The sequence below is a fragment of the Globicephala melas genome, chromosome 8 (genome assembly GCF_963455315.2).
Source record: "Globicephala melas chromosome 8, mGloMel1.2, whole genome shotgun sequence".
Lineage (NCBI taxonomy): Eukaryota > Metazoa > Chordata > Mammalia > Artiodactyla > Delphinidae > Globicephala > Globicephala melas.
Window position 1 is genome coordinate 59,655,283 of NC_083321.1, and position 288,358 is coordinate 59,943,640.

Here is a 288,358-nt window from a genome sequence, read left to right on the forward strand (position 1 = left end):
AAAAGACAGGAAGAGTCCTACAGGAGTAACACACCCGGTTTAAAACGACATCTTCATACCTGCCAACGAAAGCAGGGAGATGTTGAAAGGGAATATTGATGATAGACCGATTGGCGGCTGGCTATTGGTTCCGGAGTAACTGGGATTCTTGAATAAACCTAGAGCGTTATGCTAAAAATACTGCGGAGACGGGATCTTCAGTAGCATGGATCACGGACTTATTTAAAAAATACATTTAGTGTTTAATTTGTGGAACTCCATATATACGACCATTTTAGGAACTAATTTTCTGTTGAACTAGGTAGCTGAAACCGAAGTCATTGGTCTTTAAGTTGTTTTGCCCAGTATTTCAAATGGACTGTGTTTTTTTCCCGATTGTGTTACTAAAACAATGCTGTGTGTTTGTTCTTTTTCAGAGTCTGTCTACACTATGAAAAGATGGGAAATTTCTTTCTTCCTGAGGGTGTCCGAAGGGCTAAAAATGCCGATATATTTGTGCTGTTTTTCTCCTTTCCTTTTGTGTATTATCCTGAAAAACAAAATTAACTGACACTTTGGGTCATTAGGGGTATGCACTTCACTTGTTAGGAGTTAAAATTATAGCTGATAAATGGATTATCGTATCAAGGAAAGACTAGGCAGAGTGATTATAAACGACAAAAGCATGGTCCAAAAACATGTCTCAAATGTATGCAGATGATAACTACAAAAACAGTTTTATGAAGAATGATCTTATATATGTCATGTTTCTGGGAACAAGGCAGATGAGTGGCTTTGTTTCATTTTTAAACAAAGGTAGTATGTATTGGCCTCACTTATCCATGGATACAACAATGGGAAGAGCTTATGAAATTATTTGTTATTCAGAAATACCTTCTTTGCAAATAACGTTGGTAAGTATAGGAAAAGGTACAGAATGTTTACTGTTTTCTTTCTGATCATCAGTATAACTATAGACGTGTTTTAAGCATAATAGAGATGAAATAGACTGAACAGGTTTACATTTAGGCTTAGTTTCAAACTCTTACAAATTATTCTTAGGGCTTGGTGATTCAGGGGTGGTATTGTGTCTTATATGAACTTATGTTGTTCATTTTATAATACTTCTTTATGTAAGCAATAACCTCAATTTGAGTTACTATGGAAGACAAATGGCGGGGGGTTGGGGGGAGGGACCCAGCAGATTTCACAGAAATACTGTATGTGAGAAGTGAGACCTGTATAATGTAGTGATTTCTATAATTTGTCATGTGATTGGATAGTTAGAAATTTTCCAGCCTTATATCCAATGGACATCTAACCATAAAGAAATGAAACAAGGCTAGTTCCTATCTCAAAAAACAACTCCATGACCCTTAACTTTTAGAAAAAAAAATTATGTACTCTGTGTAGAAATTTCATTTAAAAAATTAGTATTAGAGGAATTGATGATGCCAGCTTCTGAAAGAATAACCTCAGTGTCCCAGAGGAAAAACTGGGTTAGAAAGCTGAAAAGTGGAATTAGGAATGCCTTACGTAAATAAAGAAATCTACCTTCTTTTTCTGTCAAAAGGGAATTAGGACATTGATTTGTATTATAATTATAGGTAGTTCATTAAAGAGTATTGAGTTAGTTGCTATTATATCAAGGGTTTTTTCAACAGGGTCAGGTGTCTGGAACACCTGTAGAACTCTAGAAATGTCTAGTTTTTGCCCACCATTCATCCAGCTGAATTATTGTCCAGGGTTGTAACCAGCTGTTGTGTATTTTTAAAACACTAGAGGTGAGTGCACAGGGGTGGGGTAGAGCAGCCTTCCACATCCCATATTTGTGGTTTTTTGTGGTGTGTCACACAAGTAATAACAAAGTTTTGGCAAGGATTTTAGGTTTATTACTAAATATATTCATAAATTTGAACATGTGTAGATGACCTAGGGATCAATTTATGCATGGTGTGGAGGAGGGGACATCAATTTTAGCTTTAAGAATACCACAATATCCTGACTTCCTGGATATTTCTTTTTTTTTTTTTTTTTTTTTGCGGTACTCGGGCCTCTCACTGCTGTGCCCTCTCCCGTTGCGGAGCACAGGCTCCGGACGCGCAGGCCCAGCGGCCATGGCTCACGGGCCCAGACGCTCTGCAGCATGTGGGATCCTCCCAGACCGGGGCACGAACCTGCGTCCCCTGCATCGGCAGGCGGACTCTCAACCACTGCGCCACCAGGGAAGCCCTGGATATTTCTTAGAGTGAGGGTTTAGTCTAATACGAAGAAAGTCTGATCATAAGAGACAACCAGTAAGAGCTCAAAGCTATGACAGAATTATGGTAAAGTTACTCAGATATTTAAAAGAAACTGAAGTATCTAGACAGAGGCAAAAAGATATTAGAATTTTCTGAAAATAATTTTTCTTTAACTCCTTGCCCTAAATCCTAATTTTTTTTAATTATTGATGTTATTGTAGTATTCTTGGTATTTGGGTACATGATATATAAGAGTATCTTTTCTTTTAGCTCAAAATTCTTTGACTCATTACTACATTTGTGATCTTTTCATTCAAAGTCATGTAACATTCTTTCATTCATATCTGCTAAAGGATAAAGACAAGACAAAGAGAACAAGCATATGAAAATTTTAAAGCAGCCCCAAGAGTCAAACTCAATAAGTCTTCCTTCAGAGGAGGGAGGTCCTCTTGGAGATGGTATATGAAGACTGACTTTAGTGTGTTGGACAGTAATATTAGTGGCCTTTCTGGACTCCTGTTGCTTCAGTTTTAAATCTATCTTGAATAGCTTGCTAATTTTTTACAGAAATTCGTAACATTCTAAGCCTCAGTGGTAATAGCAGCCTCATGGGGGTGATGGTTAGGATTAAACAAAGTTATGTAAAGCATTTAGCAGAGGACTTTGGAACATGTAAGTTTCGTGTGGATTTTTTAAATTTTTAAAAAGTAGTCTCAAAGTACTTAGGACCCAAGGACAGGGATTACCTCAGCTGAACTCTTAGCAATTTATTGATAAGTCAAACTTGTATGACCAAATTGTTAGGAAAATACAGTTCCAGTTTTTCCTTTGATAAAGTGATGATAGAGGGCAACAGTTTTTTTCAGCCCATACCACGTAAGGAATGTAAAATTCTTGTTATTGAGATCGTGTTAGTGCCTGGGGTGGCTGAAGTCAAAAAAATTACAATAAAATTTTGTTTGTGTTCTTGTATAGTTTGAAAAATCCCGACAGTTGATTATGAAAATTAGGCCCTGTCTTTACTGAGGATCAGTGTAGTTAATTAATTCTGTAAAAGATGATGTCCTAAATTATGAAAAATGTTAGAATTGTTTCATGCCTTCAAAGTTCTAAAATGCTTTTATATTTTAAGCTATGAAATTTGAGAGAACAGCCGTCAGTTATGTTGTCCACCTGTCTGTGTCTCTTCCAAAATAGAATCAATTTTCTTAGCATTCTCAGAAATGAAATGCCGGCAACTCAAAGGTGATGTAAACCCAGCAGTTACAGTAAGAATTATTTTAAGCTGATCACAGAATTGAGACAAGCGAACTTAAGGGGGCAAATGAAAAACATTTTACTAAAAATTATCTTTATATTATAATTATTATAATTATAGCTTTATATTGAGTTAAACGTTTTTAACAGCGTGTATTTTTAAAGTAGACACAGATGAGCCTGTCATACAGGATTCAGCAGTTGTAGTTTCTCCAGGGAAGATCTTTAACTCATTCAGCAAACTTTAATGTTTCATATTTTAAGCATTTTACTTTAACAACATTCAGAAAACTAAAACGTATGTTTTCTAGTCCTGTTTAGTTGACCCATTGTTGTGTTTGTAACAAGTTGGCATAATTTTACCTGCTGGGTTTAATATGCCACAAAAGGTATATGTAGTAAATATAAATATCGCAATGTCAGGATGCAAAATCAAGATGCTCATAGCTAATGATTAACCAGAAAAGTGAGCCCTCTATCCTATGATTTTTTATTTCTCAGTTTTTAATAGGTTTGGATAATTAAAGTGGCACTAGAAAAACATTTCTTTGCAAGAATATGAACTTAATCCAATATAAATATGTTCATGAATATAGCCACTTAAGGGAAGTGCAGAGATATACAATTGTAAGCAATTAATGTACAGTAAGTTGGTACATATTCATAATTCTTAATTTGATATGGACTATTTGATGGTGATGTATGTTATTGAACTTGCTGTAAAGATTAGTCCTCAGTGAGTTCTGTCTTAAAACATTTTAGGAAATGTTCGTCAGAGTCACCCTCTTTACACCTAAGTCATGATTTGATGAATTTGGCACATAGGTGCTTGTAAATGGAACAGCTTGGAGACTTTTGAGCTACTCCACCACCATAAGATAAAGTTCAGTAACCATAACCCTTAGCATAACCTAAATGATAATATTTTTTCACCTTTGAGCCAAAATAAAACTCAGCTTTCCTCCTTCCTTACCCTGCACCACCAGACTTTTAGTCATTAATGTAGTATTAAGTGGGATCTTTCATAGTTTCTTGGCAGTTGTCCCCATTGAACTGGACAGCATTTATGCTGTTGGCTCGGTCTTAGCATATGTAGAGCCATTTTCTTGTGAATGTTTCATAATATCTTATATACAAGACAGAAAAATTATAGAAAAACTTATTTTTTAAACATACTGAAATAAAGCAGTTGCCTAAGTGGTGATGTACAAAAGTGTACAATTGCAAATAACGTTAACATAGTAGAGTACTTCATTACAATTGCTAAGCTGCAACTAAACGTCTTACATAAGTGTGATATAAGTGACCTTTACCAGTCCTATACTATTTCAGTGAAATACTTTCCTAATAATAGGATGGTACAGCATTTACTCTGTCCCAAAAATTGAGAATGCAGTGAAAATTAAGTGCTTTTTTGTTTGTTTTTTGTATTTCAAATCGGCAGATGTTTATTGAGCATCTACTATGTACAAGAAAGATACTTTTCTAATACTGCAATGGATTAAAACAAACAAATCTGAAATAACAGTTCCTTCCACCAAAAACTCCATCAAAAAACATAAGATACCTCTGAAGTAATCAACACAGTTCTATATGTGTTTGTAATACCCTTTGGGGAATTAAGCAACATTTACTAAACACCTAAGCATATCAGAGTGATGTGTTAGCAAGCATTCTAAACAGAACGATCTGAAATATTAAAGTAACAACGCAGAACTGACAAATATTAGTCTATTAACAAAAATTTGATGAATGAATAAAGAAATCCATACGAACTACTAAAAGGAAGGCTTCAAAGGTGCTTCAGAGGAGATGGATTTTCTTCTTGGCTGAGTAAAACATGATAGAAATGCTGGTCCTTTTCTGGGGTTCGGCTTACTAAAAAGCCTATACTTGGAGTTTATGACGTTTTTCTTTGAGCTTGGGATATTAAAGTTGCAAAGGTTGGAGAGTTCTGACGTAAAGCCGGAGGACAGCTAGGTGGATTGGTTGAAATCTGGTCCCTGAGATGAAGGGACAGAAATGTGCTGTTCTGGGCCCAGCATGGGTAACACATCTGTAGGAAGAAAATTGGCCTGGAAGGCAAGAAACCTTGGTTGAAAAGTTGATTTTGATACTAACCTGCAGTCTCAGTTTTTTAAAGGTCATTTGAAATCTAAGTACATGAAGTACTGTTTTTGATGATGAACTTTACATTTATGTATTTAACATTTGGCAAGCTCAATGGAAGAATCTCCATTTCAACTCTGCTTTGTTTACTCTTTGTATCTTTAATATTGGGTATTATGCCTCTTGAGTTTCAGTCCCATGACTGTTCTGTTTTCAGTATTCATGTTTTTGTCTTTCTAAAATTGTTTGCTTCTTTGTTTCTTACTAGTCCTGAGATAATTTATGAGCAATTATTGTAGCATTTCATCTGGCAGTGTATTTGCCTAAGATGGGTTGCTGGATTTTCTTGTTTTCCGGATAAACTCTGCACTCTCGTCTTTCTCATTCTTGGAATCCGTTTTGCATTCGTTGCAGTTCTGGGTTCTTGTATGGAAATTCTAATATTTATGGAGTACTGAGAAGAAGCCAGATTTCAGGAGTTTAAGGAGTGAGTGAAAGGAATGGGGAAAGAAGTAGGCACTGCATGTAGATAATTTTTAAGAAGTTTGGCTCCAGGGCTTCCCTGGTGGCGCAGTAGTTGAGAGTCCGCCTGCCGATGCAGGGGACACGGGTTTGTGACCAGGTCCGGGAGGATCGCACGTGCCGCGGAGCGGCTGGGCCCGTGAGCCATGGCCGCTGAGCCTGCGCGTCCGGAGCCTGTGCTCTGCAACAGGAGAGGCCACAACGGTGAGAGGCCTGCGTATCGGGGGGGAAAAAAAAAAAAAAAGTTTGGCTCCAAAAGAGGTAAGAAATAAGAGTTTACAGAGGGCATGTGGGATTGAAAGAGGGTTTATATTTAAATCTTCCTACTAAGGGGTCAAAATCACATTCTACTTCACGCGGTCTGATCATTTCCCAAAGGAATCAGGACTTAAAATTCTACCTTGCCCTGAAATCGGGCCAGGAGGAGAGGAGGAAGAGCTCTGAAGTATTTTTGTGATTTTTTTTTTTTGTACATAATACTCAGCTTTTCATTTGATTTGATTATTTTTCCTTCCCAATTTTCAGGTCTTTTCATTTAACCTAACTTGTACTCCAAGAATAGTGGTTTTTATCACAGTTCCAAAAAAAACATAGCAATGACCATGAGCCTCAGCTTCTTTTGAAAAATGCCTTGTTCTAAAAGGTGGTGTCTGCCCTTTATACCTATATCATTAATTCTTCCTAGCCAGACTGACTGGGATGATCTTCACAACCACTTTTAGAAAAAATGGTGCTCAGTTGAACCAGGAGGTTAGACTTGAACAAGACATGTCTGTTTCTTGTCCAGCTAAGATTTTATCAATGTACATTTACCTAAAGGAGGAGAAATCTGAGATAGTCAAATTCTTTAGGTTACTTAAATGAGGAGGGTATAATTGTCACAAGGAGAGAAAAGCAACTAACACCTTAGGGCAACCAGGCCCTCCACAAAAGTGGAAAATACAATTCTGACTGATATGAACTAAATTTTCCATAACCTGTACTCACTCTCATCCCATTACCCAGTAACGTAAATGAGCTGCTGTTTCTCTCTGGGAGTTTAACTGGCAGAATAAATGGAAAGATGTCAGCAAAAGAAGGAAGCAGGTAAGACAGATAAGATTTTATATAATCAAAAAATATATCAAAGGTGTTGGTTATTACTAGATCTTGGCACAGTAACCCAGGTTTCATTGCTTTCCATGAGATGTACCAGAAGAAATAACCTGAGGTATTTCCATGAAAAGAGAAACTTAGGGCTACCCGTGAATTGCTCTGCTATAAGTTACATTTTGGATTGCAGTGCATAGTGCAAACCTCCATACATCCAGCAAGATGCCCCATTTTAGGCTAAAACTTGACTGTCCAGACTAATAACCTATTTCTAACAAATTTAAGACTATCTCATAGTCTCCCACCTCTTCAACCATCTGGAGAGAGGAAAAGATAAAACAGTGTTACTTGAGTAATTGTCATGGGCCCAAAGTTGTACCCAGATTCAGAAAGTTATTGGACACCCCTGTTTACTGCTGAGTTGTTTATTTAAGGTGTTACTTATTTAATTGTTAATTATTAATACCTGCTCAGTGGTCTGATGAAGATAAACTTCAAATAGGCTGTTAATTTACATACCTGAACCCATTCTGCCTTTCAGTAATCTGAGTAGAAACTTAAAAGTTATGTGTAACACATCGTAGCTTGAGAGAACCCTAAATTTCTAGAATATATCTTGATACTGTGTAAAGTTCACTTAAAATGCACTTAACAGTTCAAATAACTGGAAAGTAATTCCTCTGATAACACTGGCAAGGACATGCTATTAAAATATTTTTGTGCTAGTTGAAGTCAAAATAGACCTACAGCCTATCTGTCACATTGTATGTGTTTATATTATGCATTCTGATGGTTAAATCCACTTAAGATCATCACCATAGGATCATGAGAAGTTAATTTAGTAGTTGAGAGTATGAGCGTTAGCAATGGAAAGACCTGGATTTGAATCTCAGTACTTATGTGATTTGGGGTATATTCATCAGTCTGAGACTTTAAATCCTATAAAAATAGTATTTGTCAGCTTCATTGAGTTTTCCGAAGAATTAAGAAAATAATATGAAATTTAATAAGCTCTCAAAAGACAGTATAGTGTAGTGGCTTAGAGCATAGTCTCAGAGCCAGTCAGCCTGGGTTGAAGTCACACTTCTGCCCATTGTGTTGACTTTGAGCAAGTTATTTAACTCTGCCTCAGCTTCCATCTGTGCAGTGGGAATAGTACCTCCCTCATTGGCTTGCTGTGAGAATTGAATGCATATATAAAACAGTGTCGCCTGTGAGATCACTTTTGAGGCAAAAACTAGTTTTTTACAAATCTCACCATGTATTAGGATTCACTGAAAGTACATACACCCTTCAAAGTTAAATCATTTTTAATCATGGAGAGTATGATTCTCTCTGCTTTAGATGTTATAAGTTAATGCCCCATCAGTTTTAACAGTTTACCAAATACCTAGCTTAGTAAATGATACTTTATACGCTATATATTTTATGCATAACATATATGATATTCGTACCATAATTTATAATTAGCAGGGATTCTATCACAGTTTAAAGATTGAGAAGATAAGGAAAGTATTGTCTAAAATAAAACCATTTTCAGGGTTTGGTCTGCAGATACCTGAAGTGAGTTCAATCTTTATGGTTCACTTTAAGAATGTTGGGTCTGTAAGACATTCCAAAGGCATAGCTTGAAAGAACTGCCTTTGAGTCAGGCCTGGGTTCTGGATTTCTGGTCTAATAAGCTAGGAAGTAAGGTATCAGCTTAGGCAAATTAACTTTTTTTTTTTTTTTTCTTGCGGTACGCAGGCCTCTCACTGTTGCAGCCTCTCCCGTTGCGGAGCACAGGCTCCGGACGCGCAGGCTCTGGACACGCAGGCTCAGCGGCCATGGCTCACGGGACCAGCCGCTCCGTGGCATGTGGGATCTTCGCGGACCGGGGCAAGAACCCATGTCCCCTGCATCGGCAGGCAGACTCCCAACCACTGCGCCACCAGGGAAGCCCGCAAATTAACTTTTGAATCTGTTTCCTTATCTTTAAAAATACAGTAACATTTAACATAGAACACCAGATACATAGGGTTTTTTTGTTTTTTTTGGCCACGTACCACATGGCATGTAGGATCTTAGTTCCCTGACCAGGGATCAAACCCACACCCCCTGCAGTGGAAGCACAGAGTCTTAATCACTACATCACTAGGAAGTCCCTGGGGACCTGTATTTTTAAGGCACTCACCATGTGATTTCCTCTTCACCTAGTTTTACTTGAAAGCACCGTGGTAAATTAACTTGCCAAAGTCAGGCCTCAATACATAGGCCGCCTCTCATTTTTGTGTTCCTAACTACTTTCCATTGTGCTCACTATTTCTTATTGCTGCAATTCCAAGAAACAGTTGCCAAAACTTTTTAAATGTTTCTTTGTAGGTATGTTCAATGAAGAATGTAATCCACCCACATCAAGTATTGCTTAATTCAGGTGTATAAAGTTTATTTTAGGGAAATGAACAAATTATATGATCCATGTCTTCATCTAAAGCATTTGATTAAAAAAATTTGAATAAGAAGCAGCCCTACGGTATCCTATTATAGACATCCAGAGTGTCAGTATTTGGGGATAGGGGGTACTGGTTCAACCAGTTCTAAATCCATTTATTTCGTTCTGTACATACGTATTGATTAGTTACCAAGTGAGAGGCTGTGGAGGTACAAAGATTACTATGACCCTTTAGACCATTAAACTCAACCTTTTACTGTCATGTACCCCTTGGTCAATCTAGTGAAGTCTATGGATCACTTTTCAGAAAAGTTTTTAAAAAGCATAAAATACAGGGCTTCCCTGGTGGCGCAGTGGTTGAGAGTCCGCCTGCCGTTGCAGGGGACACGGGTTCGTGCCCCGGTGCGGGAAGATCCCACATGCCGCAGAGCAGCTAGGCCCATGAGCCATGGCTGCTGAGCCTGCGCGTCCGGAGCCTGTGCACCGCAACGGGAGAGGCCACAACAGTGAGAGGCCCGCGTACCGCAAAAAAAAAAAAAAAAAGCATAAAATACAGTATATTGGATAATAAAGGGAGACAATGATATTGAAATAATTATCAAAAAATTTTAATTTTGGACGTAGAAATATATATGCTTTATAATTCATTAACAAGCAAGTTGTCTGCAGCAATCGTAATAGGAAAATATCAGAGTTCAGCTGTGACACGTTTACGCCTAACACTACTGTGATCTGTTGCCTGTATTCAAATTTTATTAGAAGTTATTAAAATAGAGATGTAATTTTTCCCCATCCAATTTCATGGACCCCTGAATTCTGACTATGAACCCCTGATTAAGAACCCTGGCTAAATTTTTTAATAATAGGAACTTTCTCTTTTTCACTGTTGTACCCAAGACCCAATTAAGATCTTTAGAGACCCAAGCACTGAAAAACTTGTGACGCTCTACCTCATATATTCAAAATCAAAATAGTTGCACCATAAAGTGGACTTAAGGAAGTTCTCAAATTTCTCATGTTGAGGACATAGATACTTTTAGAAGGTACTAAATTATCTCCATTTGTTTCGTGGGGGCAGGCAGGGAAAGAGGCTGCTTTGCTGTTTTCTGAAAGTATCCAAGCTTGTCTATATCTGCTATACTTGGTACGTGGTTAAGAGCTCGATAACAGAATAAATGAATGAACCTTTACCATAAGGGGTTCACGATTTTAGAGAATATTAAATTCATCAAGGTATAACATGGAAAAATGGAATACCATGCTAGGGAGTACATGCTCTGCTCCATAAATGGACAGATTAGAGGTGTTTGTAACTAGTATCTCTTATAGATAGAATGAAAGAATAGGGCTGGTATCTTCAAGTGGTCGCACTGGAGTGTAAGCTCCCTGAGGGAAGGATTTTTGTCTTTTTTCACTGTATCTGATATATTCCAAAAACCTAGGAAAGTTCCTGGCACTCTTAACTAGTTTATCCTTACCTAATCAGCCTCAGATCTGTGGTACCTCTATTTCTCTAGACACTGCTCAAACATTTCGACATTAACCTACCTGCAACTATGGAAATTTTAAAAAATACCTCTTCTTCCTTAGACATTCAATAAGTGAATCGAGGGTTATTGTTTTTCTCAGTAGCAAGCTAGTAAGTACTGCCATAAATATATGTTTAGCTACCACTTTCATTCAACAGTACTTCAGGGTAGAAATCACCTGCATTTTAAAATTAAGGGACAAATCAGCTGAGGGTCACCTGTTAACAAGTAGAGAGGAATTGAAAATAGAACCCAGGTTTGTTTGACATTTTTTAAGTCTACACAAGAACTGCTGCTAGTATCTTTTTCTTTTAGGTGAAACAAGGAAAAAGGAAATGTCCCAGACCTAAGTAGCTTCCATTTGGCCAAGACTACAAATGTAGTGTTTTCCCTTCATTTCCCAAAGAGGTGCAACAACCGTGTGACACCAAGGCCTTTTGATGACAAAACAGAAGTTCCATAACTATTTAAATCACATTTTTTAAAGTCTCATTTGAAAATACACATTTTTTAAACTTTAAATATAGATAAGCTGTAGATTATGCTTCAGTAATCTCTGCTTTATTTTCACAATGTATTAGTACTTGATATTCCTTTCATATTTTCTATTCTGCCCTCCAAGAAAAACATTTCAAGGTTTCTGGGGTTTGTGTTGGTAATTTACAGCTAAAAGGATTTTTTAATGCCCATTCTCCTACCTATACCCACCAATATCAATGGGTACATTTTCATATAGCTTGTTTAGAAGGCAGTAAAGCAGCTTAGACAAAACATCATTGTTTAGACTAAGGAAATGTTTATGAAAGTGGAGTGATTTTCAAGCCCTTTTGATCCACATGGGGAGCACTAGACCAATATCTAAATTAATGCATGATACAGATACATATTTCAGTTCTGACTCAGCATTCATGTTGGTCAATCCATAACTTGGAGAAGTTCAATAGAACTTCATTTTACATATGAAGAAATTGGGTACCTGGGAAGTAAAACCTGGCTTGGCCTGTGGTTACGTGAAACCATTTATAGGCTTTATCCATGCTGCTTAGTGTGAGCATTCATTCACTTCACTGCAGAAATACTGTTTGATCACAGCGTGCTGCCCCAGTCCCTGCTGGAGACATTCCATAATATGTGGTATATGGACCTATTGCCATTGTAAACTATAAGGAGTTCTGAATTCTGAATCACACCTGGTCCCAAGGGTTTACAATAAGGGATTGTTGACCTGTAGTTATTTTCTTTCCAGAATAGTCATCTAGGTGATTTGGTACTTAGAAGCATAAATACAGTGACAATATTCTACTTTCTAACCTCTCCCCTTTCAGCGCAAAGCTGCAACATGACTGGGTCATAAGCCAGTAAACTGCCTTTGGCCGCCAGATGTTATTGTTAACAGTAGGTAATACGCTCTTTTCTTCTGCCAGGCACATACGCAGTTAGGCATGCAGCAATTGTTTAATGGATAAATAAGTTGTTAAATTATAACACTTTGATGGATTGCTCAATCCTTTAAGTAATAGTTGACTTACATCACCTCTTATAACCTGATTCTTTTGTGACAGATGTTAGCTAGTGAAGTGGACTGTTACAGACAATGAAGGAAATAGAACATTGTTTATGAAACCCTAGGTGGCCTGGACAGGAGACTAAATTGGAATCCTTAATTCCCAGTGCAGAGAGGGCCTTGATATTTAAGAATAAAAATATTAATAGCTGAGCTTTATGTCATGTGTTTAATGTCATGACCATAAAGCCATTACTGTAACACTAAGTTTATCTTCTAAAGGAAGCCTGTGAAATGTTTCCAGAATGACTTGGTTTTTAGTGATATTAATTATTGTTTTCCTTCGGGACCTGATTCTTTGTAGATTCCAAGATGATGCAGTTTCGTCAAAGGCTGTTCCATCCTCAGTTTCTTTAAAAATAAAAAATACTCTGCAATTAGGTAAAACATTTTTAGATGGACTACCGCCATCTGGTCTCTTTTCCTGTCACCCAGGTTTTTCATCAACCACAACTCTATGAAAGGACATTGAAGGGTCTCCTGTTACACGCAATATACTAATGCTCATTATAGAACATTAAAATAAGATGACAGCTTCCATTATCAGCCTACACAATAATCTTTCCCTACCTTCTGTCCTCTTATTTCCCACTTAGTTTGTGTACTACTAACTATATTGAGGTAACATGACCACTAAGTTTGAAGATTCTTTGAGACCAAGAGCTATACCGTATTTGTTTTCACATTTCCTTCTGTGCTTAAAACAGGACTTCTCTTTCTTCAGTAAATATTCATTGAGTATCCACTAGGTGTCAGATATTATACTAGGTAGATTCTGGGGACACCAAGGTAACTAAACAGGGAACATGCTATTCAGAGTCTAACAGTCTTGTGGAGGAGAAGTGGAAAAATAGATCTGTAAGTCAAAAAAGCTGCAGTGTAATATTATAGTGGAATAGATGATTTCCTGGTTTAAGAGTTCTAAAAAAATCATTTCCAAAAACATCTCCCCAGTAAGTCTGACTCAGTGACTAAATTTCCACCACTAGAATGTCATTATAAGACATTACACTGTGGTTGCTTCTGGGCAGGAAAACTAAAGGATATTAATGGACTGTGAAATCGCTTTTTTATTCCCCTTTTTAAAGTTTTTAGATTTACATAGTACAATTCACTCTTTTTGATGTATAATTCTACAGGTTTTGGCAAATGCACAGTCATGTAATTACCACAATCAAGATATAGAACAGTTAGATCACCCCCCAAAATTCTCTCTTTTTATAATTTGTGATAAAAATTAATTTTATTTTTCAAAAATTAATGCTGGAATGTTCTATGTATATCTACTCTTAATTCAAAAAAGTATGTCTTTTGGGACAGCACCTTTTATCTTAAGCCTCTTTAGAAATACAGATATCCAGGGAGGGGCTGAATCATTATACCATTGTTAGTTGTTTAGAAAGAGGGTTAGGTTAGAAAGAGGGTAGGGGTCAGTGGGCAGAATTGGAGATTAGGGCCTGACAGTGGAACAGTGTACATGGAAGGGTAGATATGGGTAGTGTGTTTTGTGTTTAGTATAAGGGCCCTGGGTTCTCAGAGATAAGAAACACCAAATAAAGAGATGAGCCCTGAAGAGGAGGTCTTCACGTGAAGATGAATTTTTATTTGGAGCTACAGAACTGGGATTCTAGTACTGATTCTGCCAGTAACCTGTTCTCAAAAAGTCACATCCCCTTTCTGGGCCTCAGTTTCATCATCTATAAAAAAGTTTGCATTAAGTATATTCTAAAGCCCATTTCAGTTTTCTTCAACTAGAAACAAACCTTTGTGTGTGTGTGTGTTTCTGAATTTCTGTCCTCCAGTTTCAGCTAAAGAGACCCATCTGTAGATAACAATAACCAAACTCTAGCAAGCATTATGATCCCCAAAATTTCATGTAGTTTGATGTCAGAAGCTGCAGAGCACAGTTAAGGCTGATCTGAATTGGGCTTCAGTGACACAGCTCTCTAACCCTCAGTCTTCTGATTTATAGAATGACTGTATATACTCTATGGTTCCCTGTAGTTCTCACATTTTATGACTATGAAACCTATTAAAACTACCAGTGTTGGGCTTCCCTGGTGGTGCAGTGGTTGAGAGTCCGCCTGCCGATGCAGGGGACACCGGTTCATGCCCCGGTCCGGGAAGATCCCACATGCCGCGGAGCGGCTGGGCCCATGAGCCATGGCCGCTGAGCCTGCGCATCCGGAGCCTGTGCTCCGCAACGGGACAGGCCACAACAGTGAGAGGCCCGCGTACCGCAAAAAAAAAAAAAAAAAAGAATTCATTTAATCTTCCTGATTTACTAGTGTGGTAGAGACTAGTTGTTCATCAAAACATGGGCAAGTAAAAGGACTACATTTCCTGGCCTCCTTTGCAACCACATTACTGTGTTCTGGCCAATGAAATACGGGCAGAAGTGATCAACACCACCTCCAAACCTGAGCCATGAAGCTTTCCCATGCAATTCTCCATGCTCTCTTCATCTATCAGAGGATCCATTAGAATCGTTATGCAAGGGGCTCTCTCTTTCTCCCCCTACCACCTGCAACCTCCATTGGATTGTGATTTGAGTCAGAAATAAACTCGTTGTGTTAAGTCACTGAGATGTGACTGTTACAGCAGTTAGTGTACCCTGACTAAAACAAGGTTTGACAAGAACCCAGAGAAGGAAGAGAGAAATTGTTCACAGTGTCTGGCTCATTATGTACAGTAAAAAGGGTGATTAACCTCATTAACTTAAAAGATGACGATTACTTTTATGGGAGCTATTATGAGCAAATAGCTGTTAAAGTACTTCAGGTAAGTGTGAAAAATGTAAGGATTTACACTCTGGTTTCCAAAGATTTTCATAGACACCCTGGGGACACCTCAAGGAATGAAGATACCATCCCTACGGTGTCTCGTACGCTGTGCTGCTAAATCAAGTGAACACATTTCACTAAGTTTTATAAAGATATAATAACAAGTATGAATACATTTTTCATGCTGCATTGGGAATCCTTCCTCCATTTTCTTTTTGCTGCACGCGGGCCTCTCACTTCCGTGGCCTCCCCCGCTGCGGAGCACAGGCTCTGGACGCGCAGGCTCAGCGGCCACGGCTCACGGGTCCCCCGCTCCGCGGCATGTGGGATCCTCCCGGACCCGGGCATGAACCCGCGTCCCCCACATCGGCAGGCGGACTCCCAACCACTGCGCCACCAGGGAAGCCCCTTCCTCCATCTTGATGTTTTTCTCTTGTTTATTCAAATCCAAGAGCTGAAATGTGGGTTTTCAATTTCTCCCTCGAGTTAGCCTATATATAATCAATAGCTTCCTTCACTCTAACACATTTTCTGAACATTGCAGTATTTAGCTGGAGCCATATTTTTATCTTGAGGAATTAAATTTCTATAATTTGGTTTACCCTTGGCTTTTGAATGATCTAATGTCATATACATATATACATATATATATAATTTTTATTTATTTATTTATTTATTTTGCTGTACGCGGGCCTCTCACTGTTGTGGCCTCTCCCGTTGCGGAGCACAGGCTCCGGACGCGCAGGCTCAGCGGCCGTGGCTCACGGGCCCAGCCGCTCTGCGGCATGTGGGATCTTCCTGGGCCGGGGCACGAACCCGTGTCCCCTGCATCGGCAGGCAGACTCTCAACCACTGTGCCAGCAGGGAAGCCCCTAATGTCATATATTTTTTAATTTATTTATTTATTTATTTTTGGCTGAGTTGAGTCTTTGTTGCTGCGCGGGGGCTTTCTCTACTTGCAGAGAGCGGGGGCTACTCTTCGTTGTGGTGTGTGGGCTTCTCATTGTGGTGGCTTCTCTTGTGGCGGAGCATGGGCTCTAGGCATGGGGGCTTCAGTAGTTGTGGCTCGCGGGCTCTAGAGCGCAGGCCCAGTAGTTGTGGCACACGGGCTTAGTTGCTCCGCGGCATGTGGGATCTTCCCAGACCAGGCTCGAACCCCTGTCCCCTGCATTGGCAGGTGGATTCTTAACCACTGCGCCACCAGGGAAGCTCTCGTGCCATATTTTTGATCTAGCAACTTTTTGCTGTGTTTTCTCTTTTTTATGCTTATTTGCAAAGTTGATTCCTATGGAATTGCACGGGTAGCTACTTAGGCTTTTAGCTTCACATTTTCTCCTCAACTGCAGAGGAATTATTTCTTCTTGGCTTTGGTGAATCAGAATATTAGCACAGCCTCCCAAGACTATTTGCTGCTATTACCCTTCTCATGCTCCTTCTCTGAATCTTATGTTTTCAAAACATTTAGGAGCTGGGCAATTGGTTTTGAAGCCTTGATAAGTGTTCACGGAAGCTATGTGGCTTAGAGGAGACAAACAGGCTTTGTATTCAGACAGACCTGATTTCCAGTACTGGCATAGCCACGAACTATCTATATATGACACTGGTCAATTATTCACTTCTTAGGAGTCACAACTAAAATTAAGATGGTAAAACCCACTTTGCAAAGATAAATGGGATATATAGGACGATTTCTTTTTTTTCTTTCTTTCTTTTTTTTTTCTTTGGCTATGCGGTGTTGCATGCTGAATCTTAGTTTCCCCATCAGGTATTGAACCCACGCCCCCTGTGGTGGAAGGGCAGATTCTTAACCACTGGACCACCAGGGAAGTCCCTGATTTCATTTTTTTTAATATGGATACAATAATCTTAAAATACTAGCAAACCAAACCCAGAATGTACATTATAACCATGTATTTATATCAGGAATATGTTTGGCTTAATATTTTTAAAAATCAAAATATAATTTATACCTTAACTGATTGATGGGATAAACACATTTCGTCATTTCAATAGAAGCAGAAATCTTTTAATAAAATTCAACATCCATTCATAAAACCGAAAACCTTACCAAACTGGGACTAGAATTTATCTTTTTCTGGTTTTTGGCTGCATCAGGTCTTCGTTGTGGTGTGCAGGCTTCTCTCCAGTTGTGGCGTGCAGATTCTCTCTAATTGTGGCACGCAGGCTTCAGAGCGCGTGGGCTCTGTAGTTTGCAGCATGTGGGCTCTCTTGTTGAGGCGTGTGAGCTCAGTAGTTGTGGCTCACAAGCTTAGTTGCCCCTCGTCATTGGGATCTTAGTTCCCTGACCAGGGATTGAATCCACACACCCTGCATTGGAAGGCGGATTCTTAACCACTGGACCAGCAGGGAAGTCCCTAGAAGAGAAGCTCTTAAGCTGATAAAGAATATCTATTTTTTAAAAACTTATGCTTTAGGAGGCAAAAGCTGTATTAAATTGATAAAGGATAACTTTTAAAGTATATAATAATGTTTAAAAGATGAAAAATTTTCCTTTGAGATCAAGAATAAAAGACTTATTTTATTCCCCATTGTCCTGGAGGTCCTAGCCAGCACAGTAAAGCAAGAAAGAAATATAAATAAAGGTGTTAAGGATTGGAAAGGAAGAAAGGAAAAACAACTACATTTAAATTATTAGACTTAATAAGAGCTTAGAAAGTTTACTGCATACAAGACTAATTATAAAAATCAATTGCATTTTTATATACCAGCCACAAATAGTTGTGTTTTTTTGTTTGTTTGTTTTTTGTTTTTTTGCGGTATGCGGGTCTCTCACTGTTGTGACCTCTCCCGTTGCGGAGCACAGGCTCTGGACACGCAGGCTCAGCGGCCATGGCTCACGAGCCTAGCCGCTCCGCGGCATGTGGGATCTTCCCGAATCGGGGCACGAACCCGTGTCCCCTGCATCGGCGGGCGGACTCTCAACCACTGCGCCACCAGGGAAGCCCCACAAATAGTTTTTAAAAGTATCTGAAATGGACAACTTATAATAGCATTAAACATAACAAGTACCTAGGAATAATCTAACAAAAGATGTGTCTATCTCTAAAGAGAAGACCAAAACTTTATTCAGAGACATTAAAGAAGACATAATAGAGAAATATTCCATGTTCAGACTAACTATCTTTCACCCCACTTCTTAATGCTCTGAATATAATACCCTTTCTGAAGCCCAAGTCCTGGTGCTTCAGAAACCTTCTTGTCTCTCCAGCTCTTTGTTGCTGTAAACAAATGTCTGGATAAGAAGGAAGAACTAAAACTGTGCACAGAAATAGCTCCTAATAGTCTCAGCACTGTTGTGTCCAATCCTGGACACAAACTTAACTGTCACCAGCTCTGATGACAAGGGACACTCTACTGGGACTACATGGTACACTCTGACCTTTGAGAGTTCTGGGGAAGCCCAGCACATCTCCAAACAAAAGAAAAGTCAGCATTTATAGATGGGTTCACTCTATCCAAATCACATTCCTTCTTTTGATCCTTAGTACAAGCCTATGGGGAACAGTTTTGTATTACCCCCATTTCATATGTGAGAAAGCTGAGGTTCCTCAAGGTTAATGACAATCAAAAATAGTCAACTATAAAGCTGGGACTCAAATCCAGGGCTTTTGACATCAAATTTGATGCATTGAAACACAGCATTTTTTTTTTTTTTTTTTTTTTTTTTTTTGTGGTACGCAGGCCTCTCACTGTTGTGGCCTCTCCCGTTGCGGAGCACAGGCTCCGGACGCGCAGGCTCAGCGGCCATGGCTCACGGGCCCAGCCTCTCCGCGGCATGTGGGATCTTCCCGGATCGGGGCACGAACCCGTGTCCCCTGCATCGGCAGGCAGACTCTCAACCACTGCGCCACCAGGGAAGCCCCCAAACACAGCATAGTTTTGAGAGCAACCCTGTCCTACCACTTTTTCAGGGCAAATACAATGTCTTACAGATTCTTGAGTCTTTTGACTGGGCAAATCTTTTCCTGATGCCTCTCTTCTCAAACAATTGAGTTTCTAAAGGCATTATATTTTTACATCTTAGAAGGAAAGCAAAGGAGAGAAAGGAGAGAGAAAAGTAGGGACTTTAAAATACTTGCTTCACAAATTGGCCGTTGATTTTTTTTTTTAATTGAAGTATAGTTGATTCACAATGTTGTGTTAGTTCCCCGACCAGGGCTCGAACCCGTGAGATATATATATTCTTTTCCCTTATAGGTTATTATAAAATATTGAATATAGTTCCTTGTGCTGTACAATAGGTCCTTGTTGGTTATATATTTTATTTATAGTAATGCGTATCTGTTATTCCCAACCTCCTAATTTATCCCTCCCTCTCCGGCAGTTAAATTTTATAGTCAAGCCAAAACTTTCTTTCCCTTACCTGTGACATAAGATAATAGACTTACGTCTCTTTCTCAGACTTTTTAGGATTAAATAAAGTAAAAAATGGAAAGGGCTTAGCACAGTGCCTAGCACATAATATGTGCTTAGTAAATGTTGTTGGCATTTATTGTTATTGGCAGCTACTATACCACCAGAAGATAATGCCACAGGCTTTACAACCAGAGTATTGCCCAGATCAAGGCAGAGGAAGCACAACCCCAGAGTAACTGCCTTTTTTTTGCCAGGTCTTTTGTGCTATTCTTAAAGAGACATCCTTTCCCTAGAGAGCTGCAGAGGGGAGGAAGACCCCTGGAAACTAAGTGTTTTTGGTTCTCAACATGTGATTCACAGGGAAGCTATATTGTTTAAGACATCTCCTTTGTTCATTTGTTCATTCTTTTATTTTTTACTCAATGGACCTTTATTGAAGAGCCAGCTATGTACCAGGCGCTATGCTAGTCACTGAGAATGGAGAGAAATACATCATAAAATAGTGTTGTAGAGGGAACTCTGGGGCGATCATCTCAGGTGCAAAGCTCTGGGGGTCCAGGACTGTTCCTTTGGAGGAAGAGGGGGCAGACTACCAGTTATGGCGGGAAATGTATGAGCTTGACATCAGAGGGATCAAGGTTTGAATCAAGGTGCTGTTTACTTTCTGTGTGAACTAGAACAAATTCTTCATATCTCTAACCCCCCATTTCTTCATCTGTTAAATGGGAACTAAATACTTACCATGAAAAGGTATTATAGAGATTCAGTGGTGTCATGTAAATGGTATGCTTGGCCTTTAGTGGCTCCCACTCCTCATGAAATTGATCCGCCCTCCGCCCCACCAACCTCTCCCCTCCAAATTGCATTTTTCTTTGTTGTGGTTTCTTTTTCCATTTAAACCTGACTTTAATTTGCTGTAAAACTGCTCTCCAACAAATAATAATAATAAAATAAGTGGAGAAGTGAGTGGGACACACAGTGTACTTTGCCCCCAACCAGGAAGCCACCCTCCCACTTCTCTTCCCACACAACCATCATGTTTCAAGAACAAACTACTGGGTCTCAAAGGCCAGTCATCCTTAATTGCCCATAACCAAGCATTTCAGACCATCTCTGATTAGTACATCAAAAGGAGCCCATTGTGTGTAGGTGGACTATTTCCACACTTGCTCTTTATCCCTCAGTAACTGGTCAGACTATTCAGAAGGGAAAAGGATCTTGAAAGGTTGTTGACTCTAGAAGAATGCTGAGTATGTCGTCCTGGGCTCTTGATGCATCAGGACAAATATCCTTTGTTCTCTCCTGGATAGTGATGCCATAGCTTCTTGGTTTCTATTTGAACCCTGCTCTAAACACTGAAAAGTTGTGTTTTTCATTTATTTACTTCACCATTTATTCATTCATTCACTCACTAGACATTTATTGACCACCAACTATGTTCCAGGCCTGTGCTAGATCTTGGGGATATATCAATGAAAAAGACAGACTAGACCAGGGTAGACAGACCAAAAAACCAAAAATCATGTCATCAAATAAATTAACAAGAAAATTGTGATAGATAATTACTGCGAAAGAACTAAACAGGTAATGTATAAAAGAGTAAGTAAGTAGAGAGGGGAAACAGAGTGGTCAGAATGGGCCTATTTAAATTGAGCCCTGGGACTTCCCTGGTGGTCCAGTGGTTAAGAATCAGCCTTCCAATTCAGGGGACGCGGGTTCGATCCCTAGTTGGGCAACTAAGATCTCACATGTCACGGGGCAACTAAGCCCATGTGCTCTAGAGCTCGCACACCATGACTAGAGAGAAGCCCGCAAGCCGCAACAAAGGGCCCGCGCACCAAGACAGAAGATCCTGCGTGCTGCAATTAAGACCCGATGCAGCCAAATAAATAAATATTTTAAAATAAAAATGAATAAATTGAGCCCTGAGGTGCCAATATGAGAAAAGCCAGGAAGAAGCTTTCTCAGCAGAGGGAACAGTAAGTGGAAAGGTCTCTGAGAGGGGGGAGAGCTTGGTATGTTTAGAGAAATTAAAGGAGTATGAAATGAAGACTAAATAGGGTTTTATAAGCTAGGACTATGGATTTTACTTTAAGTGTAATTTACTAACTATTCAACAAACACTGAGTGCCTAACCTGTGCCAGGCATTGTTCTAGGCTCTGGACATGCAACATGTAACTCTTGAAAGTTACATTCTAGTGCGGGAGACAAGGAGTAAACAAAATAAATAAGTAAAATAGATAGCATTTTTAGATAGTGCTAAGGAGAATATTTTAATAAACTAAGAAAAGGAGTTACGTGTAGGGTCGTAATTTTAGATAAGGGTGGCCAGATAAGGCCACACTGAAAAAATTACATTTATGTAAAGATTTGAAGTGTCCATGTGCTGTCCAGGAGCAGAGCCCAATATTTAGAGGTCAAGGAAGATGAAGAGCACCAGGAAAGGGGAATGACAAAAGTATCTGGAATAGTAAGAGAAAAATCAGGCAATTGTCCTGGAAGCTAGAAAATGTTTCAGGGAGGAGAGAGATCAACAGTGTAAAATGCTGCAGATAGTAAATAAAGATAAAAACTGAGACACAATCATTGGATTTAGCAATGTGGAGGTGGAGGTCATTGGTGATGTTGAAAGATCAGTTTCACTGCTATAGTGGAAGCAAAACCCCAGTAGGAGTATGTTCAGAGAGCATTGGAGTAAGGGAACTGGAGACCTTGAAAATAGAGACACTTTCAAGGAGTTTTGCCATAAGGAAAGGGATGAAATTAGGTAGTAGCCACAGGAGAAGTTAGGTCAAAATAGAGTTTTTCCTCCAACTTTTAAAAATGTTCATTTACATTTTTGTAAATGTAAAAAGTTGAAAGAATAGCACCGTACCCATATATTCTTCACCTAGTTGTAGCAATTGTTGACATTTTGCCATATTTGCTTTCTCTCTAGAGAGAAGTGTTTCTTTAAAGATTTTTTCAAATTGTGAAATATAATGCACATACAGAAAAGTCCACAAAACAAAATGTATAACTCAATGAATGACCACAAAGCTAACACCCATGTAACCAACATCAGTATCAAGAACTAGTACACTGCCTGCATCCCTACAGCCCCCTTGTGCCCACTCCCTCCCATTAAAAGGTAACCACCATCCTGAATTTTCATAGTAATAACTTCTTGCTCTTCCTTCTAGTTTTACTGCATAATAGTGAATTTCTAAACACTATAGTTTCATTTTTTCTTGTTTTTGAGCTTTAAGAATGGAATAATACATACAGCGATATTCTGTATATCTAACTTCTTTAGCCCATATGTTGTGGGTTTATTTCTCCATTGTATAGTATTCTGTTATAAAAATATGCCACCATTTATTCTTCATTGTACTGTTTATGGTCATGTTGATTGTCTCCAGTTTTTCACTCATACGAATAATGCTGAATGCTGCTGTGAATGTGCCTGTATATGTATCTTGGTGCACATGTAAATGCATTTCTATTGGGTATATTCCTAGGAGTAGAATTGCTGGGTCATAGGTATGTATAAATGCAACTTCCACAGCGAATACCAAAGAGTTTCCCCATTGGTTGTGCCAATTTACATTCTCATCAGCAATGTTTGAAAAGATGTTGCTCCACATCCTTTTCCTTCTTTTTCTTTTAAATGCTTGCTATCTTAGTGAATATGTTGTGGTGTATCATTGTGTAATTAACATTCCCCTGAGTACTGATGTTCTTTGACCATTTGGATATCATCTTTTGTGACACGCCTTTGAAGATTTTTGCCCATCTATACATTTGAGTTGTTTAACTTCTATTGATTTGTAGGTGTTTTTTCTATATACTAGATATAAGTCCTTGTAGATTATATGTGTTGCACATCTTCTCTCAGCCTGTGCTTTGCCTTTTCATTTTCTTAATGCTGTCTCTATATGAATAGAAGTTCTTCATTTAATGTAGTTAACTGATCAGTCTTTCTGTATTGTGCTTTTTTGGGTTCTGTTTAGGAACTTTTCCTCTATCTCAAGGTAGATATTCCCTGATGTAATCTCCTAGAAGTTGTATTGTTCCACTTTCCACATTTAGGGCTATAATCTACCTGGTGTTGAATTTTGTATATTGTCTTTCCTTTTTTTAGTATATGGATATCTAATGACCCAGTACCATTTATTGAAAGACCATCCTTTCCTCACTGTTCCACCTCTATGATAAATCAGATGTTAATGCGGCAGTTCATTCCTAAGCTTTGTGTTTTACCCCATTGGTCTATTTTCTTGCCTTGCCGTTACCATACTGACTTAATTACTATAGCTTTAAAATAAGTCTTGATATCTGATGAAGCAGTTAGGCCAACCTTGTTCTTTTTCAAAAGTGTCTTAGCTGCTATTGGACCTTCCATGTCCCTACAAATTTTAGAATCACCTTATGGAGTTTCATAAACAAAACAAAAGTCTTCTTGGGATCTGGATTGGAATTGCAATGCATCTATAGATAATAGAATTGATGTCTATAAAATAATCGAGTCTTCCAACCCATGAATATAGTATATCCTTCCTTTCTTTTTTTTAGTTCTTCTTTAATTTTTCTCAATAAAGTTCATAGTTTTCTGTGCAAAGATCTTGCACATTTTTTTGGTGTGAATTTATTTCTAAGTATTATTTGAAACTTTAAAGATTTTAATTCCTGTTTGTTGCTGGTGCATAGAAATACAATTGATTTGTATTTTGGCCTTTATACTGCAACCTTCTTAAACTTGCTTTTTAATTCTAGTAATTTATCTGTAGGTTCCTTTGGATTTTCTATGTATGTAACCATGTCATGTGTGAATAATGACAGTTTGTTTATTCCTTTTCTTCACTCTGAAATTACAAAATACCTCCTTATGTCTGTTAGTAATTTTAAAATGATAATGAAATCTTTGATTTATCTGGAATTTATTTTTGGTATACGGTATGAGGTATGGCTACAAGCTAATTTTTTTTCCCCAGATGAATATCCTGATTTTTTATTTAACAGTTATTGAATAAACCATCTTTCCCCAATAATTTGAAATGAGACCTTTATAATATATTAAATTCCTATGTGTATTTGACTGTATTTTTTATGGTTTTTCCTCTGTTCACTGATCTCTTTCTGTCTTAGTTATTGTAACTTTAAAATGTTTTAATATATGGTGCACTTTTTTATAGAGTATTTATTGCTATTCTTTTAAATTTTATTTATATGAATTTGAGAATCAGCTTATCTACTTCCAAAAGAAAATTCTGTTAGGATTTTTATTAGGAGAGCTTGAAATTATACATTCTGTTTCTGATGTTGAGTCTTCCTACCCATGAAGAGGAGCTGCCTTTCTAATTGTTCTGTGTTCCTCAGTATTATAGACCTTGTGCATTTCTCATAATTTATTCCTAGACATTTGTCTTTTTTGTTGATATTGTTAATGAAGATATTTACTGCATTATATTTTCAAACTGGTCATTGTTTGCTTGAAGTTTGCATAGTAGTTTTTCTGTGAGTTAATTTTGTAATCCAACCACTGAACTAAATTCTCTTCTTGTCTGTAATAGTTATTCAGTTGATTCTCTTGTTTTTCCCCAGGTAAGCAATTATATCATCTCTAAACAATATTTCTCTTCTTTTTTTTCCATTAAGGGGTTATAAGCAGGAGGGCTATCTAATCTGATTACAATATTAAAGAATACATTGTCTGCAAAAGCAGAACCAAGGAAACTTTTTTGGAGTCCAGTACAGTAATTCAGGTACGAAAAGATTGTGGTTTGGGCTAAGAGACTGACAGCAGAGATGGACGGAAGTCAATAGACTGGAAATATATTTCGAAGGTAAAATATGTGACAGGGAACAGGCTGATCATATTATGTTAAAGATTTGCAAACATCTTGGAAATCTTCAGAATATAAGAATCATAGTTAGTTAGAAAGGACCATAAATATAATCAAGTGTGTACTCTAATCCTATCTTTTCTTGGATTCACTCCAACTTCCCAGCCACCTCCAGTGATAGCTCCCTACCTCCCATGTAGTCTATTCCATTTACTCAATTTACTCCGCAAACCCTTCTCTTCGTCAGGTACTGGGTGGGGCCCTAAGAAACATGGGTAATCAAGATTCACTCCCCTCTCTGGGGGAACTCAGAGAAAAGGACAACTCTCTTAGAAAGTTTCTTTCCTGGCAGATTCTACCTTCTAGTTTCCTGTCTAAATTCTCTTATAGAACAAGGCTGATCTCTCTTCCTATGCTGCTCACACCCCAGATGTTTGTAAAGCTAATCATAGCCTTTTGGGGTTTCTTATCCCCTTTTTCTTTTTTTCTTTTTTAACCTGATCTCACTCCAAGTTCCCTCTTTATCCTGGTCCAAATTTAAGAAACTTGAAACTTGTACTTTTGTGTTATTTTTCTGAAGAGTTATTATGTCATATCTTTACCTTTACTCCATAATTCAATACCTGGGGAATTAGTGTTCATTATATATAGTTAGATATTCTTGTTCATATTTTTTTGTTTTGACTTAGTGTTTCCTTTTTTTAAACTGTCTTCATTAAGGAGTTAGTATGTGAAGTGTATAATTAGCTTTGGAAACAATAGACTAAAGAGCCATGTAATCAATTACCTTGCCAGGCTCAGCAAACACTAGCTGGTTACAACGATAAAAGCATTTATCCAATGAAAAGACAGAATAAAATAATAATGCATATGGAAGGAAGCTCGCAAGTTGATTTGTGCTAAGTGAAATATAAATATATGATTTCTCCAAGATAAGCAACGGTATAGAATCTGCTTTTATGGATACTATATAACATCCAGTCCAAATAATAAGAATTTTTTTTCCCCAGTAGCCCATTACTCTTCCAAAGTAGTTACATTAATTATGTGTTCACAATCCCCATCCAATTTAACAGTCAATATATTTAATGAACATGTTATCTTCTTGGCCAGGCATTTTTGTGTAACATTTGAATATAACTGTATTTACAGTATCAAAGTCTTAATGCAATTTGACATGTTTTCCCAAGTGAGTTGCAGAGAAGTGACAGGGGGGAAGGCAAGAGGTTGTTTTCTGTGAAGAGGGTGACTGACCTTGGTCAATTCAGAATGGAGACAGCTGTGAATTATAATGGGTTCCTCTGATAATTGTCATATTTAAACTAAACTGATGATATGATAGCTCAGGGAATAATTCCTGGTGCTTTGCTAGTGTTGTGAGCAGTTTCCTTCCCTGCATGATGTAAGATAATTTTTTCTCCTTAAATCTTTTCTTTAAGCATGGGTAACTTGAAATAGTGTAAATGGTTTTGCAGTCAGATATGTCCGACTTTGAATTCTGATATGAATCAGGACAATTCAATAGTTTTTTATTTTGCACGTTACTTAACTTTTCTAATTTGGTTTTTAAAAATTTAAATGGATTATAATATTTCCCTAATAAGGTTATGGTGAATTGAATTAATACAATGTGTGTGTATTATTGTCATTGTTCAATGTTCATACATATATAAATATATATATATATAAAATATATATATAAAACCAACTAACAAAAACCCTTACTTAGTAGGTATTTAGTAATGTTAGAGGCCAAATTCCCCATCATGTGTTCCCTTTCTTTGCAATCCATTCATTTGCCTAAATTACTTCTCTCTTCTTTCATATCTGACATTTATTGGGTTAAGTTTTTTTTGATTCTGCTTCTGAAATGCTTTTCAAATTAGTTTCACCACCTCCATTCTTTTTGGCAGTACCTTAGTTCAGGATACTATTGTCTTTAGCCTAGATTATTGCATCAAGTTTTTAACTAAGGTTTTTCCCTCCCTCCAGTTCCCTTGGCACTTCCAGTACATCATCCACACTGTCCAAAGATTCTCAAAACACTTTTTTTTTTTTTTTTTTTTTTTTGCGGTACGCGGGCCTCTCACTGTTGTGGCTTCTCCTGTTGTGGAGCACAGGCTCCGGACGCGCAGGCTCTGGACACGCAGGCTCAGCGGCCATGGCTCACGGGCCCAGCCGCTCCGCGGCACGTGGGATCTTCCCGGACCGGGGCACGAACCCGCGTCCCCTGCATCGGCAGGCGGACTCTCAACCACTGCGCCACCAGGGAAGCCCCTCAAAACACAATTTTGACTATGGCAACTTCTCTTGCCTAAGTACTATTAATAGCCAGTCTTCACTGCACAGATCTTGTCTTCTTCATCTTTCATCTCCGATATCAAACAGGGTGTTCTATGTTATCCACCCTCTTCCATTAGCTTCTTTAACTTTCTGTTATTGCATTAGGTTATAGCAAACTTTCTGAACAAAAAATGGCTTTTGAACATATTTTATTTTTTTAATATTTATTTATTTATTTTTGGCCGCACCAGGTCTTAGTTGTGGCATGCGTGCGGGATCTTAGTTCCCCGACCAGGGATTGAACCTGGGCCCCCTGCATTGGGAGCATGGAGTCTTACCCATTGGGCCACCGGGGAAGTCCCTGAACATATAATAAAGATGTTCAGCTTCACTTAGAATGAGAGATCTGAAAATTAAAACTACGTAAGATATTATTTTTCATCAGTTTGGCAAAGATAAAAAAGTTTGACAATACATTATTTTGGCTAGGGTATGGGGAACTATTCTCATACGTTGTTGATGGGAGCATAAATTAGTACAATCTTTTTGGAGAATAATTTGACAATATGTATCAAAAATGACCATAACTTTGACCCAGCATCCTATTTATCCTACAGAAATATACATACAAGATATATATGGAGACTATTCACTGCAGCATTGGAACAGCAACAGGTGGAGAATAACCAGAATGTCTATCAACAGGGTGATGGTTATGTAAATTGCAGTATATACACAAAATGTAATTCTAAAGAGTCAAAAAGAATGATGCAATCTCTGTGCAATGATTTTTTTTTTTTTTTTCCTTTCTTGCGGTATGCGGGCCTCTCACTGTTGTGGCCTCTCCCGTTGCGGAGCAAAGCTCCGGACGCGCAGGCTCAGTGGCCATGGCTCACGGACCCAGCCGCTCCACGGCATGTGGGATCCTCCCGGACCAGGGCACGAACTCGTGTCCCCTGTATCGGCAGGCGGACTCTCAACCACTGGGCCACCAGGGAAGCCCGTGTGCAATGATATTTTTTAAAATCTCTAAAATAAAATAAAATGCAGAGCAGTATATGTAGGATGCTATCATTTGTTTAAAAATTTTAAAAGATACATATGCATGTATATTAAGTATTAAAACATCTCTGGAGTAACATACAAAGGATTGAAAAGAGTGATAACCTCCAAGGAGGTAAACTAGGAGAGACTTACGCTTTATGTTCTTCATTACTGTTTGAATTTTTTTTTTCACCAGGCACACATATTATTTTTTTAAAAAAACCCCAGAGCAATGGCTAAACAAACTATGGCAGATCACCTTGATGATATATGAGTCTGGTACTGTGCTGAATTCAAAACAGTCCTATGAGATGGCATTGTTCATCTCTAACAAAAAGCTAAACTGATGATGGATGAGATGGAATGTCTGGACAAGGTCCCCATGTCATTAAGAAGCAGAAGGGATATGAGCCTGGCCCTACCTGGCACCAACTCCCTGCAGCCTGCCTCGGAAGTACCTAAATTGTGAAAAATACCCCATTTTATTCTAGGTATAACTCTGCATGTCTGTGCTGTTTTTTCACTAGATTGGAAGCTTCTTGAAAGCAAGAGCCATTCATCAGTTTATCATCAACTACTATCACAATGGCTGGGGTGTGGTAAGTGCTCAGTAAAAGTTTGTTGATATCAACAGATGATTTTCTTTTAGCAACCAGATATTTATGAGATGTAAATGCTAGAACCTGTCATCTTTTGTAAAAGGTAGAATATTTTGTTTTAATTTTTTTCGGCTATACCGCACGACTTGAGGGATCTTGGATCCCCGACCAGTTATTGAATCCGGGCCACGGCACTGAAAGCACCAAGTCCTAACCACTGGACCACCAGGGAACTCCCAAGGTAGACTATTTTAATTTCTGTCTTCATTGTACCAAGCAATTTAAAATGGAAAAAATTGAGCTTGCCTGGTGGCACAGTGGTTAAGAATCCACCTGCCAATGCAGGGGACACGGGTTCAAGCCCTGGTCCGGTAAGATCCCACATGCCGTGGAGCAACTAAGCCCGTGCGCCATAACTACTGAGCCTGCGCTCTAGAGCCTGCGAGCCACAACTACTGAAGCCCACGTGCCACAACTACTGAAGCCCACGTCCCTAGAGCCCATGCTCCACAACAAGAGAATCCACCACAATGAGAAGCCCGTGCACTGCAAGGAAGAATAACCCCCGCTCGCCACAATTAGAGGAAGCCACGCACAGCAACGAAGAACAAAAGCAGCCAAAAATAAATAAATAAAACAAATAAATTCATTAAAAAAATAAAAAGGAAAAAGTGGAATCTTGATGGTAAACACTGTAGCCACAGAATTCAGGAGCAAGCTATTCTCTTTGATGTTTGGTTTTCTAATGCATAAGAGAATAGTACGAAACATTCTGAAAACACGTGCCTCTCCACATAGCTGACAGAGGCAAGTGTGAGACTGACCTTGTGGATTATCCTGTGAAAAATTTCACTCGATGCCTTTTGTTTCTAGCTCCGTTTGGACTACTCAGAGCAGGAGTTGTTGGCCCCAAGACTGTTCATGCCTGGGGGAGCTCTGCCTCATGTCAGAGGATTTCTGGCCCTATCAGCTCTAGTGACCTGCTTCTGAGATGTACAAACACTACACTCATTGCAGAGCTTCTAGACTTTGGAAAACTGTGGTATTTAGACTCTCCAGAGCAATCAGCAACTCCTAAAAGGCATTTGTTCAAAGCCAAACTGAAAGTTACTAGACATTTTCCAAAATAGTGCTTAAAGCAATACTTAGTTCACTGAATCTGAATTTATTGGTCTCCTCTAATTTCCCATCTTTTCTGGAGGTGTGAGTCAACCAATGGTGAACAAGGGGGAGGGGCTAGGATGTGGTTTGGGTCTATCAACTGGGACTTAAAACTTGGGTTTATCAACTTAGAATCTCAGAGAATTCCTTTTCCAGCATCACCTGGGCAAAGCAGAAAGGTAATAAAAATAGCACAGACTGAAAGCAGGCTGACCAGAGTTTGAAACTTGGTTCTGTCAACAACCGGTCATGTGACCTTGGGCAAATTACTTAACTTCTTTGAGGTTTTGTGTCCTCATTTTGCAATGTTGTGGTAAGAATTTGATAGATCATCATCAGCACACTTCCAGGTGTGTTTTAGGTGCTCAATAAGTCTTGATGAGCAACATGAGTTGAATAACATACTTAAGATGACAGGCATATAGAGGAGTTTAATAAATATTAATTCCCTCCCTACTCTCTACCCTCTCACTTTCAGTTCAGGTTATATGTTGCCCTTTGGTGAATTTTTCCCCTTCAAGATTGCTCTCAAAGGTCATCAAAGACTATTTTTAGGGCTTCCCTGGTGGCACAGTGGTTGAGAGTCTGCTTGCCAATGCAAGGGACACGGGTTCGTACCTCGGTTGGGGAAGATCCCACATGCCGCGGAGCGGCTGGGCCCGTGAGCCAGGGCCGCTGAGCCTGCGCGTCCGGAGCCTGTGCTCCGCAACGGGAGAGGCCGCAACAGTGAAAGGCCCGCGTATCGCAAAAACACACACACACACACAAAAAAGACTATTTTTAACCAGAGAAAAAAAATTAAGGCAAAAAGGGAGCATGCAGTGGAAATGTATTCACTTTAGCTTCCAAGCCCCAAAGGGATGACCTTGTTTTTCTATTTGTTTGGTCAAGAATAAACCTGTGCAACGCTGTTGAGCAGAGAAAATTTTTAATTTTAGTTTTTAAAACTGTTTATAGTGTTGCAAAATAGATTAGAAACTACAAATGGAGAGCGGCCATCGCCAAACCATGCATTAGAATCTTCTTACACTTTTATTACAAAGGCACCATGGATCAGTAGTTGAGCACATAGCTTTAATCTCTGACCAACCTAGATTAGAGTCCAAACTCTGTCCCTTATTTTCCTTGTGAGCTTGGGCAATTTACTTAACCAATCTGAGCCTCAATGTGCTTATCCGTAAAATGAGGCTAATAAGAGTATCCACCTCATAACAGCACTATTTACAATAGCCAAGACATGGAAGCAACCAAAATGTCCATCGACAGATGAGTGGATAAAGAGGATGTGGTATGTGTATATATATATATATATATATATATATATATATACATACATACATACATACATACACACACACACAATGGAATATTATGGAATATTACTCAGCCATAAAAAAGAATGAAATAATGCCATTTGCAGCAACATGGATGGACCTAGAGATTATCATACTAAGTGAAGTAAATCAGACAAAGACAAATACCATATGATATCACTCATATGTGGAATCTAAAAAAATATAAATGAACTTATTTACAAAACAGAAATAGACTCACAGACATAGAAAACAAATTTATGGTTACCAAAGGGGAAAGTAGGGGGCTGGGGGAGAAAGGGATAAATTAGGAATTTGAGATTAACATATATACACTATATAAAATATATGAACAACAAGGACCTACTGTATAGCATAGGGACCTACTGTATAGTTATTCAATATCTTGTAATAACCTAAAACGAAAAAGAATCTGAAAAAGAATATATATATGTATTATATATGTATATACATATAACTGAATCATTTTGCTGTACACCTGAAACTAACACAACATCATAAATCAACTATACTTCAATTAAAAAAAGAAAAGGGTATCCACCTCATGAGTTTTGTAAGGATTTAATTAAATAATTACTATGCTTACAATGGTGTCTGGCATAAGGCTCACTCTCAACAAATTGTAGCTGTTATTTTCATCATCTCATTTAATATAATCCCGCAAGCCAGCTACCATTATTGCCTCTATTTTACGAATAAGGAAACAAGAGTCTGAGATGATGAATATAAAAGTATTTAGCATATCACCAGGCAAATAGTAAAAGCTCGAAATATGTGAGCTTAAAAATAAAAGAATAAAAGCAATGTTCCCCAACCTGCAGATCAATATCTGTGATTAGAACTTAAAGTCGAGTACTGATCCTTTATGCTCTGCAGGCATTTTGAGTAGAAAGAGGAAACTAAAATGACCTATTAACTTGTCTATCTACTCCCATGTGCTAGGAGGATATGGCCAGAGTCCCCATACAGCTAGCATGTAGGTGCTGCACGTGCTCAGTAAATATTTGCTAATCAACTAAGTGAAGCGGTGAGCACACAGCGGCCCTGTTCTGAATCTTTCCCATCAGGAGATGTTGTGCAGTTCCCGTTCCTGACCTACCCCCTCTCTTCATTGTGACTTCCTTCCTCATCTTAAACCTTCAGGAAAATTAACACGGGACCCTCCTCGCTGAAAGATAAGAGGATGTGTGCCTTCAACAAAACACTTGAGCATTCCTGGAGATGTCAACCCTGCAAATTTCACCCAAAGTCCAAAAACTGGGCTGACCACATCTAGTTGAGAAACCGTAGTAGAGTCTTTATTAAAAGTAGGCACCTGATGGACTTCCCTGGTGGTCCAGTGGCTAAGACTCCATGCTCCCAATGGAGGGGGCCCGGGTTCGATCCCTGGTCAGGGAAATAGATCCCGCATCTGCAACTAAGACCCGGCATAGCCAGATAAATAAATATTTAAAAAAATAAAAGCAGGCACTTGAAAGATTGTAACATTTTGAGGGGATGAGCAGGACTCATGTTGTTTTGGAAAGGAGCATGTTTAAAGCCTGAATAATAAATAGTTAAGCATTGAAAAACTTACTTGCTTCAGTGATGCATAGTACAGGGAATGTGCCCAGCAAATGGTAGTTTTTATTACCAGAAAGAAGGGCAAGGGTTGAGGCCAAATCCCTTAATAATAAGTTCTCATATCCAAAAGCTCAAGTCCTCAGAAGATGGTCCTCAGAAACAGGATTTTATTGGTATGTTTACAAATTGCCTAGAAGACAGGCAGCTGTGATGGGAGTAATTGTGAGATTTAAGGTTAGAAGAATTTAGGTCCCAAATCCCAACACTAACATTTCTGGGCAGTGTGAATTGGATTAATCACCTGTCATCTCTGAGATTTGGGTTCCCCATATGAAAGTAATTCCCAGGATTTTTCTGAGTAACAAGAGAAACGTGGATTATAGCCCTTTATAAATTGTGAAGTACTCTTAAAAACACTAGCAAGTCCTTTTGTCTCTGGCCCTGTACCAGCGATGCCCTAAGAAAGGAAATACGGTGCTGTGCCTGAGGCGCCAGTTTTCCCATCAGATGGGCTGCAGAGATCTCATGAACTCACAGCCACTCTTGTATCAGAAGCTGAGTTACTGACAGGGTAGAAGGGGACATGAAGGGGATCTGGGACACAGGAAATTCCACATCAGCTTTCTCAGATCTATCTAGCAAGGAACTCTTCGCCATCGTTCACCCTCATCAGGAAAACTCATCTGCACTCTCAACTTTCTCAAGGAAGAAATCCCTCTTACAAAGGATCCAGGAACTTGGAGGAAAAAGGGAAGCTGGAGGAAGAATGTTATTGCTCAGCACTTTGTTTTCAGAATATTCCTGCAGTGACTTTTCATCTTCAGACTTTTTCATCTTCATGTCAGTGTGAACAGCTGGCATGTTTCATGAGATCTTTCTTACAGCAGCAGTGTGGTGTCACACACAGAGCTTTAGAGTGACTCAAGGCTTGGCTCCAAGGCCCTATCCTTTCACTAATGTGTGACCTTCAGCTGATTTCTACTCCCTTTGAACTACGGCTGCTTCTGAAAACTAAGCAAAGCCATGGAGATAGAAGAAACATCACTTCTTAGCTCAAATTTTTGCTCTCAGAAGCCACACTTTTAGTTCCCAATTAGATTTCCTCTTGAATTGGTCTCCAAATGATATTTCCTGAGTTATTCTAGTCTCCTCTACGGTTGTGACCTCCAACACGATCTTCTTAATCTGAGTACTTAGTGCCCAGGCCTGAACCCAGCACACAATATGTTCTCAGTACATGATTGTTAAATAACCAATTATAGGTATTAACTTAAAACTCATTGTAATCTCTTTGAGTGAAGCCCCCAAATTACCCACACAGTGCAAAGAAACACAAATTGATTAATTCATCCGTTCTGCATTTATCATCTCTTCCTCCTGCTTCATTTGCATCTTCTCATCTTTGGGAAGTTGAGATTTCCTGCTGTGTTTTCTGTTTCCCAGCTGTCACCAACCACTAGTACAAACTGCCGTCTTCTTGGAAAATCTCCCCTTAAAGGTAGGGTTTCCAGGTTTAGCAAATAAAAATATATGACAGCAAATTAAATGTGAATTTCAGATAAACAGTGAATAATTTTTTTAGTATAAAGGTGTCCCATACAACATTTGGGTCATACTTATACTAAATTTTTTAACTGTTTATCTTAAATTCAAATGTAACTGAAATCTATATTTTATCTGGCAACCCTACTTAGAGGGTCTTACCCCAAGCATAGACACCAATATGAAAGCTGTCATTTCTCGAAATTACACCTTTTAGGCTCCATGCTCATTAACTAGTCAGTCCCCAAACATGCCTAAGGAGAGAGCAAGCTGTTTTATTTTCCTTCAAGCACAGGCCCTGCTCAGAGTGATATGTTGGAGAAGAGAGAATCAAGTCTCTTAGTTTCCTTGCTGATCTCAAGTTTCCTTCCTTCCACCAATGAGTTTCTCTCTCTCTCTCCTCACCCATGGGATAGGTGCTTATAGAAATATTCCATCAGCACCCAGAAATCAGAGTATCCAAACACTAAACTTTGCCGCTCCCAAAACCAGTTTATCCTTCCAAATCTCCCTGCTGCTGTCATTGAAACAGAAACCTCACCTTCTCCAAACACAGGAGATGTTTTAACTTCTTTTAATGTCTTTTGTATGTCTTTTTGTTTAATGTCTTTTGTATGTCTCCTCCTTTTGTGTGTATTAAGTCACAAAGTCCTGGGTTTGTCCTTTTTTTTTAAAATTCATTTATTTTATTTTATTTATTTTTGGCTGCATTGGGTTTTGTTGCTGTGCATGGGTTTTCTCTAGTTGCAGCGAGCCAGGGCTACTCTTCGTTGTGGTGCGCGGGCCTCTCATTGCGGTGGCTTCTCTTGTTGCAGAGCATGGCCTCTAGGCACAAGGGCTTCAGTACTTGTGGCACGCAGTCTCAGTAGTTGTGATGTGCAGGCTCAGTAGTTGTGGCTCATGGGCTTAGTTGCTCCGCGGCATGTGGTATCTTCCGGGACAAGGGCTCAAACTTGTGTCCCCTGCATTGGCAGGCAGATTCTTAACCACTGCACCACTAGGGAAGCCCCTGGGTTTGTTCTTGCTGCTGTTTTTTATTTTTTGTTGTTTACCCTGCAGAAACATCTCTTGGACCTGCCTCTTCCATTCCACTTCTCCAGCCAGCCCTGCTGATTTAGTGTCATCACCTGGGGCCTGGATTGCAGCAACAGCATCCCAGTTCTTCTGGCTCCCTGCATCTGTGCAACTTGTAGTAAATTCATTGTTATATAGTGCCCTTTTCCCATCTGTGATTCCCTTTTGGGAGAGGCTGGCATGAGTCTCTATTTCGTGTTTAACAAATAAATACCAGGCTTCACAGCCCAGTCTTCAAGGCCCCAAACCTATATAGCTTCTTCTCCATGTCTGCTTTCCATAGACTGATGAAATCCAATTTCTATTTGCCAGTACCTGCTTCTGGCAACACCAACCCCATCACTGTATTAGCTTTGAGTCCCTGAATCCCTTCCTTCTCCTCCTCTGGGTCAATCCCCATCCCTTGCCTCCTTCAAAACCCAGCCCATTAGAAGATAACAAAGCCAATCTTGGGGTGAAGCAGGTCTTTCCAAACGAAAGAAAGCAAAAGATGAAAACATAAAGGGATTGTACAATAAATTTGATTACACAAGAATGAAAATTTTCTTTATGTCAAAACGTCCTATAATCAAAACAAGAGAAACTAGAGAAAATGTTTACCATGTATAACAAAGTTAATATTCTTGAAATAATTTTACAAACCAATTAGAAACAGACATTCCAAAAGAAAATGAAGAAAAGATACTAGTGTGTAACACACACACAACGTAGGAGAGGCCAAGGCCGAAAACATGAAAAACCATAATACTTCAGTAGTAATAGAGAAATGCAATTAAGATAAAGATGAGCTTCCCTTTTCCTTTATCAAATGGGCATTTTTAAAAAGGATGATGGGACTTCCCTGGTGGTCTGGTGGTTAAGAATCCGCCTGCCAATGCAGGGGACACGGGTTTGAGCCCTGGTCCGGGAAGATCTCACATGCCGCGGAGCAACTAGCCCGTGTGCCACAACTACTGAAGCCCACGCACCTAGAGCCTGTGCTCGACAACAAGAGAAGCCACCACAGTGAGAAGCCTGCGCACCGCACGAAGAGTAGCCCCCGCTCGCCACGACTAGACAAAGCCAGCGCGCAGCAATGAAGACCCAACACAGCCAAAAATAAATAAATAAATAATAAAAATTAATTAATTATTTTAAAAAATTTTTAAAAAGGATGATGGTGTCGATATGAGTGCAAGAACAGGATTTTTCACACATGTTTTAGCAATCAATTTCAGGGTGTTTCTTGTACTTCTTTAAAATTGCATAGATTTGAAAAAATATTACTTTTTTACCTTATTAACAGTGTTTCCCAATTTTTCTACAGTAAATATGTATCCTTTTTATGGTTAACAATATACACAAATGCATTTTTTAAAATCCTATAAAAATTAAAATGAAGATGAGGAGAGAGAAGAAGGAAAGTACATTATCTTAACTCTGAAAGACATGGTTTGGGAATCCCTGATGGCCAGTAACTAGCTGTGATTAACCTCTCAAGTCTAGAATCCTCACCTCAGAGAGCTGTTTTTAAGATGAAACCAAAAAAATGGTGTGTAACCTGTTGCCACAGTACCTGGCATTTTGTAAACATTCAAAAAATGGTGGCATCTATTATTATTCTGTTGTATCCTCAGCATCGAGTTTCAGTGTTCTGCGTATAGTAGGTGCTAAATTAAAATATCTGACTGATGATGTGATTTTATCTGGACCTTTAATATTTTTCTCTACTGACCCCAGACTCTCTTTCCCCTTTTCCTTTCCTCCTGCCTCTTCCACATCTGTCTAGCCATCCCCTCTCTCCTTCTCATTACACTCCATGTCTTATGGAACAATATTTCCCAAGTACTCTGAACAGCATTTTTCAAAATGCAACTCCCAAAGCCACTGACTTGTCAGCCTTACCTGAAGGTCAACAGCAATGACAAAGGTTGCCAGTCTTCTCTTCACTCTTTTACTAATACCTGACCTGAAACTCACCTGTCCTCGGGATGCTTCCTTTGCTTGACTGTACCTGAGTCTGCTCACATGAGTGCTTCCTGGTGGCTTGTGAAATGTCTGGCTGCTGGCCTTTTCTTTCCTCCAGGCTGAAGCTAATTCTATGTTTCTTATGATGCTTCCTGCATGTTCGTGTTCATCAGTCTTGTAAATTGTTTACAGCATTTACTAGTCAGCAAAATATCCCCCTTCCCTTTCTTGTCTTCCCCCCTTCATCCCTTCCACTTCTTCACCCTCTCCTCCTGAAAATATAATTATTAATTTTTTTTTCTCTGACATAAATTTGTATTTGCTTTGGGAAAGTAGGATGAATGCTTTTGTGCCTATGACCCATAGGCACAATATTGACTATATGTCCTTGTGTTATATTGATATTTCAGAAACATACACTAAATACTTTAGGGCAACTGATAAGAGATAATAACAGCAGGATGTGATGCTGCAACAAGCTCTGGATTCTCTCCCTCATAACCTCATAGCTGTTAGAGTATGTGATTATGGGATGTATCATTAGACCAGGTTTGAATTCTGTCTCCAATACTGTACAACCACAGGCAATTCACCCATCCTCTCTGAGCTTTAGCTTCTTCATCTATAAAAAGAAAATGATAACATCTATCTCAAAAGGTGAGAATTAGGGCTTCCCTGGTGGCGCAGTGGTTGAGAGTCCACCTGCCAATGCAGGGGACACGGGTTCATGCCCCGGTCTGGGAAGATCCCACATGCCGCGGAGCCGCTAGGCCCGTGAGCCATGGCCGCTGAGCCTGCGCGTCCGGAGCCTGTGCTCCGCAACGGGAGAGGCCACAGCAGTGAGAGGCCCCTGTAACGCAAAAAAAAAAAAAAAAAAAAAGGTGAGAATTAAATGTATGTAAAACATGTAAGAGACAATCTAACACAGAGTAGGAGTAGGGACACTCTAACATAAAGAGAAATGTGAATTTCCCCCTCCCTTTCCAAATTCATTCATTCCATGGGGATTTATAATCCAATAGAAAAAACCAAGACCTGCATAGATGAAGTAAACACTAAACACAGTCAAAATGAATTTATCAAACACATAGCATATACCATGTGCCAAGCACTCTACTAAAAGCATTTTGCAAACATTACCTAATTTAATCTTCACAACGGTTACTATTATATCTCTGTTTTAAGATGAGGAAACTAACATCCCACAGGTCCCACAGTTAGTAAGAGGTGGAGCCCAAGCAATCTGGTACCAGTGTTCATGTTCATAACCACTGTGTCGTACATTTCTCACTCATGCCTTGCACATAGTAGGAACTGAAGAATTATCTTCAAGTCTCTCCTAGCCTTTTTGACCAAATCAAAGAGTAATGACCACACATTCCTGGAAAAGCACACCTTACCTAGTCTTTGATCAAAACAATTGACTACTTTGCAGACAGGCTAAAACTCCAACCCAGTCTGATGCAAAGGAACCAAACTGGGGTATTTTTTTTACTGTCAATAGGCTAGCTCCCCTAGGGCCAGTGACTCTGTAATAATAAATACCCTAGGCTGTGAAGAGGTTGACATTTTTTAAAGGTCCCTTTGGACTCCACAGATTTTTTCAGAGAGATATCATTTGGTAAGCCCCTTTAATATTTGTTTTCTCATTTAATTCTCACAGCTACCTTATAAAGTATCATTTATAGACCTAATTTATACTGACAGAGAAACTGGGGCTCATAAATGTTCAGTTCCCCAAGTTCACCCTAGCCAAGAAGTATTTAGGATTTGAACTTTGGACTGTCCAAAGCCACTGAAGTTTCCATTATCCTACTCTTAGAAATGGCAATATCTATAAGGCTGTCCTTATCATCACTGGGTCCAGATGCCTCGCCTGTGGACTCAGAGTTCTGACTACTTGTGTGAACCCAGCGTGCACATTTGGAAGTACTCTCTGTTCTCAATCAACAATGAAGGAGTAACTCTGGCAATAACATTTTCTCTTAAAACAGAGCATTTAGAGTAAGTCTTCAGGACACCAAAGTAGTAGCTGCAACTTAAAGCCATGATAAGGGGCAGAGAACATTTTGTTCTAGCCAGTCTGTGACTCTATTCGTCAAATTAATGATTCCAAAAGACTTTGAAGGTTCAGACTGCTATAGAAAGACTAATTGGAAAAGCCCTGGACCTTGATTGTATTTAACCCTGATTCAGTAATATTAACTGCTTGCCTTGCTGGGTAAGTTTTGTTGTGAGTGCCTCTTTAAGACATTTGAGGATGTGGCTAGGAATATGGTTGACACCTTCGGTGTTGATATTTCCTATTGAAATCATTATGGACACCGACTTAAAATTTTTTCTATTGAAGTATAGTTTATGCACAATATTATATGAGTTTCAGGTATACAACATAGTGACTCACAATTTTTAAGATATACTCCATTTATAGTTAGTATAAAATATTGGCTATATTCCCTGTATTGTACAATATATCCTCATAGCTTATTTTTTGGTTTTTTTTTTGTGGTACGTGGGACTTTCACTGCTGTGGCCTCTCCCAACACGGAGCACAGGCCCCGGACACGCAGGCTCAGCGACCATGGCCCAGCCACTCCGCGGCATGTGGGATCTTCCCGGACCGGGGCACGAACCCGTGTCCCCTGCATCGGCAGGCGGACCCTCAACCACTGCGCCACCAGGGAAGCCCGCTTATTTGTTTTATGCATAGTAGTTTGTACCTCCTAAAACCGTATCCCTAACTTGCCCCTCCTCCATCCCTCTCCCCACTGGTAACCACTAGCTTGTTCTCTATATCTGTGAATCTGTTTCTTTTTTGTTATATTCACTAGTTTATTTATTTATTTATTGGCTGCATTGGGTCTTCATTGCTGCACATGGGCTTTCTCTAGTTGCAGCGAGCAGGGGTCACTCTTCGTTGAGGTGTGTGAGCTTCTCACTGCAGTGGCTTCCCTTGTTGCGGAGCATGGGATCTAGGCGTGCAGGCTTCAGTAGTTGTGGTGCACGGGCTCAGTAGTTGTGGCTTGTGGGCTTAGTTGCTCCGCGGCATGTGGGATCTTCCTGGACCAAGGATCGAACCCGTGTCTCCTGCATTGGCAGGCGGATTCTTAACCACTCCACCAGCAGGGAAGTCCCTACTTTATTTTTTACATTCCACATATACGTGATATCATACAGCATTTGTCCTTCTCTGACTGACTTATTTCACTTAGCATAATGCCCTCCAAGTCCATCCATGTTGCTGCAAGTGGCATTATTTCATTCTTTTTTTTTTTTTTTTTTTTTTTTTTTTCCGTACGCGGGCCTCTCACTGCTGTGGCCTCTCCCGTTGCGGAGCACAGGCTCCGGACGCGCAGGCCCAGCGGCCACGGCTCACAGGCCCAGCCGCTCCGCGGCAAGCGGGATCCTCCCAGACCGGGGCACGAACCCACGTCCCCTGCATCGGCAGGCGGACTCCCAACCACTGCGCCACCAGGGAAGCCCTATTTCATTCTTTTTTATGGCTGAGTAGTATTCCATTGTATATGTTTACCACATCTTCTTTATCCATTCATCTGTTGACACTGACTTTTCTTGAAGTAAACAATGCAACCCCTAGAAGTTCCACAAATTTATGTTTTTAAGCAGAACCTCAGCTCTATTTAAAAAGAAATTCCGAAATTATTCCATCTCAAGGCTTCTTTTTTTTTTTTTCCTGTACGCGGGCCTCTCACTGTTGTGGCCTCTCCCGCTGCGGAGCACAGGTTCCGGATGCGCAGGCTCAGTGGTCATGGCCCACGGGCCCATCTGCTCTGCGGCATGTGGGATCTTCCCAGACTGGGGCACGATCCCGTGTCCCCTGCATCGGCAGGCGGACTCTCAACCACTGCGCCACCAGGGAAGCCCCAAGGCATGTTTTTTTAAGTTAACTGTATTGAAGTATAGTTGATTTATAATATATTAATTTCTACTGTACAGCAAAGTGATTCAGTTATACATATATATACATTCTTTTTCGTATTCTTTTCCATTATGATTTATCACAGGATATTTTATATAGTTCCCTGTGCTATACAAAGGACCTTGTTGTTTATCCATTCTATATATATTCAATAATAATTTACATCTGCTAATCCCAAACTCCCAATCCATCCCTCTCCCAGCCCCCTTCCCCTTGGCACCCACTAGTCTGTTCTCTATGTCTGTTTCTGTTTCGTAGATAAGTTCATTTGTGTCATATTTTAGATTCCACATATAAGTGATATCATATGGTATTTGTCTTCTCTGTCTGACTTACTTCACTTAGTATGATAATCTCTAGGTCCAACCGTGTTGCTGCAAATGGCACTATTTCATTCTTTTTTATGGCTGAGTGGTATTCCATTATATATATGTACCACATCTTTATCCATTCATCTGTCGATGGACATTTAGGTTGTTTCCATGTCTTTGCTATTGTGCCACAGTGAACACTGGGGTGCATGTATCTTTTCTAATTATTGTTTTCTCCGAATATATATCAAGACATGTTTGTTTTTTTTGCGGTACGTGGGCCTCTCACCGTTGTGGCCTCTCCCGCTGCGGAGCACAGGCTCTGGACACGCAGGCCGAGCGGCCATGGCTCACGGGCCCAGCCACTCCGCAGCATGCGGGACCCACCCAGACCGGGGCACAAACCCATGTCCCCTGCATCGGCAGGCGGACCCTCAACCACTGCGCTACCAGGGAAGCCCCCAAGACATGTTTTTAATGAGAAAATTATCTAGTTCTAAGGTGAAGATCAAGCTAAGCATAAGAACAAATGGATTCTGAACCCTCATTAACCTAGATATCACCTATTTAGACTTGGTGATAATTTTGACTGCGTTTAGGGTAAATTAATCTTAGCTTAGCAAACCCTTTCTTCTTAAGACTAACTCACAACTTGGAGTTCCTGGATACTTAATGGATCTGTGAAAGTGGTTATGGAGGTTTCAGAACAATTTCCAACCTCAAGTGGGACCTATCAGGCTAACTCACATGTTAACTTTGGTGTTGTAATGATCTATTCAGTGTGACAGATCAGCTCCAATGGGCAGTCACAGATGATCTTAACTATTTAAATAAATAATGAAACAAATAATTATCATGAATTATTGTAGTTTGGTTGACAACATTTTTCAAAATTTGGGATACATGGTGTTAGGGGGTGGGGTCTATGTGTACAAAAAAGAAGTCCTTGATGGTGAAAAGTTTGGGAATTACTGTCCTAGAGTATAAATTAACAAAATGAGCAAGACCACAGAGGGATGTGTAAAATGTAGTATACTTTTATGTATATTACCCAAAAACTCGAATGGGAATAACTGAAATGTAACAGTGGTTGTTTTTGGTTTATAGTCTGTAGGCAATTAATCATTTTCTTGTTTTCTGTATTTTTTGGATTGTATTTAATGAGTGTGCATTAATTTTTAATTGTAACTACATATAGGTTTTGTAATTTAAAAATCAGATCATGATTTCTAAGCAAGTATTTTAGAGAACGCTAACCTATACACATTTATGTATTATTCTTTTAAAAAGTTTTATTTTGTATTGGAATATAGTTGATTTACAATGTTGTGTTAGTTTCAGGTGTACAGCAAAATAATTCAGTTATACATAAACATATATCTATTCTTTTTCAGATACATTTCCCATATAGGTTTTTACAGAATATTGAGTAGAGTTCCCTGTGCTATACAGTAGGTCCTTGCTGGTTTTCTGTTTTATACATAGTAATGAATATCTGTTAATCCCATACTCCTAATTTATCCCTCCCTTTCCCCTTTAGTAACCATAAGTTTGTTTTCTATGTCTGTGAGTCTGTTTCTGTTTTGTAAAAAAGTTCATTTGTATCATTTTTTTTTAGATTCCACATATAAGTGATATCATATGTTATTTGTCTTTCTGTATTATTAACATGTTTCATTTAATCAGGTCCTTAACACCACTACATTTTCCCCTATTTTATCCAACTGAGACCCAAAACGTATACCTAGAAGTATTTAATACTTTTAGATTGATGGTGAATGACCTCTTTGGGGTCTGAATTTTGATATTGGCTTGCAACATCCAGAAAATAACATCAAACCTGTCAATTGATTGGTAATAATCTAAAAGCAGGTAGGCCGGGGACTTCCCTGGTGGCACAGTTCTTAAGAATCGCCTGCCAATGCAGGGGACACGGGTTCAATCGCTGGTCCAGGAAGATCCCACATGACGTGTAGCCACAAGTACTGAGCCTGTGTGCTGCAACTACTGAAGCCCGCATGTTCTAGGGCCCATGTGCCGCAACTACTGAGCTCGCATGCTGCAACTACTGAAGCCTGCGCGCCTAGAGCCCCTGCTCCGCAACAAGAGACCTTGAGGGTAAAGTCTGTGACTGTTTATCTTTGTATTCCCAGCATTTAGCCTAATTCCTGGTTCATGGCCAGGCTCAGTACATGTTTGCTGAATTATTAGCAAGATGACAGGTCTGATGCTGTGATTTGCTTCCCTTGGTAGAAATAAAAACCATAAAGATACTCTGGATTACTTGTTTTATGGGAAAAAAAAATAGTGTATTGGACCAGGTGAAGGACAACCTGGATGTTAGTCCCAATCCCAGAACTTCCTACCCAGTGAAGTATATTCTTTGAATATTTTTCACCTCTTTGAACATCTATACCCTCATCTATAAACTGGGATATGATGATCTCACAGGGCTGTAATGAGTATCAAGTCAGCGATTGTGGGTAAAAGCTTTTTGTAAATGACCTAGTAAGCTTCAGGCAAGAACAAATTTAAAACTGCTCAAGTTCTGAGTTTGTCCTTTTTAAGGCAGCAATAATCCCCAGAAAATTCTCTTCCCAATCCTCTGGGCACAAAGATAACTATGCTATAGTTCAGGTCTCTTCTTATTCCTAGAGCCTCCGTGAGGTGAGGCAGCTTTCAAATTTTGAGGCCCCTCATCTTGAATCAGTCTTCTCCCTCTGATGTAGCTAGTATTAGGGATATCTAAATTTCATTTAAGATTAACATTTGTGAGAAGGCTTTTCCTTGCTCCTTGCAGATTCAATACTGAAGAGTGGCCAAAAGCTGAGGCCTCCTTGTGCTTGAAACCTGGGCTAAATGGCTCCAGCACATGGAATACCCCTCCCCTCAGCCTCTGAAAACTGGGCCTCTTAGTACCGTGAGAAAGAATGTAACACTCATGTCGTTTTTCTCCTGTTCTTTGAGTCTCACCTTGATTTGCTCTAGCAGGCTAAAGAATTTAGCCACTAAGTCAATGAGAGGGAGTCCTTAGGATTTAAAGACTTTTGGGAAGGGTAGAAGAGGGGGCACCGGGGAAGATTACAAATGAAAGAAGTGCCTTCTAATTGGTTACCCTTAGGGATGTTTTCATGGGCCTCACCTAGGGCTATACTTAGGATCAAATGGAAAGATGGGATCATTAACTCTGCCCTGGAATGCAGTCTAGCAGCACTGATGAGATGATTGCTACCCTCTGATTCCTCCTGGCTGGCTGCTCACAGAGGCTCTGGTTGTTGTTGGGAGCTGTGAGCATTTTGCAAATTTCTCCAGTGTTCCTACTGCTTCTGTTTTCATGATAGTTGTAACTACATTTTCCCCTTTATGGGAGAAAGGACCTTTTTCCTTTATGGTGCCTCTAATCTCAGATTAGGTTTTTGGACTTTAAAGATTTCCTTTCCAGGCCATATGTGTCCCCACAAACACAGGAACAACTATAACATTCAGTTGTTCAAACCTGCTCCATTCAGACGATTTCTACCACATTGGCCATATTCAATCTTATGTATTAATTCCTAATCTTTGCCCCCATTATTGCCCCCACCCAGAATGCTCCTCCCTTGTTAATCTTAAATCATCCTAGGAACTTCTCTGGCCATCCAGGGGTTAAGACTCTGTGCTCCCACTGCAGGGGGCACGGGTTCAATCCCTGGTCAGAGAACCAAGATCCTGTATGCCGTGATGCCAAAAAAAAAAAAAAAAAAAAATCCTTCTATAACCAGTTCTCAAAAGCCGTCTCAATTTAATCCAGATTTACTCAAGCTACTATGTATTGTGTAGTAAGCAGTGTATTAGATTGTGGAGACAGAAAGTTTAAGGAAATGAGAATGTGGTTCCTGACCTCATGGCACTCACATTCTTGGAGGGAAGGAAAGCAGGAAAACTCATTGAATAAAATGTGATCAGAGATATCACTTTTAGCCACATGGGAAATACACATGACTGAAAGGGTTTGGGGCAACTCATATATCTTCTATGAAACTGTTTTGAACCATTCAAACTCACACTTACGTATATTTACTGGAAACTCATTATACTCAGAGTCAGTTTAGTTGATGTTATTTTTGTGTCACAATCAGATTTAAGCCCCTTGAGTTTAAGAACCATATTTTTTTGTATCCCACCAACGGCACATAACACTCAATAATATTTATTTGGCTTAATAGTTGGTTGCTTGATTTGGAGAAGAATGGAGTTGAAGAAAGAGCTTGGATTGGGGAATCCGGCAGCGCTGAGTTCTAATTTTAGCAGTAGCATTTGTTAGTGGTAGACTTTGGCAAGGCATTTAGCCTCTCTGAGTCTCAGTTCTTCTTCTTAAAATGGAGATGAGAACACCTTCCTCTCAAGTTGTTATGATTTTATTAGATAAGTGAAATGTTTGGATTTAAAGTAAAATTCTTTATTCTTCCTCCTCCTCTTTCTGATAGGACTATCGGAAAAGGGATGATCCTTTGCACCTACCTCTTCACAGCCAACGTAACCATATTTTAAAAAATGAAAAATACGGACATAGGCTTTAAAAACTTTTTTCCAATTTATGAAAAGTCTTGCAAAAGCATAAAAATTAAACCATATCTAGTGACTCATGTAATTACAAGATGTAAGTTTCACAACGGCAAGGATCATGTCTGTCTTGTTCAATATTGTGACTTGCTTATCTCATACTAGGTATTCAATAAAAATCAAAGGAAGAGATGAATAAATTGATAATAATAAATTTATATAAAAGAAATATAGCAATTCACAAAAATTAGTTTAGAATATCTGGAATATTTGAAATTTGGGCTGTCTCAGAAAATCCAGATCAAATCTTTATACTTCTGACCTCAATATGACTGCCTGTGGCACAAACCCATGGGTCTAATAGAGTTTGATTCAGGACAATTGGCAATAGGATTTCATAGTGAAGAAGTTGTTCCTGACAGCTCTGTAGCTGCAGGCAGAATAGGCACAGAAGGGCAGTTTCTCACACAGTACAGTCTGAAAGTGCCTCAAAATATCAATTTTGAAATGAACAGGAAGAATATCATCTAGCCAACTATCTGGAAAAAAGTGAAGCTTTCGACCAGTTAAGGGGATAGCACCAGGTTTCTATGATATTTTCTAGTTTCTAAAACTATTTTCTAGTTTTCAGAACACTTTTATACACATACTGTCATTTGATCTCTACAACAACTGTGTGAATTAGGCAATTCAATAAACATTTGAGCATTTTCTAGGTCCCAGGTACCGTGCTTATTGCCATAAGACATAAATTTGGATAAGTCATTGTTTTTTCTTTCTAGTAATAATAATAATTATCATTTTTTGGGTTCTTACTACTTGCCACGCACTATCGTAAGTTATTTTTTGAAATGTATCATTTAATCCTCAAATAACCTGTGAAATTTGTATTATTATTATTATTTGTTTTAGACATACAGAAAATGATGCTTATAGATGTTAATAACTTGTCACAGTCACACAGTTAACAAGTAAGACTGACAAGTAAATTAATAAGTAAGACATGGCATTCTAACCTGAGCTTACCTGACTCCAGAGATCCTGTTCTCTGAACAAGCTACCAGAAAATCCTAGTAAATAATTTGACTAACAGTTGCTCACTGCTAGAAATGGGTCTCAAGTCCTATGTGAAATAAAATAGGATATAGTAATTTAAAAATTAAAAATGTTAAATGGTTCTTGTTAAACAGGCATTCCTTATGCCAACTTTTTTTTTTTCAATTTAGTTTTTGTTGCGTTGGGTCTTAGTTGCTGCACACAGGTTTTCTCGAGCTGCTTCGCGCGGGGGCTACTCTTCATTGCGGTGCACAGGCCTCCCATTGCAGCGGCCTCTCTCGTTGCGGAGCACAGGCTTTTAGGCACGCGGGCTTCAGTAGTTGTGGCTTGCGGGCTCTAGAGCACAGGCTCAGTAGCTGTGGCACACGGGCCTAATTGCTCCACGGCATGTGGGATCTTCCCAGACCAGGGCTCGAACCTGTGTCCCCTGAATTGGCAGGCAGATTCTTAACCACTGTGCCACCAGGGAAGTCCCCTCTCAGGTTTCTTGACTGAGGTTACACAGCTAGTAAGAGCAAAGCTGAGATTTCATTCATTTTTTTCATTTGTTTATTCATCACTTCCAGGGAAGTCCCTATGCCAACTTTTTTGGAGGTTATTGATCAAAATTTGAAATGCTCAACACTTGTGCCAGGAATTCTGCTTTAGTAATTATCAAATGAATCCAAGTAAGCAAATATATGATAACATTTTAGGCTGAGTTCTTCCTGAAACAGTCCTTGAGACAAGGATTTGAGTGTAAGTGATTTATTTGGATAGTGACCCCAGAATCACGTGTGAGGGAGCGGGGAAATGAGAGAGGGAAGGGTAGGTGCAAGATTAATTAACAGATCACTACTGTGGGCAACAGGGGTTCATTCCTACTCAGGGGAACTATACAGAATTTGCCTCAGAGGTGTCTTACCCAAGAAAGTTGAGGTAGTTATCCACAAATTCCCATCCATCATTGGATGGTGAGCCGCTGGTTGTTAATGCCTGACCCATGCATGATGCAGGCTCTCTCCTCCCACTCAGAAAGTCTAAGGCCAAGTCACAGATGCCTGAAGCAGAAAGAGATCCCCTAGTGTAAAAAAAGCATTGAGGGCCTAGGGAATATCTGTGGGGCACTGACAGCTCTGTTGCAGTATATTAATACTCTACAATGGTGTAATATATTTAGTGTACAACTATTTTTAGTGTAGTATATTTAGTGTATATTTCATATACAACCTAAATATACTATTTTTAAAAAAATAAATTTATTTATTTATTTTTGACTGGGTTGGGTCTTCGTTGCTGCATGCGGACTTTCTGTAGCTGTGGCTAATGGGGGTTACTCTTTGTTGTGGTGCACGGGCTTCTCATTGTGGTGAGCACAGGCTCTGGGCATGCGGGCTTCAGTGGTTGTGGCACACGGGCTCAGTAGTTGTGGCTCACGGGTTCTAGAGCACAGGCTCAGTAGTTGTGGCGCACGGGCTTAGCTGCTCCACCGCATGTGGGATTTTCCCGGACCAGGTCTCGAACCTGTGTCCCCTGCATTGATAGGCGGATTCTTAACCACTGTGCCACCAGGGAAGCCCCCTAAATATAATTTAGAGGGAATTGGCTAAAGTTTTCTGAATAACCTTATGGCAAAGAGATATAATTTCTGTTAAGCTTTTTCCAAGACTTAAAACTGGGAGTCCTTAACCTAGTCTGGAGGGTCAGAGAAGGCCTCTTTAGGAAAGTGACTGCAACCATGTGTATGTTGTAGGGAGGGAACGCTGAGGGGAACAATTCAAGCAGAGGAAATGACTTTTTTAATTTTAATATTTATTTATTTTTTTTGGCTGCACTGGGTCTTTGTTGCTGCGCACAGGCTTTCTCTAGTTGTGGGAATTGGGGGCTACTCTTCACTGTGGTGCGCGGGCCTCTCATTGCGGTGGCCTCTCCTGTTGCGGAGCACGGGCTCCAGGCGCGTGGGCCTGAGCAGTTGTGGCACTCAGGCTCGGTATTTGTGGCTCACAGGCTCTAGAGCGCAGGCTCAGCAGTCGTGGTGCATGGGCTTAGCCGCTCCGCGGCACGTGGGATTCTCCCGGACCAGGGCTCGAACCCATGTCCCCTGCATTGGCAGGCAGATTTCCAACCACTGCGCCACGAGGGAAGCCCAATGACATTGTTAAAGCCCTGAGAAAAGAAGATCCTTGGAGCTCTGCTTAAGTGGGGGGCAAATTAGAGAACCAAGGCCGACTGGCTTTCTGCGGCTCAGGGGGAGGCAAGGGCCAGAGTCGGTGGGAACTTGTAGGATTAGGGACTTGATGGGGCACTGGGAAGCCATGGAAGGGTTTAAGTTTTTGCAGCAGATGTTTAGCATGATGGCTCCGCCGCAGAATAGAGAAAGTGGGGAACTACACTACACTGCTTGGCCTCTAAGTTCTTTGGCTAAATGAAGAATGTGAGGCTGTCAAGAATATATTCCAAGGTCTCTAACAGGCTGATTATTGTTGTATTTAAACAAAAGAATGATATATTCATTTCAGGTAATCAGAGATACTTTCCATTTTTACTACCTAACTTGATTTAACAAAGGACCTTGTTAATGTAAATTTTTAACTGTCCAAGAGCTTTGCACATAGAAAAGACTTCATAGGTATTGGAGTTATTAAAAATGAATATTCAATATATTAAGATGACAATTGAAAAAACTTAGTTTTCATTGTCTTTGAACTTAATATATTCAATTATTTTATTTATATACCTAGAAATTGTCAAAAATTGCCTGATGAATGTTCAATCAACTTCACTTGAGTAAACAAATCTTCATCAAACAATTATACTTAATCATGTTTCTTTAAACATTTAAACTGAGTTTATAAATTTAGTACATTCTATTTCTTTTAAACACTTTAAATGCTTGCCCTCATAAGCAAAACTTTCCAAGTTCTTAGTTCTCTTAAATATTGCAATAATATTTATGAACAGTAAGATTATTTTATGTCAAAAATCAGTTACTCAATTACACATTTTTGTTTGAAAATTGTAAGGTTATGTATCAGATTCTCTAAAATGTTAAATTCTCTCAAATTACAAATACTCCTTTTTATTTATTTTTGCAGTACGCCGGCCTCTCACTGTTGTGGCCTCTCGCGTTGCGGAGCACAGGCTCCAGACGCGCAGGCTCAGCGGCCACGACTCACGGGCCTAGCCACTCTGCGGCATGTGGGATCTTCCCAGACTGGGGCATGAACCCGTGTCCCCTGCATCGACAGGCGGACTCTCAACCACTGCACCACCAGGGAAGCCCAATACTCCTTTTTAAAAGTGAATTACCTAAACTGATATAATAGTCAATTTATTTAAATAAAACCACTCATTTCAAAACAATGAGAGTTCTTTGAGCATATCATAAAAGGTGTAAAGTCTATTATCTGAGGCATAGTGTTACAATTCTTGTTCAGAGGCAGAGGTTTTTAGAGAAGGCTGAGGTTGTTAAGTCCTTTGATTTGTATCAGGGAGAGTAAGACATTTCAAGGATGGTAAGAATAAGACCATGTAAAATGTCTTACAATCCGAATTTTTCTTTGATTTAAAATGAAATGAATAAATAGAAGCATATGAAAACCCTGGCTCCTCCAAGATCATAGGGCAGTTGGTTTTTCTGGATTAATCTGTCAATGTCAAAACAATTTAAAAAATAAACACAGTTATTTGTTTATTTGTAATAGAACTTTCTCTGAAATGTTCTAGATGATGAAGGTATATAGGAGGTCATGAGTCCAAAATAGAATGCATTCACAGACTTTTTGCAAAAGGTTAATATTCTTCAACAGAAAGAAAATGAAACAAATCCTCTGAGGAAATGATTTACTTTAGAGCTAGAATGTTAATATGTTGCTGATGAGATCAAGGTGTTTCACAAGTCTCTTATCAGCTATATCAAAATATTTCACATATCCAATCAAGGTGATTGGGAAATAATGGCCATATATTTACTGAGCTACATTTATAACTTCATGTTTTCTTTTATTTCTGTAATTTCCATTTGGTTATTTCTTTTTAGAGATTCATTTCTTTGTTTAAATTATATTTCATTCATTTTGTTCATCTTTTCCTCAAATTCTTTTAATATATTTATAGTAATTATATTAAAGTTCTTCCATCTTAATTCAACATCTGGGTCATCTGTAGATCTGCTTCTATTTTCTATTGACTTCTTTCCTCTTGATTTTGGGTCACATTGCCTAGTTTCTTCTCAAGTCTTTTAATTTTTAATTGATGTCAGCCAGACAATGTTTTAAAAGACCATAGATACTAGAGTACATATTACCTCCTCTCCCCTCAGAGGACATGCCCTTTCTTCTGTTAGGCATCTAGGATAAGGAGCTGTTCACTTTGGTCCAATCAATAGTTGAGGTGGTCGAGGATGGGTTGCATCTTTAATTAGTTTTGTTTCATTTCTGTTTTCAAATGTCTTGAGGGAAAGATAGATTCTATGTATATTAGATGCCTCTTTTCTAGTAGTATGTTTTGACCTATGTACCATAAGACCCTGTCTTTGTCATCTAGTGCAGTCTTCAGTTTCATACTTTGCCACACACTCAGCAAAAGTCCTGCTGCTGGGTCTTCCTGTCTTTCATGATCCAGTGTGTGGTAGCAAAGGCACCTTGAGCTGCTGTACTCAGCAAAGTTGAAAGCTGAGGAGGCAGCCTGGGGTCAGAGGAAGGTGGTGGCTCATACTGGCTGCAAACTCATACTACTGCTGCTATCTTGCTCCCTTCTCTCTCAAATAAATACCAGATATATACAGATTATTCCAATATTGGTTTGATTTACTTCATTGTCTGTATGTTTACCAACCCAAGGAAACTGGGGTTACCAGTTCAGCAGGATGAGGTTGTTTATGAAGCAGAGATTTTGTATCTTGGGCTGCATATACCCAGAGTCATTATTCTTAAGCCATTAAGGAGCACACTGAGCTCTTTTAAAATGATATGATAGATTGAATCATTGTTCCCAGTGCTTCATGAACTTCCTGTATGCAATTCCACATCCACATACTTATTATATAATATCTATCATCTCATTCCATCCTTGTAATTACCTTATGAGGTGAGACGTCATTCATTCCTTTTTACATATGAGAAACCAGAAGCTTAAAGACGGAGATAACTTTCTTAGAGACATTGGGCTAAGAAGCTGCTACAGGGAAAGGCGTGAAACTATTTTATCATCCTCCATGCTTTGAACCACTATTCTGACTTACGGTTTCTCCATGCAGTATATGTGTACACTCCTTCAGTTTAATTCACTTACCTGATAACAGGCTCTATTCTTGCCTTGGCCCAGTTTATTTCCTGGCACAGAACAGTCCTGGAATTAGATGAACTGGGCCTCTCAGAGCAAAAGTCAGTACCAGAAAATGACTTAAGTAATAAGAAGAACAGGGCTTTTTATTTTGAATCACAAGAATTTCAACCACCAAATAATCTGGGAAATGAATTTTAGAATGTGATACAGTTAAAACTAATCCACATAATTCTCAGAGTAAATTTTATAACCAAACCTATACATCAAAATAACATTATGTATAACCACTTTTCCCCCCCATGAAACTTACACTGTAGTTCCCTTTGTTTAAGCAACATCATTTTTTTACTTAAATACAAAAAAAGACAACCCTAAGTGTTTAAAAGAAATGTAATAATTTTTTAACCAAACCTGGCACTGCCAGAATTATCGTTTTCATACAAAAATCTAGCCCAATCCCTCATAAAAATCCTTCAGTGGACTCCCATTTCTTGTACTACAAAGCTCATAAGAGATCATTTGTGATTGGCTCTTACCTCATAAATTCTCCTACACACATATTTTTGATCTGTTTTGAAATACTTGCACATCTCAGAGATATATTTCCTTCTTTGAACAGGTCTCTTCAAATAGGTGGACATAGAGTGAAACCGGCAAAAACTCACTTAACATGGGCCATAAAATTTTATATATGTAATATTGTGTTCTTTTTCTCCAAGAAAGTCTTCCAAGTTGTGTGTGCTTTGGGACCCACAAAACCTGGATCTACCTGTCTTTTTTACCAGGAATGCCCTTTTCTCCCTTAATCTAGTTATTCCAATTCACTCCTTTGAAACCTGACAACTGTTAACAATTCAGGGAGGGCTTACCTGACCACTCCAGTCTGATTTAGATGCGTCTTTCATACTTATGGTCTATCCTGCTATCTTGTCACACTGTATGGTAATTGTTGGTTTAATTGCTTCTCTCACCCAGCAGACTATGACTCTCTCTCTCTCTCTCTCTCCATACATATATAGAATAAAGACTATATAAATACAGTGTAACTATCTCCACAAAAGCAGGGGCCATGTTGAATAGGCTAATGAAAAACTGAACAACTTTTTAGCAAGGAAATCTATCTACATATAATTTGTTATGAAATAATATTTCAGAGTTTTTCTATTAGTATACATTTGCTGCATATTCTTTTGCTTTTTGCATGCACAATTGGAAGGAAATGCCGAATGCTTAAGATAAATATATGGGAGCAAAACAAATTGAGAAATTATATCAAGTCATCTTTTTCTGCAAATGAGTGATAAGATTGCTAAAAGTAGGGTTGCTGGCAAAATTTCTAAGGCCCGAAAAACTATGAACTGGTTTTTTGAACATGGTGATCACATCATTTGAATTGTCAGTCAGCCTCTCCCCACTGATAATCTCTATCTCTAAACTCCATAACTCAACTGACCCTGTATTTCCCTATTTGAGCTACTGGAATACAACAGTGGACAAGCTAGGTGAAACTGAAATCAGAAGTTCTGGATCAGTCAACAAGTAATCAACAAATATTCATTGAATATATACTACATGCCAATTTTAGAACTTCCTTTAGAGCTAACACTAGAACTGCTTTATTCTTTTTTTTTTTTTTGCGGTACGCGGGCCTCTCACTGTTGTGGCCTCTCCCGCTGTGGAGCACAGGCTCCGGATGCGCAGGCTCAGCGGCCATGTCTCACGGGCCCAGCCGCTCCGCGGCATGTGGGATCTTCCCGGACCGGGGCACGAACCCGTGTCCCCTGCATCGGCAGGCGGACTCTCAACCACTGCGCCACCAGGGAAGACCCTCCTGCATATTATTGATACACACTGGATTCACATGTGAAATGCAATATTCCATCTCCTGGCAGTGTTAGTTAACTATATGTTTTTAAAGGGATTGCTTTTTAATTCTTATTCCCTTATTTCCTTTTTACTTTCTATAGATTTGCTGATTTATATGCTCAACGTGTTTAGTATACACATTTTAGTCTTTCTGATGGCATCAAACATTTACATCAAAAAGGTACTTGAGGACTTCCCTGGCGGCGCAGTGGTTGAGAATCCGCCTGCCGATGCAGGGGACACGGTTGGATCCCTGGTCTGGGAAGATACCACATGCCGCGGAGCAACTAAGCCCGTGTGCCACAACAACACAGCCTGCGCTCTAGAGCCCGCAAGCCACAACTACTGAGCCCGCGTGCCGCAACTACTGAAGCCCCTGCGCCTAGAACCTGTGCTCCACAACAAGAGAAGCCACTGCAATGAGAAGCCCATGCACCACAATGAAGAGTAGCCCCTGCTCGCGGCAACTAGAGAAAGACCCCGCGCAGCAACAAAGACCCAATGTAGCCAAAAATAAATAAAATTAAAAAAAAAAGTACTTGATTTCTTAGAACAGAGGGGTTTTTTTGGGGGGGGGCGTTAAGTCCTCTTGTAAGCACTCTGAACCAAGGGAGGAGTGTAGTTATTTTCCTCAAAACAAAACAAAAAAAAAGAAATATAACCAGAGGGTTTGATTTTTTGAAATAGCTCTGGGATACCCACTGTTTCCTGGTCAGGTGTAGTACTTTTTCATATTATCCCATGAGATTATAATTGGGCTATAAATTTTGTGAAGGCCAGGCCAAGGACCTATTATGGTCACCACTGCACCTAGCATAGAGATGGGCTTAATGCTGGTGCAGAGTGCATTAGCTGCATATTTTGATGAAAGAACCGGCATCGAAACTATCACGGGAGAAGTTTCATGCATTCATTTGTGTGTTTAAAAATACTGATTATCTAGTTCGTGGTCTGTCCAGAGGATATAAAGTAAAAGTATTCCTGTAGTATAGCACATGACTCAAATACAGTTGCTACGTCGCTCTTGAGTTTTCCACGTCTTTTGTGGGTACATAGATTTGCTGATTTATATGCTAAGCATATATTGTTTACTCTCTGTGTAGCTTCGGAGGGATACAATAGAAGCCAAATCAGATCTTCGAAAACTTATTTTTTAAAAGTTCACTTGGTTGTTAAGATGATATAAAAGAATAAGGAAAGGCAGATATTTTCTGTAACTCAAAGTTTAGTAACTAAATTGAGCTTTAAAATTACAAGCAAAACTATTAGAAGGACTATTTTACTGCCGACATGTCCCTCCAGAAAACAGGAACGTTGACAGTTCCTTAATTTTAACTGTGTCTGTTATATCTAAGATCATCACTAACAATGGTATGCAGTTGAGATCCATAAATACCTATTCAACAATATTCCTTAGTTTCAAATGACAAAAGATAAGCTCTCCTCCCCAGGCTTCTCATTTATATGCGATATCACGTTAGGAAGAAATGAAAAACACATGTCAAACCAATCCTGTACACTTTAAATATGTGCAGTTTCTTATATATCAATAACACCTCAATAAAGCTGCTGAAAAACCCCAAAACAAAAAGTAATGAAAATGTTACTTTATATGGGACAAATAAAGGAATTACTTCATTTCTTAAGAGCGGTTTCTTCTGGGGAACAACAAAGTACCTCTGCAGAGCCTAGTAGCCTGAGGACAATGGTGAAGCACATTTTATGTAATTAATACCTAATTTTTTTTTTTTAGCCTACACCTACCTTACTATCTCTACTCAACGAAAAAAATACCCTTTTAGTTTATTGTGTTATGCTGCAGCTCCACGGCAGAACTACTTGAATGGTTTGTGTTTTGCATCATTTCCAGCCTCCAAACAGGATTTTAGGATCCTTAGAAGTAAAATATATATTATCTACGTGACCGAAATTGCGTATCCTAGGTGTGTTTCGAAGTGCAGAAGATCGAGGAGCTATCGGCTCGGGGCTGGGTGTGGCTGGCTGTTGTGAGAAACCTTTCCTAGTGCTCGAAGTAGGCTTCCCAAAGATCTCCAAATCCCTTATGGAAAAGCCTTTCTCTCTCTCTCTCTCTCTCTCTCTCTCTCTCTCTCACACACACACACACACACCCCCTCTAAATAAAGGCATTTTCCTCAGGGTTCAACACCAGAGCGCCAGCCTAGGTGTTTTTGTTTGTGGAAGTGGGAAGCACAGTGCTGAAGCCAACTCTAGGGGTCCTTCCCGAGGTTCCGGATGAACCCGGCGCCTCCCTTCGGGCCTCAGTTCCGGGAAGGACAGTCGGCCGCAGCAGCTGGACCCGCCCAGGCTCTCGAAAGCACCTGAGTCGCGAGTGGCGACATGGGGGGCGGGTCGGGTCGAAAGCGTCCGCTCGGCTCAGCCCCCACCCCCGTGGCGGCGGCCCAGCAGGCTGAAGGGATGATGATTGACGGAGCGGCTCGGCGGCTAGGGCTTCGCAGAGAGAGGGTAGAAGAGGGGACGACTGAGCTTTCCCCTTAAACTGGTTGGGTTGGGCCTCGGGAACAGCCTTCCCCAGGCCTATTGGCCTCCCTGAACGGGTTGTTATGGTAACAAATGACAGACCGGTGCTTTATGAATCGGCCAATGAGAGGGGCCGTCTTTTCCACCCCACTTCTGAGCAGTAGGTGTTGCGAAAGCCCGGGTAGAATCCCGAGAAGAAGGTGGAGCCAGGACTTTCAGCGGAAGGGCGGGGGGGCGGGGCTGGCGACCTGGCTGGGCGAGCCAATCACGCCTGGCTTTATCAACGGCCCCGCCCCTTTACCGCACAATTCCCCTCCCCTAGCTCATTTCGCACGACGCAGCGGTTGGGAGCACAGACATTTTCGGAGCTGGAGCCGCCGCCATTTTGTGTCTGTGGAGAAAGAAGATTCTGTGGCGGCTGGAAGTGGACGGAAATCACCCGTGAGACGGCGGCGTTTCACACCCGAGGTTCCCCCCGTGTCGTCCCCCAACCCCCCTCCGCGGTCAGCATGTGGTGAAGCCGGAGCCGCGAGACCCGGGGAGAGGAAGCGGAGTCGGAAGGGAGGCGGGGTATCGAGAGCGGCTTCAGCTTCAGCTGCGGCGGACCTCGGAGGGGGGCCGCGGCGCAATGTCAGAGCAGACGCCGGCCGAGGCCGGTACTGCGGGGGCCCGGGAGGACGCCTGTCGGGATTATCAGTCATCACTCGAAGACCTGACCTTCAATAGCAAACCGCACATCAATATGCTGACCATTCTAGCCGAGGAGAACCTGCCCTTCGCCAAGGAGATCGTCTCTCTCATCGAGGCCCAAACCGCCAAGGTTTTTATACACCCCGCAGCCTCCTATTCTTCTAATACTCCCTGATTTTAGTGTCAGCCTCATCCCAGGTCTCGCTTCTATCCAAAGGGGGACGGTGTTCCTCCTCTCCAACCCTCCAACTCAGGCTCGGTCTCTGGCCCAGGCTTCGAGCGTGGGCCTCTCTTGGGGGGAGGGAGTGGGGAGGATAAAGGGTGGAGTCCCACTTCCGCTTACCAGCTCCCTATTTAGGCCACCGCATCGTGTATCCCGACGCACACGCTTTGAATAGAGCCCTTCGGGGAGGGGGAGAATTAAAGGCAGTTCGTGGTGTGGGGATGTAAGAGTTAAAACCATTTGAACCCCCTGGGATGGTGGGGAGTGGTTCTCCCCCCGTCCCGAACTCTTTTGGGTAACTGTGCTCTGTGGGTTGGAAGGAGGTGAAGGGGGACCTGGGAGCGAGCTGTTGGGGGGTGGGAATAGGGCCTTGGCCCCGAGTGGAGCAGCCGCCTGTTAGGAGCCCAACATGGCGCCTGAAAAGCACATGATGCGAAAGGGAAGAGAGGAGAATCCATTCCCTGCCAGCCAGGCAGCTGCTCACACCCGTCAGCCCCATTTTGGGGTGGGGGCGGCTAGATATAATTTGTATTCTCCTATCGGAGGGTCTCATTTGCCCCCAGATACGGGAAATTGGGGTTGAGGGTGGGGTTGGAGGGGGTGGGGAGGAGATCTTATCCAACCTGTAGGTGGAGAACTGGCCCACTGGGTAACAAGTACTTGTAGTTTTCTTTTGAAAAGTTCAGTTCCTCCTCCTCTTCCTTTTCTCCTTTTTTCCTCCCTTCCTTCCCTGAAAGTGAAGACGTGCTTTGCTTCACCCCTTGACAGCAGTGGTCCTCTGCCACCCTATATTTCCCTGTAGTCCTCCTCTTCTGTGGATTCATGTGGGAGCGATTTGTCATTTAAGTAAAGTTACTGTTAAACTTAGTTATCGTAATGAGTTTTAATAGCTTCCCAGTTATTTTTGAAGCTTGTACTTATGGTTTAGTTTTTTTCTAGTTGTTAGTGATTGAAATGATCAGGATGAGCCTCCTTTTAGCAGAGTGAACCCCTTTTAAAAGGCCACTTTAACAACAACCACCAATATATTGTTTAGAGGCGCTTTCTGTCTAGTGTAAAACTGAGTGGTCTGACTTTAATAAATGGTTTTGAAATGTGTGACTGGTATTATAAAATTTGTGAATAAAACATATAAAATATGTATTTGTCTTTTTTATTTACCTTTGTAAGGTGTAGAATTTGTTTCCAAGACTTATTTTTATCTACGTGGTTGTGTGTTTTAAACAAAAGTCTTTAAGTGACTTGGGTTCATTCTTCTTTAGGTTCTATCCACTCTTTTGGGTAAATCTGTTCACAAGATACACGGTTTCAGGTGGTCCTTTCATACCTTAAAGAGGACAAAAAGTAAGGTTTTTTTTTTTCTCTTTAGGGCCCAACAAGTTTGTCATGCTCAGTCTGACAGCTAAAATACAAGTCCTTATTCACCTTTTCCTGTGAATGTCTGTGTGAAACAGCTATTGTTCTTTTTTTAAAGTATGAGATTTTAAAAGGAAGCATTCCTCATACTCAACATCCTTTTTATTGATACAACAAACATGTTGGACATGAAAACTTAGTTTTGCCTTGTCGAAGGCTTAACATTAAATGCCTTTTAAAAAAAAACAAAAATGCACTTGCGTTTTTTTAAAAATAACATTGATTTTTAAAAATTCTACCTAGTATTTTGGGGGTTACTAATATTCCACAGAGCCTAATACTTAGCAGCTCAGGTTGTCACTCAAAGAACCATTTTCTTGCTGGTTTTTAATGGATCCAGAAGACTTTCAGAAGTGAAAACTAAATGCTGAATATAGTGACCACATTAAAATTTGTATTTGTGTGTGGCTACACAGAGTGGTGAAAATAGATGGACTATTTGCTGATGAAAGACAGCTGAAATTTTTTTGGCACACGTTTCCCGGTTATTTTTGTAAAGCCAGATTGAGGAAAAGATGTAACAGTCACTTTGGGGAAATAATTTAATGGGGTTGGGGTTGAGGGTGAGGGGAGGGATTTTCTGTCATTTGGTAGCAAACTGGCTTGGTTTTGTGTTTCTCGAGGTGAATGTTTGTGTCCTTATCCTCTAGCGTTTCAGCATTACTAAACTTAAGGATTCACACTTACTTGACTCCTTCCATGAGGCAGTAGTAGCAAAAAAATATTACATATAAGAATTCACTTGTACAATAAAAAGTTAGCCTACTGAACAGATTTTGGTTTTAAAGAGAGCCTGTTTATCTGCATAAGTACAACAATGACTAAAATGGTATAAAACATGACATGGTAAGATAAAGACACAGCAATAAAGCAGTTGACGTGTTGGTACTTAATAGTTTACCCACATGCAATAGCCTTGTGAAACCCTTTTATTAGTACTGTAAAAGAAAACTTTCATACAAAGTTATTCAAAGGTTTCCTTAGTCAACTTTGGTTGTTATCAGAAGCAAGAGCACTTCCACACACTTGTATGGGCAATTGGTTTTGTGAAATAATGGTGGCATTGTGTACTGCAGAACTGTGAGCTTACCCTGGCTACAGGTAGCTGTGGGTAAGTGGTGTTCAGGGTTAAGATTCCTATACACGTGGGAAGGGTAAATGGGGATAATTTTTGTTTTTGTTTTTAAATCGTGGGTACTCCTTCGGAGTGGGAGTTAACACTTAGTTTATGTGGTGTGTCTTAATGCTCCTCAACAAGTCTGTGAACCTGCTGATGCTTTCTGGAAACTTGCTGTGCCTTCTAAAAGCCAGTGATGGGTAGGCTTTACAGTTGAGCTGGGGCAACATTTCTTTGCTTTGGAAAGGGCCGCCTGTATCGGCATCATCACACTGGCCCTGCACAAATTTAGAACTCCTGGTTTGTGCGTGTCAGAGGAAAAATATTTCGACGGAGAGTCTGTGCTGTGAAGAAAATCTTGAGGACAAATCCTGGTTTCCAGAGTCAAGTTCAACCTGATTTACATGACTCAGCGGCTGCTCCATCCAGTTTTCCTTGTATCAGTAACAACTTGCACTTTCCTGCATGTTCATGTGCAAGTTTAAAAGTGTTTTTTTGCCATTAACTTCATATGTGAAGTGTACTTAATTTCTTTTGTTCATTGGATTATAGAGAAGTAATCCTAATGATTTTACAGGTAACAAAAGGTTCATAGACTTTAACATATAAAATATGCCTATGGAAATTAGGGTTTCTGCCAGAAGTCTGAAAACTTTTTGTTTCATTGAGTCTAGGTGCATCATCATAAGTTAATGTGGGTCACAAAGCTTACACTTGGATTACAGAAAATATCCTCCCCCTTTTTTTGTCACTTAAAACACAGGGTTTTTTTTAACTATACGAACCTGAAATTCTATTGAGTGTTAAATGAGGGTACTAGAGACTTTTTTCTTTCCAGTAATTCTGAGCTTATTTTGTATGCTCAACTAAAGATCATTGTAAGAGGTGAGACCGTGAACACTTAAATTTCATAAAGGTTAATATTGATTCAAAAGTATTTAATATCAACAAAATATTGAGGTCTGTATTGTACGTTAAACGCTCACTTTTAAAAGTAGTTCTTTGTTGGCAATTCATTGTACTAAACTTTTCAGTTTCTTTTTATTACTTCAGGCTCCCTCCTCAGAGAAGCTTCCTGTTATGTACCTTATGGATTCTATCGTGAAAAATGTTGGAAGAGAGTATCTCACTGCCTTTACTAAAAATCTAGTTGCAACATTTATTTGTGTGTTTGAAAAGGTATATATACATTTAGAAACATTTGAATTTTTAAAACATGTTCCTGATTAAATAAATACTTGCCTTTGTGTTGGGTTTTCTTGGGTGGTGAAATGTTTTATTCTTTTGGGCATTTAACATGCTAAAGTTAGTGTTTCGTATTTAAAGTGGGTTCTAGGTGTTTTACATTATCCATTCAAAAATAGATGTGTTTGCTTTTAGAAGTTCATGTTTTTGATTGACTTTGTTCACTTGAAGATCTGTTTCATCACTAGAATACGGGCAAAAAGATCTGAAACTATCAAGAGTACTTCAAATTTCATTGTTTAGGTTTCTGGTTTTAGGATGTTGACTATTTCTGTCTTAAAAAAAAGAAAAAGAAAAAGCATAATTCTAGTGTGTGTCAACCTGTGATGGATGCCTGGAACTTGTGATTTTTTTTTTTTTTTTTTTTCTGGAAATGTTTCCTCTTGTTAACCTTGTTCAAGTATATTTTGTGTGAATGTTCTAGGTATGTGTGAATGGTGGATCAGTGAATTGCTTTAGGTTATTTTGGAAATACTTCTTCCCCACCTCTGGCCCCTCTTAGTGTTTAGAAGAAAGGCTTGTTAGTTTCTATACCTAGAGATTGTAAATTCCTTTCATAACATTGTATCTGGTAGTTTGGTTAATACAGTATTATGTTGAGGAAGACAAAGGATTTGCTGAAGTAATTCTCTTTCCTGTCAGGCTTCATCTTTCATACTGAGAAAAGGGGCATTTATAAGATATTTGGGTTTAAAGATTGTTTCCTAACAAAAAATTGGTGGTTCTTATATTTTAGTAGATGCACCTGTTGTGTCTCGAGAAATCTTAACAGTTGTCAGGCTTGGAGAATTGGGATTATTTTGAAAGAACTCACTATCAGATTTTACTTGTTTGTTAGAACAGAAAATGTGTAGTGGCTACTTGAGTAATTTTTTTCCCTTTAAGTTCTTAGAGAAAAGAAATACTGCTAAGTAAGTATATGCAGAAGAAATTTGGAAAGCTGTATTTCAAACTGTATTATGGAGATTGTTAATAGTGTATTGTAGACTTTTGCTAAATACTGCTTACCTGAGACTCTAGTCTAAGGAGAAGTCAACTTTGCATTATAGAAATTGGGGCACTAAACCAATTTCTTGGTTTCAGTTTCAGTGTGTTCAAATTCATTTGGATGTTTGGTAGAAAATGTTTACTGACTCTTACTGGGCCTTAACATTGAAGGTGATGAAAATGACCTTGTTTGTAGTAAATATTATCTAAAGACTGGAATATAGTCAAGGCTTTATTATTCTAAAGTTAGAACTCTAGCTCAGTTTTCCCAAGTGCTAGGTTTCTCTGATGGCTAATTTAAAAAGTATTATTGTTGTTACTATGCCCATCACAAGCATGAGCAGATAAGATACAAAACTAAAGCTCATCAGTAGGTAAGATTTTGTGAATTTCAATTATTCAGGTGCCTTCTACACCACAAATAGCTTATTCATAGGTACCAGCCATATTGTATTGCAGGAGATTAGTTAGTTTTGTTTTACTTTGTACTAAATGTAAATAACTTAAAAAATTTAAGTCATCAGATAAACTATTTTCTAGTTGTTTTATATTTTTGTCCAGAGTGAAAGTAACAGTAGGAATACTGTGTCAAGCCCTAATATTTGGGAACATTTTGTACTTCTAAAAATTCAGACTTGTCTAATTGTTTGCTTTCATGAAGGCTAGGTGATAATGACTTTAATTTTTCTAATTTTTTTTGACAGAAATTTCTTTATTAACTTTACATCTGCAAACAAATGTACTTTTAATAAATGATTACTGTTGTATATATTTACGAATTAGTAGTATGTGTGCTATATGTGAAGTAGAACAGAGATTTATGTAGCATTATGCTTAATATATAAAACATCCTATAGTAACTTAACAAGCCATAGAATTGTTCTGTTGTTCTAGGTGGATGAAAATACTAGAAAAAGTTTATTTAAGTTACGTTCCACCTGGGATGAAATATTCCCTTTGAAGAAACTTTATGCCCTGGATGTCAGAGTCAATTCGTTAGATCCTGCTTGGCCTATTAAACCTCTGCCCCCCAATGTGAATACATCTAGCATCCATGTGAATCCTAAATTTTTAAATAAATCGGTAAGTTTTAACATGAATGGTATATAACTAATATTTTTAACTGTCAAATTTTGACTTCTCTAAAATTTCCTGCCAGATAAAAGTAACTAGAATACCCTGTGCTGAATCAGTTTAATTAAAAAAAAAAAAAAATTTCCACCTTCAGGTTCACAGTACATTTAAAGTAAATGTTCTCCTTGTTTAGGTTTTACATATTTATTTTGGTTTTTAAATTCCTGAAAACTTTCTGTGTGCTTTTAAACATGATTGGCCATTTAAGATTATGGATAGGGTTTATTAAGAGAGAAGCTGATAATTTTTAGCTCCCCCCTTAGCTGCTTCCTTTTTAGCTGTGATTTTTTTTTTGTAAACAAATTATTTTTTCTTATAGCCCGAAGAGTCTTCAACACCTGGCACAGTGGTCAGTTCCCCTAGCATCTCCACTCCTCCAATTGTTCCGGATATACAAAAGAATCTTACCCAAGAGCAACTAATAAGGCAGCAGTTACTGGCAAAACAAAAGCAGTTGTTAGAACTTCAGCAGAAAAAGCTGGAGCTTGAGCTAGAGCAAGCTAAGGCACAACTGGTAAGTAGAGGAGATTTGGCATTTTGAGTATTTTTAAACCTGTTTTCTGATGGATATGGAATTATTTTGTATTTGAATTGTATTAACATGTTACTTTTATTAATAGTGTAATTTTTCCACTTTTATTTATTTTGCAAATTATGGTGTATTTATTAGTCCAAATTTGTATATCCTTTTTGTAAAAGTCACTTTTAATATAAACTGCACTATTTTCTTTCAAATACTTTTTATTAGAGTGCTGTCTTATAAGATAGCCCCTTAGTTTTGTTAAAAATTATATCATGCGGGGGCTTCCCTGGTGGTGCAGTGGTTGAGAGTCCGCCTGCTGATGCAGGGGACACGGGTTCGTGCCCCGGTCTAGGAAGACCCCACATGCCGCGGAGCGGCTGAGCCTGCACGTCCGGAGCCTGTGCTCCGCAGCAGGAGAGGCCATAACAGTGAGAGGCCCGCGTACCGCAAAAAAAAAAAAAATTATGTGGACGTAGTGTCAGTTCCAAGATGGTAGTTGTGTTGTGGCAGATGTTTTTGCCTAGTCTTTAATATTTTATGCGCTTATGTTTCATGAGCAGAAATCCTTAGCAGTTTCCTTAGAAGGCTACAAAAAAAAAGCCATCACAAAATTAAGGAGGCCAGGAAGATTATGTTTTTCTGTGTATGAATAACGTTATATTAAGCTATTTTACTTAATTACTTAGCACTTGACCTTATTTGAGAGTAAGGGAGTACAGGAAGGCAGAATTTTGTAAGTGCATTATCAGTGCCACTTTGAGACGAGCTAAATTTTATGACTTAGAATTTACCCGGAAAGACTTGGATGCTTGTGCAGCTGGAGTGCAGTGACTTATTTAGTAGTTTCTTAATATCAGTGTGGCCCAGAATTCTGAATAATTAGGAAGAGGGAGGGTTTTTTTTTTTTTTCATTCTTCCTAGAAGTTATAAAACCCCAAAGTAGAGGATTAGTAAGAAATAACAGGCCACATAAATATTGTATATGACCTTTTTCCTTTCATTTTAATATCCACTTAAATACTAGAAGTATACAGTATAAATACGGTATTGAATAAATGGATTTATTGAATAAAGCATTATATTCCTTAGTTTTCAGTTTCTTGACAAATAATCTGAATGTTTTACAGTTGTAACATGAACGTTTATCTTGTATTTCAGGCAGTTTCTCTTAGTGTTCAGCAGGAGACATCCAACTTAGGTCCTGGAACTGCACAATCCAAATTACATGTTTCACAAATTCCCCCTATGGCAGTTAAATCTCCCCATCAGGTTCCTGTGCAACCTGAGAAAAGTCGTCCAGGTCCATCCTTACAAATTCAGGATATGAAAGGAACTAACCGGGATCCCCGTCTTAATAGGTTGAGTCAACATTCTTCTCATGGAAAAGATCAGAGTCACAGGAAGGAATTCCTAATGAACACATTGAGCCAGTCTGATATTAAGACAAGTAAAACTGTACCCTCTGAAAAACTAAATTCATCCAAGCAAGAAAAAAGTAAATCAGGTGAAAAAATAACCAAGAAAGAACTTGACCAATTAGATTCTAAATCCAAATCTAAATCTAAATCACCATCACCTTTGAAAAACAAATTATCCCACACAAAAGACTTGAAAAGTCAAGAATCTGAAAGTGCAAGGGTGTCTGATATGAGCAAGAGAGATCCAAGATTAAAAAGACATCTTCAGGATAAGACTGATAGCAAAGATGATGATCTAAAAGAGAAGAGAAAAACTGCAGAAAAAAAGGATAAAGATGAGCACATGAAATCATCTGAACACAGACTGGTGGGAAGTAGAAATAAAATCATAAATGGCATTGTACAAAAACAGGATACCATAACGGAAGAATCGGAAAAACAGGGGACAAAACCAGGGAGATCGAGTACTAGAAAGCGATCAAGATCACGATCACCCAAGTCCCGGTCACCGATTATACATTCTCCCAAGAGAAGAGATAGGCGGTCACCCAAGCGAAGGCAAAGGAGTATGTCTCCAACCTCAACACCCAAAGCTGGGAAGATTCGCCAGTCAGGAGTTAAGCAGTCACATATGGAAGAGTTTACACCACCTTCCAGGGAAGAAAGAAATGCGAAGAGAAGTACTAAACAAGATGTTCGAGATCCAAGGCGAATAAAAAAGACTGAAGAGGAACGACCACAAGAAACTGCAAATCAGCATTCCACCAAGTCAGGCACTGAACCAAAAGAAAATGTAGAAAATTGGCAAAGTTCCAAGTCTACCAAACGATGGAAATCTGGTTGGGAAGAAAATAAAAGGTAGGTTGTTAACATTTTTAACTGAGTAGAATAATGTGTACATTTAAAAATACAGTGTTGATTTAAAAATTGGATAATGTTTATTGGGTGCTATAATTAGTACTTTTTTCCCCTGTTTAATTCTTAAAACCCTGTGGGTTAAGTACCATTATTATTGCTGTTTTACGTATAAGGAAACTGAAGTTTAGAAAGGTTAACTAATCTGCCTAAGGTGGCACATCCAGGACATGCAAGAATCAGAATTCATATCTGATTTTCCTGACTTCAAATCTTGTGCTCTTAATCTTTAAATTAACTTTTATGGTTACATATATTCATTTTAGCCAGATCCTATTAAGGATCTTAAAATATGGTCCTGAATATTTAAAAATTTTTTATGAAGTAACATAATTGCTTTTATGGTTTCAGTTTACAACAGGGTGATGAACATAGCAAAGCTCCTCATCTAAGGCATAGGGAGAGCTGGTCAAGCACTAAAGGAATCTTGTCACCTCGAGCTCCAAAACAGCAGCATCGATTAAGCGTAGATGCCAATCTTCAGATTCCTAAAGAGTTAACTCTTGCAAGCAAAAGAGAATTACTTCAAAAGGTAACTACTGTGTTCCCATGTAGTCATTATTCTCCTTTTGTCTATAAGTTTTTTGTAAGTACTTTTTATATTTAAAATATTGATTTCCTTTTATCACCCCTATGCAGACGAGTGAACGTTTAGCATCTGGTGAAATTACACAGGAAGACTTCCTTGTTGTTGTGCATCAAATTCGACAGCTATTTCAGTATCAAGAAGGTAAACATAGATGCAATGTACGGGATAGTCCTACAGAAGAAAATAAAGGTGGATTAAAAAAGAAACCTCTCTTAACTGATGCTGAATTAACCTACTATGAACATAAAGCAAAACTGAAAAGGACACAGGTTCAGCATTCATTTCCAAGACTTGATCTCTTAGATCCTGATATTTTTGACTACCCTTTGACTGATGCCTTGTTGTCTGGAATAGAATGTGAGCCATCCAAAAGTAAACATGCAAGTAGGAATAGTGGAGCACAGTTTGACAGAAAAGAACAATTTAGTGAAAGAGCAAGACGTCTTTCTCCTATATCTGGGAGTCGTACTTATGCTGAGAATCTTTCACCCCATGAGGGCCGGAGAAGACATGACGAGCAAGTCTCTGCTAAAGGTAGAAAAAGTTAAATCAGATTATGCCTATTGAATCACACAGCAGTGAAGGGAAAATGAACAAGCTAAGTGGGGATGGATTTTTGTGACTGTTCAGACTTCTGTTTTGTCGTTGTTTGTTTTGTTTCGGTTTTCCCCTCAAAGGGAAGGGAAGGGAGCTGATATTTATAAGGCCAACCGTGTATTAGGTACTTTACTAGGTTCTTTATATATGTAATCTGATTTAATCCTCACAATGACCTAATGAAATATATATTATACCCATTTTACAGATAGGAAACAAGACTGGAGAGGTTAAATAAGTTGCTCTCAAAGTCAAATAATTAGTAAATTGACTGACTGGGTATTTTATTTTACCCAGGTGTATCTGACTCTAGAGGGCATTCTCTTACTTGCTGCCTGTTGCTGTCTTTTTCCCTCCCCTCTCATAAAGTGAGATAGTTATGGATGTTTTTGAATAAACATTTACAAGAATATACGAAGAAGATTTTAGGATAATTTGATATAAATTATCAGATTCAGGGAAAATAAATTTTTTTTTCTTTTTAAAAGGTGTACGAGAAGAGCAGAGATCACCATTCAATGATCGTTTTCCACTTAAGCGACCTAGATATGAAGATTCAGATAAACCATTTGTAGATAGCCCAGCATCAAGATTCGCCGGCCTTGATACAAATCAGCGACTTACGGCTTTAGCTGAAGATAGACCATTATACGATGGACCTAGCAGGCCATCAGTAGCGAGAGATGGCCCAACCAAGATGATTTTTGAAGGACCTAATAAGTTAAGCCCTAGAATTGATGGACCTCCTACGCCAGGTTCTCTTCGGTTTGATGGGTCACCGGGACAAATGGGGGGAGGTGGCCCTTTGAGATTTGAAGGACCACAAGGCCAGTTAGGAGGTGGGTGTCCTTTGAGATTTGAAGGTCCTCCGGGACCAGTAGGGACACCTCTGCGGTTTGAGGGGCCAATTGGTCAAGCAGGAGGAGGTGGTTTTCGGTTTGAAGGTTCCCCCGGTCTGAGGTTTGAGGGATCTGCAGGTGGTTTGCGATTTGAAGGACCAGGGGCCCAGCCTGTGGGTAGTCTCAGGTTTGAGGGACACCGGGGTCAACCTGTGGGTGGTCTGAGGTTTGAGGGACCTCATGGTCAGCCTGTGGGTGGACTTAGATTTGATAATCCCCGAGGTCAGCCTGTAGGTGGACTTAGATTTGAGGGAGGTCATGGTCCATCAGGAGCTGCAATTAGGTTTGATGGACCTCATGGTCAGCCATCAGGTGGAATCAGATTTGAGGGCCCGTTGCTACAGCAGGGAGTTGGGATGAGATTTGAGGGCCCCCATGGTCAGTCAGTAGCTGGTATGAGATTTGAAGGGCAACATAATCAACTTGGTGGGAACGTTAGGTTTGAGGGTCCACACGGTCAGCCAGGGGTTGGGATCAGATTTGAAGGACCTTTAGTCCAACAAGGAGGTGGAATGAGGTTTGAGGGTCCTTCTGTACCAGGAGGCGGCCTGAGAATCGAAGGACCTCTGGGTCAAGGTGGTCCAAGATTTGAAGGTTGTCACGCTTTAAGGTTTGATGGGCAACCAGGTCAGCCATCACTCTTGCCAAGATTTGATGGATTACATGGTCAGCCAGGTCCTAGATTTGAAAGAACTGGTCAGCCAGGCCCGCAGAGATTTGATGGACCACCTGGACAGCAGGTTCAACCAAGATTTGATGGTGTACCTCAAAGATTTGATGGTCCACAACACCAGCAAGCATCAAGGTTTGATATTCCTCTTGGTCTTCAAGGCACACGATTTGACAATCATCCTTCACAAAGGCTTGAATCGGTATCTTTCAATCAGAGTGGCCCATATAATGATCCACCTGGCAATGCTTTTAATGCCCCATCCCAAGGACTGCAGTTCCAAAGACATGAACAAATATTTGATTCACCTCAAGGACCAAATTTTAATGGACCACATGGCCCTGGAAACCAGAGTTTCTCGAATCCCCTTAACAGAGCTTCTGGACACTATTTTGATGAGAAGAATCTTCAGAGCTCTCAGTTTGGAAACTTTGGCAATTTACCTGCTCCAATGACAGTAGGAAATATTCAGGCATCTCAGCAGGTAAGTCTGTTACAGTTATTCTAAAAGTATATTGTATGCAGATATGAACCATTTTTAATGTTTCTAGTGTTTGAGGAAGGTTTTCAGGATATAGTTTATTCTATAGGTTGGAAAGGATTTTTTAAAATTTAATTTTTTTAGTAAGTTTTTTTGGCGGGGGCAGTTTTTAATGTACTTCAAAACCCCACCTGCTAGGAAAGTGAGATGAGAGTCTTCTGGGGCTGAAATTTGCAGTTTAAATCCAAAATTGATCTTAGTTCTTTCAGGATCTAGAGCATCCTCTCAATCTCAGTCCCCCCCGCCCCCCCACAAATCTTTTCTTTTTTAATAGACTTTTTTAGAGTAGTTTAGGCTCACAGCAAAATTGAGCTATGAGGTATAGGGATTTCCCATATACCCCTTGCCTTCACATATGCATAGCCTCCTCATTATGGTTTTTTGTTTTGTGGGTTTTTTTGTTTTGTTTTTGGTTTCTAAGGTATTAAAGTATAATACAGTTGTGTGTGTTTCATAGACCTCTGCTACATTGTACAACTTTTGAGCCTTGATGAGCTTTATAGTAATCATAGAGCTGATTTTATAGACTGTTCTTTGATATAGAACTTCCTTAGCCTGAGTTAACAAACAAGAAAATCAAATTGCTCATGCTTTTACAGTCTGTAATTCTTTTTCTTCCTCTCTTCCTACTTTTCACCACCTTTCCGTCATTCCAGTCAACTGCAGTTGTTTGATGTTTGATGCTTATTGAAATAGTGTTAAAGCAATATGCTTATAATTTGTGGTTAATTCAGTTGATATTAATGATTACTTTTGCTTGCCTGCTGAAATTCTCCTGGGCTAAATTTACTTTTTTCCAGGTAGTGACACTTTCTTACTAGGACAGATTTATTATGCCAGTAACATTGCATGGAAGAAAGTGTAAAACAAGAAGAAAGGTTTTAAAAGCATGTTAGAAGCATTATTTATAGAAAGCAGCCTTCTGTCCATATCCAGTGGTTTGGGAAAACAATTGGCCTCCTTAGTTAGACTTATACTCTATTGTATGTTTTTAAGAGAAATGGTACTCTTAATTGACAAGATACTCTAGAATGGGACTTGAGTTAGTCTTGTTCCTACATTATAAAGAATTGATGGGGTTTTTATTACGCATACATACCACTGAAGGTTCACACAGGATACTGAACAAGGCTTATAAATGGGCATTTGTTTACATAGTAGCAATATGTAGAAGTCCTACCTCATTCTTGACTACAAATACAATAATTGTATGCCTGTACAGTACTTGGTTCATGACTTTTATTTTTTAACATTCCTTTAAAATCTTTTACAGTCCACTTTGTAACTCAGTTTGATGGCTAACAGAATGATCATAAAGGAGTTCAGATTGCTAATTAAAGCAGGCTTTTGACATCTGTATAAAGGAGTTAGGTCAGTGAGTGAGTTCTGGCCTCAGCTTTGCTGTTTACTGGCCATTATGATTGTGTACAGATCACATCGCTGGATGTCAGATTTCTATTTGTAAGATAGGAGAAAACACTGGCAAGGTAAAGTGATTTGTGTAAGGTCACACAGCTAGTTTTTGGCTACCTTGTGTTTGCATGGTATCTTAAACTTTTCAAAGAACCTTCACATCCGTTATCAATTTTTTATAATTCTGTGAAAAATATAAGGGAAGGTCTTATTCCTTTTTATAGAAAGCCTAGTCAGGTTACACTTGTAAATCTTGTAATTTACACTTGTAATTTACACTTGTAAATCTTCATTATGGTAAACAGGCCTCATGATATCTGTGAATATATTAACGTAATTTGAATGTTAAAGTTTTACTTAAAAATATAGAAAAGATGTTCTTAAAACCAAGATTTCTCTTAAAGGTTCTGACTGGTGTTGCTCAGCCAGTAGCATTTGGCCAAGGACAACAATTTTTGCCAGTTCATCCACAAAATCCTGGAGCATTTGTTCAGAATCCTTCAGGTATGTAGAACTTTGTGTTTTTCAAAAGACAATTATTGTTTGAGTAACTACCTTGTCAGTTTTAGAAAATGACAATTTTGAGAGGGCATATGCAATTTAGAGAAATTTAATCTGACTGGAATGTTGTGTTTTCTTTCTGAGTTTGTTTACATTGTTGATGTATATTCACACTAATCCCCTTTACAACTAGAGATGGTTAGCCAGGACTTGTAGACCACAAAAAAGAGGGAAGGAGACCTAGTAGGTGGAAGCTAGAGGGTGGGGTAGGAATGTGACATTTGTGTTTAGGTAAAATGAAGTCAATGACAAACCTCAGAAATACCAATTACTTGATATTTTGAATTTTTGTTTTGTGTGTGTGTGATGATCCAATAAACATTAAGTGAATACTGCAGACATCACATTATAAGCTGATTCATTCATATGTCTTTATGGGCACTCAAGTAATAATTGTACACAACAACATGTTAAAAGAATTTCCTAGCTAGATGCCCATGATAAGCATCTATGGGGTGAGGCTTAACGATACTGTTATGGATACAATAACAATAGTAGATACGAGGGCTTTAAAAATAAGTTTTAGGGGGTTTCCCTGGTGGTGCAGTGGTTGAGAGTCCGCCTGCTGATGCAGGGGACACGGGTTTGTGCCCTGGTCCGGGAAGATCCCACATGCTGCAGAGCAGCTGGGCCCGTGAGCCATGGCCGCTGAGCCTGTGCGTCCGGAGCCTGTGCTCCGCAACGGGAGAGGCCACAACAGTGAGAGGCCCGCATACTGCAAAAAAAAAAAAAAAAAAAAAAGTTTTAAGGACTTCCCTTGTGGTCCAGTGGTTAGGACTGCATACTTTCACTGCTGAAGGGCCCGGGTACAATCCCTGGTTGGGGAACTAAGATCCAAACTTAGTTTTTTTTTTGCGGTGCAGGCAAAAAAAAAAAAAAGTTTTAGTTTTAATATGTGAAAAATGAGAAGTATATAAATTAAAATTATTGGAAAGTCAATATATTGAGAGCTAACTCAACCAAATTGTAGTGGTACTTGCTTTATTTCTGAATCATTAAAACAGCCATCTTCAGAAACATGCTGTAGCGTGGCTCTATTAAGTTTACAAATTTGGAGAGTTTTCCAAAAGTTCTGAAGTAACTAGGGAAGTCCTAGCCAAGCAAGCTCTAGTTTATGCATTAAGTATTAAACTGTATCATCACAGGAAGCTCACTCAATTAATTTGCAAACGTTTTGTTTTTAATTGCTAGATTGACAATTAGGATTAGTATTCTTATTTTTTGTTTTCACTATAATGAAAAGGGAAGGAAAGTACTGAATATTTGGGGTCTAAAGTCAGAAGACCAGGGTTATTAGAATCTCCACTCTGCTACTTTACAGGTAGGTGGAGTATAAGCAAATATCCTTTCTGGGGTTCAGTTTTTTCCTCTGCAGATAGCATATGATAAAAGTCAGGATTTGCCGGGGAATTTTTTCTTTTCCCAGAGAATCAAATGAGATCGTATGTGCAAAAGTACCATGTAACTTGTGAAGTGCTATATTGGTGTATTTTCCTTTAGAACTCAGTTTTTCTTGTAGAGTAGAGGATTTGTTGTATTGGAGTTGGTAGCTTGAGATAGCGTGCAGCAACTGCAGATTTTCCTCTTTTTTGTATGAGATAATATACAAAACCTGCATGTTTTCTTTTGCTTTTACAACCTTGAAGTGCTTATGTATACAAGGCATAGCATGTCACAGAGGAAATCACATCTTATTTCCTGGGTTGGAGGTTATTGAATGAGATGTTAGATATGCTTTCCTTCTTCAAGTTTTACTTAAAGAGATATGAAAAGTATTTAGTGTTCAATATTTGGCTTCTGTAAGGTTTTTTCTCAAAATTTAAAGTAAAAACACTCTTTTCCTAGTAGTAAATATACTCATGTTCATTTATCCATCCAAACAAATAGTGATCACTTGCTATATTCTAGGCATTGTGCTAGGATGACTTTAATAAGGTTTATCCTTCTAAGGGCTTTATAGTGTAGCAGGATCTATGGACTTTTTTTTTTCTTCCTCTAAATAGTTGTTCAGACTTCCCTAGTGGTCCAGTGGTTAAGACTCTGTGCTCCCAATGCAGGGGGCCCAGCTTTGATCCCTGGTCAGGGAACTAGATCCTGCATGCTGCATCTAAGAGCTGGCACAGCCAAATAAATAAAAACAGTAAAATAAACATTAAACAGCTGTTCACTAGGTTGATAAGTTAGACACCATCATTGGGTACCTGATTATGAAATTCCAAACCTGTTCTGAGAATCACCTCTTATTCCTGTTTCTAAATGCACAGAAAATCAAATAAAATCTGAAAGTGTCCTAAGCTTTTTTTTGTTTCATGCAGCTCAGAGTATTGTTTTATTTATTTATTTTTAAAATCTTTATTGGAGTATAATTGCTTTGCAATGATGTGTTAGTTTCTGCTGTACAACAAAGTCCATCAGCTATATGTATGTGTATATCCGCATATCCCCTCCCTCTTGAGCCTCCCTCCCACCCTCCCTATCTCACCCCTCTAGGTCTTCACAACGCATCAAGCTGATCTCCTTGTGCTATGCAGCAGCTTCCCACTAGCCAGCCATTTTACATTTGGTAGTGTATATGCGTCACTGCTACTCTCTCACTTCGTCCCAGCTTCCCCTTCCCACCCTGTGTCTTCAAGTCCATTCTCTACTGTGTCTTCATTCCTACCCTGCCACTAGGTTCATCAGTACTGTTCTTTTAGATTCCATCTATGTGCGTTAGCATATGGTATTTATTTTTCTCTTTCTGACTTACTTCACTCTGTATGACAGGCTCTAAGTCCATCCATCTCGTTACAAATAACTCAGTTTTGTTCCTTTTTATGGCTGAGTAATATTCCATTGTATATATATGTGCCACATCTTCTTTATCCATTCATCTGTCGATGGACATTTAGGTTGCTTCCATGTCCTGGCTATTGTAAATAGTGCTGCAATGAACACTGTGGTACATGTCTCTTTGAATTATGGTTTTCTCAGGGTATGTGCCCAGTAGTGGGATTGCTGGGTCATATGGTAGTTCTATTTTTAGTTTTTTAAGGAACCTCCATACTGTTCTCCATAGTGGCTATGTCAATTTACATTCCCAACAGCAGTGCAGGAAGGTTCCCTTTTCTCCACACCCTCTCCAGCATTTATTGTTTGTAGATTTTTTTGGTGATGGCTGTTCTGACTGGTGTGAGATGATACCTCATTGTGATTTTGATTTGCGCTTCTCTAATGATTAGTGATGTTGAGCATCTTTTCATGTGTTTGTTGGCAATCTGTATATCTTCTTTGGAGAAATGTCTATTTAGGTCTTCCACCCATTTTTGGATTGGGTTGTTTGTTTTTTGATACTGAGCTGTATGAGCTGCTTCTGTATTTTGGAGATTAATCCTTTGTCAGTTGCTTTGTTTGCAAATATTTTCTCCCATTCTGAGGGTTGTCTTTTTGTCTTGTTTATGGTTTCCTTTGCTGTACAAAAGCTTTTAAGTTTCATTAGGCCCCATTTGTTTATTTTTGGTTTTATTTCCATTACTCTAGGAGGCTTTTTTAAAATTTTTTTCTTCTGTGTGTTTTTTAATTATATAAGTTATAGGTGTACAATACAGTGATTCACAATTTTTAAAGCTTTTGTTTGGTTTATAGTTACTATAAAATATTGACTATATTCCCTGTGTTATACAGTATATCGTTGAGTTTATTTTATACCTAATAGTTTGTACCTCTTAATCCCTTACCCCTATATTTATATTGTTCCTACCTTCTTCCCTCTTCCCACTGGTAACCACTAGTATGTTCTTGTTCTTTTTGTGTCTACCTCTTTTTTGTAATATTCGCTAGTTTGTTGTATTTTTTAGATTCCACGTCTAAGTGATATCGTACAGTATTTGTCTTTCTCTGTCTTATTTCACTTGACTGTTTTTCTTTAAACAAATATTATATATACTGCCAAACCACCTCAGTGCTTTACAAATATTAATTCATTTAATCCTCATAACAACCTTAGGTAGGAACAATTATTGTTACCCTTTTACAGGTAAAAAGAACAGATACAGATAAGTATCTTGATCATGTCACACAACTAGAAAGTGGAATTTCTAGTTAGAATCCCAGGAGTCTGGTTCCATAGTTCATGCTCTTTTTTTTTTTTTCATAGTTCATGCTCTTGATCACTAAACTTGACTGCTGGAAGACATGTGATAAGCTAGTTATGATTCTTAGACATATAAATAGCTAATTCTAATGAAAGGTAAATGTTAAACTATTGTGTGAAGTGGCTGTTGTAATTGATCGTTGAGGTTGATTTATTCATTCATGTAGTCAGACATTTCATTTCAACAGACATTAATTAGCCTGTTGTATACAAGGCACTGTGCTAAGTGTAAAGAATATGCAGTGGTTAAGGGCAGAGATTATGTATTGTATTGTGGATGCAAATTGAATTTCTGCCATTAAGAGGAATTTTTAGTGATTCAGAACTTTTTTCTAGAGGTGTGGTAAATAAGATGCATAGTAGTGACATACAAATATATTAAAATTCTGTTTTTATAGTTGAGTTAAAGAATTGTAATTTTTAAATTAGTGCTTAGCAAAATATGGAATTGGATTGATTCCTCACCAGTGAGCTTAAGGAAAAGATTGTTATCCTTGTTTCATTTATTCAGATTTTTGAAGCTTTAGTAAGCCTGACACCTTTTCAGCAACAGCCTGAACTGCTTTGCAAGGGCAGTAATTGAGCAAGGGTCAGAGGGGCAGGTATATTCTGAGCCACATGGCTCATCTCCCTGCATTAGTTCCCTTGGGTAGTTATGGGAAGGTGGGGGAGCTGGGGGGCTGGGCAGGAGTACTTCCATTTAGGCTCTGGGTATTTTTTTCCCCTAGAAATCTGTGCTAAGAGATGGTAGCCTACTTCATCTATGCAAAACGACCTTTGCCAATATGGTTAGGTGAAGAATAGAGAATTGGAAGGGTGAAAAGTTGGACCTAGAGGTGTGGTGCTGCATTGCATAGAAGGGAGCATGAAGCTCTCTGCCCTCAGTATTCTGCTTTTCTTTGGCATGGATTTAATTGGGCAACAGTGGGTAATACTGGTTTTTTAAGGTAACACGTATGCCCGTATAAAGTATTAGTAGGTTTCAGTATTCGTCTTAGAATATATTTTTAAGAGGTCATGATTTGCTGACATAAATGCAAAGTTCACTTTTGGTAATTACACTGATCTTAACAAGATTTTATTAAGTTTAATGTTGATAGGATATCTTGAAGAAAACTTTAAAAATCCTTAGTATAATTTGCATCTTTAAGTTCTACTTTTATTTTAAGAGTGTTATTTTTTTAAAGGTGTCCTTCCTAAGGGATATCCTGATAATCATCTCAGTCAGGTGGATGTAAATGAATTGTTTTCAAAACTGCTAAAAACAGGAATTCTCAAATTGTCCCAGCCTGATTCAGCTACAACACGTAAGTATGGTTCTGTAATTCATTTACACAAAGCTTTATTAAGTTATAAAGATGTATGATATGATACAATGATGTGTTCTATGCTAAAATTTCTTACAATGTTGAATTCTTAGGTATACTTATATAACTGGTTTATAATGAAATAAAAAAAAATTTTCTAACAAGGAACTGTTAGCCTTATAGAGGACATTGTTTCAGTTAACTAACATTCCTGCAAACACCATGTGCAGACTTTTTCTAGTTATTCTGTATTATTTTAGCTTATTTATAATTAAATAATTAGAATGTTGATGAATTTCATGAAGATTGACTTTTAAGAGACCAGACCTAATATCACTTATCAAAATAAAGAATTGTATTAGGTTACTTGCCAGTAAAACCTAAGATCAGGAGCACTGAATAGGCAAGATGGGGCTCTCCATATGCTTCTAACAATATAGCGTTCCCCTATAAAGAATACGTGGACACTGGTTTTGAGATATTTGTTGTGTTTCTTTTCAATTGAAGAAGTAAATGAAGTTGCTGCTCAGCCCCCTGCTGAGGAGGAAGAAGATCAAAATGAAGATCAAGACGTTCCAGATCTTACCAATTTTACAATTGAAGAATTGAAACAGTATGTAATCTAATTTTCTAAGGTAAAAGGGACGGTGACTTTAATAACAGTGGATATTATCACTAGTGCTATTCATCTTACCCCTCACTGTTTTTAAAATTTAGGAAGCCTGTTTTCCCTTTTTTAATGTGGTAAAATATACATAACATAAACTTAAGGAAGCCTGTTATCTTCTTTTCAAATATGTTTGCTGCACAAGTATTTAGGCCAAAAGTCTACCCCCAAATTTCTGTTTTTTATTATCTCTGTTTAGTATAGCAAGTTTAGGGAGTTTAAGGATTAGGTATTAGTAATCACTCAGGTTTTCCTTTTTATCTCTATTTTCTCTTAATCATCACTGTTTTTTCTGTATTGATATTCTCATGCCTTTGGAGTTAAGAAAATGAGGTTTTTGTAGTCTAGTATTTAAAAAATAAATTTTTTTTTCATTTTATAGAAAATACAAATGAATAAAATCAAGAAAATAAAATTACCTACAATTTCCACTTTACTGATAACCAGTGTTAACATTTGGTGCATATATTTTCATAAATTTTTATTGCCTATATTATATAAAAAACATTTACAGTTGCTTTATGGATCCATTATATTGTTATGAGTACTTTTAAAAATAATAGAACAGCTAATGGGTTTCACCTTCTTTTTTAAATTGAAGCATAATTTATTTACAATGTGTTAGTTTCAGGTGTACAGCAAAGTGATTGTTTTATATATATATAATATATATCAATATACACTTTTTCAGATTCTTTTATTATAAAACACTGAGTGTAGTCTCCTGTACTATACGGGTTTCACCCTTTTAAAGACAATGTTTTTCAAAGTGATAGTTTTCACATAGTTAAAACTTTATAATGAAAGTCTTACAGTAAAGGCTTATAATAAAAGATGGCATGCCTTTTTCCTAGTACTACTTTTTACCTGAGGCAACCATTTCTTAACTCTTTTATCTATGGTTCTTGGCATTTACTTTTTTATTTCTTAAAAGATACATAGTTTTCTGGGCTTCCCTGGTGGCACAGTGGTTGAGAGTCCGCCTGCTGATGCAGGGGACATGGGTTCGTGCCCCGGTCCGGGAGGATCCCACATGCCGCAGAGCGGCTAGGCCTGTGAGCCGTGGCCACTGAGCCTGCGCGTCCGGAGCCTGTGCTCCGCAACGGGAGAGGCCACAAAAGATACATAGTTTTCTGATTTATTACATTTCTTGATTTATCCCATTTAGACAATTTATTGACTTCCTGAAAGTGAAGATTTAGGTAGCTCTTTTACTGCCCTCCCAACTCTCCTCCATATAGTTATAAAGCCATTTATCATTAAATTTTTATTCAGTATTAATACTATGATTCTAAATATCTTGTTTTCTGGTACTATGTACTGTGCTTTGCTTTATTCTACTATTTAAAAAAAATTTCTGGAGTTAATAACTGCCCGGTTTGTTCACTTAGTTATTCTGCATACCTATTTCTTTCCAGATAAGGAGTGCAGAATTTTAAAAAACTGATTATTGCTGACTTCAGTTTCCCACTAGTCTTCTACTTTTTCTTTTTAGTTACCCATACTATTATTACTTCTTCTGTACCTCTTTCAGTATTCTTTACATCAGGGTGGGACAGTTTAGTTATTTAAAACCGCGAAGATCTGGAGAGGTGAAATCTAATTGTTCTGCCATATCCACCCTGATATTGACATTACTCTAAGAACAGGCCAACTATTGCCTTATTAGTTAGCAGATGATCATTCCATTATTAGCTAGAAGGAAATAAGTAACTGGGCCGGGCCTATTGATAAGAGGGTAGACACCATGTTCCAAAATTAACCAAAGTTAAGGTGAAGAGAGTCACTGACACATTACTAGAGAATATTATTGATCTTTGGATATTAATTCTTTCAGCCAGCTGTTGGCTGAAACATTATTTTGTTACATAATAATGGCTTTACCATTATCAAAATATGGAAAACTGAAGTACTTATAACTGCCTTTTTTTTTTTAAGGCCATAAGTCAGCCACAGTATCAGAACTAAAGATTATTTCTGTATTTTTCAAAACAGACGTTATGATAGTGTTATAAATCGACTGTATACTGGTATTCAGTGTTACTCTTGTGGAATGAGGTTTACAACATCACAGACAGATGTATATGCAGATCACTTGGACTGGCATTATCGACAAAATAGAACTGAAAAAGATGTAAGCAGAAAAGTCACTCATAGACGTTGGTACTACAGTTTAACAGTAAGTAATTCATGTGCCTCTGAACTATCTTTCAGCCTTTAAATTATATCATTCAAAAGTATATTAGTTTAGGTAACTGCTGAGCACTAACTAGTGAATTTTTTGAATAAAATTTGACCCTTAGAATATAAAAGGTTTTTTTAATTAAAAAAAATGTGAAGAGTATGTATTTGTTTTTTGTTGAAATTAAGAGTAGAACACAGGTTTCTTCTAGTTCTAAAATTCCAAGGTTCTATGACTGATTTTTTTTGGTAAAAAATTGTGCATGAAATTTATCTTATTTACATTAGTAGTTGTAATTCTAGAGTTAAAGGAATGTTAATGTTAAGATCTTAATTGTTCATTAGTTGCTTTATGTTGTCTATTAGTTATGGGGCTCAAAAAGATGGTATAATTCTAAATAATCAATATTAAAGCATATTGTAGAAGAAAGTACTCTTACATTTAAATGGCATTGTATTGAAGGTGTTCAGTAAGAGTCTAGAAACAAATGAATATACTCTTTAATTAACTCTTTTTAAGGACTGGATAGAATTTGAGGAAATAGCTGATCTGGAAGAACGTGCAAAGAGCCAGTTTTTTGAAAAGGTGCACGAAGAAGTCGTGCTCAAAACTCAGGAGGCTGCTAAAGAAAAGGAGTTCCAAAGTGTACCTGCTGGACCAGCAGGATCAGTTGAGGTAAAAGAACAATGTTCAATTTTCTACCTCTGGTCATGCCTTTCACTTCCTTTAAGTAAATAATCATAAATATAACTTTATTTACGTCCCTTTTTTAATGATTTTGAGACTTCTTGTAAGCTTTACTCTTCAATGTTATTCTTGTTATCTGGCTTCGGGTTTCATAACCACTGTAGTTACTACATATTTATGTGTGACCAAGAGCTGTGAAATGTTAATTATTTTTGCATGGAAGAATGCGAAATCCTTAGATCTTACTTTGTATTATATATTTGAACATTGTTTAAATTTTCAGAAAACTCTTAAATTCCTTTCTCCACTTAACAAAATGTTTCTGTATTTTTACTTAATGGCATTGTGTTCTATTATGTAAACTTCATTTTTATATGGTTCTATTTTAGAGTTGTGAAATTTGTCAAGAACAATTTGAACAGTACTGGGATGAAGAAGAGGAGGAGTGGCATTTAAAAAATGCTATTAGAGTAGATGGAAAGGTAATTTTCAGCTCTTTATGAAGTACTTTAAAAGGAAGTATTAAGATTTAAAAAAAAAAATGTTTATAGGGGTAGCTCACTACTTTGAAAGAAAAGTGTTAATTGCATTTTTATTTTGGTTTTTAATAGAAGCGGTATTTCTAAGGTATTGGACTTTAGAGAGTCAGAGTGTGTGAGTTGGAAGGCATTTTAGCAATCATCTGGTCCTGTACTCATTTTATAAAAAAGGTTGCATAACTAGTTAATGATAAATCCAGGACTAGATCTTCTGAGTCTAGTTAGTCTTCTTTCTGCCTAACCACACTATTTTGATTCTGAATTTATATTTCATCATCAAAATTGTTTCTGTCTTAACATACCATGTTATCTACTTAAATATATAAAGGAAGTTTTAAGGGAAATCAGGATGAAAATTTTGTTTTTATCCGTTTTTGTGACCAAATGATTTTTTGTTGCCTTTCCAAAGATAGTTTATCTCTGGTTTAAATTTTAAAAGAAAATCATACCAGAATAGTCCATTAGAAATGAATATGCATGTGAATACTTACTTACTTTTTTGTTTTTGCTTCAGATTTATCATCCATCATGTTATGAAGATTATCAAAATGTAAGTTCTTTTTGGTTACTGTTTGTTCTCCTTTACATTGATAAATTTTATTTTCAGTTATTTTTTGCATCTGGGCAACATTTTTATTTTAATCTTGATGTGTTGAGCTGTCTTAGTTTTGATGTAGCATTTAGGTTGTTCACAAAATATTGGTGCTAGGTTGATAGGCTCTGATTTAAATTTTGAAATTTTTGTATCATTCCTCGCATTCTCTTCATTTGAATCTTGATGATGTCTTCTACTAGAGTACTAGGCCTAGAGAATGAGAAGGTTCATGATGGGAATAATTTTCTATAAGTTACGGGTAGCATTTACTGCTTACTCCACTCGGCCATGTAATATAGGAATAATTTTTAAATTATCATACATGAAATACAAAAAAAAATCAGTCTCTTGACCTTGGAAATTCAAATTTTCATATTTGTAGAGTGACCATTTTTTTTTTAAACCAAACAGTGGAACATCTTAACTGTCAAATAATATTTGTTTCACAAGTTCAAGGGGCAGTTTGGAAGATATACTTAGGTCATCAAAAGATTAGAGTTTGTAGGGTGTTTTGATGGTTTTGAGGGATTTTTTAAAAATCCTTGGGGTAGGGCTTCCCTGGTGGCGCAGTGATTGAGAGTCCGCCTGCCGATGCAGGGGATATGGGTTCGTGCCCCGGTCCTGGAAGATCCCACATGCCATAGAGTGGCTGGGCCCGTGAGCCATGCCTGCTGAGCCTGCGCATCCGGAGCCTGTGCTCCGCAACGGGAGAGGCCACAACAGTGAGAGGCCCGCATACTGGAAAAAAGAAAAAAAAATCCTTAGGGTATTTGAAATTAGGAGCAACAAATCCCAGGATATATGTAGGGGGTTATATTGGGATTAAAATACAGAAACGTGTCTAATCATTGAATCAGCTTCTTTTGTCGTTATATTACTGCTTTTCTTACCATAGCTCATTGCTGAGCACATATCAGATGCTCAATATACATTTTATTTATTTATTTATATTTATTTTATTTAGTTTGTTGTGCTAGGTCTTAGTTGCAGCAGGCGGTCTCCTTCGTTGCATGTGTGCTCCTTCATTGAACCAGCAGGCTCCTTAGTTGCGGCTCGCTGGCTCCTTAGTTGTGGCATGTGGACTCTTAGTTGCGGCATGTGTGTGGGATCTAGTTCCCTGACCAGGGATCAAACCCGGGCCCCCTGCATTGGGAGTGCGGAGTCTTAACCACTGCGCCACCAGGGAAGTCCCTCAATATACATTTTATTAATTGGCTGCCTTTATGGCATGTTTTGTGGGAAAGCAGGGTTTTCAATTGTGTTTGGTATATATTTCTTTGCCCATACAAGGGTCTTATAAAACTGTCACTTAATGTGATATTTGTGAACTTTAATCAGTACTTAAAGGGTTTTTCATTTTGTAGACATCTTCATTTGATTGTACACCATCTCCCAGCAAGACACCAGTTGAAAATCCCTTGAACATTATGTTGAACATTGTTAAAAACGAATTGCAGGAACCCTGTGAAAGTCCCAAAGTTAAGGAAGAACGGATTGATACTCCACCAGCTTGTACAGAGGAAAGCATAGCAACAGCCACTGAAATTAAAACAGAAAATGACACAGTCGAGTCAGTTTAAGTAAAATGAGAAAGGTATGTTTTTCTTTTTTTTTAAGAAAAAAAAAAAAAGCTGCTGTTGAAATCTAGAAGGTGAAGAATTTTTTATGTATATACAGACATATCTATATAAATTGTCTAGCTGAGGCAGGGCCTTCAGCTATCATTTGGTTAATAAATACATTTTAGTATTTGCATTTCCTACTGCCTGCACAGTTTCAGGTGCTTGTTGTGTGAAAGTTCTGTAGATGTGTGCAAATTTAACAAAATGAAATTGTATGTGTAAAAATGTACGATTTTCACTTGTGAAACTGTAAATTATAAATAAAAAAATATTTTTGCTATCCATGGAGTGTAATATTTATGCACACCATCAAATAAAGACAGTGTTTCTGTACTTTTTATTGGGTGAAAATGGAATTAAACAGCAATTTCAACATAAGATTTTTTTCCAGCAGCTTCCCATGATTAAAGAAGCAAAGTCTGAGTTAGTTTTATCCTTCAAAAGGGGGTTGTGAGAGCACTGCAGGACTTTTCTCAAATTGAAAAGCCAGATTTGAAAAAATTTTTTAAATGGAATAGGACATAATTGCATATATATATATCTCCAGCTATAGAGAACCATCCAGATATCCATTTTTGCAAAGCATCTAATGAAGCAACTTTTATTCTTGAACTTGGACACTGATGCCATCAAATGATTAACAAATATATTTAAGTACTAAAGGTGATTTTTTTTTTTTAAAGGACATTTTTCACATTTGTCAAATAACTTAATGCAGATGAACATATTTCTATTTTAAGTTACAGGGGGATCTGTAAGAATGTTAATTTGAAACATGGTTAACCTTTTTTCCTTTGTTGGTTTTGACTGAATTAGATGGATGCCATGAGATGTTAATATTCATACATGTAATAAATAGAATGATGAAGAAACTCCAGTTTGTATCTCTTTTATTTCTTAAGTGCCTTTAGAAAGTGACTTCTTTTTCCTATATCTTTCATCACTCTGTTCTTGAAAACATGAATGAGGCACCTGCTATGAGCCAGGCACTCTGAGATGCAAGATTAATCTTTTCTGCCATCTGTTGGAGGAGATAGGCATATAAAACAATGAAATGTGTTGAGCACTTATTATATGGTAGGCATTGGCAAACTCTTTACATATATTTCCTCTGATACTTACAAATAATTCTAAATGGTAGGTGGTATCCCCAGTTTACAGATGAAATTGAATCATTCACTTATAAAATTGTAAAACAAGAATGAGAACCTGGCTTTGCTTCATTCCATTCCATAATATTTCTGCAATTTACAAAAATACCCTAATAGGCACATCAGACTACCTGGAGGTTGGTTAAGGAAGACTTTATAGAGGTGGTGGTATTTGAGTCTTGGAGGATAAATTGAAGTGGTGTCCACACTGGTAGGAGGCAAGGGTATCTATGAAGAATAAGCAGCAAAATTGAAGGCTCGAAAACACTTCATGTGTTTTTATATGGTTAAAACCCAGTAATGTTGAATAGAACGAGTCTTCTTGGTCATGCTGAGGACTGTGTATCATACTGATGACCACAGCAGCCACTAGAAATTTTAAACAGAGGTGATATCCTTTATGCATCTAAGGTTGGCCTTTTTTTTTTTTTTTTTTTTTTTGCGGTACGCAGGCCTCTCACTGTTGTGGCCTTTCCCGTTGCGGAGCACAGGCTCTGGACGCGCAGGCTCAGCGGCCATGGCTCACGGGCCCATACGCTCTGCGGCATGTGGGATCTTCCTGGACCGGGGCACGAACCCGTGTCCCCTGCATCGGCGGGCGGACTCTCAACCACTGCGCCACCAGGGAAGCCCTGGCCTTTGTTTTTAAAGAATCAAGTGAATAAAAATTTAAAGAGATTAGCAAATGCTACAGAGAGGTCGAGTGAGAAAACGTGTCCACTGAATTTGAGAGAGAGAAACACATTATGTGATGCCCCAACATATGAATATACATGAACAATATCATGGAAGAAATGCTGGGGTCTGAATCTAAAAATGTAGGCAAAACTTCCTGTTGTGCCTTTTTTGGGGAAGACCATCCATAGCTTTTACCAAATGATTAAAAGTATGTCACAATCAAGAGGAAGGCAACATTCAAACCTACAAGTGTACTAAGGGTATTTGGGAAACATTTAAAGACTTATAGGTGGGGAGGTGAGAAATAAGCACAAGTAAAGAAGTAAAATAAAACCAGCAATGGGAAAAAAATTTTTTTAAATAGGTAGTCAGCAAAGTTACGAAATACGGAAAAATTAAGACGTATCCCCTATTGACTGAAGAAGAGTATGGGAGAGAGGGGACAAAATAATAAAAGCTGCTCATCTCTGAAATTTAACTGGAGAGATTTAATTGTAGTTGAACAAATAGAGATGTTAGCACTTAGGTTTAAAAGGAACTTGTTGGAGAAAGATTGAAAACAGATGACTGATAAGTCAGTCTCGGAGCTAGAAGGAGATACTATCAATAGCACAAAAGGATTTAGTTGGAGTGGCGGAGGGACAGTATTTCTCTGAGATGTTCATAGGTATTTGCAGTTGAAATTGAGATTCCTAGTTTTTGTTTGATGTAGATGTTGGGTATTGATTTAGAAGTGTGCCCCCCAATTTGGCTGTGCATTAGAATCACAGTGAATGCTAAGAAGAGATTGCTTATCTCGAGAGTCTTATTTAGTAGATTCTCATTCAGAGACACCTCTAATATTTAAGAAGCTCCATAGCTTTTTAAACACCAAAGCTAATGTTTTATGTCAATTACATCCCAATTTAAAAAAGCTCCATAGTTAATTCTGTTATAATAAATGGCCAGATCTGACAACTGACCTAGAAATCAGCAACACCTAATTTTAGCCCCCTAAAAAAATGGAAAAGTAGTAAACACATACCATTAGGAACTAGAACCATTATTCTACACAAAAGAGTATAGCAAAGAAAGCTAAAGGAAGCCTCAGGGAAGCTGGAATATTGTCTTGTTTTTTTTGGCCACACTGTGCAGCATGTGGATGTTAGTTCCCTGACCAGGGATCGAACTCACGCCCCCTGCAGTGTAAACGCGCAGTCTTAACCACTAACCACTGGATCGCCAGGGAAGTCCCTGGAATACTGTCTTTTGAAATAAGAGTTGAAGTTTGTGAGAAGAAATAAAAGGAATATTGTATTAAAATCTACAAATTTCATTGTTCATACCCTATTTACAATGTTCTCTGATTTCAACATAATTTACCTATTTTTAAACATCCAACTTTTAGGTTCCATTAAATACTACAAAGGAATTTGTTATTCAGCTCAAAATAAAATAAGCTTTGGGGAGAAAAATAAGGACCTAATTATTATATATATTAAAAATTTAATAAGTACTGTGTGATATCACTATATGTGGAATCTAAAAAATAAACTAGTGAATATAACAAAAAAAATGACTCACAAATATAGAGAACTAGCAGTTACCAGAGTGAAGGGGGAGGGGCAAGATAGGAGTAGGGGATCAAGAGGTACAAACTGCTATGTAGAAAATAAATAAGCTACAAGGATATATTGTACAGCACAGGGAATCTAGCCCATATTTTATAATAACTATAAATGGATTATAGCCCTTAAAAATTGTGAATCACTGTGGTACACCCGAGACTTACATATATTTCACTATATTTCAATATTAAAAAAAGAAAAAAAAGATTCTCACAGAATAGTTTAACCTAAAATAAACAATTTTAGATTCTAGTTATATTTTCCTGGCTGTCTTTCTTTACAGCCTATTTAACATCTAACAAATGCTTCGAGGGGGTTATACAAAACATTCAGGAAGATATAAGGAGGCATCTAAGCATGTCTACAAATGGAAAGGTTTAGCTGACTAAAGAGGTAATCTGGAGGTAGAAATGGAAAATCAGACTAGTGTCAAGAAAGGCCTGAACTTCTACTGTAGGAGTAGGAAGTTTCCTCCTACTCTTATATGGGGTCAGCTCTCTGAAATAATGAACACTTTGTTGGGCAGGTGGGGAAGAGCAAGTTAAAGAATAAGAGCAAAAATGCACCCATGGGGTGCCCCAGTGAGGGATTAGAGGTGAGCACCAAAGGGAAAGAAAGAATGCTTGGGAAGTAAGAGGGTCTATAGGCAGAAAAGAGTAGAGACGGTTACCAAAATCCACTTAATTCTTGTCCTGGAGTTGGTCCTACTCCCTCCTCTAGAACTAGATGAAAGAGCTGGTTTACAGGGGATTAGAGGAACAACCTGACTTATCACCCCACTTTGGAAAAATTGAGGTAGAGATGGAGGACTAGCCAATTTTACTCATTGTAACCATAAGCTTCCTACTTAAAAGGGTTTTGAGTCTCTGGAATGCTGAGATGCCCACTTCAGTGTGTTCTGAAACCTGTTTCACTTGAGAAACTTCCTTCATAGTCAGTCCCTCACTTACCTCGAAATCCCGTGCAATCTGGTTTTTACATCTTGCCTATTTCATTAAAATTGCTCTCCTGAATATTATCAATGACTCCTTGCCAAAACCAGTGTGCTTTTCTTAGCCTCTTAATCGCTATTGGCCCACATAATTCTTTTTTTTTAATTGAATTTTTTTTTAATTTTATTTATTTATTTTTGGCTGCGTTGGGTCTTTGTTGCTGCTCACGGGCTTTCTCTAGTTGCGGCGAGTGGGGGCTACTCTTCATTGTGGTGCACGAGCTTCTCATTGTGGCTTCTCTCATTGCGGAGCACGGGCTATAGGCGTGCAGGCTTCAGTAGTTGTGGCACACGGGCTCAGTAGTTGTGGCTCACGGGCTCTAGAGCACAGGATCAGTAGTTGTGATGCACGGGCTTAGTTGCTCCACGGCATGTGGGATCTTCGTGGCCCAGGGCTCAAACCCGTGTCCCCTGCATTGGCAGGTGGACTCTCAACCACTGCGCCACCAGGGAAGCCCGGCAGGCAGATTCTTAACCACTGCACCACCAGGGAAGCCCAGGTATTCTTTTATAATTATCAGTTTATTAACGTTTTCTAACTCTTCAGCCAATTTTTTAAAAATTTATATTTTCCTAAAAATTGTCCAAGTCTGGGCTTCCCTGGTGGCGCAGTGGTTGAGAGTCCGCCTGCCAATGCAGGGGACACGGGTTCGTGTCCTGGTCCGGGAGGATCCCACATGCCACAGAGGGGCTGGGCCTGTGAGCCATGGCCGCTGAGCCTGCGCGTCTGGAGCCTGTGCTCCGCAACGGGAGAGGCCACAGCAGTGAGAGGCCCGCGTACCGCAAAAAAAAAAAAAAAATGTCCAAGTCAATTTTCAAGATTATAAGGTTACACTAAATAATTCACTTGTTTTCAAAGTCCCTAATATCTGTAATGTGTTCCCTTTGCTTCTGATATTGTTTTCTCTCTTCTTCTTCCTCAGATTTGCTGTCTGTTTATTGTTCTTTTTGAACATCAGCTACTATTATGATCAATTTTATTTTCTATTTCTTTAACTTCTGCTTTTATTTTTAATTCCTTTCAAGTTTATTTTGGGAGATTTTACTTTTTCTGCTTCTCTATGTTTCTGTTTCCTTTTCTGATCCTTTCCACCAAGTGTGTATCCTTTAAGAGTGTGCTGCCTTATTCCCTCAGCCTCAGTGTGTTTATCCATACAACAGAGCAAAAAAGTAATGCGTTTACCATTATTATATAAGTGGCTACAAACACTGTATTAATTTGGAGTTCAGTCATAGTGGGTTCCAACTCCCCACCACCTAGTTATGGGATCTTGGCCAAATCTTCATTTCTTCACCTGTAAAAATAGAAATAATAATACAGATTAAGACTATTTGCAAATCATTTAGCATAAAAACTGGCCCATATTAATAACTCAATAGATGTCTGGTAAGACAATAGGCCTCAGTTGCCCCATTTCCAAAAATGAGGGCATTGGGCTGACTAATCCCAAATTCCTTTCCAACTGAAAAATTTTACTTTTCTTACTTTTCTTTTGGCCACGCCAAGCAGCATGCAGCATCTCAGTTCCCCGACCAGGGATCAAACCCATGCCCCCTGCAGTGGAAGTGCAGAGTCTTAACCATTGGACCACCAGCAAAGTCCCTGAAAAATTTTACTTTCAATCTATCAGTTCATCCACCAGACAATCAACCAACCATCAACCCACTTACCCACACAACAGTTAGTAATTCCTTCCCTTCAACTAAGTATTCTAAATGTTAGGAATGCCATGATGAATAATGATACAGTTTCCACCTTCCAGAAGGTCAGAGTCCCTGGGGGGTAGGGGTGAGAACCACCTGTTAAACAGGTAATTGTAATACAGTATGATAAGTGGTCTAATAAAGGATGTGGGAATTCAAGAGATTTCGAGGAGTATGCACAGCAAAATCAAAGATCTAGGTTGGAAACCTAATGCGAGGACTTAATACTTACTAGCTGTGTACCCTCAGGCAATTAACTTTGGTGCTGTACTTCTCTAACTGTAGTAAGGAACAGTAATACTATCCTGGTAGGTTAGGTGAAGGATTAAACAGAAAAACTAATATAAAGCGCTTAGTACAGTGCCAGATTCATCGTAAGAACTCAACAAATGGAAGTTATTAATGTTACAAGAGGCCATGGAAGTTAAAGAAAGGCATTTACTGTATTTCAAGAGAGGAAAGGTAGGGTCGGGGGAATTTGCCAGCTGTGTTCACTAAACAAAACCTGTGGCAAAAGGATAGGAAAAAACAGGGTAAAAGGAGAATCAAGGTGGGTGATGCCCTTGGAGGGCAGAGAATTCTAATTTCTGTATTTTCAGCTGCTAGCACAAGACCTGACCCATATATTTGCTATAAATATGAATGGAAGAATACACGTTATGCAGTAGGCTTGCAGAAAAAGATCTGGGCCAAAATGTTGAAAGTAAACATTTTACAGTGAAAGGAACCTTGGAGTCAGGAGACCTGGTGCAGCCTTTTGACTGATGACCTGTTTTTATACTGGCTTCACAACTTACCTGCTGTTGGATCTTAGCAAATTACTGATACCTTGAATCTCCTCACCTGTAAAATGGGGATAACACCTACCTTACAAAATTAGTGTGAGAATTAGTACCAAGCGATTATCAAAGAGCCTGGCAGTAGTAACACGCAACAATGATAGCGCTGCAGCTGCTAACTCCTCCGTTAGGTCTTTTGTCCATACTTATGAAATGATAGGGTAAGAATATATTTTCTCCAATGCTCCAACCAGCACTGAAAAATGACACTCGGTTTGCCGAGGATAAAAGGCCCTGCCCGGCCCGAGGCACACACGCAGGTCACCTACATCGACTGCAGTCCTGGAGTCTCCACGTGCGTCGCCGAGCCACGGCGGGCGCGACCTATGCCAGGCCGTTATAGAGGCGGGGCCTAGACAGGCTGAATGTGAGACCGAGCGGAACTTCATCGAAAACCGGTCCATTCCACAATCTCTAGAGAAGAAGCTTAGAGGTTAAAAAACAAAAAACAAAAAACAAACAAACAAAAAAAAATTTGCAGGGAAGCCGGAAGTGACGCACGACCGCGAGGGAGCGGAAATGACCGCAGCACGCCGGAAGTTTACTCATTTCCAAGGCGACGGCTCCACCATCGCTGCAACGGCTGGAGTCGGGACGCTGGAAAGCGACTTAGAGGAGAGGGTACTCGCCGACGGCGGCCGCCGCCACAGTGAATCGCGGGGAGTAGCAACCGAAGACGGCGGCCGCCGCACCAGCCATCGCGTGTGGAGGATAAACGGCCTGCACGGCCATCGCGGCGACCAATCCAGGGAAAGAGTTAGCGAAGGCCAGGGCTTTAGTCGTAGCGAAGACAGGGAAGGAATCCGTGAAGGCAGCGACCACCGCTGCAGGGTACCGACGGGAAGAGCAAGTGAAGACGTCCGCTTCTCCCGCAATGACTCAAGAAGGGTCAGTGAAGACCTGGGCCACCGTCGCAGTGTCTCTCAGGAGAGAGTCAGGGGAGACCGTGGCCACCGTCCCAGCAACTCTTGGGAGAGAGTAAGGGGAGACCGCAGCAGCGACGTGAGTTTAAGTGAAGTCGGAAGCCACCCCACTAGTGACTCCGGGGGAACGGTCAGAGAAGACCGCGGCCTCCATCTCAGTGGGACTTGGGAGGGAGTCAGGGAGCTCCGGGGTCCCCGAACCAGCGACTCTGGGGAGAGAGGCAGTGACGACCACAGCCGCCGCCTCAGTGGCTCTTGGGCGGGCGGAAGTGTGGATGGCGGCCGCAGCCTCAGCAGTTCCTGGGAGGAGGGGGTGAATGAAGACCGCGGCTACGTGGCCAGCGACTCCTCCGTCGTGAGCGTCAGCGAAGACGCCAGGCGCCGCCGCTTCTGGGAGAGAGAAAGCGAAGACGAAGGTTCCCGCTGCCGGGGCTCCTGGGAGAGAACGACGGAGGACGGCGTCCCCGGGCCTAGCGACGACGAGGAAGACAGCCACTGCTGCACTGGCTCGTGGGTGACAGCGAGCGAAGACCGCCGCAGCAGCAGGGGCCTGGACTCGACTCCTCCCCGGAGTCCGAGGGGTCGCACCATGCCCGGGGTGTCCGGTTCAGGCCCCTTCACCTTCTGCACGGAGACTGCGACCCCGTGTGAGTCAGATTACTTCACTGGCCCTCATCTCTGCCACACTCCTTTTCTCACTTCAGCTCACAGGAGCTTCGCCCCTTCTGGCAGTTCCCTTTCTCACCTGTCACTCCTCATTTCCCTTAATTGATCTGTTTTCAGTAGGTCACAGAGCTGCTCACCTGGCCCCCATCCTTCCTCATTTCAGCTTTACTTCCTTTTTTATTTTTCTATCTGCGCGCATTCCTGAGACTTCGTTCCCAGCTGACATCAACTCTTGTTAAAATGTATGGACCCTTTTAAGTTCTACCGTCTCTGCAGTATTTGACTCTGGAGATAATGTTAGACTTATCTCATTTTCTTCCTTCCACTCTGCTGACTCTATCTATCTATCTATCTACCTACCTACCTATCTATCTACTTATCTACCCTGAATTTTCTTCTATCCTCTTTTTAAAACGTTGCTTTTTCCCTTGGATAGTGCCATTATTAGTGTTTTTTTCCTTGTCATGTACTATGGCTTCAACCCTAGTGACGACCCCGGAATCTGTTATTCATTCAATCATCCAGTAAATATTTATTGAGTGCCTATTATGTGCTTTGTCTTAAGGATACGTAAGCAAAGAAGACAGGCACATTCCTTCCTTCTAGTGGGGAAGATGAATACTCAACAAGTAATTACTGGTGTGATGAATGCTATAAAGAAGAATAGAGAGCCGTTGGCTCCAGTATAGGGTGAGGTTGGGGATCAGAAAAAGCTGCCTAATACTGAGACACAGCTAACACTGAGAACTCAACTCCAGGCCTCTCACTGGAGCTGTAGACTCATATGTACAACTCCTTTCTGGAACTCTTCCATGGGCACCTCAAGATCAACACATTCAGAATATAATTTTGTATTCATATGCCCTCTCTGTCCTTTCGTGTTCGCTGTCTCAGTGGCAGTACACCACTTATGTAACTAAGCCAGACACCTTGGAGTTGTCCCGTTACTTTTCCCTTATTTCACCCACTATATCCATCCAAGTTCAATTCATCCTGCTTCCTTAATACATGTTGAATCTGTCTCCTTTTCTGTTCCTACTGTTGGTTGAGGGTCTCAACCTCTCTGGTGTAGACTACTGTAGATATCTTCCTACATGGTCTCCTTGAGTCTATACTCTTGCGCTTTGCTCAATGAATTCGCCTTACTGCAGCCAGCCATATACAAAGCATTACAAATCTGATCATTCTTATTCTTCTGCTTAAAATCCCTCAATGACTCCCCACTCTGCTCAAGTTCAGCCAGTTCCAGCACAGCCTGCCTCTTGTCTAATTCTAGCCTCTTTTCCTTCCACTTTATGCTTCAACAATAGGGTGGGTATTTTTATAGTTTCTTGACCTGTCCAGGATGCCTTTCCCCACATCCATTTCACCTGGCAAATTCCTGCTAATCCTTGAAGATTCATCTTAGGTGTTACCTTCTCTAGGAATCTTTTTCTGCTCTCCTTCCCTCCTACCCTAGCTAAGTTAGAAGTCTTCTGTGCTTTCATAACTTCTTATGAATATTTCCGTCATTGCTCTTACTACATTGTTTTGTAATTGTGTTTGTATATCTCTGTGAGTCCCTTGAGGATAGAGATCATGTCTTATCTTTTTATCCTTATGGTAGATACCAGATTAATGTTGAGTGGATAGATGGGTGGATGAATGAATAAATTGGAACGGAATGTGGTGAGAAAAAAGGCTGTCAAATTAGATGGAGCCAAATTATGGGAGGGCATAGACTGTCATACTGAGGGCTTGGATTTGGTTCTCTAGACTAGCAGTGGATAACCAGAAGCAGTTCAGAGTGGAGGAATGAAGTGATCAGAATAGTGTCCTTGTATACGATGGATTAGAGCGTCCCTGTATAAAATGTATTAGGGTGGGTAGAACGTCATTTGCAGTACTAATTTAAAGGAGAATAATGGAAGGCCCTGGAGGTCCAGTGGTTAAGACTCCGTGCTTCCACTGCATGGGGCACGGGTTCGATCCCTGGTCGAGGAGCTAAGACCCCACATGCCTTACGGCATGGCCAAAATATAAAAAAACAAACATAAAGGAGAGTAATGAAGGTCTGACCTAGGGGATTAACATCATTAAACATTTACCAAGTGGTTTGGTTTTCTCGGGGTGCTTCCTTACTCTCTTTCCAGTATGCATAGATCTTAATTGTTCTTCAAAGACTTGCTTTATTTTACCTGTAATCTCTTAGGATGTTACTGTCAGGTTTTCGATTTCATCGAATTTATCCCAATAGATTTTAAAGTGTCAGTGGAAAGAAAATGTCTTAAATTCATGTCTATTCATTGTGTTATCATAGCGCCTGGCATATGGTACATGCTCAAAGGACTTTTGAGTAAAATGCATAGCATTTTGCTAAGGGTTGGTATAAGAAATGATTTCAGCTGTCAAGAAATTAACATGCTAATTGTGGAGAGAGGACATATACATAGATATAAATAGTAATACAAGGCTGCATAGATTATCTGCCAGAGGTGTTGGTGAGTTCTTTTCAAAACAATTTGAGTTCAGGAATTGTGCCTGTTTGTTTGGTTTAGGAAATGCTTTGATTGAACTATTTACTTCTTCCTTCTCCAACAACTGTCTGTTCGTGCTTAGATACTTTTATTACTTCTGGTTCACAATGCACATTAAAATATTTCACGGTACAGTAAGGCTGACAATCCAGTCTTGATGTTTGGAACATTATATTATAAAATATAAGACGCTAGAATGTATGAAGTAAAAATTGTGACCTGCCATTCCTTTCTTAGTGTAGGACATATGAGGAAGATATGAAAAATATTAGTAAAATATATCTGCCTATGTGAGATAAGGTTCTGGTAAAGTCTTTTTCACTGGAGAGTAGGCCTTTGTTACAGAGAATAGCTGGGCAGATTTCAAAATGGTTACCTCTCTCCCCCTTTACCAAAGACATGAAGTGATTTTTCTTGGTTTTTCACAGTGATAACCTGGTGGCGTTTTGAAGGTAAAATCTATGAAAATGAGGGGACCTCCTAAGACTATGGCCCCGAGGAGTTTCTCACTGTTAGGCTACTACATACCCAGTCCCCAGCAATTTGTCAAAATTACTATTTAAGTGCTTTTAGAAGCTTATGGTTCTAGTGACTTCTGCTCCAGGTAAGCTGAACTTGACTGTGTTTCTCTGTATTTGCCTGTCTCTCCAAATTCAGGGTGGCCGTTTGCCCCGAGACCTCAATTCTTTGATGAGTGCAAGAAAAGTTGTTGACTTTGTTTGTTCTGCTTTTTTCCTGTATGGATGGGGGTGACAACGTCCGTGCTCTTTACATATTAGAGCTGAAATTGAAGTCAGATTAAGATGTTAATCACAAACATCTTTGTAGTAAATTATTTGGAAAGCCAAAGTGATTTTGTACTTTCAGTTCAGTCGTTGCTTTAGTCTTTTTTTAGTTTTGTAATATATTTTAAGCAATTTTGTTTTTCAGTGGGTGCCAGGAAGAAAGTGCATTTTGGTAGCATACATGATGCAGTACGCGCTGGAGATGTAAAGCAGCTTTCAAAAATAGTAGAACGTGGTACCAGCATTAATGAAGTTGACGTTCTCCATAAACTTACCCCTTTACATTGGGCAGCACATTCTGGCAGTTTGGAGGTAAGAAACTATATAAGTTATTAAACTGAGGTAAGTTTAGCGCTGTTGACAGTTTTGTAAATTTAGCAAACAGGACTGAGGCCTTATGCTAGGCACTGAAAATATTTTTCTTTTCTTTTTTTAAAAAAATTTATTTTATTGAAGTATAGTTGATTTACAATGTTGTGTTAATTTCTGCTGTACAGCAGAGTGATTCAGTTATACATTTATATACAAATATTTTTCTTTTCAGTTCAGTCTAACATTTGGGTGTTCTGGTTACCTTAGTAATAAGTTATCCTAAAACTTGGTGGTATAAAATAACTATTTGTTTATGCTCAGGAGTGAACCAGGAATTTGGATTTCAGGGACAGCTTGTCTCTACTCCATGATGTTTGGGGCTCCACCTAGAAGATTTAAAAGCCAGGGCTGGAATCTTCTGAAGGCTTGTTCATGCAGACATCTGGTAGTAGATGCTGGTTGTAGACTGCGCCCCTTGATCCCTCTCCACGGGGGTCTTTTTGTGAGGTCCCCACATGTGGGTTAGTCTGTGCTTCCTCACAGGGTGGCAGCTGGGTTCCTAAGGCAAGCATACAGGGTAACTTGCAGAGGATAACGTAATGCATACCTGGCTGTATGAAATCCTAATATTTTTGCTGTAGTTGCTTCAGATTTTTGGAAAAGAAATGGAGTATCACAGATACATTTGAAGTCCCTGAGCACCCCTCCCAGGTGTCATTTCTCTCCTTCCAACTCCAGAGATAACTATTACCCTGAATTTGGTGTTTATTATTACCATATATGTTTTATGCTGTTATTACATATGATTATATCACTGTTTTAAAGAACATGTTTTATATAAATGTCATCATATTATTTGTATCATTCTGCAGCTTGCTTTTTTTGTTCAACAATGTGTTTTTGAATTTTAACGACGTGGTTACATATATATACTCTAGTTCATTCCTTTCAGCCATGTTGTAATAGTCTATTCTTAGATGAATATCAGAATTTATCGATTTTTTTGATTGATGGATATTTCATTGGTTTCAATTTTTCACTAGTACAAGCAGTGTTTAGTGAATATTGTTATGCACAACTTCTTTTTTTATTAATTTATTTTATTGAAATATAGTTGATTTACAGTGTTGTCTTAATTTCCGCTGTATGGCAAAGTGATTCAGTTATACGTATGTATATATATTATTTTTCATATTCTTTTCCATTATAGTGTATCACAGGATATTGAATATAGTTCCCTGTGCTGTACAGTAGGACCTTGTTGTTTATCCATTCTGTATATAATAGTTTGCATCTGCTAATCCCAAACTCCCAATCCACCCTCTCCCACCCCCCTCCCCCTTGGCAACCACAAGTCTGTTCTCTATGTCTGTGAGTCTGTTTGTGTTTCATAGATAAGTTCATTTGTATGCACAACTTCTTATCCTTGGGCTGTGTGCAAAGCCAACTGGAATTTTTCTCACAATTCATGGTTGTGTGTGGGGAGCTTATTTTAGCTATTACATTTCTCCAGTCTGTAGGCTGCAGTAGGTCTATTCACTATGCAACTCTCTTTTTTCCCTGCCACACAAACAGAGTCTGCTTTCCATGAATATGGCTCCTCTGTGTGATTTCTTTGTTTGGGCTTTTCTGCTTTTTGGAACCAAATCTGGTCCAAAGAATCTCTCTGCACCAGTTTGTGTGCCCCACTTGAACTGTAGGGGTTTTTGCTTTGGCCTTTTAGTGGCTTCCTCTCACCTGGGAGAAATGTGCCTTGACGGGTCTTTCTGTGCTTGCAGCCCTGCATGGGGATTTTCTCTGGTGTTTGCTCCCACATTCCTGTTTGATCTATATTTTGGCAGCTTTCCCATCTGTTTTGTGGTTTCAGATATCTCCTAGCTTCATCAAAGATGGGGTTTTCTTGCTCTTTTTTAAATTTTTAAAATGATTTGAAGAGAGGAGGAAATACTGATTTTACTCTGCCATATTTGAAATAAGATAGGACTTGTTGCTATACCATTTATTTCATCTCTTTCCTGGGATCTTTTCAGCTTCTCTGATTAACCTACCCTGCCTTCTCTAAAATTAGTGGTTTTCTTTATGCTTTTGCCAATGGGTGTCTCTCTTCAACTTTACACTCTCTCTCCAGGCCATTTTTAGACTTCCTTGGCTTAATCACTTCTACATAATAATTCATTGATTCGCTTTCTCTCCAGAATTTGAATTCTGGTTTCTGCATCCGGCACTTATCAACAGCTCATACATATCTGACTGGCATCTTAAATTTAGTTGGTCTAAAACTAAACTGTTATTCTTTTCCCTCCCTTTCTTAGTTTTCCAGGCTAATGTCCTTTGCATCATATTGAGTTGTGTCAGGATTTTACAGAAGCAAAACACAGTATCAGCATTTGTCTAGGTCAAGTGCTTCATGATGCACATTGATGTAGTGAGAACTGATCCCTAAGTCAGTTGATTCTGTTCCATCTTTGTCTCTCAAATTTGTCCTTTACACCTTCATAGCCACTGCCTTAGAGCTACTTGATTTCCTTCTTTCCTCTCTTGTCTACTTCTAGTTCATAACGGGCATACAAAATTATTGCTCTAAAACAAAAATCTGCTATTACTTAAAACCTTCCTTAAGTCCCTGTAGTGACTCTCTATACCCTGTAGGATGAAGTTTAAGCTATTTAATATGGTAGACTTACCTCTCCAACCTCATCTCCCATCAGACTTGTTTCATGTTGCAGTACTGGTGACTACTCTCATTTCCCAAACTAGTCCACTGTTTCATATTATCATAGACTGTGTACATGCCGTTTCATCTGGCTGGTCTCACCTCTTCCCAGTGGTTAGCTTGTTGAAATCCAGGTCAGGTAGCACCCACTTGGCAGGGCCTTCTGTGTTTCCCCCCTCAGTATCCTCCAACTAGCAACTTTTCCCTCAATTTTATACACATTTAAAAAATTGTATTTATCACATTGAATTGCATTCTCTGTTAGATATTTTTTAATATTCTTTTATAAAAAAAATAGTTATTTATTTGTTTTTTATTTATTTGTCTGTGCCGGGTCTTAGTTGCAGCATGCGGGATATAGTTCCCTGACCAGGGATTGAACCCGGGCCCCCTGAATTGGGAGCACGGAGTCTTAACCACAGGACCACCAGGGCAGTCCCTCTCTGTTAGATTTTGAGCTCTTTGGGGCCTCCCTGGTGGCGCAGTGGTTGAGAGTCCACCTGCCGATGCAGGGGACACGGGTTTGTGCCCCGGTCCGGGAGGATCCCACATGCTGCGGAGCGGCTCGTCCCGTGAGCCATGGCCGCTGAGTCTGCGCGTCCGGAGCCTGTGCTCCGCAACAGGAGAGGCCACAACAGTGAGAGGCCCGCGTACCGCAAAAAAACAAAAATAAAAACAATAGATTTTGAGCTCTTTGAAGGTACCATTTGGATTTTATTTATCTTTTTTCCCACAGCATCTAGCATAGTGTCTGGCATATTAGAGTCACATTGCGGGTTCCCAATAAATGTTTGTTGTATTGATGAATTTGTTGAATTAAATTTATATTTTTACTGTATAGCATAGTGCATAGCAGCTGTTCAAGAAATGTTTGTTAAATTTTAACAGAAATAAATCTAAATCAAAAGGTTTTGGCGACTTTCTACTTTCCCATTTGAGGATCATCTCCTAATTCTCTACTTGAGTACTGCATTAATACCTTTACATTTTGTTATCCTTTCTGAAATTTCTTAAGACTCATGGTACTATGTTGGTAGTATAAAATGATCACTAAATTAACAGCTGGTGAAAATTGTGCTTTGTTAGACTTCATTTTTTTTCTCCTGTCAGATGAAATCAGCTTTTGAGCCCCTGTAGTAAACTTTTATTTCAGATATACTTTGCACCTTCAGAATTTTCTTTTTTTTTAAATTCTGTCTCTTTATTTTCTATTTGATGAATCATTGTCATCATATTTTTGTTTGATTCATTAAACATAAATTTTTAAAAATTAATTAATTTATTTGGCTGCATTGGGTCTTCATTGCTGCATGCGGGCTTTCTCTAGTTGCAGTGAGCGGGAGCTACTCTTTGTTGCAGTGCGCAGGCTTTTCATTGTGGTGGCTTCTCTTGTTGCGGAGCCCAGGCTCTAGGTGTGCGGGCTTCAGTAGTTGTGGCACGTGGGCTCAGTAGTTGTGGTGCACAGGCTTAGTTGCTCCACAGCATGTGGGATCTTCCTGGACCAGGGCTCCAACCGGTGCCCCCTGCATTGGCAGGGGGGTTTTTAACCACTGTGCTAACAGGAAAGTCCCAACATAAATTCTTTAAAAAATAATTTCTTTTAGTTCTCTAAAGCTATATGTAATAGCTGCTTTGAAGTCTTTCTGAGCTGAGCATCTGGGCCCTCTCAGAGATGGTTTCCTTTTTTTTCTTTTTTGTCCACACCTCATGGCATGTGGGATCTTTGTTCCCTGACCAGGGATGGGACCTGTGCCCACTGCATTGGAAGTGTGGAGTCTTAACCACTGGACCGCCAGGGAAGTACCTCAGAGATGGTTTCTATCGATTCCTTTTTATTCCTGTGTATGTGTTATACATTCTTGTTTTCTTTGTATGTCTCATAATTTTTTAGTTTGGACATTTTGAAAACTGGACATTTTATTTTTTGCAGTGCTTAGTATTTATTAGGTGCCTTGAGTTTTGGTATGTATTGACAAAGTATATTGTCTATTCCTCACAATAACTTTGATATTAGAATTCTTTTTTAAAAAATTTTATTGAAGTATAGTTGATCTACAATGTTGTGTTAATTTCTGCTGTACAGCAAAGTGACTCAGTTATACATATATATATATCCTTTTTATTTAATATTTATTTATTTATTCTAGGCTGCGTTGGGTCTTTGTTGCTGCGCACGGGCTTTCTCTGGTTGTGGCGAGTGGGGGCTATTCTTCGTTGCGGTGCGTGGGCTTCTCATGGCGGTGGCTTCTCTTGTTGCGGAGCATGGGCTCTAGGCATGGGGGCTTCAGTAGCTGTGGCACAGGGGCTTAGTTGCTCCACGGCATGTGGGATCTTCCCAGACCAGGGATCGAACCCTTGCCCCCTGCAGTGGGAGCGTGGCGTCCTAACCACTGGACTGCCAGGAAATTCCCCTCTTGTTTTTATTTTTAAGCCTGGCTTCATAGGGGTCACCCCTGGGTCAGCATAGCTTAGTGATCAGCCAGTGATTAATCAGAGGTTGTGCCTAAATACCTTGAGCCAGTAAGGAGTCCATCTTTTGCTGATAGATGTGTGTGTGGTTTGGGGAATGTTTCCAAAGTCCAAGCAGTTTACAAGTCAGCCTGGCTTTTTTTTTTTTTTTTCCCCCTGTGTTTTCAAGGCCTTATGTCTAGCCAAGAATGTCTAGCCAACTTGGGACCTCTTCAGTCTTTCCTGAGTATGAGTGACTTTGTACATGTACACAGCTTTTTATATCACAAGGGATAAGTGGAATCTTAGCAAGGCCCACTTTGGCTGTCTCATTTCTTGTATTTTTCTGTCAATTTTCTAGGTGGTTTTTAGTTTTGTTGTTTGCCCCAACAAGTATCATGACTTCAGGCTAGCTCTGATGTTGGCTTTCCTAAATTGTTGCCACTGAGGATTAGAATTGTTTTTGAAAATGTGCCTGGGCATGGACTTTTCAGTCCCTCCAGCAGGGCAGTGGAGCTGTCCACCTGGGTAGAACTTATGCATCATGACGCTACGGGTAAGGATCCTTGTAGTCCCAGGCTACTCTGCCACGGGCTCTCTCTGTTCTAACTGAGAATCAGTAGATTTTTCTTGAATAAATGCTTCTCATTTTGTTGTATGCCTTCCAGAGTCTTTAAATGGTTTTTTTTTGGCCACACCACGTAGCATGTGTGATCTTAGTTCCCCAACCAGGGATCAAACCCGTGCCCCCTGCAGTGGAAGGTTGGAGACCTAACCACTGGACTACCAAGGAATTCCCTAAATGGTTGTTTTTGACAACTTTGTCTAGCTTTGTCATTGCTTCTTGGGGGAGGATTTACCAACCTCCTCACTTAGTCATTTCTGAAGACCTGCTGATTGGTCAGTTGATTTTTGACAAAGATGCAGAGGCAATCTAATGGAGAACAGAGAGTATTTTTATTAAATGGTGCTGGCACAGTTGGACAGTCATACGTAAGAAAATGAGCCTCAACTCATACTTGGTACCATATGTAAAAATGTACTGAAAGCAGATGATAAACAAATGTAAAACTTAACCTTCTAAAACTTCTAGAAGAAAACATTGGAGAGAATCTTTGCAAATCATAAATATGACTAAGAACTTGTAGCCAGAATATATGAGACTCTTACAATTCAGTAGTAAGAAAACAACCCAATTAAAAATGGGCAAATGACTTCATTAGACACTTTCTCAAAGAGGACATGTGGATGATAATGAGCACATGAAAAAAGTGTTCAACATCATTAGCCATTAGGGAAATGCAAATTAAAACCACAATTAGGTGTCACTACACACCGGTTAGTATGGCAAAACAAAAACAAAAACATAACCCAGAGAAATGATAATACCAAGTATTGACAAGGATATGGAGCGACTAGAACTCTCATACACTGCTGGTAGAAATGTAAAATGGTACAGTCACTTTGGAAAACAGTTTGGCAGTTTCTTATAAAGTTAAACAACATATACTTACCTGTGTCCCAGAAATCTCACTTCTGCATATTTACCCCGGAGAGATAAATAACTTGTACACGAATGTTTACAGTGGTTTTATTCTCCAGTACCTGTACAGTGTTAGCATATAGTTGGTTCTCCATAAATATTTGTTGAGTAAATGAATGACTTACTGTGATTATTAGTGAGGTTCAACTCTACCCCTCCCCATATTTTATTGGCCATTAATCTCCATGACAGGCAAATGATACCTAAATGATTAGCCTTTTCAAAAAATGATATCACAATGATTGATGTGACAGTGTATCCCAATGATACAATCAATTCTTTTATAAAGAAAGAAACTTCTTTAAGGTAGAATCTACAAACTTGAATATATAAAGAGAGTAACACTATATGCGTCACAGACCTCTAGTACTGAATTATATTGAGACTTAAGTTAATTAAAAAAAATCTTAAATGAAGATGTGTTTTACTCCCTCTCTTTGTTTAATATGCCACTTATTTTCTTAGAAAGTATCATCAGAATTACAGTGTCTTCTCTGATACAGAAGTTTCTGGACCCATTTAAAGATCTATGGCAGAGATTGTAAATTGGCAGCTGTTGAGTGAATTTGACCACAGATGTGTTTTGTTTGGCTTGCAGAGTATTGGTCAAACGTAAGATATGGACCAGCATTTCACTCACTGCAAAAACTGGCTAGAATTGAGTAGTATTTCACCTTATGGACAGGGAATGTGGTCTCCAGTTTGCCATAGCTCCTACCACTCCATATTGTTTACCCAACAGTAAGGCCAAATGTGGGTTACCATATCATTGTGCTTGTGCTTTTGTTTTTCTTATACCTGGCCCCCTCATTCACTTATGATGCTTCTCAGGCTGTAGTATTTCATGATGATAGACTAACTTTAAAGATATAAAAATGTTAAAAATATCTGCTAACATGGTTAACATGGGTATTTTCTTAACGTAGTGTCTTCATTGGCTCCTCTGGCATGGAGCTGATCTCTCACGAGCAACCATGAGAGGTTGGACAGCAGCTCACATAGCTGCCATCAGGGGACAGGATGCTTGCATGCAGGTAATAATAACTTTGGTTACTTTTTTTAAAAATTCAATAAGTTTAATTACTTTAGCATAGTTCTGTTGGGCTATTGCCTTTATTCTAATAATTTGATCCCATAGACTTAGTAGTTCTGTGTTCTAAACAAAAACTTACTGGATTCCAGGACTCATATTTTGGTACCAACTGTCACTCAGACAGATTGTATAAGATCGGAAATTATATTATCTCTAAAGCAGTTGGCTATCTGTTTGGGTTGTTTTAAGGGATGTCATAGTCATGCCCAGATTATCTTCTTTATAGCTTGCCATGCCTAAAATTCCTCATTTAATGTATTTCCTGGCCAGAGTTATACATTAATATGTGGCAGGATCTAGTTTATTAGAGTAAATAGACTTAATCAATGTTGTGAAATGGACTGGAGCTTCGAGGAATACAAAATCATATAAGCAAACAGTCCCTGCCTATAAGAAGCCTGAGATTCTATTGGGAATGACAGTAGCTTTACTCAGTGAGTTACAAAACAGTACAAATCACAGTCTCTGAGTAAGGTTCTCATGAAAAGTATAGATGAGAAAAACTGTAGAACTTAAGAGAAGATAAGGGAATCATAAATGGAGGAAATGAAACTTCAGCTAATCCTAAAAGAATAGGTCGATTTTAAAAAGATAAGTAGTGAAGAAGCATTGTAGGTAGGGACGGTGTCAGGAGCAAATAAAAATAATGATTTTAATTTATTGAGCACTTTTTATGTGTCAATCACCGTCTCCCATGCATCACTTCATTTAATACAATAATCTTATGAGTTTCCCTTCATGTAGATTAGGAAACAGATTCAGAGAGTTAAGTTTGTTGCTTAAGTTAGTGACAAAGCCAGGGTTTGAACCCAGACTTTGTCCCATTAACCTTTATGCCGTAATTCTATGTGAAATCTTTGAATTGGAAAAATGAAGTGTGTTCAAGGAATATACCATTATATGAGTTTGACTGAGTGTAGATGATTTGTTCTGAACTAAGTTTAGATAAAGCCAGACTTGTAAAATGTCTTAGGAATAGAATAAAGATTCATTTGTATAGGAAAGAGAATTTTATATGTATACTATACACATGTATATGTGTGTATATATATGTATATACACACACATACATACATACACACACACATGCACATAGACATTAACAGGGGAATGTAGTAATGAAAACAATATTTCAGGAAATTATTCTAGCAAGATGTATCCAGGATTATGTAGGATGGAGAGGGTGTTTGGAAGCAAAATAATCAGAGACTTTTGATATTATCACTAACCATAGAGGGTGAGATTAGTTGGTGGCAGTGGGAAACAAAGAAAATTATTTAAAACATCTTGCATAGCAGGCATTGGCAAAGTAGTGAGACTGTAAGGTTTTGAGTCAGAATGACAGATAATTATGGCACTATAGATAGGGACATCTGAAAGGCAGGGGAGGTTCGGGAGGAAGGATGTTGAGTTCAACTTTGGCCCATGTTGAGTTTAAGGTGCCTATAGGTCATTCGGGTGCCGAAGGACAGGGCAGTTGAAAAGGACACTGGTGACAAAGATTTCAGGAGTAATAAAGCTTAGAGAAGAGTACAGAGTACTGAGGATTGAATGGTGAAAAATGTTACTAGTAGGGATGGGAGGAAGCAGCGAAATGAGTAAGGAGTTCAGAGGAGAAAGAGAGATAGAGAGTCAGGACCCATTAGCGCTGTGCAAATGAAGGAAGAAGTTGAAGTCAGGCAGAGTATCACTTACAGAATAAAACTAAGGGGAATAGCACTTAAGGAAATGCCATTGAACTAGCGAACTCTCTATAGGGAGAGGTTGGCTATATTTCTATGCAGTGATAGGGACAGCACCCAATTTGCAGGTGGATTTGAAGTCGAGGCATTGAGGTATTTGAAAAGTAGGCAGTGAAAGAAAGGAGCAAATACAATAGTAACTTAAGGGGATATCAGGGTCAAATGAAGCTTTACTTGTTGCTTTCCTTCCTCTAAGCATTAGTTTAACCCACTCCCTCTCCCTTGATTGTCCTTCTGTTCCCCAAAGTGATCTCTTCATTCTTAGAGCTTTTGTGATGCTTTGGGGTACTATACTTTGTAGTTGTTACTTACCAAGGACTGCTTTGTATAGTTGATTGTCTTTGTCTCTACATGTGTCCTAATTCCCTAAGTTGATACATCTTCATATTCTTTGTAGTGACATAGTAAGCACTCAGTATATGGTTTGTGATGATTATTGACTAGTTTGTTAATGGGAGTCAGGCAAAATCATGGATACTGTTCTTCCTAAAACTCTTGGGAGGAATTATGACTAAGTAAACTTTTGCTGAGATGCTGGTAAATATAGCCTGGTTAAAAGAAAAAAAGTCTGAGGGAGATAAAACTGAAAAATATTTGCTAATAATTTTTTAAACCAATTACTCTGTATATTATATAAAGGGGTGTGTTGTGTATATGATATAACCCATATACAGAAATTGGGCCAATTGTAAATTCAGATGGAATCTCCTCAGATGCCGTTAGAATTTTGATTTGGAGCTTAGAACTGGTTACTTTAGTAATGAAATCCTTTTATTGTATTCAAAACCCAGTTAATAAAAGATTCTGCTTTTGAAATAGAGGAAGTTTAAATTTCAATTTTATTAGCTTAGCATTAAATTATTTAACTTAGTGGTTGTTAATCTGTGCTCATGAAAAGTTTGTTTTATAAATTGTATGTACATGCTCAAATCAGAATGTGAAATTGGGTATACATGTCTCCTAGGCAATGTTAAAAAGGATCTCAAGCATTTTCTTAGGACTAGCTAAGAATTTCTCACACTTTGTGTGTAGCACACATGTAAGAATTTACATAATAGCTTAGCTATAGGTTAACAAATTCCTTGCCTTTAAATAATCTGCATCTGCATTTATGATTTAACATCTATCTTCATATAAACTCATTCTTATGTCTCTACTTTCAGACTCTTATAATTAATGGAGCTAATCTGGCAGCTCAAGATGATCGTGGATGCACTCCTTTACACCTTGCGACAACACACGGACATTCTTTCACTTTACAAATAATGCTCCGAAGTGGAGTGGTGAGGGATTCCTGTTAATAAGTGAGAATGTATAATGATATGGACTATAGTCCATACAGTCCATATCATATGGACTAACATTTGGTAGTCTGGTTATCTCTTCCTGACTTTGTAAATCCCTTATGTGACTTTGAGGAAGTATTTGATCTCTCTCTTTAGCTTTTCTATCTTTAAACATGGGAGCAATAATTTAGATAAATCATCAACAACAACAAAAAAAACAGCTTAATGGTACAAAATATTTCAGAGGCTATGAATTCTTCATGTTAGTTCAGAGTTTAACAGGGAAGATTCTGAAGCTTCCAGACACATCTTAACCAGGGATTGTAAATCTTTCTGACTTGCTGTGTGTTTACCTGTTTCTTTGGTAACTCTTATTTCATACACTAATTTAGAAAGTGATTTATATCTCCAGAAATTTCATTTATTGTGATATTTATTTTTAATATTACCCAGTGGCTGTAAAAAGTAACTTCTTATAAGAGTTAAATATTTTTTCATTAACTCTTTGGTTATGCTCCCAAGGATAATATTTGATCATTTGAATCCATCTCTTTCATTTTATTGGTCAGGAACTTGTGACCAGTAAAATGACTAGTTAAGTTCCTTTTTAAAAAGAACCGATTTTTATGTGGCTAGTTATGTTCTTTTTTAAAAGACTTTATAATTTCATTTGTATATTATTAGCTCATATGTTCAAATCAGTGGTTGCAGTAAATATTTCTATGATATTTAGTGTTTGCCTTATAGTTTTAAGGACAGCCTCCAATTCTCATTTGCAGAATTAAGCTGCTAGACTTAGTGTTTCCCCTACAAAACGTAAAAGAACTGAGTCCTTGTGAATGTTACCTCTAGGATCCCAGCGTGACTGATAAGAGAGAGTGGAAACCTGTGCATTATGCAGCTTTTCATGGGCGGCTTGGCTGTCTGCAACTTCTCATTAAATGGGGATGTAGCATAGAAGATGTGGACTACAATGGAAACCTTCCAGGTATTCGCAAAAGCAAATATTTTGTTTTTCTATTAATGTAAACTTTAACAATGTTTGATCATGTTTAAGAAATTTGAACTGTCATCATTCTGATATTTCCTAACAAAACTAAAGTAGTAAATATGTTGACATGAACATTTTTTATCTTATATTATGTCTATGTTATGTACCCATCATGTGACTGATTTTTTTTTCTGGAACCATATTAGCAAAAGAGAAATATCCAAAATTAAACTTGGATTTACTCTTCCCACCAGCTGTTTCCCTCATCTACTCTCTAGTGTTATTGTTTTTTAACTTCATATGTCTCTTCCCCACAGATTACTTAAAAAAGTAATAGTACAGATAGTGGACACTAGTGTATTTGAGTTAATTTGCTAATTGCAGTTGTCTAGCCTGCGGTCAACTAGCCACCTGAGACCTATACTCTTAAGTACCCTGTCTTCTTCTAAGAGGTGCTGTAGAAGTTCAGAAGAGAGTTAGACCACAGTGAGATTGGTTACTGAAACAATACTTGAACTATGTCTTAAAGGAATCTTAGGTAGCAAACAAATGAAGGGGAAGTCCAGGCAAAATAATCACTTTGATTATTAAAAACTCCCTAGATCCCAGTGGATCTCTGATTACTTAGCTTGGCATGCTGGGCCTTCATAATTTGGCTCTGACTTTCCTCCCTGCCCTCATCTTCCATCCCTTGACACTGCTATCTTGGATCATTTTGCTTCTTTCTGAAGGACATCCTTTAGTGTTCATTTAGTGAAGGTTTGTTGGTATGACCCTCTCGATTTTTGTGTATCTGGAAGTAACTCTTTTACTCTCAGTCTTTTTAAAAAAAATTTTATTTTTGACATATACATACAGAAAAACGCCCAATTCAGATGCACAGCTCACTAAATTTTCACAAGTGAACACTTCTCTGTGACCATCAGCTAAATCAAGAAACGGGGTAGTCTCCTTTGTGTCCTCTTTCTAGTTACTGCCAACTTCCAAAGTTAATCACTACCTTGACTTCCAACATAAAAATTAGTATTGTTTTTTTTCTGAACTCCATGGAATAAAATAATACACTGGTGTCCGTTTGTGTGTGGCTTCTTTTGACTTTCCAAAGTGGTTGTTATCAATTTATACACCCACAGGCAGTGTTTAAGGCTTTCAGTTACTCCACTTTCTCATCAGCACTTGACACTATCAGTTTTTTTAGTTTTCGTCATTCTTTTGAGTGTATAGTAATATCTCATTGTGGTTGTAATTTGAATTTTCTCTGATGACTAGAGATGTAGAACATCATTTCATATGATTAATGGCTGTTTAGTTATTTTCTTCTGTGAAATACTAGTTTGAAGCTTCTGCACTTTTTTTTTTTTTTAACTATACGCGGGCCTGTCACTGTTGTGGCCTCTTCTGCTGTGGAGCACAGGCTCCGGACGCGCAGGCTCAGCGGCCATGGCTCATGGGCCCAGCCGCTCCGCGGCATGTGGGATCTTCCCTGACCAGGCACGAACCCATGTCCCCTGCGTCGGCAGGCGGACTCTCAACCACTGCGCCACCAGGGAAGCCCTGCATTTTTTTTTTTTTTTTATTGAGTTGTTCCTCTTTTTTTCTAATTGAGTTGTAGGGGTTCTTTATATATTCTAACCACAAGCTCTTTGTCACTTACATGTGTTGCAAATATCTTTTCCTTTTAAGTATCCTTTCCATTCTATTGTCTTGCCTTTTCATTCTTTTAAGATATCTTTTGATGAACAGAAGTTTTCATTTTACTGTAGTCCAGTTTAATAAGCTCTTCCTTTATGGTTAGTACTTTCTGAATCCTGTGAAAAAAAAAGTAAGGAAAGACTTTTTTTAACAGGATTCAGAAAGTCTTCATTTCATGAAGACACTCTTTTATATTATCTTCTAGGAATTTTATTATTTTATTTTCACATTTCCACCTGGAATTGACTTTTCTTCAATACAAGGTAGGGGGGAATTTCATTTTTATTTAGTTCTTTATTGAATTTGCCTGATCACTTTGTTAGTCTCTTGTTGCCCGCTCATTGAAAAAAAAATCAACTTTTATTTCCTTAAACATGTATAATTATTTTATAACCATGTGTAGTATATTTTTTAATAGTATAAGGTAGAGGTTAAGAATGTGGCCTCAGGACTAGACTGCTTATATTCAGACCTCTCTGTTAAAAACTATTAATTCAAAATTTATTAAGCATCTGTGTGTCAGTCCCTAGGTGCTGGGGATATCACTGCAAATAAAACAGACAAAAGTCTCTGCCTTTGTGTGTGGTGAGGTGGGAGACAGACAATAATAAAAATGAATTAACAGAATATATATTGTATTAAATAGGAATATGTGTTTAGATTAAATAGCAAAGGGGAGTAGAGTGTTACAGGGGATGAAGTTTGAAATAGGGTAGTCAGGGAAGCCTTCACTGAAGAGGTGACATTTGGGTGAAGACTTGGAGTTGAGGGAGCAAGTCTTGATATCCTGGGGGACGAACATTTTAGGAAGATGTAACAGCAATGTGTAAAGTTCCTGAGGCAGGGTCATGCCTTGCGTATTTGAGTAACAGCAAGTCAGTGTGGTTGGAACAGAAGTGAGGGTGTAATAGATGATGAGGTCAGAGAGGTAACAAGAGCCATTGAAGCATTTTGAGCGTGGGAGTGACATGATCTATGTTTAAAACCATCATTTTGGCTATTGTGTTTATAATACTAGATTGTAGTGAGGGTGTGGGCGTGAGTGGTTAGGAGCTTGATGCAATAATTTAGGTTACTGTTTGGTTGGACTAGATAATGAGAAGTAATTGGGGTCTGTGTATCTTTTACAGATAGAGCCAGTAAGATTTGCTGATTGATTAGATGTGGGGAGTGACAGAAATGGGAGTCAAGGATGGCTCCAGGGTTTTTGGCTTGACCTTCATGGAAAGGAGAGCATTTCCATTAACTGAGATGGAGAAAGCTGTGTAAGGAATATGTATGCAAAAAGGGTAAGGAGTTCAGTTTTTGACCTGTTAAGTTTGAAATGCCTATGATACATTTCATGTATATGATGAGTAAGCAGTTAGAGGAGTCTGAACTTTCAGAGGGAGTTTTTTAGTGGAAGGTTCAGCTGAGAAAGTGTACACTGTCATGTGCTAACTACTTGTGGACATTGTTACTTAATTGATTCTCCTGAGTTTTACTGGTGACTTGGGCACTGCCCTACTTCTCCAGAGCCAAGATTTGTATACAAATTGGAGTCTTTCCCAAATAGTCACTTCTCAAGAGGTGTAAAGGCTCTCTTGTTCTTTGTGATCATTGCCTCTAAGCTTGTAATACCCCAGAACCATTCCTGTTTTTTGCAGCTTTTGGGTTATGGCTGTCCCTCAATCTGATTCATTATATTGATATTTTCTTTCAGGGATTCCTTAACATTTCTTGTCTGTTCGTGGTGTTCTTGTCTGTTTTTCTTGTCCTTTATGGCTTTAAAAAGTATCTTTCTATTATTTTCAAGAATTTAAGAGAAGAAATGGTGAGATAGTGTGTGTGCTTAGTCTGCAGTTTTGATCTAGTCTTCTTGTTTATAATAAAAATAATGTTTATGAAAAAGTGACAAAATACATAGTGATAAAAATAACATCACCCCTATTTGCATAGTGACTATTTTGGTTTATTTCTTCCACTTTTTTCCAAAATATTAAGATAAATTTATCTATCTAGCACCTATATTACATAGAAGGCATTTTTTTCATATAATTATAAGCTGCGCAGTTGGGATTTCACTTTCCAAGAGAATTGTCTGAGACCTGCTCTTTGGTGACCCTCACTTGGCCTCTCTACATTCACAGTAAGTGTAGCTATTCAACCATTTAATCTACTGCTGTGGCTTGACTAGAAGGCTGACTGAGTAAGGACATGTAAGCTGGAAAAATGGTCTGTTATCCTTGCATCCAGAGTACATCTCTGTTATATAGGATAGGGATTGTTGTCTCCCTAGGAGGTTTAGAGTTAATGTATTGTTTCTTTTTTCAAGATATTTTATTGTCAATTTAAAATTAAATTATTATTATTTTTTCTCTCACCTATAGTTCACTTAGCAGCCATGGAAGGCCACCTTCACTGTTTTAAATTCCTACTCAGTAGAATGAGCAGTGCCTCCCAAGCTTTGAAAGCCTTCAATGATAATGGAGAAAATGTATTGGACCTAGCCCAGAGGTTCTTTAAGCAGAACATTTTACAGTTTATCCAGGGGGCTGAGTATGAAGGAAATGATCCAAAAGATCAAGAAAGTAAGTAATAAACCTGAAGTGTTTTAGCATTTAATAAGTAGAATAAATGGAGGAGGAAAAGAAAGGAGTTATAAGACATGTTATATTAAAATATGTTATGTATCATTGTCCACACATTCATCCAGATTCTCTTCTTTATATGAAATATTTTAAGCAGAAATATAGAGAGATTAATGTAATATAATGAACACTTCTTTTTTTTTAACATCTTTATTGGAGTATAATTGCTTTACAATGGTGTGTTAGTTTCTGCATTATAACAAATTGAATCAGCTATACATATACATATATCCCCATATCCCCTCCCTTTTGCGTCTCCCTCCCACCCTCCCTATCCCACCCCTGTAGGTGGACACAAAGCAGCGAGCTGATCTCCCTGTGCTATGCGGCTGATTCCCACTAGCTATCTGTTTTACATTTCGTAGTGTATATATGTCCATGCCACTCTCTTACTTCGTCCCAACTTACCCTTACCCCTCCCCGTGTCCTCAAGGCTGTTCTCTATGTCTGTGTCTTTATTCCTGTCCTGCCCCTAGATTCTTCAGAACCATTTTTTTTTTAGGTTACATATATATGTGTTAGCATACGCTATTTGTTTTTCTCTTTCTGACTTACTTCACTCTGTATGACAGTCTCTAGGTCCATCCACCTCACTACAAATAACTCAATTTCATTTCTTTTTATGGCTGAGTAATATTCCATTGTATATATGTGCCACATCTTCTTTATCCATTCATCTGTCGACGGGCACTTAGGTTGCTTCCATGTCCTGGCTATTGTAAATAGTGCTGCAATGAACATTGTGGTACATGACACATTTTGAATTACGGTTTTCTCAGGGTATATGCCCAGTAGTGGGATTGCTGGGTCGTATGGTAGTTCTATTTTTAGTTTTATAAGGAACCTCCATACTGTTCTCCATAGTGGCTGTATCAATTTACATTCCCACCAGCAGTGCAAGAGGGTTCCCTTTTCTCCACACCCTCTCCAGCATTTATTGTTTGTAGATTTTTTGATGATGGCCATTCTGACTGGTGTGAGGTGATACCTCATTGTAGTTTTGATTTGCATTTCTCTAATGATTAGTGATGTTGAGCATCCTTTCATGTGTTCGTTGGCAATCTGTATATCTTCTTTGGAGAAATGTCTATTTAGGTCTTCTGCCCATTTTTGGATTGGGTTGTTTGGTTTTTTGATATTGAGCTGCATGAGCTGCTTATAAATTTTGGAGATTAATCCTTTGTCAGTTGCTTTGTTTGCAAATATTTTCTCCCATTCTGAGGGTTGTCTTTCGTCTTGTTTATGGTCTCCTTTGCTGTGCAAAAGCTTTTAAGTTTCATTAGGTCCCATTTGTTTAGTTTTGTTTTTATTTCCATTTCTCTAGGAGGTGAGTCAAAAAGGATCTTGCTGTGATTTACGTCATAGAGTATGCTGCCTATGTTTTCCTCTAAGAGTTGTATAGTATCTGGCCTTATATTTAGGTCTTTAATCCATTTTGAGTTTATTTTTGTGTATGGTGTTAGGGAGTGTTCTAATATCATTCTTTTGCATGTAGCTGTCGAGTTTTCCCAGCACTACTTATTGAAGAGGCTGTCTTTTCTCCTTTGTATATTCTTGCCGCCTTTATCAAAGATAAGGTGCCCATATGTGCATGGGTTTATCTCTGGGCTTTCTATCCTGTTCCACTGATACCTAGTTTTCTTTTTGTGCCAGTACCATGCTGTCTTGATTACTGTAGCTTTGTAGTATAGTCTGAAGTCCGGGAGCCTGATTCCTTCAGCTCCATTTTTCTTTCTCAAGATTGCTTTGGCTCTTTGGGGTCTTTTGTGTTTCCATACAAATTGTGAGATTTTTTGTTCTAGTTCTGTGAAAAATGCCATTGGTAGTTTGATAGGGATTGCATTGAATCTGTAGATTGCTTTGGGTAGTATAGTCATTTGACAATGTTGATTCTTCCAATCCAAGAACATGGTATATCTCTCCATCTGTTTGTGCCATCTTTAATTTCTTTCATCATTGCCTTATAGTTTTCTGCATACAGGTCTTTTACCTCGTTAGGTAGGTTTATTCCTAGGTATTTCATTCTTTTTGTTGTGGTAAATGGGAGTGTTTCCTTAGTTTCTCTTTAAGATTTTTTGTCATTACTGTATAGGAATGCAAGAGATTTCTGTGGTTTAATTTTGTATCCTGCTACTTTACCAAATTCATTGATTAGCTCTAGTAGTTTTCTGGTAGCATCTTTAGGATTCTCTACGTATAGTATCATGTCATCTGCAAACAGTGACAGTTTTACTTCCTTTCCAATTTGGATTCCTTTTATTTCTTTTTCTTCTCTGATTGCTGTGGCTAAAACTTCCAAAACTATGTTGAATAATAGTGGTGTGAGTGGGCAACCTTTTCTTGTTCCTGATCTTAGTGGAAATGTTTTCAGTTTTTCACCATTGAGGATGATGTTGGCTGTGGGTTTGTCATATATGACCTTTATTATGTTGAGGTAAGTTCTGTCTGTGCCTACTTTCTGGAGGGTTTTTATCATAAATGGGTGTTGAATTTTGTCGAAAGCTTTCTCTGCATCTACTGAGATGATCATATGGTTTATATCCTTCAGTTTGTTAATATGGTTTATCACATTGATTGATTTGCATATATTGAAGAATCCTGGCATTCCTGGGTTAAACCCCACTTGATCATGGTGTATGATCCTTTTAATGTGTTGTTGGATTCTGTTGGCTAGTATTTTGTTGAGGATTTTTCCATCTATGTTCATCAGTGATATTGGCCTGTAGTTTTCTTTCTTTGTGACATCTTTGTCTGGTTTTGGTATGAGGGTGATGGTGGTCTCGTAGAATGAGTTTGGGAGTGTACCTCCCTGTGGTATATTTTGGAAGAGTTTGAGAAGGATAGGTGTTAGCTCTTCTCTAAATGTTTGATAGAATTCGCCTGTGAAGCCATCTGGTCCTGGGCTTTTGTTTGTTGGGAGATTTTTTTTTTTTTTTTGGAGGTACGCAGGCCTCTCACTGTTGTGGCCTCTCCCATTGCGGAGCACAGGCTCCAGACGTGCAGGCTCAGCAGCCATGGCTCACGGGCCCAGCCACTCCGCGGCATGTGGGATCTTCCTGGACTGGGGCACGAACCCATGTCCCCTGCATCGGCAGGCGGACTCTCAACCACTGCGCCACCAGGGAAGCCCTGTTGGAAGATTTTTTATCATAGTTTCGATTTTAGTGCTTATGATTGGTCTGTTTGTTTTCTGTTTCTTCCTGGTTCAGTGTCAGAGGGTTGTGCTTTTCTTAGAATTTGTCCATTTCTTCCAGGTTGTCGATTTTACTGGCTTATAGTTGCTTGTAGTAATCTCTTATGGTCCTTTGTATTTCTGCAGTGTCAGTTGTTATTTCTCCTTTTTCATTTCTAAGTATATTGATTTGAGTCTTCTCCCTATTTTTCTTTATGAGTCTGGCTAATGGTTTATCTATTTTGTTTATCTTCTCTAAGAACCAGCTTTTAATTTTATTGATCTTTGCTATTGTTTCCTTCATTTCTTTTTCATTTATTTCTGATCTGATCTTTATGATTTCTTTCCTTCTGCTAACTGTGGGGTTTTTTTGTTCTTCTTTCTCTAATTGCTTTAGGTGTAAGGTTAGGTTGCTTATTTGAGATTTTTCTTGTTTCTTGAGGTAGGATTGTATTGCATAAACTTCCCTCTTAGAACTGCTTTTGCTACACCCCATAGGTTTTGGGTCATCATGTTTTCATTGTCATTTGTTTCTAAGTGTTTTTTGATTTCTTCTTTGATTTCTTCAGTGATCTCTTCGTTTTTAAGTAGTGTATTGTTTAGCCTCCATGTGTTTGTATTTTTTACAGATCTTTTCCTGTAATTGATATTTAGTCTCATAGCATTGTGGTTGGAAAAGATACTTGTTACAATTTCTGTTTACTTATATTTACCAAGGCTTGATTTGTGACCCAAGATATGACTTATCCTGGAGAATGTGCCATGAGCACTTGAGAAGAAAGTGTATTCTGTTATTTTTGGATGGAATGTCCTATAAATATCAATTAAGTCCATCTTGTTTAATGTATCATTTAAAGCTTGTGTTTCCTTATTTATTTTCATTTTGGTTGATCTGTCCATTGGTGAAAGTGGGGTGTTAAAGTCCCCTATTATGATTGTGTTACTGTCATTTTCCCCTTTTATGGCTGGTAGCATTTCCCTTATGTATTGAGGTGCCCCTATGTTGGGTGCATAAATATTTACAGTTGTTATACCTTCTTGGATTGATTCCTTGATCATTATGAAGTGTCCTCCTTTGTCTCTTGTAGTAGTCTTTATCTTAAAGTCTATTTTGTCTGATATGAGAGTTGCTACTCCAGCTTTCTTTTGATTTCCATTTGCATGGAATATCTTTTTACATCCCCTCACTTTCAGTCTGTATGTGTCCCTAGGTCTGACGTGGGTCTCTTGTAGACACCATATATATGGGTCTTGTTTTGTATCCATTCAGCCAGTCTATGTCTTTTGGTTGGAACATTTAATCCATTTACATTTATGGTAGTTATTGATATGTATGTTCCTGTTACCATTTTCTTAATTGTTTTGGGTTTGTTATTGTAAGTCTTTTCCTTCTTTTGTGTTTCCTGCCTAGAGAAGTTTCTTTAGCATTTGTTGTAAAGCTGGTTTGGTGGTACTGAATTCTTAGATTTTGCTTGTCTGTAAAGGTTTTAATTTCTCCGTTGAATCTGAATGAGATCCTTGCTGCGTATTTTTCCCTTTCATCACTTCAAGTATGTCCTGCCACTCCCTTCTGGCTTGCAGAGTGGCTGCTGAAAGATCAGCTGTTAACCTTCTGGGGATTCCCTTGTATGTTATTTGTTGCTTTTGCCTTGCTGCTTTTAATATTTTTTCTTTGTATTTAATTTCTGATAGTTTGATTAATATGTGTCTTGGGCATATGTGTCTTGGCATGTTTCTCCTTGGATTTATCCTGTATGGGACTCTGTGCTTCCTGGACTCCATTCACTCTTTCCTTTCCCATATTAGGGAAGTTTTCAACTATACAACTATAATCTCCTCAAATATTTTCGCAGTCCCTTTTTTTTTCTCTTCTTCTTCTGGGACCCCTGTAATTTGAATGTTGATGCGTTTAACGTTGTCCCGGAGGTCTCTGAGACTGTCCTCAATTCTTTTCATTCTTTTTTCTTTATTCTGCTCTGCGGTAGTTATTTCCACTATTTTATCTTCCAGGTCACTTATCTGTTCTTGTGCCTCAGTTATTCTGCTATTGATTCCTTCTAGAGAATTTTTAATTTCATTTATTGTGTTGTTCATCATTGTTTGTTTGCTCTTTAGTTCTTCTAGGTCCTTGTTAAACGTTTCTCATATTTTCTCCATTCTATTTCCAAGATTTTACATCATCTTTACTGTCATTACTCTGAATTCTTTTTCAGGTAGGCTACCTATTTCCTCTTCATTTGTTTGGTTTGGTGGGTTTTTACCTTGCTCCTTCATCTGCTGCATATTTCTCTGTCTTCTCATTTTGTTTAACTTACTATGTTTGGGGTCTCCTTTTCACAGGCTGCAGGTTCGTAGTTCCTGTTGTTTTTGGTGTCTGCCCCTAGTGGGTGAGGTTGGTTCAGTGGGTTATGTAGGCTTCCTGGTGGAGGGGTCTGGTGCCTGTGTTCTAGTGGGTTGGACTGGATCTTGTCTTTCTGGTGGGCAGGACTGCTTCTGGTGGTGTGTTTTGGGGTGTCTATGACCTTATTATGATTTTAGGCAGCCTCTCTGCTAATGGGTGGGGTTGTGTTCCTGTCTTGCTAGTTTTTTGGCATAAGATGTCCACCACTGTAGCTTGCTGGTTGTTGAGTGGAGCTGGGTCTTAGCGTTGAGATGGAGATCTCTGGGAGAGCTTTTGCTGTTTGATATTACTTGGGGCCGGGAGATCTCTGGTGGACCAGTGTCCTGAACTTGGCTCTCCCACCTCAGAGGCTCAGGCCTGACACCCGGCTGGAGCACCAAGACCCTGTGAGCCACACAGCTCAGAAGAAAAGGGAGAAAAAGAAAGAAAGAAAGAAAAGTAAATAAATAAATAAATTTATTTTAAAAAATATAAAATATTATTATTAATAAAAAATTAAGAAGTAAAATAAATAAAAAGGAAAGGAAGAATGGAAAACAAAAAACGAAAGAAACGAAAAAACAAATCCACCAATGATAAGAAGCGCTAAAAACTATACCAAAAAAAAAGGGACAGACAGAACCCTAGGACTAATGGCAGAAAGCTATACAGACAAAATCACATGAAGAAGCATACACATACACACTCACAAAAAGGGAAAATAAAATATATATATATTAAAAAAAGAGAGCAATCAAATCAGTAAACAAATCTACCAGTAATAATAAGCTCTAAATACTAAACTAAGATAAACATAAAACCAGAAAGAAATTAGTTGCAGAAAGCACACCCCAAGTCTACAGTTGTTCCCAAAGTCCACCATCTCAATTTTGGGATAATTCGTTGTTTATTCAGGTATTCCACAGATGCAGGGTACCTGACGTTGATTGTGGAGATTTAATCCACTGCTCCTGAGGCTGCTGGGAGAAATTTCGCTTTCTCTTTGTTGGCACAGCTCCTGGGGTTCAGCTTTGGATTTGGCCCTGCCTCTGTGTGTAGGTCGCCTGAGGGCGTCTGTTCCCCACCCAGACAGGAGGGGGTTAAAGGTGCCACTGATTAGGGGGCTCTGGCTCACTCAGGCCAGGGAGAGGGAGGGGAATGCAGGGCGAGTCTGCTGCTGCAGAGGCTGGCGTGACGTTGCAGTGTGTTATCCCAGGGAAGTTGTCCCTGGATCAGAGGACCCTGGCAGTAGCGGGCTGCACAGGCTCCCGGGAGGGAAGCTGTGGATAGTGACCTGTGCTTGCATGCAGGCATCTTGGTGGCTGCAGCAGCAGCCTTAGCGTTTTATGCCCATCTCTGGTGTCTGCTCTGATAGACACGGCTTGCGCCCGTCTCTGGAGCTCGTTTTGGTGGTGCTCTGAATCCCCTCTCCTCGCGCACCCCAAAACAATGGTCTCTTGCCTCTTAGGCAAGTCCAGGCTTTTTCCTGGACTCCCTCCTGGCTAGCTGTGGAGCACTAGCCCCCTTCAGGCAGTGTTCACGCAGCCAACCCCAGTCCTCTCCCTGGGATCTGACCAAAGCCGGAGCCTCAGCTCCCAGCCCCCACCCGCCCCGGCGGGTGAGCAGACAAGCCTCTCGGGCTGGTGAGTGCTGGTCAGCACCGATCCTCTGTGCAGGAATCTCTCCACTTTGCCCTCCACACCCCTGTTGCTGTGCTCTCCTCCGTGGCTCCGAAGCTTCCTCCCCACCCACCCCCCCGTCTCCGCCAGTGAAGGGGCCTCCTGGTGTGTGGAAACTTTTCCTCCTTCACAGCTCCCTCCCACTGGTGCAGGTCCCGTCCCTATTCTTTTGTCTCTGTTTTTTCTTTTGCCCTACCCACGTACGTGGGGAGTGTCTTGCCTTTTAGGAAGTCTCTGAGGTCTTCTGCCAGAGTTCAGTAGGTGTTCTGTAGGAGCTGTTCCACATGTAGATGTATTTTTGATGTATTTGTGGGGAGGAAGGTGATCTCCACATCTTACTCCTCTGCCATCTTGAGAGTCTTCAGTGAACACTCTTTATACCACTAGATTTAAGAATAAAATATTATAGATAAGATACACTTGAAGCTTCCTGGTTCTCTCTCCCTAATACCATTCATTTCCTTTTCTCCCTCAGAGGTAACCATTATTTTGGATTTATAATTCCATTCTATGGTTTTATATTTAGTATATATATACTCACAAAAATTTGCAGTATCATTTTGTGTATTTTTAGTTTAACAGACTAAACTGTTATATCTAATAAGAAATCCTAAAATTCAGCAGCTTAAATTATATAGAAGTTTATTTCTTTTATATAATAGCCCTGGTTGGAGAGTGCATCTGTTCTATGTAGTCATTCAGGGACCTGTTATCTTCCTAACTAGCTCTCTCTAGTTGTTGCTAATCCAGCAGGAGGTGGGGAGAGAACAAGAGTATAAGCTAGGATTTTTTTTTTTTTTTTTTTGCGGTACGCAGGCCTCTCACTGTTGCGGCCTCTCCCCTTGCGGAGCACAGACTCCGGACGCGCAGGCTCAGCAGCCATGGCTCACGGGCCCAGCCACTCCATGGCATGTGGGATCTTCCCGGACCGGGGCACGAACCTGTGTCCCCTGCATCGGCAGGCCTATTCTCAACCACTTCACCACCAGGGAAGCCCTAAGCTAGGATTTTTAAGGTCTAATTTGCAGTCATCACTTTTGCTAACATTCTATTGGCAAGAGTTTAGTCACATGGCCACACCCAGCTGCAAGGAAGCCTGGATAATTTAGTACCCAGCTGAGAGGCCTCAGCTCAGATGCAGCTCTTGTTACTGTGGAAGGAAGGGGATTTTAGTGGACAACTAGAAGTCTTTGAAACTTCTTTTAAAACTTTATAAAAATGGCATGAAATAGTAATGTATACTTCTCTCTTTCTTTTTTCACAAAATGTTATGATTTTTGAGGTTTATTAGACAGATAGATGTATTCTAGTTTACTCTTTTAAATTGTTTGTGGTATTGCATTTAATAAAACACTGTTTATCCATTCTCCGATTTGACGTTTAGATTGTTTACAGTTTTCAGAATTACAATCACGGTGGTAATTGATATTCTTGTATGTGTCCTTGTTTACATGCACAGGATTTTTTTTTGTTTGTGTTTTTTTTGTTTTTTTTTGTGGTGCGTGGGCCTCACTATTGTGGCCTCTCCTGTTGCGGAGCACAGGCTCCAGACGCGCAGGCTCAGTGGCCATGGCTCACGGGCCCAGCCGCTCTGCGGCATGTGGGATCTTCCTGGACCGAGGCACGAACCCATGTCCCCTACATCGGCAGGCAGACTCTCAACCACTGCGCCACCAGGGAAGCCCCAGGATGTTCTTTAGAGAAGTGCTTCCCTACCCTTTTCACACTTTGCCCACATAGAAAATGATATTTGTGTGGCATACTGGTACTGTTGGATGAGGCTTCTTGAGGTACTGCCTATCTTCTCTGAAGATTGAGAGTTAAGAGCACTGCCTTGGTAAATAGTTGGGAAACTCTACTTTAGGTTTTGCTTGTTGGGATATGCCCATTTTCAGTATAAATAGTTATAAATGCTGCATTCTTTATCAGAGTGGTTGTAGTAATTTACACTCTCATCAGCAATGTTTGGTGAGAATTTAGAGAAACAATATTCAGTATTGTCAGACGTAAAAATTTTTGCCACTTAGTTGGGTATGAAGAGGTTTAACTTGTGTTTTTATTTGCATTTTTTTGATTACTAATGAGGCTGAACATTGTTTAGTAAAGTTATTGGCTATTCTAGTTTTCTATTGAATTGCCTGTAAAATTGTGTTCTTTGTCCTTTTCTAAATAATTTGAGCTGTTTTATATAGTTCTGATACCAATCATTTATTAATTTTATCTGATATAGATATTTTCTCTCACACTGTGGCTTGTTTTTTCACAAATGATACCCTTGTTTAAAAAAAGAAACTTTATTAAAGTATGATTTACATAAAATAAACTGTATTTATTTAAAGTATGCAGTTCATCTCAAATGTTTTTTCATACCCTCTTGTAGTTCATCCCTCTTTTCACCCTGGCCGCACACAGCCACTGATTTTTTTTCTGTCACTATAGATTAGTTTGGGTTTTCTAATGGAAATGGATTTCTAATGGGTTTCTCTAATCTTTTGAGATTCATTTGTGTTGTGTATATTAGAAGTTCGTTACTCTTTATTGCTGAATAGTATTCCATTGTATGGATGCATATTTTGTTTATGCATTCTGTCTTATTGGTAGGTCTCTTTGCCAGTACTACAAAGTGTTTTTTTTTTTTGAAAGAGAGGAAGCAAGCTCTCGTGTCTCTCTTTTTTTTTTTTAAATAAATTTATTTATTTTATTTTTGGTTGCATTGGGTCTTCGTTGCTGCACGGGGGCTTTCTCTGGTTGCGGTGAGTGGGGGCTACCCTACTGTTCGTTGCGGTGCGCGGGCTTCTCATTGCAGTGGCTTCTCTTGTTGCGGAGCATAGGCTCTAGGTGCACAGGCTTCAGTAGTTGTGGTTCGTGGGTTCTAGAGTGCAGGCTCAGTAGTTGTGGTGCACTGGCTTAGTTGCTCTGCGGCGTGTGGAATCTTCCCAGACCAGGGCTCGAGCCCATGTCCCCTGCATTGGCAGGCAGATTCTTAACCACTGCACCACCAGGGAAGCCCAGTACTACACAGTTTTGATTACTGTAGCTTTATAGTAAGACTTACAGTCAGGTATTATAAGTCTCCAACTTTGTCCTTTTTAAAATACTCCTTGGGTATTCTAGGTTGTTTCCTTTCCATATGTAGAAATGAGAATAGCTACCTCAGGGTTGTTGAGGGGGTTAAATGAGGCAATCCTTACAAGTGCGTACTACCATGCTTGGCATTCAGTAAGGGCTCAGTATATCTCGTTGTTATCATTAAAAACATTTTATTAAGTATTTACTATGTGCTAGGCACTAGGTCAGGTGTATTCACACCTGTCTGTGTCTATGTTTATGTATAGATACACACATATACTTTATCTCCTTCCAGTTTCTTTTGCTTTCTTCACTTGTAAACGGGGAGGGAGTGGTCTATGCAAATGTAGGACTTGAGACCAAGTATGTCTTTATACAAAGGGTTGAAAATGACCATCTCCTTGTGTTTTGTGGTGGCCTGAGAGAAACAGGGAAGATGGCAAGAATAGTTCTGGTACCATATATTCCTGGCATGTTTGAGATCCTGAGGGATGGAAAGGCTACACAGTTAATAATAATCTTATTTTATGATTCTCTTTTTATTACTTGTCATTGCATCAACTGAACTAATTCCAATGTAACATTCTCATAGTTGAGTTAATACTGAAACCTGAAATGTGTGACTGATTAAGGCAGGGAAAAGGAACGAATTCCTATGTTTCCTGAAATGCTGAATTTTTAATTCATAGCTTTAGCATTTCCAGGTCATGTGGCTGCCTTTAAGGGTGATTTGGCAATGCTTAAGAAATTAATAGAAGATGGAGTAATCAATATTAATGAACGTGATAATAATGGATCAACTCTTATGCATAAAGGTAAGTTATGATTCCTGCTTCATCTTCAGTTCTGACACAATTACTGTTGAGTTATTTAGCTTTTATTTTTTATTTATTTTTTTAAAAAATTATTTATTATTTATTTTTGGCTGTGTTGGGTCTTTGCTGCTGCGCACTGGCTTTCTCTAGTTGGGGCGAGCAGGGGCTACTCTTTGTTGTGGTGCGCGGGCTTCTCATTGCAGTGGCTTCTCTTGTTGCGGAGCACAGGCTCTAAGCACACGGGCTTCAGTAGTTGTGGCACATGGGCTTAGTTGCTCCACGGCATGTGGGATCTTCCCGGACCAGGGCTCGGACCCATGTCCCCTGCATTGGCAGGCGGATTCTTAACCACTGCGCCACCAGGGAAGTCCCCCCTCAGGTTTCTTGACTGAGGTTACACAGCTAGTAAGAGCAAAGCTGAGGTTTCATTCATTTTTTTCCATTCATTTATTCATCAACTCTATAGACGTTTATTGAGTGTCTTTATATGCCAGCCACTTGCTAAGTTCTGTCCTGTCCTGCAATCTGTTGTTTAGTGGACCTAAACTCAGATCTTTTTAGACTGAGTTTCCCCCCAACAGTTTCCCTGCATTTTGAGATGGACCTAGAAGGAGGGGAGAAATTAGATGATCATATGATTGAGTGATGGGCACTAGGTGAGAAGACACATAAGCAGAGTTGTGGAGGTGAAAGTTAATATTGAGTGCATGTATTTTAAGGAAAGGTGGTGAACAGTTTAGGTAATCAGTGAGGGGCCCTGAACATTTTGAGTTATGAGGGTCAGAGGAATAAGCTACTTATACAAGATGGCAAAAGATTTTCAAAGTCTTTCACATTCACACAGATTGCACTTACATTTGGCCTGGTACAAGATTGGTCAGGAGCTATGAATACAGTAGATGAGCACTGGATAAGGATTAGAAAAAACCTAGATTATAGTTTCAAATCCATTACTTACTGGCTGTATGATGTTAAATAGCCTCTTTGAGCTTCAACATCTATATCTGTATGTAAAGCTCTCTGCATAGGGGTTGAGTACAGCAGATACTTTATTAAATATTTGTCTAATGAATGAATAAATGAACTAGAGAAAATAACATCTGGCCAACCTACTTCTGCTGGTTATTGTAAGGATTAGTATTTACAAAAATACTCTGCAGTGGTACTGTCCAAAATTTTAGAAAATTGTTCTAATAACAGTAACTTTTTTGTGTGTACATTTTGTTTTGTTTTTACAGCTGCTGGGCAAGGCCACATAGAGTGTTTGCAGTGGCTAATTAAAATGGGAGCAGACAGTAATATTACCAACAAAGCAAGGGAGAAACCCAGTGATGTGGCTAAGAGGTATCCCTATCTGCTTTGCTTCTTTCTTTTGTTTTTAAAGTTTTGCATTTACTCTTCTATACTCAGAAATCTCTGAAGATTTCTGGATTATAGGACTCAGTCAAATGCTGATGGAATGATAATTTTCAAGCTGAATTGACATTTGACAACATATCAGCTCTTCTCTCTAAAGCAGTGATTCTCAGCTGGGAGGTAGTAGTCCCCCTTCTTGGGGGGTGTGCATTTGGAAATGTGGGGAGGGGGTTGTCACAGTGATGGAGACCATCACTAATGTTTCATGAGGTCAGGTCCAGGAATGCCAGACATTCTACAGTGCTCAGAACAGTAGTGTACAACAAAGAATTGTCCCACCCAAATGCTGGTACCTGTTGAGAAATGCTGTGTGATAAAAAGGAGTAATCAAAAGGAGTCACATGGATTTTGAAACAAATTTTAATATTTATATTTGAATTAAATGTAACACCTATTATAGAACACCTCTAGCTCATTCAGGTCAGACCCTCACAGAATATTTAGTTCATCCATTTGTTCATTTGATAGTTTTTTCATTCAACTTCCTGTATACTTACCATGCTCCCCGTGCTATGGTTAGCATTAAGTTTACCAAGATGACAAAAAATAGTCCTTGCCCTCAAGAAACTTACAGTCTTGTGGAGAGACAAATGTACAAACATAACTTTTATTGATTATAATCAGTATGTCGTATTACATGTCATGTATAACGTGCAGTAAGAGCACAGAAGAAAAAGTGCCCAAGTATTCCTGTTCTAAAGTTGTGGGGGAGAAATGTTAATACAGATGATGGTAAGAGTTATGAAGGCAACTGCGGGGGACAGAATTTATATAGAAGTCTGGGAAAACTTTTTTTTGGAGAAAGCAACATTTATGCTGACACTTGAAGGAGGAAGAGTTTTAAGATAACACCTTGTTTGTCTGAGGAACGCATGTGGTTCAGAACTGCTTGAATCTAAACTAGGAGTGTGGGCTAAAAGTTACACATGAGGCTTGACGGGATGCAAGGGCCTAATTATTCATTAAATTGCCATGCAATTTTTGTTTGTGAGTTCATGTTCCTTAAAATTTTGTCTGTGGGATCTCTTTGAAGCCATGGAATATGGTTTTGTTTTACCACATAGTAGCATCATTATCAACTCAGGCCCACTATTTTTTATTTTTTAAAATAGCTTTATCAAGGTATAATTGGCATATAGTAAAGTACACATATTTGTACAGCACAAACTGATGAATTCTGATATATGTATATACCTGTGAAATCATCACCACAATCAAGATAGTGAACATATCCATCACCTCCTAAAATCTCCTTGTGCACCTTTGTAATCTCTCCCTCCTACTGCTTTCCACTGCCCCATCCCCAAACAGACACTAATTTGCTTTCTGTCACTATAGATTAGTTTGCATTTGCTAGAATTTTATATAAATGGAATCATACGGTATGTACTCTTATATATTTGGCTTTTTCCACTCAGCATAATTATTTTGAAAATCATTCATGTGTATTAGTGGTTCATCTCTTATTGCTGAGTAGTATTCCATTGACTGTGGAATTCCATAGTATTCCATAGTTTGCTTATCCCCTAATCTGTTGAAGGATATCTTGTTTGTATCTACTTTTTGGTGATTATGAATAAAGCTGCCATAAACATTCAGATACAGATTTTTGTGTGAACATAAGTTTTCAGTTCACTTGAGTAATACGTAGGAGTAGGATTGCTGAGTCAGATGCTAAGAGGGTGTGTTTATCTTTATAAGAAACTGCCACAGTGCCTTCCAAAGTGACCACACCAATTTGCATTCCATCAGCAGTGGATGAGTGTTTCTGTTGCTTCTTACCTTGCCAGCATTTGATATTGTCAGAATTTTTGATTTTCGTAATTCCAGTAGGTGTGTAGTGGTGTCTCATTGTGTTTTTTGTTTTTTCCTAATGGAAGATGATTTGGGGCATCTTTTCATATACATATTTGCCATTTGTATGTTTTCCTTTGGTGAAGTGACTGTTCAGATCTTTTATCCACTTTTAAAACTTGGGTGGTTTTCTTATTGTTGAGTTTTAAGAACTCTTTCTATATTCTGGATACTAGTTCTTTCTCAGATTTTTGTTTTGTGAAGATTTTCTCCCAGTTGTGGTTTGTTTTTTCATTCTCTTAACAATGAAGAGCAAAATTTTTTTATCAATTTGCTCTTTTATGGGTTATACTTTTGGTATCACATCTAAGAAATCTTTGATTTACACCAAGTCACAAAGATTTTCTTTTATGTTTTCTTTTAGACATTGTTATATATACAGTTTTAGGTTTTACATTAAGGTCTGTGATCCATTTTGAGTTAATTTTTGTATGTGGTATGAGGTATGTATCCAAGTTCTTTTTTTTGCATATGGATATCTAATTGTTCTAGCACCATTTGTTGAAAAAGCTGTCCTTTTTCTTCTATTGCCTTTGTGTCTTTGTCCACGTCAGGTGTCCATGTATGCGTGGGCTTATTTCCGTAGTCTGTATTTTATCCATTGATCTATTTGTCTGTCTTTATATCAGTATTACATGGGTGATTTAGTACTGTATCTGAATATATTCATAATTTCTGACCCACATTTCTTTGTCATTCATGCACCAAAGTGCTAGTGTGAGTGTAGTGTTATAGAAACAACCTTGAATCTGGCATAAAGCAAGTACTCAGTAAATGATAGCTGTGAAGTGACAATCTAGTAATAGAGATAACGAATTCTATTAACCGTACAACTTCCTATGTTTATTACTATATTGTTAATGATTTGCAGTACCTGGTGAAAGGTAAAGATATATGTGTGCATGTGCACATGGTTATGGAAGTGTGTGAACAAAATAAAATTTGAGGTTTTTATGTTTAGCGAGTAATTCTCCATGTCCTGAGAAAGCATTGAACATTTTTTTTAAAAAAATTAATTTATTTATTTTTGCTTAGGTTGGGTTTTTGTTGCTGTGCGCGGGCTTTCTCTAGTTGCAGTACGTGGGCTTCTCATTGCGGTGGCTTATTTTGCTGCAGAGCACGGCCTCTATGCGCACAGGCTTCAGCGGTTGTGGCACACGGGCTCAGTAGTTATGCCTTGCGGGCTCTAGAGCGCAGGCTCAGTTGCTGTGGCCCACAGACTTAGTTGCTCCGTGGCATGTGGGATCTTCCCAGACCAGGGCTCAAATCCGTGTCCCCTGCATTGGCAGGCGGACTCTCAACCACTGCACCACCAGGGAAGTCCCAGCATTGAACATTTTAATTAGCAAAACTGTGGGAAAAATAATGCAGATTACATACAATCACAACAACAACTTGAAAACCAAGGGTATATTATTAGAAGCTTCATAGAGATGTGGGAAAGATCAAAGAAAATAAGAAATGTGGATATGAAAGTCATTATTTTTCCATTAAATTTCAAAGCCATGCTGAGTGCTTTGAGGGTTGAGGAAGGATGACGATTAAGGGGGCTAGAGCTATAGTTTTCCCTAAAACTGGAACCAGAACTAATTCTATGATCTAAATTAGGCCATCAGGAAAAGGTAGTAAATACAGGTAAATCAAGTAGGGTGGTTCCGGGCTTTCTACTCAGTTGAGCAGTTCCGTTTGGGGACACACCAAATATTCTTTTGATATTGGGTCACTTCTTTCAGTTGGATTTTTGCCACTAAAAAATGGAATCTGGGAATTCCCAGGCGGTCCAGTAGTTAGGACTCCTCGCTTTCACTGCCGAGGGCCCGGGTTCAGTCCCTGGTCGGGCAGCTAAGATCCCACAAGCCCCGTGGCGTGGCCAAAAAAAAAAATTCTGGAATCATTCTTTAATATGACTGCTTGTCCTTAGTTTCCACTAACTGTTTGAATTCCCCGCATTGCTGGATATGCATCAAATTGTCACTGACCTTCAGATACAGTTTTCGTTCTTCATTGGTGCGTGAGTTGGTGGGATAATGTAGAGTGTAATTCCCTAAATTAAATGCAAACTGCTATTTCAATTTGAAAAAGATTGTGGATCTTGTAATTACTAATTCTTTTCTACAGGTTTGCCCATTTAGCAGCAGTAAAGCTATTGGAAGGACTACAGAAATATGATACAGATGATGAGAGTGAAATTGATGAAAATGATATTAAGTTTTTCATAAGACATGGTGTTGAGGGAAGCACTGATGCCAAAGATGATATAGGTCTCAGTGAGTCGGATAAAACAGATGCCAGAGGTAAGTGTGCCAACTCTTCCATGATTTTTCCTTTAAAAAATACCACAGATTTGAGAATTATTTTAAAGACAACTACCATCTACAAGGTAAAATACTTTGATATTTTTTGGGGAACCAGAACTAGTACAGATTTTTGTACTAGGGGTTGTTGAACATATAAAGAATGTGAGACATGATCTTTGTCCCTCAAAGAGGAAAGGGGTATTTTCCTGCCATATAACCCTGATTTCACTTCTCATGATATTTGTCAGAGAGCCATGGTTCATATGAATGGATGAGAAAAACTGTTTCAATGGCACTCTTTCATAGAAGAAAGGTGAGAAGGATCTTTTTGAACGGAGGCTAACCAAAGCAAAGGCAGCTGTAGTAAAGTGAGCAGAGCTTGGCACTGGATTCAGACATCAGAGCTTCACCTCTTTCTAGCTGTGTTACTTTCTGAACCTTGGTTTCCTCATCTGTAAAAATGAGAATATTAACGTAATGTCATCCCACAGACTGCACTAGAGAATGGGAAGTGCCTAGAGGCTTAGTAAATGTCAATTCCCTTCCTCGTGATCTCTGGAAAGTATTTTCAGTTATTCTGGCAGGAAAAACTAGTACCAAAACTGTATTGTCTGAGAAAAACTTCTAATTCAGGTCTAAATTTAAAAAAAAAATTTTTTTTAAGAGCTCCCAGAACATCGTCAGGCAGAACCTCACTCTCCAGGTGATGGTAGAAGCCTCTTTCCTGGTGAATGCAACCTAAAAGATGCTGATATTAGGGGCTCCCAACAAGCAGCCCACCACAGTGAGGCTCAGAGTCAGTGATCCCTTCAGAATTTCCTGACAGCTTTATTTTAAATAGCTTCACTGAGATATAATTCACATACCATTCAATTTACCCATTTAAGGTGTACAATTTAATGGTTTTTAGTATATTCAGATTTGTGCAACCATTATTACAATAAAATTTGTAACATTTCCATCACCCCCCAAAAGAAACCTCATACCCATTAGTAGTCAATCCTCCTAACCTCTACCTTCTTCTCCCTTCCCCTCAAACCACCCCCCAATTAGGCAACTGCTAATCTACTGTCTGTCTCTATAGGTTTGCCTATTTGGGGCATTTCATATGAATGGGATGATACCATATATGGTTTTTTGTGACTGGTTTCTTTCACTTAGCACAATGTCTTCAAGGTTTATGCACATTGTAACGTGGATCATTACTTCATACTTTATTCCTTTTTATTGCCAAATAATATTTTTGTATGGATATACCACATTTTATTTTATTTTTAATTTTTAATTTATTTTTTCCTAAATTTATTTGGCTGCACTGGGTCTTAGTTGTGGCATGCAGGATCTTTGTAGCGGCATGCAAGCTCTTAGTTGCAGCGTGTGGGATCTAGTTCCCTGACCAGAGATCACACCCGGCCCCCCTGCATTGGGAATATGGAGTCTTAGCCACTGGACCACCAGGGATCCCTATACCACATTTTATATATCTACTCATCAGTTGTTGGACATTTGAGTTGTTTCCACATTTTGGCTATTAAGAATAATGCTGCTGGGACTTCCCTGGTGGTCCAGTGGGTAAGAGTCCACGCTCCCAGTACAGGGGGCCCGGGTTCGATCCCTGGTTGGGGAACTAGATCCTGCATGCCGCAACTAAGAAGTCCGCATGTTACAACTAAAGATCCCGCATGCCTCAACGAAGATCCCACGTGCCACAGCTAAGACCCGGCACAGCCTAAATAAATAAATAAATAAATATGAAAAAAATAATGCTGCATGAACATTTGTATACATTCCTTTTTGAAAATGGAAATGTATTTTCATTGCTCTTGGATATACACCTAGCAGCTGGAATTGCTGCATCATCTGGTAAAAATATGTCTAACATTTTGAGGAACTTTCAAGCTGTTATGCAAAATAGCTGCACCATTTTATATTCCCACCAACAATGCCTGAGGGTTCCAGTTTCTCCCCTTCCTTGCCAATGCTCGTTATTGTTTGTCTTGTTAATAACTAAAACTGTTATAGTGAGTGTGTAGTGGTATCTCAGTGTAGATTTGATTGGTGTTTCCCTAATGAATAATGATGTTGAGTATCTTTTCATGTGCCCATTGATCATTTGTATATCTTTTGGAGAAATGTCTATTCAAATCCTTTGCCTATTTTTCAACTGAGTTGTTTATCTTTTTACTATTGAGTTTTAAGAGTACTTGCAGATATAAGTCCCTTATATCAGCAAGTATAAGTATTTGCAGATACTTTCTCCTATTCTGTGGGTTGTCTTTTAACTTTTTTTTTTTAACATCTTTATTGGAGTATAATTGCTTTACAATGGTGTGTTAGTTTATGCTTTATAACAAAGTGAATCAGTTATACATATACATACGTCCCCATATATCTTCCCTCTTGCGTCTCCCTCCCACCCTCCCTATCCCACCCCTCTAGGTGGTCACAAACCACCGAGCTGATCTCCCTGTGCTATGCGGCTGCTTCCCACTAGCTATCTATTTTACGTTTGGTAGTGTATATATGTCCATGCCACTCTCTCACTTTGTCACAGCTTACCCTTCCCCCTCCCCATATCCTCAATTTCATTCTCTAGTAGGTCTGTGTGTTTATTCCTGTCTTACCCCTAGGTTCTTCATGACCTTGTTTTTTTTTTTTCTTAGATTCCATATATATGTGTTAGCATACGGTATTTGTTTTTCTCTTTCTGACTTACATCACTCTGTAAGACAGACTCTAGGTCCATCCACCTCACTACAAATATCTCAATTTTGTTTCTTTTTATGGCTGAGTAATATTCCATTGTATATATGTGCCACATCTTCTTTATCCATTCATCTGATGATGGACACTTAGGTTGCTTCCATGTCCTGGCTATTGTAAATAGAGCTGCAATGAACATTTTAGTCATGACTCTTTTTGAATTATGGTTTTCTCAGGGTATATGCCCAGTAGTGGGATTGCTGGGTCATATGGTAGTTCTAATTTTAGATTTTTAAGGAACCTCCATACTGTTCTCCATAGTGGCTGTATCAATTTACATTCCCACCAGCAGTGCAAGAGGGTTCCCTTTTCTCCACACCCTCTCCAGCATTTATTGTTTCTAGATTTTTTTGATGATGGCCATTCTGACTGGTGTGAGATGATGTCTCATTGCAGTTTTGATTTGCATTTCTCTAATGATTAATGATGTTGAGCATTCTTTCATGTGTTTGTTGGCAATCTGTATATCTTCTTTGGAGAAATGTCTATTTAGGTCTTCTGCCCATTTTTGGATTGGGTTGTTTGTTTTTCTGTTATTGAGCTGCATGAGCTGCTTGTAAATCTTGGAGATTAATCCTTTGTCAGTTGCTTTGTTTGCAAATATTTTCTCCCGCTCTGAGGGTTGTCTTTTCGTCTTGTTTATGGTTCCCTTTGCTGTGCAAAAGCTTTGAAGTTTCATTAGGTCCCATTTGTTTATTTTTGGTTTTATTTCCATTTCTCTAGGAGGTGGGTCAAAAAGGATCTTGCTGTGATTTATGTCATAGAGTGTTCTGCCTATGTTTTCCTCTAAGAGTTTGATAGTGTCTGGCCTTACATTTAGGACTTTAATCCATTTTGAGTTTATTTTTGTGTGTGGTGTTAGGGAGTGTTCTAATTTCATACTTTTACATGTACCTGTCCAGTTTTCCCAGCACCACTTATTGAGGAGGCTGTCTTTTATCCTAACTTTCTTAATGATGTCCTTGCCAGTGCAAGTTTTTAATTTTGATGCAATCCATTTTATCTATTTTAAAATTTTGTTTGTGCTTAAATTTCTTTTTTGTTGATTGTACTGAGAATTAGCAAGGACTTATTAGCACTGCAGAAGATGAACAGTTGATTTGTAGAATTTCAGTGTCTTCTGAAATTAGTTGATTAGGAGATTTTTGTGAAGTGATCATTGTCAGTGAATCACAAAAATTTTAAAAGATGTTTAAGGAAAGACCAAGAACGAAGCTAGAACAGTTTCCTTCTGTGGTGTGTTTGACACAAATGCACTCTTACACCCTTGCCATATAGTGAGGCTCTGGCTGGTGCCCAGCTGGGGTGCTTGCAGCTAGTGAAGGTACTATATATGAAGTCATGTGCTATTTGACATAACTATTTAATTTTATTCCAGGGCAAAATCCAAAGGACTGGCCAGTCTCTTGGAATACTAGGTTTTGCCAGAGTGCCTACGGGGGACTGAATGGATTTCTTGTCATCACAGACTTCTTGGAACTGAGCCTCAATTCAGAGCATTCTTTAGTGAATTAGGTTTAGGGTCATGGCATCATAGAACCCCATTTGAGGTTTGATTCCTGGCTCAACATTCCTGTCACATGTCATCCAGCATCCAATCACCTTCAGTGACAAGGCCCCCACTATCACCCATGTGGCCCATTTCTACCTTTTGACAGGGGTAAATGTATAAGGCACTTATCGTAGTGTCCTTCCCATCACAGGCACTCCACAAATACATGATAGCTCTTAACTGTTTTTTTTTTTTAACATCTTTATTGGAGTATAATTGCTTTACAGTGGTGTGTTAGTTTCTGCTTTATAACAAAGTGAATCAGTTATATATATACATATGTTCCCATATCTCTTCCCTCTTGCGTCTCCCTCCCTCCCACCCTCTTAACTGTTTTTGTTGAAAAGTTTCGCCTTTGTTAAGATCTTTCTTCCTGGAACTAATCCCTATTAATCCTAGCTCTTACCTCCGATGATCCCATAGAACAGCCCTTTCAAAACATAGCCTTCAAATGTTAAAGAATTAAATAAACCATCACAATTCTTTCCATTTTATGTAACATTAAAAAAAAATCCCCTCTACTTGTTTGCTATTAGTTATGGTGGATCCCAAACCTGTGTGCCTGTCAGAATTGTCTGAGGAGCTTTTACTAACTACTGATACCTGAATTTGTAGGACTGCTATGGGGCTCAAACATATACATTTTTAAAAAGTACCCCAGTTGATTCTGATGTATGTAGTTTGGAACCTGCAGCTCTAACCTATTGAGAGATAAATCAGAGTGGTGAGTGTCAGGGAGAAGAGGCTGTGATTTGCTAACCTGGTTGTAAAGCAGAGTTTCTCAGCTTCTGTGTTATTGACATTTTGGGCCAGATACTTATTTGTTGAGGGGGGCCCACCTGTGCATTTTAAGGTATTTAGTAGCATCCTGAGCCTCTACATGCCAATAGTCTGTTTCCCTCCATGCCCCGAGGTTTAACAAGTAAAAGGTCTCCAGATATTGCCAAGTGTTCCTTGGAGGAGAAGATCACCCCAGGTTGAGAACTTGTACCACAAAGGATAGAAAAAATCATGGTTTTGATAGCTGGAGAATAGCTCAAGGTAGCTCTTAACACACTTCCTTCTCAATATCCTCTTGCCTAGATATTACAAGTGACTAATCATAAAATTGGGGGGCTGAATTAGTTCTGATTTATCATAAATCAATCAAGCATATTTCAGTTTTTCTAATTTTCTGACATAAATAGATTGTGCATGGTCCTGTAATGTACAACTAGTCCTAAAACACTGCTAGCCAGCCTCCCTCCCCTCCCCTCCCCTCCCCTCCCCTCCCTTCCCTTCCTTTCCCTGGTATTAATAGTCATAACAGTGATATATCCTCCAACAGCAGGAACAGAATCCTCCATTTAGATATTTCACTGCTTGTTCACCCTAATACTCTGCTACTGATATGTGTCCTTCTATATAGACACCACCCTCCCTCCATCTCCTTCCCCGAACCATACAGACACTGACCATGCAGACACTGGCTTTAGAGGAAGAGTATGCTCCAGGACCAGCATCCTGTGAGCTCATGAGCTGTTATCTGTCTAAACTAGGTTCCTGTTCAACTTTGTCTTGCAGTGAGAGCTTATAAGAAAATTGTAGAATTGAGACACCTCCTGGAAATTGCAGAGAGCAACTATAAACACTTGGGAGGCATAACAGAAGAAGATCTAAAGCAGAAGAAAGAACAGCTTGAGTCTGAAAAGTAATGTCCTCAAAACTTTGATGGTTTGTTTTTACTTACCTTTCTAAATGCCACGTGAGGGTTTGTTGATTAACAACTTATTTTTTCATCCCCACCAAAGGGTGTGAGTTTCCAACTTGTTTTCCTCCTAAGCCCCCAGATGGAGAAGGTGTTAAGATTTTTAAAAAATTGTGGTAAGGGACTTTCCTGGTGGCACAGTGGTTAAGAATCCACCTGCTAGTGCAGGGGACATGGGTTCGAGCCCTGGGACGGAAAGATCCCACATGCCGCGGAGTAACTAAGCCCGTGCACCACAACTGCTGAAGCCCGCGTGCCTAGAGCCTGTGCTCTGCAACAAGAGAAGCCACCGCAGTGAGAAGCCTGTGCTCCGCAACAAAGAGTAGCCTCCACTTGCTGCAACTAGGGAAAGCCTGCGCGCAGCAACAAAGACCCAACACAGGTCTTCGTTGTGGTGCCAAAAACTTGTGCACCAATTTAAAAAAATTTTTTTTTAATTTTTTAAAAATTAAAAAAAATTTGTGGTAAAATACACATAAGCATAAAATATATCTTAACTACTTTTAAGGCAGAATTCAGTAGTGTTAAGTACATTCCACATTTTTGTATAACCATCCTCCAGAACTTTTTGTCTCGCAAAACTAAAACGCTAAGAAGAGTTCCTGTTTTCGTTTTTTTGTCTGTTTTTTTTTTTTTGCGGTACACGGGCCTCTCACTGCTGTGGCCTCTCCCGTTACGGAGCACAGGCTCCGGACGCGCAGGCTCAGCTGCCATGGCCCGCGGGCCCAGCTGCACCGCGGCACGTGGGATCCTCCCGGACCGGGGCACGAACCCGTGTCCCCTGCATTGGCAGGCGGACTCCCAACCACTGCGCCACCAGGGAAGACCCTTTGTTTTTTTTTTGTTTTGTTTTTTTGTTTTTTTTTTTGCGGTACGCGTGCCTCTCACTGCTGCGGCCCCTCCCGTTGCGGAGCACAGGCTCCAGACGCGCAGGCTCAGTGGCCATGGCTCACGGGCCCAGCCGCTCCGCGGCACGTGGGATCTTCCCGGACCGGGGCACGAACCCGCGTCCCCTGCATTGGCAGGCAGACTCTCAACCACTGCGCCACCAGGGAAGCCCGACCCTTTGCATTTTTGAGACCACAGCTACTTTGAGCTTTTCAATCAACACAGTCTCTAGCCATCCCTATCGAATTGGACTGCTTGCTTACAAGTCACCAACCTAGTCCTATGATCACGGACAGTGGCACCCCTCAGAACGCTTGCATATTCCCTCACCTTTCACTTCCTGCACCTGAAATTGGCTCTCGGTACATATGGTACCTCTCTAGTTAATTAATGGCTGCTGGGATAGAGGATGCAAAGTGCTTATTTCCTCCCACTGCCTCTTTTCTGGTCTCTGCTTTCCACAGTGGACAGGGAACACAGGGAGACAGGAGGGGAGACTTGTAGTTTAATCAAAACACGGGTCTGTAAAGAGCAGTGCACATGGATTCTCCACTTCCCCTGCCCTTTCCTTTGGTTGGGTCTCTTTCCCTCATACTCTTAGAACCTCCTGTTTCTCTTGCATTCACCCTCTTCTGAATTTAATCTCAGTAAGAGGTCTGGTAAATGTATTCAGAGTAACATCTAAATCTTTGATAAGATGGGTACTTGGGAGTTTGAACAGAAGACAAAATCTTAAGCCAAAATACTCTGTCTCTTAATGGGATTTTAGGCACCAGGAAGTTGTGGTAGACCAAAAAGAAATTTTCTTTTTTTTAATCAGGGGCCTTCTTGGTATCTCATAAATCACATCACATAAGTAGCTGTCCACTGCCTCTCTCTCTCTCTCTCTCTCTCTCTCTATATATGTATGTATGTATATTTTGGCTGCATTGCACAGCATGCAGGATCTTAGTTCCTTGACCAGGGATTGAACCCGTGCCCCCTGCAATGGAAGCGTGGAGTCCTAACCACTGGACCACCAGGGAATTCCTGACTGCCTCTGTATTGATTAAAGTGTTTGAGATGTAGAATATTTTTAGTATTGGCCTCTGCCTAAGAACCTAGCCGAAAGTTCTTAGCTCCCTTGTAGTCTAGAAAAGTACTTCACAGTAGAGCAATTATTTCCTAGATAATGAGCTTTAAATTTTGTTCCCTTTACCTCTCTTCCAAGACATATTACTGTACTACTGCTAGGGATGCTTGTAGTACTTCTGAGCACTACTGTATGGTAGGCACTATGTAAGCCTCTTGTATATATTGTTTCATGCAGTCTTCACAGCTCCATTAGCTATTATCTCAGTACGTGGATTAGGAAACCAAGACTGAATTTACAAGTAACTCGCATGAAGTCACAAAGGGAGGACTAAGCGTGGGGGATGGAGCCAGGATTTGTGTCTGAGTCTATATGACTCCAAACCTATTATCCAAGGTCATTACAATTTTAATAATAGTCTTTAATGGAACGTTTAATTCTAATGTTCACATTTCAGTGTGAAATGGTTATTATATTGATGTAAGTCATTTGAGCAGGATTTTTTTTTTTTATAAAGATTGCTTTAGCCTTTGTGCCAGATTGTAGTTTCCTATTAGCTGAGACTGCAGTGTTTCCTCTGAGTAAGCTTTACTTCTTCTCTAGTATGTGTTTCTCACTTTGTGTTGAGTACATCTGAAGACATTTATTCTTTGGGTACAAACTCCTGATCTTATATCTAATTGTAAAGGAAACCTGGATAAGTATTAGTTTGAGAGATGTCCTTTTGCCTTTGTCATTATTGATTGGTTAGATGAAACTCAGAATACAGCAAAACGTGGTTGTGTTATTCTGTCCTGGGGCTGATTTTCTCTTCTCATTTGCTGAATTCTAGGTTTCCACAGTTAATGTTCTTCTTTCCTATCTCTAACCTCAACCCCACTCACTTCCATACCAGGGCTACTACTGTATACTCTTAGATTGCCCTCCTTCAGACCTGACATCCAACTCAACATGCCTTGGGAGTTCTGGTGCCCTCACCATCCAGCAATAAGGCAGAAAGAAACGCTGGTTCCAGTCCTGGCATCGCTTGTCTGGGTATATTCTAACATCTTCCTGATATGTCTCCCAACTTCCTGTCCCTGCTCCCTCACGCCCCACCCTCATCCCCTGCAGTCTGTTCATCATGCTAAAACCTAAGTCAGATAAATCTCACATATTATTGACTGAAAGAATCCAGGCACACAAATGAATATAATGTACAATTTCATTTACAAGCAGAGACAAAACTAATCTAACACGATAGGTATTCAGAAGTGTGGTTACCTCTGCGAAGTGAGGGTTGCCTGGGAAGGGCATGAAGGAACTTTCTGAGATGATGGAAGTATTTTGTATCTTGGTAGTCTTGGTGGATGCATTAGTGGAAACTCATTGAATTGTTTAGTTGATATTTGTGTAATTCACTCAAAGTAAATTTTACATCATTAAAAAAAACAAAGCTAAACAAAGCAAAAGACATTTAAGTTAGAGCATGCCGTTTCTCTGTTGAGATCCTCTAATGGCTTCCCATTTCACTCAGAGTAAAAGCCGAGTCCTTGTTGCGACTTACCAGGCCCTACTTGTTCTGGCTCCCTTTTACCTCTCTGACTCTACTCCAGCCACATTGGCTTCTTTCTTCGAGTTCACCAGGTGTTCTTCTGCCTTAGGGCCTTTGCACTTGCTATTCTCTCTGTCTGGGATGCTCGTCCCCCAGATGTCTACTTGATTATCTCTTATTTCCTTTTGGACTTTGCTCACAAGCCCCCTTCTCAGTAAGGCCTTCCCTGGTCATTGTGTATGGGGTATTAACCCCCTCCTCAACAATATTTCTATTATTTTCTTGCTTTATTTTTTTCTCCCTTAGCATTTATCACCTTCCAGCATACTTATATTTACTTACTTATATTGAAATACATATATTTACTTATTTATTTTCTTTACTGTCTTCCACCACTGCTGCCAAGGTAGGCCCCACAAGGGTAGATTTGGCCTGTTTTGTTCACTGCTTTTATCTCCAGTATGTATAGATCAGTGCTGGCTCATAGTACACTCTCAGTATATATTTGTTGAAAAAATGCTTTCTTTGTTTTATTTGCCTTAAATATAATGTATATAATGTATGGATACTTTATTACCAAAAATAATTGCTAGTTGATATTGGAGATTGATTGAAACCAAATTTTTTTGACAGGACTATCAAAGAGCTGCAGGGCCACCTAGAGTATGAACGACTACGCAGAGAAAAATTAGAATGTCAGCTGGATGAGTATCGAGCAGAGGTAGATCAACTCAGGGAGATGCTGGAAAAAACTCAGGTTCCCAACTTTGCGGCTGTGGTTAGTATCCTTCTTAACACATTTATCTTTCTCAAGAAGTAGTATACAAGAGTAGCTAAGAGTACCAGCTTTGGAGGGGGCTATTTGGGTTTGAATCCTGGCTGCAGCCCTTTTTGGTTTGGACAAGTCATTTAACCTCTCTTTGCCTTATTTGTAAATTGGAGTTAATAACATATTTTCTAGGAGTAAGGAGTAAAGGAATATACATATACACATACATATATATATATATACACACACACATACATTACTCTATAAAACTATATATACATACACATACATATGCGTCTATGTACCTACCTATCTCTCAGTTGGAATAGCAACCTGGTTCATATGTGTGCAGTAAGTTTTATTATTATTGTATCATGTAAGGAAAAAAATTTTATAAGCAGAGTAATCAATAAGAATTCTGAGACAGCTATGGAGTATGTATGTTTTAATTCTAAATATCCAAAATAAACTGCTCTAAAAAGAAACTGACATGAGAAACATAACAAAGAACAAATGAAGAAAAGCAGGTGGAGTATAGAAAATAGAGTGAAAGTGACAGCAAGAAACCCCCAGTGGTGCTTGCCTTTCAGGCCATCCAGTCTCAGTAGAACAGGCAGAAAGCTCACCAGGGAAACTTTGACCCTCACTCTCCCCTGCTCTGAAGATGTGGCCTTTGTGGACAGTTCATGTGACATAGTGTAGGGATTCAGGTACGTTTCATATTTTCTTTCCATAGGGAATTTTTTTCTTCAGTCCTCGTGGGTAAGTTAATTTTGTTCAGATCTACATAACCTCAAATATGATATATAATAAAAACTTCCTGGCTTCTTTTTATTTTGTACAAACTAATCATTAGTCTCTTTAATAACCACTTAAAAAGTATTAATATATGTGCTTATTGTAAAATGTTAAAAACAGGGCAGACGCTCCTCCCCATATCAAGTTCCACTCTCCAGAGGAAGTCGCTATTAATGGTTTGGTCTCATATTAGACAACATTCTGTTCATCTGCATACGTGTGTATTTCTGTATACAAATTCACTTTCTCTGGGTTTTGGTATCCACCAGTGCTTAATTTTCCAAGGGATAGAAATAATCATCATAATCCATTATCTTCATTCTTGCAGTGACCATCTTATACCACGTTTAGCCTCTGGGAACACTTTAGTATGGAGAGGCTGGCTGGGGCAGTCATGTGGTGTTGGCTAGCGGACATACACCTTTTATAAACTACCACTGACACTCCAGATCCGCTCCCTCTCCACCTTGTGGCAGGAACTCTGCCTATTCTAGTCTCCTCAGAGGCAAGAACATACATTGTTCTTCGCTAGCTAGCTGCCTAGATCTTTTGGAGATCACCCGAGCTGCACGCCTTTTGAGTCAATCCAGATTGATGGTCTACATAGAAAATTTTTGGTTTTTAGCTATTTAAAATTATTCTTTTCTTGCCCAGAAATGTCTGTTCCCAGGGTGGTTTGATGTCATACACTAATAGAGCACATCCTTCCTAAGACCTTGCTCTCTACCAACAATGTGTAGCTTTCAGGAGCGCTGACTCGAGGTCCCTGTACTCTGGGCCCATCGTTTTTTGCGGTCCTGCTGTAGGTTACACGAGTTTTTGTAAATGAGCAAATGTCACTGACCTCTAATGGCAGCTGCTTATTTTCTGTTCTGCAAGAGCTTCTGGGTCTCAATTTCCTCATCTTTAAAATGAGGATAACACCTACCTCATGGGATGGTATTGATGTTAGATGAAATACTGTGTAGAGCTCCTGAGGTATTTTCTGTCTACTAGTATTCATGGTATTCTCCCTTCCTCATATCCTTTTCTTTTTTTTCCTTTCTTTCAATTTTCTACATTTGAGTTGTATAAACAGTCAGTGGATAAATGTGCGTAGCCCTATGCATCTGAAAGGAGGAGGAATTAGTTTATTGTGGAGTCTAAATATGTAAAGTATAAATAAAATGAACTTTTGATTCAGTGCTCATTTATATAGAGGCTTCAAGAAGCTCTGACTAAATCTCTCCTGCCACCTTCTGGTAAGGACCTATGATTGCATATGACTTTTTCCCCTATAAAAGAATCTGCAAGAGCATAATTTTTAGCCAGAAAAAAATTCCTAGGATAGTCTGACATAATGCACTTAAATAGGTTTTTTATAATAATAATAACTGGTTTTGATAATAATACATTTTTATAGTGCTTTCTCACATATTGTCTCAGCCTGCATTAACCCACTTCACAAGCCTTATTTTCTATTCTCCTACACGTCACCTACCTTTTCTGAACTTGCCCCACACTTTCCCACCCCCAAGCCTTTGCTCGTTTTGTCCATATACCTTGAAGCCTTTCTGTCAACTCTGCCTCTCAAAATCCTCTTTAGGAACCATCTTGTTCATCAACCTTGTCCTAACCCCCCGGACCACAAATGATCTGTCCTCCTTTCAGCAAGCACTTTGTACTGCTCTGAGGGCACCTCACCATTTGTATTATAGTTCAATTGGCTACTTTACACACAGCACTGAAAATTTAAATTCTGTGAGATCTAACTTGCCTTGATTAATAGCATCATCAACAGTTACTGAGTACTTGCTATGTGTTGCACTCAGTGCCAGGAACTTTATATCTGGCAGATGTTATTTCTTCATTTTACAAATAACAAACCAAATCTCAGAGAAAATAAGGAATTCGCGTAAAGTCACACAGCTTGTTAGATGGGCAGCCATGATTTGAACCTAACTGCCTAACCCCCTTTTAGTGACACTTGTTACTGTCACTTGTGTAGCCCCTTTGCCCTTCCAGCTCACTCACTGTGCTTATGAGAAGATTTAGTTTGAAAAATTGGTCTTAAAAAATTTTTTTTAAAGAAGATGTTGGGGGTAGGAGTTTATTAATTTTATTTATTTTTGCTGTGTTGGGTCTTCACTTCTGTGCGAGGGCTTTCTCCAGTTGTGACAGGTGGGGGCCACTCTTCATCACAGTGCGCGGGCCTCTCACTATCGCGGCCTCTCTTGTTGCGGAGCACAGGCTCCAGACTCGCAGGCTCAGTAGTTGTGGCTCACGGGCCCAGTCGCTCCGTGGCATGTGGGATCCTCCCAGACCAGGGCTTGAACCCGTGTCCCCTGCATTAGCAGGCAGACTCTCAACCACTGTGCCACCAGGGAAGCCCGGTCTTTAAAATTTTTGATGTTAGGTCTTCAAATAAGTGAATTTATTTATGAAAATTTAAATATAAAATTTATAGTAATTTGATAAAATGTTACTTATACTGGAATTATACACAGTAATTCAAACATTTATTTCAAGATATGTCTTAAATACAAAGTTGAGGTGATGAAGCTTCCAAAAGATAACACAGTGGGATATCTTTGTGACCTTGGGGTAGAAAAAAAATTGATAGATTCGACTTTATTAAAATAAGACTTCACTTTATCAAGGACAACATTAATAAAGGCAAGCCAAAGAGTAGGAAAATATATCTCCTTCCTTATTTTCCTTCCTTCTATCCAAAAGCACAAAGAACTTACACAAACCAGTATGAAAAAGACAGACAACCCAGTAAAAAACCGGGCAAGACAGGATCAGGCGCTTCACAAAATAAGATATACAAGTGGCCAATAAACATGAAAATGTACTCAGAAGTGTTACCAGAATTATTAGTTATCACAAATATAAATTAACACCCAACACGATGTCAATATACCACCAAAATGGCTAAAACAATACAAAACAGACATTACCAAGTATTGATGGGGATGTGGAGCAAGTGGAACTCTTATTCACCACTGTTGGAGTGTAAATTGATTTTTAATCACTTGGGACAATTGTTTGGCCACATTGAGTACAGCTAAACATATACACATCTGTGACTCAGTTCCCAGTGCAATGAGTACATGTCTCTTGATGTACACAGATGGGCACCAAAAGACATGAACAAGAATATTCATATTAGCATTATTATAAATATCCCCCAAACTGGATAAAAAATTCTACCAACAGTAAGAATAAATACATTTTAGTATAATCATACAATGGAATATTATAAAGCAATGGAAATGTATGAATTACTGCTCTACACATCACTATGGGTCAATTTCACAAACATAATGCTGAGCAAAAGAAAACTACAGTATGATACCATGCAGTCCCAAAATATGTAAAATAAATCAAGTTAATAGTGCCTGGGAGGAGGCAAATGGATGATTCTGGGATACAGGTAATGTTCAGTTTCTTGTTCAATTTCTTGATTTCAGTTGTGGTCACATTGGGTGTTTTCACTTTGTAAAAATTCATCACACTGTACACTTTTTGGGGTGCTCTTTGATAGGTGTATTGTACTTAAAAATGTTTACTTAAAAAACGTAAACTAGATGGGAACTATAATAGCTTTGGTAGAGATGTCTGTCTACAGATTGATGCAGGACTGAACTCGCTTCCATCTCCAAAACCAGTATCATTCGAGAAGTCGCTGGTCTAAAGCTTTGGGCCATGCTTGCTAATCAAGAACAGCCAACCTGGAACTGGTAATATTCTATGAATACTTCTGTGTTTAACTTACCCTTGTTTTCTATCTCTGCTGGGCTTCTCCCTGTCCTCTGACATCCTAGCCTGTGAGCCTGTAAGGGTCCTTGGAGCCTGTAAGGGTCCTTGGAGCAATCTGAGGGCTTAAGTGAGTTTATCCAATCTGAGCTGTTAGTCTAAGGAAGTTCTAGAAATTTGTGATTTCTCTCTATTGGTTACTGCTTTGACACTCTGATAAGAGACTGTTCTGGTAATCAAAGTGGGATTTATCTCCCTTTAGTTGTGTATGCTTCCCAAAACTTATCAGAGTGCATGAAATTGTTTTAAAAACAAGAATTCCATATACCCAGGCAATAATTTGTAGACACATAACCTGTCAGCAGTTTCACGCAGTATTATTAATCTCTTCAACAAACCTGTAAATTCTTTCAGATGGAAGCCGGTTAATATTTAAAATATATACATTTTCACATAGGGGTGGTGGTTTAATTTACACTTAGAATTGCTTTAGGTGTCTAAGCACCATGAATCATGTGTTTAATATCTCAGTATTGCAGTTCTCTTTTCCTGAGTTTGCGAGAAAACACATATTAGGGAGAAATATGTTTCTGTCTATAATTTATGATGAGGAAATGACTAATCATGGTGAAGAATGTTCCCCAAATGCAGAAACTTCTGGAATTTGGAAGTTTGGAACTTTCAACGAACACTTACTGGAGGCCTATTGAGTGCCAAGCACATATTTTCTTTTGAACTAGTTTACAGTAAGGCTTGCTTGGTTTGATAGAACAACATACATATTTGATGTTAGTAGATGCTTTGGTATTTGACCACTATTTCTAGAGTATTTGGGATTGTTTAAACTCCTTCAGGAGTTAGCATATATGAAAAGTAAAGGAAAATAAATATTAACTGTTTCTGAAAGTCTGGTAACTATTAAGCACTAGAAAATTGGCTACCTCTGACAAGTAGCTTCCTCTCTTTTCCTACATTTTCTATATTCTTTCTCTAATTCTATCTATCTAGTTGGATGAGGTTAATAAACTCCTGCCCTACCTCAGTGTTCTTTCATAGACATTTTTGCATACATCCCCTAATGATCTTGAGGACCTCTTGAAAGCTGGGGAGTGAACTGAGCACCTCTTTTATATCTGCTATTCCACCACAGACTCCTGAGTGGGAATCAGATCTCATTCCTTTTTGTATACCTGTAGCATAGTATACACAGTATACAGTGTAGTTTTAGGAACTGAATGAGCAAATTTTTTGCTGGAAGACAGGATGGAGGAATGGTTACAACATGAACTTTGGTGTTGGACAAAATTTGGATTTGAATCCTGCCATTTACTTAGTTTTGTGACCTTGGGAAAAGTTGATTAATGTCTTTGACTTCTGTCCTTGTCTCTATAAAATGTTGTTAATACAACCTATTTCACCTTGTTATATATGTAAAGTATGAAATACAGTGGGTACCATATGCTAAGACCCAGTAAAAGGTTTGTTGTTACTGGTCTTCAGACTGGTTGGTAAGCTTTTTCAAGAGAAGGGACCATCATGTTGCCCTATGCTTACCAGTGCCTGGCCACTATATGGGAGGGCCAGCAGATTCCCCATCTATTCCTCTCTCAAGGGGTAGGGAACGTGTGTGGTTCTGTTTTCCTGGGTGGTGTTGGAAAAACAGCAGTTTGCTTCTATGTTCACACACTTCTATGAGTTAAGCTGACTGACCTCATTAGCAAAGGTGTAGGTGGGAACACCTTGGGGAATCCTACCTCCAGCCAGGGGCTCTCCTGATGGACATGTGGCCTTGTGATGTTCCTGAAACTCCTGCATTCAGATCTGTCCTGCCCAACTGGGTGCAGAGCACTTTTCTGACTACAAGAATTATTCAAAGATGACTGACATCTAGTGAGTATCCACTGTGTTTCTAGTCCTCTCTTACTCCTTCCCAGAGCATGTATTAAGAATCTTCTGTGCTAGGTACTGAGAGTACCACAACGGATGAGAAATATTCAGAAACGGTGTGTGGCAGGGCAAAGTGAAAGAGACAAGAGCAGTTGAGGGATGTTTTGTGAACAGAGGAGGAAATACAGGATCCAGGAAATGTGATTCCTAACAGAATGGGGCTTGCGTAGAATCCAGAGGATGCCATGCTAATGCTTTGTGTTATTTTGTTTAGTAATATGTTGTAAAATGTTGGTCTAAAATAGAAGCAGAAACAACAAGGTGTTCTGTGTGGGGGATGTATGAGGTAAAGGTAGGACTGGATGATTTCTCAAGGTGCCTCCCAGTCTGATGAATCAGCACAATATGAACTGGTGCTTCTGATGTAAGTATTTACACAAAATTCTAAAAGAAATGTAAATCAGAGTTGAAAATGTTGTCATGGTTAAATTTTTTCTTTTGGAACAGTAACGTAGAAAGACAAAAATGTGTCTAGCATAGAAATCTTATTTGGCTCTCTTTTCCTTTGTAGGAAGATGACCCTTCTTGTGAGTCAAGCAAAGAGAAGAGGCGAGTGAAGAAAAAGGTGTCTTCTGGGGGAGTTTTTGTGAAAAGGTACTAATCAGTGAAATAACTTTAAATAAACCTGCTTGATTTTTCTTTTCTTTTTAAATTGATATAAATGTAAATCTATAAATTCTTCTCAGAATTACTCAGACATGCTGTTATTCCAATTCTGAAGGCAGAAATGTATAATGTCAAACGGATTAAAATTACATGGACTCAGTTGTATTCCCCCTCCCAATATACTTTTTATATATTTATGTAGGCAAGTCAAAACTCTAGATTTATGAGTAGTTAATTTTGCAAGTATTGACATAAACTTTACAATATAAGATAACACAGTAATCAAAAGGTCTAGTTATAAAGATTATTAGAAGTTCTATTATGGCTTCATAATAGAATTATATTTCTTTTACTTTCTGTAGAGAGTACCCTTTTACTAGTGTAGGTATAGCTTTTCTCCCAACTTTTCAAATGACTTGATTTTTTTAAAAAAATTTATTTTATTGAAGTATAGATATATAATGTTAATTTCTGCTGTACAGCAAAGTGATTCAGCTATACACACACACACATTCTTCTCCATTATGGTTTATCACAGGATATTGAATATAGTTCCCTGTGCTATACACTAGTATCTTACTTGTTTATCCATTCTATATTTAATAGTTTGCATCCCAATCCATCCCTCCTCCACCTTTCTCCTCCCTTGGCAACCACAAGTTTGTTCTGTGTTAGTGAGTCTGTATTTGTTTGGTAAATAAGTTCATTTGTGTCATATTTTAGATACCACATGTAAGTGGTATCATATATGTCTTTCTCTGATTTACTTCATTTAGTATGAAGTAAATGTTGCTGCGAATGGCATTATTTCATTCTTTTTATAGCTGAGTAGTATTCCATTGTGTATTTATACCACATCTTCTTTATCCATTCAGTTTTTTTTTTTTAACGGTATGCAGGCCTCTCACTGTTGTGGCCTCTCCTGTTGCAGAGCACAGGCTCCAGACGTGCAGGCTCAGCAGCCATGGCTCACGAGCCCAGCCGCTCTGCGGCATATGGGATCCTCACAAACCGGGGCACGAACCCGTGTCCCCTGCATCGGCAGGCAAACTCCCAACCACTGCGCCACCAGGGAAGCCCTATCCATTCAGTTCTTGATGGACACTTAGGTTGTTTCCATGTCTTGGCTATTGTGAATAGTGCTATGAACATAGGGGTACATGTATCTTTTTGAATTATAGTTTTGTCTGGGAATATGCCCAGGAGTGGGACTGCTGGATCATATGGTAGCTTTATTTGTAGTTTTTTGAAGGCACCTCCATACTGTTTACCACAGTGGCTGCACCAATTTACATTCCAACTAACAGTGTAGGACAGTTCACTTTTCTCCAGACCCTCTCCAGCATTTGTTATTTGTAGATTTTTTTTTATTTTGTCTACATTTTTTTAACATCTTTATTGGCGTATAATTGCTTTACAGTGAGTGTTGTGTTAGTTTCTGCTGTATAACAAAGTGAATCAGCTTTACATATACATACATCCCCATATCTCCTCCCTCTTGGGTCTCCCTCCCACCCTCCCTATCCCACCCTCCCACCCTCCCTATCCCACCCCTCTAGGTGGTCACAAAGCACCGAGCTGATCTCCCTGTGCTATGTGGCTGCTTCCCACTAGCTATCTATTTTACGTTTGGTAGTGTATATATGTCCATGCCACTCTCTCACTTTGTCACAGCTTACCCTTCCACCTCCCCGTGTCCTCAAGTCCCTTCTCTAGTAGGTCTGCGTCTTTATTCCTGTCCTGCCCCTAGGTTCTTCATGACCATTTTTTTTTTTTAGATTCCATATATATGTGTTAGCATATGGTTATTTGTTTTTCTCTTTCTGACTTACTTTACTCTATGACAGTCTCTAGGTGCATCCACCTCACTACAAATGTTGCCATTCTGACGGGTGTGAGGTGGTACCTCATTGCAGTGTTGATTTGCATTTCTCTAATGATTAGCGATGTTGAGCATCTTTTCATGTGCCTATTGGCCATGTGTATGTCAAATGACTTGAGTTTTAAAAAATCTGAACTTAGGAGACAAAGACAAGTAAGTTTTAGAAAAGGACAACTTTTTACAATAACAACCAAATATCTCCAGGGAAGTTTACATAAAATGAAAATCAGCTTTCATAAAAAGAAAAAAAATCGTAACGCATGTTTGCCAAAAATATACATTTAAATAATCTGCTTTAGAATTCAACCAACCATAACAGAGATGAGGTTGACTGGACAGGATGAAAAATATGTGGCTTTATTATTCTTTCTTCTCTTTTTTCTCTTTTCCCTTGACTTTGCTGACCAAAGAACCACCATGGCATTTCATTTCAGTTCTGACTTCAATTCCCTCACCTTTCCTACTCCACCCTTTTCTTCCTTGAGCTAGCAAAGACGTGTGACTCTCTTGGGGCACTTGTGTAGTTTCTGCCTCCCTCTGAAGATCTGATTGCTGGCTTTGAGCTTGCTTCACTGGCATCAGCCTTCCTACCATACCCCAGACTGCCCATCTCTAGGCCCTGGCAAGTACCTTACATGGACAGGCCATTTTGGCCCAGTATCATCAGGACCAGTTTGCCCTGACACAAGTGCATTTGATTGCTAAGACCAGTTTAGGCTGGTCAAAGGCCTGTAAGGAAGTGTTCAAAAATGGTTTACCTATCCTTTTCATAACCTTTATAGTCATTATTGTTAGTTTCTCTGTGGTTTCCAGTAGGCTTTCAATCTGTAGTAAAAACATTTGTCAACATTTATTGGGCACTTACTATGTGTGTGATCTGTACCAAGTCCTTTACATGTATTACTGCTTAATTCTCACCACAGCTGTATGAAAAGAGGTACAGCATTTCATACATGGAGATTAAGAAAGTCACCCAGTCACACAGCAATGTGAAGCTGGGATTCTAACCTTAGGAGGGGAATTTCAGAGTCTGCATTCTGGAATTCCCAAAGCCAACATTTCTCTCACTTTCTGGGACTACACACAGCCTTACCTTTTCCTTCTAGCCTGGTGACTCTAAAGTAATCCCAACCCTGGAAATAGTTTGTTACACTTCCTCCTGTTTTCTCAAGGCCACATCTCTAGTCTCTGTACAAGTGAGGTAGGAAATACCAGAAGAGTGTTGTAATAGAAGCATGCACCCTTGTGGCAGAGGTTCCCTGGATGTCTCCCAATACCTCTTTCTCCCCTTTTTCTATAGTATTTATTAGGGTTTACCTGGGCTTGTGGCTGCTCAGGATAAGGACTGACTTCCCAGTCGTCTTTGCAGCTAAGATACCAAGTGTGGCCAATAGAGTGTGAGCGAAAATGGTGTGTAAAACCCTAGGGGTCATGTCCCTAAAGGGAAACGGCTTTCCCACACCTTCCCCTTTCTTCTTCTGGAATGTGGGGTGGTAGCGAGTCACTGAACTTTGCAAATGAGAGCACTACCAGGGGTGATGGAGCATAAGACAAAAAGGAGCCAGGACACATGGAAAGAAGAGCCTGGACAGTATTGCTAAGTATTAGCAAAATGCAAATCACAACTACAGTGAGTTCTCAGAGAACTCAACTTGGAGATTACTCTTACTATCGAGTAAGAACATAAAATCTTGAGTTAAAGTCTTGTGACTTATCTGCCATGTGATCTTGGCAACTTCACCTGTGTGAAGTTACAACTGTGTGACCTTAACTTCACTTACCTGGTTTCTTTAGCTGTAAAATGAGGATAATACCACCTACCTAAGAGAACTGTGATGAAAAACAGGTGAGTTGATATATATCATTTAGTATATTCACTGTTATATATATAGTCAATGTAGCTATTCTACAAAATGACAATCACTAATTTTAGTGTTGGTGATGACCACAGTGCTTTCCACTGCCTCATTTTTTTCCCCTTTATAAGTAGAGGGATGTGGAGCTCACCTCCTCCCACAAATACATCAAAAAATCCAGCCACGTGTGGAATAGTTCTCACAGAACACCACTGAATGCTTTCAGATCTCATACAACCAAAGCTTCAAGAAAGATCCCCATGTAACTGGGTAGGATGAAGGGAAAAGGGAGAAGAGGAGGAATTGGAATGGGACCTGCACCCCTGGGAAGGAGCTGTGAAGGAAGAATGCTAACCTCACCGTGGGAACCTCCTTCACCAGCTGGGAGGTATGCCAGGACAGATAGGGAACTTCAGAGGCTGAAGAGGAGGGTATGGGAGTTGGCCTGAGGCACTGCAGGGTATGGAGAGACCAACACAGAAGGTCCTGACCACATCACCACGCTTCCCAGCCCAAGATGTACGCCTGCTGGTGTGCAGAGCGACTGGGTGCTGAAACTCAGGCTTCAGCAGACAGACCCAAGGAGAGGACTCTGGTTGGTTGCATGGAGACAGACCAAAGGGTCTGAAGCATGGTCCAGACCATAACTGGGGGCGTGTGCATGTGGAGGTGGGGCTGAAAGCTGAACTGATAGCTGGCCATCCCACTGTGGTTGCTGGGATGCAGCTCTGGCAGGTTCCTGCTCTGGCGGACTTTTCACTGGAACCACACATGTGTGCCTGAGGGCACCCTGGGCTGACTGCGGGTTCAGGGGATGCAGCTCTAGTGGGTTTATGTGCTGGTGGCTTGGTGAGCGCGTATGCTCTGAACTTATTACCAGGAGGTGGGCCCAAAGGGCAGTGCCAGCAACACTGATCTTTGTGGGTGCACACACCAGGTGGCAGGCGGCATCACAGAATCCCACGTCCTGGCAGGCAGCTCCTGGGGAGGAACATGCAGTGGCTCCTCTCCCAGAGGGAGCGCTCCAGTCCTGCCTACTTCACACCACAGCTGAGAACCAGATCTGGGGATCTGCACTACAACAGCTGGGGAGCAGACCCTGCCCCTGACAGGGCTGTGACACCCAGAGAGCAAAGAGGAGGACTTGCTCAACATCCATTATGGGCTCTGGTCACCATGACACTAATCACACTTCCCTATCAAGGGGATAATGGCTGGCGCACACACAGGAAAGACGTGGCAAGCATCGATACCAAAAACAGCTCTTGCACCAAAGATATTGGACTCAGGCAGGCTACACTGGGATGTTCCCACATAAAAATAGCCCTTCCAGACCACAGTAGATAACTGCTTCTCCTAAATTCATAGAGAAAATATAAGAAAAAAGAAGCAAAGGAATTACTCCCAATTAAAAGAACAAGAGAAATCCCCTGAAAGGACAAACAGTGAAACAAACCTCTACAGTCTACCAGACCCTGAGTTCAAAAAGGAGGTAATAAAAATGCTGAAGGAATTAAGAAATGCTATTGATAGAAATGTAGATCACTGTAACAAGGAACTAGAAACTGTAAAGAGGAGCCAATCAAAATTAGACAACTCAATTGCCGAGATGAAAACCGAAGCTAAAGGCAATAAACAGCAAAGTAAATAATGCAGAAGAACAAATAAGTGATCTGGAAGATAGAATAATGGAGATCACCCAGTCAAAACAGCAGACAGAACGTATGCTATCTATGGGATAATATAAAGCACACTAATCTACTACGTCTAATAGGGTTCCCAGAAGAAGAAAGAGAAAAGGGGATTGAAAATGTATTCAAATAAATTATGGCTGAAAAGTTCCCAAACCTAAAGAAGGTATTAGATATCCAGGTCCAGGAAGCACAGAGGGTCCCAAACAAGATGAACTCACACAGATCTACTCCAAGATATATCATAATTAAAATAGTAAAAGAGAGGATTCTAAAGGCAGCAAGAGAAAAACAGTTATAAAGGAACCCCATAAGGTTATCAGCTGATTTCTCTACAGAAACTTTGCTGGCCAGAAGGAAATGGCAAGACATATTCAAAGTCCTGGAGGGGAAAAACCTGCAACCTAGGATATTCTACCCAGCAAGATTATCATTTAGAATAGAAGGAGACAAAAAGAATTTCTCACACAAGCAATAACTAAGAGTAAACAGCAATATTAAACCTATCTTAAAAGAAATATTGAAAGCTCTTCTCTAAATTGAAAAGAAGCAACAATCTATAGGAAAGGGAAAAATCACAATAGAAAAGGTAAATATATAAAAGGATTGAAGATCATTTAAATAAGACAGTACACAGTTAAAAAACAATCCAAAAAATTCTGTGAAAATGATTGAACAGAAAAGGATAAACATGAAGATGTAAAATAGGACATGAAAATCACAAAATGTAGGGAAGGGGAGTAAGAAATGTAGATCTTTTAGAATGTGTTTGAGCTCATATGACTACCAGTCTAAAGCAAGTAGATATAGTGACAGTTAACATAGTTGAAAACCAGAGTAACCACAAATCAAAAAAACATACAATAGATTCCCAAAAACCCAAAAGAAAGGAACTCAGGCATAATACAAAAGAAAACTATCAAATCAAAAAAGGAAACACAAAAAGAAGAAAGGAACAAAGAAGAAATACAAAATCAACTGGAAAACAAGGTTTAAAATGGCAATAAATATATATTTATCAATAATTACTTTAAATGTCAATGCACTAAATGCTCTGATCAAAAGACACAGAATGGCAGACTGGATAATAAAACAAGAACCTACAATATACTGCCTACAGGAGATCCACTTTAGGGTGAAGGACACACACACAGATTGAAAATGAGGGGATGGAAAAAGATATTTCATGCAAATGGAAATGACAAGAAAGTGGGGGTAGCAATACTCATATAAGACAAAATAGACTTTAAAAAACAAAGGCCTTAAAGAAAGATAAAGAAGGACCCTGTATAATGATAAAAGGATCAATACAAGAAGAGGGTAGTACACTCATTAACATATATGCACTCAATATAGGAGTACCTAAATATATAAAACAAATGCTACCAAACATAAAGGGAGAAATTGACAGGAATACAATAAGAGTAGGAGACTTTAACACTGCACTGTCATTAATGGACACAGATCTTCCAGACAGAAAATCAATAAGGCAACAGAGATCCTAAATAGCACAATAGAACAGTTAGACTTAATTGATATCTTCAGGACATAACACCCCAAAAAACCAGTATACACATTCTTTTCAAGTGCACATGGGACATTCTCTAGTATAGACCACATACTAGGACACAAAACAAGCCTCAACAAATTTCAGAGGATAGACATTATTTCAAGAATCTTTTCTGACCACAACCCATGACATTTTTCACAGAACTAGAACAAATAATCCTAAAATTTATACGGAACCACAAAAGACCCAGAATTGCCAAAGCAATTCTGAGGAAAAAGAACAAAGCTAGAGGCATAACCTTCCCAGACTTCAGACAATACTACAAAGCTACAGTAATCAATACAGTGTTGTATTAGCACAAAAACAGATATCTGGATCAGTGGGACAGAATAGAGAGCTGAGAAACTCACACACCTATGGCCAATTAATCTTCAGCAAAGGAGGCAAGAATATACCATGGAGAAAAGACAATCTCTTCAATAAGTGGTGTTGGGAAAACTGGACAGCTACATGTAAAAGAATGAAATGAGAACATTCTCTAACCCCATATACAAAAATAAACTCAAAAAAATGAACTGATATAAGGACCTAAATAATACCTTTATTTACTGATAAAACGGATATTGGAGAATGTGGTTAATATCTTCAGTCCAGTAAACTTATCACTGACCCCCGAATCGGACTTACCTTGTCCCAAGTATCACTGTACTAGAGCAGGCCTCACCCTGTAGAGGTGAACTTGATCCTACAGGAGCAGAACAGAATGAATGTTCTCTGTAGACAGGCTGGTCCCAAACAGGAATGGGGAGAAGTGGCTGGGCTACTTGGGCCTTGTTTCTCCTTTCACCTTACTTAATCACCTAGGGCAGGGTGGTTGAAGGAAGAGTGATTACAATATTATGCTATTGGAGCTTCCTTCACATGGAGGAAAGAAATACTCCCTCTCAGTATTTTAGCATATTTTAAATTGTAACAAATGAATAATTTACCTGTTTACTGTCTGTCTTCTCCAACTAAGATTGTCAGTTCCATGATAAGGAAGCCATGTTCAGCTCTGTGCACATGGGTACCAGCATGTTGTCTGGCCCATAGCAGGCATTCTTATTTACTGAGTGAGCAAATGTACTGTAGAGTTTATTACAATGGAACCTATATGGTCTTTATTTATTAATCCAACACAAATTTATCTACAGTGTGCCAAGAATTTTCTTAGGCAAGAGGATTCTGAGATATTTTGAATCAAAATACAGAAAGTTTTGTTTTGAAAACAAGCCAACTGTTAGCTCTTTGAAAAAAACTTAGTTGGAGAGCCTCTGATTCTCACTCGCTGGACCATACAAGGTCAGTCTTTTGATTGCTCTATACTTTAGATTCCCTATTTATAACTAAACAAGTTTGCAACACATACCAAAGAAATCCTGTATGATTTACAGTTGTTCAAGCAAACAAGAAAACTCTGGTTCAGTTTCTATGAGCTATCAAAAGGATAAAGACAAAATGCCTGTCTATCTCAAATCAATCAGGTTTTGAATGGCATCTTTTCAACATAATGAAATAAAGACATATATAAAAACCAAAGACAAAATACACCTTCCCATTCTAAAACATTTCCTTTAGTCCATATGTACTTTAAATAATCTTGTATTAAGTTTCTACTGCAACTTTCAATGTTCAGAGTAAATCCATCCTGGCACAGTGTTTGTTCTAAAAAGTCAACAGCAGCAGGAGTAGGAGCATAATATAGTAGTTTCACTGTTATTTCCAGAGTCTATAAAATCCCAACGCTATTGCCAGGCAAGTAAACACTGAGGCTGTGAAAAGAAGAAAACATGTTATAGGTAATGCATTTGTGATTATCTTGCAGAGACAAAGAGAATAATGTCATCTTCAATTTAAATTGAAAGCAAAATCAGGAAATCCAACCAGTTTTCTTTTCTTTGCCTGCATTGAGCAGCATGTGGGATCTTAGTTTCCCAGCGAGGGATCAAACCCACGCCTCCTGCATTGGAAGCATGGAGTCTTAACCACTGGACCACCAAGGAATTCCCAATCCAACCAATTTTCTACTTTAGGTTTTTAATTCCCTAGAAAATTAAGCTAAGGATAAAGGGTATCCATTAGGGCTGGATTAATATCAATTCTTCTTAAAAGCTTCCTGTATTTTAAACCAGAATAAGGATGACAGTAATTTAAAAGTGTACATTATGTCAGTTAGAATCTATAAAGTGTTTAAAGTCATTATTAACATTAGCACTATTAACAATGACTACTTTAAATAATTACAAACTCTAATTTTAGAAATAATTTATAAGTGAAAAACCACCTTTCTTACATGTACTGAAAAATTACGTAGTTAAGCCAGTAAAACAGACATCCGTATCATCCAAAAGAAAATTTTAATTGCCTTTTCAGTACATTTAAAAATGATTTCGTGCCTGCTGAGCTCCCAGGCCAGTCCCCTGCCCTCCAAGGCTCCCTCTTCGCCACCCTCCCACCCAGCTGCATTGGTACTGCGGGCATAGGAAGGAGGCTGGGGAGATCAGGAGTGGCAGGCAGGAGGGGCACTCCCAGACCCCAGACTGGAGGAGCAGGAGAGGAGGGCGTTTGCCCTGCCCACTCGAGCCCAGGAAGCCTGCTGGGCTCCAAGGTGAGGTCCCCTGCCCTCTGAAACGAGGGGTGGGGGGCACACCTGGGTCCCTTCTGTTGCTTGAGCCTAAGCCCTACCCCCTGGAGCCCCCGGGGCCTTTTCCAGCCCTGTGGGTCCTGAGCATTGGCCCTGCCCATCGCCCAAACCTCACCCTTGCTAAGGTCCTGCTCTCCACAGCCAACGCCCTCCCCCCGATCTTTTTTCTTTTTCTTCCTCCTCCTCGTTTTTACTATTGTGGTATTGATGTCCCTTCCGGTTGTCGATTCATCTATATTTTTATTTTTACATTATTTCTAACATATCTGTTAGTTTCCTAGTCTAATTTTATTTTTTACTTTGTTATTTTTTTTTTGCCACCCCATGCAGCTTGCAGGATTTTGATTTGTGAGCCCAGGGTTAGGAGGAAGCTCCTGTGGGGGGAGCTCCAAGTCCAAACCACTGGACTAACAGAGAACCTCAGACCTCAGGGAATATTCATCAGAGTGAGGTCTCACAGAGTTCCTCATCTCAGCACCAAGACCCAGCTCTACCCAATAGCCTACAAACTCGTGTTGGAAGCCTCAAGCCAAACAACCAGTAAAACAGGAACACAATCCCACTCATAAGAGAAAAAAAAAAAAGAGATGGCAAAAAAAATATGTCACAGATGAAGGAGCAAGGTAAAAACCTACAGGACCAAATAAACGAAGAGGAAATAGGCAATCAACCTGAAAAAGAATTCACAGTAATGATATTAAAGATGATCCAGAATCTCAGAATGGAAGCACGGATTGAGAAAATACAAGAAATGTTTAACAAAGATCTAGAAGAACTAAAGAACAAACAAACAGAGATGAACAACACAATAACTGAAATGAAAAATACACCAGAAGGAATCAATAACAATAACAGAGGCAGAAGAACAAATAAGTGAGCTGGAAGACAGAATGGTGGAAATAACTGCTGAGGAGCAGAATGAAGAAAAAAGAATGAAAAGAATTGAAGACAATCTCAGAGATCTCTGGGACAATACTAAACGCACCAACGTTTGAATTACAGGGGTCCCAGAAGAGAAAAAGAAAGGGTCTGAGAAAATAATGTGAAGAGATTATAGTGGAAAACTTCCCTAATGTGGGAAAGGAAATAGTCACCCAAGTCCAGGAAGCACAGAGAGTCCCATACAGGATAAACCCTAGGAAAAACACACCAAGACACATATTAATCAAACTAACAAAAACTAAATTCAAAGGAAAAATATTAAAAGCAGCAGGGGAAAAACAAAAAATAACATACAAAGGAATCCCCATAAGGTTATCAGCTGATTTTTCAGTGGAAACTAGCAGGCCAGAAGGCAGTGGCAGGATATACTTAAAAGTGATGAAAGAGAAAAACCTACAACCAAGATTACTGTACCCAGCAAGAATCTCATTCAGATTCGATGGAGAAGTCAAAAGCTTTTCAGACAAATGAAAGCTAAGAGAATTCATTAACACCAAATGCTAAAGAAACTTCTCTAAGTGGGAAACACAAGACAAGAAAAAGACCCACAAAAACAAACCCAAAACAATTAAGAAAATGGTAATAGGAACATACATATCAATAATAACCTTGAATGTAAACGGATTAAATGCTCCAACCAAAAGACACAGACTGGCTGAATGGATACAAAAACAGGACCTATATATATGCTCTCTACAGGAGACCCACTTCAGACCTAGAAACATATACAGACTGAAAGTGAAGGGATGGAAAAAGATATTCCATGCAAAAGGAAATCAAAAGAAAGCTGGAGTACCAATACTTATATCAGATAAAAGAGACTTTAAAATAAAGATTGTTACGAGAGAAAAGGAGGGACACTACATAATGATCAAAGGATCAGTCCAAGAAGATATAATAATTATAAATGTTTATGCACCCAACATAGGAGTGCCTCAATACATAAGGCAAATGCTAACAACCATGAAAGGAGAAATCGACAGTAACAATAATAGTAGGGGACTTTAACACCCCACTTACACCAAAGGACAGATCATCCAAACAGAAAATAAATAAGAAACACAAGCTTTAAATGACACAATAAACTAGATAGATCTAATTGATATTTACAGAACATTCCACCCAAAAGTGGCAGAATACACTTTCTCCTCAGGTGCACATGGAACATTCTCCAGGATAGATCACATCTTGGGTTGCAAATCAAGTCTCGGAAAATTTAAGAAAATTGAAATCATATCAAGCATCTTTTCTGACCAAAATGCCGTGAGACTGGAAATCAATTAAGAGGAAAAAAACTGTGAAAAACACAAATACATGGAGGCTAAACAGTGCACTACAAAAAAACCAAGAGATCACTGAAGAAATCAAAGAAGAAATTAAAAAATACATAGAAACAAATGACAACAAAAACACGACGACCCAAAACCTATGGGACGCAGCAAAAGCAGTTCTAAAAGGGAAGTTTACAGCAATTCAATCTCACCTCAAGAAAAAAGAAAAATCTCAAATAAACAATCTAACCCTACGCTTAAAACAACTAGAGAACGATGACCAAAGAAAATCCAAATTCAGTAGAAGGAAAGAAATCATAAAGATCAAAGCAGAAATAAATGAAATAGAAACAAAGAAAACAATAGCAAAGATCAATAAAACTAAAAGCTGGTTCTTTGAGAAGATAAACAAAATTGATAAACCCTTAGCCAGACTCATCAAGATAAAAAGGGAGAGGGTGCAAATCAATAAAATTAGAAATGAAAAAGGAGAAATCACAACGGACACTGCAGAAATACAAAGGATTATAAGAGACTACTACAAACAACTATATGCCAATAAAATGGACAACCATGAAGAAATGGACAAATTCTTGGAAAGGTACAATTTTACAAGACCGAAACAGGAAGAATTAGAAAATATAAACAGACGTATCACAAGTAATGAAACTGAAAGCATAATTAAAAATCTTCCAAGAAACAGAAGTCCAGGACCAGATAGCTTCACAGGCGAATTCTATCAAACGTTTAGAAAAGAGCTAACACCAATCCTTCTCAAACTCTTCCAAAAAACTGCAGAGGGAGAAACACTCCCAAATTCATTCTACGAAGCCACCATCACCCTGATTCCAAAACCAGAAAAAGATATCACAAAAAAAGAAAATTGCAGACCAATATCACTGATGAACATACATGCAAAAATCCTGAACAAAATACTAACAAACAGGAATCCAACAGCACATTAAAAGGATCATACACCATGATCAAGTGAGATTTATCCCAGGGATGGAAGAATTCTTCAATATACGCAAATCAATCAGTGTGATATACCACGTTAACAAATTAAGGAATAAAAACCATATGATCATCTCAATAGATGCAGAAAATGCTTTTGACAAAATTCAGCACCGATTTATGATAAAAACTCTCCAGAAAATGGGCATAGAGGGAACCTACCTCAACATAATAAAGGCCATATTATGACAAACCCACAGCAAGCATCATATTCAATGCTGAAAAACTGAAAGCATTTCCTCTAAGATCAGGAACAAGACAAGGATGTCCACTCTCGCCACTCTTATTCAACAGTTTTGGAAGTCCTAGCCACAGCAATCAGAGAAGAAAAAGAAATAAAAGGAATACAAATTGGAAAAGAAGAAATAAAACTGTCACTATTTGCCAATGACATGATACTATACATAGAAAATCCTAAAGATGCCACCAGAAAACTACTAGAACTAATCAATGAATTTGGTAAGGTTGCAGGATACAAAATGCACAGAAATCTCTGGCATTCCTATACACCAACAAAGAAAAACAAGAAAGAGAAATTAAGGAAACACCCCCATTTACCATTGCAGCAAAAAGAATAAAATACCTAGGCATAAATCTGCCTAAGGAGGTGAAAGACTTGTACTCAGAAAACTATAAAACACTGATGAAAGAAATCAAAGATGACATAAACAGACGGAGAAATATACCATGTTCTCTGACTGGAAGAATCAATATTGTGAAAATGACTATACTACCCAAAGCAATCTACAGATTCAGTGCAATCCCTATCAAACTACCAATGGCATTCTTCACAAAATTAGAACAAAAAAATCTTACAATTCGTATGGAAACACAAAAGACCCCGAATAGCCAAAGCTATCATGAGAAAGAAAAACGGAGTTGGAGGAATCTGGCTCCCTGACTTCAAACTATACCACAAAGCTACAGTAATCAAGACAGTATGGTACTGGCACAAAAACAGAAATATAGATCAAGGGTACAGGTTAGAATGCCCAGAGATAAACCCACGCACATATGGGCACCTAATTTATGACAAAGGAGGCAAGAACATACAATGGAGAAAAGACAGCCTCTTCAATAAGTGGTGCTGGGAAAACTGGACAGCCTCATGTAAAAGAATGAAATTAGAACATTACGTAACACCGTACACAAAAATAAACTCCAAATGGATTAAGACTTAAATGTAAGACCAGACACTATAAAACTTTTAGAGGAAAACATAGGAAAAACACTCTTTGACATAAACCACAGCAAGATCTTTTTGAACCACCTCCTAGAGTAACAGAAATAAAAACAAACACATGGGACTTAATTAAACTTAAAAGCTTTTACACAGCAAAGGAAACCATAAACAAGACAAAAAGACAACCCTCAGAATGGGAGAAAACATTTGCAAATTAAACAACAGACCAAGGAATAGTCTCCAAACTATACCAACAGTTCATGGAGCTCAATATCAAAAAAACAAACAATCCAGTTAAAAAATGGGCGGAAGACCTAAACAGACATTTCACCAAGGAAGACATACAGATGGCCAAGAAGCACATGAAAAGATGCTCAACATCACTAATTATTAGAGAAATGAAAATCAAAACTACAGTGAGGTATATCACCTCATGCCAGTCAGAATGGCCAGTATCAAAAAAGTTAGAAACAATAAATGCTGGAAAGGGTGTGGTGAAAAGGGAACCCTCCTACACTGTTGGTGGGAATGTAAATTGATACAACCACTATGGAAAACAGTATGGAGGTTCCTTAAAAAACTAAAAATAGAACTACTGTACGACCCAGCAATCCCACTACTGGGCATATACCCTGAGAAGACAATAATTCAAAAAGAGACATGCACCACAATGTTCACTGCAGCACTATTTACAATAGCCAGGACATGGAACCAACCTAAATGTCCATCAACAGATGAATGGATAAAGATGATGTGGGACATATATACAATGGAATATTATTCAGCCATAAAAAGAAATGAAACTGAGTTATTTGTAGTGAGGTGGATGGACTCAGAGTCTGTCATACAGAGTAAGTCAGAAAGAGAAAAATACCGTTATACTAACGCATATATATGGAATCTAAAAAAAAAAAAAAAAAATGGTACTGATGAACCTAGTTGCAGCGCAGGAATAAAGAGGTAGGCATAGAGAATGGACTTGAGGACATGGGGTGGGAGGGCAAAGCTGGGAGAAAGTGAGAGGAGCATCGACATATATACACTACTGAATGTAAAATAGTTGGCTGGTGGCAAGCAGCAGCATAGCACGGGGAGATCGGCTTGGTGCTTTGCGATGACCTAGAGGGGTGGGAAAGGGAGGATGGAAGGGAGGCTCAAGAGGGAGGGGATATGGGTACATGTGTATGCATATGGCTGATTCGCTTTGTTGTGCAACAGAAACTAACACAGTATGGTGAGGCAATTATTAAAAAAAAATGGCAAAAAGAAAAAGTGATTTCATAATTATTAAAAATTTATAAATAAAAAATGAAATTTTAATGGAAGCCCTTTAAAAAAAAACTCAGTGAGGTAGAAGAAAAGGCAGAGAAAGCATCAGCCTTTTTATTTTTTTTAAAATTTATTTATTTATTAATATGTTTGTGTTTGGCTCTGTTGGGTCTTCATTGCTGCCTGTGGGCTTTCTCTAGTTGTGGCAAGCGGGGGGGATACTCTGTTGCGGTGCGTGGGCTTCTCATTGTGGTGGCTTCTCATTGCAGAGCATGGGCTCTAGGAGCACAGGCTTCAGTAGTTGTGGCACATGGGCTCAGTAGTTGTGGCTCGCGGGCTCTAGAGTGCAGGCTCAGTAGTTGTGGCGCCCCGGCTTAGCTGCTCCGCGGCATGTGGGATCTTCCTGGACCAGGGCTAGAACCCGTGTCTACTGCACTGGCAGGCGGATTCTTAACCACTGTGCTGCCAGGGAAGGCCTGCATCAGGCTTTTTAAACAGTTAACATACCACCTGTTCTCTATGTTACATCATACTGGATAGAAAACCTTTCTGTTCTCCTTAAGAAGGTGAATTTGGGTGAGGCTTTTAGGGACTCCCTAGATTCTAGTCTGTTTAAACACCCATGATTTTAAAATAGAGACTCTGAGATGAAGAGCAAACTTCTATGATTAAAGACACAAGAGGGACTTCCCTAGTGGCACAGTGGTTAAGAATCCGCCTGCCGATGCAGGGGACACGGGTTTGAGCCCTGGTCTGGCAAGATCCCACATGCCGCGGAGCAACTAAGCCCGTGCACCACAACTACTGAGCCTGTGCTCTAGAGCCCCTGTGCCACAACTACTGAGCCCATGCACCTAGAGCCCGTGCTCCGCAACAAGACAAGCTACTGCAATGAGAAGCCCGTGCACTGCAATGAAGAGTAGCCCCCGCGTGCCGCAACTAGAGAAAGCCTGCACGCAGCCAAACAACTAAAAAAAAAAAAAAAAAAAAAAAGACATGAGAAACAGCCTTTCATAGTTAAGGCTATCCTATTTTTTTAATGTGTAAATCTAATTATACATTATCCCATTTGGTCACACTACTTACTGAAACTTGATTAATGACAAGATCATTTCCTTTAAGAAATGGGATTAGGTCTCTCTGAGACACAGGGGGAAGCTGGACAGTTGAGGAGAAAGAATAACACTTAAACAGTTTCTTGTCTTGTTGCCACTGGTCAATTATACATTCTCTCATTTGATCTTACTACTTACCATGCTACTACTTACCATGTTCCAGATAGTGTGCTAAAGAATTTCATGTATCACCGTATTTATCCATAATTAAAACCCTATGAAGTTGGTGATAGTATTCCCATCATACAGACGAGGCAACAAGCCCAAAGTTTTACTGCTAGCAAGTGGTGGAAGCAGGACTCAACACTATGTGTACCTGTCTCCAAGGTAGTTGCTGTTGCTCTTAAAAATAAAGGGTGGTGCCTTCAGAACTGTTAGTTGTAAATCCACAGTGAAAAAAGGAAAGGAAGGTAACTCTTTAGGTTAATACATTAGAAGAAGCTGAGTGGAATACAAAGCTCTTCCTAACCTGGGGTGCTTTGAGGTCTATTTTGAAAGTGGGAATGAACACTGCAAACTGTGCTGATTTGGCATTTCCTGTTAGCATTCCTATTGGACAGATGATCTCTGGTTCCAGAGACTTTGCTAGAATAGGGGTTTTCAAATCTTGTTTTAGCCTTAGAACCCTTTCTTCAAATGGATCTTAGATGCTAAGTCATTCAAGTTGAAGAGAGGAAGGGGGAGTCGGGGTGTGCATCAGCTGAGGGCTAGGGGCTCCATCTCTACTCCTGCTGCCGCTTCAACATAATTAGTGCCTACCCAGAAAATCACTGATGGTATAAAGCAGCAATTTTATTTTGGACAATTCAATAACATAAAAATTTTAAATGTGCCTATCTTTTTGACCCCAATTTTTAGATGTGCATAAGCAATTTATTATATAGAAATACTAGCATGATGGCATAAAGGGGTGTGTGTGTATTTACTCACACATATATAGGGCTATTTGGTCCAATATTTTTTAAAATAAATTTATTTTATTTATTTTTGGCTGCATTGGGTCTTCGTTGCTGCACGTGGGCTTTCTCTAGTTGTGGCGAGCAGGGGCTTCTCTTGTTGCGGAGCACAGGCTCTAGGCACATGGGCTTCATTGCTCCATGGCATGTGGGATCTTCCCAGACCAGGGCTTGAACCTGTGTCCCCTGTGTTGGCAGGTGGAGTCTTAACCACTGGCACCACCAGGGAAGCCCGCAATATTGTTTTTAATAAAAACAGTTGGGAGCAGAATGTCTGTTAATAGAGGTTTGGATAAATAAATTATGGTATTTTCATACAATGGAATAGTATGTTTTCTAGTAAAAAAAAAAAGTCTATATATGTATTCATGTGGAAAGATAATCAAAACATTTGGTTAAATTTTTAAAAGTTGTACTCTGTACAGTATCATCTAATTACTGTTTAAAAAATCTGCAATGTTCACATATAGAAAGAAAAGCCTAGAAAGATATATACTACTAATAGTAAATACACATGGGGAAGGAGAAGGCTTTCACTTTTACTATATTGCTTTTGAATTATATGAACAATTTAGGATGAAAATGTATTACTTTTTTATACAAAGAAAAATGTACTACTTGACTAGGGCATTCTTTCTAACTCCTTGGGGCTCTGTAAATTGGTCAGGTCACATGGTACTTGAGGAACTCAGTATGTGACAAATAATCTAATTCTGGGTAGTATCCCTGCTCTGTCAGTTGGATTCAAGATAGGAGGTAGTTTTTGCCCCTTTGCTTGCTGTGGTTTTTAATGGTCTGTATCTATTTTGGTGATCTTTATCTAAAAATTTTCGTTTTTTTCATTGTGGAATACACAGTGTATCTTTGCATCGTTTTGTACTTGTGTTTATGTTTATCTTTGACATCCATATGCTTTTTCCCATTAGGAGGATGCAGAGTTGCCTGTTAAACTTATATCCTAAATTTACTGCCTGTTAAACTTACATTTTCCAAGTACTCCAGGGAACCAAACAATAAAGGAGATCTGTTACAGCTCCTCCTTTTTTCTTCTGTACCCCATGGCTACCTTGGGAGGTAGGAGCTAATAAGTCCGAAAATCAAATGACAGTAATTCCTTTCTCTGACAAACACAGCCTTACCTGCAAGGTAACGAATTGTCTCAAGCTTGTTAGACTCCATTAGGGTTTTTAAAGAAGCAATTTCAGTGTCAATTTTGTTACCGGTCTCTGAAATAATACCTCTGGTTTTGGTATCCTGTAGTAATTAAGAATAAGACAATTAAATTTTGTCCCTGTGTATCATGGAGAAAAATGTTTACTTTAGAAATCCTCACTTATGGGCTAATTTTGTGTAACAAAAGTTTTAAGTGGGGAAACAGTAAAAAAGCACAGTGATATTAAAAAGAAAAAATAACACTACATGAATATTACAAATTGACAAAAGTATTCCTTCCACTTTGATATTTGGAGACTATTTCTTAGGATTATCACATTCTGGGCACCTTCTACTAAAAACCTCACAGGAAGATACAGGCATACCTCATTTTATTGTGCTTCGAAGATGCTGCATGCTGTTTTTAAACAAATTGAAGCTTTGTGGCAACCCTGAGTCAAACAAGTGTATCGGCGCCATTTTTCCATGAGCATTTGCTCACTTCATGTCTCTGTGTCACATTTTGGTGATTCTTGCAGTACTTCAAACTTTTTCATTATTACTATATTTATTATGGTGATCTGTGACCAGTGATCTCTGATGTTACTATTGCAAAAGATTACCATGCACCGACAGCTCAGAAGATGGTTAGCATCTTTTTAGCAGTTATTTTTAAATTAAGGTATAGATATTGTTTATTTAGATATAGTGCTACTGCACACTTAATAAACTACAGTATATTGTAAACATAACTTTTATATGCACTGGGAAACCAAAAAATTTGTGTGACTCACTTTATTTCAGTATTTGCTTTATTGCTGTTGTCTGGAAATGGACCTGCAATACCTCTGAGGTATGCCTGTATTTGAGACCTAAATATATGAGGATAAACTAAGAAGCAAAAATGTTAGTCACAGAACTATCACCTTATTTGTATAAAGTCCTTAGGATATCATAGTTAAAACTTTAAATATATTTTGCAAAAGGAAAAACCAACTGGGTTTATAATATGAACTGGCACCAGTATTTAAAGGAGATGGCAGATGTTGGGGAACACTGAATGCTATATGCATAGGGACTAAGGGGTAGAAAGAGAAATGAGATGATATTTATAGCTCAGAAATTAGCTGGGAGAGAATTTGTTGATTTCCTTGTTTATCTCCTTTATCTGGCCAAGAAGTTAGAGAAGGGAATATAGGCTGCTTAGAACGGCAAATGGGACCTTCGCGTCTACTGAATTATAATCAAGAGTGATGTCTCTTATGTTAGACTGTAGACCGAGTGACTTCTTAACTTTTAAGAAAAGGACTAGGCTGAGTCAGAAAGCTAGGTTTTACTCAGCCACAGAGGTTAATTAATGATCACAATTTAGGATTACTGAGAGGTAAACAGTAGTTATGAGTATGGAATTTAGAATCCAGGTTGACATCTGGCTCTACCAATTTTTAGTTGTGTGACCTTAACTTCCTTCTGCCTCACTTTCCAAATTGGTAGAATGGGAATAGAGTGCCTACCTCACACAGAGGCTGATATGAGGATTAAATAAATTAATAGACAAAAAAGTTAAGTAAAACAGTATCTAACATAAAAATTTTTTATTTGACTGAACCTAGGCATTCCTTAAATACTAATTGTGAATCCTTGTCTTTTTAAAAAAATAGTTCTCTTCCATATAAAAATAATTTAGTTAAAAAAAGGTATGCTACCTGGAAAGCTTGATTCTGACTCAGAAGTCACAGCTCAGGTACTCCCCTCCACCTGGTAGCAGCTTCCCCCAAAGTACTGGTTAACTATAACAGCTATGAGGAAATCATGGAATCTATAGGGCTAGCTTGTTGAAGTCCAAACTTATAAAATGATACATATAAAGGCAGTTACATAAGGCATGAGAGCTATACAGAAGAGAAACTTTTACATGGCAGCTTACATTTTTGGTAAATTCTGTGGTTGCCTCCATAAGTTTCTTTTCTTGATCTGTAAACTAAACGATATGGTTTATCAAGAGGTTAAAAAAAAGACTAAAAGGAATTAAAAAGGAGTAAGTGCAAAAAAGTACATTTAAAAGCACATTACCATATCTGTTATTCTGCTCCTTTCTAGGTTGATATCCAGTTTATTATCTGCTCTGATTCGACTGGTTTCATTCTTTAAAGAAAAAAAAAATTAAGAAAGTGATCTTGTAATGAATATTTGTTCTGAAATTAATGAACTATTCTGAAGTGGGGAAAAAAGTTTCACTTACTATCAGTTGTTGCTTAACTTGTTCTAATTCAATTTTCATTTTCTAGGTATAAAGAAAGATCACACACAATTGGTGTTAAATCAAAGTCCATATTATGATTTATTAAAAAAAATCTGAAACCTTGCATAAGCAAAAATTGGACATTCTGTGGATTTCTAATACATTATCTGATAAAGAATAAAGACAAAAAAAGAACTAATAGTTCATCGTATTCAGAAAATAATTATGAACATAACATTAGACAATGTATTTATGTTTCAATACAGTAGCCCCCCCTGATCCACTGGGGATATGTTCCAAGACCCCAAGTGGATGAAACCTCGAATAGTACTGAACCCTATATGTACTATGTTTTTTCTTATACTAATGGGTAGGTAGCATATACAGTGTGGATACACTGGACAAAGAGATGATTCATGTCCTGGGGGGAATGGAGTGGGACGGTGAAAGATTTCATCATGCTACTCAGATCAGTGTGACATAAACATATGAACTGTTTATTTCTGGAATTTTCCACTTAATATTTTCAGACTGCAGTTGACCACAAGTAACTAAAACTGTGGAAAGCGAAAATGCAGATAAGGGGGGACCAACTGTATTCTACTTAAGAATAAAAAAAGATTGATATTCTAAATTTTAAAATATTTTAAGCTAGTGGGTAACAACAAAGTTCTGACTGAATTACAGAAACATTTTTCTCTTAAGTGACAAAATAATTATTACAGAACCAAAAAAATGGAAAATGCTACATTACTGTCAGTTCTGAGAACATTATTCTGAACTACACTAGAAATTTAATAAAATATATGTAGATCAAAGATTTCCTTTTATGTGACCTGTTTAAGATACAACTGTCATTCTTTAGTATGCAAGAAACTATGATGTATACATAGATTAGGTATGGTTAACCATGTATACTTTTATCTAAAAACTTGCTAATAATTATTTAATAACCACATGAAATTGTTTTGGGGTCCTATTCTTCACCAAGTAGGATACTTATGAAATCAGTTATTTTATTAGTAATAAATTGAGACTTGTATCACCTGGTTCTCTGCTCGCAGATTTGCAAATTCACTTTTCTCTAGGATGACCATGTCTTTCCTGATGGAGTCCAAATGAGCCATTAACTGCTGTACTGTTATTTCCTAAAATGAAAAATTAAAATAACTGAGTGATGCCATCCCCTTGCATGGAGTTGTTCATGAAAATTAAAAAAAATTATTGTCTTGCTACAAGGTATAATGTTGCTTGGCTAAGTAAAAAACAAAACAAATGAAACCTATATATCTGAAATATCAAAATTAAAAGAAGTAGGAGATTCAAGGAAGAAAAAGTATTTCCCAGTGAAGAGAAACACATGTCTAGGTCTTTTCAATGAAAGAATCCCAATTAAATGCTTACTTAACCTCCAAGAGCTCCTCAGCAAATACTCTTTTTTTATTGTTTATTTATTTTAAAAATATCTACATGGGAAAGTTTTTATCTTTCATTGCTTTGCTTTTTTTTTTTTAGTTTTTATTTTTTGGCTGCGCGGCTTGCGGGATCTTGGTTCCCGACCAGGGATCGAACCTGCACCCCAGACAGTGAAAGCACGGAGTCTTAACCACTGGACCGCCAGGGAAGTTGATTTTGAAGGATCTTCTACCATCAGAAATTTCTAGGATACTGAATAAGACTTAGAAGTCAGGTAATAAAATAGAAGTATCGTTTAAATAATTGTCAGTATAACATAGTTTGGTTTAAATTCCTGAGTATCTTTCCTATATTTGGCACTACAAAGAATTTGTGAAAGAAAAGGTGGCCCCTATCTGATAGATTTATTTTTTTAAGTTTTTAGTTAACACCTCCATCACCACACAAGTTCTTTCTTTTTTTAAAATTTATTTTATTTATTTTTGGCTGTGTTGGGTCTTCATTGCTGCGTGTGGGCTTTCTCTAGTTGCAATGAGCGGGGGCTACTCTTTGTTGCGGTGCACGGGCTTCTCATTGCAGTGGCTTCTCTTGTTGTGGAGCACGGGCTTCAGGAGTTAGCGGGCTCTAGAGCACAGGCTCAGTAGCTGTGGTGCACGGGCTTAGTTGCTCCGTGGCATGTAGGATCTTCCCAGACTAGGGATCGAACCTGGGTCCCCTGCATTGGCAGGCGGATTCTTAACCACTGCACCACCAGGGAAGCCCTATCTGATAGACTTATAAACTTTTACTTTGCTAGGGAGGGACATTTTTGTAGAAATGATTTAAAGCAGTCTTACAAGGCAAATGTAACGTTAACCACTAAACTTCTCAAAATCGTGTAGCTTGCTGACTCATCTTTTATCTCTTTTTAATCAAAAGAAAAAGTAGATGAAGGTGTAACCTTGAAAAAGACCCTCTATAACAGGGTTTATAAACAAAACAGAAAAACCCAAACAAGAACAGAATGACTAGTGGAACTCCCATTTTGTCATAGTTTGTGGCTAGGAGTGCATTGTTGGGGTTACAGTCCTCCACTGACCACAATATGGGTGAAAAAGGCTATTTCAAAACTGCCTTGACGTTTAGAAAACAGAGGCTACAGTAGTTCCAGATGCATGGCTACGGAATGACTCAGTCTTCAAAGGGTCTGGAATGCACACATGTTCTCTAAGAACAGCGGTCAGATGGCACAGCCACATAGACTGGAGGTTAAAAATGTGAGTTCTGGAGTCAGGCTGCCTGGGTTTGAATCCAAACGCTGACATTTACTATGAGCCTTTGGGCACGTTATTTAGCTTCTTTGACCTCCTCTTTGCTGAAATGGGAATAAAAACTACCTATATCTTATAGAGTTGTTTTGAGGACTAAATGATATAATGCATGTAAAATGCTTACAGTAATACTTGGTGCACAGTTAGCATTCGATGAATGTGATGAGACAGGTGTCTAATGGCTGAAGCAGGACAGTGTGACTCCAATGTTTTGATGTGGAGGGAGTTTTGCTTTAAATATTATTCCTATCATAAAATGAAAAAGTATTTTTTACTGTGTACAATAGACATCCCTGACTCTTTCCCTATCCCTGACTAATGCTTTCCCTATCCCTCATCTATATTATTGGGGAGGGAGGTTCATTTTCTTTTATGCAGTTCTGCTTGAAATATTCATGAGAATTACCTCAGAAATCATACAGAAGTGGCCTCTAGGGGTTGTCGGTCTTGTTCCCCCCAAATATCATTATGAAGGAGTTCGAAGACATTAACTATAATATTATTTTTGTTTAAGTCTTTAATAAAATGTTATTTTATTACCAGAACTACATACAGAAGAGTAGAAAATGTAACTACATACTTCTTATAGACTCTGAACCTGAGAATAAGGAATTACTGTACTGTGACTCTAAACTCTTTCTATCTCCCTTTCCGCCTCTAAATAGTTTGGGACTCAAAAAGCCTATAAGATAGCACGTATGTGCATCTTCAAAAACTTTAAGTGGAAAAATTTAATACAGTCAAATCTATTAAAAGTGTGATCATTGTAACTATTGTGGCGCCACCAGAGAATATGAATGTTATTCAGACAATAAGCAAATTCAGAATATAACCGAATTCTCAGACTGAGCACACTTGACTTAGCATGGCTCTTTCTGAAGTGATCAGGTATGAAGCTTGTTTGCCTCATGGCCTATGGCTCAAGGATGGAATGGGATTTTGATTTCATACACCAGTAATAAAAAACCCAAAAGTTCAGTAGTAGTGTTCCTACATCCAATCCTACATTTTGTGTGTGTGTGTGTGTGGTACACGGGCCTCTCACTGTTGTGGCCTCTCCCGTTGATGCGCAGGCTCAGCGGCCATGGCTCACGGGCCCAGCCGCTCCGCGTCATGTGGGATCCTCCCAGACCGGGGCACGAGCCCGTGTCCTCTGCATCGGCAGGCGGACTCTCAACCACTGCGCCACCAGGGAAGCCCCTAATCCTACATTTTAAATGTAAGATTAAATGGCCCTGGCAGCATAAAAATTCCTCAAAAAAGTTTTAATTCACTGATTATATTGCAGAGAAACTTAAAAATCTGATTTAAGAGTACCATTAGCTCTTTCAGGATAGCTCAAAGGTTTGGGGGGGATTAAATGAGTGGCTTTTTCTTTGGTGGATTTAATATTAATAGTCTGTTATGATCCTGAATAAATTTAGCTAAAATAATACACATACAAATTTAAAGTTAAGTTAAATCTAGGGGCTGAATGCTTTTAATTCTAAATACATAATTAATTGGATATTACAGAAAAAAATCTTTTAAAAATTTCGCTCTTTCATGACCTTTGAAGTAATGACATTTTATGCAAGAGCTCCTAATTTTATGTAAGAAAGAAATCCTAATATTTCTCTGCTGTGAAATATTTATCTGAAGAAGAAAGCCTAAATTTAAAAAATTAAAAAAATATAACCAGAGAAAGAAAACGGATTCTTCAACACAGTAATTAATTCATGATTGACAGATTATGAATTATTATTCTACAGTTAAGTTCATTTAGCTTATTCTATCCTTCATATAAAATTATTGCTTTTTGTCCATAGCACCACAATGACAACTCTTGCAAATTAGTGAACCTCTCTGATCCTTTCTTCAGTGGTAAAACAGAATAATTCTACCTACTTTTCAAGGTTGTTAGAGAGATTAAATAAGATCATATATGAGCAGTCCCCAGCACTGCCTCTCACTTCTTAAGTTCTTCGTAAATGGTATTACTTGGCGTTTAAGGATTCAGCTATCTGGTCAGATTAAAGCATCTTAGGTGATTTATGAACTCCTTCCCAGCCATGTATGTAAGTCCCTTCCAGCTTTCCAACTTTGTGAAAATTAACCAGAACATACACATGACTGCAGTAAACTGGTCAGCTCTTCTACTGTGGTGGGCTTTCTATGTGGAAAAAGTTGTTTCACTAACAACCTACCACCATCCCATGACTCAAATAATATAATTATCTTACACAATGAAAGATCTGACAAAATTTTACTCTTTGTGTTACCATAATTTTGTGATGACTATTCTAACTCCTCAGTCTCTCTGGATACTGACTTTGCTACACGTTTTTCGTTTTTGGTTCCTTTAGAGAGAATAATAAGGAAGATGCAGGTGTGTTTAGAAGGTGGGTGGCTAAACAGAGATGCAGTTATGAAAAAGATTGTCTAATGAAACTGTCAGAAGTGATAAAAATGAAAACATTACCTGTTGAGCTTGAGTGACCATCTCCTTATAGATAGTATCGAGGCTGACATTCGATAAAATGGTTAATGCTGATACAATTGTTTCTGCTTGTGCTTTGTCAAATCCTACAAGTGGCAAATAGGTATTTATATTTTTTAAAAAGTGCACATCCTTCTCAAAATAGACAGCTAGAATAACTTCTATCATTTAAATTTTCATGCAGTTGACTCTTGAACACATGGATTTGAACTGAGTGGGTCCACTTAGATGCAGATTTTTCTCAATAGTAAATACTACCATACCACACAATCTGTGGTTGCTTGAAGCTGTGGATGTGCAATTGCGGATACAGAGGGCCACTATAAAGTTACATGCAGATTTTTGACTACACAGGCGGTCAGTGCCCCAACCCCTGTGTTGTTCAAGGGTCAACTGCAGTCTTTTAAAAAAATGGTTATAATTAAAAATCGACAGATTATGCTAAATTACTCTCTAAAAAGCACTCTCCAATTTTAATTCCACTGATCCATTTCCCCACATTTACATCAACATGGGTATTACTAGTCTTTTTTGAGTGTATAATTGGCATTAAAATGGTATTGCATTATTATTTTTATACTTAAAATTTGCATTTCCTTGATTAAGCATCTTTACGTACATTTATTGGTAATTTATTTTTCTGTGAACTGTTTATGGCCTTTGTCCATTTTTCTATAAAACTGCTTAACTTTTCTTATTGATTCATATGAATTCTTTGTATATTAAAGCAATAGGCTCACTGTCATATGTGTTGCTAACATTTTTAACCTTACGGATCATATCCTTCGATACACAGATTTAAATAAATATTTCTGTAGTCACATCTGTCAGTCTTTACTTTTACTTTCATTGCTTTTGAGTTTTGTCTTGCTTCCTTACTCTATAAGTCAAAAAATATTTCTATATTATAATATTTTTCAGTCTTTCTTTTTTTTACATTTAGCTTTTCATCAATCTGGAATTTATTTTTCAGTAAGGGAATCTATTTTTTTCCAATGGCTAGTCATTTATCATAGCTCATTTATCAAACAGTCCTTCCTTTCCCTAATTTGTAATGCCTTCTTTATTGCTTTCTAAGACACACGTTTCTGAATACCATTCTATTCCATTAAATCAACTCTTCTATTCCTATAGTTTCATATACTTTATTTATTTATTTTTGCGGTACGTGGGCCTCTCACTGTTGTGGCCTCTCCCGTTGCAGAGCACAGACTCCGGACGCGCAGGCTCAGTGGCCATGGCTCACGGGCCCAGCCGCTCCGCAGCACGTGGGATCTTCCCGGACTGGGGCACGAACCCATGTCCCCTGCATCGGCAGGCGGACTCTCAACCACTGCGCCACCAGGGAAGCTCTTCATATACTTTAAATAACTGTTTTGACATCTGGTAATTTTTTGTGACATTCTTTGATTTTCTTTTTTTTCTATTCTTAAACATTGTGCTTGTACTTCCACATAAACTTTAGTATCAGCCTAGAAACTACAGTTGTTTTTTTACATAATTGGAATCATTCTGCACATGTATCTTGAGCATTTCTCACATCAGTAAATACTCTTCAAACTATACCATTTTCGTGACTAAAATATTCTATTTTATGGATGTTTATGGATGGCTCATATTTAAATAGTGACTTTTTTTTTAACATCTTTATTGGAGTATAATTGCTTTACAATGGTGTGTTAATTTCTGCTTTATAACAAAGTGAATCAGTTATACATATATCCCCATATCTCTTCCCTCTTGCATCTCCCTCCCTCCCACTCTCCCTATCCCACCCCTCTAGGTGGTCACAAAGCACGGAGCTGATCTCCCTGTGCTATGCGGCTGCTTCCCACTAGCTATCTATTTTACGTTTGGTAGTGTATATATGTCCATGCCACTCTCTCACTTTGCCCCAGCTTACCCTTCCCCCTCCCCATGTCCGTAAGTCCATTCTCTAGTAGGTCTACGTCTCTATTCCCGTCTTGCCCCTAGGTTCTTCATGACCATTCTTTTTTTTAGATTCCATATACATGTGTTAGCATACGGTATGTTTTTCTCTTTCTGACTTACTTCACTCTGTATGACTGACTCCAGGTCCATCCACCTCACTACAAATAACTCAATTTCGTTTCTTTTTATGGTTGAGTAATATTCCATTGTATATATGTGCCACATCTTTATCCATTCATGCAGCTCAATATCAAAAACACAAACAACCCAATCCAAAAATGGGCAGAAGACCTAAACAGACATTTCTCCAAAGAAGATATACAGATTGCCAACAAACACATGAAAGAATGCTCAACATCATTAAATCATTAGAAAAATGCAAATCAAAACTACAATGAGATATCATCTCACACCGGTCAGAATGGCCATCATCAACAAATCTACAATAAATGCTGGAGAGGGTGTGGAGAAAAGGGAACCCTCTTGCACTGTTGGTGGGAGTGTAAACTGATACAGCCACTATGGAGAACAGCATGGAGGTTCCTTAAAAAACTAAAAATAGAACTACCATACGACCCAGCAATCCCACTACTAGGCATATACTCTGAGAAAACCATAATTCAAAGAGTCATATACCACAATGTTCATTGCAGCTCTATTTACAATAGCCAGGACATGGAAGCAACCTAAACAGTGACTCTTAATTGTTCATAATGGTGATATTGTCTTGACTAGGTAATTTGTTATGAGTGCTGCTGATATTCTTTCAAAAGGGACCCATGTTTCTCACCATGAGTTTCCAAGTCCTGAACCAAGGCATGCGTATCAAACGTTAATTTCCTTTGTTCTAAAGGAGTTATGTCCACTGGCCTCATATCATATCCTTCCTTGGTTGCGGTGGTGAAGAAATCTGAAAAGAGAAGGCAGTTTTTTTTGTAGTAACTAATAGAAGCGTCACATTTTAGCTTCTAAAGCATTTCCCCCCATCTATTTGTAATACAGTTCCAGCTCTTCTACTTGGGAATTCTGTAATTTCAAGCAAGATAAAGGATTTATCTGAGCTCCTGATTCTTTTTTTTTTTTTCGCCACGCCGTGCAGCATGCAGGTTCTTAATTCCCTGACTAGGGATCGAACCCATACCCGCTGCATTGGGAGGGTAGTCTTAACCACTGGACTGCCAGGGAAGTCCTTGAGCCCCTGATTCTTTTATTTGAAAGTCTCTAACATTATTCTGTACGTAGTAAACATTCAGTAAATGTTTGCTGTCTTTTAGTATTCCAAAATTTTAAGAGTCAGTCTAACATCATAACATAATATACATCAAAAGCTTTGGGGGGGACTTTCCTGGTGGCGCAGTGGTTAAGAATCCGCCTGCCAATGCAGGGGACATGGGTTCGAGCCCTGGTCTGGGATGATCCCACATGCCGCGGAACAACTAAGCCCGTACGCCACAGCTACTGAGCCTGCGCTCTAGAGCCCGTGAGCCACAGATACTGAGCCCGCATGCCACAACTACTGAAGCCCACGCGCCTAGAGCCCGTGTTCCGCAACAAAGAGAAGCCACCACAATGAGAAGCCCGCACACTGCAACGAAGAGTAGACACCGCTCGCCTCAACTAGAGAAAGCCTGCGCACAGCAACAAAGACCCAAAGTAGCCCAAAGTAAATAAATAAATTTATTAAAAAAAAAAAAAAAAAAGCTTTGGGTATTGCTGGCACACCTCTAATTACTGGAGAGCAGAAACTGTCCAGCAACTCTCCTTCTTGCTCAGAAGTCTTTCATAGAGCTGTGATAATTTTTAGACATATACCCCCGTCTAAAGTAGCTTTCTGTCCTCCCACTCTTTATATATCAACAGTTTATTTCCTACACAGTTCTCAGTTCTAATCTGAAATTATCTTGTTTACTGCTTGTCTCTCTGAACCAGAATGTAAGTGCCATGAGGCCTGGACTGTGTCTTTCATCTGTATCTTTAGTACCTAAAACAGTGCTTGGCAAATAGTTGGCTCACAGTATTTTATTGTTGAATCAATCAGTGAATCGGATTTTAAATCCGGAAGTATTTAGTGGTATCAACACAAAAGACCTAGGACGTTGTTCTCATTTTTGAAATAAATGTCCTATTTCAATAAATTCCCAATTTTTAACCTAGACACATAATGGTTCCTTTCTATCTACTGCTGATGAATTTATTAAAAAGTATTTTCTTTGGGGGAGAACTCTGTCTATATACAACTTTATTGCCATTACTATGTATTATGTGAAATAACTGCTAATTAGTATAAACTACTAATCAAACACAAGGTACTATACTAGATACTTTATATACTACTAAGGCATCATGGTATTATTCACCTTTTTAGATAAGAAAATCAAGCCTAGGAAAGGTAAAGCCTAAGGTTTTGCCTAAGGTCTTGCCTAAGGTCATAGAGTCTCTGGCAGAATCAGGATTCAGATCCAGGTCTTCTGACTCCAAATCTCATGCTGTCTTATACCCCATGCTGTCTTTTTTATCCTAAGCCACTTAAGACATCTAGGTACTTAAAAGACAAAGCTGCAACCTCAGGTATTACTTTTCTGCTAGTATAGTGTAAGGCAAATGTGATTCCTTCCTATATAACTTTCTAGTCAAGAAACATCTGAGTGCCAGGCACTGTGTTAGGCACAGGGGATGATGAGCAAAACCAGACATAACAGATGTCTTCATTGACTTTATAGACTAATAAACAGGAAACAGATGTTTTTAAAAAAAATCTAAAGATAAACTCTAATTCAAATAATGGAAGAGTAATGTCTAGTCCTTTATATTAATTAATTCAAGTACTCAGATGAATTCTGGTTAACCAGAAATAAAAGGAAGCAGATGTAAAGGTGGATCAATTTTGAACACACACACACTCATTAGCACAGAGGTCGACAATCTTTTTGGCTTTGAGTGGCATCTAGAAGAGTTAAGCAGTGTGCCTGTGGGTCAATATTAAACCTAAGGAGGGAGAGAAAAAGAAAATTAGAGGAAAAAGAGGGGCAGATTTCTATAACAACTGCATTAGGAACAATGATTGGTACCCTTAGTTACCTATCCTTGATTAGAAGTTCATTCAGTTGATTAGAAGTTCAGTCTTTTATTTGGGGTTTAGGGGAAAAAATCAGTAATAATATTTATACAACATGTTACTATTTTCACACCTATTACTTTATCCTTAAAATTCTCATGTTGTGGATGAGGAAAACTGAGGCTCAGAGGAGCTAAGTAATTTGAGATCTTATGGTCTCAGAGCAAGGCATATTAGTACATAGTTCCTCTGACTTCAGTCAACAAACTCTGAATACCTTCCACAAGGAGAAGCTTCCTACTTGTTGACTGAAAAAAAAAAAAGTGCAACCTAAAAGTTGAGAATTATGTTTTATTCAGTGGATTTTCTGAGGACTTAAGCCTGGAGGACAGCCTCTCAGATCGTCTGAGAGACTGCTCCGAAGAGGTAAGGGAGGAGCCAAGATATACAGGAGTTTTGCAACAAAAACCAGGTAGTTGGAACATCAAAAGATTACTGTTAAAGAAAACCAGACATCTCAAGTTAATGAATTTAGCACTTTACTATGTATGGGAAGATGCAAGGGTCTGGGCTCACTGAAATCATTCCTTTGATATGCACCTTAACTATCTAGGACCGGTGTCCTGCTTTTCTCCACCCTGAATCCCCTCAGAGTGCATAGCTGAGGGTGGCTGCAGTGGCTGGTGGCTGCAGCATCCTTCGTTTACTGATATGGCAGGCAACATTGTTCATCCACGGTGCCTCGCCTTGCTCATAAATCCAACCATCATTTGGGAAGCATTTCATGACCAATTTTGTCCCATGGTGCTAGGAAGGCTCATTCCTAGATCAGGTGAAGATTCTGTTGATAGGCTATACTCAATGTGTTAATTTTTGGATTAGGCCCTGTTGATAATCTGAACTTCTCTGGATCACCTGTCTTACTAGTCTCTTTTGATCCAGGAAATGTTTTCCCTTGTTGCTTCTTCCCATAACTAGAGTTGTACTATTACAGTTATTTTATGTAGGTTATGTATATATAATCAACAGTCTGAAGACTTTTAGCCATCATTAATTTTGCTGGAGACCTGGTTACACATTGGGTAATGCAAAAGACAACAATTTTTTTTTTTTCCTGGCCACGCTGTGCAGCTTATGGGATCTTCCCCGACCAGGGATTGAACCTGCAACCTCAGCAGTAAAAGCTTGGAGTCCTAACCGCTAGACCACCAGGGAATTCCCCAGTAGACAATAATCTTATAAAACAGGATGTAGGTAACACAACTAATACAGCTTTATACATTAATAAAGTCATAGTACAGCAGAGACAGAAAGTATAAACAAATTGAAAACAAGGAGAACAAATTAAAGCAATGATTAGTATAACTAGTTGTAATCTGGTTGCAATAAACCATCAGGTTCACAGGGGAGCCAGCTGGAGAAGCCAAATTCTGGAAGGATCAGGCAGAGAGAAAATGATATATATTTCATCTTTGTTTACAAAGGTATACTTTATCAACTTGTTGTAGGTCATAGCATAAGAGGAAAGCTTTTCCTGTTTTCCTGGAAAACAAGGATTAAATCCAGTATATTTCAGAAAAAGTGATAAAATTATAAATCATATTCATCAGTTCATTTAGTCGCATGTAATTAATTCCTGAAGATCTGAATGCAGTCATCAGGTCTCCATCCGAATTCTGTAATATCTTACCCAGTTCAGTGGTATGATCTGAAAATTATCAGAAACTTATATTTGTCAAAAAGTCATTTTTACGAATCTTCTTTAAGATCTTCATTTTATAAAAGCATCAGAGTAAAACAATGATTGTTTACAAACGACAAGACTTAAAATGGCACGGTTAAAGATCTGATTACAATGCAATTGACAAGAAACTTGGATATTTATGTGATGCACATTTTAAGATAATTAGACTTATGACTGATAACTTATACCAGGGCACATCAGATTTTTAGGTATTCCATATAAATTTTGGAATATCTGTATTAATGACATTTTTCTATACACTATAACCTATGGTTCATCTCCAATCACTTGACGATGCTTCTCAAGTAATTTAAAATACCAAATAAGCCTAATTAGTTTAATATTCTTCTCTGAGAGGTCTCAGGGTTCCTTCAAAGCATCCCAGAGTCAGCTGGAGGTCAAAAGAACTTTAGTTAGAATTTCATATTTGGGGGACTTCCCTGGTGGTGCAGTGGTGAGGAATCCACCTGCCAATGCAGGGGACACAGGTTAGATCCCTGGTCTGGGAAGATCCCACGTGCCGTGGAGCAACTAAGCCCATGCGCCACCACTACTGAGCCTACACTCTACAGCCTGTGAGCCACAACTACTGAGCCCACGTGCCACAACTACTGAAGCCCGTGTGCCTACAGCCCTGCACCACAACAAGAGAACCCACCTCAATGAGAAGCCCGCACACCACAACGAAGAGTAGCCCCCACTTTCTCAACTAGAGAAGCCCGCGCACAGCAACGGAGACCCAACACGGCCAAAAAAAAAAAAAAAAAAAAAGATGTTAGCGGAACTATTAAAAAAAAAAGAATTTCATATTTGGGAAGTTTGTCAAAAACATCAAAAAGGTTTCAAAACACTTGGTCAAATAGGATCATAGGTTATTGTGAAACAGTACTTCAAAAAACAAATACAGATCACTTAAAGGCAAAGAAACTCACACAATCTGTTTCAAATAGCAATACTCCAAGAAAACTTTGTTCTCTTAACAAAGAGAGGAACCAAATCCAGTTTTGCACCAGCCTACTTTTAATAACAAAATCTATTTACCTAATTAGGTAATTTACCTAATTAGGTAAATTTACCTAAATTTAATTAAATTTAATCTAATCCCAGCCTGACTATGTACAAAACTCCTTTTTCAGGGCTCCCTTTCTACATACCTTCTAAGACTTTTTGTATATGTATTAGTTTATCCCATATTTTTCCATCCAAAAATAACCAGTTCTAGGACAATCATTTTTCCCCTTAACAAAATGTACTTTCATTCCTCACACCTTCTTTTGCTGAAAACACCCATCCTACTTTCCTTGCATATTGAAATGTTTCCCGTATTATTTTTAGTAATTTTAATTACATATTCCACCTTTAACCCTTAAAAACCTTACTCTCTACCAAAAATCGACAATCAGCAAGTAACTGTAAACTGTCATACCAGCATTTCCTTATTGGAATATCCTATAACCTCTAGAAACATATAACATAATTTCTTTCCTCAATGTGGTATAAGATATGGGTCTAATAAACCCAAACATCTTTAGTTTCCCTCTCGTAAGGAGACAAAAGTAGGTAAATTTAGATCTGTTTAGCAATTACTGTTCCAGTATTTTATCTTATTTGAAATGACCTGGATATTCAGTGAACTGCCATCATTTAATTTAACTTAGCAAAACTCAACTTACCAAAAATCTGGAGAAACTATTTTAAATAAACATACCCCAAACATAATTATTCCTAAAGGGTTCACCTAAAAACTCTCATTCCATTCCCCTTTATTTTATAACTTATGAAAATACTACCATACCAAGTTAAAAAAAATTTTTTTTTTTTTTTTGCTGACAAACTCTGTAACAGAAATAACATGAACATGTTGACCTTTGGTAAACTTACTTTTATTATAAAAGTAAGATATGTCTACATTGATTAAACCAGCAAACTTAAACTAGCTTTAATACCAGACGTTAATTTAATATTGAATATTTCCTAGATCATGTGACCCTGAAATTCCTTCCGGCCAGTTTCTTTCATATTTAGAAATATTTAATTTGTAAGCACTTACTTTTAAGTCAATTAAATAGAGCTCTTTATAAATTTAATTTTGATAATATTTCCCAGAGGTAGAGATATTTCATACATATAATGTCTACACAGACACATAAACAGACAAATTTAGAGATCTCATAGCTTCACTTTAAAAACTTAATTATGATTCTTGTACTACAATGTAAATTTACTAGTTATTTATAACAGTTGGAGTAAGTTAAATTTCTTTGCTCAGATGACAAAGGCTTTACTATTTGTGGAAAAGACTTTTAATATTTGTATTCGTCCTTGATAAACCCTTAAGGAGGCTATGAATTAGATTTTGGCTAAGGGAGCCTTTCCAGTGGTTTGAGTTTAAAAAGGCCACTTTTTTCCGTTTTCCCTCGTTGGTTTCAGGTTCTGAAACCTGACTGAGCTAGTTAGGTTCAGTCTCAGATCATTGTGGGCTGTATTTACATTTCTGATTTATAGAGATTTGCAAGACAAAGATGTTGCTTTTAATTCCACAAAGAACAGATCTGTCACCTAAATGATATTAAAAGATTAATTTGCCCAACTATGTTTTCTTTAATTTCCTTTTTTATATCAGTGAGAAGATTTCCAACTAAACTGCAATTCGGGAGTTCTGTGTTCTAGGATTTCAGGGCTTAATTTATCATGCCTTCAAAAGCTTGCATAAGGCATTCAACAAAGGCCCTCTTTCTCAGTTTTACTTTATACTGTGTGGGCTCAGGTAATGCTACTGGTTTCCTTTAGCATGTTTAATTAATATTTCCTGAGGGGGCAAATTCATATGCCCTGCCTTATAATACCAAGCAGGGGAAGCATTCACCAGTAAAACATGTCTATTCCACGATATAATTAAGCAAAAGAGATGTAACCATCTTATATAAAGCCCACTTAAAATGGGTACATTTTTATAAATTTTCATCTCAATTCTATCAACTTTTATTCTTTTAACTTTAGTTTCCACGAGGACTCAATCGACAAGTGTAGGTCTTACAAGGAGTCCTAGAAGCCTTTCTTTTTATCCTGACCATTATATCTATTTTTGTATAAAACGCTCTGGGATCCCCAGTGGGGAGTTGAGCCAAGGGTTTCAAGCCCTTTTCTCAATCTTTTAACTTTATTGGCCTGTTGCCCCAAGTAACTGTTGGTCAGGTATCTGAGTGTAATTTTCTTCCAGCCTTTTAAATATATAAATACATAAATACAAACAAATAAATAAAACACTGAGGTAAACAGAGTGGACTTGTCTGGGGCCCTGTAATGTTGGGGACAGCAAGGGATCCCTTTGGCCCATCCAACCTCAGGTAGTGCTGTATCAAACCTTTGATTTAATCCCATTAATTTCCATTTTATTTACTCCATTTAAAAATAACCATCTAAAGATTTCTTTATTAATTTGGGACACTTCCCTTTAAAATTTTCACCTGGTTGGGAAAAAGTCTCTAGAATTTCCCTTCAGTTTTTTTTCCCCCTGTTAATCAACCTAGTTAACATGAATTATTCTAATGTTTTTAGTAGCATCTGTAAGACCCACTGAGGGGAAGTGGAGACCACAAACAAGGCTTCCCAAACCATTTGTATTTTTGGTTTGTTTTAAACTAAGGGAGTTTTTAGGTTAACCACTGCCAACTAAAAACTTGCATTTGCCATCTGCCTCTCTAAGGATTAAGTCACTAGCCACTGCAGTCACTGACCTTCAACACACCCTGAAAGGAGTTCAGGGCGGAGATCAGGAATGAGGCACTCTGTGCTCTGGGAAAAATTGACAGAACAGGCCTTCAGATAGTTAGATATTTTCAGGAGAAGGTTTTATGAGCCCAAATTCTTGTATCTTTTCATATTTAGAAAAGCACTAAAATCATCAAGGGAGACATCTGCTTCTCATGACCAGCAGTAACCTTCTGCAAAAATGTGTGCGGGACTGCACATATCCCCCCACCCCTTTCACTAAAATCATATATATACTGACCTTTCCCTCTCCCTCTTTGGAGCAGTTCCTCAGAGCTATCTGAGAGGCTGTCTCCTGGGCTATAGTCCTCATTATGCCCCAAATAAAACTTAATTCACAGCTCTCATGTTGTGCATGTTTTTTTCAGTCAACACCATTATGTGTATTTCCCACCTTTTGTTTTCCCCCCCATAGGTACCAATAAAACAGCTGTTTATAATGAGCTCTCTAAAAATTTACCAATTTAAGTTTCTCAAATTTGAAGGATCCATCATCTAGTCATTAATGAGATGTACCTTAATAGTGACTCAAACCAGTAAGATGCAAGAGGCTTCCCCGTAAGAGAGTGCAAAAGATGGAGCCTAAACAAGATCCAGAAAGTTTACTCCCCAAAACAGTTAAGAAAGTACAAGACTTCATTGTACAGGTTGACTCAACAAAGGTTAAGATGGCAAAAAGCCCCTGAGAGGTGGTACAGTCACACAAAAGACTGCTCAGAATCCCAGGCTATTCGATAGGTTGCCAAATGTATACCATATGTGCACCTTTTGGATGGCAGAGACCAAGTTCTCAACACACACACACACACACACACACACACACACACACACACACACACACACACACACACACACACACACACACGAAGATCAGGGAGTACATTTACATTTAAAAGACAAAGGAAGAGAAATGCAAGTTCCCCCTAGAAGGGCTTTTGTTTAAGGTCAGAATTCTGAAAAGACATTTTTATCAGGCTGGCTTTTTCTAACTTAACTGTGTACACAAAAAAAGAGCTCCATCTTGGGAGAGAGCGGCCAAGATGGTGGAGTAGAAAGACCCTGAGCTCATCTCTTCACACAAGCATAGCAAAATCACAACTATCTGCAGAGCAACCATTGATGAAAAAGACTGGAACCTACCAGAAAAGATCTTCTACAACTAAAGTCATAAAGAAGGAACCACAACAAGATGGAGAGGAGGGGTGAACACATGATATAATCAAATCCCATCTCCACAAACTGGAGAATAATTGTGTTGCAGAGGTAATCTCACAGGAGTGAGATTTCTGAGCCCCACGTCAGGCTCTCCAGCCCAGCGGTCTGACACCTGTAAGATGAGCCCCCAGAGCGTTTGACTTTGAAGGCTAATGGGGCTTAACTGCAGGAGCCCCGCAGGACTTGGGGGAATAAGAGACTTCACTCTTAAAGGTCCACACAAAAATCTCACGCACTCCAGGACCCAGGGCAAAGCAGTCACTTGATAGGCGTGTGGGCCAGACCTGCCTGCTGGTCTTGGAGAGTCTCCTGGAGAGGCGGTGAGGCAGATGGCTGTGGCTCACCCTGGGGACATAGACACAGGTGGCAGAAACTGGGGAACATTCAGCTGTGTGAGCACTGCTGCTGCTGGCAGCTGCTATCTTGGCTCATTAGCCAAGACCTAGTACCACCCAACAGCCTGCAGGCACCAGGGCTGGGAAGCCTCAGGACAAACAACTAACTGGGCAGGGACACGGCTCCACCCATAAGCACTGAAGCTGCCTGAAGACTAAAAAGCCCACAGCCATCTCTGGACACACCCCTAGACAAAGCCCAGCCAACAGGAGGGCCAACTCCCAGCCCCAACCACTAGGGGGGCAGGCACCGGTCCCTCCTGCCAAGAAGCCTGCACAGGCCCTTAGACCAGCCTCACACACCAGGAGGCAGACACTAGAAGCAACAAACCTATGATCCTGCAGTGGAGGCCAGACCCTACCCTGGGGCCAGCTGGGTCCTGGCCCTACCCACTAGCAGGCCAATGCAAACTTTGGAACACCCTGGACCCCAGATCCAACAGTGTCAGGAGCTGGCCCCACACCAACAATCTGAAATGAACTCTGGGATCCCTGGGCCCTGCAGCCAGACTCAGAACCAGCTCTGCCTGACAGTAGCCTGGCACTAACACCAGGATCTGGCTTCACTTGCCAGTGGGTGGGCAACAGCTCAGGAGACTTTGGGACCCTGACTCCACCTACCAGTGAGTGAGCACTAGCCTTGGGACCCCTTAGGATTCCACGACCATCCATGTCATGACCAGGCCCCACTAAATAGCAGCTAGCAGCAACCACACAAGGCAGGCTGTGGCAACCAACTAGATTAGGGGCCAACCAAACCTACCAGACTGCCCACACAGCCCTCTTAGGGGGAACCCCTAGAGCATACAGCTTGGGTGACAAGAGAGGAGTGCGCCGCTGCGATGCACAGGATGCCGCCTACAGAGGGCCATTTCCAAGGTAACTAACCTGCCACATACATAAAAATACAAATAGCAAATCAGACAAAATGAGATAGCAGAGGAATACATGCCTGACGAAGGAACAAGATAAAACCACAGAAGAAGTAACTGATGTGGAAATAGGCAATCTATGCAAGAAAGAGTTCAGGGTAATGATTGTAAAGATAATCAAAGAACTCAGGAGGAGAATGGATAAACAGAGCGAGAAGTTAGAAGTTTTTAATGAAGAGGTAGAAAATACAAAGGACAACCAAGCAGAGATGAAGAATACAATAACTGAAATGAAATTACACTAGAATGAATTAATAGTAGACTAAATGATTCAGAAGAACAGATCAGTGAGCTAGAAGACAGTGTAAATCACTATAGCTGAACAGAAAAAAGAATGAAAAGAAATGAGGACCGTTTAAGAGACCTTTGGAAAACATCAGCACAATAATATTGCATTATAGGGGTCCCAGAAGGAGAAGACAGAGAGGGCCTGAGAAAATATTTGAAGAGACAGTAGCTGAAAACCTCCCTAACCTGGGAAAGGAAACAGTCATCCAAGTCCAGGAAGTGCAGAGATTCCCATAGAGGATTAACCCAAAGAAGAACACACCAAGACATATTGTAATCATAATGACAAAGTTAAAAATAAAGAGAGAATACTAAAAGCAGCAAGGGAAAATCAACAAAAAACATACAAAGGAATTCCCATAAGGCTATCAGCTGATTTTTCAGCAGACCTCTGCAGGCCGGAAGGGAGTGGCACAATACATTTAAAGTGATGAAAGGGGAAAACTTACAACCAAGAAAACTCTACCCAGCAAGGCTCTCATTCAGACTCGATGGAGAAATCAAAAGCTTTACAGACAAGCAAAAGCTGAAAGAATTGAGTACCACCAAACCAGCTTTACAACAAATGATAAAGGAATTTCTCTAGATGATAAAGACCACCTAGAAGCTAGAAGCAAGAAAACAACTAGAAACAAAATTACAAAATGAAAATGCTCACCAGTAAAGGCAAACATACAGTAAAGGTAGGAGATCACCCACACACAAAGCCAGTAGGGAGTTTAAAAGACAAAAGTGGTAAAATCATGTTTATCCACAACAAGCAGTTAAGGGATACACAAAACAATTAAATGTAAAATATGATATCAAAAACAGCAATTGTGGGGACTTCCCTGGCAGTCTAGCAGTTAAGACTCTGAGCTCCCAATGCAGGGGGCATGGGGTCGATCCCTGGTCAGGGAACTAAGATCCTGCATGCCGTGCAGTGCGGCCAAAAAAAAACAAAAGCAAAACCAAAACAAACGAAAAATCTCCCAGTAATTGTGAGGGGAAGACAGTACAAATGAAGGGTATTTAAAATGCATTTGAAATTAAGAGAGCAGCAACTTAAAACAATCATCTATATACATAGACTGCTATACAAAACCCTCATGGTATCTGCCAACCAAAAACTTACAATGGATCTACACACAAGAAAGAAAAAGGGGACTTCCCTAGTGGCGCAGTGGTTAAAAATCTGCCGGCCAATGTAGGGGACACAGGTTCCAGCCCTGGTCCGGGAAGATCCCACATGCTGTGGAGCAACTAAACCCGTGTGCCACAACTACTGAGCCTGCATTCTAGAGCCCACAAGCCACAACTACTGAAGCCCATGCGCCTAGAGCCTGTGCTCCGCAACAAGACAAGCCACCGCAATGAGAAGCCCACACACCAAGACAAAGAGCAGCCCGCACTAGCCACAACTAGAGAAAGGCCACACACAGCAACGAAGACCCAGTGCAGCCAAAAATAAATAAATAAATATATTTTTTAAAAAAAGAAAAGAAAAAGGAATCCAAACACAACACTAAATATAGTCATCAAATCACAAGAGAAGTGAACAAAAGAAGGGGGAAATAAAAGACTTACAAAAATCCAGAACAGTTAACAAAATGGCAATAAGAACATATATATAGTTAATTACCTTAAATGTAAATGGACTAAATGCTCCAACCAAAAGACACAGACTGGCTGAATGGATACAAAAACAAGACCCGCGTATGCTAACTACAAGAGACTCACTTTAGATCTAGAGAAACATACAGACTGAAAGTGATGGAAAAGGTATTCCATGCAAATGGTAATCAAAAGAAAGCCAGAGTAGCAATACTTATATCAGACAAAATAGACTTTAAAAATAATGACTGTCACAAGAGACAAAGAAAGACACTACAAAATGATCAAAGGATCAATCCAAGAGGAAGATATAACAACTGAAAGTATATATACACCCAACATAGGAGCACCTCAAAATATAAGACAAATATTAACAGACAAAAGAGAAACTGACAGTAACACAATAATAACAGGGGGACTTTAACTTACACGTTACATCAATGGACAGATCATACAGACAGAAATACAGGCCTTAAATAACACATTGGATGAAATGGGCTTAATTGATATTTATTGAGCATTTCACCTGAAAGAAGTAGAATAAACATCCTTTTCTCATGCACATGGACCATTCTCCAGGATAGATCACATTCTAGGCCACAAAACAAGCCTCGATAAATTTAAAAAATTGAAATCATATCGAGCATTTTTTTCCGACCACAACACTATGAGACTAGAAATCAACTACAAGAAAAAAACTGCAAAACACACAAACACGTCAAGGCTAAACAATACGCTACTAAACAACCGATGAGTCACTGAAGAAATCAAAGAGGAAATAAAAAAATACCTGAAAAAAGGAAAATGACAACATGATGATCCAAAACCTATGGATGCAGCAAAAGCAATTCTAAGCGATACAAGTTTACCTCAGGAAACAAGAAAAATCTCAAATAACCTTATGTCGAAAGCAACTAGAGAAAGAATAAACAAAACTCAAAGTTAGTAGGAGGAAAGAAATCATAAAGATCAGAGGAGAAATAAATGAAATAGAGATGAAGAAAATAATAGAAAAGATCAATGAACCAGGTTCTTTGAAAATATAAGCAATATTGATAAACCTTTAGCCAGACTCATCAAGAAAAAAAAGGAGAGGGCCCAAATCAATAAAATCAGAAATGAATTACAAAAAGTTACAACCAACACCACAGAGATACGAAGGACCATAAGAGACTACTACAGGGAACTATATGCCAATAAAGTGGACAACCTGAAAGAAATGGACAAATTCTTAGAAAGGTGCACACTCCCAAGACAAAACCAGGAATAGAAAATATGAGCAGACCAAGTACCAGTACTGAAAATACTTAATTAAAAAACTCCCGAGCTTCCCTGGTGGCGCAGTGGTTGAGAGTCCGCCTGCCGATGCAGGGAACACAGGTTCATGCCCCGGTCCGGGAAGATCCCACATGCTGCAGAACGGCTGGGCCCGTGAGCCATGGCCACTGAGCCTGCATGTCCGGAGCCTGTGCTCCGCAATGGGCGAGGCCACAGCAGTGAGAAGCCCGCGTACTGCAAAAAAAACCAAAAAAAAACTCCCAACAAACAAAAGTCCAGGACCAGATGGCTTTACAGGTGAAATCTACCAAACATTTGGAGAAGAGTTAACACCTACCCTTCTGAAACTATTTCAAAAAATTGCAGAGGAAGGAACACTTCTGACCTCCTTTTATGAGGCCACCATCACCCTGAAACCAAAATCAGACAAAGCTATCACAAAGACAAAAACCACATTCACAGAAAGATAAACAAGATGAAAAGGCAGAAGGCTATGTATAAGATGAAGGAACAAGATAAAACCTCAGAAAAACAACTAAATGAAGTGGAGATAGGCAACCTTCCAGAAAAATAATTCAGAATAATGATAGTGAAGATGATCCAGGACCTCGGAAAAAGAATGGAGGCAAAGATCGAGAAGATGCAAGAAATGCTTAACAAAGACCTAGAAGAATTTAAGAACAGAGACGAACAATACAATAACCAAAATGAAAAATACACTAGAAGGAATCAATAGCAGAATAACTGAGGCAGAAGAACAGATAAGTGACCTGGAAGACAGAATGGTGGAATTCACTGCTGCAGAAAAGAATAAAGAAAAGAGAATGAAAAGAAATGAAGACAGTCTAAGAGACCTCTGGGACATTAAACGCAACAACATTCACAATATAGGAGTCTCAGAAGGAGAAGAGAGAAAGGACCCGAGAAAATATTTGAAGAGATTATAGTCGAAAACTTCCTAACGTGGGAAAGGAAATAGCCACCCAAGTGCAGGAAGCACAGAGAGTCCCAGGAAGGAGAAACCCAAGGAGAAACACGCCAAAACACACAGTAATCAAATTGGCAAAAATTAAAGACAAGGAAAAATTATTGAAAGCAGCAAGGGAAAAACGACAAATAACATACAAGGGAACTCCCATAAGGTTAACAGCTGATTTCTCAGCAGAAACTCTACAAGCCAGAAGGGAGTTGCATGATATACTTAAAGTGATGAAAGGGAAAAACCTACAACCAAGATTACTGTACCCAGCAAGGATCTCATTTCGATGGAGAAATCAAAAGCTTTATAGACAAGCAAAAGCTAAGAGAATTCAGCACCACCAACCAGCTCTACAAAAAATACTAAAGGAACTTCTCTAAGAGGGAAACACAAGAGAAGAAAAGGACCTACAAAAACAAACCCAAAACAATAAAGAAAATGGTCATAGGAACATACATATCGATAATTACCTTAAACGTGAATGGATTAAATGCTCCAACCAAAAGAAACAGGCTTGCTTAATGGACACAAAAACAAGACCCATATATATACTGTCTACAGGAGACCCACTTCAGACCTAGAGACATATACAGACTGAAAGTGAGGGGATGGAAAAAGATATTCCATGCAAATGGAAATGAAAAGAAAGCTGGAGTAGCAATACTCATATCAGATAAAATAGACTTTAAAATAAAGAACGTTACAAGAGACAAGGAAGGACACGACATAATGATCAAGGGATCAATCCAAGAAGAAGATATAACAATTATAAATATATATGCACCCACATAGGAGCACCTCAATACATAAGGCAACTGCTAACAGCTATAAAAGAGGAAATCGACAGTGACACAATAATAGCGGGGGACTTTAACACCTCACTTACACAAATGGACAGATCATCCAAACAGAAAATTAATAAAGAAACACAAGCTTTAAATGACACAATAGACCAAATAGATTTAATTGATATTTATACGACATTCCATCCAAAAACAGCAGATTACACTTTCTTCTCAAGTGTGCATGGAACATTCTCCAGGATAGATCACACCTTGGGTCATAAATCAAGCCTCAGTAAATTTAAGAAAATTGAAATCATATCAATCATCTTTTCTGACCACAACTCTATGAGATTAGAAATCAATTACAGGGAAAAAAACGTAAAAAACACAAACACATGGAGGCTAAACAATACGTTACTAAATAACCAAGCGATCACTGGAGAAATAAAGAGGAAATCAAAAAATACCTAGAGACAAATGACAATGAAAACACGACGATCCAAAACTTATGGAATGCAGCAAAAGCAATTCTAACAGGGAAGTTTATAGCTATACAAGCCTACCTCAAGAAACAAGAAAAATCTCAAGTAAACAATCTAAACTTACACCTAATGGAACTACAGAAAGAAGAAAAAACAAAGCCCAAAGTTAGCAGAAGGAAAGAAATCATAAAGATCAGAGCAGAAAGAAATGAAATAAAAACAAAGAAAACAATAGCAAAGAGTAATAAAACTAAAAGCTGGTTCTTTGAGAAGATAAACAAAATTGATAAGCCACTGGCCAGACTCATCAAGAAAAAGAGGGAGAGGACTCAAATCAATAAAATTAGAAATGAAAAAGAAGTTACAACAGACACTGCAGAAATACAAAGCATCCTGAGACTACTACAAGAAACTCTATGCCAATAAAATGGACAACCTGGAAGAAATGGACAAATTCTCAGAAAGGTATAACCTCCTAAGACTGAACCAGGAAGAAATAGAAAATATGAACAGACCAATCACAAGTAATGAAATTGAAACTGTGATTAAAAATCTTCCAACAAACAAAAGTCAGGAGCAGATGGCTTCACAGGTGAATTCTATCAAAAATTTAGAGAAGAGCTAACACCCATCCTTCTCAAACTTTTCCAAAAAATTGCAGAGGAAGGAACACTCCCAAACTCATCCTATGAGGCCACCATCACCCTGATACCAAAACCAGACAAAGATACTATATAAAAAAAGAAAATTACAGACCAATATCATTGATGAATATAGATGCAAAAATCCTCAACAAAATACTAGCAAACAGAATCCAACAACACATTAAAAGGATCATACACCATGATCAAGTGCGATTTATCCCAGGGATGCAAGGATTCTTCAATATACACAAATCAATCAATGTAATACACCATAATAACAAATTGAAGAATAAAAACCATATGATCATCTCAAGAGATGCAGAAAAAGCTTTTGACAAAATTCAACACCGATTTATGATAAAAACTCTCCAGAAAGTGGGCATAGAGGGAAGCTACCTCAACATAATAAAGGCTATATATGATAAACCCATAGCAAACATCATTCTCAATGGTGAAAAACTGAAAGCATTTCCTCTAAGATCAGGAACAATACAAGGATGTCCACTCTCACCACTATTATTCAACATAGTTTTGGAATTCCTAGCCACGGCAATCAAAAGAAAAGAAATAAAAGGAATACAAATTGGAAAAGAAGAAGTAAAATTATCACTGTTTTTAGATGACATGATACTATACATAGAGAATCCTAAAGATGTCACCAGAAAACTACTAGAGCTAATCAATGAATTTGGTAAAGGTACAGGATACAAAATTAATGCACAGAAATCTCTTGCATTCCTATACACTAATGATGAAAAATCTGGAAGAGAAATTAAGGAAACACTCCCATTTACCATTGCAACAAAAAGAATAAAATAACTAGGAATAAACCTACCTAGGGAGACAAAAGACCTGTATGCAGAAAACTATAAGACACTGATGAAAGAAATTAAAGATGATACCAACAGATGGAGAGATATACCATGCTCTTGGATTGGAAGAATCAATACTGTGAAAATGACTATACTACCCAAAGCAATCTACAGATTCAATGCAATCCCTATCAATTTACCAATGGCATTTTTTACGGAACTAGAACAAAAAATCTTAAAATTTGTATGGAGAGTCAAAAGACCCTGAATAGCCAAAGTAGTCTTGAGGGAAAAAAACAGAGCTGGAGGAATTAGACTCCCTGACTTCAGACTATACTACAAAGCTACAGTAATCAAGACAATATGGTACTGGCACAAGAACAGAAATATAGATCAATGGAACAGGATAGAAAGCCCAGAGATAAGCCCATGCACCTATGGTCAACTAATCTATGTCAAAGGAGGCAAGGATATACAATGGAGAAAAGACAGCCTCTTCAATAAGTGGTGCTGGGAAAACTGGACAGCTACATGTAAAGGAATGAAATTAAAACACTCCCTGACACCATACACAAAAATAAACTCAAAATGGATTAGAGACCTAAATGCAAGACTGGACCGTATAAAACTCTTAAAGGTAAACATAGGAAGAACACTCTTTGACATAAATCACAGCAAGATATTTTTTGATCCACCTCCTAGAGTAATGGAAATAAAAAGAAAAATAAACAAATGGAACCTAATGAAACTTCAAAGCTTTTGCACAGCAAAGGAAACCATAAAGAAGACGAAAAAACAACCCTCAAAATGGGAGAAAATATTTGCAAACGAATCAACGGACAAAGGATTAATCTCCAAAATATATAAACAGCTCATGCAGCTCAATATTAAAGAAACAAACAACCCGATCCAAAAATGGGCAGAAGACCTAAATACACATTTCTCCAAAGACATACTGATGGCCAAGAAGCACATGAAAAGCTGCTCAACATCACTAATTATTAGAGAAATGCAAATCAAAACTACAATGAGGTATCACCTCACACCAGTTAGAACGGGCATCATCAGAAAATCTACAAGCAACAAATGCTGGAGAGGGTGAGGAGAAAAGGGAACCCTCTTGCACTGTTGGTGGGAATGTAAATTGATACAGGCACTATGGAAAACAGTATGGAGGTTCCTTAAAAAACTAAAAATAGAATTACCATATGACCCAGCAATCCCACTACTGGGCATACACCCAGAGAAAACCATAATTCAAAAAGACACACGCACCCCAATGTTCACTGCAGCACTATTTACAATCGCCAGGTCATGGAAGCAACCTAAATGCCCATTGACAGACGAATGGATAAAGAAGATGTGGTATATATATACAATGGAATATTACTCAGCCATAAAAAGGAACGAAATTGGGTCATTTGTAGACACGTGGATGGATTTAGAGACTGTCATACAGATACAGAGTGAAGTAAGTCAGAAAGAGAAAAACAAATGTCACATATTAACGCATATATGTGGAACCTAGAAAAATGGTACAGATAAACTGGTCTGCAGGACAGAAACTGAGAAACAGATGTAGAAAACAAACATGATCCTATACATAGAAAATCCTAAAGACGCCAAAAGGAAACTATTAGAGCTCATCAATGAATTTGGTAAAGTTGCAGGATACAATATTAATATACAGAAATCTGTTGTAATTCTACACAATACAACGAAAATCAGAAAGAGAAATTTAAGGAAACAATCCCATTTACCATCACATCCAAAAGAATAAAATACCTAGGAATAAACCTGAGGAAGCAAGAAGACCTGTATGCTGAAAATTATAAGACACTGATTAAAGAAACTGAGGACGACACAATAGCCAAAACAATCTTGAGAAAAAAACAGAGCTGGAGGAATCATGCTCCCTGACTTCAGACTGTACTACAGAGCTACAACAATCAAAATAGTATGGTACCAGCACAAAAACAAACACATCGATCAATGAAACAGGATACAAAGCCCAGAAATAAACCCATGCACTTATGATCAATTAATCTATGACAAAGAAGGCAAGAATATACAAGGGAGAAGGGACAGTCTCTTCAATAAGTGGTGCTGGGAAAACTGGACAGCTACATGTAAAAGAATTAAATTAGAACATTCTCTTACACCATACACAAGAATAAACTCAAAATGGATTAAAGACCTAAATATGAGACCAGATACTATAAAACTCCTAGAGGAAAACATAGAACACTCTTTGACATAAATCGCAGCGATATCTTTACGGATCTGTCTCCTAGAGTAATAGAAATAAAAACAAAAATAAACAAATGAGACCTAATTAAACGTAAAAGCTTTTGCACAGCAAAGGCAACCATAAACAAAAACAAAAAGACAAACTATGGAATGGGAGAAAATATTTGCAAAGGATGCAACTGACAAGGGATTAATTTCCAAAATATACAGTTTATACAGCTAAATATCAAAAAATAATACAATCAAAATTTGGGCACAAGACCTAAATAAATTCTTGGCTTGACAGCTTTCTTTTAGTAATTTATAGATGGTGCCTCAATGTTTTCTCAATTGCATTTTTTTCAAGAAGAAATCTGATGTCAGTCTTATCTTTGTTGCTCTGTATTTAGTATGCCTATTTCATTTTTTTACCTGGATGTTTTTGTTATTTTTTGATCTTTGCTTTTTAAACAAATTTTATAATGATGTGCCTTGGTTGTTTTCTTCATGTTCCTTGTACTTGAGTGTTTGTTGAGCTTCGTCATTTTATAGTTTCTCTCAAATTTGAAAACTTTCACCCATCATTTCTTCAAAATTTTTTTGCTACCTTCTATTTTTAGGCCTCAAGTTACACATATATTAGGCCAACTGAAGATGTCTCTGAGCTCACTGGAACCTTTTTTCTACCTCCTCCTCCCACATTCTTTTACACTTTGGATAGGTTTTTATTGCTATATTTTCAAATTTTCCAATCTTCTCTTCTGCAAGACTAATTATTTTTTCTGAGCTCAGCAGAATTTTATTTACTTTTTAAAAATTTATTCATAGGAAAGGAACATTATTTTGTGACAACATCAAGACTACCAAACTCAGGAACAACCAGATGGAAGAGACACATAGGACAAGTTATATTGAAAGGCAAATTTGTTGGGAATTCTATCTAATGCAGTTTTCATATAAAACCTTCTAGTTTTGATATCTAGAAACTCAACTTAGAAGATAGGAAAGGTAAATCTATCAAGTTTTTAAACATGTTTATGTCTGATAATTCTTACATCTGTCAGTTCTAGCTTGGTTTCAAATTATTGATTTTTTCTCTTCATTATAGGTTGTGTGTTCCTGATTTTTTCATGCTTGGTGATTTTTGATTGGATGCTAAATAATAAGTTTGTTATTTTGTTTGGTGGTGGATATATTTATAAGTATTCTTGAGCTTCATTCTGGAATGCACTGAAATTACTCAGAAACGGTTTGATTTTTTTAGGTCTGGATTTTAATATACATTATTCAGGCCCAGAGTAGTGGTCAGTCTAGGGTTATTTATCCCCAACTAATGAGGTAAAACCCTTAAATGTATCCTACCCAATGTCCCATGAATCATGAGTTTTTTCCCATCTGGCTGATGGAAACAGACATTGTTCCTGGTCCTGTAGGTGTGTGGGCTACTGTTCTCCTTAAATACATGTAACTATACATATATGTGCGTGTGTACATACATGGTATATATATATATATATATATATATATATGGTGGTTCTTTCTCTAGTCTCAGGCAGTCTTCTCATATGTACACACTGTTCACTACTCCATTAAGTACTCTAAGTGGATCCTTTGCTAATCTCTGAAGTTCTCTCTCTGTGCACATTCTCCTCTATGGTATCTGTTCTGTGAACTCAAGTCATTTTAGTCTCCCATACTGTCAGTTCCACCTCTTCAACTCTTAAGAATGTGCCAGGTATAATAACCAATCATCTTACTTGGCCTGGAACTGAGGGATGGATAGTCCAGGGCAAATCAGACTATATTTGTCACCCTATCACTAGGTTTTCTCTGAGTTCCCCCTCCCTGAACCACAGCCAGAAACTAAAGGTAACAAGCGAGGGTAATAGTAGTTTCCTTAGAAGATAAATATGGTGCCCGATAATCCGTCTTAGAAGGAAGCCAAAAACTAGGTAGCCTTCCTTATACAGATACTTCTTCAGCACTCTTCACAGTACCCAACTCTTAACAAGGATATTTATGCTTCATACCTTTAAAATTAATCAATAAAAATCACTTCATGAGTTGTAAAATAGTTGGATTTGCGGTTTTAGCAATAGGTTGGGGATTTCTGTAAATTCATGGGGTCTCAAACAAGATTTATTCTAAATGAGTAACACTGGAAATGGAGATGATAAGGGAAATGTAAACCTGCTGCATAAAAAAAAAAAAAGTTCATGTAACGTATATCCTGGTTGGACTTCCTAAAGAGAAGCAGAGTAAAACAACCAGGCTAGTTTTTATACCGTGTCCCAAAAGAAGAAATACAAGTCAGATTCTGCTAAAAACAAACAAACAAATGAAACATTCAGGAAGATTAAAAAAAAATCTGGTGTCTGGAGAATGGCAAGTTCTATAATACTGCTACAAAGGTAGGAGAGTAGATACAGGGAATAGGGAGAATGGACTAGAAAGATAGACTGGCCCAGACTGTGAAGATCATGGCTTGCAATGCAATGGTATTTAAAGTTTATCCTGTAGGCCAGTGGTTCTCAACCCTATCTGTATATCAGACTCAACCGTAAGGATTTTGAAGAATAAATATACCTAAACATAACTGTTAGAGTTATTTGTGTAGTAGTTCTGAGGTACAGTCCAAGCCTATAATGCTTTAAAATCTTAACAGGTAGCCCTGATGCACAGTCAGATTTCTAAGTCAAAGCAGCCACTATAGGCCAAAGTTCTATGAAAACAATAACGATAATAAATATATTCTTCAACATTTGTACTCTGTACCTTTTTTGGCTCTTCAAAGAATCCAAGTTGAGAAAAAATGTAAAACTGAAGCAAACTATAGAGTCCACACATAGCTGCTGCTCTTCATCCCTCACCTCCCTCACTCTGACAGTGGTCTGCTTTCTTTCCTGAGTAGGAGAACTGCAGAGGCAGCTGGTAATACTTTGTGTAGGCATGTGATTTTTATGTAAATCACATGCAAAGAAACTAAGAATCATTTCTCAGGCGGCCCAAGTGAAGAATATTTGTCTCAGGGGAGAGATCAAGATGGCAAAATAGAAGGGCGTGGAGCTCACCTCCTCCCACAAATACATCAAAAATCCATCTACATGTGGAACAATTCTCACAGAATACCCAGTGAACACTGGCAGATCTGATACAATCAAAGCTTCAAGAAAGATCACCATGTAATGCAGTAGAACTAAAGGAAAAAAAAAAAAAAAGAATTGGGACAGGACCTATGCGCCTGGGAGAAAGCTGTGAAAGAAAAAAGCTTCTGTCACTCTGGGAACCCCCTTCACTGGCTGGGAGATCAGCTGGAATAGATAGGGCGCTTCAGAGACTTAGGGAATAGTGCAGCAACTGGCTTGCAGCATGCAGAACAGAGACCAGCATAGCCAGTGCTGGCCACTTCACTGCACTCCCCATCCTGAGATGCGCATCTGCTAGTGCCCCTGGGGGCTGGGGGCTGAAACTCGAGCTTCAGCAGACAGACCCGGGGAGAGGACTGATGTTGTCCGAGAAGAGATAGCACAAAGTGGCTGGAGTGTGGTCCAGGCTGCAACTGGGAGTGTGTGCAGAACAGAGCCTGGGTCTGCCACAGAAGCCCCACTGTTAATGCATGTGTGAAGGGAGAGGCGATACCCCACCATAGCAGCCTGATTATCAGCATGCTCACAGCTGGTATGGCTCTGACTCTATTAGCTCTGGGAACGTGCAAGTGCCAGTGGCTTGCCCATACCCAGAGGTGGGGCTGAAACCTGAGCAATATCTCCAAGGATGTGAGAGTTTGGCAGATTTATGATGCTGGTGCCTTTGTAAGCTCAGCGCCTGTGGGTCATCCGAGCTGTTTACTGGTGTTCCCATGGCTGGGGCAGGTCTGGCATTAGCATGCACACAGAGGTGGGGCTGGGGTCTGGGCTAATTCTGTGGCTCCCACAGCAGTACTGGTGCCTGTGTGATTGCAATGGAAATGCACTAGGGACCTGTGCTGGTGGCTTTGTGAGCATAGCACCTGAGGGACATTTGGGCTGATTGCTGCATTCCAACAGCTGAGGTGGGGCCAAGCGCAGTGCCAACAACAGTGTACTCTGTGAGCACACAGGGGTGACAGGCAACATGACAGAGTGACAACAACATTGTACTCTGTGAGCACACACGGATGACAGGCAACATGACAGAGTGCACTTCCTGGCGGACAGCTCCTGCGGAGGCATATTCAGTGGCTCCTTTACCAGAAGAAGTGCTCCAGTCCTGCCTACCTTACACCACAGCTCAGACATGGATCTAGGGGCTTCTACTCCAACAACTGGGGAGCAAACAAACCCTGCCCCTGACAGGGCTGTGACAACCAGACCAAAGGTGAGACGATGCTCAACATCCAGTGCAGGCTCTGGTTACCACAACACCAATCACACCCCCCTATCAAGAGGATAACGACCAGAACACACTGAGGGGATATGTGGCAGACATCCGTACTAAAAAGTGTCCTCACAGCAAAAATATTAGACTCATGGAAGCTATGCAGGGACACACCAACATAAAAACAGCCCTTCAAGACCACAGTAGATAACTGTTTCTCCTAAATTCAGTCAGAGAAATATAAGTAAAATTAAGCAGCAGAAGAACCACCCCAAATTAGAGGATCAAGAGAACTAGCTTGAAAGAAGAAACAATGAGTTCAAAAAGGAGGTAATAAAAATACTTAAGGAATTAAGAATAGCTATTGATAGAAATACAGATCATTTTAACAAGGAACTAGAAACTATAAAGGGGAGCCAATTAAACTAGAAAACTCATTTGCTGAGATGAAAACCAAACTAAAGGCAATAAACAGGAAATTAATAATGAGAATAAAGAAGTGATCTGGAAGACAGAGTAATGGAAATCACCCAATCAGAACAGCAGACAGAAAGACAAATGAAAAAAAAAAGATGAAAGCAACATAAAAGACCTATGGGATAATATAAAGTGTGCCAATCTATGCGTAATAGGGATCCCAGAAGGAGAAGAAACAGAAAAGGGGATTGAAAATGTATTTGAAAAAATTATGGTTGAAAACTTCCCAAGCCTAAAGAAGGAAACAGATATCCAGGTACAGGAAACAAGAGGGTCCCAAACAAGATAAACCAAAACAGACCTACACCAAGATATTTTATAGTTAAAATGGCAAAAGTTAAAAAGAGAGGATTCTAAAGGCAGCAAGAGAAAAATAAAGAATTAGTTACAAGGGAACCCCCATAAGGCTATCAGCTGATTTCTCTATAGAAACGTTACACGCCTGGAGTGGCAAGATATATTCAAAGTAAGGGAAAACCCTGCAACCTAGGATACTCTACCCAGCAATATTACCATTTAGAATAGAAGGAGAGATAAAAAATTTCTCAGACAAGCAAAAACTAAAAGAATACAGTAATACTAGACTTATCCTAAAAGAAATATTGAAAAGTGTTCTCTAAATAGAGAAGAATCTATAGGAAAGAGAAAATCACAATAGGAAAGTAAATCACTTAAATAAACCACTACAGAGATTAAGAAAAAAATTTTATGAAACTGATTATAACTACAATGCACAGAAAAGGATAAACATGAAAATGTAAAATAGGACATCAAAATCACAAAATGTGGGCAAAGGGAGTACGAAAATGTTGATCTTTTAGACTGCGTTTGAGCTTATATAACTACCAGTCTAAAGCAAGTAGACACAGTAATGGGTTAACATATTTGGAAACCAGGTAACCACAAATCAAAAACATACAATAAATTCACAGACACCAAAAAGAAAGGTACTCAAGCATAATACAAAAGAAAACCATCAAGCCACAAAAAGAAATACAAAAAGCAAAAGAAACAAAGAAGAAATATAAAATGAACTGGAAAACAAGGTTTAAAATCGCAATAAATACATATTTATTTATTCAATAATCACCTTAAATGTCAATGAACTAAATGCTCCAACCACGAGTGGTAGACTGGGTAATAAAAGAAGAACCTACATTATGCTGCCTACAAGAAACCCACTTTAGGGCAAAGACACACATAGACTGAAAGTGAGGGGAAAAAGACACTTCATACAAATGGAAATGAAAAGACAGCAGGGGTAGCAATACTCATATCAGACAATATAGACTGTAAAACAAAGCTCATAAAGGAAAATAAAGAAGGACACTGTATAATGATAAAAGGATCAATACAAGAAAAGGATATTACACTCGTTAACATATACACACCCAATATAGGAGCACCTAAATACATAAAACAAATACTAACAGTCATAAAGGGAGAAACTGATGGAAATACAATAATAGTGGGAGACTTTAACAGTGCACTGACATCAATGGACAGATCATCCAGACAGAAGATCAGTGAGGCAACAGAGATCCTAAAGGACACAATAGAACAATTAGACTTAACTGGTATCTTTAGGACATTACATCAAAAAAAACCCCAGAATACACATTCTTTTCAAGCACACATGGAATATACTCTAGGACAGACAATATACTAGGACATGAAACAAACCTCCAAAAATTTAAGAGGATAGAAATTATTTCAAGCATCTTTTTTTTTTTTTTTTGCGGTACATGGGCCTCTCACTATTGTGGCCTCTCCTGTTGCAGAGCACAGGCTCCGGACGCGCAGGCTCAGCGGCCATGGCTCACAGGCCTAGCTGCTCCGCGGCATGTGGGATCTTCCTGGACCAGGACACGAACCCGCGTCCCCTGCATCAGCAGGCGGACTCTCAACCACTGCGCCACCAGGGAAGCCCCAAGCATCTTTTTTGACTACAATGGCAAGAAATTAGAAATCAACCACAGAAAAAGAAACACTACATGGTGGGTAAACAATGTGCTACTAAAAAACCAATGGGTCAATGACAAAATCAAAGAGGAAATTTTAAAATACCTTGACACAAATGACAATGAAAACACAACCATAAAAAATCTATAGATACAGCAAAAGCAGTTCTAACACGGAAGTTAATAGCGATACAGGCCTTCCTCAAAAAAAAACAAGAAAAATCTCAAATAATCTAACCTACCAGCTAAAAGTATTAGAAAAAGAACAAAACTTGAAGTCAGCAGAGAAAGCAAATAATAAAGATTAAAGAGAAAATAAGGAGTTCCCTGGTGGTGCAGTGGTTAGGACTTGGCACTTTCACTGCCTTGGCCTGGGTTCAATCCCTGGTCGGAGAACTAAGATCCCACAAGTCACAGCATGGCCAAAATAAATAAGTAAACAAAATAAAGAATTAATTTAAAAAAAAGGGATTCCCTGTTGATCCAGTGGTTAGGACTCTGTGCTTTCACTACCGAGGGCCTGGGTTTGATCCCTGGTTGGGGAGCTAAGATCCCACAAGCCATGTGGCATGGTGCAAAAAAAAAAAAAAAAAGAGGGAGAAAGAGAGAGAAAATAAACAGATTAAAAGAAAGTAGGGGGCTTCCCTCGTGGCGCAGTGGTTAAGAGTCCGCCTGCCGATGCAGGGGACACGGGTTCGTGCCCTGGTCCGGGAAGGTCCCACATGCCGTGGAGCGGCTGGGCCCATGAGCCATGGCCGCTGAGCCTGCGCGTCTGGAGCCTGTGCTCCGCAACGGGAGAGGCCACAACGGTGAGAGGCCCGTGTACTGCAAAAAACAAACAAACAAATAAAAGAAAGTAGGAAAAAAAATCAATAAAACCAAGAGCTGGGGAATTCCCTGATGGTCCAATGGTTAGGGCTCCGCGCTTCCACTGCAGAGGGCAAGGGTTCAATCCCTGGTCGGGGAACTAAGATCTTGCAAGCTGCGTGGTGTGGCCAAAACAAAACAAAAAGAATAATCTTAAAAACAAACAAACAAAAAACCAAGAGCTGGTTTTTTGAAAGGATAAACAATATCTATAAATCTGGCCAGGCTCACCAAGAAGAAAAGGGAGAGGACCCAGATAAACAAAATAAGAAATGAAAGAGGAGAAATAACAACTGAAACTGCAGAAATACAAAAAACTGTAAGAGAATACTATGAATAATTATATGCCAATAAATTCGTCAACCTAGAAGAAAAGGACAAGTTTCTAGAAACATAGAGCCCACCAAAACTGAATCAAGAAGAGAGAATACGAACAAACCAATTGCTAGAAGTGAATTAGAATGTATAATTTAAAAACTCCCTGCAAACAAAAGTCCTGGACTGGGATGGCTTCACTGGAGAATTCTACCAAACGTACAAAGAAGAACTTCTTTGTACTGATCCTTCTCAAACTCTTCCAAAAGATTGAAGAGGAGGGAACACTTCCAAAGTCATCCTCTGAAGCCACCATTACCCTGATACCAAAACGACACAAAGACACTACCAAAAAAGAAAATTATAGGCCAAATATCTTTGATGAATATAGATGAAAAAATTCTCAACAAAATAACAGCAAACCGAATCCAACAACACATAAAAAGGATCATACACCACGATCAAGTTGGATTCATCCCAGGATCATAAAGATGGTTCAACATATGCATATTAATCAATGTGATAAACCACACCAACAAAAGAAAATACAAAAAAAAACCACATGATTGTCTCAACAGATGCAGAAAATGCACTTGATAAAATTCAACATTCATTCATGATAAAAACTCTTGCCACAGTGGCTATAAAGGGAACATATCTCAACATAATAAAAGCTATTTATGACAATCCCACAACCGACATAACTCAATGGTGAAAAGCTAAAAGCCTTCCCGATAAAATCTGGAATAAGACAAGGATGCCCACTCTCACCACTTCTATTCAACATAGTATTAGAAGTCCCAGCCACAGCAATCAGACAAGAAAAAGAAAAGGTATCCAAATTAGAAGAGATAAAGTTGTCATTATGTGCAAATGACATGACACTATATACATAAAACCCTAAAGACTCCACACAATAACTACCAGAACTGATAAACGAATTCAGCAAGGTAGCAGGATACAAGATTAATGTACAGAAATTGGTTGCACTTCTTTACACTAACAATGAAATATCAGAAAGGGAAAGTAAGACAACAATCCCTTTTAAAACTGCATCAAAACAAAACAAAACAAAACAAAAACTTAGGAATAAACCTGACCAAGGAGGTGAAACACTTATATGCTGAGAACTATAAAACACTGATAAAGGAAACTGAAGGTGATTCAAAGAAATGGAAAGATATCCCATGCTCTTGGATCGGAAGAATTAATATTGTTAAAATGGCCATACTACCCAAAGCAATGTACAGATTTAATGCGATCCCTATCAAATTACCCATGACATTTTTCAAAGAACTAGAACAAACAATCCTAAAATTTATATGGAACCACAAAAAAAACATACCCACAACTGCCAAAGTAATCCTGAGGGAAAAGAACAAAGCTGGAGGCATAACCCTCCAAGACTTCAGACAATACTATAAAGCTTACAGTAATCCTAACAGCATGGTATTGCACAAAAAGAGACATATGGATCAATGGAACAGAACAGAGAGCCCAGAAATAAACCCACACACCTATGATGAATTAATCTTTGACAACTGAAGCAAGAATACACAACAGAGAAAAGACAGTCTCTTTAGTAAGTGGTGCTGGGAAAGCTGGACAGCTGCAGGTAATCAATGAAGTTAAGGCACTCCCAGGACTTCCCTGGTGGTCCAATGGTTAAGACTCTGTGCTTCCACTGCAGGGGGCATGGGTTCCATCCCTGGTTGGGGAACTAAGGACCCCGCATGTCGTGTGGCGCAACCAAAAAAAAAACCCCCCAAAACAAAAAAACCCCACTCCCTCACACCATACACAAAAATAAACTCAAAATGGCTTAAAGACTTAAATGTAAGACATGACACAATAAAACTCCTAGAAGAGAACATAGACAAAACATTCTCTGCCATAAATCATATCAATGTTTTCTTTGGTCAGTCTCCCAAGGCAACAGAAGTAAAAGCAAAAATAAACAAGTGGGACCTAATTAAACTTAAAAGCTTCTGCACAGCAAAGGAAACCATAAACAAAACGAAGACCACCCTTAGAACTGGAGAAAATATTTGCAAATGAAGTGACTGACAAGGGATTAATCTCCAAAATATACAAACAGCTCATGCAGCTCAATATCAAAAAAACAAACAATCCAATCAAAAAATGGGTGGAAGATCTAAATAGATATTTCTCCAAAGAAGACATACAGATGGCCAAAAGCACATGAAAAGATGCTCAACATCACTAATTATTAGAGAAATGCAAATCAAAACTACAATGAGGTATCACCTCACACCAGTCAGAATGGCCATCATGAAAAAATCTACACACAATAAATGCTGGAGAGGGTGTGGAGAGAAGGGAACCTTCCTACACTGTTGGTGGGAATATCAACTGGTACAGCCACTGTGGAGAACAGTATGAAGGTTCCTTAAAAAAATAAAAACAAGGCTTCCCAGGTGGCACAGTGGTTGAGAGTCTGCCTGCCGATGCAGGGGACACAGGATCGTGCCCCGGTCTGGGAAGATCCCACATGCCGTGGAGCGGCTGGGCCCGTGAGCCATGGCCGCTGAGCCTGCGCATCCGGAGCCTGTGCTCCGCAACGGGAGAGGCCACAATAGTGAGAGGCCCGTGTACTGCAAAAAAAACAAAAACAAAAACAAATAAAATAAAATAAAAACAGAGCTGCCACATCATCCATCAATCCTACTCCTGAGCATATATCCAGAGAAAGCCATAATTTGAAAAGATACATGCACCCCAATGTTCACTGTGGCACTATTTACAATAGCCAGGACATGGAAGCAACATAAATGTCCACTGATGGATGAATGGATAAAGAAGATGTGGTACAACGGAATATTATTCAGCCATAAAAAAGAACGAAATAATGCTGTTTGCAGCAACATGGATGGACCTAGAGACTATCATACTAAATAAAGTCAAAGAGAGAATGACAAATATCATATGATATCACTTACATGTGGCATCTAATATAATACAAATGAACTTATTTACAAAACAGAAACAGGCTCACAGACATAGAAAACAAACTTATGGTTACCAAAGGGGAAAGGGTGGGAGGAGGGATAAATTAGCGGTTTGGGTTTAGCAAACTAAACCCAAACCAGATACAAACTACTACAAACCAGATACAAACTACTATATATATCAATAAAATAGATTTAAAAAACAAGGTCCTACTATATAGCACAGGGAACTATATTTAATATCTTGTAATAAAGTATAATGGATATACTCAATATCTTGTAATAACCTATAATGGAAGATAATGTAAAAAAAGAATATATATATGTATAACTGAATCACTCTCCTATACATTTAGAACTAACACAACATTGTAAATCAACTATATTTCAATAAAAACTTTTTAAAAAGACAAAAATAAAGTATGGAAAAGAATCTGAAAAATATATATATGTGTGTGTATATATATATATATATATATAACTGAGTCACTCTGCTGAAACTAACACAACATTGTAAATCAACTATACTTAAAGAATTTTAAAAATTTACTGCTAACTTCAGAGGTGCAACACTTCAGTGACGTGGGTGATCATTAATATATATTTTTACATGCTGGTCTGTAGACGTATGCTTTGCTAGATGCATGAGAATTATCAGGATTAATATATTAAATAATAAACTAACACAGAGATCTATGGGCTCCACCTCTCCAGACTGACTCAGTAGTTCTGCGGGAGGGCCAAAAAACCTGTGTTTTTTAAAGCACCCCCAGTGTTTTTGATGTTCTGCTAAGTTTGGGAAGTTGTAATGAACTAGGAATCCAGCACTATTGGTCACAAAACTTAGACAAACCTTCCTGTGCCTTCCTTTATCTTTAAATAGGGAATCGGACTAGATGATAGTTAACTAAGACCCTTCCCTTGGTCAGAGGTCAAGGTTTTCAAATTCCTTGATTACTGACATTATGAGGCAAGCTTAAACTACTTGTACCCAGTAAACATTCAATAAATATTTGTTTAATGAAGAGGGACACAAATCATATTAGCTCTAAAACTTTACAAAGGATTGAGGCTGCGGCGATTTTCCAGGGTTCAAAAAAATGCTACGTCCATTTTGTAAAGCCCATAATGATGTGCGTGTATACTAAACACCTAAATATGTAAAAATACCTTGCCAAGGACCCTGGGAACTAAACAGCGGTCTTATAGATGGGGGATCTACAACTGCAGTCTTGCTTGGGTGAGTAAAACGAAACAATGAGTAAAACAGCACAAAGTAGTGGTACTGGGCGACTCAGTTCACCCGGCACTGAAGATTTAAGGTGAATAGACAATGGTTATTACGAAGTGCCTACTCTGCGGACAACCTTAAAGAGTTTTAAAATTAGGGGAAAAAAGATTCTGGAAACGTCTCTCAAAGTCAGACGTCCAGGACACACTGCTAACAGCTGCGCCTCCCAGTCAACCCTTGTAGTTACGGCATTCCCGTTTTCTTTTCCTTCTTTTTTTTTTTGAAAGGCTACTAGGTGATTACAGAGTACTGAAAATCAGCGAAAATAAAGCGGACCTGACCTGAAATGTACTCTGTAGTTTACCAGAGACCTGGGTTCGAGGACTGCACCTAAGCAACACAGTCTAAGTCTGAACAGGCCGCGAAAAATATACGGCCTCTCCGAACACAGATTACCTTACGGTTTCTCCCGACACACCTACGAGAGGGCGGGGATTATCAGCCCCATTTGATAATAATAAGGAGAAGGGTTCAGAAAGACGCCTGGCGGGGCTCTAGTGGCGGAGCCAGGCGGGAAGCCAGGCCTTCAGAGGCAAGCCCATCTAAGAGGAAGGCGGTCCTCTTCTCCGTCCTCGACCCTCCCGCCTCAATCCCTCGGGGCGAGGCCCGGAAGCAGGGTCGCCAGTACCCGGAGCGGGCTGGAAGGCGTGGCACCCTCGCCTCACGCTCGCCCAAGCATGCACGAACCACGGGCACCGTCCTTCTACAGAGCACGCAGGCATCGGTGATGCGGTGCCTTTTCTCACCTCTCCTCAGGGCCGGGGGAAAACGCCCGCGGGGAGTTGAAACCCGGCAGGCCCCGCTGCCTTCAGAACGCAGTAGCCGCCCTAACCAGCGACCCCACATGTCTTCGGCTTTCCAGCTGGCGGGGGAGGGCGAAAGGCTGGATAAATCGCGCTCAGGCTTTTGGGTAAGGTAGTTCTGGTACCGCGAGGATGCTGGGAAGTGTAGTTTTCGGCCTGTCACACGAACGTCTCTCGGCGCAGGCTCACACCAATGTCCCGCAAAGCTGGGCCTCTTCACAGAGGGACCCACAGTTCCATAGCATGGTTCAGAGCGGCTCCGCTTTTCCCACCGCCCCTCCCTAACCCGTGCACGCTGTTACCGCCCTAAGAAAGCGGAATCTTGTTTGAGAACCTTCCGGCTCCCGTTTCCAGGTAATGAGATGTACAGCTCAACAGCCAACTCCCACCGAAGACCCAGTGCCCATTTTCAGTTTGGCTCAGTGGGAGACACAGTCACGTCTAGCCCCACGGCAACCTGGGAAGTGCAGTCCTCGGCCGCTGAGCATCCCGGGGGATCGCGCAGAGACCTTCTGGGAAGTGTAGTCCCGCGGGCCCCTCATTCTTGCTCCTTCATATACTGCTGCTTCGCCCTCTCGTGCACAGGAGGACGAAATGTATTTGGTTTAGTCGCTTTCTTCAGGGAAGCTGAATTCCTTCGTTTCTACGGTAGACAAGATTTTAAATCTTTATCCCTCTCAGACCTCAGTACTCCAGACTTTTCCCCACATGGTAAAATGTTGAAAATAACAACACACAGTAGTTGTGGGGTTCAAATGTGCCAATATATTCTGTGTAAATTCTAAAATGGTAAACAATTGTTAGGTTTTAGTGGCTTAATTATTCTTACAAGGATGTAAAACAGTTACCACTGGGTTGGCCAATCTATGAGTTTGCTTTTAAAGCTTTGTGAGCGTCAGCTTCTTGACAAGCACTATTCTAAGCACTGAGGCACATTAAAAGAACGTTGATTCCTGCCAGGGCTTTAACAGAAAAATAAATAGAGAGGAAATATAAATGCCTTAAAAAAAAAAAAGTTTAATCTCACCAGTTAAAAAAAAAGTAAAACCTAAATATAGACCATTCTTACCTGTTAAAGATTTTCTGAAAAATAATGATCAATTCTACCAAATAAGCCATCAGATAGGGTCACTCAAGCTGCTGGCAGGAATTTATGTTAGTATAACATATTTGGAAAACAATTTTAATAATATACATAAAACTCGAAAAATTGAATATATACATATATATCCCCAATGTGACTATAATTCTGTTAAACGATATGAGTAAAGTCAACAGGCATTGTTAATAAAAACAGCTGCAGCTGCTCACAGCCTGGGAGATACAGATCAGTAAGTGGGAACACAAATTACCTTAAATTCAGTAATGATTATGATAAAAAGTGTACCTCTTTTATACCTCTTGTTATTTATATTACTGTAAAATTCTCTCCCCAACACAAATAAACAGTGTTCATGATGGGCCAATCATATTCTTTGGAATTGAATATGGAATTGGCGATTGGATTCAGGGATTCTTAATCATCTTCTGAAGTTCGCTGGCACTACAGCAAGTGAATTTGGGAGCTGGCACAGTCACAATTTTGCCAGAGAAGTACAGAAAGGCAGAAGCAGAGATAGCAGATGGAGTGAGAGTCCAGGTGGTATTCAGCTAATAGATTTAGCCACTTCCTGAGACCTTCCTAAGGCTCCTGTGTTTCCAAATTCTCCATTGTTGCTATCATTTGTATGCTGAAAGTCTTAATTGATAAAAATATTTTCCCATAAATGTGTTAATATTTTCTCGTGTGTTGAGAGGAATAAAGGAGCTGATGCATATAAAATACTCAGCTCGGTACATGGCACATATGAACACCTAACAAGCAGTGGCTATTTTTATTATTAATGCCTGTTGACTTTGCTCAATGTTCAGAAGTAATTCTCCATGGGTCTCTCACGCTTCTGCATGGCTCGTTAGCAGAGGCTCTCTTTGCCTTTTGTTATGGACTCTCTTTTTAAGGAAGTTTGTATAATGAACAGCCTTGGGAAGTACAGTGTCTCCCTCTGGAGCCAAATGGAGCCTCATGCTTACTGCCTATTATAAAAACTTTGGGTTTTTCTAGCTCAGGGTTCCTCTCTGTAATGCAATCCACTGCACACTCAGGCACACACCTGGGCCTATCTGCATCACAACATGGGACTCAGGGGAAGGGGAACTGATGCAAATATGCTGATGATCAGGCAGCTTGCTGTGCTGTAATTACATCCTTTGTCTCTGGCCCAGGAGCCTCATGTCTTCTGCCAACATCCAGGCAACTGTGGCAGGCTAACTTGTCGTCTTGCAAATAGGTAAGATCTTAGACCCTTCACAGTTCTTAACAATCATTGCCTTTCATTGGACTTTAAACCATTTTTCATTTTTTTAATTTCACTCACAGAAATATCTGTATGCCAGCTAGTTAGTTTAAGGCTAGATGTGTGAGGAATGTAAAGAAACATAACTCAGTCCAACAACTATTTGGGTCCTACTATATGCAAAGACTTCTGCTTTCCCAGAACTTGTAATATAACTGGGAGGATAGAACAAGTGTGCTAATAGCTTCCACACAAGGCAGTAATGGATTGGTGTCATTTAAATGTTACAGAAAAAAAAATCCTTTGGTTCAGTTGAGGATGATACTTTTTGGTCATGGTTAGCAAGAGAAGATAAGATTTGAGGGTTTTTTAAGGGTTTTCGTGGGCAGAGATTGTAGGGACAAGGTCTAGGAGAGAGGATTGGAGTAAACAAAGACATTTAATTCATTAATTAATTAAATTAATCTCCATGCTCCTTCCCACTTTGGGGCCTCTGTGCATGGTGTTCTCTCAAGTTGGAGCCCTTTCTCCTCCTCTTTACCTGGTTCATTCCTTCCTATCCTTCAGATCTTAGTTTAAATCACACCCGTTTGGGGGGGGGTCCCTCCTCTCCCCACATGTAGATTTCGTCTATTTGTTATGGACTCTTGTAGCAACCCAACTTTCCCATGTCACGACACTTCTTACTTGTATCCTGCATGATGGTAGAGGCACGTCTGTCACTGTTTTCACCAACACCTAGCATAAAGCCTGGCCCATAATGAGCCTTTGGTAAACATGTGTTGAATGAATGAATAAACGTTCAAAATATAATCATAATTTGGTGAGAAGACCTGACAGATTGGGGCATAGGAGTTATTTGGAAGATTGGGTGGAATTTGGGGAGATACAACTGAAAAAAGAAGAAGAAAAAAGGACTAAATAATTTGGGTAGAATTTTGAGTAGACTCTCAGGAGATTTCAAAAGTTTTTGAGCCCAAACAGATAAAAGCGAGTGTGAGCACCTTTCCAGAAAACACTATGTGCCATTCACTAGTGCAGGCTGAAGAATCTTTGCTACTCCCAATGTCTGATGAGGGGACCTGGCCATGAGACATGTTCCCTCTTGAAAGCAACCTAGTTAATCCATACCTCAGAGGCCAGCCAATAGGGTAGCAGGGAAGTGGGTCCTGAAGTTTTCACTGTGAAGGACCACTTTTATTATGTTTTTACCCTTATGAGTCCCCAGTTTAAACATATCTTGTACTCTTTACCCACCACATACATAAAATCATTACTTATTTTCCTATTTGCAATTAATTCAAGGCATAGGTAACTACCACTTAGCAAGTGGGAGAGAAGCAGTGACGATCCAACACCAAGCTGATTAATTCCAGCTGAAGGAAAAGGTACTCGCCAATTTCTTTGGTGGTTTCCAATTTCATCTCCAGCTACAGTACGATTTCCTTAGGCATTTTGAAATGTCAGGACCCTCTCGAGGACCCCCATACTCTTTCCTCTGATGCCCAGAGGTCTGGGGACCCAGGTTGGACATAATTGCATGAGATAGCCAGATGTCCTCCAGCTCTGTGAATGTCGCTCTGGTGACTTCAAGGAGAGTGGATGCAGCCTGGGCCACTCACATCGATCAGTTATTTTCTCTTAGAATAGGTGATATGAAGGAATCCCAGTGTATTTTTTAAGGCAGGTGAGTGAGGCATTGAGAGAGAGACCGTTGGGACCCAATGGACTTCATTTCCTTCCTTAGCTTACTTGAAGTTTTTGACACTAGAGGGCGTATGTGGACTGAACCGAAGACAATCCTTTGCCCTATTTCTGCAACGAATTTTACAGTTTTTCTGCAATCTTTGAGTCAGAGGGGCCCATTGTCACAAAAGCTTTGTGTTACTTTATATTAACATCACATTTTTCATGGCTTGAAAGGGACCACCAACCCCTGTCCCCCACAAATATGGGGAGAAATTTTTCCTGATTGTATTAGGGGCCTGGCAATGACACCCCATTACAAGTTTGCTAGTTACAAGGAATCAAAGGAAAGAATGATTGAAAGAAAAGAAAAAAAACTGTTAAAACATTATATACCTTGCAATGTTACACTGTATTTGATAGTGTCTCTCATTGAGTTTTCATTTATTCCTTCAACTAATCCTTGAGCAGTATTTATGGTGCCAGGCATGGTGCTAAGCCATGAGAATCCAGACATAAGACACAGTCTTGCCCTCTGTAGAAGATACCCAGTCATCTCTGGGTCTTCCACAGGAAAACATCCATCCCCTTTCACAAAGAATTCCCCATCCACTTCAAAAAGAAATGGGTCTTCCCTCAAAAGGTTAAACATAGAATTATCATATGACCCTGCAATCCCACTCCTAGATGTCTATCCAAAGAATTAAAGCAGATACTCAAGTAAGTACATATACACACATGTTAATAGCAGCACTAGTCATATTAATCAAAAGGTAGAAACAGCCCAAATGTGTCTATCAAAGGATGAATGGATAAACAAATTGTGGCATATATATATATGAATGAGGTGTATGTTTTCCTGTGGAAGAACCGGAGGACCGGAGGTGACAAAGGTATCCTCTACAGATTAACAGAATATGTGTAGGTTGGATATGAGAGAATTTGAAATGGAGAAACAGCAACACTCCACACTGCTATGGGCAGGAGGGAACGTTTGTAAGACATGAGAAGTAGCCTGGGGTAGAGGACCTCTAGGTGGTGGGGGACCCCTGAAGATGGCACTTCGTTTGGAGGCGGTGCTCTTCCCTTGAAAGGCCGAGGGATACACATGTAACACTGCTCAGCTGCAAGCAGCTGCAGAAAGGCAAGCAGGATTGCAAGCCTCTTTAAGTTGGAGCATTTTGTAGATATTTGCATTGATATATGAGGAATAATGGCCACTAGAACCATAAAAATATTGGTTTCATGATTCTATCAGCACTTAAGGCATGAACTTGGAACTACAGAAAGGGAGACGTGATAGACATTCAAGATGGTGGAAGAGTAAGACGTGGAGATCACCTTCCTCCCCACAAATACATCAAAAATACATCTACATGTGGAACAACTCCTACAGAACACCTACTGAACGCTGACAGAAGACCTCAGACTTCCCAAAAGGCAAGAAACTCCTCCACGTACCTGGGTAGGGCAAAAGAAAAAAGAAAAAACAGAGACAAAAGAATAGGGACAGGACCTGCATCTCTGGGAGGGAGCTGTGAAGGAGGAAAGGTTTCCACACGTGAGGAAGCCCCTTCACTGGTGGAGATGGGGGGATGGGTGGGGGGAAGCTGCGGAGTCACGGAGGAAACCGCAGCAACAGGGGTGAGGAGGGCAAAGTGGAGAGATTCCCGCACAGAGGATCGATGCTGGCCAGCACTCACCAGCCCGAGAGGCTTGTTTGCTCACCCGCCGGGGCGGGCAGGGGCTGGGAGCTGAGGCTCGGGCTTCGGAGGTCGGACCCCAGGGAGAGGACTGGGGTTGGCAGTGTGAACACAGCCTGAAGGGGGCTAGTGCACCACAGCTAGCCGGGAGGGAGTCCGGGAGAAAGTCTGGAACTGCCTAAGAGGCAAGAGACCATTGTTTCGTGGTACGCGAGGAGAGGGGATTCAGAGCACCACCTAAACAAGCTCCAGAGACGGGCGCGAGCCGCTGCTATCAGCGCAGACCCCAGAGACGGGCATGAGACGCTAAGGCTGCTGCTGCCGCCACCGAGAAGCCTGTGTGCGAGCACAGGTCACTCTCCATACCTCCCTTCCGGGGAGCCTGTGCAGCCTGCCACTGCCAGGGTCCTGTGATCCAGGGAAAACTTCCCCGGGAGAACGCACGGCGCGCCTCAGGCTGGTGCAACATCACGCCGGCCTCTGCCACCGCAAGCTCACCCCACAACCGTACCCCTCCCTCCCCCCGGCCTGAGTGAGCCAGAGCCCCCGAATCAGCTGCTCCTTTAATCCCGTCCTGTCCGAGCGAAGAACAGACGCCCTCAGGCGACCTACACGCAGAGGCGGGGCTAAATCCAAAGCTGAGCCCCAGGAGCTGTGGAACAAAGAAGAGAAAGGGAAAACTCTCCCAGCAGCCTCAGAAGCAGTGGATTAAATCTCTACAGTCAACTTGATGTACCCTGCATCTCTGGAACACCTTAAGAGACACTGAATCATCCCCAAATTGAGGCGGTCGACTTTGGGAGCAACGATATATATATATATTTTTTTTCCTTTTCCTCTTTTTGTGAGTGTGTATGTGTATGCTTCTTTGTGTGATTTTGTCTGTATAGCTTTGCTTTTACCATTTGTTCTAGGGTTCTGTCCTTTTTTTAAAAAAATTTTTTAGTATAGTTTTTAGCACCTCTTATTATTGGTGGATTTGTTTTTCGGTTTGGTTGCTCTCTTCTTTCTAACTTTTTTTTTATAATTTTTTTCAACTTTTTAATTTTTTTATTTGTAATAATTAATTTTTATTCTAATAACTTTATTTTATTTTATTACTTTTCTCTCTTTCTGTCTTTTTTTCTCCCTTTTCCTCTGACCTGTGTGGCTGACAGGGTCTTGGTGCTCCGGCCGGGTGTCAGGCCTGTGCCCCTGAGGTAAGAGAGCTGAGTTCAGGATATCGTTCCACCAGAGACCTTCTGGCTCCACATAATATCAAATGGCGAAAGCTCTCCCAGACATCTCCATCTCAACACTAAGACCCAGCTCCACTCAAAACCAGCAAACTACCGTGCTGGACACCCTATGCCAAACAACTAGCAAGACAGGAACACAACACCACCCATTAGCAGAGAGGATGCATAAAATCATAATAAGTTCACAGACACCCCAAAACACACCACCGAATGTGGTCCTGCCCACCAGAAAGACAAGATCCAACCTCGTCCACCAGAACATAGGCACTAGTCCCCTCCACCAGGAAGCCTACACAATCCACTGAACCCACCTTAGCCACTGGGAGCAGACACCAAAAACAATGGGAACTACGAACATGCAGCCTGCGAAAAGGAGACCCAAACACAGTAAGTTAAGCCAAATGAGAAGACAGAGAAACACACAGCAGATGAAGGAGCAGGGCAAAAACCCACAAGACCAAACAAATGAAGAGGAAATAGGCAGTGTACCTGAAAAAGAATTCAGATTAATGATAGTAAAGAATATCCAAAATCTTGGAAATAAAATGGAGAAAATACAAGAAACACTTAACAAGGATCTAGAAGAACTAAAGAGCAAACAAACAAAGATGAACAACACAATAAATGAAATTAAAAATTCTCTAGAAGGAATCAATAGCAGAATACCTGAGGCAGAAAAACGCATAAGTGACCTGGAAGATAAAATAGTGGAAATGACTACCACAGAGCAGAATAAAGAAAAAAGAATGTAAAGAATTGAGGACAGTCTCAGAGACCTCTGGGACAACATTAAATAAACCAACATTCGAATTACAGGGGTCCCAGAAGAAGAAGAGAAAAAGAAAGGGACTGAGAAAATATTTGAAGAGATTATAGTTGAAAACTTCCCTAATATGGGAAAGAAAATAATCAAGTCCAGGAGGCACAGAGAGTCCCATACAGGAGAAACATGCCAAGACACATATTAATCAAACTATCACAAATTAAATACAAAGAAAAAATATTAAAAGCAGCAAGGGAAAAGCAACAAAAAACATACAAGGGAACTCCCATAAGGTTAAGAGCTGATCTTTCAGCAGAAACTCTGCAAGCCAGAAGAGAGTGGAAGGACATATTTAAAGTAATGAAAGGGGGAAACCTACAACCAAGATTACTTTACCCAGCAAGAATCTCATTCAGATTCGATGGAGAAATTAAAACCTTTACAGACAAGCAAAAGTTAAGAGAATTCAGCACCACCAAACCAGCTTTACAACAAATGCTAAAGGAACTTCTCTAGGGAGGAAACACAAGAGAAGGAAAAGACCTACAATAACAAACCCAGAACAATTAAGAAATGGTAATAGGAACACACAAATCAATAATAACCTTAAATGTAAATGGATTAAATGTTCCAACCAAAAGGCATAGACTGGTTGAATGGATAGAAAACCAACACCTGTATATATGCTGTCTACAAGAGACCCACTTCAGACCTTGGGACACATACAGACTGAAAGTGAGGGGTTGGAAAAAGATATTCCATGCAAATAGAAATCAAAAGAAAGCTGGAGTAGCAATTCTCATATCAGACAAAGGAGACTTTAAAATAAAGGCTATTACAAGAGACGAAGAGGGACACTACATAATAATCAAGGGATCAATCCAAGAGGAAGATATAACAATTGTAAATATTTATGCACCCAGTGTAGGAACACATCAATGCATAAGGCAAATGCTAACAGCCATAAAAGGGGAAAGCAACAGTAACACAATCATAGAAGGGGACTTTAACACCCCACTTTCACGAATGGACAGATCATCCAAAATAAAAATAAAAAAGGAAACACAAGCTTTAAATGATACATTAAACAAGATGGACTTACTTGATATTTATAGGACATTCCATCCATAAACAACAGAATACTCCTTCTTCTCAAGTGCTCATGAAACATTCTCCAGGATAGATCATATCTTGGGTCACAAATCAAACCTTGCTAAATTTAAGAAAATTGAAATCGTATCAAGTATCTTTTCTGACCACAACATTATGAGACTAGATGTCAATTACAGGAAAAAATATGTAAAAAATGGCAAACACATGGAGGCTAAACAATACACTACTAAATAACCAAGAGATCACTGAAGAAATCAAAGAGGAAATCAAAAAATACCTAGAAACAAATGACAATGAAAACATGATGACCCAAAACCTATGGGATGCAGCAAAAGCAGTTCTAAGAGGGAAGTTTATAGCAATAAAATCCTGCCTAAAGAAACAAGAAAAATTTCAAATAAACAACCTAACCTTACACCTAAAGCAATTAGAGAAAGCAGAACAAAAAACCCCTGCAAAGTTAGCAGAAGGAAAGAAATCATAAAGATCAGATCAGAAATAAATGAAAAAGAAATGACGGAAACAATAGCAAAGATCAATAAAACTAAAATCTGGTCCTTTAAGAAGATAAACAAAATTGATAAACCATTAGCCAGACTCATGAAGAAAAGAAAGGGAGAAGACTCAAATAAGAAATGAAAAAGGAGAAATAACAACTGACACTGCAGAAATACAAAGGATCATGAGACATTACTGCAAGCAACTATATGCCAATAAATTGGACAACCTGGAAGAAATGGACAAATTCTTAGAAAAGCACAGGCGAATTCTAACAAATATTTAGTGAAGAGCTAACACCTATCCTTCTCAAACTCTTTCAAAATATAGCAGTGGAAGGAACACTGCCAAACTCATTCTACGAGACCACCATCACCCTCGTACCAAAACCAGACAAAGATGTCACAAAGAAAGAAAACTACAGGCCAATGTCACTGATGAACATAGATGCAAAATCCTCAACAAAATACTAGCAAGCAGAATCCAACAGCACATTAAAGGATCATACACCATGATCAAGTGGGGTTTATTCCAGGAATGCAAGGATTCTTCAATATACACAAATCAAGCAATGTGGTACACCATATTTACAAACTGAAGGATAAAACCATATGATCATTTCAATAGATGCAGAAAAAGCTTTCGAAAAAATTCAAAACCCATTTATGATAAAACCCTCCAGAAAATGTTGGGAACTTACCTCAACATAATAAAGGCCATATATGACAAACGCATAGCCAACATCGTTCTCAATGGTGAAAAACTGAAAACATTTCCACTAAGATCAGGAACAAAACAAGGTTGCCCACTCCCACCACTATTATTCAACATAGTTTTGGAAGTTTTAGCCACAGCAATCAGAGAAGAAAAAGAAATAAAAGAAATCCAAATCAGAAAAGAAGAAGTAAAGCTGTCACTGTTTGCAGATGACATGATACTATACATAGAGAATCCTAAAGACTCCACCAGAAAACTACTAGAGCTAATCAATGAATTTGGTAAAGTAGCAGGATACAAAATTATGCACAGAAATCTCTTGCATTCCTATACACTAATGATGAAAAACCTGAAAGAGAAGTTAAGGAAACACTCCCATTTACCATTACAACAAAAGGAATAAAATATCTAGGAATAAACCTACGTAAGGAGACAAAACACCTGTATGCAGAAAAGTATAACACACTGATGAAAGAAATTAAAGATGATACAAACAGATGGAGAGATATACCATGTTCTTGGATTGGAAGAATCAACACTGTGAAAATGAATATACAACCCAAAGCAATCTACAGATTCAGTGCAATCCCTATCAAACTATCAATGGCATTTTTCACAGAACTAGAACAAAAAATTTCACAATTTATATGGAGACACAAAAGATCCCAAATAGCCAAAGCAATCTTGAGAAAGAGAAACAGAGCTGGAGGAAGCAGGCTCCCAGACTTCAGACTATACTACAAAGCTACAGTAATCAAGACAGTATGGTACTGGTACAGAAACAGAAATATATATCAGTGGTACAAGATAGAATGCCCAGAGATAAACCCACACACATATGGGCACCTTATTTATGACAAAGGAGGCAAGAACATATAATGGAGAAAAGGCAGCCTCTTCAATAAGTGTTTCTGGGAAAAGTGAACAGCTACATGTAGAAGAATGAAATTAGAACACTCCCTAACACCATACACAAAAATAAACTCAAAATGGATTAAAGACCTAAATGTAAGGCCAGACACTATAAAACTCTTAGAGGAAAACATAGGCAGAACACTCTATAACACAAATCACAGCAAGATCCTTTTTGACCCACCTCCTAGAGAAATGGAAATAAAAAAAAAAATAAACAAATGGGACATAATGAAACTTAAAAGCTTTTGCACAGCTAAGGAAACCATAAACAAGACGAAAAGATAACCCTCAGAGTGGGAGAAAATACTTTCAGATGAAGCAACTGACAAAGGATTAATCTCCAAAATTTACAAGCAGCTCATGCAACTCAATATCAAAAAAACAAACAACCCCATCCAAAAATGGGCAGAAGACCAAAATCGAAATATCTCCAGAGAAGATATACAGATTGCCAAGAAACACATGAAAGAATGCTCAACATCATTAATCATTAGAAAAATGCAAATCAAAACTACAATGAGATATTAACTCACACCAGTCAGAATGGATATTATCAAAAAATCTACAAACAATAAATGCTGGAGAGGGTGTGGAGAAAAGGGAACCCTCTTGCACTGTTGGTGGGAATGTAAATTGATACAGCCACTATGGAGAACAGTATGGAGGTTCCCTAAGAAACTGAAAATAGAACTACCATATGACCCAGCAATCCCACTACTGGGCATATACCCTGAGAAAACCATAATTCAAAAAGAGTCATGTACCACAATGTTCATTGCAGCTCTATTTACAAAAGCCAGGACATGGAAGCAACCTAAGTGTCCATCGACAGATGAATGGGTAAAGAAGATGTGGCACATATATACAATGGAATATTACTCATCCATAAAAAGAAACAAAATTGAGTTATTTGTAGTGAGGTGGACGGACCTAGAGTCTGTCATACAGAATGAAGTAAGTCAGAAAGAGAAAAACAAATACCGTATGCTAACATATATATATGGAACCTAAAAAAAAAAAAGTTTCTGAAGAACCTAGGGGCAGGACAGGAATAAAGACGTAGACGTAGAGAATGGACTTGAGGACACGGGGAGAGGAAAGGGTAAGCTGGGACGAAGTGAGTAAGTGGCAAGGACTTATATATACTACCAAATGTAAAATAGATAGCTAGTGGGAATCAGCCACATAGCACAGGGAGATCAGCTCAGAGCTTTGTGACCACTTAGAAGGGTGGGATAGGGAGGGTGGGAGGGAGATGTAAGAGGGAGGATATATGGGGATATATGTATATGTATAACTGATTCACTTTGTTATAAAGCAGAAACTAACACATCATTGTAAAACAATTATACTCCAATAAAGATGTTAAAAAAAAAAAGAAAAGGGAGACGTATAAAATAAGCTACAAGGATATATTGTACAACACATGGGTAATAGACAATATTTTATAACTATAAATGGAGTATAACGTTTAATAATTGTGAATCACTATATTATAACATGTAATATTGCACACCCAACTATACTTCAATTTAAAAGATTAAAATGCAAAAAAAAAAAAAAAGTTTAACATCTCAAAAAAAGAGAGAGACTGAGAATTCCCCAAACCTCAAGACTAGGAGGTGGCCATTACAGAGATGTATATGTGGAACATGTGCCCTGTGGGCCCAGAAAAGGATTATAATGCAGATCAGGATGACAAATGAAGACCTTCTAGACAGGAAGAGGGCAGAAATGTTCTTTAGACATACCTGGCTAAGCATCAAAAGGCTTCACGATTCCTGAAGTTACATTCACATTCCATGGTGGTGGTTATAATTGATTTTATGTACACTTATGCTTAAGTAATTTGCATAATAATTTGTATATAGTTTATTTCATAGGTTAGGTTTGTTTATTCTCGACTTTTTGCAGCCATAATAATGTTCCAAACCTGGAATCATGCAGATAAGGTTCTGATGTCCAGAATGGGCAGATCAACCATGCAGCTTCCAGATACAAAATGCAATCTGAATATAGCTTTTTTCTGTATTCATGGCCTTGAGAGAAACACTATTTATGTTGCCACCTTGGTCAAATGGTTGCCAAGATGTCAGTATGGCATCTGACAAGACAGCTGGCTCTTAAGTACATGGGCACATGCTAAAGGTCTAGTCCTCTTCCGGTTTAAGTTATCCAGGCAGTTGTCATGGTCATCCTTAAATTTAGCAGAACAGCACAAAAGAGAAATATCAGAATTTATGTCCTCTTGGGAAGATAGGCACTGGAAGGCATTCACATCTGGATCAGAAACACAGAGCCTGTGGATCTGGAAAATAAGTAGTTTCTTCACAGAAAGTTCCAACAAGGAGGAGAAAATCTTGGAATAAATCTTGTTGTTGCCTACAAATGATCAAGTTGTAATTATCACATTTAAGGGGTAATTGTTCCAGTTGTACCAGAATGAGATGCTCCAGCCCTCTTCTGCTGACACAAAGAGAATTGCTCTGAAGAGGAAAGGTGCTTCCAGAATAATTTGCTTTGAGCTTGTTCTTTTTATAGTGAATCCAGTGTCAGGGAAAGGTGCTGTGGGACCAGCACCATCGGGGCTGCTGGGGTGTCAGCTTCTGAAGCTCTTTCCTCTTCACAGCTAAGCCCTTTGATACCCACCTGCAGCCACAGACCCAGCCCCCAGAGTAGCGCCCACATTGACCTAAGGCATTAGGACTTGAACTATTCTTGTCAGATCCTAGGACTTGGATAGTAGACCTGATAGTTCTCAGATATACTGCACCGCAGACAAAGTGGGGCCTCTGTCCCGAGATGCTGTCATGGGGGCAGGATGAGGACAATAATAGTGTTCCCCAGAGAGGAAGAGAGGAAGGAAGGAAGGAAAATATCACATACTGAGCAACTACTGTGTTCTAGGCACCGTGCGGGGTGCTTGCTCATATGTCATTTCAGTTAGGCAGCAGAATCCCAGGTAGGTGAAATACAGTGGACAGAAATGATGTGGATACAGTGTTTGGGAGTCAGCCAGGTGAGCACTCCTCATCTGGCAGTGCTAAGGTCTTGAGTTCTGTTTTTGGCTTTCTCTCTCTGGAGAAGCGAGTAGCAAAAACCAGTTGGGGGATGAGGACCCAAATCAGACACCAATCCCGAGAACTGCTTGTGAGCAACTGGGGTGAGCTTAGATAAAATGGGGCAGGGTTGAGACAGTGCATGGGAGCCCAGGAACTCATTTTTCTCCTCCTGATTGTAGATGATCATGGGAAGGGGGCAGGGGAATGGTGAGAAATGAAGCAGGAGCAGGACCTCGAAACATCTTGTATGTTACACAGAGAGGTCTCAACTTTCTCCTAGGGCACTAGGAGGAGGTTGGAGGGTTTTAAGGATATGATTTCATTTGGAACTGGGATCTCACTTTGGCTGCCCAGTTGAGATGGGAAGAGTAAGATGTCGAGTACCAAGGTTGTTGGTGGACACCATGCTCCTTTCTGGGCGTATATTATCTTCGCTAGGAATTTTTTGGTTGCTAGTGACAGAAATTCACCTAGAGAACCAGCTGTGTGCTGGTTGCACACACGTCCTTCTCTAACATTCCGCCGACCAACTCTGCAAGGTGGAGTAGAGGTTATAATGGACTCTAGAGCCAGATCACCTTAGGCTTTGTTACTTACTAGCTGTATGATATTGAGCAAGTTACTCAACCTTGCTTTGTCTCAGTTTCCTTATTTGTAAACAAATATAATTACATTGTTTACCTCCTGGGGTTGTTGCAAGGACTAAATGGATTATGGACTAAATGGATTAAAGGCACATAAAGGGCTTGGCATAGTGCCTGGTACATAGATGTGACTTAAAAAGTATTAGCTGTTATTACTATCATTTGGTTGCAGTCTGGCTTTTTTCAAAAGGGAAAGAAAAACAGCCTCTGATGGCTTTAAGTTTTGCATCTGGCTTTGGCCACCAGAGAGAGACTGACTGAGTTTTCTCTGATGCCAAGTCCAAACACTGAAGGGGAGAGATCCACAAGCCAGCTTGACTATGATTTTACTCCTGAACCAATCAACCTGGTCCAGTAGACAAGTGCCCTGACGGCTCCACTTCGATCCGTGGTCTCATAGATAGCTACAAGGACCACCAAGACAAAGTCCCTGGCCTGTCTAGTGGAGGAAAATACCCCCAGGTGACAGTACGGTGATGGAGGTGCTTACCAAATCCAGTACACTTTCTCATTTCAGAGGGCGTATACCAAGGCCTTTAGGACCTCTGAACTTGGGGAATCTTCTATAGCTTCATACTCTCCCACAAAATTCAGAAAAAATACAACAGAAATATCAGGCTCAATTGGTAGATGTGACAAAGGAATATGGAAACACGGCACTTGGCTCCTGGGTGGCTGGTCGGCTCTCTGGCCCTAAGGTCTCAAGTTCCTACCTGACAGCTGTTGCCTGAGCCCTGGTTTCTAGTCATCAGTGCTCAGTCCTGCCCCCTTGGTCCTTGGCCATCCCCCCTACACTGCCTTCCTCTTTCTCTTATTAGAGGACCTGGCCTGCATCTCCTGATGCCCCCAGACCCTTTTGCTAGCGTTCAGGGGCTAGGTTCCAATCCCTTACCAACCCCTTCTTCTCTAAGAGAGTGGGATAAAGGTGAAAGTGGACCAGCAAGCACCACCATTCTCTGTCCCCTTTCTCCTCCAGGACCTTGTTTACATGAAACCTTATCACCACCCCCTTGGTTCAGTGACACTTTCCTGTACCCCAGCCTCATAGCAGCTGTGATTCAAATTCTCTCCTCAACAAAACTCCAAATTAGCCCTGTCTTGGACCTTAAGGTAGTTTGAAACTGTTCAAAATGAAGAGTGTTAAAATCTGTAAATGACAAGAGTCTACAGTACAGATATGGAGAAGTTCATCCTGTCTCCAGGCGTCGATTGAAGGTTTTTTGATGCAGGTGGCATTCAGCTGATTTTGACACAGCAGGAGAGCAGTGTGGACAGTCAGAGGGAGGAAGGTGCAGGGAGACAGGGCAGGTCATGTTTTGGAGCCGGTGAAAGTTAGATGTGTCAGAGCCTCAGGGCGAATGGAGAGCTTAATAGGAGATATGGCTGGAATGGCACCAAGTCCTTGGAATCTCCAAGACAAGCAGCATTCTCTTCCCCACAGCTGCATGTGGGTAAGTTTTTGTGTGTCCCTTACACTGTTATAAGCAATGAGAGGGAGCCTGTACTGTGAAGAAACAGGGTAGAGTTGGTGGGACATGTGTGTGTGCTGTCCTCGTGGAAGTCAAGCTGACTGTGGTGTGTGAGTATTGTCACCTCGCGGTAGATTTAAAAATCCCTCACCTCACAAAACGTTTACTCATCCTTGTTTCACTTTCTAGAAGATGCTCCGAGCAGGGCTCCGTCAACACTTGTGAAAGGAAGATGAGCTGCCTTACAAGGGAGCTTCCCAGAAGAGAAGTACCTTGCATCGGATTCCCGGTCTCTGATGGATAAATTATTTGATGACACAATTAGTTGCTTCACTAGACTATAAACTCCAGGAGGGCAGGGACTAGGTCCCATTTTTGTCAATAATTCCAGCGTCTCGCCCAGGGCCCTGAGCAAAGCAATTTCTTAATACAGCTTAGGTAAACTGAGCTGTGATGATGCGTGTGGGAGTTTGAGTCTGGGGAACAGCTTTGGCAGGTGGAAGCCTGGGAGGAGTTTGAGAGCGTGGAAGGGGTCAGTCAGGGTTCATAGTTAGAAATAACAGAACCTCTTCACCTGGTTAGCAGAAAGGGGTTTATGAAAAAGCTTTTATGGTTCACAGAATTGCTGGGAAGGTCGAAGAAACAGAATCTAAATTGAGCTTCCAGGAATGACTCCCCAAAATCACCCCGCAGGGTTGCTGCCTTTGCCAAAATCAGGAAGTGCAGAATCAGAAAGCTGGGGCCACAGCTGGGCTCAAGCCAGTTCGACTCTGTTCTACCCTCCAAACTGATGCTTCATGCTGTGTCTCTTTCGCCATGTATTTAAGTCTCAGACCAGTGCCTCTGATTAGAGAAACGAAATCCCATTCAGAATGTAGGCGAAAGGAAGGTTGGAAAATTGTGTTTCTAGTTATGCAGCTCTGCCAAGAGCACAGTAGAGGGGCTGCGCAAGCGAGCTCACCACGGCTGCCGTAGCGGGGCTGCGGGAAAGGCTGCCAGGTTGGGGATTACGCACAGGGAACAACACTCCCTCATTCATTCAGTGAACATTCTCTGAGAAACTACTGTGTTTAGGGCCGCAGGCAGGAGCCGTGCAGAAGTATTGTTCTTGCCCTTGGGGTACTGACCATTGGAAGCAATAATGCAGAGATGGTCAGGAGGAAACTCTCATGCCTGCCTCTGGACAGGACCAGCTCCAGAGACTGCATGAGGGTGGTGCTGCAGGTAGGAGTCAAGTAGCATCCCCAGACCTCACCCACTGGAGGACAAGGGGTACAGATCCTGGCAATGAACGAGGCTGGGCCTACCAGCATGAAACTTAACCGTCCAGACAAAGGCTACTCTTGCAAAGATTCTCCGAGCTGGAAGGGCATTGGAGGTTAGCTAGTCCAGCGGTGGTGTTACCCACACTTCCTCCTCTCCAGTGTCTCTAAGAGTGATTGCAATTATTTTTAGTTTTATCCAGACCCTTGGTTTATTTTTTAGTTTTCAGGTTTGCATTTTATGGGTGAGTATGTGGCAGGCTGCCTCCCAGATAAAATATGGGAATAGAAAATCAAGTAACAGTGAGTTTTAAAATGTTAAGGGGGACATCCCTGGTGGTGCAGTGGTTAAGAATCTGCCTGCCAATGCAGGGGACATGGGTTTGAACCCTGGCCTGGGAAGATCCCACATGCCACGGAGCAATTAAGCCCACGTGGCACAACTACTGAGCCCACGCGCCACAACTACTGAAGCCTGCATGCCTAGAGCCTGGGCTTCGCAACAAGAGAAGCCACTGCAATGAGAAGCCTGCGCACTGCAACGAAGAGTAGCCCCCGTTAGCTGCAACTAGAGAAAGCCAGCATGCAGCAACGAAGACCCAACACAGCCAAAAATAAATAAGTTAATTAAAAAAGAAAAAGAAAATGTTAATGAAATCATGGTACCAAGGAATCATAAGAGCTTGGTTCCCACCGCACCTGAGTTCATGCGTCACAGTTGAGGCTGTGAGCTTGGTTCTCTGTGAAGGACATAAGATGGGAAAATTATCATCACAGAAAGAAAAGCCAAAGGGGATACTGTTAAAATCAGAGGAGAATGTGTGTAAACGAGACTCCTTTGTAGTAACGTGCTCCTACTTCATTTATTTTATCTCTTTGATAACAGTGAGGAGTTCGTGGGTTCAAATCTGAGTCCATATCTAGGCTCTGAGTGGTCCTCTTCTCCTTCTGATGGATCCAAGAGCTAAGCTAATGGTGGCTGCAGCCAGATGAACTTTCTCAGATGCTGTGCCAGCTCTATGGGCCACCAGCAGTGCATGAGGCACCACCCCCCAGCCACGTAGGTATTGGCAGTGGTGTAAGAACAAGAGAACAGGGCGTTTATTGTAGAGACATGTGGTAAGAAGGAAAATAGATGCGTGAGCCCAGCCCTGGAAAGTTGAAAGGCAAGGCCACACCTGAGGAGAAGAGGGAGATCCTTAGTAGTTGGGCATAAAGGAGGCTGAAAAGGGGGAGCCTTCAGAATCCAGGACCTCCGGAGCAAGTCCTCCCTCTATTCCGTTTCTCTTTGTATCAGTTCAGGCCTCTGCAGGAAATGGTTGGCATTCCTCAGCTGGGATTTTTGAACAACTTTTAAATGAAGGAATTTTTTGCAAAAATGTAGGCAGAGATAAGGAACCCACAAGAAGACCCCAGAAACTAGCAAGCGTAGGAAGCCATTGTCACTCCCGGGGCTACAGGAGTAAGGAGAGGAGATGGTGGTCTTGGAGCCTGGTTAGAAGTTGCTGTCTTCTAAGGACTGCCTGGCGGGAACTGTGGCCACAAGCGAAGGCAGACATCGCCAGACCTGGGGTGTGGGAGGGAGGGAGTGGGATGATTAAATACTGTGACCTCTCTCTCCTCCAGTCTCCAATCTCCTGCCAGTTGCCCCATTGGCTGAACTTGAACCCAGCTAGAAGCCAGAGGGAAAAGGAGCCTGGTAATGTACTCATGGAGGTACCCAGGAGACCAGGGCAGAGATGAGTAGAGAATGCCTCCAGGGTGGGATGAGGGCAAGGAGAGAATAACCAGCCCAGCGTTCTTGCTGCTTCTTCCTCTAACAGATATCTGGTTCCTTCCTTAACTCTCTAACCAAGTTCCAGAGAGTGAGGCTGACTCAGTTAATTACTGTTGGCCCTGCTTGGGTAACACTTTTTTCTACAGGTTGCTGGCCAACCTTGGGTTGGCTGCCCTTGAGTATTTGGACCCTGGCTTCCAAACAGTTCTGGCCAGAGGAGGAAGCACAGGTCTGGCGGCTCAGAGCATGACCTTTTCCCTCAGTGGGGAGTGTGGTCAGGGCAGTTTCCCTCAGAATTGGCTGCAGTAAACTGGACTTGTCCACTCGCTGTGCCAACTCTGCAGAGCCACCAGCAGTGCATAAGGGCCAGACTTACATCCACACAGCCCTCCCAGAAGGTTCCAAGTTTGTGTGGTTACAGCTGGCCCATTTCAGGGCCCTCTTGGAAATGTTTCTGGCTGTAAAGGCCAGAACCTGGGCTGGATGGGCTGACCTGGTGTCTGACCCAGAGTGGGTATCCAAGGACCTCAAGAATTTACCTCATATCAGAACTTCCTTGGGGCTCTTGCATATATAACCCAATCCATGTACTGTTTGGAATTAGTCAATCAGCATATATACTCCTCAAGTCCAAGGATTTATCCCTTTCACCTTTTGTCTTCCTCACAGTTTCTCATGTAATGTTGGGTGCATGATACCTTCAGGGGCATTTCAATGTAAACAATTTACTGACTACTGACTGGGTATCATTTATGTGCTCTTGGAGCTCTCCTCCCCGTCCTTGAGGAGCTCCCAGTCTGCAGAGGGAGACAGAGCATAGACAAGCACAGTGTGCTAAGGGCTACGATGGAGCTACGCAATAGGATCTCTGCATCACAGAAAAGCCTAGGGATTCGGAGAAGGCTTGCTGGGGAAGGCAATGATGGACTGAATCTTGATGGATGAGTAGGAGCTGGCAGGTGTAAAAGGTCAGGCAGGGTATTTTAGGCAAAGGGGAAAACATGAACAGAGGTATAAATAATAGACAGTGATGATGATGATGATGGTAATAGGAGCTAAATGTCTTCAGGGCTTCCCATGTACCAGGCTGTGTTCTGAGAACTACACATGTATTACGTCACTTAATCCTTGCAAAATCCCTATAAGATAGGAACTAAATTATTTTAATTTTACAAAGAGGAAGCGAAAACAGAATAATTAATGAACTCACTGAAGGTCTACGAGCTGGTCAGTAGCACAGCATGACAAGGAAGGCAAGGGCCTTGAATGCCATGCCAAGAAGCTTGAACTTTATTCTGTACGCAGTGAGGATGCTGAAGCACTTTCAGCAGAGGAGTTGCCTGGTCAGATGAGCAATTTGGAGAGATTTCTGTGACTACAGTGCAGACAATGAAGATGAGGGGAACACGATCAGGGGGAGAGATTAGCTATCAGGCTGTTAGGAGCCAGTTCCAGCTGAGAGCTGGTGAGGGCTAGCTTCTGATCCCCTCTCTATTCCTAAGTAGCTGAAACCCAGCCCGCCTTTCTGGAATGGATCAGCTCTACTGTCCCTTCCACATCAACAGTGCCAGGAGCCCGGAAGGGGAAGGGAAACGTCATTGGTGTGATGGATCATGCACTGGTCCTTCGCGTAAGTCCCGGGGGAGACTCACCCACTCCTCGAGGCTGCCTCATTCTCTCCACCTCATGTAGGGAGACCACTGCTACAGATCAATGGTGTCTGAGCACATTTCATTGGACAGGGAGAGGGGAATCCACTGGGTTGAACCAGTTACAGGTCAGAGCTCATAGACAGCTGGTCTCTTGGGATCGTATTCCTTCCAGAGGGTTGCGTTTCTCTTGTTCAGGGAACACTGCAGCCATCTCTCTCTTGCTCTCTTATGCTCCTTCAGCCTCTTATTCCTTGCTGTGTAAAGGTGGGACAGGCCAGGGGCTGTTTTTACTGCCCCCGTCTGTGAAGCCCAGACCAGCTCTACCATGGGCAGGCCTGCAGAGGCCCTCCTGCTCTGCTCCTGAGCATGTGGGCTCTTTTGTTCGCCTGGCTTCTTTCTGCATTGGTCTTTCCTCCCTACCTGAGATGTAAGATCTGGGATTCTCAGGCGGGCTGACAAGGAAGGGGCAAAGGAGGCCACTCAGTCAGCTTTTGTTACCAAGTCAAACTTGGGTCTGCTCACCTGATGTGCAGTAGAGCCAATCTACTAATACCAGGTTGTGGCAAAGGAAAGCGCAGTATTTATTGCAAGGCATTCAGCGTGGGTCCAAGCAAAGAGAACAGGCAGCTCAGGCTCAAAAGACCCAAACTCCCTGATGGCTTTCAGGGAAGAGTTTTTAAAAACAAAGTGAGGGAGAGGGTTGCAGGGTGCTTGATCAGCTCATGGACGTTCTTCTTATTGGTTGGTGGTGAGGTAACTGGGTAGTATTTCCGTAGTCAACATCATCAATCTTCTGGTTCCAACACATCTGGGGTCTACATGCTGGTGGTCTGCATGTAGTTAACTTCTTCCTCCTGGTAAGGGTTTTAGTATCTGCAAAACAACTCAAGGATATGGCTCAGGACATTATCTATAGCCCTTGAGGAGGAACTAAAAGTCCTTGACTTTGCTTTATGGCTAAACTCTTTATTATTTTGTCTTGCTTGACTGTTTTGTTTCTGCTTTTTTCTCACTTCTCTGATTAAATTTGCTCTTTGGAACTTGGGGAAGGCCTAGGAGGCTAAAGCTTTTCTACAAACAAGAGGTGGGGAACATGGGAGTTCTGTCCCCGGGAAAGCTCCATGAGGTCCTGCTTGGTTTCACTTTGAACCCAGGATCCAGGTCACGTAGACAAAGGAGTGCTCCATGTGGCCCAGTCTTCATTAATATTCACGGCCTCATAGCCGTAAAGGGTGTTCTTTAGCCAGACTTTGCCCCACACTTGTATTTCCCTCAGAAACCTCATGGGCTGGTAGGAGGATGGGATACTATGTCCAACCATCTGCTTTGATAGGTTGTTGAAAATACACACCGCTTTTCATTTATTCCTTATAATACTTCTATAACTAAGTATTCTCATTCCCATTTTACAGATGAGAGAACTGAGGCATGATGAAGTTAAATAACTTGCTCAAGGTTTTATAGCTAATTACTGTCATAATTAGAATCAGAGTCCCAACTTGTTTCTCAGACCCTCTCCACCGTAAACAGCAAATGAAATAAGTAAAGCAAAATGTTTTCAAGGAGCTGGTTGGGAAGTTATTCCTAACAAGATATTACCCTGGTTGTCCTTTTAATATTTTTATCCTCTTCAGGTAAAAACAGCACAGGTTTATAATTTCAACTGAAAGATCTGTTCCCAAATGGAAATAGCCATGACATCTTTTTATACAAATATATATGCATCCCTCATGAACTGATATGTTTTTACCAGCCTGCAAATACTGGAGTGAAGTGGTTTTAGGAAAATTGGTTTTGTCAGCACTTGCTTTTGAAATAAATGTATTATTGTTATTTTTAAAATCCTTTTCATAAAAGTCCTTAGTCAGAGATTTACTTAACTGAATTTTCCTGCAGAAGTGTTAGATATTTCTGCAGTTGCAGCCTCTCAGAGTACAATCACCATGTATTTTCCCAGCTGAGGTGAAAAAAAAGTAAAAATAATTCCACTATCTCAAGAAAACAATTATGTACATCTTGGTGTATTTATTTGCAATCTTTTTTCTTATGAATTCTTTCTTTAAAGCATAGTTGCCATAAATAACAGTGTATATACCATCTTATAGCCTACTTTAAAAAAATGTAATATTAACTATTTATTTACTCTTTAATATAAATGGTTCATGATCACCATTTTCTCATGTGGGTACGAGACTTTTAAACCATTATGTTAGACAATGTAGACTGAATTGTTTAAACCAATATCTTATTGTTGGCCATTCGAGTCTTGTTTTATAAACAATACAAAATGTTTTCATTTTTTTAAGATAATCTTCCAGAATTGACTTTATTGGATGAGAGTATAAACATTTATTATTGCTCTTTAGATATATTGCCAAATTGTTTTATAAATAAGCTGTATAAATTTATTTAGGCAGTTGTACTTTTGAAAGCACAGTTTCTCTGTACCCTCACAAGCACCAGATATTATCATGACAAAAACCTTTTTTTCTTCACTAATTTTACATATAAAATAGCACCTCACAATCATTTTTAGTCTTTATTTCTTTGATTATTAATGAGGTTGGTTATTTTCCTAGGTGTTTGTTTACTAGTTATAAATCTTTTTTTGTGAATTTTGGGCTCATGTACTTTGTCCAGTTATTAACTGGGCTCAAATTAAAAAAAAAAAAATTATGTATGTAGTATATGGTATAGGATTTTTTCATTTATCTACTAGAGAGATAGTAATCCTTCCTCTAATATATGCTGTGAATAGTTTTTCATGATCTGTCATTTTTTCTTTCCATGTTGACTCTTTAATAGTGTGTATCATTTTAAAAGAAACAACTACAAATGGAATTTTTCAACAAGGATAGTTGGGTCCATGAGGTATCAAAAAATCATGTCACAAAAAATAGGACTGAAGAGACTATGTAGCATAACTTGGATAAGACCCGGGGAACAGGACCGCGTTCTTCACTTATTTGAAGGGCTGCTGTATTAAAGAGGAATCAAACTTACTCTGCACAGTTGGAGAAGGTATAACCAGAGTAAATGATGGGAAGTTGTAGGTAGTAAATAATAAGTGATATTGATTGTGTTCTTTATGCCAGACTTTGTCAGGTATCCATTAATCCTTAACACTTTAAGGGAAGAACTAGTACAGCTCTTTTCCAGGGAGCTTATGAGACCTGCCCAAGGTCATATGGACACAGTGGCAGAGCTGGGCTCGAGTCCAGGTCAGAGATGGAGCCCAGAGCCCATGCTCTTTCCACGGACTGTGTGATGGAGGCTGGTCCCTTCCTCCAGGAGGGCCTCACTCTCCTCATTATAACATGAGGGCTGGAGCAGATGCCCTCCAGGATCCTTTCCAACTTGAGTGGGGGAAGGAGGAAATGCTGGGGGTCTGTAGCTGCTGTTCCTCACTGGCTCTCCCCAATCCTGATGGACCAAAGAGAAGGTCAGAAAGAGAACGAGATATCTTTTAAGTGCTTTCTACTAAGAAAACAAGGCATCTGGATTTCTATTAAATGCTCTTTCTACTAAGAAATGCTGCTTTTCTTTTCAAGTGTTCCCATTCAACTTCCTACAAAGCCTGAGGCGTTTGCCATAAAAGGGAACAAGGGAAAGCCCTATTTTGTACATGAAATAGTCTGAGTGAGGGGTCCTGTCTTTAGGTCATATGAAACATCAGAATTGCCTTTAAACACAGAGAACCCAATCCTCCAAACTGTCATGGCCTTTCTGGAGTTGTTCAAGTAAATTGGATGCTTCTAGCAGGAAAAGTGTGATGTGGTTTTTATGCCATGCTTAATTAAAAACAAACGAACAAACAAAACCAGCTCTAAGTGTGGGACGGAGAGCAGAAACACAACCCAAGCAGAGCACAGAGGAGACTAACTGAGAAGTTGTTTACATCTGAATGAGCTTCAGTTTTCTTATCTGTACTTTGGGGATAATACCATCCTTCATTGATTCTAAGACACGTTTTCTTTTTAATTTTATTGGCTCTGAAATTGGGATGTATAGATTAAATGGTGGGAATTTTTCTTTCTTAGTGGTCCATAAATCAATGGTACTTCTTATAACTGAAGATGTCTTACACAGGGTTTTGTGAATTACATGAGATAATATATACCTTATGCATTCACACAGAAGGTAAGGTTTATAATAAGTAGGCTCAGAGAGGTTAAACTATTTGCCCAAGGTCATACAGCTGATACATGGTAGAGCTGAGATATGAACCTAGGTAGTCTGACTCCAGTGCTTGTGTGCCTGACCAATATGCTATACTGACTCTCATGTTAATTGGTTTATTATTTTTTTCCCCCGCAGTATTATAGAGTTTTAAGGGGGAGGTAAATATGTGTGCTTAGTCTTAAATTTTGGGCTCATCTTGGTGTATCTCTCATGAATGCTAAGATTCTTCTGTACAAACCACTGTAGTATAGTGGTTGAGAGTGGGGCTAAACCAGTCCTAGTATTGCTACTTCCTAGCTGTGAAAGTTACTTAATACAATATCAGTGTTCTTATTTGTAAAATGGGCATAATAATAGTATTTTCTATATGACTGTTTTAAAGTGAAATAAATGCATATAAAGCATTTGCACAGTGCTTGACACAAAGTAAAAAAGTAATATTTACTGAGCTATTATTTAGCTAATAATAATAATAATAGCATTATTAGAACTAATAATATAGCATGACTAGAATTATTTTTATTTACTATATATGCATCTTTCGGGCCCTCCCAGCCCAGGTCAGATCCTAGAGCTTACACAGCGGGAGGGTGGGAGAGGCTCATTTGGCTTAATGGCCTTTCCTGGGCTTCTGGAATATTGGTGAGGCCAGACCTGGATCCTGTCATTTAATAGGAAGAAAGCTGGCAGCAGTGTCACCCCTGCGACATTTTCCATCCTTTAAAGCAGAGACAAAGGACACTCACCCAAAGAGAAAGATTAGATAAGGCAATTTGCCAATTCATGGAATTCATCAACTGTTCTGTCCTTTTCCTTTCCAAAGAGATATGTCCCCATCTGCCTTCTGCAGACAGTGTCTGGGCAGGCCAGCCTTCCTGTCTGCAGAATTTCCTGCTGTGGGAGACCCTGCCCAGCACCTAGGATGCCACTGGAAGTCAAGGTAGAGGGCTGTTTCTGCAGTTAACTGATGTACCTGCAGTTTATTTCTGTTCTCTTGGTCTCAACAAGGCAGCTTTGAGGGCTGAGAGAGAGAGGCAGAGGCAGCTTTTGATGCCAGAGTTCTCCCACCTACCTGCCTCCCACTCCACCCATCCTGCTGAGCCCTCCCCACACCCCCAGCATAAGCAGAAGAAGAGGGGGGCGTGATTGCCAGCTGGGAGGAAGCAGCACTCAGAGCTGTGTCTCCCTCATGGAGCACCTGCAAAGAAGCAGGTTCTAGCTTTTCTAGCCTGTGAACAGTGCTGGGCTGCTTATTCTCTAGAGCACTCAGTTGGGAAGCTAGGGAGGAGACGAGGGGAGCCTTCTGCTTAAAAAAAAAAAAAAAAAAGCATGCATTTTATTATAAATGCATTGCTTGTTTGGAGATAAAAAAAGTATGGGAATCTCTAGAGTTTAGAATGAAATTATTCTCTAATGCCATGTCCTGAAGATAACCACTGTTAACTGTTTGGTGTATTTTTTTTTTTCATTGTGCTGCAATGCTTTTCTCACTTATGGTTATACCTCAGACATCTTTCCAAATCAGTACATATAGGTCTATTTCATTCCTCTTACTAACTGAATAGTACTACCTGGTTTAGGTAAAACATTCTCCTTTTAGCTGGTGTTCCTATTAATGGATACTTGACTTGTATCCTTTTGTTGTTGTTATTGTTGTGATAAACAAAGCTGCACCAACCATTCCTGTAGATATTTCTTAGTGCACATATGTGAGAATACCTACAGGAAGAACTCCTAGAAGTGGGATGGCCAAGTCAAAGAGTTTACACGTTTAAAATGTTGAACTATATCACGATATTGGACTCTAAAAAATTTCATTAATTTGCATACTTTTAAGAGGGTGTTCCTTAACTTTCAATAGCTCTTACCAGCATGCAATCTGTGAACTGCTTGAATCAATAGCTCCTGAGTTCTCTAGAGATTTGGACAATTCTCAGTAACTCTTTCAGTGCATGTCAACACACTTTTCTGTGTGCCTGGTATGGATGTTATGATAGGCATGGGTATTCAAGGTTGTCTGAACATTGAATCACACTCCATACCAATCTTAGAGGATTTTACAAGTAGGAGAAGAGACAAGTAAATGAAAATTAAAAGATAATGTGCCAGGCATCAGGATATGAATAAATACTGAGAGAGTGTGGAGAAATGAGTAACTGCCTCTTTCTGGGGGGCCTTTGGGGAAGGCTTCCCAGAGAAAGTTGGTCTTGAAAGATGAGTAGGAGTTCTCCTGGTAAAGAAGTAGGGAAGGGCATTCTACGCAGAGGGAATAGTATGAGCAAAGGTGGGGATGCTCATGTGCTGACTGGGGAATGGTTCCATTGACCTGTGGGATGTTTGGGAGCAGTGGTGAGAAATCAGTTGAGAGAGGTGAGCCATGTTGCCACAGGAAGGAGAGAATGTTCAGATCAGGTGGAGAAAGGCTAGAGGGCAGAGAGCCTGGAGTCAGAAAGAGTGATTAAGAGACTGAGACTGACTGAGGCTGGCATCACGGTGATTGTACACAGGACAGAGAGGAGAGGGCAGGAGGAATGGGGAATGTTTGGACATATTCCTCCAATCTTAGACTCAGCCTGGATTGGTAAGAATTGGGCCTAGAGGCTGTCATCTGGGGCAAATTTATTACACTGGATGGCTAATAAAACTGTATTGATTTCATTTTGCTTTGCAATAAGCAATCCTTCTGCTGGGACAAATGTCAACTCTGATGTGTCCAAGTGGAATGAGCAATAAAACTGCTAGCTTGGTTCAACTGAAAACTGCTGTCTCAGGCCCAGAGCTGCTTGCACTCTGTGATGGGCCAAGGTGAGGCCTTTATTTGTCTATAATTCCCTTCTTGATTACGAGCCCTGACACTGACCCCGGCTAGAGAGATTGGAGAGGAGACAAGTGGAGAAAACCAAAGGTGAGGGCAATGACCTTGTGAAAGACAAAACCAGGAATTAGCATGGACTCATTCATTCATTATCAACCTGTATAAGAATTTACTCTGTGCACAGCAGAGTGCTGGCCATTGGAGACACAAAATCTCTGTCCCCCAGGGACTTGGTCTAGGACCAGAGCCCAAAGTGCTTATGAATGGGTTGGTCTGGCCTGGTCAGATCTCATCTTCAGTAAGACAATGGAGTTTGAGATGTTTGTCCTGGGAACCCTTCTCTCTTCTCCTTTTCTCCACCCCAGGCTTCCCCATGGTAGTGGGTTTGTATCATCCTTGTTCTTGGTTAACTGCCAGCTCGTGCTCATTAGTGCATCAAATGATGATCAGAGCATTTCTAATTATAGCTTAAGGCAGGATCCATCCCGAGCTTTCTTTTCCAATGTGTGTGAGAGAAACCCTGGGAAAAATAGTTGATCTTGGTTCTGGCTGGTCCCGGCCTGACTGCTCATTAGCCTTGTGACTTTGGAAAAATCGTTTAGCTTTTCTGAGGCTCATTTTATTTACCTGAAAGTATGAAGCTTCATAATTCCTGCTCTGCTCTCCTCATGGGTTGGTTGGAAGGCTTAGTAGGATGTGAATGTGCTTTGAAAATTGTTGAATGCGATACAAAAGCAAAAGCCTGGGCTTCCCTGGTGGCGCAGTGGCTGGGAGTCCGCCTGCCGATGCAGGGGACATGGGTTCGTGCCCTGGTCTGGGAAGATCCCACATGCCACGGAGCGGCTAGGCCCGTGCGCCATGGCCGCTGAGCCTGCGCGTCCGGAGCCTGTGCTCCACAACGGGAGAGTCCACAACAGTGAGAGGCCCGCATACCGCAAAAAAAAATAAACAAAACAAAAAACAAAAGCAAAAGCCTGTGATGACTCCCTGTGCTCTCTGTTGCTCAGCGACAGAGACCTAGATTGTTACTGCAGGGGGCTCACAATTCACAGGCCACCCCGTTCTTTACCCCAACTCTCAAGGGAGTGGACATACCACACTTTGGTTCACCTCCTCCCATTCAAAGATGGTGGGATCTGAGGCTAACGGGGTTGAACTAATTTCTCCCTAGAAGATACCTGTGTGAAGGGCAAGTTGAGTGGGACTTAAAAAGGAATCCCTGAAGATTTCTATGTAGATGGCAGGATAAGAGTAATTACACTTGAGCTATAGCAGGAGAGATTAGCTCAAACACTGGGACAAATAAACTGGTTTTAAGGGCTGGGAGACACTGGACTCTGCAACCTTTGAACTTTCTAAGACCTAGGTATTTCCCCTTCTGACCTACTGTGTGACTTTGGGTAAGTTGCCATTTACTAAATTACCAGGGGTTTCTGGGCCTCAGTTACTTCTTAAGGCCAAAATGAGGGCTGAATTGAATCTCCTTTTCAGAAACTTGTTCTGATGTGAAAGATGGTGGCAGCTCTTTTTGTTTAATTTAATTGTGGGGTAGGAGATAAGTTAGGTAACTAGAATCCTAGTATCCTGCAAAGCCCCTCTGGAGAATTCACATTGCAGATAGTACAAAAACTTGGTAAAGAACGAGTTAGTGATTCTGAACTGAATATAACTGTTGAACTGCTGAAATGCTCTCATTTGTGCTCGGTTGGAGGACCTAAAAATGACCTTTAACACGCTGCATATAACCACTTGAGCTTTTCCCCACAAAATGTTTGGTAAAAAGAAAATTTTACTTAATCATTCAGGACAAAGGGAACTAGTAAGAGTTAGAGAAGTATGCTTACATATGAGAAAGCATGTCTATTGCCGGTTTCCATTGATTGTTCACATCAAAGAGGGAGAGGCTCCTGTCTTGTCTCTCTCATCAGGAGCATTGGTGCTGAGACCTTCCCAAGTCACAGTCATTGAGTGACATCACAGAGAACATAATTATGGTTGATAATGACGCAGATGATGATGGTGGTGATGGGAGCTGACCTTCTCTGGAAATGTACCATGTGCCAGGCCCTGTGCTAAGTGCTTCACGTGGAGGGCCTCACTGAATTCTTATCACCACATGATGCGTTCTTGGCCTCACTTTACAGGTTCAGAAACTGAGGTTAGGTAAGGTAAATACGTCGCTCAAGGATGCCTTTCTAGGAAACGAGCGAACCCAGGCAGTCTCACCCAAGAGCCAACAACTAAATATGTTGTTTCTTAATTTGAATTATATTCTAGCTCCTGCTCTAATCATCACTGTAAGTTATAAGATATTTGAATTACATTGAAGCAGTGTATGGAGATGTCCTTTCTTTTAATGCTGCCAGATGACTGAGTTTTAAACCTCCCTGAAGAGAATCTCTAAGCTTTCAAATCAAAGAATCTTATTGGTTGCAAGATAAACTTGCTGCTAATTTTTGGAACAATCTCACAATGTAGGTACTATTATCCCATTTAACAGATAAAGAAATTGAGGGTCAGGCAATTTAAGTCAGCGTTTCTCAAACTTTAATGTGTATATAAATCACATGGGGATCTTGTTAAAATCAGATCCTGATTCAGCAGGTCTGGCTTGCAGCTTGAGAGTCTGCATTTTCAAAAAGCTCCCAGGTATTGCCGAGGTTGCTGGTCAGGGGACCACACCTTGAGGAGCAAGGTCGGTAACCTGCTCATGCTGACATAGCACAAAAGAAGGAAATCCTTAAAGCCTAGTCTCTTAACACTCTCTGGTGGCTTCGAAGGTGTGGTATTGGTAGTATTGAAAAGACATGGTTGCCCTTTGTCTGGTGGGACAGGCGGCTAGACAGACATCTAGACTTGAATCTGGCTCTGACAGCTCAGGCCTCTTGGTCATGCCTATCTCCCCTCTGAACCTCAGTTTCTCTCTCTGTACAGAGTTAAGGGTGAATTACATGACTTCTAAGCTCTCTGAGTACCAGGGCGAATCATGAAGACAAGTGCCTGGGGTGCAGGCTGGAACCCTGGGTGGAAAGATCTTTCCCTAAAACGGGAAGATTGAAAGGAATCACTTTAGAATACACACCATTTCTGGTGAGCTTCCTACTCAGGATCAGTAGAAAAAACATTTTATCTGTGAGAAAGAGAAATGATTAATGCCTCTTAGTGAGCTGATTTTCTAAGGGACTGTGATTTAGTACCAGAAACCTGGGGAGCTGGAAGGTCAGACTCTCCAGGATGTCATTTAAACAGTAGGGAGGGAGCAGCAGCTGGATCTCTGTCAATCTGTATGACCTGCAGGCTGTCCTGGGCTTTTAGTCCTACCTGGGGATGTGGAGATTTCCTTCTCCTACCATCTGAGGACAGGGTGCCTCATCTCACATCCAGGAGCCCCAAGGCTCTGCTCACTGAGGTATACAGCAAATGCTCAAGTTTTCAAAACTCTCTTGTGGAGAGCTAGAGAGTGTGTTTAAGGAACAGAGAAATTTCCTGTGTGATTCATTCCTCATTAGGGATACTTGGGAGGGCAGGTTTGACTCTCTGGGACTGGAGCCAGATGGGGAGAGGCCATTTGTATATCTTCTTTGGAGAAATGTCTAAGTGTTTTGCCCAATTTTTAGTTAGGTTATTTTGAATTGTAGGGGTTCTTTACATATTCTGGGTATTAACAACTTTTCAGATATATGATTGGCAAATATTTTCTCCCATTTCATGGGTTGCTTTTTTACTCTGCTGACTGTGTCCTTTGATGCACAGAGATTTTTAATTCTAATATAGTCCAATTTACCTCTTTTCACTTTTGTTGCCTATACTTTTGGCGTCATATCCAAAAAAAAAAAATCATTGCCAAACCCAATATCATAAAGTTTTATAGGTCTAGATCTTTGATCCATTTTGAATTAATGCCATTCTTTTCATGTTTGTATCAGTTATCCCACTACCATGTATTGAAAAATCTGCCCTTTCCCTTACTGAATGGTTTGGCACCTTTGTTGAAAATTTCTGGACTCTCTATTCTGTTCAATTGGCCTGTATGTCTGTCTTTATGTCAGTACCACACTGTTTTGATTACCGTAAATTTGCAATAAGTTTTGAAATCAGGAAGTATGAGACCTCCAACTTTGTTCTTTTTCAAGGTTGCTTTGGCTATTTGGGGCCCCTTGATATACCAAATAAATTTTATGGTGGAGTTTTCTATTTCTTTAAAAAAATGCCGTGTTTCCCTGGTGGTGCAGTGGTTGAGAGTCCACCTGCCGCTGCAGGGGACACGGGTTCGTGCCCCGGTCCAGGAAGATCCCACATGCTGCGGAGCGGCTGGGCCCGTGAGCCATGGCCGCTGAGCCTGTGCGTCCAGAGCCTGTGCTCTGCAATGGGAGAGGCCACAACAGTGAGAGGCCCGCGTACCGCAAAAAAAAAAAAGCCATTGGGATTTTGATAGGGTCTGCATTAAATCTGTAGCTTGCTTTGTGTAGTATTCACATCTTAACAACATTAAGTCTTCCAATCCATGAACACGGGATGTCTTTCAATTCATTTGTGTCCTTTTTAATTTGTTTAAGCAATGTTTTGTTGTTTTCAATGTACAAATCTTTCACCTGTCTAAATATTTTAAAGGTATTACTTAATCTTTATAACGCCCTAAAGAGGTAGGACTGTTACAATCTCCATTTATAAATGAGAATACTAAAGCACAGGTTTTAACTTGCCCATGGTCAAATGGCTAGTAGGTGGAGGGGCTAGGATTCAAACCTTGGCAATCTGGACACAGGTCCTGTGCTCTTAAATGCTTTACTATATTATTTAGACAACTTTTGGAATCCTGCAGAGAGAGATGACAATAAGGAAAGCTCTTTCAATAACTCCAGAAAGGCTCAGGAATTGGAAATACCAGAGGCCTCACAAGGTAGAAGTGAGGGATGAGGCTAAAGACAGGATTATATGAGAACAAGGAAAACCACCATATTCTCTTCTGCACCTTAATCAACTAGGCAATCACCTCTCACATCCCAGCAGGCAAGGGGAAGCAGTTTATTCTTTGGAGAAATTGAATCATACTCGTTCTGCACTCAAGACAGCAAGGGCAGTAGAGGACAGGCATCTTACTGAAAGCAGTGGAATTAAGTGAAAGTCTACATGTTGGACAATGAGGCACAAACCCTCTTACTCCCACTGGGCTACTAGAAAGCAGACTGTCAGACAAAGATGGAGTGTAGAGGAGAAAAGAGATGAAATTAGAGGATGAGTCAACAGGTCCAATAGCTGAGTAACTGATGTTTCCGTAAGAAATGAGAAGGAGAGGGAAGAAAATTATTCAAGAGATAAAATAAAAATTCTAAAATTGAAGGATGTTTGCAGATATAAATAATTCAATGAGTGCTCAGAAAAATGAATTAAAAAACCCCTACCCCAGGCATTTTATCATGGAATTTCAGAACTCCAATTGTAAGAGGTCAATTTTGGGGGCCCATTTATTTTCTATTCCACTGTTCTCTGGAGTCACTGTACTCTGGCAATTAGCCAAGTTAAGCAGAGTAGTCAGGACCCTAGCTGCAGGTCACATTTATGTGTACTGTGGGATAAATGGACAAGAATGGAGATACTAAAATATGCATATTCATAACAGTCCATTGGCTGGAAGAGACATATGGACTGTAATAAGTACCATGACACCTGCATACATCATTGAAAGTTGGACTTAAAGGGTTTATAATGATGTGTCAAGTTTTTAGGAGTGAGTAGTAATACACCCTACTTCCTTGTCCTGTACAGAGCAAAGTGGGCATAGCAGTTTTCCTTGGATTGATTTTTCTTCTCTTGCTATCTTACAGTGGTTACTGGGATACTGTCTGAAAAGAAGATCCTGGGACACTCATAACTATCCTTATAAGATTCTGTCAGGCTAAACAAGCCCAGGTTCTCTATTTGGACTTCTACTTGAGAAATGACTTGCAAAGATGTAGTTCAGTCTTAAAAAACAAACAAACAAACAAGGAAGCAAGCAAACAAGCAAAAACTTTTAGGGATTATTTGAGCTCTATCTTTGACAGCCAAGGCAAAAGGAGCTGGGAAGCTTCCCTTGATAAAAGAATTGTCTTATTGTCTTATCAAGATTCCCTTGATAAGAGAAGGGAGATACATCAAGTAGAAATATGATTTAAGAGTGCGGGCTGTGTTGGTTATTCAATTATTGTCACTCAGCTCCAAATCCAAATTTCTATACTCTGCTTTGTGATGCTGGCGCTGGATCTCGGCAAAACATTTTTCTCCTTTGTAGGTTGGCATCTTTTTAGGTTCCGCCACTAGGGGGCACTAGAAGGAAGTTGGAAGGCAGGAGGAGGGGAGAAGTGACTTCCTGTTTGCTTGTGGTTCTTGTAACTATCATCCCAGTCATAGCTCTTTGCCCCAGCGGGAGTAGTTGGTTCTAGCCTCCAGCTTCTTTCGGAACTCCCTGCCCTAACCTCATCTTGTTCCATCAGTGGTAGCAGCAGCAGCCAGGTTTGCCTCTCCCGGAGGTCTGAACCTAGCTCCGTGAAGCGCCTCCTTTAGTCTCTCTCTTTGCTCCCTCAGCCTTAGGGGTGGTAGCTTCTAATTGCAGTTACAATCTCTGGGTACCTCAAAGTTCCCTTTTTGCTGTTGCAACCTCCCAACATCTGTCTAACCAATTCCTTATATTAAGTTCCCTCTGTTGAAATGCTTAGAGTGGTTTCTGTTTTCCTGACAGATACACAGACTGAAGTAAAAATGGATCTGTAGACACGATCTGGTTTTCTTATCAGATAGCTGAGAAGTGCTGTGTGATCCTTCTGGATAAACTTCTTATCCTTCTCTCACTTCTGATATATAACACATGATTTAGTAACTTTTGGAATATATAGTTTTTCAGAAAGGCCAGATGTTACCTGGTCTGAGAAAAAACAGTAATAAGGAGGGATATTGACCCCTTTCCCTTACTGCTCACCTTTGGAATCTGGCCACTGGAATCTGAGGGAATGTGTTCCTTCTATATAGTTCTATACTCTGTTGCATGTGAATGAAAACCCAATTCACATTAGAGTAAGCAAAAAGGAGCAATGTATTGTTCATGTACTGGAAAATCTGAGAACAGAGCTAGCTCCAGGTACTGCTGGATTCTGGCATTCAGACATATTAAGACACAGTTCTTGCATGTCTGGATTAGATTTCCTCTACTGGCTTAATTTTCAGTCAGGGTCTTTCTTTCTTTCTTTTTTAAATGAAGTATAGTTGGTTTACAGGTATAGTTGATTTACAATGTTGTATTAGTTTCTGGTGTGATTCAATCACAGCAAAGTGATTCAATTATATATATATCTATCTTTTTTTCATATTCTTTTCCATTATGGTTTATTAAAAGATATTGAATATAGTTCCCTGTACTATACAGTAGGACTTTGATGTTTGTCTGTTTTATATATAGTAGTTTGTATCTGCTAATCCCAAACTCCTAATTTACCCCTCCCCACCCCCTTTCCCCTTTGATAACCATAAGTTTGTTTTCCATGTCTGAGTCCGTTCCTAGTTTGTAAATAAGTTCATTTGTATCATACTTTAGATTTCACATATAAGTGATGTCATATGGCATTTGTCTTTCTCTGTCTGACTTACTTTACTTAGTATGATAATCTCTAGGTCCATCCATGTTGCCTCAAATGGCATTATTTCATTCTTTTTTATGACTGAGTAGTATCCCACTGTGTATACATACACACCACATCTTCTTTACACATTCATCTGTCAATGGACATTTAGGTTGCTTCCATGTCTTGGCTATTACAAACAGTGTTGCTATGAATATTGGGGTGCACGTATCTTTCCAAATTAGAGTTTTCTCTGGATATTTGTTCAGGCAGGGTCTTTCTATGTGGTGGTAAAGGTGGCTATACAGTTTGCTCTTAGAGTCTTATGTCATTCTTAGAGCTGTGATTCTGAAGTGAGATCTCATCTCCCATCTTCCATTTTCAAACCTCATAGACATTGAGCTAATTTGTTATGTTTGGGCCACATGCCCATTTGTCAAGTAATTACCATGGCCAGAAGGAAAGAATGGAACAATTGGCTGTGTCTGGTTATATGTCCATCTGCCCCTAGGTTGGAGGACCAACAGATGCAGATAGAGAAAGGGGCTGGGTGAATGAATGGTGGTGATAATAGCTACTCTTGTTTATCTCCTTTAATATACAAAACTACCCTGTTATGGTCTGAATGTTTGTGTCCCCCAAAATTCATATGTTGAAACCTAATGCCCAGTGTGACGGTATTTGGAGGTGAGGCTTTTGGTGCCTAAATCATAAGAGTGGAGCCCTTCTGACTTATAGAGACCTCAGACAGCTCTCTAACTCCTCTACCATGTGAGGACACAGCAGGGAGGCACCGTCTGTGAACCAGGAAGTGGACCTTCACCAGACATTGAATCTATCAGTGCTTCGATCTTGTACTTCCTAGCCTCCAGAACTATAAGAAATAAATGTTGTTTATAAGCCACTCCATTTATGGTGTTTTGTTATAGCAGCCCGAATGGACTAAGACACTCTCTATGGGGTAGGTATTATTAAATCTGCTTTAACCCATTAAGAAATAGAGGCTCTGGGGGGTTAAGGTATGTCGGCTTGTGAGTGGGATTCAAATCCAAGTCTGATAATGCCCCAACTCTGATAACGCCAAAGCACCTGCTCTTTCCATTCTGATACACTGCTTATCCCGTAAAACCATGTTCAGGAGGGTCACGTTGGAGAAGTCATATTTGTTTTTAGGTCCTGGAGTTTTGGCCTCTGACCTAGAAACAGAAGACACAGTCAGAAGGAATAGAGAAGAAGTGAGGAGTCAAGGTGGGAATGAGATGTTGGAGTCCAGGGCTTTGGCTATGAATGTGGTTGGGAGGATGCCCAGAACTCTGAGCAAAGACTGGTGTATAAAGAGACTGTCACCTTCCAGACACTGCTTGCTTAAGAGGTACGGGTGAGTTGCTTGGCTCAGGGTGAGCTTGTTGCTTTTTCGTTCAAGATGAAGCCACAACTTCCCTTGACTTAACTGACTCCAGTTGGCTCTGGCTTCATTTTAGTCCCAAGGTACCTACATGGAGCTCTCTTCTTTCAGCAGCTTTCCCCCCTCTGACTATTCCTTCCCTCATCCTTCATCTGAGCATCAGGATGAAATACAATGCTCTTGGGGAGTATGGGTGTGTGCCTTCCTGAGGTGTGTACAGATTAATCTCAAGAGACATGCATTCCATCTCTCCTGGGCAGAGTTGACCTTTGATACTCAGCCTGATTTTCCCCAGTTCATTATAACAGGTTCAGGGATAAACTTTGATATGAGGAAGCTCTGATTCAGAGAAATGAATACACAGGTGTAAAACCTATTCATTATTTAATCAGCAAATATTGAGTCTCCAGCATGTAGCCGGTCCTGTGCTAGGCCCTGGGATGGGTGGGGGCAGAGAGGAGAAAGGACAACAAAAATGTAGAAGACTAGTCCATGCCAACGAGAGCCTTTCTACCTAGCTGAAGACTTCAGGACAAGAAAAACAGAGAAAATATTTGAGGTTGATATGATCAAACTTAATGGCTAAAGTGCTCATTCATTGGACAGATCTTTACTAGATGTCTACTATATGCCAGACACTATGGCAGGCACCGGTAAACCAGACACGCAACTATTTTCCTTGAAGAGCATATATCTAGAAGGAGATGTTTACAAGTAAGTAAAAAGACCATTGCAAACATTTACTGGATGTTTGCTAAGTGATGGGCACTAAACGGGGTTTTCTCTTTTGAACTGAGGCTACCAAGATGGATAAAGACAAAAATCTAATCCTTTCACCAGGTTACATACTAATGGTGATGAAAAGCATGTAACTAGATATATTTTTCATGTGTCTATGAAATGTGGTTGATAGAAGTATGAACTGAATACCATGGGAACTCAGAAAAAGGAAAATGTAACCTTGTATTGTATAAAGCGTCTGTAGCAAAAGTGAACCTGGTTGGGAAGAAGGGAAATTTGGGACGTGAAGATGGAGGAGTAGGCATTTTCCAGATGGACAAGACATTATTTACAGAGGGAGCAGTGTGTGGACTATTACTGCAATATGAAAAATTTATGGGGTGTTTGGCCCCTGCAAGGAGAGGTCCAGGTTTGGGGTAAGGATGAGTGGAGGGACGTGAAAGCAGAGAGGCAGGGGCCAGGTCATGAAGGCCCCAAAGGCCATGTGTTAGGGAGCTTGGATTTTATCTAGATCACAATGAAGAATCACTGAAGCATTTTAAGATGGAACATGAGTTTAATGGTTTTGAAATGTAAGAGGAGGATGAACTTGAGGCAAGGAGATTAGGGGACAATTTTAATAAATCAGATAAGAGACAATGGTTTGGCAGTAGGCATGGGGTTGAAGAGGAAGGCACTAAGTCTAGAAATATTTGGGAGTTAGTATTTTCAGGACTTGGGTTGTGGGGTGAAGGAAGAGAAAGAATCTAGATGATTCCATGCTTCTCACTTGGGCAGTCAGGTGCATGGTGCTGCCACTTTCTGAGATTTGGAGTTTGGAAGATGTGATGGTTAATTTTATGTGGCAGCTTGGCTAGGCTGTGGTACTCATTTTTTTGGTCAAACACCAATCTGGATGCTGCTGTGAATGTATTTTTTAGATATGATTAACATTTAAATCAGTAGACTTTGAGTACAGAAGATCACTCTCCATGATTGAGGTGGATGGGCCTCAGTCAATCAACTAAAGACCTTAAGGAAGGAGACAGACCCCATGAGGAAGGAGACCTTCAGATGGCCTTCAGACTCAAGATTGCAACCTAAACTTCCCTCAGACTCCAGCCCACCAGCCTGTCCTACAGATTTTGGCCTTTCAGCCTCCACAACTGCATGAGCCAATTCCTTAAAATAAGTCCCTCTTTCCCTATATATACATCCTGTTGGTTCTATTTCTCTGGAGAACCTTGACTAATACAGGAAGATGTCTTTTTATGTAAGTCTGTGACTCAGAAATGCTTTACTGAAACAAGGGTTCAGGATTTTTGAAAGAGAAAGTGAAATGCTTACTTTTGTTGTTTCTGCCAGGGGATATTGTGGTTCAATATCAATGTTGTTACTTCTTCCTTTGAGTTGTTGGACAATATGTCCCTTCTAGGCTGTTGTATATTAGAGAAGGTGGGATATACTTGTGTAATTCTCACCAGTAATAAAATCCACTACACACAATAACTTCTAATGAGTTTAGTGAAGCCAGAGTTGTCTGATGGTTTCTTTGGAAGTTATACAGATGATTTTTATCTGTAATAAAAGGTTGGAAATGCTTCTCCAAAATGTGTATCATTTGAGTTGTGTCGAAAAAGATACAAGTTCAAGACTATTACTTTACTCTTATTACCTCTCTTGGGGGGAGAAGTGGGTCCTTCAGTGGGTTATGGGAGGTGGGAGAGTAGATTAGATTCTCCTACAAAACTATAATTGGAGAGATTTGGGACAGGGAGAACGTTATATGACTTCTTGAATCTTTACTATTTCTTAATTCATTTTATTTTCTCAAGAGCAAAGATTTGGGTTCAAACAAAACTAGGTCCTCCACTTACTATCTTTGTGACTTTGGGCAGGTAAATTTATTGTTTCAAGCCTCAGCTGCAATGTCTATAAAACATACCACTTATGGTTTTTGCAAGGATTCACTGAGACGTTATTTACTAAGTACCCTGTCCAGGGCCTGGTGCAGAGTTACACTCAAGTAATAGAAACTGTTTTTATTATTCTTTAAATTTATTTGTTCCCTCATAGGCTTTCAAATTCCAGATTCTCCAGGATAGTTACATGTACTTGATCTGTTGGACTTTGTGGAATTTTCTCCTGTCCAAATGGAATTAGTAGATTCTCAACACCTAAAAATTTCTCAGGAATGAACGGACCTGACAGGAAGTAGACATGACATCTTCATGGTTAAATGATTCAAGGTGAAGAATATATCTTATTTCATGAGGAACAAAACTGAACCTTCATGCATATCTCCCTTTTCCCTCTTTCACATGGCCAGCTTCTACTCATTCTTCAAGACTCAGGTCAATATCACCTTCTTTTAATTAATTAATTAATTTATTTATTTATTTTTGGCTGTGCTGGGCCTTCATTGCTGCATGTGGGCTTTCCCTAGTTGCAGCGAGCGGGGGCTACTCTGTTGTGGTGTGCGAGCTTCTCACGGTGGTGGCTTCTCTTGTTGCGGAGCACAGGCTTTAGGGGCGCAGGCTTCAGTAGTTGTGGTGCAAAGACTCAGTAGTTGTGGCTCATGGGCTCTAGAGCACAGGCTCAGTAGTTGTGGCGCACGGGCTTAGTTGCCCCAAGGCATGTGGGATCTTCCCAGACCAAGGCTGGAACCTGTGTCCCCTGCATTGGCAGGCGATTCTTAACCACTGTGCCACCAGGGAAGCCCAATACCACCTTCTAATGGAGCCTTTTCTGTCCTTGCCTAGCTCTTGTATTTCAGCAGCCTCCTAGGTCTTCCTAATGCACATCTCTAGGGAGTAGCAGTGCAATTTTATTCTATAAATAAATAACAATGGGTGGCCCTTGTGTTTACTCTATAACAACACTTATTACCTTGCTTATAATCACCTTTTCTCTTTTTTGTATCTCTTTCTAACAGGGAGCTCTTTTAAGGGCATGGACCATATTCAACTCCCTACCTCCAGTGTCTGGCACAGTGCCTAGAACATTGTCTAAGGAAAGAATGAGTGGATGGATGGATGCATGAAAATATGCACTGAGTTACAATCAGGACCATGTGATAAATATAATTTCCCACCACTGACTGTCCAATTGTGTCTATATCTCCCCCAAGTACTACTGAGGGCACTGCCATCTGACTGTAAAATTTATGACACTTAAGAATTCTGCAATTCCGACCTCAGGCTCCTCCCATCACAGTCGGATTCAATAAGGCAGCTTCTGTGTGCAAAAGTACGATGAGGTAGGGGGACCATGTGTAGAAATTGTGATTAGCTTTTAATGAGGATAACCGTTCAGAATATCAGGTTGGTTTGTATTCTCATTAGCAATTCTCATAAATTGTTTGAAATGCTCATAAAGTCAGGATTGCAAATTTAGAATGAATCACTTATACCTTGACTTCCTATTGACTGGAGATTTTTAATTGCATCCTTTCTCATCAGAGGTCCCCATACAACGCCAGCCTTTATTTTTATCCCCCAAAGACCGGAAACCAACCAAATGTCTCCATCAAAGAAAGCATAGAAAATAATGCTACTTAAACCATCTGTATATGGCTGCCTCCCCCCACTGGGCTCTTTGAGGCAGGGGCTGGGTCTTAGTCATCTTCATGGCTTAGCACGAGGCCTCAATAAATGTGCTTTGAATGAATGAATAAGTGCTCGGACACTTCGCTCTTCTTGAAAATTATGGAGCCTATCAAAACCACAAAAATGAGTCCCAAGGTAGGAGCTAAATTCACCCGTGTCATTTAAAAAGGGCTGCAATAAATCAAACAAAGAAAATCCCCAAGCAACTGCAGGTTCCTTTTCCTCTATTGCTGGTTAGATAGAATGCCCTCATGTGTCTCTCTGTTATATCATTATAGTTACAGGTCTTTCAAGGACATTCTATTACTTTAAAAAATAATCTTAGTACAATTCATACTGGCACCTCCAACACCCTTCTTTTCTCAGCCTGGCTTCAGGGGGCATATAGAAAGTTTGAAAAGACAAATACAGACCAAAGGATGGGAAAGTAGGAAGTGGCCTCTCTGAATTTATGAGATGAAACCTTGCATTCCATCTATTACAATCTCTACCTGTGACTCATGTGGCTTAAGAGCAACAGGGATGGAAGAGAAGGTGCAGGGTGTGCCCAGGGATTAGTGTGAAAGTCCTTGTTGGATGTATTTCCATTCCAACTCAGAGGCCCAGTAAAAGAGAAGAGCCATAAATGGAAATATTACATGGTCTCAGCTTTAAGAACGGGCATGACATAGCCTTTTTCATTTCTGGGCACAGGCTTATTTTTCTCTTCCCAGGATTTGCTCCTACCATTTTTGCCTGTAAGGCCAGATTGTCTATCAATCTCTAAATGGAACACTGCCACTGTTTTAAGGGGTTTTATAATTACACAGATAATTCAAAAAGAAAATGTCAGGTCATACTGAACTGGGTGTTTCAAGAACATTTGTTCTCTCTTCATTGGACATCATTTATTCAGCAAACACCCTGTATATTAAGCTTTTGCTGGGTGCTAAGACTGTCAAAGACAAATGAGACCAAGTCCCTGTGATGGTTAATTTTATGTGTCAACCGGTCTGGGCCACTGTGCCCAGATATTTGGTCAAACATTATTCTGGATATTTTTATAAGAGTGTTTCTGAATGAGATTTACGTTTAAATCAAGGGACTTTTAGTGAAGCAGATAGGCCCCCATAATATGGGTGGGCTTCATGCAATCAGTTGAAGGCCTGAATAGAATAAAAGACTGATCTCCCCAAAGCAAGGGGAATTTGCTAGCACACCACCTTCAGACTTCATCTGCAACAGTGACTCTTTCTGGTTCTGTAGCAGACTGCCTCAAACTGCAACTCTTTCTTGAGTCTCCAGCCTATAACCTCCCCTATTAGATTTTGGATTCACCAAGCCTCCACCATCACATGAGCCAATTCCTTCAAATAAATCACTTTCTCTCTCTGTATGCACACACTATTGGTCCTGTTTCTTTGGAGACCCTAACACAGCAGCTGTTCTTAAATACCTCCCTGTCTCTTGAAACAGACATGCAAACAAGTAATTCTAATCTGGTGTGAAGATGCCTTAAAGGTTGGTCGCATGTACAAAGTGTAATGAGAGTACAGACAAAGAAGTGTTTGCATTTCTCTAGGGATGCTTTGGGAAAGCTTTCTAGTGGATATTTTCTAGGAGAGCAATATCTGAGACAGAGAGATCAATATGTAAAGACCAAAGGGGTGAGAAAACACTGTGTTCTGAGGACCATCTATGCTGGAGGAAGTGGTGCAAAATAGAAATCCAAGGTGTGGCAACTGAGCAAAATGCTCAAAAGTTAAGAAAAAGCAATAACATGACTATGCACATCTGTGGACACACAGATGCTCCTTGGGGACAAGGACTGGAAAGGAGCTCACTGTGCAGTAGAGTCCCATGCCAAAAACAAGGCAAACAAATGTCAAGACATCAGTCCTGTCAGACCCAGAGGAAACTGGCCCGCCTTAGAGAATTCCAGAGCTGGAGGGAGAGATGAGTACACGCAGTGGCCCTGCCAAAAGCACCTATGACTAGAGTGGCCTTCTCTGTGTGACACTCCGGGGCAGAATCTCACTGCGAATATTTGTTAAGAAGCACTGACATTTAATACACTTTCCTCATTGTCTCAAAGCCATTGGTGCATGGTTTAGTGAAGCAAGGGCTTATTCTTCCAGCTGTGATTATGTAATGTAAGTAAATAGGCTTTAAAAAGAAAAGAAGAAGAAAAGGAGAGGGAAACTGCAGACTATTAAGCTACAGAGCCAGTTGACAATTCTGCCCCATTTTCTGAGGGAAGCCAAGGAGAAAAAGCTGAAAATAGATACTGAGAAGGAAATGATAGAAATGCGAATCAGAAGATCCACCTCTCTAGGCTCCACACCTCTAGGCTAGAGCTTGATTAGAATTGAAAGTAGAGTCACTCAACCCAATTATGATGAAGTGACTGTAATTAGGTTAAGGGAAATTTAGAGTGTAAACATTTCAAGGATACCTAGACTTGTATCACTTTCCAAGTGGAGATGTTAAGCAGAGAGTGAGCACTGCTCTGAGAGTCTTATTCATCATGAGGATAATTGAGAGCCTGGGAGGAGTGTTTTGTCTTAGCATGGTCCCTTCTGAGCACCTTATGCACCACTCCTGCGCCAGTTAGCTCCCCCTAGTCCTTATATTTATCTCCTGTGCAAAGGCCCTCCCCGTGCCGGACTCTCTGCCTTGCCTGGTTTCCATCCATGGTCTACAGCAGTGATCGCCCGTCATCTCCAGTAACACCCCAACAGACCTTTCTCCTTTCCAAGGCCTGCGCTCTGACAGAAGCAATTTTTAATGACATTTCGAAGTAAATTGAATGGAGCTTGTAACAGCAACATTACATGATTGTACCTTTTGTGGTCATGTTTTCAGAGCCCATGGCATATAGAAAAGGGCTTTACTTGGTAAACTACATCCTGTGGAGATGTCAAGGAGAAAATTCAATTTGCCTTCAGTTGGCAGCGCCAACGGTATCTATCAGGCCCACAGCACACATTTGAAAGCTCAAGCTGCACAAAGAGTCCACGCTGACCTTAGAGTAACTGCGTGTGTGCTGGTGAGGTTGAAAATGACTCTGGTATATGGATACCAACCTCTCCTCCTCAAGGCATCATGGAGGAACATGAAAGTATATGGATCACCAAATATAACTTTGTTTTATCCATGTGAAGATTAAGGCTTGATGACTGAAGGTTTTGCAACTAACTGGTTGTTTGGTCTTAGACAAGCCACTTAATTTCTTGGAGCTTCTGGGTCCTCATCTGTAAAACAGGGATACAGAAATTGCCTACCTAATGGGGTTGTTTTGAGGCATTCAAAGTCCATGATCATCCAACCATTAGTGGCCTGTCTTGTCTTGCATCATTTCCCAAAACAAACCCTTTGCTCTATTTAACCTGGCGTGCCCAGGAGATCTTACACATGCCATGTCCTGCTCACTTGGTTTTCCCTTCCCGCAATGTCAATTCCAGTTTTCTTCTGCTTGTCCAAGGACTACAAAGCTTTCAAACTCAGCCTGAATCCCATCATTTTCATGAAGCCTTCCTACACTATCTTAGCTTTGATGATTGCTGCCCCCTTGAACTCCTCTGAACTCCTGTAGCCTCTTATCAAGTGTTTAATACAACCCACTCAGACAACTTAATGTTTTGTGCCTATAACATAGATATTTTAAAAATAACTCCTGTTGCAATTTCACTTCTTGTTAATTCTGTGTATTTTTCCATAATGTTTTCTCTAACAGGATAAGACCAAAAGGCTAAAATGAAGAAAGTAGGAGGCTATGACCTAAGGAATGTCCCTTCCTGGAGGGAAGAGAAAATTGGAAGACCTTCTGGTACCGGGTGGAAGAGAGGTGAGAGAGTTCAGATGCAAATGACTTTCCCTTCCTCTCTCTGGGATCAGATATTGAGGATGGTCGTGGACCAGTAGACAGGATGATAGAAGCATAAAGATAGAAAATATATGAGCCGGTGTCCTGCTTTCCTCACACATGCCACAAAGACACTGTAACCCCCATGGGGCAGTCCAGAATTTGGCATGGCACCCCGGCCTGTGAGGTATCCAGATGGTAGGGTAAGAATTGCTAAAAGAATTGCCTAAGAGATGGGCCTTAGTTCTCTACTAAGGGGATGCAGAAGTTATATGTGGTCCTCAGGCACTGGGGCACTTGGAAGATGCTGGCTATTGAGCTCAGAAGGCCAAGGAGGTTGTTCTTAATAAAAGTGAAGAGATACTACGGCAGAGGGCAGGGCAGGCCACCCACGCTGGGGACCTCAAAGCAGTTGCAGATGCCTTAGAAGACCAGTGGTTCCAGTGAGATCCAGGGTATGGCTACACTAGTCCCACGTCCCCTGCAGTTTAAAGTCTTAAACTTTAGTGAGAGAAAGACCCAGAGGAGGCCAGTCACAGACCCATCAACAGCAGAGGCAGCAGGAGATGGAAGGAAACAAGGGGAAGAAGCATAGCTTCCCCGAGGTTTTAAGTTTTCCAACTCCTTCTCTCCCACATCTCCCCACTACCTTAGTTGGATGAGTGCTTGAAAGCAAGGTGAGATAGGTTATAGGAAATGAGAGTTAAGGTTTTTTTCCTCTCTCCCTCCTCCCTTCCCCCCCTTCTTCCTTTGCACATCTGATAAGTAGTGAGCAAATTCTGTATATCTTGTCTCCACAGATAGATTAGAAGTTGTGTTTTGAATACAGTGGGTGCTTCATCAATGTTGTCAGCTCTGCAGAGTTTGAACAAGTAAATTACATCTTCATCTGCAGAAGCAGTGGTGGTGGTAATAATAATTGCTCCTGTTTGTTATAAGGGGGCCATGCAGGGTAGTAGATGGAGAGAAAATTCTGGATCCTGACTACCTGGGTTTGTATGCTGGGCCTGCAATTGACTAGCTGTGGGAGGAATCACTCAACCTCTCTTTCCCTTTAGCTGTAAAGTGATGATACTTCCTAGGACTGTTATAAGCACCAAATCAACTCATACATATAAAGCATGTAGACTGGTACTGGGCTCACACTAAACACTTGAAAACATTTTGACTTTTGACTTATATGCCAGGCAATTCGAGTGCTGTTTTTGTCCCCATTTTACAGATGAGGAAACAGAGGTGCAGAGATATGAAGTGACTTGCACACGAACACACAGCTAGGAAATGATAGAGCCAGATTCCAAAGCAGGCAGCCTGAGCTCACAGACCACACACACTCTTCGCCATCTGCTTGGTAGAGAAGAGGTCAGGCGGAAATCACTTAACTTCCTATTAATCCTCAAGTCCTTCACTCTATGAGCACAATCTACTTGGGCCATTCTGTTAGCGATTTCTTCTCTTCCAAGCCCACTTAGGTAGTGACAATCTACAGGCCCTTAAGAACCTTCCTACTTGGTGTATTATGGATAAGAAAAAGAAACAGAAAGTTTCTTTTACTGTGTTTATTCTCTCCGGAATTTGAAGTTTCTTAAAATTAAAAATTTAAGTTCCCATTATTCTCCCAGGTTATTCATCGTCTTATTAGAGTGAAGAATTTTATTTTGGACCCTTTAGGAAGTTTAGATACAATAGACTAAGCAGAAAATATCAGTAAAACTAGATGCCATTTATTAAGCGTGTACTGCTGACAAACACTACATTGTATCTGGTCTTCACAATGACCTTGAAAGTTTAGTATTACTGTTTAGTTTTAAAGGTGAGGAAACCAAGGGTCTTTATAATAGCCAGGAATCCTGGGGAAAAGTTACATTTATATACATATAAAATTATATATGCATTACCAGGAATCCTCTGGAAAAATAGTTATGAGAAGCAGATTTTAAGAGATTTACGAAAATGGTGTTTATAAATTATGAAAGAATGGTGTCCATGGCTACGAATATGGGATGACACAGTGATAATTTAATTTTCTGGCAGCCACATCAATATGCTTCTTAATTCAAACTTGAAATCTGCATGGAGTTAACCTGGTTATTCCCTGGAAAGATCCTTTGCAGATCCTTGCTCTAAGGCAAGACAATAAAATTAGGAAGACAAATGAAATTAGAAACCCCAAGCTTAGAGGAAGAATACGGCTCACAAACAAACTGAGGAAAGGGGTAGATGTCACAGGGTGAGGGTTGCTGGGAGACATCTATTTGATTTTCTTTCCTGAAGCTCCCGGTGTGGTGTTCAGTGTCAGATAAGCATTATTTTCACAATATTCTGTTAGAAATGGAAGCAGCTGACTTGAAAGCTGCTGGGGCTTCCTCGGCTAGGCTACGGAAGGTGCACGGTCTTGGGGAGATAATGATTTAAGACAGTTTGGTTCTCCATCTCTGGCTTGCCTCAGAATCACCTGGAAGGCTTATAAAAACAGATTGCTGGACCAACCCCCAGAGTTCTCAATTTAGTAAATCTGTGGTGGGCCTGAGAATTTGCATCTCTAACAAGTTCCCAGGTGATGTTGATGCTGAGAATGCAGGGACCACTCTTTAGAATTATTGATTGAGGAGAAGCTTGATTGACTTCATTCATTTTGGGTAGATTTCTTTCTTCCTACTCCCTACTCTCAGCCTCTTATTCCTTTCAGGGTCTCCTCCTTGTTCCATTGTTGATTTTGTTTTCATTGTTGATTTTGTTTTCTTTTGGAGGGAGGCAGGGTGGAAGAAATTCAAAGTCAGGCAGCCACCACTCTTCTCCCAACCCAGAAGATCCTGGGAGGCAGACTGTTCTGAGAGAAGGCTAACCCAAGGAGAACTGCATATAAATAGTTGCCCTGCCCTCTGAACTCTGAGTGTATGTCTAATTGGCTCTCAGTTTATGCTGGTGGTGGAATGAGTTCCCCTGTGTCAGGATGAAAAGTTAGGTTTCTGTCTTCAAGTGCTATAAATGTCCTCTGTTGCATTCTACCAAGCAAATAGTTCCCCACTTTGCATTTACTTTCCTCTGTCCCTTTTTCTTTATGCACGCCCTTGTTGAGCTCTCTTCTGTTCCTCCTAAAATGACCAGCTTCCAAACACTGTAGACACAAATGATGGCTCATGGTGTTATTTACATTTCAATATAACCGTTGCTGTGGGATGCTTAGCATAATTAAACCGCTGGAGACACATCCAGCCAGTGCATCCTTTGATTCAAGCAAGTTGAATCAATATACAGTGAGTTCCTGTATTAACATGCAGCTTAGGAGGCATTTATGCTGAGCTCAAAAATCTAATTAGTGGTTTCCTGTTTGGGGTATAGTGACTGTTTATTTCATTTCCAGTTCACCTGGGTCTGTATTAACTTTTCATGCTTAATTTCCATTCAGATGGAGACACCATCTTTCATCCCCAGCCTTTTCACAAAAGCCCCAGAAACCCAATGTACTAGAAATGGTAGAGAGTTCAAAATGAGGACCTCGGATTAAATGTTTAGGTCCCCACATCATTAGTAGAAAGGAGGTAATAAAGTTCATTACATCAACAATGAAAAGAGGATATTTGCAATGTGCTTTTCTAGGAACTTCTCTTTTGAAATGGGGTGAGCTGAGTGCTGATGGAAAAGTTGACCAACTGTAACTTTTGATGCACAAGGTCATGGCTAGTCCTTGTTGATGGAAAACTGCAGCTTAAAAGCCATTCTGTGAATAGAAAAAGGACTCCCAGAAAGCTGAGGAGCTGAGAAATAACATCATGGTTCCTGCAAAGTCGGCTTCATCCAGGGGTATGAGAGTGTAGCAGATTGGTGACCTGGGTGTTGGCAGAAGTGATGTGGCTGCTTCCAGAAAAAGAGCCACTTTATCCACCAGGACTCACATGGAAGTCCAGCTTTCAGAATTCTGCTCATGGGCCACTGCTGTAGCAAAACAAGTGGTGGCACTGGCTGGCAGCTGTTAAAAAAACATCTTTGTACCATACGATCCAGCAATTCCACTCCCAGGCATGTATCCGGAAAAGATGAAAACTCTAATTCGAAAAGATATATGCACCCCAATGTCCATAGAAGCACTATTTACAATAGCCAAACATGGAAGCAACCTAAGTGTCCATCGCTAGATGAATGGATAAAGATGTGGTATATATTGATATATACGATGGAATATTAGCCATAAAAAAGAATGAAATACTGCCATTTGCAGCAAAATGGATGGACCTAGAAATAATCAAACTAAGTGAAGTAAGTCAGACAGAGAAAGACAAATATTACATGATACCACTTATATGTGGAATCTAAAAAAGTGATACAAATGAACTTAATTTACAAAACAGAAATGGGCTCACAGACATAGAAAACAAACTTATAGTTACCAAAGGGTGAAGGGGTGGGGAGGGATAAATTAGGAGTATGGGATTAACATACACACAATACTATATATAAAGTAGATAAACAACAAGGATTTACTGTATAGCACAAGGAACTATATTCAATATCTTATAATAACCTATAATGGAAAAGCTGAAAAAGAATATATATATCTCAATCACTTTTCTGTACACCTGAAACTAACACAACGTTGTAAATCAACTATACTTCAAGTAAAAAAAAAACTTTGTCATTCTTGTGCCCCAAATCAACCTACAAAGTCTTTCAGAGGGAGTGTGTTAAGTTCACTAATGTTTGCAGGGCTGAAATGCTGATTCCAAAGTGTTATAATATTGCCTTAACTGTCAGATTCTGGAAGCAATAGACCATGGCTATCTAAATCTAGTATCACCTAAAGACCTGAGCAACCAAAGGTTGCAAGGGTCTGCCCTGGACCCCATGATTTAGAGTACCCCACTCTAGTTCTCCTCTGGCCAAGTCCCTCCTCACAGGGAGAATATTTTTCTAGACCCATTTTTGGAAACCCAGGATCCCAGAATTTCCTGTCCAAATGGCCCCACTCTTGTTTTCAGAGCCTGCACAGGCCTGTTCCCAGACCCTTTCTCTGGAGGACTGCACAAGACTGTGTCCTCCCCCAGCCCTGAGGACTGGCTAAGACAGGCCGTTTTCAGGGAGTAGAGGATACACAGAGCTTGGACAAGCAATGGAGATGTCCATACTCTTGTGAGAAGCCCCTCAGAGTGCTGACCTGAGCTGGGGTTGGGAAGACGGAGAGGGTTGGCTTGGTGGTGGGCACAGAAGCAGGAGGGATATAGGGGTGGACCACTTTTTGTTTATCCAGTCATAAGTTGATAGGTATTTGAGCTGTTTCCACCTGCGCCTGTTATGAATAATACGAACCTTCATGTATTGTTGCTTAGTATTCCAGGATATGAATAAACAACAGTTTATTTATTACACTGCTGAGGGACACATAAATTTCCTCTTTCCCCCAGCTAACTAAAGTCTGCAATTATAAACATGTCCTCTTGTGCACGTTTGCAAAAATTTTCTCTGGAGTACATAGTCACCTTTTAAAAAATGAATAATAGTATTTTTTACTGTGATAAAATACACAAAGCATAAAATTTACCATTTTAACAATTTTAAAGTATATAATCCAGTGACGTTTAATACACTCATAATGTTGTGCAATCATCTCCACTCTCTATTTCAAGAATGTTTTCATCACCTCAAAAGAAAACCCTGTATCCATTAATTTCCTTCCAGCCCCTGACAATCACTAATCTGCTTTCTGTCCCTTTGGATTTGCCTATTCTGGACATTTCATAGAAATGGAATCATACAATATTGTAGGCTTTTGTGTCTGGCTTCTTTCACTTACAATCTTTTCAAGATTCAATCATATTGTAGCATGTTACTTCTAATGTAGTAACTATTACGGAGGGAAAGTTTCTGTCCCCCCAAAATTCGTTATGTTGAAACTCTAACCCCCAATGTAATGGCATTAGAAGGTGAGGTCTTTGGGTATTTGGTTTAGATGAAGTCATGGGGGTGGAGCCCCCATGATGGGATTAGTGCCCTTACAGGGAGAGAAAGAGATACCAGAGCTCTCTCTCTCCACCATTCTAGAATACAGTAAAAAGGGGGCCATCTGCAAGACAGAAAGAGGGCTCTCACCAGGAGTCAAATTTGCTAGCACCTTGATGATCCCAGATTTCCCAGCATTCCAGAACTGTGAGAAATAAATGCCCAAGGTTTAAGCCACCCAGCCTATGGTATTTTGTTACAGCAGACTGAGGTACGGTAGTAACTAATGTGGTAGTAATACTTCATTCCTTTTCTCCCTCACTCTTTTTTGTTTTATGTTTTTTTAGCATCTTTATTGGAGTATAACTGCTTTATTGTGTTAGTTGTTGCTGTATAACAAAATGAATCAGCCATACGTGTACATATATCCCCTTATCACTTCCCTCTTGTGTCTCCCTCCCACCCTCCCTATCCCACCCCTCTAGGTGGTCACAAAGCACCAAGCTGATCTCCCTGTGCTATGCAGCTGCTCCCACTAGTTATCTATTTGATATTTGGTAGTGTATATATGTCAGTGCCACTCTCACTTCATCCCAGCTTACACTTACCCCTCCCTGTGTCCTCAAGTCCATTCTCTACATCTACGTCTTTATTCTTGTCCTGCCCTACGTTCTTCAGAAACATTTTTTTGTTGTTGTTCCATATATATATGTGTTAACATACTGGATTTGTTTTTCTCTTTCTGACTTATTTCACTCTGTATGACAAACTCTAGGTCCGTCCACCTCACTACAAATAACTCAATTTCGTTTCTTTTTTTGGCTGAGTAATATTCCATTGTATATATGTGCCACATCTTCTTTATCCATTCATCTATCAATGAACACTTAGGTTGCTTCCATGTGCTGCAATGAACATTGTGGTACATGACTCTTTTTGAATTATGGTTTTCTCAGGGTATATGCCCAATAGTGGGATTGCTGGGTCATACGGTAGTTCTATTTTTAGATTTTTGAGGAACCTCCATACTGTTCTCCATAGTGGCTGTATCAATTTACATTCCCACCAACAGTGCAAGAGGGTTCCCTTTTCTCCACACCCTCTCCAGCATTTATTGTTTGTAGATTTTTTGATGATGGCCATTCTGACTGGTGTGAGGTGATACCTCATTGTAGTTTTGATTTGCATTTCTCTAATGATTAGTGATGTTGAGCATCCTTTCATGTGTTTGTTGGCAATCTTTACATCTTCTTTGGAGAAATGTCTATTTAGGTCCTATGCCCATTTTTCGATTGGGTTGTTTGTTTTTCTGATGTTGAGTTGCTTGTATATTTTGGAGATTAATCCTTTGTCAGTTGCTTCCTTTGCAAATATTTTCTCCCATTCTGAGGGTTGTCGTTTCATCTTGTTTAGGGTTTCCTTTGCTGTGCAAAAGCTTTTAAGTTTCATTAGGTCCCATCTGTTTATTGTCGTTTTTATTTCCATTTCTCTAGGAGGTGGGTCAAAAAGGATCTTGCTGTGATTTATGTCATAGAGTGTTCTATGTTTTCCTCTAAGAGTTTTATAGTGTCTAACCTTACATTTAGATCTTTTATCCATTTTGAGTTTATTTTTGTGTATGGTGTTAGGGAGTGTTGTAATTTCATTCTTTTACATGTACCTGTCCAGTTGTCCCAGCACCACTTATTGAAGAGGCTGTCTTTTCTCCATTGTATATTCTTGCCTCCTTTATCAAACATAAGGTGACCATATATGTGTGGGTTTATCTCTGGGTTTCTATCTTGTTCCATTGACCTACATTTCTGTTTTTGTGCCAGTACCACACTGTCTGGATTACTGTAGTTTTGTAGTATAGTCTGAAGTCCAGAAGCCTGATTCCTCCAGCTCTGTTTTTCTTCCTCAAGATTGCTTTGGCTATTCAGGGTTTTTTGTGTTTCCATACAAATTGTGAATTTTTTTGTTCTAGCTTTGTGAAAAATGCCATTGGTAGTTTGATAGGGATTGCATTGAATCTGTAGTTTGCTCTGGGTAGTATAGTCATTTTCACAATATTGATTCTTCCAATCCAAGAACATGGTATATCTCTCCATCTGTTTGTACCTCTTTAATTTCTTTCATCAGTGTCTTATAGTTTTCTGCATACAGGTCTTTTGTCTCCTTAGGTAGGTTTATTCCTAGGTATTTTATTCTTTATCTTGCAGTGGTAAATGGAAGTGTTTCCTTAATTTCTCTTTCAGATTTTTCATTATTAGTGTATAGGAATGCAAGAGATTTCTGTGCATTAACTTTGTATCCTGCTACTTAACAAAATTCATTGATTAGCTCTAGTAGTTTTCTGGTGGAGTCTTTAGGATTCTCTATGTATAGTATCATGTCATCTTCAAACACTGATAGCTTTTTTTATTTTTACTTTTTTTTTTTTTGCTGTACATGGGCCTCTCACTGTTGTGGCCTCTCCCATTGTGGAGCACAGGCTCCAGACGCGCAGGCTCAGTGGCCATGGCTCATGGGCCCAGCCGCTCCGCGGCATGTAGGATCTTACCAGACCAGGGCACGAACCCATGTCCCCTGCATCGGCAGGCGGACTCTCAACCACTGCGCCACCAGGGAAGCCCAACACTGACAGCTTTATTTCTTCTTTTCCTATTCGTATTCTTTTATTTCTTTTTTTCTCTGATTGCTGTGGCTAAAACTTCCAAAACTATGTTGAATAATAGCAGTGAGAGTGGGCAACTCTGTCTTGTTCCTGATCTTAGTGGAAATGGTTTCAGTTTTTCACAATTGAGAATGATGTTGGCTGTGGGTTTGTCATATATGGCCTTTATTATGTTGAGGTAAGTTCCCAACATTTTCTGGGGGTTTTGTCATAAATGGGTGTTGAATTTTGCTGAAAGCTTTTTCTGCATCTATTGAGATGATCATATAGATTTTATCCTTCAGTTTGTAAATATGGTGTATCACATTGATTGTTTTGCATATAATGAAGAATCCTTGCATTACTGGGATAAACCCCACTTGATCATGTTGTATGATCCTTTAATGTGCTGTTGGATTCTGTTTGCTAGTATTTTGTTGAGGATTTTTGCACCTATGCTCATCAGTGACATTGACCTGTAGTTTTCTTTCTTTGTGACATCTTTGTCTGGTTTTGGTATCAGGGTGATGGTGGTCTCGTAGAATGAGTTTGGCAGTGTTCCTCCCTCTGCTATACTTTGGAAGAGTTTGAGAAGGATAGGCATTAGCCCTTCTCTAAATGTTTGATAGAATTCGCCTGTGAAGCCATCTGGTCCTGGGCTTTTGTTTGTTGGAAGATTTTTCACCACAGTTTCAATTTCAGTGGTTGTGATTGGTCTGTTTACATTTTCTATTTCTTCCTGGTTCAGTCTCGGAAGGTTGTGCTTTTCTAAGAATTTGTCCATTTCTCCCAGGTTATCCATTTTACTGGCATATAGTTGCCTGTAGTAATCTTTCATGATCCTTTGTATTTCTGCAGTGTCAGTTGTTACTTCTCCTTTTTCATTTCTAATTCTGTTTTTTTTAATTTACCATTTTATTTTTTAAATTATTTTTTAATTAATTATTTTATTTATTTAATTTTGGCTGTGTCAGGTCTTTGTTGCTACGTGTGGGGTTTCTCTAGTTGCGGCGAGCAGGGGCTAGTCTTTGTCGCAGTGCACAGGATTCTCATTGCAGTGGCTTCTCTTCTTGTGGAGAACGGGCTCTAGGTGTGTGGACTTCAGTAGCTGTGGCATATGGGCTCCATAGTTGTGGCTCACGGGCTCTAGAGCACAGGCTCAGTAGTTGTGGTGCATGGGCTTAGTTGCTCCATGGCATGTGGGATCTTCTTGCACCAGGGATTGAACCTGTGCCCCCCCACACTGGCAGGCGGATTCTTTAAGCACTGTGCCGCCAGGGAAGTCCCTCTATTTCTGTTGGTTCGAGTCTTCTCCCTTTTTTTCTTGATGAGTATGGCTAATGGTTTTTCAATTTTGTTTAACTTGTCAAAGAACCAGCTTTTAGTTTTATTGATCTTTGCTATGTTTCCTTCATGACTTTTTCATTTATTTCTGATCTGATCTTTATGATTTCTTTCCTTCTGCTAACTTTGCTGGGTTTTTTGGTTCTTCTTTCTCTAATTGCTTTAGGTGTAAGGTTAGGTTGTTTATTTGAGATTTTTCTTGTTTCTTGACGTAGGATTTTATTGCTATAAACTTCCCTCTTAGAACTGCTTTTGCTGCATCCCATAGGTTTTGGGTTGTCGTGTTTTCATTGTCATTTGTTTCTAGGTATTTTTCGATTTCCTCTTTGATTTCTTCAGTGATCTCTTGTTTATTTAGTAGTGTATTGTTTAGCCTCCATGTGTTTGTATTTTTTACAATATTTTTCCTGTAATTGATATCTAGTCTCATACCGCTGTGGTCCGAAAAGATACTTGATATGATTTCAATTTTCTTGAATTTAGCAAGACTTGATTTGTGACCCAAGATATGATCTATCCTGGAGAATGTTTCATGAGCACTTGAGAAGAAAGTGTATTCTGCTGTTTATGGATGGAATGTCCTATAAATATCAAGTAAGTCCATCTTGTTTAATGTATCCTTTAAAGCTTGTGTTTCCTTATTTATTTTCATTTTGGTTGATCTGCCCATTGATGAAAGTGGGGTGTTAAAGTTCTCTACTATGATTGTGTTACTGTCAATTTCCCCTTTTATGGCTGTTAGCATTTGCCTTATGTATTGAGGTGCTCCTATGTTGGGTGCATAAATTTTTACAATTGTTATATCTTCTTCTTGGATTGATCCCTTGATCATTCTGTAGTGTCCTTCTTTGTCTCTTGTAATAGTCGTTATTTTAAAGTTTTTTGTCTGATATAAGAATTGCTACTCCAGCTTTCTTTTGATTTCCATTTGCATGGAATATCTTTTTACATCCCCTCACTTTCAGTCTGTATGTGTCCCTAGGTCTGAAGTGGGTCTCTTGTAGACAGCATACATATGGGTCTTGTTTTTCTATCCATTCAGCCAGTGTACCTCTTTTGGTTGGAGCATTTAATCCATTTACATTTTAGGTAATTATCATTATGTATGTTCCTATTACCATTTTCTTAATTGTTTTGGGTTTGTTATTGTAGGTCTTTTCCTTCTCTTGTGTTTCCTGCCTAGAGAAGTTCCTTTAGCATTTGTTGTAAAGCTGGTTTGGTGGTGCTGAATTCTCTTGGCTTTTGCTTGTCTGTAAAGGTTTTAATTTCTCCATCAAATCTGAATGAGATCCTTGCTGGGTAGAGTAATCTTTGTTGTAGGTTCTTCCCTTTCCTCACTTTAGATATCTCCTGCCACTCCCTTCTGGCTTGCAGAGTTTCTGCTGAAAGATCAGCTGTTAACCTATGGGAGCTCCCCTTTATGTTACTTGTTGCTTTTCCCTTGCTGCTTTTAATATTTTTTCTTTGTATTTAATTTTTGATAGTTTGATTAATATGTGTCTTGGCATGTTTCTCCTGTATGGGACTCTCTGTGCCTGCTGGACTTGATTATTTCCTTTCCCATATTAGGGAAGTTTTCAAGTATAATCTTTTCAAATATTTTCTCAGTCCCTTTTTTTTTCTCTTCTTCTTCTGGGACCACTATAATTTGAATGTTTGTGCATTTAATGTTATCCCAGAGGTCTCTGAGACTGTCCTCAATTCTTTTCATTCGTTTTTCTTTATTCTGCTCTGCAGTAGTTATTTCCACTATTTTATCTTCCAGGTTACTTATCCGTTCTTCTTCCTCAGTTATTCTGCTATTGATTCCTTCTAGAGAATTTTTAATTTCATTTATTGTGTTGTTCATCTTTGTTTGTTTGCTCTTTAGTTCTTCTAGGTCCTTGTAAAACATTTCTTATATTTTCTCCATTCTAGTTCTAAGATTTTGGATCATCTTTACTATCATTAGTCTGAATTCTTTTTCAGGTAGACTGCCTATTTTCTCTTCATTTGTTAGGTCTGGTGGGTTTCTATCTTGCTCCTTCATCTGCTGTGTGTTTGTCTTCTCATTTTGCTTAACTTACTGTGTCTGGGGTCTCCTTTTCTCGGGCTGCAGGTTTGTAGTTCCTGTTGTTTTTGGTGTCTGCCCCCAGTGGTTAAGGTTGGTTCAGTGAGTTGTGTACGCTTCCTGGTGGAGGGGACTGGTGCCTGTGTTCTGATGGATGAGGCTGGATCTTGTCTTTCTGGTGGGCAGGACCATGTCCGGTGGTGTGTTTTGGGGTGTCTGTGAACTTAGTATGATTTTAGGCAGCCTCTCTGTTAACAGGTGGGGTTGTGTTCCTGTCTTGCTGGTTGTTTGTCATGGCGTGTCCAGCACTCGAGCTTGCTGATCGTTGAGTGGAGCTGGGTCTTAGTATTGAGATGGAGATCTGGGAGAGCTCTCGCTGATTGATATTATGTGGAGCCAGGAGGTTTCTGGTGTTCCAATGTCCTGAACTTGGCTCTCCCACCTCAGAGGCTCAGGCCTGATACTCGGCCAGAGCACCAAGACCCTGTCAGCTGCATGGCAGTGAATGTGGCGGTCTCCTTTCTGAAGTCAGATTATGAGGGTCTACAGTAACTGTTCAGCTAGAACAGGCTGACTTGGGAGCAATTTGTCTACAAGGCTATCTCCAGCAGCTGGTGGCTGAAAGAGTAGATCTCCGCATGTGCTGCCAGAATCTTGAACGTTTCTATAGAGGTCTCCACTGGGTTCAGTCACGGATTTGGTACAGATGGTCTCAAGAACACCTTAGTCTCTCAAGGTTGTGTGCTTGAAACAGCTCCTACGCCTGAGAGTCTACAAGCTGCAGGAAGATGAGAATGCCCGGGGAGGCCTGCAAGCCATGATTCTTGCCACGAGCCCTGCTGCTGCTGTCGTGGAATCCGGCTTCCCCCGCCACTCTGCAATGAGTTTTCAGTGAAGTTTTCTCTCTGTGCTGACGAAATTCATGCTACCTGAGTTGTCCAAAGCCATAGAGCACTTAATTTTGGGGCTGGGGTACAAACCCAGCAAATCTGGCTCCAAGGTCTGTGTTACGTCACCCAATGAGGGTGGGGAAGCCTCGCACCTAAACGCCTCCCCACTGCGAGCCTCCTCCTCAAACCCGCACCACCGCAGGAAGAGTCACCTGCTTCCCTCACTCTTTAAAAAAAAAATTAATAGACTTTATTTTTTAGAGCCGTTTTAGGTTCTTAGCAAACTTGAGTTGAAAGTATTGAGTATTCCCATGTACTTTCCTTCATTCCATTATGGTAAAAAAAAAAGTTCCATTATGTGGATATACCATGTTTTGTTTATCCATTCATCAGCTGATTGACATTTGGGCTGTTTCTACCTGTGGCTATTATGAATAATGCTGCTACAAATATTCATGTACTAGATTTTGTGTGGACATGTGTTTTCATTTCTCTTGTGTATGTACTTAGCAAGGAAATTGCTGGATTATATGGTAACTCATGTTTAACTTTTTGGAGAACTGCTAGACCGTTTTCCGAAACAGTTGCACCATATTATACTCCCACCAGCAGTGTATGAAAGTTCCAATTTTTCATACCCCTACTAACACTTGTCATTTTCTGTTTTAAAAAAATTGTTTTGGGACTTCCCTGGTGGCACCGTGGTTAAGAATTCTCCTGCCAATGCAGAGGACACGGGTTCCAGCCCTGGTCCAGGAAGATCCCACATGTCGCAGAGCAACGAAGCCTGTGCGCCACAGCTACTGAGCCTGCACTCTAGAGCCCGCAAGCCACAACTACTGAGCCCGTGTGCCACAACTACTGAAGCCTGCATGCCTAGAGCCCATGCTCCACAACAGGAGAAACAACTGCAATGAGAAGCCCGTGCACCACAACGAAGAGTAGCTCCGGCTCACTGCAACTAGAGAAAGCCTGCATGTAGCAATGAAGACCTGGTGCAGCCAAAAATAAATAAATTAAAATAAATAAACTAAAAATTTAAAAAATTGTTTTTATAATAGCTATGTTAGCGTGAACTGGTATCTCATTGTGATTTTGATTTGCATTTCCCTAATGACCAATAACGTTGAGCATCTTTTTATGTGCATTTGTGTATCTTTTGGGGGGAGAAAAGTCTATTCAAGTCCTACATCCATTTTTTTTCTTTAAAGTTTTTATTCTTTGTAAACACTTTGTAGCAACAAACATATAGAAGAAAGTCACCCACAACCTTACTATTCCAACAAGATAGCAAATCAATAAGATAGTTTCAGTGTTTCCAGGTTTCTTGTCTATACACATACTTTCTTTAACCCTATTTTAAAAATAAATAACATAAAACACCATTTTAGCCATATTTTAAGTATAATTAACTATATTCACAATTCTGTGCCACCTTTGCCCCTCTACATCTACAGAATTGATCTTCTCAAACTGAAACTTCATATCCATTAAATACTAACTCCCCATTCACCACCACCCCCCAGCCCCTGGCAACCACCACTCTACTTTCTGTCTTTGTGAATCCGACTAGTACCGTGTACAAGTGGATATTTGACCTTTTGTGATTGTCTTATTTCACTTAGCCTAATGTCTTCAAGTTTCATCCATGTTGTAGCATGTGGCACAATTTCCTTCCTTTTTAAGGCTAAATAATATTTCATTATGTGTATATTTCACATTTGTTTTATCTACCAACATTTCTATAATTCAGATAATTAGATTTTAGGTTCTCTTGGGATTTTTATGTAGACACACATATCATCTGTGGATACTGACAGCTTTGTTTCTTCCTACTTAAACTTCCAAGTGACTCATGGCTCTAGATTTCCTGTCCTCCTTCCCCTGTACACGGATTGCAAAGCCAAATTCTGCTAACCTAACTACAGCTTTGCTGCTTCTGGAGTTCTCTCCACAAACCCAGTAGCTGCTCTCCTCAGTGGAGAAGCTGTGCTGCTGTGGACAGGACCCTGCATGGTCAGGCCCTCCCTGTGTAGAGTTAGCCCACGTCCCCCTCCTCCTCTCCACTGCCTACACCTCAAGCTCATGCCAGACCCCATGGCTCAATTTCCACGGCGACCTCCAGAGCTAATTTACTTTTGCTCCCGCAGTCTCCCTGCCATTCCAGACCCTCATTCTAGCTCTACCAGTTGAAATCCCACCAATATTTCCATGGATCCTTTTTTTCCCCCTTTTTTAATTTATTTTTTATTGAAGTATAGTTGATTTACAATGGCGTGTTAGTTTCAGGTGTACAGCAAAGTGATTCAGTTATACATATACGCTCCATGGATCCTCTTTTTTTTTTTTTTTTTTTTTGTGGTACTCAGGCCTCTCAACTGTTGTGGCCTCTCCTGTTGCGGAGCACAGGCTCCGGACGCGCAGGCTCAGCAGCCATGGCTCATGGGCCCAGCCACTCCGCAGCATGTGGGATCTTCCCGGACAGGGGCACGAACCCGTGTCCCCTGCATCGGCAGGCGGACTCTCAACCACTGCGCCACTAGGCAAGCCCTCCATGGATCCTCTTAAGTAACACAGTCTCACTAAAGATTTATGAAAGTCCCTTCCTGCCTCCCTAAGTCTGATATGATGGCTCAAAAAATTTCATAATGGGAAGGAATTAGAATTAGAATGAGCTGAGCGCAAATCCTGGTTCTAACCTTAATAGCTTTGTGACCTAGTCAAGTTAGGTGGCTTGGTCTCCTTATCTGTAGAATCAGAACACTGATGCACCCCTGAGGCTCTTAGTAGAACACAGTCAACCCTGAGTAACACTGAGTAAGTGCGCAGTGAGTGCTGGCTCTCTCCTCTCTAGTCTTTGTGCAAGAAGCATTGCCACCCTTCCCCGCTTCCTGAGGCCTTTGCCCCACGCTGTTTTGCATCATGGCTCTATGTGTCCTGGTGTGACCTTCAACCAGGTATGAGTGTACTTACTTCTGAAGGGAAGAGAGCATGGGATTCGAAGCCGGACAAAACTGGTTCACATCATGGCACTCAGTTACCAGCTCTGTGGCCTCAGTTTACTCATCTGGAAATGGGAACTTTTGTAAGGTTTAAATTAAGTAAAGTATGTAAGAGCCTTGCTCATTGCCTGGCATATAGTGATTGGATCATACACACATGCTGACCTGATTTGAAATTTTTAAAATTCCATTTTAACCTGCTTCTTTCAGATACAAATCTATACTTTTCCACATGAGCAGTGCTGGGCAAGGGGTCACATTATTCACCATGTTATCTGGGTCACAGCTGATGTCCTCAGTAATGCTGCAACATCTGTGGTAGGACTTGTAATGTCCCCTAATCTCTGGTTTGTCTCTGGCAGCTGCGAAAAGTCAAGCAGTGTACAAAATGCAGTCAGTCTCTCTGGCTGGCAAATTATCTTCCCTCCAATAAATCCTGTCAGTCCTCTCCAAATGTGCTTGCTCTACACCTTGTGGGACCCATTGTTGAGATTTCTCGGCTTTGGACCTCTCCCCACAACCATGCTTACAACTGGCTTTGCTAGACATTTTTTAGAGGACAGGGAGATTTTTGTTTGGGGCCAGAGAAAAAGGCTGGACTTGCAGAGTGAAATTAATAGCTTGCCCTCAGGACATAGACATGTTCTATTTTGCCTTTCTTTGACAGCTATCATTTACTGAACATCTTCCTCAAGTCAAATAAAAGAGAAACATTCTGAAAACAACATTTGTCTCAAAGAGATTGTGGCCACAGAAGCTGATACCTGACTTAAGTCCAAAAATAATTTCAAGTGCAAGAGGGTGGCTGGGGGGCCAGCAGGATGGAGAGTGTGAAGGTCCTGGACCTCCAGGGCTTTCCTCTGTGTCAAAAACATAAAATAAAATCTGATAGAATTACAAAAAGAAATTGACAAATCTACAATTACAGTAGGAGATTTTAACACACCACTATCAGGAACTAGCAGATTAAACGGATATAAAATTAGCAGGAGCTGAACATTTTGAACAACAAAATTAAAAGCTTTACCTAATGCGAGAGTGGCAAACTTTTTCTGTAAAGGATCAGATAATAGTAAATATTTTATGGCCACAGATGGTTCCCTCACCTCTGTAGCATAGAAGCAACCATAGATAGTAGCTAAATAAAGAAGGTGACTATGTTCAAATTAAACTTTAAAAAAACAGGCTGCAGGCCAGATCTGGCCCTAAGGCTATAACTTCCAGACCCTCTGAACTAATTGATAAAGTCTTTTACCCAACAATAATTTTAATTTTAATTTTAATCAAGTACCCCTGGGCCATTTAAAAAAATTATCATACAAGAGAAACAAAGAAAGCTTCATCAAATTTCAGAGTCAATAACCAATGACTATTTCTCTGATCTCAATATACTTAAATTAGAAATAAACAATAGGAGTATAAAAATATATTTTGAAATGTACTCCTAAACAGAACGGTCACACTACTCTGTTTTAACAGCATAATTCATAGTAGCGAAAGACTTAGGACAACTTAAATGCCCATCAATAGAAGAATGGATAGAAAAGGAAAATTATGATATAGTCATACAATGGGATATTATACAACAGGTAAAATAACTGGTGTGAATTTAAATGGTTCAAAAAAATAATGAGAAAAGCAAGCTCTAGAATAATAAATATAATACCATTTATATAAATTTTAAAGCACGCAGATATTGTTTATGAATATTATTATTTATGGATATTATGGGAAGGGATATTAAAATGGGACTTTTCCTGTTTACTAAATCATGACTACATCTCTTAGACTGAAAACATTTGTCCATTCTACAGAGATTATATGTGTGGCAAATCATGTTCTCCAAGTCTGTGGCTTTATCTTAATTTTTTTAAAATAGTAACTTTTGAGAAATAATCATGAAAAAATTTTAAGTTGTTGAAATTATCAGTCTTTCTTCTTTGTGTGTATGTCTTGATTAAGAAATCCTTCCCTGCCCTGCACTATTCACAATAGCCAAGACATAGAAACAACCTAAATGTCCACTGACAGAGAGATGAATGGATGAAGAAGATGTGGTATATATATATACAATGGAATACTACTCACCATAAAAAAGAATGAAATAATGCCATTTGCAGCAAAATGGATGCAACTAGAGATTATCACATAGTGAAGTAAGTCAGAAAGAGAAAGACAAATACCATATTATATCATTTGTATGTGGAATCTAAAATATGACACAAATGAGCTTATCTATGAAACAGAAACAAACTCACAGACATAGAGAACAGACTTGTGGTTGCCAAAGGGGAGGGATGGTGGGAGAGGGAAGGATTGGGAGTCTGGAATTAGAAGATGTAAACCATTATATTTATATAGAATGGATGAACAACAAAGTCCTACTGTATAGCACAGGGAACTACAGTATATTCAATATCCTGTAATAAACCATAATGGAAAAGAATATGGAAAAGAATGTATATACATGTATAACTGAATCGCTTTGCTGTACAGCAGAAATTAACACAATATTATAAATCCACTATACTTCAATAACATAAATTAAAAAGAAAGAGAGGGCTTCCCTGGTGGCGCAGTGGTTGAGAGTCCGCCTGCCGATGCAGGGGACGCGGGTTCGTGCCCCGGTCTGGGAGGATCCCACATGCCGCGGAGCGGCTGGGCCCGTGAGCCATGGCCGCTGAGCCTGCGCTTCCGGAGCCTGTGCTCCGCAACGGGAGAGGCCACAACAGTGAGAGGCCCGCATACCACAAAAAAAAAAAAAAAAGAAAGAGAAATCCTTCCCTACCCCAAGGTCATAAAAATAAGACATTCTCCTATATTTTATAAATAAATATAATATATATATGTGCTATAGACTGAATGTTTGTGTTTCCCAAAATTCATATGTTGAAACTTAATCCCCAAAGTGATGATATTTGGAGGTGGGCCTTTGGGACGTGATTAAGTTATGAGGGTAGAACCCTCCTGAATGGGATGAATGCCCTTATAAGAGAGACCCCAGAGAGGACCCTTATCCCTCCTGCCATGTGAGGATACAGTAAGAGGATGACCATTTATGAACCAGGAAGCAGGTTCTCACCAGATGCATAGATCTTGCACTTCCCAGCCTCCAAAACAATGAGAAATAAATTTCTGTTGTTTGTAAACCACCCAGCCTATGGTAATTTTTTTATAGCAGCCCAGATGGACTAAGACTGTATATATATATATATTTCTCCACCAGCTTACCAGCTCAGACAATTTATTTCCTCTCTTTCTACCTGATATTCCCTCATTTATAGATGGAGGTTTGTAAAAAGGGGGTTAGTAATAGTACTTTCCTTATAGGATTTTGTGAGGAATACATACATTAACTTTTTTTAAAAAAATAAATTTATTGGGCCTCCCTGGTGGCGCAGTGGTTGAGAGTCCGCCTGCTGATGCAGGGGACACGGGTTCGTGCCCCGGTCTGGGAAGATCCCACATGCTGCGGAGTGGCTGGGCCCGTGAGCCATGGCCGCTGAGCCTGCACGTCCGGAGACTGTGCTCCGCAACGGGAGAGGCCACAGCAGTGAGAGGCCCATGTACCGCAAAAATAAATAAATCAATCAATTTATTTATTTATTTTTGTCTGTGTTGGGTCTTTGTTGCTGTGCACAGCCTTTCTACAGTTGCGGTGAGTGGGCTTCTCATTGCGGTGGCTTCTCTTGCTGCAGAACACGGGCTCTAGGAGCACGGGCTTCAGTAGCAGTGGCATGTGGGCTCAGTAGCTGTGGCTCGTGGGCTTAGTTGCTCTGCGGCATGTGGGATCTTCCCAGACCAGGGATCGAACCCGTGTTCCCTGCATTGGCAGGCAGATTCTTAACCACTGCACTACCAGGGAATCCCCCGTACATTAACTTTTCTTAAGCAAACGTTACTACAGTCAGGTCCAGGCAGGAATCACCTATCGCTCCATTTCTCCAGGCTAGAAAGCTTCACCCTCCCCTTCCCCCAACAAAGCAGAGAATACCCAAGCACCTCTTTTAGAAAGTTTATGATTGCACATTTTGCCTCTTCTTTTCATTGAAGATTAGGTACAGAGGGGTTAGGAGGGAGCAAAAAAATAGGAACAGACTATCGGAGGCCACTACAAGCTGAGAACCAGAGAAGGTTTCAAGGTTTAATAGCAACTTGTCTTTGTAGAGGACTTTTATGATTGCAAGCACATACATGGAAACGTCCTCTTGTAGTCTTTGAACATCAGAATAGGAAGGATCCTTAGACATTGCTGATCAGACTCTTTAATTGAAGCTGAACTCCCTGTTCCTATTTGCACCTGCCTTTCTCTGTGGAATGCAGAGTGGGAAGGAACATGATCCAGGCCCTAAGAGACAGAACACACAGACTTCATTCAAAGCCAGGCAGACACAAGTTTATATTCTGGCTCTACTGCTTATCAGCTGTAGGACCTTGGACAAGTTTTTCTTTTTCTTTTTCTTTTTTTTTTTTTTCTTTTTTTGTGGCACGCGGGCCTCTCACCGTTGTGGCCTCTCCCATTGCGGAGCACAGGCTCTGGACGCGCAGGCTCAGCGGCCATGGCTCACGGGCCCAGCCACTCCGTGGCATGTGGGATCTTCCCGGATCGGGGCACGAACCCATGTCCCCTGCATTGGCAGGCGGACTCTCAACCACTGCGCCACCAGGGAAGCCCTGGCCAAGTTAATTTTAAGTGAATTTAATTTCTCCAAATCTCAGTTTTCAATTTATAATATGGAAGAATGATAGTATCTTTATTACAGGGCTATTGTGAGACTTAGAGATGTGAAATGCAGAAGAATACCCGGCATATAATAGGATTACATCATTAGGATTACGATGTCCCCCCAATAGTCATTAGGTTCTGCTTGGACCTTCAGAGATGAAAAACCACTTAAATGAGGAACCACTTAAAATGTCTCGCATAGCTCCCAGAATCAAGAAGTTGTATACATCCTGCCCAAAGATGCTTGTGCCATAATTTAGATAAGTTGCCACCTTGATTGATCTCAAATTCTGTCATTGGCATACTTCCCTGCAGTGACAGGAAAAGAAGGCATTTTGCTGGTTGGCACCCAGGCTCCTTTCCCCAAAAGAACGCTTCTTTTATCAGCCATTTCTCCATCTGCTCTTCTCTGCAGCAGAAGCTTTACAGTATAGATGTTCCCAACTGGAATGGGAGCACATGGCTTGGGTGAATGCAATTAGTGCATTCCTAAGGAAAACAGAATAAACTATGCAGAGCCCGAGTGCTTGGCAGCTTCAGAAAAGTGTTGTAAGATATGTGCTCCAGTACTGTCTCTCTAATTAAAAAAAAAGAAAAAGCAGATGGAGATTATGGTAATTAAAATGTAGAATCATTAAAAAAACAAAGCCAAAAAAAAAAAAACCATCAAGGACAATGTTCATACTTTCTGGTTTTATGCTCAATCTTAAAGCTTTGAAATTTCTTTTATCAGATACAAATATCTATGTAGAAATTTACAGATCAGAGGAGCTCAAGTAAGAAAAACTACACAAAAACCTCAGCTATCATCCCAAATGATGCTTTTCTATGCCCTCACAGAGGGAGGCAGCAGGAAGATGGGGCTCTTTGCACTGTCTAGGGTCCCTGTGGGTGCTCTTAAAACACCCAGGTGTCCAGATGGAAGGCAACTTAAAAGAGCACATACAAGAGCTTTGTGACCTTGGGAGTCACCTTAACTCCTGGGCCTTAGGTTTCCACTGATGAAATTGGAATAAAGAATTTTTAAGAATTCTCATGGTTCTGAGTTCATACGAACCTAATTTTTCTTGAATTGATAAGGACATCAGAGGCAGAATAATGATAACTAAGAGCTCTACGTAGGTTATATCATTCTTTTTCTTCACAGCAACTTGTTACGATAAGGGGTCATCGTCCACACTTTCCTGAAGAGGACACGAAGGTTCAAAGTCATTAACTGATTAGCCTTAGATAGCTATTAAGTGGTCCAATCTGGATTTGAACCCAGATGTGTAGGAGTCACTAAGTCATGCTTTTTTCACTTAAAGAAAATATTCCTTGGGCCCTCACGGTTAGGAAAATGGAAATGCTGGTGGCAGTCATTAATTCTGTCATTTTTCAGATATTTATTAAGTACCTACAGTTGCCAGACCCTGTGCTAGGAGGTAGAAATACAGTGGGAACACCCATATGACTACCCATCCTACAAAGATTGAAGGCATTATTGTTACTGCTCTTCTTCGTGGCTAAAGAAGAAATGCAAAAATAGATTTTGATCTTTCTTAAATTGATACAGCCATTATCATTTCCAGGCTCTTCAGGTTCCTTACCATTTTTTTTTTCTTTTTTTTTGCGGTACGCGAGCCTCTCACTGTTGTGGCCTCTCCCGTTGCGGAGCACAGGCTCCGGATGTGCAGGCTCAGCGGCCATGGCTCACGGGCCCAGCCGCTCCGCGGCATGTGGGATCTTCCCGGACCGGGGCATGAACCCGTGTCCCCTGCATCGGCAGGCGGACTCTCAACCACTGCGCCACCAGGGAAGCCCTCCTTACCTTTTTTTGATCTTCACAATGAGAGAGAGAGGAAATAGTGCAGACGGTATTATCCCCATCTCCCAGATAAGGAAGCTGAGGCTCAGAAAGATGCGTAGCAAAACTTGAGTCTTCCCAGGCCATGTCGGATGCTCCTGTATTACACAAGGCAGCCTCCTGCATTCAGTAGGAAGGCATAATTACTGTTGAATTAAGCTAATAAATCTTTTGTTCACTTGTTTTTCTGTGCGATGCCAAGTCGCTTCAATGGCAGTTTTCACTTTCCTCTGCCCTTTGTAGGCACAGGCAGGTCTGCCCGAGATGTTCCTGGGCTGAGGCCCACTCTGGCTGTTTCCAGGTTGTAGACAGAGGCTCTGGGCTGGTGCCTCATAACCCACGCAGTGGTAAAGGGCTCAGCTGTCACTGCCTCTCATCAAGTTCACAGCATTTTGGACACGCCTCTAATCCAACTCAACTTGTATCCACATTTATGATGTAGAAAATAAGCTCAGCTATTAGGACCATAATTTGGGGGTCCTTCATTCAACCCACAGTCCTTCTCCAGGGATGGGCACCATGTTTGAAGAGAGGCACAAATGAACAGAAACCAACTGAGTGGGGACACATCTCAGAGTCCATGTCGGCTGAGATGTAATTGATACCAGGGAGGTTTTGCCTGGACAAGAGAACATATGGGTGGATGAGGAAGGAGGTGGTGAAAATAAATATTGATTTACTATTCATATGTGTCAGGCACTGTATGAGGGTCTGGAAAAAGAGCTACATTCTTGCCCTCAAGGAGCCTATGCTAAATGAGAAATACTATAATAACTTGCTTTTTTTTTTTTGAGGGCTTATCTTGGCCAGGTACTGATCTGAGAATGTCATGTAAATGATCACATTTAATTCCCCCAATACCCTCTAGGAGGCAGCTATTATTATTATCATCTTCATTTTGCAGGCAAGAAGACCGGCACAGGAGTAAAGGACGTCCTCAGGCTTTAGGATCAATCAGTGGCATCTGGGAGCGTTCAGCCTGCAGCACCGGTGCGCTCAGCTGCTAAGCACCGCCCTTCTGGAGTCCGAAGAGGTGGCTGCAGTGTGTAAAGCCCTCGCACACACACTGCCCCATTTGAGGCTCACAGTAGTTCTACGAGGGGTGTGTTGTCACCACCATTTTACGAGTGAGGAATCTGTGACTTGGGCAGATGAAGGCATGTGCCCAGCAGGTTAGAGTCCAGAGCCTGGCCTGGCACCCACCGCAGGACCCAGGCTTAGCATCTCCTTTGCGTGTATTTGAAAATTTCCTTGCAGTGAACAGGTATTCTTTTATGACCGTAAAAACAGTATTGAAGCAGAGAAAGTGGCTTTTCCTCCTTTACGTTTCCCATGGTTAGCTCTGAGCTGTGAGGGCAACCTGTATTTAGGATGCAGCAACCATGGTACTTTGTGATCGTGTCACCTGGGGGAACAAGATACTCTTACATTTTTCTCCTTAACAAGTTCAGACTGTGAATTGTGTGAATTGTGTTGCTAGCAGCATCAAGAACCACCCCAGCATTTCTAGTCAGGGGTCGCTCTCGGATGCCTTTCCTTCTGTGTGCCGGGGGGGTTTGTGGGAATCTCAGAGGCGGGATGTGCTTTTCCTTCTCAATTATCCACTCATCTTAGGGCAGGTTGTTCTACTTTGAAAACAACATCATTTGGACCCGAGCACTCACTTTTTTCTCTTTCTGCTGTTTGCTAATTATCTCTGAATGTTACCAGCAGCAGGGACTTGATTCTGTGGCTTATAGCGCTGGAGGAGGTCAGAGCCCATTTGGACCAACTCCTTTGTTGGAGAGGAAACTGGGGATACTGAGGGACTGCGGGGGCTGACATGATTTGCTCCTCTGGTGAGTAGTGTCACCTCTTGGCTCTCTTTTTGCTACCTACACACCTCACAGCTCTCCTGTAAGCAAGCAGGAACCTATGAGGCCTTCCCGGGACAGACCTCCACCCCCGTATCCTCTGAGGTAGCTCCTCTCTGACGTACCCAGATAATAGTATCTCATGCATATTTCCTGAGTTTTTTGGATGCTAAAAACCACCACCAAATGGAAGAAATTAACTACTTGATGATCATGAGCACGTAGCCCCTAGACCTGCTGGGGCCTAAGGAGGGATAATGTTTACCACCCTGTTACCTCAACATCAACCAACCAGAGAATTGTGCATGAGCTGATCACATACCCTGGGATTCTCCTCCCTCACCGAGCCTTTAAAAATGCTTTGCTGAAACCCTTCAGGGAGTTCAAGGTTTTGGGGGCATAAGCCACCTATTCCTGCTCCGCCCTGCAATAGACTTTTCTCTGCTCCCAGCTCTGATGTTTCCATTTGTTTGGCCTCACTGTGCGTCGGGCATGGGAACTTGTGTGCAGTAACACTCCTAGCCCCCTCTTTCTTCTTTCTTTTTAAATTGAAGTTCAATTTATTTACAACATTGTGTTAATTACTGCTGTATAGCAAAGTGACTCAGTTATACATATATATACATTCTTTTTCATATTCCTTTTCATTATTGTTTGTCACAGGATATTGAATATAGTTCCCTGTGCTATACAGTAGGACCCTGTTGTTTATCCACCCTATATATACCAGTTTTCATCTGCTAATCCCAAAGTCCCAATCCATCCCTCTCCCACCCCTCTCCCCCTTGGCAACCACCTATCTATTCTCTATGTCCGTGATTCTGTTTCTGTTTCATAGATAGGTTCATTTGTGTCATATTTTAGATTCCACATATAAATGATATCATATGGTATTTGTCTTTGTCTTTCTGACTTACTTCACTTAGTATGATAATCTCTAGTTACACCACCTCCTTCTTTTAAGAGGTAATGAGAGATGCCAGAAAAGTATGTGACTTGCCCAAGGCCAACAAGTGAGTGATACAAATGGACCAGAGGCCAGGCCTTCTAGCTCCCAGTTTCAGCAGTTGAGTACTAGCTGGGTGAGGCCAAAATGGGCTTTTCTACTGCCCATTGTTACCCTGTTTAGCTTAAGCACATGTTTCTCACAGAGAAAACACAAATGAAACAACCAGACGTATGAGAGAGAAGAGAGAGAGAAAGAGAGAGAGAGAGAGAAAATTTTTCTAAAAGTAGGTACAGAATTCCCCTCAGCGAGAGAGCAACTGTTGTGGGAAGAAACCGCACTGGGCTCTTTAGGAGAGCTGAGTCCTCATGAGTATCTGCTGTCACCAGAGAAGGGGGATGAATCATCTGACTAGCCGAGAAGGGAACTGCTGGAGCGCCAAAGGGAGTGTCTGACTTTGGGTCCCTCCAAACCCAAGCCAGAGACAAGGGGTAGGGTGTAGGCTGTTTATCTGAGAGGTGAGCCCAGGGAGCACAGGTGAGGGAAGGAGGGGAGGGGCAGGGAAGAAAGAAAGCCCTAGAGGTACTTTACTGAGGAGGTCGCATGTGGGCAACGGGGGCTCAGTCCCAAAGAGACTGAAGGACTGGACTGAATGTCCGTCAGAGTTGTCCCATCTGGAGTCAAGGAGGCTGGAGTATTTCTCCGGGCTCTTGTCCCTCCTTGGTTGAAGATTACTCCTGGCCGGCACCTTGGGGCTGCCCTGGATGGGTTGAATAAATTTTAGGTGCTGGAGAAAGCCCACAGTTGGAGGAGTAGACACAGGTGGAAAGCTGCAGTGTTGCGGAAACAACGTACTGTAGCTGTCGGGGGACTCAGAAGTGGATGAAGGGTATGCAGGCTGGGGTCCGTTACCTGGCACAGTCCATATTGGAGCCAGGGAGATGGCATAAGTCAGCACTCTGTGCTGGGCTGTCTCCCTGTCCCTCTCACCTCTCTGAAACTCACAAAATCTTTTTGGAGAAACAAGTGAAGGGATTGAGGCGTGCATCTGGAGTGATGCGGGGCAAAACAGAGGCAGTTGGACAGTCCCTGGCACTGGATCATGAGAGCACAGGCCTCAGGAATAGGCCAGACCCTAAGGGGAGACTCATCTGCTTCCAAGGGCGGGGCGGCTAGGTCCTATGGGGCATCTGGCTTCCATACACAGAGCTTCTGTGGCCTCTTCAGGCACTGGAAGGGGTGATGAGGGAATGGGTGAGTTTCGTCCCACTAGAATTGGGACCCCCCCAAACTCTGGACAGTGGCTCTTGAGCCAGGGCTGACAGCAGCCCCGCCCCCCATGCCTGTGCCCAGAGCCCACTCGCTCTGTGAGCAGTTCTGGGCGTGGGCTCTTCAGTCCCCATCCATAGGTGGCCAGCTGGGCACTTCAGGCTGCAGGAAAGTTTCCAGCTGAGATGAGCCCTTCACCAATGGCAACTTCGTGTCAAGCAATGGTGTCCCATACAGATGGACGGATATCCATGGGGAAGCCCATTAGAAAAGAGGGGATGAGAGCTACTCCTGCCAAAGCACTAATGACGGGCATGGTTTTCCTACTGTTGAGACACATATCTGCTACCATGACATGGGTTGGGTGGTGGGAGGATAAACTTGAATCTCTTTCTTAAGTGAAGGAAAGGCTGCTAAGACCCCAAAGGAAAAAGCAAGATGGAGGAGTCTGGTTCCTTTGGATTCAATGTATATCCCTCTGCTGTTGGGGCCAAAACGGTCACCAGCACAGCTGGCTGGGTGGTGCTTGGCCTCCCTGCTCAGGGCACAGCTGACAGCAACTTAGACGCCATGCTGTCTGTCCTCCGGTCTTTTATCAGGATTTCGTCCCTGTCACTCTGTCAATACCAGCATCCCCAACAACTGGACCGACAGCCCCCAGGCAGAGAGAGACTCTGCCTGCTGAACAGGACAGTGCACTGGGCTTGGAGGTGGGGGACCTGGGTTCAAGCCTCCGTTCTCCCACTGACTGGCTCTCTAGGCCTTGCTGTCCTTGTCCACAAAGTCAGGGAGTCAGACCAGAGATCTCTGTTTCCTCTTCCCCATCAGGAGGTGATGCTCTCTCATTTTATTTTTCCCTGGAAAGGAGATCTGAGACTGAAGATCTACTTTGAGAAAAGGCTTTGTCACTTACTTCAGCTGCTGCTTTGGCCTGAGTCTGCGCTCATCTCTAAAATGAGGATGATAAGCTGCTCTTGCTAACTCACAGGGCTTTAGGGAGAAGATCAAGTGGGATAATGACTGTGAAAATGTTCTGTAAAGTGTATAGCACGTCATTCGGTCATCAAATGATTATAAGCATCTATGTCTGTGTTGGTTCCTGAGAATATCAGGATGAGATAGAGTCCCTGCCCTTTTGCGGCTTTCAGTTTGAGGTGGGTATCAACAAGTAAGCACATAATTAAGCTACTGCGACTCATCCTAACAGCAATTACAGGTTACCATGCTATGAGAACACAGAAGACTTGGTGGCGCCCAAATGCAGGTCGACACACACACTGATGCATACACCTAACAGGAAAGTGATACATTTATCCAGTCACCAAACATTTCTAGAATTCCTGCTCAGTACATGTGTCTCTCTCTCCTGGTTCAGGCCTGAGCCTTCCTGGCTCCTATGTCATTGTTTGTTCTCTCTGTCTCCTGTTGCCTGAACTGTTTTGGCATGCCCTTCTTTCCAAGCCACAGAACAGACCAGGTCTGCTGTTCTTTCTTGGGCAAACATCCCATAGAGGGAGTAGGGCCAGCTTCCCAGGAAGTACAGGCTGTTCTTGTGTGCATGTGGCCTCAGGGACCAGAGGTCTTCCAAGCCTAACATGCTTCTTTGCATATATATTATTGTTGACGGCATGGCATGCATGGCAAAGGAGCCCAGAGATCTCATCTCTCCCTCTCCCACCGTGAACTGCAAAGCTCCCTTCTATCTGCCAGGTATATAAAGAGCTATGCACTGGCCCAGCCTGGTGGCTCCTACCAGACGGCAGGAAGCAAGCCTGCAGGAGATCAGAGGAACTGCCTCTTTAAGAACACTTGAGCTTATGGGAAAGGCCAGACTGGTGGTGACAAGCAGTGAGACTGCCCACTGACCACCAGTGGTCCAAGAAGGTGTCCAGAGGAGACCAACCACCCCCCACAGAAGCACTTCTTTGTCCAGCCCTGGCCACTTCTGGCAGTGCTGCTGCATCTAATCTACTCATCTTTCCCCCCATATACCCCAAATATCCCTGTGCTTTTGGCTTTTATAGCAGAAGCTCTCTTAGCTGCCTTCATGTTAATGGCCTTGCCAAGTAAACTGGGGCTATTTCCTCTGTAAGTGCTCTGACGGATGCCTGTGAGAGGAAGAGTGCTTAGAGCTAAAAGGCTACTCTCTGGTTTGTGTGCAGACTTTCACTCCCACTGACTGAATTTCTGGTTATTAGTCCCTACTTATCAAGAGTCAGTTCAGTGTGATCCTCAACTGTTTATTCCTGCTGTGGTTCAATAAAATATTTTATAGATTGATGAAACAGAACTTACTTCCATAAAAGCTGAGTTGTATTTTTTGGAAAAGCTTCCATAGAGTTGAAGGAGTTAACAAAAATACTGTCAAAGGTACAGGTGAAATGACTAGATGTTGATGTGATGGTCATTGCACCTGTCACTTTTGCTCACATCTCACTGGCCAGAACTTGGTCACATGGCCAGGCCTGGGTGATGCAGGTTGGGAAATGTAGTCTTTATTCTAGGAAGCCACATACCCAGCTAAAATCTGGGTTTCTAGCACTTCAAGAGAAATTAGGAGAAGGGTTATTGGGGATAACTGTCAATCTCTGCCACAGTATATGTAAAGCTTTTGTTTTTCTATAATTCTCTGACTTAACCAATCTGTTTTTGGGGGACGGCAGGTAACTGACAGATTCGTAGACCAGCTATCCTCAAATAAGAGGACACTTACAGTATAACTTACCTTCTTGGGACTCTCTCACCATACTCTCCCCCTGACTAAGTCCTATTCAGCCTTTGTTCATTCACTGTTTCTTTCATGCATCTGTTTATTTAGTCCCTAGATGTTTACTGTTGTGCAAGACATCAGCACTGAGGAAACCGCGACAGGCAAGGGACGCAGTGTCCCTGCCTAGTCGGGGAGACAGGGCTCAGGGACGCTGTGCAAGTGCTATGGCAGGGACGTGTACAGAGTCCTGTAAGAATGCACAGAAGGGGATAAGGGTTAGGGAAAACTCCCAGGCGGTGTCAGTTAGGTGAGCGGTGGGAATGAGGGGGCAGTGAGATGAATGAATATTATGGCTGTGATCATGCTGAACACTAATTTGGAAGTTAGCACTCACTGGCCCCTGCTTCCTGTCCTGTCCCCTTCCCCAGGTGCAGTTTGGCTTCCTTCCAGCCTTGCCACACCGTCTTCTGACTAGGCATGCTCCCTTACTTTCCATGCCCTCTGCCCACCCTTGTCCCCCTGTCTAGATTGCTTTCCCCGTCTTATCATGCGGACTGTCTTCTACTCATCCTGCCAGGTCCGGCTCAAATAAGCCTCCCTCTGGGCATGTTCCCCTGACTCTGCCCACAGGGGTAACCTCTCTTGCCTTTGGGTTTTCCTAGCACTTTATAGATGCCTCTAAAATATTGCCTGTCTTACTGTTTCATTTCCTTGTCTGTCTCCCCCAGCAGAATGAGAGCCCCTCAGGGGCCGTCATGTGCTTTACTGTTGTCCACGATGTGCACTTACCCAAGTGCAGAGTCTTTAGTAGGGGCTCAGCAATGTTTGAGGAAGATTCAGGAACTTGGAGGAGTAGAATGACCACTGGACTGGGAGTCAGAAGTCTTGTTTCGGCTCTACCTTTCAACCTAGCGCATGCCGTTCGACAGCTCACCTTCTCAGTTTGAAGCTCAGTTCCCCACGTATAAAGGAGGATTGGATTTCGTTAATTGCTGTGATGGTTATGCAACCATAATTTAAAATGTTCAGCCCTCTTACAGCCGCCTTCCTAGAACAGACGTCGCTGGTTTTTGAATCACTTTGCAGCTGTGGTCACAACTGAAGACTGGAGACTGGATGGATGTGAAGGAGGCCAGCGGCCTCTGAGGTGGCCTGGCCTGAGATCTGTGCCTTAGGGGAGGGGAATCATGGGTGAGTAACTACACCAGTCAGATGAGGAATCTGTAGGCAGGGTGCAGCAGGTGGAGAAGCTCAAGGACAGAAGCCACTGATGGAGGAGAGAGTGGAGAGTGAGAAGCTGTCAGGAGCGCTAGAAACAGATTCAGGGAGGAGTGAGTAGGTGCCCTTGGGTCGCTAGAACACTTGCGGTGCCATGAGTGACTGCGGCTGAGTTGGCTCCCTCTGCTTTCTTACCTCCCACGTGGCAGTTTAGATAATGTATGAGCCCTCTGCAATTTACTTAACAAACACTTCCTGTTCTAAGCACTTTATTTTTTTATTTATTTTTTATTTTTTTTCTTCTCTAAGCACTTTAGAATCCTTATACTAGTCACTGTCATTATCACCATTCTATAGAGGAGGAGCCGACAGGATAAATGACCGTCCAGTATACACGCGTAAACGTCAGAGCCAGGATTCAAACCCAGGCTGCCTGGACTCAGCCCGTAAACCACAATGCCTCTTAGAGATAGTAAGCAGGTTTTTTTTTGTTTTGTTTTTTGCGGTACGCGGGCCTCTCACTGCCGTGGCCTCTCCCGCTGCGGAGCACAGGCTCCCGACGCGCAGGCTCAGCGGCCATGGCTTACGGGCCCAGCGGCTCCGCGGCATGTGGGATCTTCCCGGACCGGGGCACGAACCCGTGTCCCCTGCATCGGCAGGCGGACTCTCAACCACTGCGCCAGCAGGGTAGCCCAGTAAGCAGTTTTTGAGTGCCTATCAAATGCCAAGCCCCATGCTAGGCACTTTACTATTAATTTCATTTAATCCTATGTGTATCTCATTTAATGATTGCAATAACTCTGTGAAGTAGATATAAATATACTTATTCTACAGATGAAAAAAACAGAGGCTTGAAAAAGTTAAATGCTATGTCTGAGGTCAAACCGTTGACCGGTGGCAGAGCCAACCATGCCTGCCTGGAATGGTAAAGAAGTGACTCCCAGCAATTCCCTTCTGAACGATGGAGGCAGCTGAGCCCCCAGTCTTTGGATCTGCCATTCACAGTGACACCTGTGCACTATCTGTTGTTTCAGGAACTGTGAAATATGAGACAGAGCCTCAATGTGTTAAGAATTCACAGGCATTTCTAGAGGCTGCAGCTGAAGTGGGGCTTGGGGCACGGAAAGAGACAGCACAAAGAATATTAGGTTGCCTTAGTTTGAGCTATTTTTTTCCTCTCTCATCTTTTCTGCCTTTTGTTTAATTGCTTTATAGAGATAAATAAAGCTGGAGAAAATTACATCTGGCAGCCTTCAATTGGGCTTGGTTTCGGGTTTCTTTCTTCACGGCTGCCCAAGATGGTGACAACTATTTTGTTAACGGTAGATTTGTTAACTGCGATATTCTTCTTTTATACTTGTATTCTTTTTTGGATTGTATAAGAAAATGATATGCAAGTGATAACCTAGCCCTAGGCAAACAGATACATTAAAAACATATGCATAAAATATGCAAATAGGAAATAAACCTTGGAGCTAACTAGCCTTCTTGTCCAAAACCATTTACTTAACCTATCTGGGCCTTTGTTGCATCCTTCATAAATTGGGAGATAAGAAATCTGGCCAGACGAAACAACATGGTTACAGGAAAGATCCAGTGAGATAATAATGCTTCCTTTATTTCATTTACACTGTTGTATTTTTAGATTCACCTCTGAAGTCCTCTCACTGATTCTGGGAGGAGGACAGTTTTATCCGCATTTAACACATAAAGGAATAAGCTTTGAGATGTTAGGTGGCTGGGCTATTGCCACCCAGCTAGTGAGTACATGGCAACATCAGGATTCCAGGTGACTCCCTGCCCAGGGACATGGGGTTAAAATTATTACAAAACAATACTGCACACAGAGGAGGTCACATTATTTATCTTTTTCTCTTAATTGGTTTTTCTGGTACAAAATTAATGTGAGTTGATTGTTTTAAATCCAAACTCGTTAGAAACACAAATCTAAAAACGTATCTTTTAATCTCACCTTTTGGGTACAAATGCTGCTAACAGATTGCCGTATATTTTCCCAGACTTTTTAATAGCATCATCACTACTAGCAATAATGCAGTAAGTCACATTGTGATAGCATGCTATCATTGCAAAGTCCATTTACAGAAATGATCTCAAGGCACACACGTCTATCATAAGTTCCTTTTCCTATGATTAGAGTGGGTGCTGAGCCTGAGCCACTGAGGACACTCAAGATCTGGTGAATGAGATTTGCATCTGCCTGAGGTCATAGGAGTGAACATTTTAACCGAACTGACTGTTCCCTTCAGACTGGAGAGTGGCTGCCCTCTCTTCAATCAGCCCTGTTGAGCTGTCTGACAGAGCTCAATGGTTGTTTTGACATTTTATAGGCACAGCCTCAGCCGCTGCAGACAGAAGAAGTCAGCCATCTACCAAATTCTCAACAGCTGGGATCCACAGGATTTTAATAAATTAATTTGCAAAGATTTAAATGGTTTGAATTGGACTTCCCTGGTAGCACAGTGGTTAAGAATACTCCTGCCAATGCAGGGGACACGGGTTTGAGCCCTGGGCTGGGAAGATCCCACATGCTGCGGAGCAACTAAGCCTGTGTGCCACAACTGCTGAGCCTGTGCTCTAGAGCCCGCGAGCCACAACTACGGAAGCCCATGTGCCACGACTACTGAAGCCCGCGCGTTTAGAGCCCCTGCTCCGCAACAAGAGAAGCCACTGCAATGAAAAGCCCGCGCACCACAACGAAGAGTAGCCCCCGCTCGCCACAACTAGAGAAAGCCTGCGTGCAGCAACCAAGACCCACCGCATTCAAAAATAAATATAAATAAATAAATAAAAAATAAATGGCTTGAATTGAACCGGGAAATTGAATATTCTGAAAAAGTATGCAAGGTGGAGTCCTAGACCGTTTACAGTAGCAGGGACCTCAGAAATCACCTGGTCTAGTCTATACCTTGCAGTTTATAGTGAAGAAAACTGAGCTCCAAAGCTGGGAAGAGGTTTAACTTGTAACTGTAGTTTCATTTGGTTGGAAAAATGTTTTCTGAGCACCAATTATGTGCTAGCTGCTTGGAGGTGTTTGGGTTAGATCTGTTTCCAGCCTTCAGAGAACCGACAGTCCATGATTCACTGTCCAAAGTATCAGAGAAGAGTGAGGGGAAATATTCTAAAAATTTTCATGAACGAAGAGAGGCAAACTGGCCCTCTTGCCAGTACAGTTGACCCTTGAACAATGTGGAAGTTAGCGGTGCTGACCCCCATGCAAAGATCCACGTGTAACTTTACAATCAGCCCTCCATATCCCTGGTCCCACATTCACAGATACAACCAACCACAGATCGTGTAGTAATGTAGGATGTATTTAGTGAAAAGAATCTGCATGTAAGTGTCCATGTGCAGTTCAAACCCTTGTTGTTCAAGGGTCCATTCTACATACCAGAGTGAAAGACCAATTCAGTAACTGCCTTCTGTAACCCTGTGCCACTCGTAAGTCCTCTACCCCTGGTGACCTTTCCACCCTTTCACAGGACCTCATCTGTAACCTTCACCTCTAATCACAGTCCCCTCCCTCATCAGACTGTGGTCAATTCCTCATCAAAGGCTATGTTATGCTGATATTTTTATTCCTGCTGCCTAGACTACATGTTGAATAAATGCTTGTCAATTGATGAATGAGTTTCTGCTTCTTTAAGACAAATTGCACTTTTCATGGTATTATACATAGCTTCCAAGACAAACATTTCTGGAGTGTTAGATCAGATAGGTGTACAGACTGGAGAATACAGATTCCATATGCAGGCACACTGGCCTCCACATCACATTTTCCTCTCAGGGTTGTAGCCCATGTGTTCATGCTCTGATTTCCAGCAACGTACCTGGTGTCATTTACCAAGATCAAACCTGGCATCCTTCTTCCTTTGTGGGGTGCCTATAGAAGCAATATTTGGTCTATGGTCCTGTGACCATTGCTAAAAATGTGTAGGTTAAGTCCTTACAGCGCATATTTCTGACATTTATGCTGTCTCACATCCAAACCCTCCTTTCTTTAATCCCTAGACTAGAAGCTGAAGCGGCAGGTTTTCTGCTCTCAGCTCCCTGGCAGCCAGAGAGAGGATGTGGCCTGGGGACTGTGAGTCTGAAGTAAGCGATAGAAAGAATCAGGTAGTTGAGTTCAGCCTGGGGTGGTGGAGGCAGGGGCATCCGAATTATATAGTGTTTAGCAGCCTCAGTGTCAGCCTTAGCAGCCAGGGTCTAGCACCAGTGCCCATGGTACCAACTTGACTTTTATTTTAAATTTTCCATGTTTTTTCTTGTTAACCCCATCTATTTTGCCCAATTCTATTGTATATATTTTTTTAAATGGAGGAAATTTCAAACTAAGCAAATCTAAGAAATGTCTTTGCTTTCAGAGATCTGGGTCTTTTCCCTAAGAAAAAGATAAGGCTATCAGATAAAAACCTGCTCTATTCAAAACTAAAAATAGAACTACCATATGATCCAGCAATCTCACTGCTGGACCTATATCTGGAGACAACCATGATTCGAAAAGATACATGCACCCCAATGTTCATTGTAGCACTCTTTACAATAGCCAAGACATGGAAGCAACCAAATGTCCATCGACAGAGGAATGGATAAAGAAGATGTGGTGCATATATACAGTGGAATATTACTCAGCCACAAAAAATGAAATAATGCCATTTGCAGTAACATGGATGGACCTAGAGATTATCATACTAAATGAAGTCAGAGAAAGACAAATATCATATGATATCACTCATGTGTGGAATCTAATTTAAAAAAATGATACAAATGAACTTATTTACAAAACAGAAACAGACTTACAGATTATCAAAAACAAATATATGGTTACCAAAGGGGAAACATGGCAGGGAGGGATAAATCAGGAGTTTGGGATTAACATACACACACTAATATATATAAGATAGATAACCAACAAGGACCTACTGTATAGCACAGGGAAATCTACTCAGAATTCTGGGA

At 40.0% G+C, this 288,358-nt stretch overlaps 3 protein-coding genes across 23 annotated transcripts; 2 read left to right on the forward strand and 1 right to left on the reverse strand.

Annotated features, from left to right (window-relative positions):
• The first annotated feature begins 58,122 nt into the window (after window positions 1-58,122).
• On the forward strand, window positions 58,123-84,540 carry PCF11 (PCF11 cleavage and polyadenylation factor subunit). Of its 4 annotated transcripts, none has more exons than XM_030835939.2 (16): window positions 58,123-58,558; window positions 62,238-62,363; window positions 64,311-64,499; window positions 64,870-65,064; window positions 66,232-67,349; window positions 67,758-67,938; window positions 68,046-68,529; window positions 69,081-70,645; window positions 72,520-72,619; window positions 77,996-78,115; window positions 78,623-78,728; window positions 80,778-80,961; window positions 81,484-81,639; window positions 82,041-82,133; window positions 82,705-82,740; window positions 84,150-84,540. In XM_030835939.2, the coding sequence occupies exons 1-16, from the start codon at window positions 58,367-58,369 to the stop codon at window positions 84,363-84,365; spliced, it is 5,061 nt and encodes a 1,686-aa protein (XP_030691799.1). In that variant the 5' UTR covers window positions 58,123-58,366; the 3' UTR covers window positions 84,366-84,540. The 4 variants fall into 4 exon arrangements, with proteins under 4 accessions (XP_030691799.1, XP_060159777.1, XP_030691800.1 ...); XM_060303794.1 differs by having other exon boundaries at window positions 78,626-78,728; XM_030835940.2 differs by having other exon boundaries at window positions 68,046-68,136.
• Window positions 84,541-91,881: 7,341 nt separating this feature from the next.
• On the forward strand, window positions 91,882-176,419 carry ANKRD42 (ankyrin repeat domain 42). 15 transcript variants are annotated; one of them, XR_009564936.1, is made up of 14 exons: window positions 91,882-92,947; window positions 96,413-96,579; window positions 104,210-104,317; window positions 107,282-107,401; window positions 108,257-108,392; window positions 112,457-112,657; window positions 123,707-123,832; window positions 125,071-125,176; window positions 129,221-129,396; window positions 135,278-135,404; window positions 139,589-139,733; window positions 146,722-146,804; window positions 169,098-169,272; window positions 173,992-174,126. XR_009564936.1 is itself a non-coding variant. In XM_060303797.1 (13 exons), exons 1-13 carry the CDS (start codon window positions 91,897-91,899, stop codon window positions 174,152-174,154), a joined length of 2,709 nt encoding a protein of 902 aa, XP_060159780.1. In that variant the 5' UTR covers window positions 91,882-91,896; the 3' UTR covers window positions 174,155-176,419. The 15 variants fall into 15 exon arrangements, 12 of the variants coding, with proteins under 12 accessions (XP_060159780.1, XP_060159782.1, XP_060159785.1 ...); XM_060303797.1 differs by lacking the exon at window positions 169,098-169,272 and having other exon boundaries at window positions 173,992-176,419; XM_060303799.1 differs by lacking the exon at window positions 173,992-174,126 and having other exon boundaries at window positions 169,098-173,983.
• CCDC90B (coiled-coil domain containing 90B) lies at window positions 148,381-208,367 on the reverse strand. 4 transcript variants are annotated; one of them, XM_060303812.1, is made up of 9 exons: window positions 207,904-208,367; window positions 175,510-175,629; window positions 172,770-172,873; window positions 168,629-168,730; window positions 167,583-167,624; window positions 167,414-167,485; window positions 167,268-167,314; window positions 165,328-165,442; window positions 148,381-154,615 (listed from the first exon to the last, which is right to left on the reverse strand). In XM_060303812.1, exons 1-8 carry the CDS (start codon window positions 208,001-208,003, stop codon window positions 165,376-165,378), a joined length of 654 nt encoding a protein of 217 aa, XP_060159795.1. In that variant the 5' UTR covers window positions 208,004-208,367; the 3' UTR covers window positions 148,381-154,615; window positions 165,328-165,375. The 4 variants fall into 4 exon arrangements, with proteins under 4 accessions (XP_060159795.1, XP_060159793.1, XP_060159794.1 ...); XM_060303810.1 differs by having other exon boundaries at window positions 167,268-167,321; XM_060303811.2 differs by lacking the exon at window positions 148,381-154,615 and adding an exon at window positions 154,625-155,566.
• Between the last annotated feature and the right edge of the window lie 79,991 nt (window positions 208,368-288,358).

Bases quoted from the DNA above. Each gene is read 5' to 3' on its own strand.
- PCF11 (XM_030835939.2), top strand. From the start codon at position 58,367: ATGTCAGAGCAGACGCCGGCCGAGGCCGGTACTGCGGGGGCCCGGGAG. The intron at 64,500-64,869 runs GTAAGTTTTAAC...TTTTTCTTATAG, and splicing joins CTAAATTTTTAAATAAATCG to CCCGAAGAGTCTTCAACACC. The intron at 70,646-72,519 runs GTAAGTCTGTTA...TTTCTCTTAAAG, and splicing joins ATATTCAGGCATCTCAGCAG to GTTCTGACTGGTGTTGCTCA.
- ANKRD42 (XM_060303797.1), top strand. From the start codon at position 91,897: ATGACCGCAGCACGCCGGAAGTTTACTCATTTCCAAGGCGACGGCTCC. The intron at 135,405-139,588 runs GTAATGTCCTCA...TTTTTTTGACAG, and splicing joins GAACAGCTTGAGTCTGAAAA to GACTATCAAAGAGCTGCAGG. The intron at 139,734-146,721 runs GTTAGTATCCTT...TTTCCTTTGTAG, and splicing joins TTCCCAACTTTGCGGCTGTG to GAAGATGACCCTTCTTGTGA.
- CCDC90B (XM_030835935.3), bottom strand. From the start codon at position 208,003: ATGTGGGGTCGCTGGTTAGGGCGGCTACTGCGTTCTGAAGGCAGCGGG. The intron at 167,625-168,628 runs GTGATACAAGTC...CTTTATACCTAG, and splicing joins ATCTGCGAGCAGAGAACCAG to AAAATGAAAATTGAATTAGA. The intron at 167,486-167,582 runs GTAAGTGAAACT...TTTTCTTTAAAG, and splicing joins AAGTTAAGCAACAACTGATA to AATGAAACCAGTCGAATCAG.